This window comes from Aotus nancymaae, unplaced genomic scaffold (assembly GCF_030222135.1).
Source record: "Aotus nancymaae isolate 86718 unplaced genomic scaffold, 86718_ANA_hifiasm-v0.15.2.pri h1tg000007l, whole genome shotgun sequence".
Lineage (NCBI taxonomy): Eukaryota > Metazoa > Chordata > Mammalia > Primates > Aotidae > Aotus > Aotus nancymaae.
In genome coordinates this window covers 8,806,346-9,043,717 of record NW_026988418.1, presented here as the reverse complement: position 1 = coordinate 9,043,717, position 237,372 = coordinate 8,806,346, and the positions used below count along the sequence as shown (strand labels likewise).

Here is a 237,372-nt window from a genome sequence, read left to right as displayed (position 1 = left end):
CCACCGCACCCGCCTTAATTTTTTTTTTTTTTTTTTTGAGACTGGATTGGCCAGGCGTGGTGGCTCATGCCTGTAATCCTAGCACTTCAGGAGGCCGAGGTGGGTGGATCACCTGAGGTCGGGAGTTCAAGACCAGCCTGGCCATCAGGTGAAACCCCATCTTTAAAATAATAATAAATAAATAAATAAAAAGAGACTGGATTTTATTATGCTGTTTAGGCTGGCTGGAAATAGAGCAGACATTTCGTGACTATAGGATTATTGTAAGAATAAAAGTAGGCCAGGTACGGTGGTTCATGCCTATAATTCCAGCACTTTGGGAGGTTGAGGCTGGAGGATCATGAGGTCAGGAGATTGAGATCAACCTGGCCAACATGGTGAAACCCCGTCTCTACTAAATATACATAAATTAGATGGGCGTAGTGGCACATGCCTGTAATCCCAGCTACTCCGGAGGTTGAGGCAGGAGAATTGCTTGCATGAGGGGGTCAGAGGTTGCAGTGAGCTGAGATCATGCCACTGCACTCCAGCCTGGTGACAGAGTGAGACTCTGTCTCAAAATAAGGGGGGAAAAAAGAATAAAAGTTAAAGCTTCCTGCTAGGGATTTGGGAATAGAAAGTTAAAAAGAGCCCTGAGTTTCTGATAGCAGTGTGGAATGTCTACTTGTATTTTTTTTCTAATAAAAAAACTGTATAGTGCCAGCACTTTGGGAGGCCAAGGCAGGAGGATTGCTTGAGCCCAGGAATTGAAGACAAGTCTGGGCAACATAGTGAGGCCCTGTCTAAATAACAAATTTTTTTTTTAATTAGCCAGGCATGGTGGCACCCATCTGTAGTCCCAGCTACTCAGAAGGCTGAGGTAAGAGGACTGCTTGAGCCCAATAATTCCAGGCTGCAGTGAGCTATGATTGTGCCACTGCACTCCAGCCTGGGCAACAGAGCAAGACCCTGTCTCTAAAAAAATTAAAAGATAATACCACCAGGACAGGGCTATCTAGACACATTTAGTAGTGCATTAACTATACAAAAAAGACACTGTATAGTTTAAAAACAAATCCTACACAGCCTTACATTTCAATTGTTTTCTTTTTTTCTTTTTTTGAGACAGAGTCTCACTCTGTCCCCCAGGCCGGAGTGCAATGGCATGATCTCGGCTCATTTCAACCTTCAACTCCTGGCTTCAAGCAGTTCTCATGAGTCAGTCTCCCAAGTAGCTGGGATTACAGGCACATACCACCATGCCTGACTAATTTTTGTATTTTTGTAGAGATGGGTTTTCGCCATGTTGGCCAATCTGGTCTTGAACTATTGACCTCAGGTGATCCGCCTGCTGCGGCCTCCCAAAGTGCTGGGATTATAGGCGTGAGCCGCTGTGCCTGACCTCAGTGTTTTTCTTTAAAAGTAGCAATTTGTATATAGAAGTGTTAAATGCTTTTTAGACAAGAAAAATCTATGATAGAATCAATTAATTATCTTCATCTTCCTCCTCATCATCTTCCTCATCTCTCTCCCCTTCCTTCTTTCTCTTATTTTTCAGCCTTGACGACTCCCTCTTTTGCTTTATCAGGCTTTCCTTTAGCTCGATATGCAGCAATAGCCATTTCCTATTTTTCCTTCAGCTTCTCAGCCTTCTTTTCATATGGCTACTTGTCATCTGCAGCATGTTACTCCACATCTTTTCCAGTTTCTTTGCAACATCACCAGTGAATAGACCTGGGTGTTCTCCTTTGATTTTTGGGCAATACTCAGAACAGAATGACAAAAAGGCTGAAGGAGGCCTCTTGGATGCATTGGGATCCTTGAACTTCTTTTTGTCTCCCCTTTATGGGGGATTTAGGTTTTCCTGTTTTTTTTTTTTTTAATTTCATTTTTTAATTTTTATTTTTCAAGCTGTCCCTCTGAAGGGATTTAGGTTTTCATTTCTTTTTTTTTTTTTTTTTTTTTTTTTTTTTTTGAGACGGAGTTTCGCTCTTGATACCCAGGCTGGAGCGCAATGGCGCGATCTCGGCTCACCGCAATCTCCGCCTCCTGGGTTCAGGCAATTCTCCTGCCTCAGCCTCCTGAGTAGCTGGGATTACAGGCACGCGCCACTGTGCCCAGCTAATTTTTTGTATTAGTAGAGACGGGGTTTCACCATGTTGACCAGGATGGTCTCGATCTCTTGACCTCGTGATCCACCCGCCTCGGCCTCCCAAAGTGCTGGGATTACAGGCTTGAGCCACCGCGCCCGGCCTCTTTTTTTTTTTTTAAAGATGGGGTTTCATCATGTTGGTCAGGCTAGTCTTGAATTCCTGACCTCAGGTGATCCGCCCACCTTGGCCTCCAAAGTGCTTGGATTACAGGCATGAGCCACCACGCCCGGCCTTCATTTCTTTTTTATAATGGGCCTTGTCCGCCTTTTCCATGTCTTCAAATTTTCCTTTCTCTTTAGCAGACACAGTTTTCTACCTCTCTGAGTACTTCTTAGAAAACTCTGAGAAGCTGACTGAAGCTTCTGGGAACTTAATGTTCCTCCCAACAAGTTTGCACAAAGAATGCATATGATGACATTTTGGCTCCAGGTTTCTGAGGATCTCCTTTGTTCATGTTTAGTTATTTTTCCTCAGTGAAGCACAGAGTCACCCTGTGCCTGTCAGGCTCTCACTTGCCCTGGTGTAGTCTCTGTGGAGCTTAACATACTTGCAACAGCTGTCTACTTGCTTTTTTTTTTTGAGACAGAGCCTTGCTCTGTAGCCTAGGCTGGAGTGCAGGGGTGTGATCTTAGCTCACTGCAACCTCTGCTTCCCGGGTTCAAGCGATTCTCATGCCTCAGCCTCTCGAGTAGCTGGGATTACAGGTGCCCGCCACCACGCCAAGTTTTTTTTTTTTTTTGTATTTTTAATAGAGACGAGGTTTCACCCTGTTGGCCAGACTGGTTTTGAACTCCTGACCTCAAGTAATCCGCCTGCCTCAGTCTCCCAAAGTGCTGGGATTACAGGTGTGAACCACCATGCCTGGCCTTACTTGCTTTTTTTTTTTTTTTTTTTTTTTTTGAGACGGAGTTTCACTCTTGTTACCCAGGCTGGAGTGCAATGGCGCGATCTCGGCTCACCGCAACCTCCGCCTCCCGGGTTCAGGCAATTCTCCTGCCTCAGCCTCCTGAGTAGCTGGGATTACAGGCATGCGCCGCCATGCCCAGCTAATTTTTTGTATTTTTAGTAGAGATGGGGTTTCACCATGTTGACCAGGATGGTCTCGATCTCTTGACCTCGTGATCCACCCGCCTCAGCCTCCCAAAGTGCTGGGATTACAGGCTTGAGCCACCGCGCCCGGCTCTTACTTGCTTTTTATCACTTTGTTTTGCTTTTTTTTTTTTTTTTTGAGTTGGAGTTTTGCTCTTGTTGCCCAGGCTGGAGTGCAATGGTGAGATCTCAGCTCACTGCAACCTCTGTCTCCTTGGTTTAAGTGATTCTCCTGCCTCAGCTGGGATTACAGGCATGCGCCACCACCCCTGGCTAATTTTGTACTTTTAGTAGAGACAGGGTTTCACCATGTTGGTCAGGCTGGTCTTGAATTCCTGACCTCAGGTGATCCGCCTGCCTCAGCCTCCCAAAGTGCTAGGATTACAGACATGAGCCACCATGCCCAGACTGCTTTTCTTTTTTTTGAGACAGGGTCTTGCTGCATCACTCAGGCTGGAGTGCAGCGGTGCGTTCATGGCTCACTGTGGCCTAAACTGTGATAACCTGCTTTCTGCCAGCTAAAACTAACTCTCCCTTTCCCAGACTAAAAGCTGTTCAGGCTTTATGTTAGCTTCTTGAGCCAGACAGACTCCGTCTTGCTTTCTTCATTTTAGTTATTTTCTCCCCATTGAGTATGTAACTATAGTATAAAGCTGGGTCAGGCTGACACTGGGCACCCAGGAATGCGTTTGTTAATAAGAGGCCGAGTGAAGTGGTATCAGCAGAGCCTGGAAATGCAGGTGCAGGGAGTGCCCAGAGCCCCCATTATCTATAAGTTGTATGTCTTCCATGACAGCTTTACTCCTCACACCTGGCACTGTTTTATTTCTTATGTATCAGTTAATCTTTTAAGCTTTTGCTTTCTCTGCTTTTGTAAAAAGTTTGCTTCTCCCTCTCTGTTAAAACTAGTGTATAAAAGACCACCTAACATTTTCTTCGGGACAAGAGAATTTTGGGCGTTAGCCACACTCGGTTGCTGGCTTAATAAAGGACTCATAATTCAATCTCAGAATGTGGTGCATTCCTTGACTCACTCGGGTACAACAAAATCTCCTATATTCAAGCAGTCCTCTCACACCAGCCTCCTGAGTAGCTGAGACTACAGGCATGCATCATCATGTTTGGCTATTTTTTGTTTGTTTAATTTTTTGCAGAGATGGGTTCCCCTATGTTGCCCAGGCTGGTCTCAAACTCCTGGGCTCAAATGATCCTCCCATCTTGGCCTCCCAAAGGGCTGAGATTACAATTGTGAGCCACTGCACCTGGCCCTGTCAACTTGTTAACTGGGAAAAATTAATCCTGTATTTGGTTAAGCTTGTTATTTGCAGTTTATCTGTTACTTTCAGTTGTATTCAATTTTTTTTTTTTTTTAATAAGATGGGGTTTAACCAAGATGGCCAGGCTGGTCTTGAACTCCTGACCTCAGGTGATCCACCCACCTCGGCCTCCCAAAGTGCTAGGATTACAGGCGTGAGCCACCGCGCCTGGCCAGTTGTATTCAATTTTAACAAACAGATCATCCTTAATAAGAGTGTTTCTGAAATTGGTATTTGTAGGCCTCTGTACATTCAAATATAATATTGTAAATTGAATCTTTGTAAACTGGAGAATTCAAGTCTTCTCTGAGAACTGTTGAATGTAATGTTTTTCTTTTAGTGATAATCTAAAAAAATATTCTGAATCATCTGTATGAAAAATGAACCTGGTTGTGGTGGCTCAGCCTGTAATCCCAGCACTTTGGGAGGCTGAGGCAGGTGGATTGCCTGAGACCAGAAGTTCGAAAACAGCCTGGCCAACATGATGTAACCCTGTTTCTACCAAAAATACAAAAATCAGCGAGGCATGGTGGCACACACCTGTAATCCCAGCTACTCGGGAAGCTGAGGCATAAGAATCTCTTGAATTTAGGAGGCGGGGGTTGCAGCAAGCCAAGACTGAGCCACTGCACTCCAGCCTGGGCGACAGAGCAAGACTCTGTCTCAAAAAAAACAACAACAACAAAAAAGGAGGGGCACAGTGGCTCACGTTTGTAATTCCAGCACTTTGGGAGGCTGAGATGGGTGGATCATGAGGTCAGGAGTTCAAGACCAGCCTGGTCAAGATGGTGAAAGCCTGTGTCTGCTAAAAATACAAAAATTAGCCAGGCATGGTGGTGGGCACCTGTAATCCCAGCTACTCAGGAGGCTGAGGCAGGAGAATTGCTTGAACTCAGAAGGCGGAGGTTGCAGTGAGCTGAGATGATGCCACTGCACTCCAGCCTGGGCGACAGAGCAAGACTCCATCTCGGAAAAAAAGAAAAAAGTGCTTTCTTGAGGTTTTAGTTCCCATTATTTTATTTTATTATTATTTTTTGAGACAGGGTCTCACTCTGCTCACTCTGTCACTCAGGCTGGAGTGCAGTGGTACCATCTTGGCTCACTGTAGCCTTGAGCTCCAGGACTCAAGTGATTCTCCCACCTTAGCCTCCAGAGTAGTTTGGACCACAGGCACAGATGGCCACACTGGGCTAATATTTTATTTTTTATAGAGATGGGGTTTCATCATGTTGTCCAGGCTGATCTCAAACTCCTGGGCTCAAGTGATCTGCCTACCTCAGGCTCCCAAAGAGCTGGCTTTACAGGTATGCACCACAGTGCCTGGCATCCATTATTTTATTTTGCATTTGTTGTTACAATTTTCTGACAGCATTTGGTTTTCATGGTTTATAGGTTTAATTTTAATGGCTTATAAGTTTATTGCAGGCTGCTATTAGGTTAGCAAGTCCTACTGTTAAAATGATTGCTGTCCTCGGACATGGGCTTTACACTTACATAGAATTGCTTTACCTTTTACATTTAGTTGACTGTGAAGAAGAGATAATGGCTGTTGATGAGTCAGGTAACTGTCTCCTACAGCAAATTAGCGCAGTGATGTAATTACTGCTGCTTATTTATTTATTATTTTGAGATGTAGTCTCCCTCTTGTTGCCCAGGCTGCAGTGCAGTGGTGGGATCTCAGCTCGCTGCAACTGCTGCCTTCTGGGTTCAAGCACTTCTCCTGCCTCAGCCTCGAGTAGCTGAGAGTATAGGCGTGGGCCACTATGCCCAGCTAATTTTTGTATTTTTAGTGGAGGTGGGCTTTTACCATGTTGGCCAGGCTGGTCTTGAAGTCCTGACTTCAGGTAATTCTCCCACCTCAGCCTCCCAAAGTATTGGGATTACACTGCTCCTGGCTCGTTTGTCATTATTTTAAAACTCAAACCTGCTTCTCTTCCAGTGTTTCTTTTTCTTTTCTTTTTTTTTTTTTTTTTTTTTGAGGCGGAGTTTCGCTCGTTACCCAGGCTGGAGTGCAATGGCGCGATCTCGGCTCACCGCAACCTCCGCCTCCTGGGTTCAGGCAATTCTCCTGCCTCAGCCTCCTGTGTAGCTGGGATTACAGGCACGCGCCACCATGCCCAGCTAATTTTTTGTATTAGTAGAGACGGGGTTTCACCATGTTGACCAGGACGGTCTCGATCTCTTGACCTCGTGATCCACCCGTCTCGGCCTCCCAAAGTGCTGGGATTACAGGCTTGAGCCACCGCGCCCGGCTCTTACTTGCTTTTTATCACTTTGTTTTGCTTTTTTTTTTTTTTTTTGAGTTGGAGTTTTGCTCTTGTTGCCCAGGCTGGAGTGCAATGGTGAGATCTCAGCTCACTGCAACCTCTGTCTCCTTGGTTTAAGTGATTCTCCTGCCTCAGCTGGGATTACAGGCATGCGCCACCACCCCTGGCTAATTTTGTACTTTTAGTAGAGACAGGGTTTCACCATGTTGGTCAGGCTGGTCTTGAATTCCTGACCTCAGGTGATCCGCCTGCCTCAGCCTCCCAAAGTGCTAGGATTACAGACATGAGCCACCATGCCCAGACTGCTTTTCTTTTTTTTGAGACAGGGTCTTGCTGCATCACTCAGGCTGGAGTGCAGCGGTGCGTTCATGGCTCACTGTGGCCTAAACTGTGATAACCTGCTTTCTGCCAGCTAAAACTAACTCTCCCTTTCCCAGACTAAAAGCTGTTCAGGCTTTATGTTAGCTTCTTGAGCCAGACAGACTCCGTCTTGCTTTCTTCATTTTAGTTATTTTCTCCCCATTGAGTATGTAACTATAGTATAAAGCTGGGTCAGGCTGACACTGGGCACCCAGGAATGCGTTTGTTAATAAGAGGCCGAGTGAAGTGGTATCAGCAGAGCCTGGAAATGCAGGTGCAGGGAGTGCCCAGAGCCCCCATTATCTATAAGTTGTATGTCTTCCATGACAGCTTTACTCCTCACACCTGGCACTGTTTTATTTCTTATGTATCAGTTAATCTTTTAAGCTTTTGCTTTCTCTGCTTTTGTAAAAAGTTTGCTTCTCCCTCTCTGTTAAAACTAGTGTATAAAAGACCACCTAACATTTTCTTCGGGACAAGAGAATTTTGGGCGTTAGCCACACTCGGTTGCTGGCTTAATAAAGGACTCATAATTCAATCTCAGAATGTGGTGCATTCCTTGACTCACTCGGGTACAACAAAATCTCCTATATTCAAGCAGTCCTCTCACACCAGCCTCCTGAGTAGCTGAGACTACAGGCATGCATCATCATGTTTGGCTATTTTTTGTTTGTTTAATTTTTTGCAGAGATGGGTTCCCCTATGTTGCCCAGGCTGGTCTCAAACTCCTGGGCTCAAATGATCCTCCCATCTTGGCCTCCCAAAGGGCTGAGATTACAATTGTGAGCCACTGCACCTGGCCCTGTCAACTTGTTAACTGGGAAAAATTAATCCTGTATTTGGTTAAGCTTGTTATTTGCAGTTTATCTGTTACTTTCAGTTGTATTCAATTTTTTTTTTTTTTTAATAAGATGGGGTTTAACCAAGATGGCCAGGCTGGTCTTGAACTCCTGACCTCAGGTGATCCACCCACCTCGGCCTCCCAAAGTGCTAGGATTACAGGCGTGAGCCACCGCGCCTGGCCAGTTGTATTCAATTTTAACAAACAGATCATCCTTAATAAGAGTGTTTCTGAAATTGGTATTTGTAGGCCTCTGTACATTCAAATATAATATTGTAAATTGAATCTTTGTAAACTGGAGAATTCAAGTCTTCTCTGAGAACTGTTGAATGTAATGTTTTTCTTTTAGTGATAATCTAAAAAAATATTCTGAATCATCTGTATGAAAAATGAACCTGGTTGTGGTGGCTCAGCCTGTAATCCCAGCACTTTGGGAGGCTGAGGCAGGTGGATTGCCTGAGACCAGAAGTTCGAAAACAGCCTGGCCAACATGATGTAACCCTGTTTCTACCAAAAATACAAAAATCAGCGAGGCATGGTGGCACACACCTGTAATCCCAGCTACTCGGGAAGCTGAGGCATAAGAATCTCTTGAATTTAGGAGGCGGGGGTTGCAGCAAGCCAAGACTGAGCCACTGCACTCCAGCCTGGGCGACAGAGCAAGACTCTGTCTCAAAAAAAACAACAACAACAAAAAAGGAGGGGCACAGTGGCTCACGTTTGTAATTCCAGCACTTTGGGAGGCTGAGATGGGTGGATCATGAGGTCAGGAGTTCAAGACCAGCCTGGTCAAGATGGTGAAAGCCTGTGTCTGCTAAAAATACAAAAATTAGCCAGGCATGGTGGTGGGCACCTGTAATCCCAGCTACTCAGGAGGCTGAGGCAGGAGAATTGCTTGAACTCAGAAGGCGGAGGTTGCAGTGAGCTGAGATGATGCCACTGCACTCCAGCCTGGGCGACAGAGCAAGACTCCATCTCGGAAAAAAAGAAAAAAGTGCTTTCTTGAGGTTTTAGTTCCCATTATTTTATTTTATTATTATTTTTTGAGACAGGGTCTCACTCTGCTCACTCTGTCACTCAGGCTGGAGTGCAGTGGTACCATCTTGGCTCACTGTAGCCTTGAGCTCCAGGACTCAAGTGATTCTCCCACCTTAGCCTCCAGAGTAGTTTGGACCACAGGCACAGATGGCCACACTGGGCTAATATTTTATTTTTTATAGAGATGGGGTTTCATCATGTTGTCCAGGCTGATCTCAAACTCCTGGGCTCAAGTGATCTGCCTACCTCAGGCTCCCAAAGAGCTGGCTTTACAGGTATGCACCACAGTGCCTGGCATCCATTATTTTATTTTGCATTTGTTGTTACAATTTTCTGACAGCATTTGGTTTTCATGGTTTATAGGTTTAATTTTAATGGCTTATAAGTTTATTGCAGGCTGCTATTAGGTTAGCAAGTCCTACTGTTAAAATGATTGCTGTCCTCGGACATGGGCTTTACACTTACATAGAATTGCTTTACCTTTTACATTTAGTTGACTGTGAAGAAGAGATAATGGCTGTTGATGAGTCAGGTAACTGTCTCCTACAGCAAATTAGCGCAGTGATGTAATTACTGCTGCTTATTTATTTATTATTTTGAGATGTAGTCTCCCTCTTGTTGCCCAGGCTGCAGTGCAGTGGTGGGATCTCAGCTCGCTGCAACTGCTGCCTTCTGGGTTCAAGCACTTCTCCTGCCTCAGCCTCGAGTAGCTGAGAGTATAGGCGTGGGCCACTATGCCCAGCTAATTTTTGTATTTTTAGTGGAGGTGGGCTTTTACCATGTTGGCCAGGCTGGTCTTGAAGTCCTGACTTCAGGTAATTCTCCCACCTCAGCCTCCCAAAGTATTGGGATTACACTGCTCCTGGCTCGTTTGTCATTATTTTAAAACTCAAACCTGCTTCTCTTCCAGTGTTTCTTTTTCTTTTCTTTTCTTTTCTTTTTTTTTTTTGAGACAGAGTTTCACTCTTGTTGCACAGGCTGTAGTGCAATGGCGTGATCTTGGCTCACTGCAGCCTCCACCTCCCAGGTTCAAGCCATTCTTCTGCCTCAACCTCCCAAGTAGCTGGGATTACAGGCATGTGCCACCATGCCCAGCTAATTTTTTATATTTTTAGTTGAGACAGGGTTTCTCTATGTTGGTCAGGCTGGTCTCGAACTCCCGACCTCATGTGATCCCCTGACCTTGGCCTCCCAAAGTGCTGGGATTACTGGCGTGAGCCACTGCGCCCGGCCTCTTCCAGTGTTTCTTATGCTACAGGTTAATAACGTCACTCATGTCACCAAGAAACCAGATTTAATTTACTCTTTCTTTTCATCCTAAATCCAATTAATCAGAAAGCCTGAAGAAATATACCTTGTATTTCCTTCTTTCCATCCTGCTGCCAATGTCACTTTATAGTTCTGAGACTTTTCTTGTCTTAACCATTGCTGTGGCCTCCCAACTGGTCTCTTTGCCTAATCTCCTCGTCACTAAATTCATCCATCACAGCTTCCTAAAACCTAGTTCAAATAATTTAATTCTACATCTCAAAATTCTTCAATACATTGTAATATTTATCAAGTACTTCTATGCCAATTACTTTGCTAGACTTGTTACTACAAATATAAATAAAACAAGAGGAATCATTCCCATACTAATGGTGAGCAAATGAAGAGAGAACATAATGGAATATAGATCTATAAAAAAACTAGAGTTATGGCCAGGTGAGATGGCTCACGCCTGTAATCCTGGTACTTTGGGAGGCTGAGGAAGGTGGTTCACTTGAGGTCAGGAGTTCGAGACTAGCCTGGCCAACACAGTGAAACCCCATCTCTATTAAAAAACAAAACAAAACAAAACTAGAGTTATACACCAGACCCAGCAAAAAAGACTCCTCCCCATGGTTCTGAAATCTTTACTGTTCTCCAGAGAGCCTCTACAAATCACTTAGACTTCTTCAACAGATTTCTTCTCTTTTCAGTACTCTGTCCAGTTATTTCTTTTTCTTTCTTTCTTTTTTTTTTGAGACAAAGTCTTGCTCTGTTGCCAGGCTGGAGCACAGTGGTGCAGTCTCGGTTTCCTGCAACCTCCCCCTCCCGGGTTCAAGCGATTCTTCCACCTCAGCCTCCCGATTAGCTGGGACTACAGGCACGTGCCAAACACCCGGCTAATTTTTGTATTTTAAGTAGAGGCGGGGTTTCACCATGTTGGCCAGGATGGTCTTGATCTCTTGACCTCGTGATCCACCCGCCTCGGCCTTCCAAAGTGCGGGGATTAGAGGCGTGAGCCACCGCACCCGGCCAGTTACTTTATTTTTATGTTCTTAAGGGGATAGATTGTTAACATTTCTCTAGGCTAGGATAACTCCTTTTTTTTTTTTTTGAGATGGAGTCTCACTCTGTTGCCTGAACTGGAGTGCAATGGCACAATCTTGGCTCACTGCAACCTCAGCCTCCTGGGTTCAAGTGATTCTCCTGCCTTAGCCTCTCAAGTATATGGGATTACAGGCGCCCGCCACCATGCCTGGCTAATTTTTTGTATTTTTAGTAGAGATGGGCTTTCACTATGTTGGCCAGGCTGGTCTCTAACTCCTGACCTCTTGATCTGCCCGCCTTGGCCTTCCAAGTGCTGGGATTACAGGTTGAGCCACCTCGCATGGTCTTTTTTTTTCTGTTTGTTTGTTTAGAGACTGGGTCTTGCAGCATTACTTACCTAAACTGGGCTCAAACTCTAGCGCTCAAGTGATCCTCCCACCTCAGCCTACCAAGTAGCTGGAACTAAAGGCATGTGCCAATGTGCCCCACTCTCTTTTGTTTTTTTCTTTTTTTGTGGGGGATGGAGTCTTGCTCTGTCACCGAGGCTGGAGTGCAGTGGTGTGATCTTGGCTTAGTGCAACCTCCCCCTCCTAGGTTCAAGCAATTCTCCTGTCTCAGCCTCCTGAGTAGCTGGGATTACAGGCATTTGCCACCAAACCCAGACAATTTTTGTGTTTTTAGTAGAAACGAGGTTTCACCATGTTGGTCAGGCTGGTCTTGAACTCCTAACCTAGTGAACTGCCCACCTGAGCCTCCCAAAGTGCTAGGATTACACATGTGAGCCACTGTACCTGTCCTCTTTTGGTTCTTTATTTTTTTGAGACAAGATTTTGCTCTTGTTGCCCAGGCTGGAGTGCAATGACGTGATCTAGGCTCACTGCAACCTCCACCTCCCAGATTCAAGTGATTCCCCTGCCTCAGTCTCCCAGGTAGCTGGGATTACAGGCATGTGCCACCACGCCCAGCTAATTTTTGAATATATTTTAGTAGAGACGGGGTTTCTTCATGTTGGTCAGGCTGGTCTCGAACTCTCAACTTCAGGTGATCAGCCCACCTCAGCCTCCCAAAATGTTCAGATTACAGGTGTGAGCCACCATGCCTGGCCTCTTTTGGTTCTTAAATGAGATAAATAAACTCAAGTGCCCAGACCAATGCCTGGCACATGGTGGATACAGTAAGTGGCAATTTTCTTTGGGCTGAAGTATGACTGTGTGTACTATGTATTGGTTTAGTCTGCCCATAGCCTCCATTATTAAGCTCTGAACTTTAATGCTGCCTCTGCTCCCTCAAGAAAGAAAGGGGAGTCTCTCCAAGCCTAAACTGGCTTGGGTGGCTGCCTGATAAAAAATAATGAAAGTGATATAAAAGTTAAAAAAAAGCATAAGCAGTAAGGACAGAAATATAAAACAAAAACAAAAACAAAACAAAACAGAAAAAGTATTTTTAAAAAAAGGAATAATGCCAAATAACTATTCAGCCTCAAGCAAAGAAGGAAAAAGCAAATAAATCATTACTATGCAAGGTAGTATGATAAATAACAAAAATTGAGACTCTCAGTCATCATGACGTAGCACTTTCTCATTCATTATCCTACTATAAAAGCCAAGGGAGTTAGTGGGGGAGGTGGGGACAGAGAGAGGGACGGAATACTATTGATTGAATGCCCACTGACTGAGCTCCTATTTTACATCAGATGCTGTGTTGTGACTTGGGGGACACAGAGACAGATATGACCCACATCCTACTCTCCAGAAAGTCACTCTAGCAGGCAGAGGCAGAGATGTACAAATAAAATTGCTTAAAATTTATTTTTGGGCCAGGCATGGTGGCTCACGCCTGTAATCCCAGCACTTTGGGAGGCTGAGGCAGGCGGATCACGAGGTCAAGAGATTGAGATCATCTTGGCCAACGTGGTGAAACCCCGTCTCTACTAAGAATACAAAAATTAGTTGGGTGTGGTGGCACGCACCTGTAATCCCTGCTATTCAGAAGGCTGAGGCAGGAGAATCACTTGAACCGGGGAGGCAGAGGTTGCAGTGAGCTGAGATCATGCCACTGCACTCCAGCCTGGTGACAGAGTGAGACTAAGTCTCAAAAAAAAAAAAAAAAAAAAAAAATATATATATATATATATACACAGGCTATTGTTTGGACACAAAGAAGGGGAATTGTAAATCCTGGGAATGAGTGAAGGTAAGAAACAGTTTGAGAGGAAGTAATGCTTCAGCTGACTCTTGAAATATGTTTTCTCTAGGCCATTTAGGAGGGAAAGAGTTGTCCAGGTTCGAACAAAAGTCTGAAGGCGGCCGGGAACGGTGGTTTACTCCTGTAATCCCAGCATTTTGGGAGGCTGAGGTGGGCGGATCACCTGAGGTCAGGAGTTTGAGACCAGCCTGGCCAACATGGTGAAATCCTGTCTCTACTAAAAATACAAAAAATTAGCCGGGCGTGGTAACGCATACCTGTAGTCCTAGCTACTCAGGAGGCTGAGGCAGGAGAATCACTTGAACCTGGGAGGCAGAGGCTGCAATGAGCCGAAGTCTCACCATTGCACTCCAGCCTGGGCAGCATAAACAAAACTCCGTCTCAAAAAAAAAAAAAAAATGTCCGAAGGCTTGAAACAGCTACGCTGTGTTCTGGGTGTTATAAGTGAGAGGAATGGAAGAGTTATAGTAACTGCTAACATTTCTAATTTATAAGAACTAAGAACTGTACTGAACTACATAGATAATCACAATGAAGTATTAATATTATTCCCATTTTACAGGTGAGAAAAGTAAGTTTTGATGGGTTTAAGAATTGCCCAAGGTCATACCTAAAATGACAGCGAGGAGTTTTTTTTGAGACAGAGTCACTCTGTCGCCCAGGGTGGAATGCATTAGCGCAATCGCAGCTCACTGCAACCTCCGCCTCCTGGGTTCAAGTGATTCTCCTGCCTCAGCCTCCGGAGTAGCTGGGATTACAGGCGCCCACCACCATGCCCAGCTAATTTTTTTTTGTATTTTTAGTAGAGACGGGGTCTCACCATGTTGGCCAGGCTGGTCTCAAATTCCTCAGGTGATCCCCCCACCTCAGTCTCCCAAAGTGTTGGGATTATAGGTGTGAGCCACCGTGCCTGGCCAGTGAGGAGTTTTAACTCAGTAAATTGACTACAGAGACCCAGCTTTTATTTATTTATTTATTTGAGACAGAGTCTCACTCTGTTGCCCAGGCTGGAGTGCAGTGGTGTGATCTCGGTTCACTGCAACCTCTGCCTCCTTGGTTCAAGTGATTCTCCTGCTTCAGCCTCATGATTAGCTGTGATTACAGGTACCCGCCATCATGCCCAGCTAATTTTTGGTTTGTAGAGACAGGGTTTCACCATGTTGGCCAGGCTGGTCTCAAACTCCTGATCTCAGTAATCCGCTTGCCTTGGCCTCCCAAAGTGCTGGGATTAGAGAGATATGAGCCACCGTGCCTGGCCTTTCAATTTTTTTTTTTTTATTTTCCTTTAACATTTTACTTTATTATTTCTTAATTTAACCCCAGCTTTTTTTTTTTTTTTCTTGAGACAGAGTCTCCCTCTGTCGCCAGGCGCCAGGCTGGAGTGCAGTGGCTCGATCTCCGATCTCCGCTCACTGCAACCTCCGCCTCCTGGGTTCAAGCAATTCTCCTGCCTCAGCCTTCCCGTGGGACTACAGACGCGAGCCACCACGCCCAGCTAATTTTTTATATTTCAGTAGAGACGGGGTTTCACTATGTTGGCCAGGATGGTCTTGATCTCTTGACCTCGTGATCCGCCTGCCTTGGCCTCCCAAAGTGCTGGGATTACAGGCGTGAGCCACCGCGCCCGGCAGCCCCAGCTTTTAAACCACAAATAAGAGTGACATGATCAGATTTCAGAAGGATTTCCTTTAGCTGCAGTGGAAGGGATGGAGAAGAGAGAGCGTTAATTGAAATGAATGACTAAACTGACTAAACTACGTCAGAGACACTTCTGTGACTGTTTCTTCCCAAGTGGTTCTCAGGAGGCTTTTAGTATTTATACATTTTCCTTGAAAAGTGGGGGTTTCCAGGGTAGCAAACAATTATGAATGATTTTGTGTGTGTTTGTGGGGGGTAGTCATCAGGAAATGTCTGAGGCCTTTTGCCTAACCGTGTGTGATGGATGGCTAATGTGTGATGCTTTGACCCAAGATTGTAAAGTCGGTTATTCATCCGTGGAGAAAGGATGGTCGTGTACCTGAGTCAGCCTCCCAAGCTGAACTTTCTCTTTGGCACAAGTTTAGGCGTCCTCAGACTTTATTTTCCTTTACAACAGAAAGCAGCAACCCTGTAATCAAAGAGAACAATGAAGGAAACGATGTAAGCCATGAGGGTTACTCGGGATCTGAGGTGGGGTTAAGGTTGCGAACTTAAGAAATATTTGGATATACAGTTCTCAGGGCTTGGTGTGGTTCGACGTGGTCCTCCGTGGGCAGCAGCTAGAAGGCTTACTCCGGTTTGGGCATTGAGGGTACAGTGCGCAGTGGTCCTGGAAGTAAAGAGAATCCTGGTTTTCCGCAGAGACTTAGGATCGACCTAAACGTTTGGGTTTGGGAGCGGCCACAAGGGCGCCTCACTCCAACCTCTGCGGTCCGCAGCAGGGAGGGGGATTAGCATTTCCGCGCCCGCCCCCAAGAGGGAAAGTGCCGAGTCATTCTGGCGGGGCGCGCCAGGGTGGGGCGGGGCTCCTGCCACATCCCCCTCCTCTCTCTCCTCCTCCCGCACCCCTGGCCTGCTTCGACTCTCGCGAGAGCCGTACTAGATATAAACGCTGCGCCTCGGGCGAATTTTGCGGGTCCTCTTTTGTCCGGTGGTTTGTTCTCGGAGGCTTGTGTCAGGACTGGTGAGTGTGGGCAGCGCGGCCTCAGCGGAGCGAGGTGCGGCGCGTACTTGCCTGTTGCCTCTTCCAACTCCTGTCCGGGGCCCGCCCGCGCTCGGCTTGGGGTTCTGTGATGCTTGAGGCAGCGGGGGGAGGCCCGGCGCCCGAGACTGCCTGAGCGCTACGTGCACCCTTCACGTGCCCCCCCCCCCCCCCGCCTAGGGTGGGGGCCCCTGGTTGAATCCCAAGGCTAGCGTGGATCTTACCCCGGCAACCTGAGCACGTGACGCGGCATCGGGGCCGGCTGGTGGTGGGGTCTCCAAGACTATCTTCCTGCTGGGCTGGGTGGGTTCGGGAAGCTTCTGGAATGGACCCACATCCGGACTCGTGACTGTAGAAAACAGCCTATACTTGTCTGTCTTGTGATAGGGTAAAGACTGTTCCGGGTCCTGCGCCTTGACTAGATGCGGAGCTTCGGGTACTTTCCCATCTTTATTTTCATGTACGTGAAAATAAAAGCCCAAATGCCCCCGCTGAAGCACTCTTTCTGCTGGTGCTTTCCCTGTGCTGGGGTGTGATAGAGCCGGGTACCTGGAGTTGAGGGGTGTGGCCCTCGGCACTGGGCAGATGCCCGGAAGGGACCTGGCGCCGCCCTGAAACCCAGCAGCCTTTACCCAGAATTGGTTGGGTTTTGGACTTTCGGGCCAACTGGGAACGTAGGTTTGGACATTTATAGGGTCATCAAGTTGCAGTATGCCTTAGTTTTTTTTGTTTTTTGTCGTTAAAGGTTTTAAGGACTTTTTTTTTTTTAAGGACTTTTTGAAAAGCAGTAAAAAGTTGGCTAAGATCCTTGCTCACAGAGTTTCTTTTGGTTGTGGTATTATGAACCAAGAACTTTGAGACTTTGAAAAAACTTTCAGACCGAGGCTTAGTGGGTTAAATCTCTGGCTTGTTTTTTTTTTTGAGACGGAATTTCGCTCTGTCAGCTAGGCTGGAGTGCAGTGGTGCGATTTCAGCTCACTGCAACCTCCGCCTCCCGGGTTCAAGCGATTCTCCTGCCCCAGCCTCCTGATTACAGGCTAGGATTACAGGCTTGAGACGGGGCTCTTGGCCAAGATTTCTTTTCAGCAGTAAATTTGTTCTTGTTCTTATTTTCGTCCTGGGATATTAGCCCCGAAGTCAGGAACCCGTTTGTGAAGGGACTTCTCGGGTGTACACAATACCTAAAGATTTGAAATTGAGCAGATGCCAATATCTTGGTCTTGTCTCTTTTCTTTTTCTTTTTGTTTTTCTTTTTTTTTTTTTGAGACGGTGTGTTGCTCTGTCGCCCAGACTGGACTGTAGTGGCGCAATCTTGGCTTACCCTCGCGGTGGCTCGCTCCTGTAATCCCAGCACTTTCGGAGGCCGATGCGGGTGGATCAGTTGAGGTTGGGAGTTCGAGACCAGCCTGACCAACATGGAGAAACCCTGTCTCTACTAAAAATACAAAAAAATTATCCGGTTGTCGTGGCGCATGCCTGTAATCCCAGCCACTCAGGAGTCTGAGGCAGGAGAATGGCTTATACCCTGGAGGGCGGAGGTTGCGGTGAGCCGAGGTTGTGCCATTGCATTCCAGCCTGGGCAACAAGAGCGAAACTACGTCTCAAAAAAAAAAAAGTTGGATTGGCTGTAGGTGTGTGCTGTTTTGGACACAGCTACCTGGAGAAAAGTCAAATATGCTTCTGACGTTATGAAGGCTGGTGGAGGCCCAGTAATGGGAAAGGTCAACATGATTTTTTCCAGGCCAAACAAAAGTGTTTGTGGCATTGTGCATTTGGATTCTGGTTTGAGAGTCTTCACCTGCCTCCATCTCTGCTTCTGTATAATGAGTAAGATGCCTGCACAAATCATGATTCAGAAAGAGTGAGAGGTGACTTCAGTATATCAAGAAATTGCCTTGCTGTTTTTAAATGAAAACAAAGGCCGAGATTCAGTCTTGTTTTGTTCCAAAAGCTGGAAAGCTCAGATTGCTTGAGCTTCTTACTAATCATTTAATGTATTCAGGGACATACTGGACAATTCCTTGATTGTTGTACAGCGAAGTCTCTTAGTAGGTGAAGGTTGCTGGTTATCTAGAAAATTAAGGCTTGTTTCTAATTCATTTCTCTTTTCTAGCTGATAGGAAGATGTCTTCAGGAAATGCTAAAATTGGGCACCCTGCCCCCAACTTCAAAGCTACAGCTGTTATGCCAGATGGTCAATTTAAAGATATCAGCCTGTCTGACTACAAAGGTAAAAGTAATTACACTGGACTCATTGAGATGGAGTTATTTTATATTCTAGGAATGGCATGTTAGATTTGTGTCAATGTTGTGTTTGACTGTAAAATGTTTTGTCTCTTAGGAATAAGTATTTTGGTTGTTGCTTTCATGTTGAAGTGAAGTGGTGATTAATCAAGTAATTACAGCATATATATCCTAGGACCAGACCACTTCTGGAGAAACCACATGCCCATTATGTTTGGACATAGTAGTGCAATTTTCTCTTGAGTATTCCTTGTCTGTTTTATTTTATTTATTTTATTTTAATTTTTGAGACAGGGTTTCATTGCATCACCCAGGCTGGAGTGCAGTGTTGCAGTCATGGCTCACTGAGGCCTCTGCCTCTCTGGGCTCAGCTGATCCTCCCACCTTAGCCTCCTGAGTAGCTGGGACTGTAGGGGCATGCCACCATGCCCGGGTAGTTTTTGCATTTTTTGTAAAGATGGGCACCATGTTGCCCAGGCTGGTCTCCAGCTCCTGGGCTCAGGCCCTCTGCCTGCCCCAGCCTTTTAAAGTGCTGGCATTACAGGTGTGAGCCACTGCATTCGGCCCTCCTCTGTTTTATTATTGGAGAAATTCTCATTATCTCGTTATAAGAGACATTCTACATTTAAAGTCTCAGAGCTCACTCAAATCTTTGGAGCTGTGACACTGCTTGTAAAGCTTGTTTGGGTCACGTATATATCACAGCTGTTAATATTAGGCTGAGGGCTAGGCACTTTGCCTTGACTGTTTTGACCCCAGAGGAGAGTTGATGTTTTAGATGGAACAACTCTTCTTTCTGTTGTCATAGTTTCATGCAGACACTTGGCAAGTTCTGTTGAGGCTCTCCCTTTGTCTTGTAGTCCCAGAGCAGCTGGATCTCCTGGGACAGTTGAGGATATAGATTCCTTAGAATGCAAACCTGAAACTCAGGTGTAAAGTGTCCTTTTCTCAGTGGTGTACCATCACTTCCTGGAGTTAGCTTTTGGTAAGAGCATTTGACTATTTTTTCTGAACATAATCACACTTTGTTGTTGGGGCTTTTCCTGGCAAACAAGATTAAGTTGTACCGTAGAGAGGTGACCTTGGCCCAGGAGTATAGGCAGGAGGTCTAGGAGGAGCTGCTCTCTGCCCTCCAGGGCTTGACCTGCTGAGGCCCCATGGTGCTTGTTAGGCAAAGCCCTGAGGAGTTGTTTAGATGAGTTAGTTTCCAGTGATACTGCAAAGTGGTAAATGTCAAAAAGGGCTGTTTGACTTGATTTTGTTTTTTTGAGGTGGAGTTTTGCTCTTGTAGCACAAGCTATAGTGCAGTGGTGCTATCTCGGCTGGTCTTGAACTCCTAACCTCAAGCAATCCTCCCATCTTGGCCTCCAAAAGTGCTGGGATTACAGCACCTGAGCCACATTGCCCAGCCTCCTTAGTTCTTGGGTTTTTTTTTTTTTTTTTTTGAGAGATTGAGTCTTGCTGTGTCACCCAGGCTAGAGTGCAGTGGCGTGATCTTGGCTCATTGTAACCTGCGCTTCAAGTGATTCTTCTGCCTCAGTCTTCCCAGTAGCTGGGATTATGGGATTACAGGTGCCTGCCACCATGTCCAGCTAATTTTTGTATTTTTAGTAGAGACTAGTTTCACCATGTTGGTGAAGCTGGTCTTGAACTGACCTCAGGTAATCCACCTGACTTAGCCTCCCAAAGTGCTAGGATTACAGGCATGAGCCACCATGCCAAAGCCACCACACCCAGCCTGTCAGACTTTCACTGCTCCCTGGAAATGAGTGAATATTTGGAATTGTTTAAGTATTTAGGCCTGTTGGGTGTGGCTAGAAGGCTGCCTGGCCAGTTTGAAGAGCTATTTCAATGGTTAATCCAAGTGACTTCATTAAAATTGCAGCTAGAGGTTCTGTTACTCACTAATACTTTTGTCTTTTCTGTGTGTGTGTGTGTGTGTGTTTGTGTGTGTGTGTGTGTGTGTATGTATTTTTGTTGTTTTGAGACAGTTTTGCTGTGTTGCCCAGACTGGCCTCAAACTCCCACCTTAGCCTCCCAAGTAGCTGGGACTACAGGCACGCACCACTGGACCTAGCTTAAAATTTTTCCTGTCTTGTCAGGCAGAGTAGGAACACACATATGATTACTTAAACCATACTTGTTCCATTACTATAGTTCATCACGAGAGAAGTGCAAAGGCTCTGACTTATTGGTCTTTTATCTCTACAGGAGAGGAGCTCTGCAATTCAGCTTTTTCTGGGCACTGTTTGTTAAGCATTGGCATTAGGCCATGCAGTAGATAATTGTGTCCTTGTTTTTGCTGTCTTCTTTGGAGAACTTGGTGTTTATGCTTATTTTGACCACTCAGAAAAGATCAAAATTAGACTGAAGAGTGTTTATTTTGTAGTTGGCAGCTAAGAACATGGAGGCAGGCAAATAAATCATTGGATTGGAAGGAACTTTTTTTCATTCAGGTCTTCCTACTGCAGTAGATTCTTTTTTTTTTTTTGAGACGGAGTTTTGCTCTTGTTACCCAGGCTGGAGTGCAATGGCGCGATCTCGGCTCACCGCAACCTCCGCCTCCTGGGTTCAGGCAATTCTCCTGCCTCAGCCTCCTGAGTAGCTGGGATTACAGGCATGTGCCACCATGCCCAGCTAATTTTTTGTATTTTTAGTAGAGACGGGGTTTCACCATGTTGACCAGGATGGTCTCGATCTCTTGACCTCGTTATCCACCCGCCTCAGCCTCCCAAAGTGCTGGGATTACAGGCGTGAGCCACCGCACCCGGCCCAGTAGATTCTAAAAGTAGCTACTAGGAGGACATCCATATTGAACATCTTGGCATTTAGTGGTTATAGGGAAAAAATAAAAAGCACGTAAGTCTGTTTCAAATGCTAACCTATGACTCCTATTTTTCCCCCAGGAAAATATGTTGTGTTCTTCTTTTACCCTCTTGACTTCACCTTTGTGTGCCCCACGGAGATCATTGCTTTCAGTGATAGGGCAGAAGAATTTAAGAAACTCAACTGCCAAGTGATTGGCGCTTCTGTGGATTCTCACTTCTGTCACCTGGCATGGTAAATCTCTTGGTCCATTTGGCATATGAACTTTCTAAACAGCAACTGGGATTCTTTGGCAGTAGACTTAGAAGTATTGGCTTCTCATGGAAGGAGTGCAAAGTCTGACTTTCTCTTATTGCTCCAATGACCTGGCAGTAGAGGAGAAGCTGCTTTAGTTGCAGTTGAGTGTACCCTAGTGACCTACCTTAACTGTTCTCAGCATTCACTTTATTGCTAGAAAAGGAAAAAACAGAAAAGTTTTTTGGGAAAGTTAGATTAGGAATATGGGAAAGGGGAAAGAGGAATAGGTACAGTTAAGGCAAGAGTTTGAATGAATATAACTGTATGTTTGCCTTTTGCCATAGGATCAACACACCTAAGAAACAAGGAGGACTGGGACCCATGAACATTCCTTTGATATCAGACCCAAAGCGCACCATTGCTCAGGATTATGGGGTCTTAAAGGCTGATGAAGGCATCTCATTCAGGTATGTCATCAGGACAAGTATCCAGTTGGCTGAAAGCCTTTTATTTGGAGAAGTCTAGAGCCCTGATCTGTAGACTCCTTCATCATTTCATTCCTTTATGCAGGGGCCTCCTCACTAAGGGCCAGGCCAGTACAAGTGTGGAGACCAGTCAATTTTCTTAAGACTTAAAGCTTCTGTATTTTAACAGAAGCACATTGCTTTTCCTTTCATCTTTTTTTCCAGGGGCCTCTTTATCATTGATGATAAGGGTCTTCTTCGTCAGATCACTGTAAATGACCTCCCTGTTGGCCGCTCTGTGGATGAGACTTTGAGACTAGTTCAGGCCTTCCAGTTCACTGACAAACATGGGGAAGGTAAGCCATCTGTTTGATAACAGGACAACAGAGTGGTGGTAGAATGGGAAAGATGGTAGGACAGCTATCAAATAAGAAAAGGGGGTAAGTATTTCTCTTCAAGAAATACTTGAAGCGTGTTGTGAAGGTGAGGGTAATGGAAAAGCTTGGGAAGGAGAATATGAAGGCTTTTTATTCAAACTATACATACTCTTCTCTTCTGTCCTGCTCATTTAGAATCAGTCACTGCTAAAGATGTAATTTACTGAATGTAGGAGGATCTCACAGATGTATTAGGGCAAAACAAAATGGTTGGGAATCACATCTAGAGATAAAGCATGCCATTTAAAAAATAACTTTATTGAGAGAAGAGGTTAATCCATATAGTTTGTTTACATATTTGTTTGTATTTATTTATTTATTTTTTGTGAGATAGAGTCTTGCTCTGTTGCCCAGGCTGGAGTGCAGTGGCGCAGTCTTGGCTCACTGCAACCTCCGCCTCCTGAGTTGAAGCGATTCTGGTGCCTCAGCTTCCGGTGTAGCTGGGACTCCAGGTGTGAGCCACCACGCCTGGCTAATTTTTGTATTTTTAGTAGAGAAAGGATTTCATTCACTATGTTGACCAGGCTGGTCTCGAACTCCCTACTTCAGATGATCTGCCCACTTAGGCCTCCAGAAGTGTTGGGATTACAAGTGTGAGCTACTGCATTTGGCTGATAATTCTATTAATTTTTTTTGAGATGGAGTCTCACTCTGTTGCCCAGGCTGGAGTGCAGTGGTGCGATCTTGGCTCACTGCAACCTCTGCTGCCCAGGTTCAAGTGATTCTCCTGCCTCAGCCTCCCAAGTAGCTGGGATTATAGGCACCTGCTACCACACCTGGCTAATATTTGTAGTTTTCTTAGAGATGGTATTTCACCATCGTCTTGCCCAGCCTGGTCTTGAACTCCTGACCTTGTGATCCACCTGCCTTGGCCTCCCAAAGTGCTGGGATTACAGGTGTGAACCACTGCACCCGGCCTGTTACTATTTTTATTATTATTTTTTGAGACATAGTCTTACTCTGTTACCCATGATGGAGTGCAGTGGCATGTTCTTGGCTCACTGCAACCTCCACTTAATTGGTTCAAGTGATTCTTGTACCTCAGCCTCCTGAGTAGCTGGGATTATAGGCCTGCGCCACCATGCTTGGCTGATTTTTGTTTTGCGTGTGTGTTTTGTTTTTTCTCCTAGACAGAGTCTCGCTCTGTTGCCCAGGTTGGAGTGCAGTGGCCTGATCTCAGTTTACTGCAACCTCCGCCTCCCAGGTTCAAGCAATTATCTTAGCCTCTGAGTAGTGGGGATTACAGGTGCCTGCCACCACACACAGCTAATTTTTGTATTTTTAGTGGAGACAGCATTTTACCATATTGGTCAGGCTGGTCTTGAACTCCTGACATCAGGTGATCTGCCTGCCTTGGCCTCCCAAAATGCTGGAATTACAGGCATGAGTCGCCATGCTGGGCCTTCATCCAGACTCCAATAACTTCATTTTCTTTAAATTACAAGATCAGAGCTGAAATGGCCTTAGAAAGCTCAAAAAAAAAAACATGGATTAGTGGTATATGTTTGGGAAGTCCCAAAGGTAGCACCAAGTACTTAGGGTACTTAGAGTACTTGGTGCTACCTTTGGGACTTACCAAACATATAGGGATCAGTGAGCACTGATAACCAGGAAGTACCCATTACAGAAGGATGTCTGGGCAATTAGCCTGGCCAGATAACACGTTGCTCAGCTGACACCTGCTGAGACTGCCCCCTGGTGGGGGATGAGGTTCAGCATTAAGGAGCAGGGAATGGCAAAGGTAGGCCCTTTAACTGGACTTTCCTAGGTTAGTCTTCTGAATCTAAGCTTTCATGACTCTGAAGCTTGCTTCTTCACACTCTTGGTTTCTGCTGCTTCCCATCCCACTGGAACATGTACAGCCTTTTAAATAGGCACCATTTAAGAGCCTATGAATGCCAAACACTATTTCCTTTTTTTTTTTTTTTTTAAGACAGAATCTTGTTTTGTCGCTCAGACTGGAGTGCAGTGGTGTGATCTCGGCTCACTGCAACCTCCACCTCTTGGGTTCAAGCGATACTCTTCCCTCAGCCTCCTGAGTAGCTAGGACTACAGGGTTCCATCACCATGTTCTGGTAGTTTTTATATATTTTGTAGAGATGGGATTTTGCCTTGTTGGCCAGGCTGGTCTTAAACTCCTGAGCGCAAGCAATCCTCCTGCCTTGGCCTCCAAAGTGCTGGGATTATAGGTGTGAACCACTGTGCCCAGCTGTCAAACACTATTTTTTTTTTTTTTTTTGAGACGGAGTTTCGCTCTTGTTACCCAGGCTGGAGTGCAATGGCGCGATCTTGGCTCACCGCAACCTCCGCCTCCTGGGTTCAGGTAGTTCTCCTGCCTCAGCCTCCTGAGTAGCTGGGATTACAGGCACGTGCCACCATGCCCAGCTAATTTTTTGTATTTTTAGTAGAGACGGGGTTTCACCATGTTGACCAGGATGGTCTCGATCTCTTGACCTCGTGATCCACCCGCCTCGGCCTCCCAAAGTACTAGGATTACATCAAACACTATTTTTACGTATACTTAATATGTGTTATGTTTGACAAATCAGTCTATGTTAATTAGGACCAATAAACCAATATTTAAAACACATCATTTATTCATAGTAAATGGTGGAACTGGGATCCACATTCAAAGCCTGCCTCTTGTTGGTAATTAAAATGCTGAAAAAAGACATAGTTTAGGGTCTTCAGTACTGAGGTAAATGTGACTAATTTTCTCTTTGGAGAGTCATGGCACTTTAGATGAACTTGAAGTGGATCAGCTGCCATTATTTTAAAATAATCCACCACTGTTGGGTATGAGTGAAACATTTAACTGGGGATCTGTCACTAATACAAGTATGATTTTAAGACCCATGAGGCCTTAGTGTCAGGAAACTGAGTTGGCAAGGTCCTTTCTGGTTCATTATTCATCTTACTTATCTATAAAGCCCAGTTGTTTCATCCTGGACAGAGGAATTTTTTTTAGTCCCTTTGTAGCACCTATTGGCAAATCACTAGCTGGCTCTGGCCTGGCCTAGTCTTTGCTTTTATGCTGTTCTTTGTTCTCTGCAACTTGTTTATCTTTAGGACCTGTATTGATATCACTCTGCAACTTGTTTATCTTTAGGACCCTTTGATATTACTATAGCCAATAACTAACAATCAGATGGAGATTTTAGAAAAAATGGCAGCTGGTCCTTCTGTTTAGCTCTTGTTCCATCTATACTTTGTGCCTAGAGAGCTGTTTGTAGTCTTCTTTTTGTAGAGTCTTGACATCTGAGGTTATGATATCCTTGGACCAAAAAGGGCCATCCCCATCTCTCACTTGAGCAGTTGAGACACTTGCTGTTTCTACTGTACTTTGGTGACTGCATGTCTCCTAGAATATGACAGCACATGGCAGTGGAAAAATCGGGCCAGGTTTGATGGCTCACGCCATTAATCCCAGCACTTTGGGAGGCTGAGGTGGGTGGATCACCTGAGGTCAGGAGGCCAGCCTGGCCAACATGGCGAAACCTTGTCTTTACTAAAAATACAAAAATTAGCTGGGTATTGTGGTGGGGTGCCTGTAAACCCAGCTATTTGGGAGGCTAAGGCAGGAGAATCACTTGAACTTGGGAGAAGGAGGTTGCACTGAGCCGAGATTATGCCATTGCACTCCAGCCTGGGGGCAACAAGAGTAAAATTCTGCCTCAGGAAGAAAAAAGAATGCTGAGAAGGCAAACTGAGGTTGTTGCCTTCAGAGCTCTAAAGGGCTGTGAGAGGGAAACAGCAGTTTAGTGCTAAGGGTTTACATTGTTCTATGTGTGTCATTTATTTCGCTTTTTTTTCCCCTTAAGGATTGGGGAATGTTGGCAAATTATTTAAACTTTGCCTTTTTGGTGGAACATTTAAATTGCAAGTGCTGCATGAATAAATTAGGAATAATAGCATCTTAAGGCTGTGGTGATTAAATTACATAATGTTTGTAAAATGGTTAGCTTACACTAAAAGGCTGAATGATCTTAGACTGATTGCTGGGGTAGGTTTTCTGGTTTCTAAATGTTCAGGCCCTTTAGGGTGCAGAACTGGTTTTGTCCATAGGAGGATGGTGCACACCACTGAGGAGGTTATTAATTAGTGGTACCTTTCTCTTGCAGTGTGCCCAGCTGGCTGGAAACCTGGCAGTGATACCATCAAGCCTGATGTCCAAAAGAGCAAAGAATATTTCTCCAAACAGAAGTGAGCGGGCTGTTTATGCCAGGCTTGCAGTGGGCAGCCATGAGAACAAAACCTCTTTTGTACTTTTTTTTCCCCCCCATGAGTAAAACACAATACTTCAGATTCAGCTGAATTGTGGTATGTTACAAGGGAGGCCTTTCCAACAGCGAGTGGAGAGACCAGCCTTTCTTCCTACAATAAGAATGGCCGGAGTTGTGTTGTGGGCAGGCCATTGATTTGTATGATGTATGAGTAGAGGGCATCAACCCATTGATCTTTTGTAGTTTGTATTAAACTTCAACTGAGACCTTGATGAGTCTCTATTTTAGGAGACATATTATTAGCCTTTGATTTTAAGAGGAATTTGCTCTTTTCTTTTCCTCTTTAGGGGAAAATGAGGAGAGCTGCCTAAGAATCAGGGAATAACATTGACACAGGTAGACAAAGGGAATGGAACTGAGTGAACCCACGGTGTTACATTTAGTTTCACTACACGTGAGGGAGAAGAGTAAGCCCTGCTATAGTGTTGGCGGGACCACTGCAACTTAATGCCACAGGCTGGGTTGCCAGTTAAGTCTCAATGTGATTACTTGGACACCTGTTTTTACTTGAACACACTATTCAAAGGGCTGCATGGGAACCAGAAGCTTGGCCTCTTCTGATAAATGCCTGGTACCTGCTTTGTAAAAAACGGGCTGGGCACAGTGGTTCTTTCCTGTAATCCCAACACTTTGGGAGGTCGAAGCGGGCGGATCACGAGGTCAAGAGATTGAGATCATCCTGGCCAACATGGTGAAACACTGTCTCTACTAAAAATACAAAAGATGTGCTGGGCATTGTGGTGCGTGCCTATAGTCCCAACTACTCAGGAGGCTGAGGCAGGAGGATTGCTTGAACTTGGGAGGTGGAGGTTGCAGTGAGCTGAGATCGTGCCACTGTATTCCAGCCTGGTGACAGAGCCAGACTCCGTCTCAAAAAAGAATTGGAGGTTTCTGTTTCTGTTGAACTGATGGAGGAAAGAGGAAGACAGAAAGGGCTTTTGGTTGGGTAGGGCTTTTGGTAATAGTTGTATATAGTACTGGGCAATTCTTAGCCTTTCCTGGGTTCTAGCCTTCATTAGAGATAGTCTTTTTCAGTGTCACTGTTTCTCAGACTGGTTCTGAACTCCTGGCCTCAAACGATCTTCCACCTCAGCCTCCCAAAGTAGTGGGATTACAGGTGAAAGCCACAGCGCCTGGCCAAAGAAGGCCAGTTTTGATCCTCATTCATAATGTCATTTTCCTTAGAGGTTGTCAACTGGGAAAAGTTATTCTCCTGGCCCTTGAGGCCAGGGTAGATTCAGAACTGAGGAGACTTCTGTGTATCATATGGTGCTGTTCCAGCCACTTGACTTCATTAGCTACTCCAATCTATCCCCTCCTCTAGAACCCAGACTACACCCATGAGCAGCTGTACAGAATTCCCAGGACTTTGTTAACAGCCAACATACCAGATACTTTTTTTTTTTTAATTAAACTGGTAAGAACAGATACTACACTTGATCTTAGCCAAAAGGCCGAGAAGCGATCCCAGGTACTTTTCCAAAGTGCTTTACATGTGTTTATTTAGTCCCCATATGAAATAGACACTCTTTTTTTTCTTTTTGGAGAGAGTCTCACACTGTCACCCAGGCTCAAGTGCGGTGGTGCAATGTCGGCTCACTGCAACCTCTGCTTCCCAGGTGCAAGCGATTCTCCTGCCTCAGCTGACCGAGAAGCTGGGACTACAGGCTTGCACCACCATGCCTGGCTAACTTTTTATAGTTTTAGTAGAGGCAGGGTTTCATCATGTTGGCTAGGCTAGTCTCGAACTCCTGACCTTGTGATCCACCCGCCTCAGCCTCCCAAAGTGCTGGCATTATAGGCGTGAGCCAAAGGCAGATGGGAATTCTGGATCTTCCCTGGCCTTTATCTTGGCCAAACTTAATTTCCTTGAGCTTGTTATCTTCATGGAAGATATTGAAAGTAGTAATCTTATATTCAAAACCTTTGCTTTGCCAAAGCCAATTAAGTTCTAGCAGGTACCACCATAAATCAGAGTTGACATGGGAGAAAGCTATCAAGGGCCAGGGGATGCAGGTGGTGAGACCCTGGGGCTAAGCCAGCTCCTGGCTCTGCTGGGATTCCCAGGTGTCTTGGGAGTATGTATAGTAAAGGGAAAGTCCGGGGATGGAGAACTAGGCTCCTCTGAGGGCTGAGCCAAGCCCAGTAGGGCCAATCGTTGGGCAGGCGGAGTGGAGAAGTAAGCCTTCTGCTCTTCTGAGTAGCGCTCCTGGGGTTTCACAGCATCCCGGTAAGTCCAGTCACGCCAGTGGAAATTGAAGCCTTCGAGTAGGGCGATACGGTCAGCTCTTGTAGGTACACAGTCATGAGGTTTTCTGGGTGGCAGATCTGGCACCTCTATTCCTGGCAGCAGCACAACCCCTCGGATGGCAAACCAGCCCCCAAATCGGGGGTGTATGCACACACCTGATATGCGCTGGGGAGAGGGTGAAGAAAATCAAGGTCATGGAAGTCCTCAAGTCCAACTGCTATCACTGCAAGCTAGGCCTGTTTACTTATTTCCCCACTCAGTGTACGCTGACTCTATGTAAACCTCTATCTCTCTCTTGTCAAACCCTTTCATAAACTACCCTGGGCACAAGGAAGGGCTAGGCTTCCCAGTCTCACTAGTCTGAACACTGCTATTCTCCGTCTATCCTAAGACAGTTCTGCAGATCAGGTTTTCTCACCTCACAAGTCCCCAGTTAGACAACAGAAAGCATGTGACAGGACTGCCTCCTGGCCAGGACACAGCTTATTTGTTCTGAGTTGTGTCAAACAAATCCATCCAGGGAAGGCTGAGGAATGTGGGACCTGGTAGCGAGAGGCCTTTACCAGTCTCTCAGCCTCTATTAATTTACATTTTCCCTCACCTGGTTTCCCCACGGGTCAGCCTCCACATCTTTTCGTTGGTAGTAGTAAGCAGCCCCTGCTACATGGGCTGCTGTCTGGGCCAGGATCTTGGGGCGTCGGTTGGGGTGTACCTCATAGTCAGCAATGACTTCTATCTGTAGCTCTGGGAGGCTCTGGAATAGTGGATAAGTTAGAGGCTACTGTTAACATGAGAGAAGTTATGACCTTGTCCTAGGGAGCCTTAGTTTGGTGTGTGTGTGTGTCAACATGGTACTGTCTTCAAAAGGGAAAACATGACCTTAACCTGGGAGGCTCCAATGTGGACATAGTTATAGTTATTTCCAGAATGGCCTGTGTTTGAAGGGAAATAAGTCCTGGTGTGGCGGAAGACATGGCCCAGCTTTGGGGAGATCCAATATGTGTGTACATAGTTATGTGTATGTGAGTGTGTGTTGGGAGAATATTGTTCTGTTCTCAAAAGGACAGGATAAATTAAAGCTTGCAGGTCTAGCTTGCAGGAATGTTGGACTCACTCCTATTCCACTTGGAGGCCAAGGAAAGCCTGGTCTGAGGTTCATAATAGTTGCCCATCAGTGTAGGGTGAGTGAGACTGATTGCACACTGGGGGACTGCTGAAGGAGGGTGGTGGAACCTGGGTGTGTGAGAAAGCAGAATGGGGAAATGTCACAGAATGTCAAGCCTGGCTTTAGGGTATCATTTCACCTTTGATGTGGCTTCCAGCCCTAGGCTAGATCCTGCATTGAGCCTGGAGGAACTGGAGGCAGCTGTAGGTTTGGGAGCTGGGGGAAAACAGCCTTCCTCACCTCTCTAACACGGCTCAGATGGTAGGCCACACACTGGTCCACTGGGTCGGTCAGCATTTGGAGGTGGCAGCTCTGCAAGAAGGGCTTGAGGGCCCGGTCAAACATGGCAGGTGTGCTGAGTACCAAGAAGGCCAGGGTAGGTCCTGACAGGGGTAGGTGGAAGGCTGGAGGCAAGAGTTCATTGTACCATGCCACCTGAAACAGAAAATTCAGTCCAGGCTGGAGAGGGCCAGTCTAGGCCTTAGCCCAGCCCAAACCTTAACCTTCAGGCCTCATACTTGTGCCCCAGTGTCTGTCTTATTCATTCAATGAATTTTCACTGATGCTATGTGATATATTTTTATAAGCAACTCATCTGAATTTGACAGGGAATTGATTATTTTTTGAGATAGAGCCTTGCTCTGTTGCCCAGGCTGGAGTGCAATGGCATGATCTTGGCTCACTGCAACTTCTGCCTCTCAGGTTCCCAAGTAGCTGGGATTACAGATGTGTACCACCATGCCTGGCTAGTTTTTGTATTTTTAGTAGAGATGGGGTTTTGCCATGTTGGCCAGACTGGTCTCAAACTCCTGGCCTTAGCTAGGATCCACCAGTTTCAGCCTCCCAAAATGCTGAGATTATAGGCGTAAACCACCATGCCTGGCCCAGGGAATTATTTATTGATTGATGGACTGACTGACGACAAAGAATTCAGGCCTCATCCAACTACAAATGAACCAATGAAAATGAAAAACTCCGCCAGGCATGGTGGCTCACACCTGTAATCCCAGCACTTTGGGAGGCTGTGGTGGGCGGATCACCTGAGATCTGGAGTTTGAGACCAGCCTGGCCAACACGGTGAAACCCCGCCTCTACTAAAAGTACAAAAATTAGCCGGGCATAGTGGCATATGCCTGTAAACCCAGCTACTCAGGAGGCTGAGGCAGGAGAATTGCTTGAACCTGAGAGGCAGAGGTTCCAGTGAGACAAGATCATGCCACTGCACTGCAGCCTGAGTGACAGAGTGAGACCCTGCCTCAAAAAAATAATAAAATGAGGCTGGGTGTGGTGGCTCACGCCTGTAATCCCAGCACTTTGGGAGGCCGAGGTGGGCGGATCATGAGGTCAGGAGTTTGAGACCAGCCTGGCCAACACAGTGAAACCCTGTCCCTACTAAAAATACAAAAAAACTAGCCGGGTATGGTATAGTTCCAGCTATTCAGGGTGCTGAGGCAGGAGAATTGTTTCAACCCGTGGGGGTGGTGGAGGTTGTGGTGAGCCAAGATTGTGCCACTGCATTCCAGCTTGGGTAACAGAGCAAGACTCCATCTTAAAAAAAAAAAAAAAGGAAAATGAAAAACTCAGGAACGAGGTCCAACAGAGCAGAGTTCCTAAATCCACACTGACTGAGGTGCATGAAGGCATAGGAACAGTCAAAGTGGCTGTCAACGCACTCACCCTCCAAGTCCAACACCTTGAAGGCATTCTGAGACAAAAGCAAGATTGGAGATTTCTCAAAGCGGAATTAACATATGATGACTTAACAGTTGTTCAGAAGAATATTGTTAATCTGGAGAAGCATGTGCTGCAGCCAAGCCTGAGAGGGAGAAAGCCACCTGAACCCTCAATGCCGTTTGTGCCACAGCCCAACTCATCTTCAAATGACACAAAACAATGTGGTTTCACCAGACCCTTCCCAACCAGCACTTTACCCTTTTGATATGTTGCCAGGGGAAACTATCAGTGGCAGCAACCTATGTCTCCATCGAAGATCAAGGGGTTATAGCAGATTACGTTATGGGGGTTGGGTGCAGTGGCTCACACCTGTAATCCCAGCACTTTGGGAGGCCGAGGTGGGTGGATCATGAGGTCAGGATTTCCAGACCAGCCTGGTCAGCATGGTGAAACCCTGTCTCTACTAAAAAAAAAAAAAAAGCCGGGCATGGTGGTGTGCCCCTGTAATCCCAGCTACTGGGGAGGCTGAGGCAGGAGAATTGCTTGAATCTGGGAGGTGGAAGTTGCAGTGAGCTGAGATCTTGCCACTGCACTCCAGCCCCAGCCTGGCCGACAAGAGGGAGACTCTGTGTCAAAAAAACAAAACCCTGAACTATGTCCAAAGCATCTTCATAGACATATCAAAGACACGATCGTAGTTCCAGGCTAGATAACCCTAACTCTAGAGAGAATTTGGAGAGAACAGGCAATTTCTTAAAATACTGTTTTTGGGCTGGGCATGGTGGCTCATGCCTGCAATCCCAGCACTTCGGGAGGCTGAATAGAAGCAGGAGAATTGCTTGAGGTCAAGAGTTTGAGACCAGGCTGGGCAACGGAGCGAGACCCTGTCTTTAAAAACAAAACAAAACAAAACCTGGCTGGCTGTGGTGGCTCACGCCTGTAATCCCAACACTCTAGGAGGCTGAGGTGAGCGCATCACCTGAGGTCAGGAGTTTGAGACCAGCCATGATCAACATGGTGAAATCCTGTCTCTACTAAAAATACAAAAAATTATTCAGGCGTAGTGGTGGGTGCCTGTAATCCCAGCTACTCAGGAGGCTGAGGCAACAGAACTGCTTGAGCCTGAGAGGCGGAGGTTGCAGTGAGCTGAGATCACGCCATTGCCCTCCAGCCTGGGCAACAGTGAAGCTCTGTCTCAAAAAAAAACCAAAAAACCACGGGGCGCGGTGGCTCACGCCTATAATCCCAGCACTTTGGGAGGCCGAGGCAGGTGGATCACGAGGTCAAGAGATTGAGACCATCCTGGTCAACATGGTGAAACCCCGTCTCTACTAAAAATACAAAAAATTAGCTGGGCATGGTGGCATGTGCCTGTAATCCCAGCTACTCAGGAGGCTGAGGCAGGAGAATTGCCTGAACCCAGGAGGCGGAGGTTGCGGTGAGCCGAGATCGTGCCATTGCACTCCAGCCTGGGTAACGAGCGAAACTCCGTCTGCAAAAAACAAAACAAAACAAAACAAAAAACCAAAAACCCAAAACCTTTTTTTAAAAAATGTATATAGTCTCCCTGTTGCCCAGGGGCTAGAGTGCAGTGGCATGATCTTGGCTCACTGCAACCTCTGCCTCCTGGGTTCAAACAATTCTTGTGCCTCAGCCTCCCAAGTAGCTGGGATTGCGGGCATATGCTACCAGGCCTGGCTAATTTTTTGTATTTTTAGTAGAGATGAGGTTTCACCATGTTGGCTAGGGTGGTCTCAAACTGCTGGCCTCAAGTGATCTGCCCACCTTGGCCTCCCAAAGTGCTAAAATTACAGGCATGAGCTACTGTACCAGGCCAAAAAAAACATTTTTATCAGTTAATGATGAATTGATGCTACTAAAGAGGCTAGAAATGTACTTAACCTCTGACTTGAGCCCATCAGGGGTTTTCCTACTTTTTTTTTTTTTGAGACAGTCTTGTTCTGTTGCCTAGTCTAGAGTGCAGTGATGTGATCACAGCTCACTGCAGCCTCAACCTCCTGCACTCAAGCAATCATCCCACCTCAGCCTCCTGAGTGGCTGGGACCACAGGTATGAGCTACCACATCTGGGTAGCTGATTAAAACAAAAAAATAATTTTTTGTAGAGACAGGGTCTCCCTATGTTGCCCAGGATAGGGTTTTCCTACTTTTGACAGACTTTCTTGTTACCATGCTTAACACCATATTAGTCTACAAAATCCCTATTAGCATTTTTTTTTTTTTTTTTTTTTTTCTGAGATGGAATTTTGCTCTTGTTTCCCAGGCTGGAGTTCAGTGGTGCAATCTTGGCTCACTGCACCCTCCGCCTCCTGGGTTCAAGGGATTCTCCTGTCTCACCCTCCCAAGTAGCTGGGACGATAGGTGCCTGCCAGCATGCTTGGTGCATTTTTTGTATTTTTAGTAGAGATGGGGTTTCATCATGTTGGCTAGGGTGGTCTTGAACTCCTGACCTCAGGTTATCCGCCAGTATCCGCCTCCCAAAGTGCTGGGATTACAGGTGGGAGCCACTGTTCCCAGCCAGCAAGCTTATGTTTTCGAGGTTGACCAATCAGCAAAGCGAAGGTGTGATTAATGCAAACTTTGTTTTTAGTTTTAGGATACACAATATTTGCTTTGGTCTACTTGGCCTGTACATCCAAGAAATTGGATTCCACTGAAACACATTGTCTGTACCCACATTCACACACTGAACATGGAGAAGAGCTGTCACAAGAAGCCTGAACCAAAGACCTGTAACATAACCTGCAATGAACTTACTAAATCACGTAGTTGTGGAGGTTGCGGCTGTTCACACAAAGTGCTATGGATATACCTGCATCACTTACTGGGGATTTCTGATTTATAGTGCAGAACACTTGACACAGGTCTACACAGGATACCTGGGGGTTGTGCATTAATGGGACAGAGTGGGATAACCATTACTTACTTGATTGTAGCTGGTATTAACTGCTGTAACAGATAAGTGAAATCTGTGTCAGTGCTTCTGCTGTGGTTAGGTCTGTTCCCCTTCATGTCTACTATAGGTTCATGTATTAGATGACAGGGAACTTCTGCCTCAGCCTCCCAAGTAGCTCAGATTACAGGTGCACACCACCACACCCAGCTAATTTTGTATTTTTCGTAGAGATGGGGTTTCACCACGTTGGCCAGGCTGGTCTTGAACTCCTGACCTCCAGTAATCCCCCTGTCTCGGCCTCCTAAAATGCTGGTATTATAGGCATGAGCCACTGCACCTGGCTACAGAGAGTTCTAATAGATAGAGAGGCAGAACCACTAAGAACAATAGAAATGACTCTACTATGGCTAGTGCAATGACAGGGCCAGATGAGGGTCCTCTGAAATTAGAAAAGGCTTTCTTGGATGCTAAGTCTTAAAGGCTGGAAAGTCAACTGTCAGGTTGATGTGGGGAAGAGAATCTGGTGTGCATTTATTTATTATTTATATTTCTCCAAAAAAGACATAAACTTACTGGTGTGTATTTTAAAAAGAGGTCACAGACTGAGCATGGTGACTCGTGTGTAATCCCAGTGCTTTGGGTGGCCAAAACAGGAGGATTACTTGAGGCCAGGAGTTCAAGACCAGCCAGGGCAACAAAGTGAGACCCTGCGTGTTGGTGCATGCTTGGAATCAGCTACTTGGGAGACTGAAGTGGGAGGATCTCTTGAGTCCAGGAGTTTGAGGCGGCAGTGAGGTATGATTGCACCACTGCACTCCAGCCTGGGGAACAGAGTGAGACTTTGTCTCTAAATAAATAAAGAATAAAATAAACAGAGGTCACAGCATAAGCAAACACACTGGCAGAAAACTCCAGAGCATATTTGAAAATTGTCTAGTTTGGTGGAAGTGAAGGGTCTTTAGAGGGGATCAGAGGGAGAGAAGGCTGGAGAGATCAGTAGGAGTGAGATTGTGATTGGCTTTGAATACCAATGTAAAGAATATGGATTTAGGGCCGGGCGCGGTGGCTCACGCCTGTTATCCCAGCACTTTGGGAGGCCGAGGCGGGTGGATCATGAGGTCAAGAGATTGAGACCATCCTGGTCAACATGGTGAAACCCTGTCTCTACTAAAAATACAAAAAATTAGCTGGGCATGGTGGCGCGTGCCTGTAATCCCAGCTACTCAGGAGGCTGAGGCAAGAGAATTGCCTGAACCCAGGAGGCGGAGGTTGCGGTGAGCCGAGATCGTGCTATTGCACTCCAGCCTGGGTAACAAGAGTGAAACTCTGTCTTAAAAAAAAAAAAAAAAAGAATATGGGTTTAATTTGGTGACAATAAAGAGCCACTGAAGATTTAAGGAGTAAATTAGCATGATCAGTTTTAGATCAATCTGGCTGCAGTGTGGAGGATGGACTGGAGGTAAAATGACAGCAAGGAGGTTATTAGAGTAATCCAAGTGAGAAATGGTGTCCTGGACCACAGTATACATGGGTGGAATAGAAGGGAATGGATTTGGGAGATTCACTAGACAGTCTTTTTATTTTATTTTTGAGACAGAGTCTCGCTCTGTTGCTCAGGCTGGAGTGTAGTGGTGCAATCTCAGCTCACTGCATCCTCCACCTCCTGGGTTCAAGCAATTCTCCTGCCTCAACTTCCCCAGTAGCTGGGACTACAGGTGCATGCCACCACACCCAGCTAATTTTTATATTTTTAGTAGAGACAGGGTTTCACCATGTTGGCCAGGATGGTCTCAATCTCTTGACCTTGTGATCCACCAGCCTCAGCCACCCAAAGTGCTGGGATTACAGGCATGAGCCACTGTGCCTGGCTTCAGTAGACAGTCTTATAGGTAGGTCTTGGTGGCTGACTGGATGTGGGAGTAGGGAGGTGAGAGGTAGGAGCCTAGGATGACTGGCAGGGCTGCAGTTGGCTTTGTTCAATACAAAAGCTCCTAATACCCAGGTCTACTCAACTTGCCAGATAGATATTCTCACTCTCCCACACACCTGCCATCCACTGAAACAGTGTCTCAAAGAGTTAAAGGTTGATCTGCAACAAATAGCTTTCCTTTTCTCAAAAACCCAGTGTCATAATATTGGCTTTTAGCACATCAGGCATCAAGCCCTTTTACTTGGTAACACCACCCCTATCTCCACACCTTTAACTCAAGCTTTTTCTGGTATTTGGGATGTACCTAACCCTCCTTCCTTCCATTCTATCTTTTCATATATAGCTAAATTCCATTTTTTCTGGCAAGACCACTCTCAAACTAGACCCAGCCTTCTTCTCCCTCTATATCCTCCCCCAGCACTGCTGTGAGCCACTCAGTGGAAGGAATGGGAAGTGGGCTCTCTCTTAAGCATCAGGCAGAGGGCTCAAACTGAGTTGATTTAGCTTTGTAACTTAAGTAAACTGCTCAGGGCACAGGGCACTGATGTGGGGAAATGTACCTGTGTAAATGGGGGTGGGGGTGCAGTGCCGAGACTGCTGTGCCAGGCGAATGCACAAAGTTTCATTACTCAGCCCAGCACTGATGACTGGCAATGTCATGTATTACCCTTCTGTTGGTAGAGGGAACAAACCAGCCAATTGTTTGCTTGTTCATCACCAGGAATGCCCTTTCCTCCTCAGCTGACCTAAATCATAGCTATGCAAACCTTCTAGGCTTTGCCCTCTCCTAAATCCTTTAGGAAGTTCCAAGGTGACTCTGCCTGACAGGTCCCTTTCTTTTTGTAATTTATGTAGGTGACAGTCTGAGCCACACACATTACAGGTCACATGGTGTCTCCTGTTAACCAATCCAGCATTATATGGAGGTAAAAGGACAAACATGCACAACTACTTTTTTTTTTTTTGAGACAGAGTTTCACTCTTTTTGCCCAGGCTAGAGTGCCATGGCGAGATCTCGGCTCACTGCAACCTCCGCCTCCTGGGTTCAAGCGATCTCCTGTCTTAGCCTCCGGAGTAGCTGGGATTACAGGCATGCGTCACCACGGCCGGCTAATTTTGCATTTTTTAGTAGAGACAGGGTTTCACCATGGTGGCCAGGCTGGTCTCGAACTCCTGACCTCAGGTGATCCGCCCACCTCGGCCTTCCATAGTACTGGAATTACAGGCGTGAGCCACCATGCCCGGCCGCGACCATTATCTTTTTAACCCAAGCCCCCAGTGAAACCCTTTCTCTGTCGTCAAATGGACACCGGGCCACAGGAACCCAGGAGGATCAGAGGCTCCCGAGGCCTAATGTCAGTTGCAACGAAGCCAGTCATGTCGTCCTAGAACAGCAGGACCCTAGAACAGCAGGAGGGATAAACTAACCTGGAAGGGGTAAACCTCGAAGCCAAAAGGACACAGCGTGTCCTCGATCTTCTGCTTCAGCTCTGCTACTTTCGGCTCCATAGCGCACGTTACACGCTGATGTTGCTGGGGAATGAAGTCTCAAGGATTACTGAGCCGTTACGTTTTAAGGCAGCTTTGACTACGTTTCCCAGATAGCATTGGGTCCAGTAGCGGGACATTATTGGCTATGCGCGATGCATCTTGGGATGCGTAGTTTGTTTGATCCTTGGAAACAGCCACGCGGAATCAGGAGGACTCAGTTTCCCAGCAAGCTTCACGATGGGTGTGTGCATGTACGTGTCTCTTCCAGGGTAAGGTAGTTCCTCCGCCTCCATCACCGGTTGTGTTCGCGAGAGGCGAACTCAGTTTCCCAGGTGGCCCTGCGCCAGCCAGTCCAAAGTCGGACTTTCAAAACCAACACGAAGTTTTGAACCCGGCGGCATCAGTTGTCGCTTGCACGGCTTTGGCGTGATAGCGTCAGTGTACTTGTTCTGGGGAGGTCTCGATCAGGTTCTGGCACCTTCAACCCCCACCTGATATCTGCGTATCATCAGAATATCCCGCTTTTCCTCCAGTTCCCCAAGAGCTCTCCTCCTTTCCCTAGTCCCAGAATCGCAGTTTTGGTCTGATAGTGCATCCCCCTATCCCAAATGTTGCATCCTCAGTTCCCTCTTTCCATCTACCGTGGTGGCTTTTCCTGGGCTGTACATTGGATATTCCCAGCTGGGAGAGCAAGCACAAGACACCAGGGAGCCAGACCCTTGCCGCTCCCCGCCACAGGATAAGAGTAGGAGCCTCAGCTGGTTTGACCAGCTCAGTGTGCTTCTCAACGCTACTGATGGAAATGTGTCCCAAATTAAGGTGAGGGGTCGGTGGAGGCCCCCAGTTTGCGTGGGCAGGTTAAGGGACTTTCAGGGCTCATTGGCCCGTGCAACTGTTTCTTTTATAATGGCGGATCCCTCTGGGGGTCTCCACCGCAGGTAAGTAATGTCTCTTTCTACTTCCAACCCCTTTCTCTTTCTGTGCCTTCTTCCAGTGCCTGTATCATCCATTACTCCTTCCAAATTCCAACTCTGTCCTTTCTCCTAAACTCTGTTTCCCCACACAGACCCTGCACTTAACCCTTCCTTATTCCCTCAACAGGGGACCTGTCTGAAACCTGGATTTCCTCTCGTAACTTGCCTCTGCAGTTAGGAGTCCAAGCTCAACAGTTTTGGGCTTTAGACACTCCCACAGCCCCGCAAAGGCTGAGCTGGCCTGAGTCCTATAGCCCATTCTCCCTCTCTAAGATGAAGTTACTATTCTATGATCCCAGGTTCAATCTCAGGCTCAGGTGAGGCTTGGAGTCCTTGGTGTGTATATGTGATGTTTGTGTGAGATGAGGATACTAGGGGTTGGGAAAATCTGTTACACAGTAGCTCATGTGTTTTTTTCTGCCTGGGTAGGTGACTGAGGCACTAAGGCAGGCAGTGCAGGGCCTGCTAGAAGAGCGAGAGCAGCAGAAGTACCAGATCAGCGCCCTGGAAGGTATTTGGCCAGTTCTTTTCTTTGTACACACAACTTCATATGTATGCACACAATTTTGCCACACACGTTATATGTATACATATATCTTGATTTGGAAGTAGAGTATGCAGGCTCTTCTGAAACTCTTAGAGAGGGTGATCCCCAACTAGTCCCACTATAGTATCACATTAAGATTGCTGCAGGGGGGCCCAAAGGGGAGGGCTCTTCTCCTGGAGCAATGGCTGGAGGAGCTGAGATGGGCCTTCTGAGCCAGATGTGGAAGCAAGCCCAAGTTCAGTTGCAAACAGGACCAGGAAAGTGCAGTACTACCAATGGCCTTCCTCAGGAGCTGCAGACTGAGTAAGTGATAGGTAAGACCTTGCCTTCTTTTTTTTTTTTTTGAGACAGAGTTTCACTCTTGTTGCCCAAGTTGGAGTGCAATGGCGCGACCTTGGCTCACTGCAACCTCCACCTCCCAGGGTCAAGCAGTTCTCTTGCCTCAGCCTCCCTAGTAGCTGGGATTACAGGTGCCCGCCACCATGCCTGGCTAATTTTGTATTTTTAGTAGAGACAGGTTTCATCACCTTGGCCAGGCTGGTCTCGAACTCCTGACCTCAAATGATCTACCTGCCTCGGCCTTGCAAAGTGCTGGGATTATAGGTGTGAGCCACCACACCTGACCTGGAAAGTCTTCTTGCTCTCCCATTAAGTGACCATGGCTCCAACTGCCTGAGCTACTGAGAAGTCTGGCCAAGTATTTTGTTGCACTCTTTGCCTCTCATGATGTGAGTTTAGTCTCTTCAGTCACTTTGGAAGCTTCCCAACAGCTGAGCCAGAATGTTTCTGTCTCAGTTTTCAGCACCAGGCTGGTCACAGGCAGGGAGGGAGAAGGAAAGAAGTTGGGGAACAGCCCCCTAACATTCTTTCTCATCTGCAGGCCAGCACCAGGAGCTGTTGCTGAAACAGCTGGCTGAGGGATGACAGTCTCAGGCCAGCAGTTATAAGGTAGGACTAGGATCAGACTCGTCTCTGCATATTTCTCTATGGAGGACCCTTCCCTTCTCTCTTTATCTTGTTCTGCCCACAGGCCAGGATACTTTCTCTTGTCCTATCTCCATCCCTCTCTTCCCTGTGCTGACTCTCTCTCTTTCCAGAGCTCTTCTTCCTAACCCTTCTGCTCCCTGCCATGAGAAACTGTCCTCACCCACATGAGGGTTCCAAGTGTGCTGAAGAGGACAGTCATGGGGAGGGAGAGAGGGAGAGGTTTGGTTCCACCTGAGCCCATGATCTGACAGATGTTGGAGCAGTTGCAAAGTGGCCAGGAAGGCAAGGGTCATACCCTGGAGGCTGCCAGGACAGAGGACCAAGATGCCTGGAGGAAGCACAATCTCCTCAGGTCAGGGAGTGTGGGTGCTGTGCCAGTGGAGGGGATTTGTCTCAAAGGTCAGGCACTGGGGACCAAAGTTCAGATATCCTAGATTTGACTTGGGCTTATGGGGGCAGTATGAGTATCTGGATTGTAGCCCATAAGGGCATTCTTTACTTGATACGGAGTCATTGAGGTACCTTTATATGTTTGGATGTTAAAGAGGAAGGAGATTGGCTAGTCACGTAGCTCATGCCTATAATCACAGCACTTTGGGAGGCCGAGGCGTGCAGATTACCTGAGGTCAAAGTTCAAGACCGCCGGGCCGGGTGGCTCACACTTGTAATCCCAGCACTTTGGGAGGCTGAGGTGGGCGGATCACCTGAGGTCAGGAGTTCGAGATCAGCCTGACCAACTAGAGAAACCCCATCTCTACTAAAAATACAAAATTAGCGGGGCGTGGTGGCGCATGCCTGTAATTCCAGCTACTGGGGAGGCTGAGGCAGGAGAATTACTTAACCCCAGGAGACGGAGGTTGCAGTGAGCCGAGATTGCGCCATTGCACTCCAGCCTGGGCAACAAGAGCAAAACTCTGTCTCAAAAAAAAAAAAAAAAAGTTCAAGACCAGCTTGCCTAACATGGTGAAACTCCATCTCTACAAAAATTAGCTGGGCATGATGGCAGGTGTCTGTAATCCCGGCAACTCAGGAGGCTGAGGTGGGAGAATTACTTGAACCCAGGAGGTGGAGCAGAGATCACGCCATTACACTCCAGCCTGGGTGAAAGAGTGACACTCTGTCTCAAAAAAACAAAACAAAACAAAAAAGGGAGGAGACCAGAGTCCTAGTCTCAGGCAGGAGGACAGTTCTGTGCTGGAAGGGCCCCCTTGACACATCATCATCATCTCTGTTTCTGGTTCTGTTTCCCTTTCCAGGACCTCCATTCATGTTCTCCAATCTAAGCTGTTTCTGGGCTGCCCGCCCCTCCCCTCTTGATGTAGCTATTATCTGTCCTCTCTATGAGGCTTTTCACTGCCTGCCCACCCTTGCCCCCAAACCGCAATAAAATGATTTAACCCTCCCTGATGTGTGTGTGTGTGTGTGTGTGTGTGTGTGTGTGTGTGTGTGTGTGTGTGTTTTATAATGACGGGGTTTCACCATGTTGGTCAGGCTGGTTTTGAACTCCTGACCTCAGGTGATGCGCCCACCTTGGCCTCCAAAGTGCTTGGATTACAGGCATGAGCCACCACGCCCGGCCCCTGATGTGTTTTCTATGAGTCAGCTCCACATGGGACAGAATCAGCTATACCTGTTAATCTTCCTGTTACTTGAAGTGCTTTCTATGACCTCTACTCTTGAAATCCAAGTTCATAGACATTTATACCTGTACTGTTTTTTTTGTTCTTGTTGAGATGGAGTCTTGCTCTGTCACTCAGGCTGGAGTGCAGTGGTGCCATCTCAGCTCGCTGCAACCTCTGCCTCCCAGGTTCAAGTGATTTTCCTGCCTCAGCCTCCCGGTAGCTGGGATTATGGGCACGTGCCACCATGCCTGGCTAATTTTTATATTTTTAGTAGAGACGGGGTAGCTAGTCTTAAACTTGTGATCTCAAGTGATCCTCCTGCTTTGGCCTCCCAAAGTGCTGGGATTACAGGTGTGAGCCACTGTGCTTGGCCTACAGTAGTACCTTCTGAGTGCAAGCTCAGTTGAACTTGGAAAGAGATGGGAGCTTCCATTCTAGTGAGTAGAATGAGGTAGAACACTGCTCTGGGGCAGTAGTGCTGGGGGATGCAAAGGAGGATGACATATTCTGGTGGGACCTGGATCCGGACAGTAGAAGGCTACCTTTCTTCATCTCTAGCTTCTGCCTTTTTTTTTTTTTTTGAGACAAGATCTCACTCTGTTGCCCACGCTGGAGTGCAGTAACATGATCTTGGCTCACTGCAGGCTATCCCTCCTGGGCTAAAGCAATGCTCCTACCTTAGCCTCCCAAGTAATAATAAATGGGATTACAGGCACACGCCATCATGCCTGGCTACTTTTTTGTATTTTTTGTAGAGATGGGGTTTCACCATGTTGCCCAGGCTGGTCTCGAACTCCTGGGCTCAACTGATCCCCCTGCTTCAGCCTTCCAAAGTGTTGGGATTACAGGGGTAAGCTCCACGCCTGGCCCCAGCTTCTGCTGCTTGAGGGTCTTTCCAGCATCTCCACACATCATCCTTAGGAGCCCAGACTGCATTTCTGTAGCAGCCTCTTCCCTGGTCTCTTCTTTCAGTGTCTCTGCCTTTAATCCAGTGGTTTTAAGAATTTTTTGGGCCAGGCATGGTGGCTCATGCCTGTAATCCCAACACTTTGGGAGGCCAAGGTGGGCGGATCACCTGAGGTTAGGAGTTCAAGACCAGCCTGGTCAAGATGGCAAAATCCTGTCTCTACTGAAAATACAAAAATTAGCCGGGTGTGGTGGCGTGTGCTATTCCAGCAGCTGAGGCAGGAGAATCGCTTGAACCCAGGAGGCAGAGACTGCAGTGAGCTGAGATCGCACCACTGCACTCCAGCCTGGGTGACAGAGCAAGACTCCATCTCAAAAGAAAAAAAAATTGGCTGTGAAGTAAGAAATACAACAGTAAGAAATACAATTTACTGGCTGGGCATGGTGGCTCATGCCTGTAATCCCAGCACTTTGGGATGCCAAGGCAGGTGGATCACAAGGTCAAGAGTTCAAGACCAGCCTGGCCATCATGGCGAAACCCGGTCTCTACCAAAAATACAAAAATTAGCCAAGCATGGTGGCAGGTGCCTGTAATCCCAGCTACTTGGGAGGCTGAGGCAGAGAATTGCATAAACCCGGGAGGCGAAGGTTGAAGTGAGCTGTGATCACGCCACTGCGCTCCAGACTGGGTGACAGAGCGAGACTTGGTCTCAAGAAAAAAAAAAAAAAAGAAATACAATTTATATTGTGACACAGTAAATATGTGTTTAGATTTATTAAGTGAAACTAAAATTTTATGATTTAATTTTTTCCTTAGTAGGAGTGATATACTCTGATATTTTCTATTTATTATATTTCATTTAAAAATGCCTTGTGACTAATGATCCTGATCCTTTCACTACTTGAACAACATGGAACATGGACTGCGTGGGTCCACTTTTTTTTTTTTTTTTTGGAGATAGAGTTTCACTCTGTTACTCAGGCTGGAGTGCAGTGGTGAGATCACAGCTCACTGGAGCCTCAACTTCCTGGGATCAAGTGATCCTCCCACCTCAGCCTCCCAAGTAGCTAGGACCACAGGCATGCGCCACCATGCACGGCTAATTTTTTGTACTTTTTGTAAAGACAGGGTTTCACCATCTTGCCCAGGCTAGTCTTGAACTCCTGGGCTTAAGTGATCTTCCTGCCTCAGTCTCCCAAAGCCCAAAATTTGGGATTACAGCCTGAGCCAACATACCCAACCTCAACAGAAATATTAAATAGAAATGTGGACAATTGTTATTTGAGCTGTCACCAGGTGGCAGCACATGATTTGTTCCCATCTCTTTCCAAGTTCCACTGAGCTTGTACTCAGAAGGTACAGCTGTAGGCTGAGCGCAGTGGCTCACACCTTTAATCCCAGCACTTTGGGAGGCCAAGGCAGGGGGATCACTTGAGATCAGAAGCCTTTGGTCAGGGGGACTGGGTTGGGGTGATCTCTCTTCTCCCTTCAGGATTCTGTGAGCTACCTACCAATTAATCTTCCTAATACTGCCCTGTTTAGTTTATGGTCCTGCTCAAGAATAGCTCTCACAGCATAAAAAACAAAGGACAAATCTGAAAATTGGCATTTAAGCCCAACCCACATGCAGCCTCTTCTCTCTCCAATATCTCCTACCACACTTCTTTGTTTCTTTTTATTTTTTGAGACAGGGTCCTGCTCTGCTGTCCAGGCTGGAGTGCAGTGGCACCATCCACAGCTCACTGTAGCCCTGACCTCCTGGGCTCAGGTGATCTTCCAGTCTCAGCCTCCCAAGCAGCTAGGACCACAAATAAGTGCCACCATGCCAGGCTAACTTTTTTCCTGTACAGACAGGGTCTTGCTTTGTTGCCCAGGCTGGTCTCAATCTCCTGGCCTCAAGTGATCCACCTTGGCCTCCCAAAGTGCTGGGATTACAGAAATGAATTACCGTGCCTGGCTATATTTCTTAAACTTTATTGCCACCAGGAATGCATACCACCTATACTCTTCCAGGAGGATGGAAGTCTAAAGATGTCTGAAAAGGGGTCTCTAACTCCTGGGAGTGCTGATACAGTAAAGCCCATACTGCTTGCTCTTGCCCTCCTCCTGTTCCAGTTTCCTCAGGCATGAGTTTATGAACTCCTGAGGTCCAGGCACATGCAGAGTGAAGAAATATGTGCCTGTTGAACAGCTGGGCAGAATTCTTAGCTGAAATCAGTGGCTCACATCTGTAATCCCTGCACTCTGGGAGACCGAGGTGGGTGGATTTCTTGAGTCCGGGAGTTCCAGACCAGCCTGGGCAACATGGCAAACTCTGTCTCTACAAAAAATTGGGCTGGGTGCGGTGGCTCATGCCCGTAATCCCAGCACTTTTGGAGGCCGAGGTGGGTGATCACGAGGTCAAGAGATTGAGACCATCCTAGCCAATACAGTGAAACCCCGTCTCTGCTAAAAATAAAAAAAATAGGCCAGGCGTGGTGGCTCACAACTGTAATCCCAGCACTTTGGGAGGTCGAGGTGGGTGGATCACCTCAGGTCAGGAGTTTGAGACCAGCCTGGCCAACAAGGTGAAAGTCCGTCTCTTAAAAAAAAAAAAAAAAAATTAGCTGGGTGTGGTGGCACATACCTGTAGTCCCAGCTACTAGGGAGGCTGAGGCAGGAGAATTGCTTGAACCTGGGAGTCTGAGATTGCAGTAAGCCAGATGGCAGTACTGCAGTCCAGTCTGGCGACAGAGGAAGACTCAATCTAAAAAAAAAAAAAAAAAAAAAAAAAATTAGCTGGGCATGCTGATGTGCGCCTCTAGTCCCAGCTATACCCTGGAGGCTGAATTGGAAGGATCATCTTAGTCCAGGAGTTTGAGGCTGCAAGTGAACCGTGATCACCACTGCACTCCATCCTGGGCGACAGAGTGAGACCCTTCTAAAAAAAAAAAAACAAAAACAAACAAACAAACAAAAAAAAAAACAGAAAAACAAAACCTAACCAAAAAACCCAACTTACTCCCCACCAGCTTTCTTTCAAAATCTGTTTTCAAGCTAGCTGAAGTGTTATCTCCTCCAAGCCTTCACCGAATCGAATCTCTTAGTCCTGATTAATTGCTTCCCTAGCATTTTGTTTAGCTCTACTGATTGCTCTTACTATTTCGAGTCGCTATTATTTATATATTTTTTTCCTCCTCACTATACTGAGATCCTGCAGGACGCCGCATTCTTACCGCTTTTCCTTACTCAGCTATACCTTGACCAACCCGAAAGCCGCGCCAGTCTAGTCCATTTTCATTGGTTTTATAAGTTACCAATCGTTTCTGTGTTTAACATATTTATTGGTCCATCTTGTGTTTACTGCCCCGCCCTCTAAGAGGCTCCTGGACTTGGGTTTCCCCCAGGTGTATTCCCTCCTCCTCGGTTCCGCCTTTCCCACACACTGCTTCTTCTGTTTTTACCTCGCCTTCCTCCCTATTCGTTCCCTTCGTCCTCCGGAGTTGGCGCCTACGGTTGTTGATTGGCTTTTCTGGACGCCTATTGTGCCCACCCTCATACCACGTGGCATTCCTAGCGGTAATTGGGCAATTCCGCTAGCTCGTTTATCAGGAGTTGACGGTTGATTGGCTACTCTGAGGGAGGGCTTGAGGGGGCGTGGCCAGTCGAGACCCCGCCCCCATCCCTCCTGCTGGGCCGGGCAGGCGTTTCAGTCTCTCGCGGCCCGGGAGCTCAGCAGCGCTACCAGCTGCCCTCTTGGTTCCTCTGGTCGGATTGTCCTCCTGGCCCCGCCAAACAGGCGGGGGGAGCGGCCCCGACTGTGGGGCCATGGCTGTAGCCTCCTCGTTCTCCGCCGCCGCTAGCTCCGCTGAGTCGCCGGCTTCTGCGCGAGGGACTCCCACCGCCTCCGCAGGCTAAGGAGCCGCTGCCACCACCGAGCTGTGAGGGTTACTATGCTCCCTCTTTGCCGCCGCCTCCCTCTTCTGCCCGAGCAGGCACCCCTCTGGCTGCTCAGTCCTGCCTCAGGTAAAGTGAAGAGAGGACGGGGGACACAAACCCCGGCATCCCGCCCGGCCCGCGCGCGCTGTCGCTCCACCTCCTTGGACCCGGAGCAGGGGCGCTTGCGTCCCACCGCACCCGACGGCACCCCTCGGCTTCTCAGAGGTCCCCCTCTCAGCGGCGGCGGACGCTCCCTTCCCGGCCGCTTTCCCTTTTCCTTCTCACTTCCCTCAGGCTCCCTGCCACGTCTGTTCCCCCTTAGAACCTGGGAACCCATTAAAAGTTACTTCGCTCGCATTAGGGACCTTTCTCACTTCAGATATTCAGGGATCTTTCGTTTTCTCGGAAAACTCTTGTTTCAGAGACTTCCAGCTCTGCTCCCATACCCGCTCCTGCCTCTGGGCTTCTTCACTCGACTTCACTCAGACACGCTCTTCCCTCGAAAACGTTCACCTCTACCCGGGAAAACACTTCCCTCCCCTCAGACCCTACTGCCTTCCCCCCTTCTTTCCTTCCTTGTCATCATCTCCCCTCCTTTTCCCTCTCTGCTTTTTACGCTTCAGTTTGAAGACTGAACTAAGCCAGTGTTCAGATTTTGCTAGAAGTGGAACCCAGGTTTGTGTAATTTAAAAAGCTTTAAATTGTATACCGCTGAGAACTTGCTGAGGAATTTGGACTTTATGCTACGGGCATGGAGAGCCGTTGAAGGTTTTGTAAGCAGGAGTTTGGTATGATTGCATTATCTCTGGTGAAAATATAGAGGAAGGATTGAAGGAGAAGACCCTGTAGAGGCAGAAAGGCCAGGCAGGCAGAAAACGAGTGTGCTCATCCAGGCGGGAGAGAATGGCACGAAATTCCAAGAGGTTTCAAATAGAGTTGAGTGGAATAGTAGGAAGTTTCTGACTTGGGTGATGGTGTGAGTCGGTAATGTTAACTGAAATAGGGAACATAGTGTCTGGCCATACCACCCTGAACTCGCCCGATGTCGTCTGAAATAGGGAACATAAATAAGCAATTTTGAGGGAGGGTAATGAATTTTTTTTTTTTTTGAGATGAAGTCTCGCTCTTGTCCCTCAGGCTGGAGTGCAGTGGCCCGAACGGCTCACTGCAACCTCCATCTCCCAGGTTCAAGCCATTCTACTGCCTCAGCCTCCTGAGGAGCTGGGATTACAGGCATCTGCCACCATGCCCGGCTAATTTTTGCATTTTTAGTAGATACGGGATTTCACCATGTTGGCCAGGCTGGTCTTGAACTCCTGACATCAGGTGATCTGCCTGCCTTGGCCTCCCAAAGTGCTAGGATTATGTGCATAAGCCACGGCGCTCAGCCATGAATTTGGTTTTGAACAAGTTAAGTTTCAGGGTTGTTTGTTTGTTTTTGAGACAGAGTCTTATTCTGTCACCCAGGCTGGAGTGCAGTGGCATGATCTTGGCTCACTTCAACCTCTTCCTCCTGGGTTCAAGCAATTCTGCCTAAGCTTCCCAAGTAGCTGGGATTGCAGGCATGCGCCACCAGGCTCAGCTAATTTTTGTATTTTTAGTAGAGATGGGGTTTCCCCATGTTGGCCAGGCTGGTCTCGAACGTCTGACCTCAGGTGATCTGCCTGCCTCGGCCTCTCACAGTGCTGGGATTACAGGCATGAGCTGCTGCTCTTAGCCGAGTTTGAGGTGTTTTGATATCACTGTGGGTAGCTGGAAATTCGGGTCTGAAAATTGGAAGAAAGGTTGGACCCAGACACATAAATTTAGAGGATCAAGAGAATATATGGGGAATATTTGCATGCCTTAGTATGGAATGGTAATACTGAAAGAGGAGAAGCACTGTGGACCAGAAGGAGCATCATTGTTTGAAAGGTAATAGACACTGAAAAAGAGAAATTAAGGGAATGGGACAAGAACTAGAACGTAACAGTATTATCATAGAAGCCAAAGAAAGGATTTCAGGAAAGGAGGGAGTGACTATCAATGTCATGTGCTCCAGAGGTCCAGCTGAATACGAATTAAGAAGCCCTGAATTTTCTTTTGTTTTCTTTGGTGGCAGAGTCTCACTCTGTCGCCCAGGCTGGAGTGCAGTGGTGCAATCTCGGCTCACTGCAGCCTCCAGAACTCAGGCGATCCTTCCACCTCAGCCTTCTGAGTAGCTGGGAACACAGGCAGGAGCCACCACACCCAGATAGTTTTTTGTAAAGATGGGGTTTATCTGTGTTGCCTAGGCTGGTCTCGAACTCCTGAGCTTAAAGCTGTCGGCCTTCCTCGGCCTCCCAAATTGCTGGTGTTACAGGCATGAGCCACCATGCTCCACCTGCCCTGAATTTAGCAATTAGGAGGTCACTTGTTTCCTCTGAAAGGCAGTTTTGGTAGGGTGGCAGTGAAGGCAGTAGTGAGATCATGATGGATTGAATTATTAATGAGAGGAAGTGAGTAAAATTATTATCCAGAGTTTGGTTGTGAAGGAGAGCTAATACTAGTGAAACTTGTCTTTATTGAGAATATACTATATGCCAAGTACATAAAGACGCTTTATAGATCACAACAGGCTTGTCCTTTAGATGTCAGTATCCCTCTTTTACAGTTGACAATACTGAAGACAAGGATTTGAGCAGGTACGTCAAGTTCTGAAGCCTGTGTTCTTTCCATTATGGCCCATGTGTGTTTTACTTTTCAGTACAGATGAAACAATTCTGTAAGTTGAGGGGAAAGTTCATCTAGGAAATATATCAGGCATTTTGTCCTTTGACACCAAAAAGATAGAAGTGAAAATGGATAATGATGCAGTAGAAGGGAAGGAAGGTGAGGGAGTTTGACAAATGGCCTTATTGATGTGATCAGTTATCTGTGGAGAAGTCAGTTTGGAGACTGAAGGCACTGTGGCAAGTTTCTGACTTGAGTATTATGGCCATGGGAATCTTAAATGGAAAATGAAACAGAATAAAGATTTAACAAGAAAAGATTGTTGGCCAGGTGTGGTGGCACATTTTGGATTTTTTAATCCCAGCACTTTGAGAGGCTGAGGTGGGAGGATTACTTGACCCAGGAGTTTGAGACCAGCATGGGCAACATCATGAGACCTCGTCTCTACAGAAAATTAAAAAATTAGCTGGGTGTGGTGGTGTGTGGTTGTGGTCCCAGCTACTCGAGAGGCTGAGGTGGGAGGATTTGCTTGAGACTGGGAGACAGAGGTTGTAGTGAGTCTAGATTGTGCCACTGCACTTCAGCCTGGGCAAAAAAAAAAAAAAAAAAAAAAAAAAAAAAAAAGGAAGCAAAAGAAACTCAGGAGCTAAAAGATTGTTGACCACATTGAGGGTCCTACTAGTTAGAAATAATATATTTGTAATAGGGCCCAGTAGCATGGATTTTACACTTTCTTTGACAGCCTAAGAATAGTAGGACAAAAAAGATGGTTGGATTGATTCAAAATTGGAACTTGCAGGACAGAAAGATAAAATGGGAAGCAGCTTTACACTGCTATTGATAGTGTAGGAGATGTGTTTGAGTCCAAGGGACCAAGCTGGGAGTTATAAGAAGCAAAATCTACAGGGAGGCTGGTGTACTTGGAGAATAAAAAGACAATCAGAAATGTGGTTGAAGACCAGATTTTGTAAGAAATATGTAATTGGATAGCTTGGAGTTCATTATTTCAAGGTAGAGACAAAAACTGGCTTAACTGGCTGGGTGTGGTGGCTCATGCCTGTAATCCCAGCACTTTGGGAGGCTGAGGTGGGTGGATCATGAGGTCAGGAGTTTGAAACCAGCCTGGTTAACATGGTAAAACCCTGTGTCTACTAAAAATACAAAAATTAGCTGGGCCTGGTGGCGCACGCGCCTGTAATCCCAGCTACTCAGGAAGCTGAGGCAGGAGAATCGCTTGAACCCAGGAGGCGGAAGTTGCAGTGAGCCAAGATCGTGTCACTGTAACCCAGCCTAGGTGAGACATAGTCTCAAAAAACAAAACAAAACTGACTTAACTGTCTCAAAGCTGTTGAAGGGGAATGGAGGTGTAGGTTATTGAGGTAGTAGGAGATTAAGGGGATGTGTTAACTGTGTCATCAGTATGAATGTCATAGTTGTCCAGCGTGATAGAAGGATATTGAGCAGAGGAGATAGTAAGACCTACAGGTGGGCCTGCTCACAAACAAGAGACCCAGAATTGGATTGGTGGTTCCTTGGCACTCGTTAAAAAGTAGTACTGAATGGTACAGATGTTTGTGTGTGAATTAATGGTGATATCTTCAGATACTTGATGCCCTGGATATATGATGTGGTGTTCTCTCTTACAGATATATGTTTGGGATAGACCCTCAAACACAAAAATCCTTTGCAAACTTGACATATGATGGGCTTTGATTCTGTTTAAAAATATATGTGCTGGGAGGCTAGGGACTCTCCACCTTAGGATCCTCAATAATTTTTTTTATGGTTTTAGTTAATTGTTCTTTTTTTTTTTTTTTTTGAGATGGAGTCTTGCTCTGAGTCTTGCTCTGTCACCAAGGCTAGAGTACAGTGACGCGATCTTAGTTCACTGCAGCGTCTGCTTCCCAGGTTAATATGATTCTCCTGCTCCTCATCTCCCTGAGTAGCTGGGCTTACAGGTGAGGACCACGCATGTGGTGATAATTTTTGTATTTTAGTAGAGATGGGGTTTCACCATGTTGGCCAGGCTGGTCTTGAACAGTTTTAGTTAATTGTAAAAAGAAAATTACACATTTACATATGCTCATCCTGGGCTTATATAGAGTAGAAAACTGACTTGCTTTTATGCTTTCTTCCCTGTATGAAAGTATTTATAGATATATTCTTAGTGTCATACATTTCATTTTGTTTTGCAAAAAGAATGTAGTGTTGGAATTTGAAATCTATGATAAGGGCATTTATGGGTTTCATCTTCTTCTGGTAGATGAAGCCCAATTATTACATTGTATTGTGTGGGTGATGGTGAATGTTTTGACCCAACAATGGCCATTATACTATTTACCAAGTCATCATATGGAAATGACTTCAGTATAGTCTCACCAGTGTTATTTTTCCTGAACAATCAGAGACAGTGGCAGTTTCAGAGAAAAGCCTGCTTGTAAAAGTTTTATATCTTCCATTCCTGAAAATTTCAAAAAGGCAGTGTGATAAAAGGAAAAGAACATTAGGAAAATCTTAACTGTATTCAACTCTGTTGTTATTAACTATATGATAGTTAATACAAAGGCAAATTACTTATCCTTTGTGAACTTTAGTTGTTTTTTTTAAGAGAAGTTTAATCATGGCCAAGTGCAGTGGCTCACACCTGTAATCCCAGCACTTTGGGAGGCCAAGGCGGGCAGATCATGAGCTCAGGAGATCGACACCATCCTGGCCAACATAGTGAAACTCTATCTCTACTAAAAATACAAAAATTAGCTGGGTATGGTGGCGCATGCCTGTAGTCCCAGCTACTTGGGAGGCTGAAGCAGGAGAATCACTTGAACCTGGGAGGCGGAGGTTGCAGTGAGCTGAGATTGTGCCACTGCATTCCAGCTGGGCAACAAGAGTGAGACTTCATATCAAAAAAACAAAAACAAACAAAAAAGAATAGACAGTTGGCCCTTGGACAATATAGGGGTTGGATAGCCAACCTCTGTGCAGTAGAAAATCCAAGTATAATTTATTTTTTAAGACAGGAGCATGCTGTTGCTCAGGCTGGAGTGCAGTGGCAGCATCAAGGCTCACTGCAGACTCAACTTTGTGGACTCAAGTGATCCTCCCCTTTTAGCCTCCTGAATGAGTAGCTGGGACCATGCCACCATGCCCAGCTATTTTGTGTGTGTGTGTGTGTAGATGGCCTCCCTATGTTGCCTAGGTTGGTCTCAAACTCCTGGGCATCAACAATCCTCTCATTTCAGCCTCCCAAAGTGCTGGAATTACTGGCATGAGCCACAGTACCTTGGCCCAAGTATAATTTTTGACCCCACCCCCACCCCCTGCAAAACTTAACTACTGCTGTTGTTGTTGGTGATGCATAGCCTGGCTTCATGAATTTCCTTTTTTTTTTCTTTTTGAAATGGCTGACTACTGCTGCTGCAGATCTAAATCTGTGGTATATATCAAGCAATTCAAATTTGTCTTATATTTATTTATTTATTTATTTTGATATAAACAGCCTGGCTGTTACCCAGGCTGGAGCTGTTACCCTGGCTGTTACCCAGGCTGGAGTGCAGTGGTCTGATCATAGATCACTAGGTTCAAGCCATCCTCCCATCTCCGCCTCCTGAGTAGCTGGGACTACAGCTGTGTGCCACCACTGCAGGATACGTTTTTATTTTTTTGTAGCGGCACAGTCTCACTGTGTTACCATGGCTGGTCCCAAACTCCTGGGCTTAAGTGATCCTCCTGCCTCAGCCTTCCAAAGTGCTGAGATTACAAGCGTGAGCCACCACGCCTGGCCAACTTTTTCTTATAGTGTCATGACTTTTCTCTGTTTCTTGAGAGCACTTCCAGCATTAGTGGCACTTGGTATGGATCTCATGGTGTTATTCAGGGTTTACAGTATTGCACTAAGCACAATGAAAAATATGCAAGAACCTCAAGAGATCACTTTTTACTGTGACACTTTTGTTTTTTTGGGACGGAATTTCACTCCTATTACCCAGGCTGGAGTGCAATGGCGCGATCTTGGCTCACTGCAACCTCCGCCTCCTGGGGTCAGGCAATTCTCCTGCCTCAGCCTCCTGAGTAGCTGGGATTACAGGCATGCACCACCGTGCCCAGCTAATTTTTTTTGTATTTTTAGTAGAGACGGGGTTTCACCATGTTGACCAGGATGGTCTCGATCTCTTGACCTCATGATCCTCCCGCCTCGGCCTCCCAAAGTGCTGGGATTACAGGCGTGAGCCACCGCGCCCGACCTACTGTGACACTTTTTACTGGAGGAAGGAACTGTTCATAGAGAGATGATTAGCATCACATAGCATTTTAAGGGATACTCACAATGCTTGCTCACTGAAACAGCAACAGTAGGTGGCTCCAGAATTATTACAGAAGTACAGTATATACTACAGTTAATTTTATGCAGTTATTACTTAATACTACATCTTCGCATCTTCCCATTTACTGTTGACTGTGAATGGCACCATGTATGATCTGTGTTTGTGTGCATAATTTTTTTTTTTTGACCCGGAGTTTTGCTCTTGTTGCCCGGACTGGAGTGCAATGGCGCGATCTCGGCTTACCGCAACCTCCACCTCCTGGATTCAAGCGGGTCTCCTTCCTCAGCTTCCCAAGTAGCTGCGATTACAGGCACACACCACTATGCCCAGCTAATTTTGTATTTTTAGTAGAGATGGCATTTCCTCCATGTTGGTCAGGCTGGTCTCGAACTCCCGACCTTGGCCTCTCAAAGTGCTGGGATTACAGGTGTGAACCACTGTGCCCGGCCTGTGTGCATAAGTTTGTATAAATTTTAACTTTTTATAATAGATTTGTGTATATCTTATAGTAAATGATAAAATAGACTAGTATCTACATATATTTTCTGCATTCATGGTGTAAGTTAAGACTTTTTCTTAATATTTTTGGTATTTCTAGGTTAGGTGCTTTGCTGTGAGTTTTTTCAAAGTGTTACAAATATACAAAAATTTAAAAAATATATTTGTTGAAAAAAAATCTGTGTGTAATCCAGGTTTGCCTGTAGTTTTAGCTACTCCAAAGGCTGACTTGGGAAGATTGCCTCAGGCCAGGAGTTTGAGGCTGTAGCATGCTATGATCACACTTTGAATAGCTACTGCATATGAGTAGACCTGTATGGTTCAAACTTGTGTTGTTCAAGGGTCAATTGTATAATCTTGTTTTTCCCACTTTTCATCTAAAGTTGCCCATGGTTCCCCACTATTCTGTACTTCCTACCCCCAATCTTGCTTATTTACTTCATATATCTTGGAGACCTTTCCAGATCACTACATAGAGAGCTTCCTCATTCCTTTTTCTTGTTTTGGTTATATAAATATTATTATTGTTTTTTGAGACAGAGTCTCACTTTGTCGCCCAGGTTGGAGTGCAGTGGCATGATCTTGGCTTACTGCAACCTCTGCCTCTGGGGCTCAAGTGATTCTTGTGCCTTAGCCTCCCGAGTAGCTGGGACTACAGGTATTCGCCACCACACCCAGCTAATTTTTTGTATTTTAGTAGAGACAGGGTTTCACCATGTTGCCCAGAGTGGTCTCAAACTAATGAGCTCAGGTGATCCTCCTGCCTTGGCCTCCAAAAGTGCTGGGATTACAGGCGTGAGCCACTGTGCCCAGCCTTTTTTTTTTTTTTTTTTGAGATGGGGTTTTTCGCTCTTGTTGCCCAAGCTGGAGTGCAATGGCATGAGGTGCAACCTCCACCTCCCAGGTTCAAGTGATTCTCCTGCCTCAGCCTCCTTAGTAGCTGGGATTACAGGTCTGCGCCATCACGCCCAGCTAATTTTTTGTATTTTTAGTAGAAACAGGATTTCGCCATGTTAGCCAGGCTGGTCTCAAACTCCTCAGGTGATTCACTCATCTTGGCCTCCCAAAGTGCTAGGATTACAGTTGTGAACCACCATGCCTGGCATAAGTATTTTAATTTTTAAGAATATTATCTGAAGGTTAAGCTTCTACACACACACACACACACACACACACACACACACACACACACACATTTTTTTTTGAAGAAGGGCTCACTCTATTGGCCAGGCTGGAGTGCAGTGGCTTAATCACAGCTCATTGCAATCTTGACTTCCTGGGCTTAAGGGATCTCCTCACCTCAGCCTCCCAAGTAGCTGGGTCTACAAACATGCATCACCACACCTGTCTAATTTAAAAAAATTTTTTGTAGAGACAAGGTCTCACTATGTTGCCCAGGGTGGTCTCAAACTCCTGGGCTCAAGTGATCCTCCTGCCTCAGCCTCCGAAAGTGCTGGGATTACAGGCGTGAGCCACTGTGCCTGGCCAATCTTTTTATATTGGAGTCACTCATATTTCCTATTCTGTGAACTGCCTGTTTAAATCCTTTACCTGTTTTTTGTTGAGTCATAGGTCACTTTCCTACTGATTTCTAGGAATTTCTCTAAAACAATAAATGTTTTATTGGTGATATGTATTGGAGATATTTTCTTCATTTTTATATTTATCTTCTGACTTCTTTCATTCCCAAGCAGAAGTTTTAGATTTTTATATAGAGAGACTTCTCAGTCTTTTTTTTTTTTAGACCAAGTCTTGCTGTCACCCAGGCTGGAGTGCAGTGGTGCGATCTCGGCTTACTGCAACCTCTGCCTCCCGGGTTCAAGTGATTCTCCTGCCTCAGCCTCCTGAGTAGCTGGGACTACAGGCACTTGCCACCACGCCAAGCTAATTTTTTTTTGGTGTTTTTAGTAGAGACAGGGTTTACCACGTTGGCCAGGCTGGTGTCAAACTCCTGACCTTGTGATCTGCCCACCTTGGCCTCTCAAAGTGCTGGGATTACAGGCATAAGCCACCACACCTGGCCTTCAGTCTTTTCTTTTATGGCTTTTGGATTTTGAGTAAAAAAAATAGAAGGGCCTTATGCATTTCAGTCCGTAGTTTTTTAATCTATCCAATGGGAACAGGAAAACAATTATCGTGAAGGTCAAAGTGCTCTGTGAACTGTAAACTGTAAATCATTATACAGATTAAATTGTATTAATATACAATTAAATAATTATTTATTAAATTGTCTTTGGAACAAGTAAGGAGGCTTTTCTCTCTTCCTCTGCATTAAATAAAATAGAGTGATATAATTTTCTTTTTGGACCGGTCATGGTGGTGTACACCTGTAATCCCAGCTGCTTGGGAGGCTAAGGCAGGAGAATTGCTTGAACCCAGGAGGCAGAGGTTGCGGTGAGCCAAGATTGAGCCATTACACTCCAGCCTGGTCAACAAGAGGAAAACTCTGTCTCAAAAAAAAAAAAAAATTTTTTTTTGCAGTATGGAAAACTAGGGTGGTACTGATCTTGTAGTCAGTGTTTTCCTTGGGCAGAATATTCTTCACAGTGACTTTCACAATGATTTCACTGTAGAAATCATAAATTTTTTTTTATACTTTAGTCTCTTTATTCTTTGTATTAAGTATAATTAGAATCTGACTAAAAGTTGTCAACATTTGTTTCATTTTCACATTGCATAGTATTTACTTTGGTAGGAATTTGTAATTTGGGAGGACGCTAAAAATTTTTTGGCGATTATAAAAGTAATGCATATTCATTAAGGAAGAATTGGAAAATAGAGAAGATTTTAAAGGTGAAGATATACATTATTCATAATTTGCCCACAATTCAAAAAGTTAAAAACAGGCTGGGCACGATGGCTCATCCCTGTAATCCCAGCACTTTGGGAGGTTGAGGTAGGTGGATCACGTGAGCTCAGGAGTTTGAGACCAGCCTGGCTAACATGGTGAAACCCCATCTCTACTAAACATACAAAAATTAGCTGGGCATGTTGGTGCATACCTGTAATCCCAGCTACTCGGGAGGCTGAGGCAGGGGAATTGCTTGAACCCAGGAGGCAGAGGATATTTTGGTTGAGTGAATGAAAGAATGAGTATGTTTTTCACATTGAAAATGTAGAATCTCGATGTCCTATTTATTTTCTTTTTTCTCCACTGTACATTTTGATTCAATATTGTAGCATTATACTTTGTATTGCTATAGTGTGTTTGAAGGTAAGTTTGAGTCCAAGCCATTATGAAGCTCATAGTCCAGTAAAAGAGATGATAAGCAACAATTAAAATACTATATGATGACTGTAATAACCAAGACTTGTTCAGGGTGGTATCAAAGCACAGAAAACGAGATTGAGGGGTCAGAGAACACCTCCAATATGAGATGATTACTGAGAGAGTCAAGTGGAAGAGGATGGGAAGAACACACCAGGGAGAAAGAATATTACACGCATAGATATTGAAGTGTGAGCAGGGCTCTACAAATATAGCAGTTCTCTATGTTTGGAGTAGACTGACTGTGGATAGTGGAATGGAGATAGATGAGGCTGGAGATGTGGGTAGGAGTCAAATGAGGCAGAACTTTTGTATGACACATGAATGATTTTCCAATTTACTTAGCCTGGCAGACAGATTGAAAAAGGTGTAAGAGTGGAGCTAGGAAGACTAAAAAGACATTAATTGAGTTCCAAGAAAGTAGTATAGTCAGATTGCTGCAAGAGCTAGAATGACCTGAGGTAGGAAGTCAGCACTATATCAGAAAGGTATAAGCTGAGGTAGGAGGTCAACACTACATCAGAGGGGTGGGTTAAGTGTGGGGAATAATGATTAAGCTAATTATAGTGGAGCAGAGTCTTCGAATGCCAGGCTAAATAATTTTATAAGCAATAGATATCATTGAAGATTTTTAACTGTCACCCGTATTGTGTTAACTGTTACAAGTTGCGATTTGCTTCCTTCCAGCTAGTCTGAAATATTGTTGAAATCTTTCTTTCTTTCTTTTTTTTTTTTTTTGAGTAGGAGTCTCATTCAGCTGCCCAGGTTGGATTGCAGTGGTGCGATCTTGGCTCACTGCAACCACCGTTTCCTGGGTTCAAGCAATTCTCCCGTCTTAGCTTCCTGAGTAGCTGGGATTACAGGTACCCGACATCATGCCCGGCTAATTTTTGTGTTTTAGTAGAGACAGTTTCACCATGTTGGCCAGGCTGGTATTGAAATTCCTGGCCTCAGGTGATCTGCCCGCCTCAGCCTCCCAAAGTGCTATGATGACAAGTGTGAGCCACTGCACCCAACTGAAATCTTTCATACCTATGAAATAGTAGAAATATTATTATTATTATTATTATTTTTGAGATGGAGTTTTGCTCTTGTTGCCCAGGCTGGAGTGCAATGGCACAATCTCGGCTCACCGTAACCTCTGCCTCCCAGGTTCAAGCGATTCTCCTGCCTCAGCCTCCTGAGTAGCTGGGATTACAGGCATGCACCACCACGCCCAGCCAGTTATATATATATATATATATATATATATATATATATATATATATATATATTTTTTTTTTTGAGACGGAGTTTCACTCTTGTTACCCAGGCTGGAGTGCAATGGCGCAATGTCGGCTCACCGCAACCTCCGCCTCCTGGGTTCAGGCAATTCTCCTGCCTCAGCCTCCCAAGTAGCTGGGATTACAGGCACGCGCCACTATGCCCAGCTAATTTTTTGTATTTTTGGTAGAGATGGGGTTTCACCATGTTGACCAGGATGGTCTCGATTTCTTGACCTTGTGATCCACCCGCCTCGGCCTCCCAAAGTGCTGGGATTACGGGCTTGAGCCACCGCGCCCGGCCTCAGTTTTATATTTTTAATAGAGATAGGGTTTCTCCATGTTGGTCAGGCTGGTCTCGAACTCCCGACCTCAGATGATCTGCCCACCTTGGCCTCCCAAAGTGCTAGGATTACAGGCGTGAGCCACCGCACCTGGCCAACAGCAGAAATATTATTAAAGAAAATTTTTTTTTTTTTTTTTTTTTTTTGAGACGGAATTTCACTCTTGTTACCCAGGCTGGAGTGCAATGGTGCGATCTTGGCTCACTGCAACCTCCGCCTCCTGGGTTCAGGCAATTCTCCTGCCTCAGCCTCTTGAGTAGCTGGGATTGCAGCCACACGCCACCATGCCCAGCTAAATTTTTGTATTAGTAGAGACGGGGTTTCACCATGTTGACCAGGATGGTCTCGATCTCTTGACCTTGTGATCCACCCGCCTCGGCCTCCCAAAGTGCTGGGATTACAGGCTTGAGCCACCGCGCCCGGCCATTATTAAAGAAAATTATATCTTAAAAGGAGTAGAATTTTGGACTGAAAAATGACTGAAAAAGATATATATAGTGCAGGAAAAAGGTGTCAAGTTAAAAAATATATGTATATATATGAAAGACTTAAGAAAATAGGCATTACTAAGTATGCATGGGTTAAACATAAAGAAAAAGAAAAAAAGAAAAAAGTAAAGAGAAAATAGGCATTATGTGGAAATACTTTTTATAAAAAAAATTATGCTTGTCTCCTTTGGATTTTTTTTTTTTTTTTTTTTTTTTTTTTGCGACAGGCTTTTGCTCTGTGGCCCAGGCTGGAGTACAATGGCATGATCACAGCTCACTGCAGCCTTGACCTCCCATGCTCAAGCAATCCTCCCATCTCAGCCTCTTGCATAGCTGGGACTACAGGTGCACGCCACCACACCTGGCTAATTTTATTTTTTGTAAAGATGAGGTCTCACTATGTTGCCCTTACTGCTTTGGATCTTTTTCTTTCGAGATGGAGTCTCACTCTGTGGCCCAGGCTGGAGTGCAGTGGTTCGATCTTGGCTCACTGCAACCCCTGCCTCCTGGGTTCAAGTGATTCTCCAGCCTCAGCCTCCCGAGTAGCTGGGATTATAGGCATCTGCCACCATGTGTGACTAATTTTTGTATTTTTAGTAGAGGCAGGGTTTCACCATATTGGCTAGGCTGGTCTCAAACTCCTGATTTCAAGTGATCCACCTACCTTTGCCTCCCAAAGTACTGGGATTACAGGTGTGAGCCACCACGCCCAGCCTTTCTTTCTTTCTTTTTTTTTTGAGACAGAGTCTTGCTCTGTTGCACAGGCTGGAGTGCGGGCTCTTGGCTCAATGCAACCTCTGCCTCCTGGGTTCAAGCTATTCTCTTGCCTCAGCCTCCCCAGCAGCTGGGATTACAGGCATGTGCCACCACACTCAGCTAATTTTTGTATTTTTAGTAGAGACAGGGTTTCACCATGTTGGCCAGGCTGGTCTTGAACTCCTGACCTCTTGATCCACCCACTTCAGCCTTCCAGAATGCTGGGATTACAGGCATGAGCCACTGCACCCGGCCTTGCTTTGGTTTCTTAAGACTGGATAACTCTCTTAGCATGCTAAAGCTCTGGTCCTATTGAGACTTCACAACTAGTTTAGGAAAATCATATTGAAAACCCTTTTAAAGCTCCATAATTACATTATAATGTACATCCTTAACTGAAACTGAAATGTACTTTCCTGAACTTTTATTAGGAAGAAAATATTAAAGGAAGCAAACCTCTATCAGAAAGTTAAAGAAATTCTAGCTATTATACATCAGTTAGTATAAATTTCATGAATGACTGTATCTTTTGTATTTGTTTTCTTTTTTTTTTTTTTTTTTTTTTTTTTTTGAGACGGAGTTTCGCTGTTGTTACCCAGGCTGGAGTGCAATGGCGCATTCTCAACTTACCACAACCTCCGCCTCCTGGGTTCAGGCAGTTCTCCTGCCTCAGCCTCCCGAGTAGCTGGGATTACAGGCACACGCCACCATGCCCAGCTAATTTTTTGTATTTTTAGTAGAGACGGGGTTTCACCATGTTGACCAGGATGGTCTCGATCTCTTGACCTCGTGATCCACCCGCCTTGGCCTCCCAAAGTGCTGGGATTACAGGCGTGAGCCACTGCGCCCGGCCTGGTATAATTTTTTTATTTTACCAACTATTTGGTAAAAATTTTTTCAGTATATAGGTTTCCACACTCATGATCTTTGATTTTCTTCAGTGTATAAGTTTATACATTCATAGTCATTGATTATTCAATTTTTACATTCTCTGTCCATCTATCCTCTTATTTAACATTATATCATACATTTGTGTAGCTGATAGTCTAAGCTACTATGACAGGAAGGAGAAAGAATGATTTTTAGTTATTCTAACCTTTTAATCTTTTGTTATTTTTTAAAGTAATGCATAACTTTTATTTTCTTTTTGAGACAGGGTCTTGCTTTGTTGTCTAGGCTGGAGTGTGGTAGCATGATCAGGCCTCACTAAAGTCCCAACCTTTTGGGCTCAAGTGGTCCCCATTGCCTCAGCTCCCTGAGTAGCTAGGACTAAAGGTGCATGCCATTATGCCCAGCTAATTTTTTGATTTTTTGAAGAGACGGGGTCTTACTATGTTGAATAGGTTGGTCTTGAACTCCTGGGCTCAAGCTGTCCTCCTGCTTCAGCCTTCAAAGGAGGCAGCTGGGCACAGTGGCTCATGCTTGTAATCCCAGCACTTTGGGAGGCCGAGGTGGGTGGATCACTTGAGGTCAGGAGTTTGTGACCAGCCTGGCCAACACGATGAAACCCTGTCTTTAATAAAAATACAAAAATTAGCTAGGCGTGGTGGTGCGCGCTTGTAATCCCAGCTACTTGGGAGGCTGAGGCAGGAGAATTTCTTGAACTGGGGAGGTGGAGGTTGCAGTGAGCTGAGATTGTACCACTGCACTCTAGCCTGGGTGACAAAGCAAGACTCTGTCTCAGAAAATAAAAGTCTCATATAAAGCATCTCCTTTACCAAGATGACAATTTAGTATATGTAGTCCTCTAAATTGTTTTCCAGGCTTTTAGCAATGTTTACTAATATGTTAAAATATAAAAAAATTACTGTACATTCTATTCTGCATCTTGCTATTATCACTTAGCAGTGAAACTTGAATATATAATTAGTATGCATAGAATTTACCTGATTCTTTTTTAAAACAGTTTTTTTAGAGATGGGGGTCTCGCTATTTTGCCTAGGCTGGTCTAGAACTCTTGGGCTCAAGGGATTATCCCCCTCGGCCTCCCAAAATGGTAGGATTACAGGTGTGAGCGACTGTGCCTAGCCACCTTATTTTATTTTATTTTTTTAGAGACGGGGTCTCGCTATGTTGCCCAGGCTGGAATGCAGTGGCTGTTCACAGGTGCGATCCCACTACTGATAAGCACGGGAGTTTTGATCTGCTCTGTTTCCGATCTAGGCCAGTTCACCCCTCCTTAGGCAACCTGGTGGTCCCCCGCTCCCGGGAGGTCACCATACTGATGCCGAACTTAGTGCAGACACCCGAATGGCTTAGCGCACTACAGCCCAGAAGCTTGAGCTCCTGGGCTCAAGTGATCCTCCCACCTCAGCCTCCTGAGTAACTGGGACAACAGGCACGCACAGTGCCTGGCACTTCATTCTTTTAATTACTACATAATATTAAGTTGTATAGATGCACATTGATTGATTGATTGGTTTTGCTCTAGTGCCCAGGGTGGAGTGTAGTGGTGTTATCTTGGCTCACTGCAACCTCTGCCTCCTGGGCTCAAGAGATCCTCCTGCCTCAGCCTCCCAAGTAGCTGGGACTACAGGGATTACAGGCACCGGCCACCACGCTTGGCTAATTTTTGTGTTTTTTGTAGATATAAGGCCTCCTCATGTTGCCCAGACTGGTCTTAAACTCCTGAGCTCAAATGATCCATCTGCTTCAGGTCTCCCAAAGTGCTGAGATTACAGGTGTGAGCCATTGTGCCTGGCCCGAACTGTAATTTATTTAATCTATCTCTATTTTTTGATATTTGGATGGTCTCAATTTATCTTTCTTACTGTATTAGTCAGGGTTCTCTAGACGGACAGAACTAATAGGATATATGTATATATGTAAGGGAGTTTATTAAGGAGAATTGGCTCAGATGATCACAAGGTAAAGTCCCACAATAGGCCATCTGCAAGTTGAGGAGCAAGGAAGCCAGTGGCGAATTGGTCTAAGTTCCAAAACCTGAAAAGTAGGGAAGCCAACAGTGCAGCCTTCAGTCTGTGGCCAAAGGCCTGAGAGTCCCTGACAAATCACTGGTGTAAGTCCAAGGGTCTAAAAGCTGAAGAACTTGGAGTCTGATATTCAAGGGCAGGAAGCATCCAGCATGGGAGAAAGATGAAGGCCAGAAGACTCAGAAAGTCTGCTCTTCCATCTTCTGCCTGCTTTATTCTAGCCACACTGGCAGCTGATTAGATGATGCCCACCCTGACTGAGGGTGGGTCTTCTCCCAGTCCACTGACTCAAATGTTAATCTTCTTTGGCAGCACCCTCACAGACACACCAGGAACGGTACTTTGCATCCTTCAATCCAATCAGGTTGACACTCAATATTAACCATCACAGTTGCTAATGATGTATACTTTAATATTCTTGTACATATATCTTTGTGTTCTGATAGCAACTGTCATTTTTCATGGCCATAAAAATATTCTCTTGGCCGGGTGCGGTGGCTCACATCTATAATCCCAGCACTTTGGGAGGCCAAGGCGAGTGGAACACCTGAGGTCAGGAGTTCAAGACCAGCCTGGCTAACATGGTGAAGCCCTGTCTCTACTAAAAATACAAAACTTAGCCGGGGGTCTTGGCAGATGCCTGTAGTCCCAGCTGCTCAAGAGGCTGAGGCAGTAGAATTGCTTGAACCCAGGAGGCAGAGGTTGCAGTGAGCCAAGATCACATCACTACACTCTAGCCTGGGCAACAGAGTGAGACTCCATCTCAAAAAAAAAAAAAAAAAAAAAAAAAAAAAAAGGCCAGGCGTGGTGGCTCATGCCTGTAATACCAGCACTTTAGGAGGCTGAGGTGGGCGGATCACCTGAGGTGAGGAGTTTGAGACCAGCCTGATCAACATGGAGAAGCCCCATCTCTACTAAAATTACAAAATTAGTCGGGCATGGTGGCGCATGCCTGCAATCCCAGCTACTTGGGGGGCAAAGGCAGGAGAATCGCTTGAACCCAGGAGGCTGAGGTTGTGGTGAGCTGAGATCAGGTTCAAGTGATTCTTCTGCCTCAGCCTCCTGAGTAGCTGGGACTATAGGCATGCACCACCACACCCCGCTAATTTTTTGTGTATTTTTGGTAGAGTTGGGGTTTCATCATGTTGGCCAGGCTGGTCTTGAACTCCTGACCTTAGGTGATCTGCCCGCCTTGGTCTCCCAAAGTGTTGAGATTACAGGCGTGAGCCCCATGCCTGGCAGAAAAATGTTATATATAATCTTAATATCATTATTATACTTAAAATTAACAGTAATTTTCTACTATTATCTAGTAGTAGTGCTTAGTAAAATTTCCCCAGTTGGCTAGGCATGGTGGCTTATACCTATAATCCCAGGACTTTGGGAGGTGAGGCAGGAGGATTGTTTGAGCCTAGGAGTATAAGGCTGCAAGTAAGCTATGATTGAGCCACTGTACTCCAGCCTGGGTGATAGAGCAAGACCTTATCTCAAAAAAAAAAAAAAAAAAAATCCCCAATTACCTTTTATAGCTGATTTGTTCAAATCAGGACCTAGCCAAGTATCGTCATTGCATTTGGTTGTTTTAACTGTTAATTCTTCAGAGGCAGAATTTGAACACAGTACTGTGTACTCCAATGCCTTTGCTTTTTGTTGTTGTTGTTGGAAAGAAGAAAAGCTTTTTAACAACCAGAACTTTGCAATAATAAAACAGATTGCTGGTGTGAGCTCTTTGTTACTGGTGTTGTTTTAGTAGGCCAGGCTGACTCTGCCTTCTTTAGTGTCCAATCCAGCGGACACTTTTCTTTATACCATATACTACTTTGTGGCATTTGATGTCTTTGCTCTTTCCACTTTTGGTTTCTGTGACATATTAGCTTGGGCAAAAGTAATTGTGACTTTTGTCATTACTATCAATGGCAAAAATACTTTCTTTTTATTTGAGATGGAGTTTTGCTCTTGTTGCCCAGGCTGGAGTGCAATGGCATGATCTCGGCTCACCACAATCTCTGCCTCCTGGGTTCAAGCAATTCTCCTGCCTCAGCCTCCCGAATAGCTGGAATTACAGGCATGTGCCACCATGCCTGGCTAATTTTGTATTTTTAGTAGAGACGGAATTTCCTGTGTTGGTCAGGCTGGTCTGGAACTCCCGACCTCAGGTGATCCACCTGCCTCGGCCTCCCAAAGTGCTGGGATTACAGGCATTAGCCACCATGCCTGGCCTGGCAAAAATACTTTCTTCTGGTTTTATTCTTGCTTTTTTCTTTTTTTTTTAGTCTCATTGGTATACTCTTCCTTTTTTCATCCTATGTATATTGATGTTCCCTTGGCCTCTTATCTGCTTTCACCTAAGCACAAAAAGCAGGGGCCTGGGCTTTGGTACATAGTAGGAACTCAGTATTATCTATAATCATATTCTCTACTTTGGGAAATTCTTTAGTAAGTGCTAGTGACTTTTAAGTGTACATCTCCATTCTGGTCCTCTCTCCTAAGCTCCAGTGTGGTGTCTCCAACAGCCTTTATAACTTTCACCGTAAGTTTCTGTTTTATGTCACGGCTTAGGGCCTGGTGGATTGAAGTTACACAGCAAATATGATGCTTATTTAGAAGAGCTAATATATGCTCCTAAGCTCCAGTGTGGTGCCTCCAGCAGCCTCCTGGACATTGTTAACTGGTGTTCCTAAAGGCAACTTAAACTCAGCAAGATCTGAGAAGAATTCGCATCTCCTTACAAATCATTTCCTTTAGATGAATGGCTAGCCATTCTCCCAGTTACCTAAACCAGAAACATGGGAGGGATTCTAGTTAAACTTGGAGTCATCCTGGGTACCTCTTGTACCTCCTATATCCATTTGATCACCTTTTTTTTTTTTTTTTTTTTGAGATGGAGTTTTGCTTTTGTCGCCCAGGCTGGAGTGCAATGGCGCGATTTTGGCTCACTGCAATTTCTGCCTCCTGGGTTCAAGCAATTCTCCTGCCTCAGCCTCCCAAGTAGTTGGGATCACAAGTGCCTGCCACCATGCCTGGCTAATTTTTGTATTTTTAGTAGAGATAAGGTTTCACCATGTTGGACAGGGTGGTCTTGAACTCCTGACCTTAGGTGATCCACCCTCTTCTACTTCCCAAAGTGCTGGGATTACAGGTGTGAGCCACTGTGCCCGGCCTTGATCACCTTTTTAAAAATGTCACTTATCTCTACCTAGCATGGTAGTGCTGGGTTGTAGTCCCAGCTATTAAGGAGGCTGAGGCAAAGGGGATCCCTTGAGTTTATGAGTTTGAGGCTATAGTGTGCAATAATCATGCCTGAGAAGTCCAGCCTGGGCAACATAGTGAGACCCCTATCTCTCTCTCTTTCTCTCTCTCTCTCTCTCTCTCTCTCTCAGAGACAGAGTCTCATTCTGTCACCCAGGCTGAAGTGCAGTGGGGCGATCTCAGCTCACTGCAACCTACACCTCCCAGGTTCAAGCGATTCTCCTACCTCAGCCTCCGGAGTAGCTGGGATTACAGGCACTCGCCACCACGCCCAGCTAATTTTTTTGTGTTTTTAGTAGAGACAGGGTTTTGCCATGTCAGCTAGGCTGGTCTTGAACCCCTGATCTCAGGTGATCCACCCGTGTTGGCCTCCCAAAGTGCTGGGATTATAGGCATGAGCCACCGTGTCTGGTCTCAGACCCCCCATCTCTAAAAAAATAGGTCACTTATCTTCTCTTACTTCTCTGTCCTCACTGCCAGTACCTTAAATAAGCCTTCCCTCTTATTTGTCATTAATAATTATCTTATTGCATTGTATTATATTCATTGATTTACATATGTCTTTCTGGGAGACTGAGCTCCTGGAAAGATGGAGTCATGTTTTATTCCATTTTGTACATCCTCCTACCAGAGAGGCAATATTAATATAGTGATTAAGAGTACAGGCTCTGTGTTTGAAATTCTAGCTCTACCACTTCTTTAATTTTTTTTTTTTAAGACAGGGTTTCACCATGTTAGCCAGGGTGGTCTTGAACTCCTGACCTCAGGTGATCCACCCGCCTTGGCCTCCCAAAGTGCTGAGATTACAGGTGTGAGCCACTACGCCCAGCTGGCTCTACCACTTCTTGGTTATGAGATTGAGCAAGTTAAGTAATTCCTTAATGCCTTCGTTTACACAGTTATAAATTGGGGGTAATAATAGTATCTATTTTGTAGGATTGTTATGGATATAACAGTAAATGCTCTGTAAATACTATGGCACCTGTCATAATGCCTTGCACTAAATACTCAATTTAGCTTCCCTAATCCCTTCTCACTAAAATACCAGTAGTGCTCATTCTACACCCCACCATTGTGACAATAATGCCTTATATTTTTCTGGTAATGTGATGGTAACTGTAGTTATCTCTGCTCCAAAAAAAATTTGAATCAATAGAGGGGATTCCTGAATTGGTCAAAAGATTAAACTAGTTCACCTCTGACTGCCTTTATAACTTTTCCCCTAAGTTTCTGTTTTATGTCATGGCTTAGAGCCTGGTGGATTGAAGTTACACAGCAAATATGATGCTTATTTAGAAGAGCTAATATGCTTTTAAGAACTGGCTTTTGATCTGTCTAGTACTAATATATGCCATTGTGTATATTCGTGGTTAATTAGATAGGGATGCCAGTTTTTATGCTAGATTGCCCTTGGTTTGAATGGAAACTGCAACTCATTATTTCACAGCAGGATGGCAAGCTCAGCAGTATTGCTTTTATTTTTAATTAGACAGTCATCCTGAAATGTGTCTGTATTTGCTGTGTTGGTCCATAGAAAGGAAAACAGCTGAGCAGACCTGTCATGTAGATTTGCCATGTATTTGGCATTGACACCTAGCTAATGTACTCTTCAGTATTCTCATTCTAGAAAATAAATGGCCAGTTTTCTGGGCTACATATTGCTCATAATGAATCCTCCATTTATTTTGAATTAGGTAGGGACTTTTTATGATCATAGAAAGAAAACAATGTGATGAGGATATTGATGTATTATGTTTGCATTCTTTTTCTTTTTTTTTTTTTCCTTTTTTTTTTGAGATGAAGTCTTGCTCTTGCTCTGTCACCCAGGCTAGAGTGCAATGGCGTGATCTCAGCTCACTGCAACCTCTACCTCCTGGGTTCAAGAGATTATCCTGCTTCAGCCTCCCAAGTAGCTGGGACTACAGGCACGCACCACTACTTGGCTAATTTTTTGTATTTTTAGTAGAGATGGGGTTTCACCGTGTTCGCCAGGACGGCCTTGATCTCCTGAACTCGTGATCCGCCTGTCTTGGCCTCCCAAAGTGCTGGGATTACAGGCACAAGCCACCCCGTGCCTCGCCTCTTTTTCTACTCTTTCTATCTAGGGTATAAAAGTTCACTGAATTCTCAGAAATCCTTTTTACTTATTTTGTGGGATAATATTACCAACTTTGTGTACATATGATTCCCTATTTGGATGGACATTGACAATTTTTGATTGCTGGCTGACACTTTGCCTAATCCAGCTACCTGTTGGTAGATAGCTTTTTAGTGCATTCCAGGATTATGTTTGTGTCTTCCCTGTTGTTTTATCTACTTTGTTTTGGTGAAATGCAGGGGTAAGAAATAACAGATAATGTGCATTAGAATGGAAAATAGAGAATGATTGGGATTTGTTATATTTTCCTTGTCAGCATGGCATCCATTCTTTAGAAAGTCTGTTTAAATCAGTGCTAATTATGTCTGTAGAATATGATTGAATGAAGAAAGTCTTTTGCCTCAGACACTGGGAGAACTATCATTTGTACACTTTTTAGTCTCCCTATTGAGAGAAATTGGGGAATAGTAGTAGCTTTCTTTCTTTCTTTTTTTTGATTACTGTAGCCTTGTAGTATAGTTTGAAGTCAGGTGCTTTCTACATAGCTAACTCACAAATCATTTTTCATAGAAATTTGACTGTATTTTTGAAGGAGACACGTTAAATGGGAAGTGCTTAGGTTTGAAACTACTAGATTTGAATCCTGAGTGTCACTAGTTGTTTGTTTGGAGAAGTCATAATCTCTCAGGATTTTGATTTCTTTCTCTTTATTTAGAGATGGTAATACATCCTTTGCAGAATTGTCACAAAGATTAGAGATAATATACAAAACCCTTGGTAGAATGCATGATCTATAGTAAATAGTGGCTGCAGTAATTATTTCCAGAAGCATTTCAGACAGGAATGTGGTCTGAGAGTCCTAAAAATTTTCTTGATATTTCTGGAAAATAATTTGCAGAATTCTTACTTTGGAAAGATTAAAAAAATATATAATATTGAAGATAGGCTATTTAGTTCACCAACTTTTTTTATTGGTAGCTTTTCAAATTATTTTCCCCAATCAAAGCTTTTAATTATATTTTCTTTGTGAAAAACAAATCAACCTCTATATAAATGAAATTAATATTTGAAAAAACAAACCTACCTATGTAGAAAAGAAAAAGTTTTGAATTTGCAAGTGTATAATATTTAAGTAGAGAACATGGTTAGTAAAAAATTACTTGTGTCCTCATAAGCCACATAATTTGGGCATTTTTGAAAGACTGCTAAATGCTATTTTCTAGTTAAAGAACAAAAATGATTAAGCTTTTCTAACACAGTTTTTCTTAACCAGGGCACTATTGGCATTTAGGGAAGAACAGTTCTTTGTTTTGTGCATTGTAAGATATTTAGCTTTCCTAGTCGCTGCCCACTAAAATACCAGTAGTGCTCATCCCACACCTCCACCATTGTGACAATAACGCCTTATATTTTTCTGGTAATGTGATGGTAACTGTAGTTATCTCTGTTCCAAAAGAGATATATTGTGTGGAGATATATATATACACACACATTAACATACAAAAAATGTATATTCTTTGAGGGACACTATTAGTATCAATAGATAATACTCCATAAATAAGACCAAGAGAGGTAATCTAGAGGCAGAAACCATCATAAAATGTTGTGTATTTCAAGTAATGTATTTTCTTATTTTAAAATTAATCATTTCCAGATTTCATAAAATTGGGCTTGGTTTTAGAGTTTGTACGTGTGCACCTTTGCTGCCTTTTATTAGTTATTAAAATCTGTCAGACTAAATTGACAGCCATTTATAGCTTAGTTGATTTCATTTAAAATGTAGTCCTTTAGTATGCCGGCCAAGGGAGCAGAAGGCATGGTTTGGAAGTTTTCTCTTGCTCAGGACTTGTCCAAAATGGATTAATACAGTTCTTACTCTCATGGAGAGGACTCTACTTCTTACCACTCATCTCAACTATCTAATCATTAATATTACTTTAGCATGTGATAGGGGCTTTACACTAAATATCAGTGTTTGTTATGAGCTCTCTGATTTTTTTTTTTTTTTTTTTTTCTGAGACAGGCTCTTGTTCTGTTGCCCAGGCTGGAATGCAGTGGCACAAACACAGCTCACCACAGGTGTGCACCACCATGCCAGCCTGGTTTTTGTATTTTTTTAGAGACAGGGGTTTCACTATGTTGTCCAGGCTGATCTTGAACTCCTGGGCTCAAGCCCTCATCCTGCCTGAGCCTCTAAAACTGCTGGGATTACAAACATGAGCCACTGCTCCCACCCATTTATTTATTTTTTTTGGAGGCAGAGTTTCCCTCTTGTTGTCGAAGCTGGAGTGCAAGGGTGGGATCTCAGCTCACTGCAACCTCCGCCTCCCGGGTTCAAGTGATTCTCCTGCCTCAGCCTCCTGAGTGGCTGGGATACAGGTGCGTACCACCATGCCTGGCTGATTTTTTGTATTTTTAGTAGAGACAAACTTTTACCATGTTGGCCAGGCTGGCCTTGAACTTGTGACCTCAGGTGATCTGCTCACCTTGGCCCCTCCCAAAGTGCTGGGATTACAGGCGTGAGCCACCGCGCCTAGCCTCCTACCCAATATTTTAAGTTTGTGGACTTAAATAAGTTAGGCCATCCAAAAATTCACCCAATTATTTTGAAGTTATAGCCTAAGATATAAATACTCCTAGGACCAAAAGCTACAGTGGAAATTTAGCAGATAAAAGTTTGAGAGTCTAGAGGCTTGGCTTGCACACTGGGATGATGTTTATTTGCCAAATTGTTCTCAATTTTTTGGCCTAAGCATGCTACATAGCTGTTGCATGAGCAATAGACTTTAAAAAAAGAGAAAGAACTGTTAAACTTTTTTCAAATTAAAAAAATATAAATGCAGAAAAGAGTATAGTATAATAAATATCACCCAGAATTAACAAATATTAGTTAATGAAAAATGATAAAATTAACAGATAGATCATTTTGTGTGTTGTTTGTCATAGGTTTCTTTTTCTTTCTTTTCTTTTTTTTGAGATAGAGTCTCACTCTGTCACCCAGGTTGGAGTGTAATGGCGAGATCTTGGCTCACCGCAACCTCTGCTTCCCGGTTTCAAATGATTCTCTTGTCTCAGCCTCCCGAGTAGCTGGGATTACAGGCGTCTGCCACCACACCTGGCTAATTTTTGTATTTTTAGTAGAGATGGGGTTTCACTATGTTGGCCAAGCTGGTCTTGATCTCCTGACCTTGTGATCTGCCCATGTTGGCCTCCCAAAGTCCTGGGATTACAGGTGTGACCCACCACACCTGCCTTATTTTTCAATAAAAGGAAACAAAAATATTATTGGCAGTTCATCACCTTAATTACTTGGCCACTTCGTCACGTTAAGGAAACAAAATCTTAGTCTCTTGTTTCCCTTCCTTGTCATTTCTCTTCTTTCCCCCTGAGGCAAATACTATTTTGAATTTAGTGTCTGCATTTTTCGTTCATGCTTTTAGATGTTTACTATAAATATGTAGTATCTTTAATAATTATTATAACAGGAGTTGAATGCTTATTGTTGATCAGGTACTATTCACTTAATAACCTTGTGGTTATTGTAAGGATTAAATGAGTTAATAGATATAAAATATAACATATGCACTGTTTTTATTTTCATTTTACAAATAGGGAACTAGACATTTAGAGAGATTAAATAACATATCCCAAGTTCATGTAACTACAAGTTATGGAGCAAGGATTTGAACCTAGATTGTTTGGCTGTGGGTATCATACTATTCATCACTATGATATTCTGCTTTTCTATAATATGTAATATATATTATCATTATTATTATTTGAGACAGGGTCTTGCTTTGTTGCCCAGACTGGAGTGCAGTGATGTGATCATGGCTCACTGTAGGCCTTGACCTCCTGGGCCTAACTGATCCTCCTGCCTCAGCCTCCTGAGTAGCTGGGACTACAGGTACATGCCACCATGCCTGGCTAATTTTTGTATTTTTTGTAGAGATGAGGTTTCACCATGTTGCTCAGGCTGGTCTCCAACTCCTGGGCTCAAGCAATACACCACCTTGGCCTCACAAAGTGTTGGGATTATAGACGTGAGCCATCGCGCCTGACTAGTATATATTATTTTGTGTATTTTTCTTTTTCTTTTTTCTTTTTTTTTTTGTTTTTTCGCTACAAAGATGTATCCAATGTTTTGCGTACTTTTAAAAATACATTTTTATAAAAATGGTATACTATAGGGGTGGTTGTGCAATTTTTCTCAATAACTTCTTTAAAAACCTTTTTCTGAATGAAATTCAACTTGCTTTTTCCCTCAACTCAACATTACTTTTTAAATACATCCACATTGCTACATATGATTTATTTATCTAAGTACTGTATGTTTTATTGATAAATATGCTACAGTTTATAATCTATTGCTCCTACAGATGAACTTGAGGTGGTTTCCTTCCTTTCCTCTTATTACACACAGTGGTAAAATGAAATGAATATCTTATTCAGGTCTCTTGTGTTTATGTGCAAGAGTTTCTCTAAGGATATAATATTTGGGAAATACATTTACCCCTCTTGAAAAGTGCTGTGAGTCAAGATATGAATACCAAAATTCAGTCTATTGTACTATTGGAAAATTTCTAACAGGACTCCTACCAAAGCAGTTCAGTTGCAATTAGCAGTTTCTTTCTTTCTTTCTTTTTTGAGATGGAGTCTCACTCTGTCACCCAGGCTGGAGTGCGGTGGCCAATTTCGGCTCACTGCAGTCTCTGCCTCATGGTTTCAAGCGATTCTCCTGCTTCAGCCTCCTGAGTAGCTGGGATTACCAGCACATGCCACTACTCCCGGCTACTTTTTGTATTTTTTTTTATACAGAGTCTTGCTCTGTTACCCAGGCTGGAGCGCAATGGTGAAATCTTGGCTCACTGCAGCCTCTGCGTCCTGGGTTCAAGTGATTTTCCTGCCTCAGCCTCCCAAGTAGCTGGTATTACAAGCATGCACCACAGCACCCAGCTGATTTTGTATTTTTAGTAGAGATGGTGTTTCACCATGTTGGTCAGGCTGGTCTCGAACTCCTGACGTCAGGTGATCTGCCTGCCTTGGCCTCCCAATGCTGGGATTACAGGAGTGAGCCACCACGCCCGGCCTAATTTTTGTATTTTTAGTAGAGACAGGGTTTCACCATGTTGACCAGGCTGGTCTTGAACTCCTAACCTCCTGATCTGCCTGCCTCGGCCTCCTAAAGTGCTGAGATTACAGGCATGAGCCACTAGGCTCAGCCGGGCCAAGATTTCTTGAGTGATATCCCCAAAGTACAGGTAACCAAAGCAAAAATGGACACGTGATCACATGAAGTTAAAAAGCTTCACTTTGCACACAAAGTGAAGAGACAACCCATAGAATGGGAGAAAATATTTCAAACTACCCATTTGACAAAGGATTAATAACCAGAATACATAAGGAGTTCAGACAACTCTATAGGAAAAAATCTAATAATCTGATTAAAAAAATGGATGAAAGATCTGAACAGACATTTCCCAAAAGGAGACATACAAATGACAAACAGATCTATGTAAAGTTGCTCAACATATTGATGATCAGAGAGATGCAAATCAAAACTACAATGAGATATCATCTCACCCTTAAAATGGCTTTTATTCAAAAGATGGGCAAATAATGCTGGTCAAGATGTGAAGACCGAACCCTTGTTTGTACACTATTGGTGGAAATGTAAATTACTTCAGCCACTATGCGGAACACTATGAAGGTCCCTCAAAATACTAAAAATAGAGCTACCATATGATATAGCAATCCCACTGCTGAATATATACCCAAAAGAAAGGATATCAGTATTTCAAAGAGATGTTTGCACTCCCATGTTTATTACAGCACTGTTTACAATAGCCAAGATTGGGAAGCAACCTAAATGTTTATCAGCAGATGAATGGATAAAGAAAATGTGGTAACTATACAAAGGGATTATTATTCAGCCATAAAAAAGAATGAGATCCTCTTTTTTGCAGCAACGTGGGTGGAACTTGAGGACATCATGTTAAGTGAAATAAGTCAGGCACAGAAAGACAAACTTTGATTCATTTGTAGGAGCTAAAAATTAAGACAATTGAACTCATGGAGATAGAGAATAAAATGATGGTTACCAGAGGGTGGAAGGGTAATGTATGGGGGGTGTTGAGTGGCAAATAGGGATGGTTAATAGGTACAATAATATAGATTGATAGAATAAATAAGATTTAGTATTTGATAGCACAACAGATTAACTACAGTCAGCAATAATTCATTGTATATTTTAAAATAACTTGGAGAGTACAATTGGAATGTTTGTAACACAAAAAAATGATGAATGCTTGAGGTGATGGATACCTCATTTACCCTGATGTGATTATTACACATTGTATGCCTATATCAAAATAACTCATGTACTCTATAAATATGTATACCTACTATGTACCCATAAAAATTAAAGAGTGTATATCTCAAAAATGAAAAAGTCACTTAGATGGCAAACTTACCGAATTGTTCAGTTTAGCAGACAACTATGTTTTTTGTTGTTGTTTTTTGAGACAGAGTCTTGCTCTGTCACTCAAGCTGGAGTGCAGTGGCACAATCTCGACTCACTGCAGCCTCCACCTTCCAGGTTCAAGTGATTCTTCTCCCTCAGCCTCCTGAGTAGCTGGGACTACAGGCACATGCCACCATGCCCAGCTAATGTTTGTATTTTCAGTAGAGGCAGGGTTTCACCACGTTGGCCAGGCTGGTCTTGAACTCCTGACCTCAGGCAATCCACCCTGCTTGACCTCCCAAAGTGCTGGGATTATAGACGTGAACCACCGTGCCCAACTGACAACTGTGTTTTATATAGTCAATGATGTTTTATGTACTTTACATATGTTTTATATATTACTTTAATATCTTGTTATTTTTCTAAAGTTTCTTTTCTGTCTCTGTTCAAATTATAATCAGCCTAGCCTTGCTCTGCACTTAAGTCTCTGTTCTTTTTTTCTACCCAGATGATTAACTTAATTCCTACAACTCTCATAGTGGAAAAATACTGAGCTAAGTAATAATAAAATGGAAGAAGTGAGGTTTGGTGCTAAATAGAACTTGGTTCCAGTTCTGGTTCTACTAGCTCTGTATCCTTAGACAAGTTATTTCACTTCCTGAGCCTATATTTCTTTTTCTGTAAAATGGAGATGAGACCTATCTTGCTATTTTTTTTTTTTTTTTGAGATGGAGTCTCGCACTTTCACCCAGGCTGGAGTGCAGTGGTGCTGTCTCAGCTCACTGCAATCTCTGCCTCTTGGGTTTAAGCAATTCTCAAAGTGCTGGGATTACAGGCGTGAGCCACTGTACCTGGCCATGTTTTGAGGATTAAATGAGGAAATGCTTGTAAAATTCCTGATTTTTTTTTTTAAGTGGTCAAGTGCAGTTCACCCCTGTAATCTTAGCACTTTGGGCGGCTGAGGTGGGTGGATCACTTGAGGCCAGGAGTTCAAGACCAGCCTGGGCAACATAGGTCTTTTTGAAACTTTGTATTTAAAAAAAAAAGCTGTCAAGGGTGAGACCCATGACTCTGTGTTTTAAACAAGCTTCTCAGGTAGTCTGAAGCACATTATCAACAGACACACTTTGAGAAATGCACTACCCTTAGGTCCTTAGTTCCAGGTCTAGGTTTGCTAGTAAATAGGTTATAGCATTAATTTTTAGCATTTCCACTTTCTGGGCCTTATGTTTCTTCAAATATAAAATGAATGACTGAACTCGATGTTTTTTACTAGCTGTAAAATTAGAAAACTTTGGTTTTAAAAATTATTTTTTTTTTTAGTGATGGAGGTCTTGCTCTGTTGCTAAGTCTAGTCTTGAACTCCTGGGCTTAAGAGATCCTCCTGGCTTGGATTACAGGAATGAGCCCCTGCACCTGACCCTATTTTATTTTATTTTTATTATTATTCCTTTGTTTATTTTGAGACGGAATTTCGCTCTTCTTGCCCAGGCTGGAGTGCAATGGCATGATCCTGTCTTACTGCAACCTCTGCCTCCTGGGTTCAAGCGATTCTCCTGCTTCACCCTCCTGAGTAGCTGAGATGACAAGTGTCCGCCACCATGCCTGGCTAATTTTTTTGTATTTTTAGTAGAATCAGTGTTTTGCCATGTTGGCCAGGCTGGTCTTGAATTCCTGACCTCAGGTGATCCACCTGGCTTGGCCTCTCAAAGTGCTGGAATTACAGGCGTGGGCCACCGTGCTCAGCCTGTGTTTTATTTTTAAATTTCTATTTCTATTTTAGATTCAGGAGGTATGGCAGATTTGTTACAAGGGTATTGTGTGGTGCTGAGGTTTGGGCCTCTACTGATTCCATCACCCAGATAGGAATAGGAATAGGATAGATACACAATAGGAAGTTTTTTTAGCCCTTGCCTGCCTCCTTCCTTTTGGAGCTTCCAGTGTCTGTTGTTCCCATCTTTATGTTCGTGTGAACCCAAGATTTAGCTCCTAGTTATAATTGAGAACATGCAATATTTGGTTTTTTGTTTCTGCAGTAGTTCACTTAGAATAATGGCTTTTAGCTGCATCTGTGTTGCTGCAAAGGACGTGATTTCATTCTTTTTTATGACTACAAAGTTTTTGTCTTATAACCCTAAATTTTTTTTGAGACAGGGTCTCGCTCTGTTGCCCAGGCTGGAGTGCAGTGGCGCTGTCACAGCTCACTGCAGCCTCAAACTCCTGGGGTCAGGCAATCTTCCTGCCTCAGCCACCTGTGTAGCTGGGACTACAGGCATATGCCATCATGCCTAGCTAATTTTTACATTTTTTCATAGAGACAAGGTCTCACTATGTTGCTCTGGCTGATCTCAAACTCCTGAGCTCAAGTGATCCTCTTGCCTTGGCCTCCCAAAGTGCTAGGATTACTGGTATGAGCTACTGCAGCCAGCCAACCCTAAATTTTTGTTCTTGTGGATGTAAATATTTGGTCTGGTGGTGTTGATGCCACTTTTTGGCACGATTTAATGGAAGTACTTAAATGTTTTGTTCTTTGGGAACTCAGAGTATTCTTCCTTCTTTGAAGACTGTGGTAGAACTAGATTAAGCAAAAATATTCAGGGAGATCTCTTGGAACTTCAGGATGCAGTTAGGCCTTAAGAATTGGAGATTAGAGCAGAATAGGGAAATGTTTTCCCCTGCAAATTGGCCTCAATCTCTTGACTTCTTCTGCCTTCCAGGTGGTATTATAGAAAATGGCCTTGGCCAGCAGCTCCTGAGTTTACATGGCTTCCATTTTAGAAAGCTGCCATTGAGACTGGAATATCTTAATTCCAATTGCAAATAGCCAGGAAGGTAACTGTGATTGTACACACTGGGTACAGTGCTGACTTCTGGCAATGTCTAAGAAGGCAGACTCATGTTGTTAAGATGGCCCTGGGATTCTTGCCACTTTTCTTTGAGTTGCAGGGCTTGGTTGGAAGTGGTAGTGGTAAACTGGGTAGGTAGCCACCTCCTTTATGATAATATTTCACTAATTGAGGAATCACAATGTTGTATTTTGCATAGAACCATTACAATTGAGTCTCATGGGAAAAAGTAGAAATAAGGAGAGACAGGCTAAAAGAAAAAGTAGGCTTATGCTTTTATTCTTAGTTATGTACCAGATGGGATGGAGCCTTCTATAGTTACTTCTACTGGACTGTGCTGTTTCATCAACAGTGAATTTTTAGATTGCTTTTAGATATAGTTTTCCTTTTTAAAAATTATATAATATATAATTTTGAAGTCTTCTTGTAATCTTTGTTTTATATATTTGGAATTAATTTTTCAAATAAAGAGAAAATTATATGAGGCTATAAAGGGCATTGGTAAAAAGAAGCAGACAAGCTTTGCATTTTTATATATATATATTTTTGAGACAGTGTCTCACTCTGCTGCCCAGGCTGGAGTGCAGTGACACAATCTTGGCTCACTGCAACGTCTGCCTCCCAGGTTCAAGTGATTCTCCTACTTCAGCCTCCTGTTATAGGTGCTTGCTACCATGCCTGGCTAATTTTTATGTTTTCAGTAGAGATGGGGTTTCACCATGTTGGCTAGGCTGGTCTCAAACTCCTGACCTCAAGTAATCCACCCGCCTCGGCCTCCCAAAGTGATGGGATTACAGATGTGAGCCACTGTGCCCAGCCTCCCTTTTAATTTTATCTCTGCCTTTTAGTGACTGATTTTTTGATCTCTCTATGAAATGAACATAATAATCCTTATATCATGGATTATCTGAGAATCAAATGTCATGATGTGTGTCAAGCTCTTATACTATGTTTCCTAGAAAGTAGGTGCTCAATGAATGATAGATATTATCAGTTACTTTGTTACTTAGAATGTAATTGGTGATCTTTATGATATTCTACTCATGGCAAAGACTGACTGTATCTTGGGCTTTAAATATATCAGTGTTATTTGAGGGTAAAGGCATAAAGCATTTTTTAGTTCTGAAAACCAAGAACTAGAATGTGAAAGGAAATATTTTTGCATTGAGCATTTAATGCTATGTATTTATTCATTAAAGAATTGAAGTGGAAATTTTTTTGATCTCTTGTTTAGTGTCAAACCAGAAGAGAAGTAAAATTCAACAAAAATTTATGTGTGGAGTTCCTTCTTAAAAGAAGAAAAAGGTGATTATTGAGACTATGGATCGGAGCAAACGGAATTCAATTGCAGGATTTCCTCCACGTGTAGAGCGTCTTGAAGAGTTTGAAGGAGGTGGTGGAGGAGATGGAAATGTGAGCCAGGTCGGAAGAGTTTGGCCATCTTCATATAGAGCTCTTATAAGTGCCTTTTCCAGACTGACACGTTTGGATGATTTCACCTGTGAAAAAATAGGGTCTGGCTTCTTTTCTGAAGTGTTCAAGGTGAGTGATACTTCAGCTTTTCTCATATTGTCTTGCTATGGTCACATTCACTGCAGGTTGATAGTTGTGTTTAATTAGGATGTAGGATTTGCCTAATCAAGGTGCTGTAGATCTTGAACACTGTTCTAAATTCTCCTTTCAAGCTATTTATTAACTTACATTAAGATATTTTGTTTGAATCTCAAAAATAATATGTGCTGGTTAAAAATTCAAATTGTATTGGAGTCTCTTCCACCTCATCTTTACCCCTACCCACACATGTGTATATGTATCCACACATACATTCTCCAGTAATAACCACTATTAACAGTTTGGTGTATATACTTCTGAACTCTGTGTTTATACATACATCATGCACACACCTTATATACATATATTAAAATTATATATATATACACCCACATATATTGTTTTTGTTTGCTTATCTTCAGTAAAATTGATAGCTGGATATAGTGGCATGCATCTATAGTCTGAGCTACTCAGGAGGCTCGCTTGAGGCTATGAGTTTAAGAGCAACCTGGGCAACATAGCAAGGCTCTGTCTCAAAAAAATATAAGCCCTTAATGCTCCTAAGCATTCGTATTTCCCTAGTTCACACCCTCCCTCAGGAGGGTCTTTTGTACCTTTTCTTCTCTCATCAAATTCCAGTATTTCCTCTCTCATCCTTATTGTCAGTAATAATGAATTGCTTCCTAATTCACTGAGAAAATTGAAGCAAGTAGAAGAGAACTTCCATAGACTCCCATTACTACAAATAGCTATCTACACACATCTTTACACAGTTATTTGGCCTTTATACCTTGTGCTATGGATCAACTACCCATGCTCCTAAGTTCATTATGTCTGTTTATATTGTACATCCCATTTCTACTTGCCTACTGATAGGCATTGCCTAAGAAATTCTCCCCTCTCTTTTCTACATTGTATATTCACTACTAAGTATTCCCATTAGCATGTTAAAAAAAATTCTTTTAAGGAAAAAAAACCATTTTGGCTCTATTATTTATTTTATTTTATTTTATTTTTTGAGATGGAGTCTCACTTTGTCACTCAGGCTGGAATGCAGTGGTGCAATCTTGGCTCACTGCAACCTCTGCTTTCCAGGTTTAAGCAATTCTCCTGCCTCAGCCTCCCTAGTAGCTGGGATTACAGGCCCCACAACCACACGTAGCTAATTTTTATATTTTTAGTAGAGACAGGGTTTCACCATTTTGGCCAGGCTGGTCTTGAACTACTGACCTCAAGTGATCCGCCCGCCTCAGCCTCCCAAAGTGCTGGGATTGCAGGCATGAGCCACTGTGCCCAACCTATTTTATTATTTTATTTTATTTTTTGAGACAGGGTCTTGCTCTGTCACCCAGGCTAGAGTGCAGTGTGGTGTGATCATGGCTTACTGCAGTCTTGACCTCCTTGGGCTCAGATGATCCTCCCACCATAGCCTCCAGAGTAACTGGGACTAAAGGCGCATGACACTATGCCCGGCTAATTTTTGTATTTTTTGGAGAGATGGGGTTTCACCTTGTTGCCCAGGCTATTCTCAAACTCCTGGGCTCAAGTGATCCACCTGCCTTGGCCTCCCAAAGTGTTGGGATTACAGGCAAGAGCCACCACACCTAGTCCCTATTGTTTTTTTTATTAATAGCTGTACTTTCCCATGTCTTTTATTTTTGGACCAAAACAGCTCCAGAATTGTCTCTACATACCTTCTCTAAAATACTTTTTACTGCAGTAAAATGTATATAACAAATTTATCATCTTAGTCATTTTTTTTTTTTTTTTTTTTTGAGACGGAGTCTCACTCTTGTTACCCAGGCTGGAGTGCAATGGCGCGATCTCGGCTCACCGCAACCTCCGCCTCCTGGGTTCAGGCAATTCTCCTGCCTCAGCCTCCTGAGTAGCTGGGATTACAGGCACGCGCCACCGTGCCCAGCTAATTTTTTTTGTATTAATAGAGACGGGGTTTCACATTGTTGACCAGGATGGTCTCGATCTCTCGACCTCGTGATCCACCTGCCTCGGCCTCCCAAAGTGCTGGGATTACAGGCTTGAGCCACCGCGCCCGGCCTTAGTCATTTTTTAAGTGTACAGTTCAGTGTCATTAATTAATTACGTTTATAATGTTGTACAACCATCCCCATTATCCTTTTCCAGAACTTTTTCATCATTCTAAGCAGAATCTCTGTATCCATGAAACATTAACTCACTAATTCTCCCTTCTGTAACTGTAAATAGGTTCATTACCCAATGCACACAGCAAGTCAATAAGCTGAAACACCAGGTTGCAGCAGAGAAAGGTTTAATCATAGGGCCACCAAATGAGGAGATGGAGGGAAACCTCAAATCCATCTCCCTAGAAGTTTGGGGCTAAGGTTTTTAAGTGTTTTGGAGTGGGCCAAACTGTGGCAATTGTTTACTGGTTAAAGAGTACAGGGAGAAGTCATAATATCTTCTATTCTACTTTCTGTTTTTATGAATTTGCTTATTCTAGGTACCTTATGTAAGTAGATTATATAATATTTATCCATTTGTGTCAGAGTTAATTCACTTAGCATAATGTTTTCAGGGTTATCCATGTTGTAACATATATCAGAATTTCATTCTGGCTAATATTTTATTATATGTATATGTCATATTTTATCTGTTTGTTGATGGTGGAGTTGTTTCCACCATTTGGCTCTTGTGAATGATGCTGCTATGAATATGGATATACAAGTATCTGTTTGGTTCTCTGCTTGGAATATTTTTGGGTATTTAGCTGTAAATGAAATTGCTAAGTCGTATGAATACTTCTATGTTTAACTTTAAGAAAAGACTATGGTAAAATACATATAAAATTTACTATCTTGGCTGGGCATGGTGACTCACACGTGTAATCCCAGCAGTTTGAAAGGCCAAGGCGGGAGGATTGACTGAGCCCAGGAGTTTGAGACCAGCCTGGGCAACATGATGAAACCCTATCTCTGGGGAAAGAAAAACAAACAAACAAACAAACAAAACACATTTTTTTTCTTACCATCTTAATAGTATTTAAGTATGTTAAGTACATACGTAACAGTTGTGTTACGTATGTACACATGGTTATGCATCCAAACTCCAGAACTTTTTCATTTTGCAAAACTGAAACTCTGTACTCATTAAACAACTCCCCATTTCTCCATTCCCCCCAACCCCTGGCAACAACTATCCTACTTTATTTCTAAGCGTTTGACTACCCTAGATATCTTATGTAAGTGAAAACATAGAATATTTGTCTTTTTTTTTTTTGACTGCCTTATTTCACTTAGTCAATCTATGTTTAACTTTTTGAAGACCCACCAAACTGTTTTCCATGGTGGTTGTGCCATGTTACAGTTCTATCAGCAATACATAAGGGTTCTAATTTCTCCACATGCTCACTGACACTCATTTTTCTCTTTTTCTTTTTCATGATAGTCATCCTAATTGGTGTGAAAAGTGGTGTCTTGTGGCTTTGATTCGCATTTTTCTAAATTACTGGTCGTATTGAGCATCGTTTCATGTGTTTATTATCTTTTTTGTATATCTTCTTGGAGAAATGTGTATTTGAATCCTTTGCTCATTTTTGAATTGTGTTGTATTTATTTATTTTCTATATAGGGAATATTTATCCCTTCCTAGATATATGATTTGCAAATATTTTCTCACAAGTTGTAGTTTGTCTTTTTACTCCCTTGATGGTGTCATTTTTTGCACAGATGTAAAATTTGATTAAGTCCAATTAATTTTTTCTTTTGTTACCTTTGCTTTGTGTCAATCCAAGAAATCATCACCAAATCCAGTATAATGAAGATTTTCCACAATGTTTTCTTCTAAGAGTTTTATAGTTTTAACTCTTACATTTAGGTTATTGATCATTTTAAGTTAATTTTTCAATATGGTGTAAATAAGGATCCAATTTCATTCTTTTGCCCTGGATACCAAGTTTTACAAGCACTATTTGTTGAAAAGACTGTTCTTTTCCCATTGAGTGGTTTTGGCACCCTTCATGACACAGTCAACCATCTTAGCAAGGGTTGATCTTTCTCTCTCTCTTTTTTTTTTGCGACAGAGTCTCATTCTGTCACCTAGGCTGGAGTGCAGTGGTGCTATCACACTGCACCCTTGACCTCCCAGGCTCAAATGATCCTCCCACCTCAGCCTCCCAAGTAGCTGGGACTACAGGCACACACCACCATGCCTGGCTAATTTTTATATTTTTTTGTAGAGTTGTGGTTTCATGATGTTGCCTAGGCTGGTCTTGAACTCTTGGGTTCAAGTGATCAGCCTGCCTCTGCATCCCAAAGTGCTGAGATTACAGGTATGCACTGCTGTGCCCAGCCTCTTTCTTTTTCTTTTTCTTAGAGACAGGGTCTCACTTTGCCACCCAGGCTGGAGTGTAATAGTGTGATCATAGCTCACTGCATTCTCAAACTCCTGGACTCAAGTGACTCTCCCATCCCAGCCTCCCAAGTAGCTGGGATTACAGGCATGTTACTGCCACGCTGGCCAATTTTAAAGTGTTTTGTACAGATGGAATCTTGCTGTATTGCCCAGGCCGATCTTGAATTCCTGGGCTCAAATGATCCTCCTGCTTCAGTCTCCCAAAGTGCTGGCATGATAGGAATGAGCCACTGCATGCCTCCATGCCCGGCTAATTTTTGTGTTTTGAGTAGAGACAGGGTTTCACCATGTTGGCCAGGATGATCTTCATCTCTTGACCTCATGATCTGCCCGCCTCAGCCTCCCAAAGTGCTGGAATTACAGGCATGAGCCACTGTGTCCGGCCAAATATTTTTTCATATACTTACTTGCCATCTGTATATCTTATTTGGAGATATGTCTGTTCAATGTTTTAATCAGGTTGGTTTCTTTTTTTTTTTGAGACAGAGTCTCACTGTCTTGCCCAGGCTGGAGTGCAGTTGTGTGGTCATGGCTCACTGAAACCTTGTACTACCAGGCTCAAGTGATTCTTCCACCTTAGCCTCCTGAGTAGCTGAGAGTACAAGCATGCATTAGCATGCTTGACTAATTTTTGTATTTTTTGTAGATACGAGATCTCTACAAAAAAAAAAATTGAGTCTTCCTATCCATGAACATGAACTATCTCTCCATTTTATTTAGTTCTTCTTTGATGTCTTTCATCATCAGAGTTTTGTGGTTTTTCTCATATAGATCCTGTATATGCAGTCATAATGATATTTCAGACAATGATGGACTGCATATAAAATGGTGGTCCTATAAGGTTATTATAGAGATAGGAAATTCCTGTGGCCTAGTGACATTGTGTACCTGTTGTAACATCATAGTGCAATATGTTACTCATGATAGTGGTATTGAGGGTGCTACTAAACCTACTACAGTGCCAGTTGTATAAAGTATAGCACATACAATTATGTACAGAACATAATACTTGCTTATGGTAATAATTGACTATGTTAATGGTTTATATATACTATATTATACTTTTAATTGTTATTTTAGAGTGTTCTCCTTCTACTTATTTAAAAAAAAAGTTAACTGCAAAACGGCCTTAGGCAGGTCCTCTAGGAGATATTCCAGAAGAAGGCATTTTTATCATAGGATATGATAGCTCCATGTGTGTTATTGTCCCTAAGACCTTCTGGTGAGACAAGATGTGGAGATGGGTGACAGTGATATTGATGATCCTGACCCTCTGTAGGCCTGGGCTAATGTGTGTGTTTGTGTCTTAATTTTTAACATAAATGTTTAAAGAGTAAAAAATATTTTTTTCAATAGAAAAAAAGTACAGAATAAAGAAAGAAAATATTTTTGTACAGCTTGGTACAATGTGTTTTTGTTTTAAGCTGAGTGTTACTGTGAAAGAATCAAGCAATTATGTTTTTTAAATTTCATTCTGTTTTGTTTTTGAGGTAGATCTCACTTTGTCACCTAGGCCGGAGTGCAGTGGTGCAATCTTGGCTCACTGCAACCTTGAACTCTTGGGCTCAGGAGATCCTTCTGCTTCAGTCTCTTGAGTATCTGGAACTATGGGGATACTACTGTGCCCGGCTAATGTTTAAAATTATTTGTAGAGTTGAGGTCTCACTATGTTTCTCAGGCTGGTCTCTAACTCCTGGGCTTATGTGATCCTCCTACCTTGGCCTTCCAAAGTGCTGGGATTATAGGTGTGAACCACTGTACCTTACTGAGGCCCCATTAAAAAAAAAATCACACTTAACACAAATTTATCTTTTCTTTCAAAGGCTATCCTTTTTTCTTTTTCTTTTTCTTTTTTTTTTTTTTTTGAGACGGAGTCTTGCTCTGTCACCAGGCTGGAGTGCAGTGGCATGATATCAACTTACTGCAACCTCTGCCTCCTGGGTTCAAGCGATGCTTCTGTCTCAACGTCCTGAGTAGCTGGGACTACAGGCATGCACCAGCACACCCAGCTAATTTTTATATTTTTAGTAGAGATGGGTTTTACCATATTGGTCAGGATGGTCTTGATCTCTCTTTTTTTTTTTTTAAAGACAGGGTTTCACCATGTTGGTCAGGCTGGTCTCAAACTCCTGGCGTCAGGTGATCCACCTGCCCTGGCCTCACAAAGTGCTGGAATTACAGGTGTGAGCCACTACACCCAGCGTTCTTGATCTCTTGACCTCGTGAGCTGCCCACCTAGGCCTCCCAAAGTGGTGGGATTACAGGTTTGTGCCACCGTGCCTGTCCTCCTTTTTCCTTTTTTAAACTAGCTGTTGTTTATTGGTAAATGGAAAGCTTAAAAAATGGATTCTGGAGACAGGGGTATAGCTGTGAAATCCCTTTGGTTTTGCCCCTGTACCTGCCTTAGGTAAGTTTGAGTTTTTTTTTTTTTTTGAGACGGAGTTTCGCTCTTGTTACCCAGGCTGGAGTGCAATGGCGTGATCTCGGCTCACCGCAACCTCCGCCTCCTGGGTTCAAGCAGTTCTCCTGCCTCAGCCTCCCGAGTAGCTGGGATTACAGGCACGCGCCACCATGCCCAGCTAATTTTTGTATTTTTAGTAGAGACGGGGTTTCACCATGTTGACCAGGATGGTCTCGATCTCTTGACCTTGTGATCCACCCGCCTCAGCCTCCCAAAGTGCTGGGATTATAGGCGTGAGCCACTGCGCCCGGCCCAAGGGAAGTTTGACTTTGTATATTTGCCAGACCTGCTGATAGCTTCACCCTGGGCAGAACCTGACAGCCAAATAATTACTCTTTGATTGTACTGATTATCTACTATTTATATGCATTTTATAGTTCATTGTTTTCTATCATTGTTACTTTATTTTGCTTACTTTCTTGGGCCTATATTTTTGTTTTTCTAGGATCTGGAATTTTATTCTTATCTTTTTTTTCCTAATATTTCATATTTCCTAATATATGCATTTAAGCTTTAATATTTCCTCTGTTTTATTTTTATTTGAAAAGTTTTTAGAGACAGGGTCTCGCTCTATTTCCCAAGCTGAAGTGCAGTGGTACAATCATAGCTCCCTGCAGCTTCCCGCTCCTTGGCTCAAGGGATCCTCCTTCCTCAGCCTCCTGAGTAGCTAGGCCTACAGGTGTGCGACGATATACCCAGCTAATTTTTAAATTTTTTTGTAGAGATGGACTCTCACTACATTGCCCATGCCGGTGAGGAGCACCTGGCTTCAAGTGATCCACCCACCTTGGATAGCTTGAGGTATCCTGGGCAAAATAGTGAGAGATCCTAGCTCAAGAAAAAAAAAAGAAGTTTTTTTCTTCTATAGCTTGAAACAGTTTAAATGGTATTAAAATTATTTATTTATTAAATATTTGGTAGAATTCCACTGTGAAATTCTGTGCCAAGTACTTGGAAAACTTTTCCTATTCTTCTAGGATAATTGGTCTATTTAAATTTTTGTTTCTTCTGAGATCAATTTTTATAAATTATATTTTACTAGAAAATTATAATTTCTTATAACTTTTCTGATATACTTGCAAAGAGCTGAGTAAAATTTGACCTTTAAAATTTTTTTCATTAAATCCTTTTCAGATTAGTTGCAACTTTTAGAGTGTAGATCGTAAGTCCTGCTGTTAGTTCTGTTTACTGGTACTTTTTCATGGTTTGTTTATTTATTTCTTGGAGACAGGCTCTTGCTCTGTCACCCAGATTGGAGTTGGGTGATGCAGTCATGGCTCACTGCAGCCTTGACCTCCTGGGCTTAGGTGACTCTTCTGCCTCAGCCTCCCACGTATCTGGGGACCACAGGTGTGTGCTGCCATACCTACTTTTTTTTTTTTGAGATGGAGTTTCGCTCTTGTTACCCAGGCTGGAGTGCAATGGCGCGATCTCGGCTCACCGCAACCTCCGCCTCCTGGGTTCAAGCAATTCTCCTGCCTCAGCCTCCTGAGTAGCTGGGATTACAGGCACGCACCACCATGCCCAGCTAATTTTTTGTATTTTTTAGTAGAGACGGGGTTTCACTATGTTACCCTGGCTGGTCTTGAATTCCTGGCCTCAAGCAATCCTCCCACCTCAGCCTCCCAAAGTGTTGGGATTATAAGTGTGATCCACTGCACCTGGCCTTGGCTTTTTGTTTCTCCTTTGATTTTTAATTTTTTATTGAAAGTCCATCTTCAAGGGTAGATGTTTTTGTAATTATCCAACTGGTTCTTCTTAGCCATTCCCCAGAAAAGCCAATAAACAGAACAGCAAGAGTTGCAGCAGAAAAAGAATTTAATAATCACAGGGCAAGCTAAGCAATGAGAATGAGAGCCATTTCCGAAGTCTATCTTCCCAATAATTTAGAAGCTAGGGTTTTTCTTTTCTTTTTTTTTTTTAAAGACGGGATTTCACCATGTTGGTCAGGCTGGTCTTGAACTCCTGACCTCAGGTGATCCGACCACCTTGGCCTCCAAAGTGCTTGGATTACAGGTGTGAGCCACCACACCCGGCCCCGAGGCTAGTGTTTTTCAAGGATAGTTTGGCAGGCAGGGGGCTAGGGATTGGGGAATGCTGATTGTTTGGGTCAAGGATGAAATCATAGGGGATTGAAACTGCCTTCTTGCACTGAGTCAGCTACTAGGTGGTGGTGGTAGGGGTGTCACAAGACCAGTCAAACTGGTTTTTTGTTATAGGTTGCCAATTCAGGTGGTGCCATTTGGTCCATCAGAATGCAAGGTCTGAAAAATATCTCAAACACTGGTCTTAGGTTTTACAGTAGTGATTTTTTTTTTTTTTTTTGAGACAGTTTCACTTTTGTTGCCCAGGCTGGAGTGCAGTGGTGTGATCGTGGCTCACTGCAGCCTCTGCCTCCCAGGTTCAATCGATTCTCCTGCCTCAGCCTCCCGAGTAGCTGGGATTACAGGCATGCACCATCATGCCTGGCTAATATTGTATTTTTAGTAGAGATGGGGTTTTGTCATGTTGGCCAGGCTGGTCTCGAACTCCTGAACTCAGGTGATCCACCCACCTTGACCTCCCAAAGTGCTAGGATACAGACGTGAGCCACTGCGCCTGGCCTACAGTAGTGATGTTATCTTAGGAGCAGTTGGGGGAAGTTACAAATCTTGTAACCTCTGGCTACATGACTCTTGAACCATAATTCTAACTGTGTGGCCAGTCTTACTTTTATAAAGGCAGTTTCATCCCAAGCAAGGAGGGGATTAGTTTCCTGAAGGGACTATTACCATCTTTTTTTTCAAGTTAAACCATGAACTAAAGTCTTCCCATAGTTAGCTTGGCTTATGCCCAGATATGGGCAGGGACAGTTAGCTTGTGTGATTAGAAGCAAGATGGAATCAGTGATGTTAGATTTTTTTAACTGTTACTATTTTGCAAATGCCGTTTCATTTTCTCTAGGAGTTATTTTATTCAAGGTTGTGGTTATTGGCCGGGTGTAGTGGCTCACGCCTGTAATCCAAGCTCTTTGGAGGCCAAGGCGGGCGGATCACCTGAGGTCGGGAGTTCAAGACCAGCCTGACCAACATGGTGAAACCTTGTCTTAAAATAAATAAATAAATAAAAAATAAAAAGGTTGTGGTTATGTTCTAATACGTTGAGCTCAGTTTTGTCTCTGCTGGGGTCAAATAGATTTTGGATCTGAACCTAAATGCTTTATTTTTATTTTTTGGCTCAGTCTTTCTGTGTAATGTGTATGGTTCAAATTTGAATCCTAAACCTGAATCTTATGGTTAGTTGGCTGTTATTCCTCATTTGAGGCAATAGGGATAGCATTATCCCACCACGAATGCCTATTACAAAATAGGAGAAAGCTAGTTAAATGTATTTTGTGGTATTTTAGAAAGTAATTATTTAATTTTCTTTCTTTTTTTTTTTTTTTGAGACGGAGTTTTGCTCTTGTTACCCAGGCTGGAGTGCAATGGCGCGATCTCGGCTCACCACAACCTCCGCCTCCTGGGTTCAAGCAATTCTCCTGCCTCAGCCTCCCGAGTAGCTGGGACTACAGGCATGCGCCACCATGCCCAGCTAATTTTTGTATTTTTTAGTAGAGATGGAGTTTCACCTTGCTGACCAGGATGGTCTTGATCTCTTGACCTCGTGATCCACCCGCCTCGGCCTCCCAAAATGTTGGGATTATAGGCATGAGCCACCATGCCCGGCCTTAATTTTCTTTTTTCGAAATGGAGTCTCACTTTGTCAACCTGGCTGGAGTGTAGTGGCACAATCTTGGCTCACTGCAACCTCTGCCTCCCAGGTTCAAGCGATTTTCCTGCCTCAGCCTCCCGAGTAGCTGGGATTACAGGTGCCTGCCACTACGTCTAGCCAATTTTTTTGTGTTTTTAGTAGAGATGGGGTTTCACCATGTTGGCCAGGCTGGTCTTGAACTCCTGACCTCGTGATTTGCCTGCCTCAGTCTCCCAAAGTGCTGGGATTACAGGCGTGAGCCACCGGGCCCAGCTATAATTATTTAATTTTATGGTGAAAACATTATCATTGGGAAAGGGAGGAATAGGTCTGTTTATTTTTGTTTACGTGCACAAAATTAGCCGTGCATGTAATATAGTCTGATACAGTATTTGGTAAACTAGAGCCCTTGGACCAATGTTTTGGAAATAAAGTTTTATTGGAACACATCTCCACTCATTGAGTACTTATAAGAGATCATATGGCCCTCAAAGCCTTTTTTTTTTTTTAATAGAGTCTCAGTTTGTCACACAGGCTGGAGTGCGTGGCATGATCATAGCTCACTGTAACTTTGAACTCCTGAGCTCAAGGGATCCTCCCATCTTAGCTTCCCAAGTAGATAGGAATACAGGCATGTGCCAGCACACCCAGCTAATTTTTAAATTTTTTTGTAGAGACAGGGTATCGCTATGTTGCCTAGGCTGGTATCAAACTGCTGCCTCAAGCAATCCTCTCACCTTGGCTTCTCAAAGCATTGAGATTATAGGCAGAAGCCACTATACCTGACCTTCAAAATGTAAGATATTTACCGTTTTACCCTTTACAGAAAAAGTTGCCAACTCCTGATCTAATAGCTATAGTACACAGGTAGGTGATGTTTAGTTTTTATCTTTGATTACAAAGTACAGATGATTATTGAGCTTTAAAGGTCAGGTTAAATAAAAAGTATAGTGGTAATAAAAGGAAATATTTGACTTCTGGTATAGGAGATACAAATTGTGCAGGTAACTTAAGGACTTTTAGTTGTCCTAAATAGCAAAATAAAGATTGGCTGATGGATTACTTTACATTTAGAGTGTGGATTTACGTAGTTTATTTGTATTCCTCTTTTTTTTTTTTTTTAATTTGAGATGGAGCTTGCTCTGTCACCCAGGCTGGAGTGCAGTGGTGTGATCTTAACTCACTGCAAACTCCACCTCCTGGGTTCAAGCGATTATCCTGCCTCAGCCTCCCAAGTAGCTGGGACCACAGGCTTGTGCCACCATGTTCAGCTAATTTTTTTTTTTAACAGAGTCTCACTCTGTCACCAGGCGCCAGGCTGGAGTGCAGTGGCGCGATCTCAGTTCACTGCAACCTCTGACTCCCAGGTTCAAGCAATTCTCCTGCCTCAGCCTCCCGAGTAGCTGCAACTACAGGCGTGCCACCACACCCAGCTAATTTTTTGTATTTTAGTAGAGACGGGGTTTCACCATGTTGGCATGGATGGTCTGGATCTCTTGACCTCATGATCTGCCCGCCTTGGCTTCCCAAAGTGCTGGGATTACAGGCGTGAGCCACTGCGCCCGGCCTCAGCTAATTTTTTTTTTTTTTTAATTTTTTAGTAGAGATGGGTGCCATGTTGGCCAGGCTGGTCTTGAGCTCCTGACCTTAAGCGATCCTCCTGCCTCAACCTCCCAAAGTGCTGAGATTACAGGCGTGAGCCACTGCCCCCAGCCAGTTTATTTGTCTTCTTTTAAAATAATTTAGTTTTGGAATTTAGGATCATCTAGTCATCTTTAAAAAATAGACCTTAGTTGACTGGGCACAGTGGCTCACACCTGGAATCCCAGCACTTTGGGAGGCTGAGGCAGGTGGATCACGAGGTCAGGAGTTCAAGACCAGCCTGTCCAATATGTTGAAACCCCATCTCTACTAAAGATACAAAAAAATTAGCCAGGTATGGTGGCACACACCTGTAATCCCAGCTACTCAGGGAGGCTGAGGCAGGGGAATCGCTTCAACCCAGAAAGCAGAGGTTGCAGTGGGCCGAGATGATGCTGTTGTACTCCAGCCTGGGTGACGAGGTGAGACTCCATCTCAAAAAAAGAAAATGAGAACGGTTTGGATGTTAGGGAAATCTGTTTAGGGAAGAGCTGAAGTATGTTTAAGTGTGAGTGGCACATGTGTGTGCATTTGTGAAAGAAGATAAAAGCAAATGGCATAATTATGTCAGCCTCTACCCTCTAGGAAGTAGAAAAGCTTTTCAGCTGCAGTGTAGCAGTGGCTGACAACCTGTTTAATGTTTCAGATTAGGAGTGCTGTTGTTAAAGGATGTCAGAAAGAAAAAAGGCTGGTTCTGTTGGAATACAGTAAAAGGCTCTTGCTTTCTTTTTATAATAGTCCTAGTTTTGTTTGGGAGTATAATTGGAAACTTCCTAGAAAGTCTCCTACCTTGAAATCTTGTAAGAAAATGATTGTTCTAGTCTCATGAGATAACTCAAGTACACTTCATTACCCATGAGATAAGTCTGTTGGTATGTATCGTGAAAAGTGTAAAACCTGGAATCCCATCCCAGAACAAAGTATCAATATAAATTAAAAAAAAAAAACAGCTTTAGTGAGAAATAATTCACATACTATAAAAGTCTCTCTTTAAAAATGAACAATTTTGCCAGGAGCGGTGGCTCACGCCTGTAATCCCAGCTACTCAGGAGACTGAGGCAGGAGAATTACTTGAACCCAGGAGGTGGAGGCTGCAGTGAGCTGAGATTGCACCACTGCATTCCAGCCTGGTCAATAGAGTGAGACTCTGTCTCAAGAAAAAAAAACAAAAAAACAAAAAAACAATTTTGGCTGGGTGCAGTGGTTCACGCTTGTAATCCCAGCACTTTGGGAGGCTGAGGCAGAAGGATTGCTTGAGGCCAGCAGTTCAAGACCAGCCTAGGCAACATAGCAAGACTGTCTCTATTAAAAAACAACAGGCTAGGCTTGGTGGCTCACCCCTGTAATCCCAGCACTTTGGGAGGCTGAGGTGGGTGGATCACCTGAGGTTAGGAGTTCGAGAGCAGCCTGACCAACATGGCGAAACCCCATTTCTACTAAAAATACAAAATTAACCGGGCGTGGTGGTGGGCACCTGTAGTCCCAGCTACTCAGGAGGTTGAGGCAGGAGAATTGCTTGAATCTGGGAGGCGGAGTTTGCAGTGAGCCAAGATTGCACCACTGCACTCCAGCCTGGGCAATGGAGGGAGACCCTGTCTCAAAAAACAAACAGAAAAACACAACAACAAAGCAATATTACCACAAATGTAGTGGTTTAAAAGAGCATATTTTTTTTAATGTCTGTTTCTCTAGTTTAAGAGTCCCAGTCTGACTTAACTGGATTGCCTTCTTCAAGGTCTCTCAAAGCTTTAGTCAAGGTGTCAGCCAGAGCTGCTCTCTTATGTGAAGTTCAGCTGGGGAAGGATCTGCTACTAACTTCATATGGTCATTGGAAGCATTCAATTCCTTGCAGGCCCCTGAACCGAGGGCCTCAAGTTCTTGCTGAAGGCTGCCTTCAGTTCCTTGCCATTATGGCCTTTTGACTTTGACAGCACATAATGTGGCTGCCTGATTCATTAAAGTCAGCAAATGAGAGTGTCAGGAATCTCACTCTGTCACCTGCAGTGGTGTGATCTCCACTCACTGCAGCCTCAACCACCTGGGCTCAAGTGATCCTCCTACCTCAGCCTCCCGAGTAGCTGGGACCACAGGCACATGCCACCACACCCAGCTAATTTTTGTATTTTTTTGTAGAGATAGGGTTTCCCCATGTTGTGCAGGTTGGTCTCAGACTCCAGAACTCAAGTGATTTGCCCACCTCAGTCTCCTAAAGTACTGGGATTATAGGCATGAGCCACCACACTGAGCCCTACAGTTAATTTTTAAACAAATGTTTTTGATTTAGCCATTTTTCTTTTTTTTTTCTTTGAGACAGGATCTTGCTCTGTCACCCAGGCCGGAGTGCAGTGGCATGATCACAGCTCACTGCAGACTTGATCTCTGGGGCTTAAGCAATCCTCCCACTTCAGCCTCCCAGGTGGCTGGGACTACAGGCACGTGCCATCACACTTGGCTAATTAAAAAATTTTTTTGGTAGAGACGGTCTCGCTATGTTGCTCAGGCTACCATATTTTGCTGGTTAGAAGGAAGTCACAGATTCTGCTTATCTTCAAGGGGAGGAGGGCTATACAACAGCATGAACACTAGGAAGTAGGGACCATGGGAGCAACCTAGAGTCTGTCACCACACACAGATTACAGTGAGAGTACAAAAAGAACATAATCTAATTTGAGGAGGGAGATGATCTTCCTGAGAAAGTAAAGTTTAAACTGAGACCTGCAGAGTACTTAGGAATTAGCCAGGTGACATCTCATTACAAAAGGAGTAGGTTGGAGATAAGCATTCTAGGCAGAAGGAACAGTCTATTCATAGGCTTAGATGAGTGAAGTCGGAGGTGCAACTGAGGATCTGAAAGAAGTCCAGGATGGCCAGAGCAGATGGTGAAGAAGAGACTGGTGATTGATGAAATGATGTTGCAGAGGTAAGCAGAGGTTTGTTGTTGAGGATCTCATTTATAGAAGTCCTCAGGGAGAAGGATTTGGGACTTTATCTTACAGGACTTGCTTTTAAGCTGGGCATAATGTGTTCTGATATGCTTTCTAAAAAGATTGCTCTGATTGCAAGACATCAAATGAATTAGAGAGGGTAAGAATAGATTCATCTTGTTAGTGGTCCAGTTGAAAGATGTGATGTGATTTGTATATCACAGGTAGGGTGGGGGGCTTGGCAATGAGGATGGAAAAACGTGAAATTATTTGAAATATTAAACATATTTTAAAATTTACTAATTTTTTTTTCTTCAGATGGAGTCTTGCTCTGTCACCCAGGCTGGAGTGTAGTGGTATGATCTCGGCTCACTACAACCTCTGCCACCTGGGTTCAAGCAATTCTCCTGCCTCAGCCTCCCTAGTAGCTGGGGTTACAGGTGTGTGCCACCATGTCTGGCTAATTTTTGTATTTTAGTAGAGACAGGGTTTTACCATGTTGGCCAGGCTAGTCTTGAACTCTTGACCTCAAGTGATCCACCTGCCTCGGCCTCCCAAAGTTCTGGGATTACAGGCGTGCATTACCCCACCTAGATAAAATTTACCTATTTAAATATGCTTGTAAAAATTGAGAGATATTTAGAGCATGGTATCTGTAGCATTTGGTGAATGGTTGATGTGATGTTGAAGTGAAAGAAGATTCAAAGATGATTTTAAGTTTGAGCAACGATGTTTAAATCCTGAAGGAAGAGCGCATCTGATGATTTCAGATTTGTACTAGAGTGTGAGGTACTTATGGGACCTCCACATGAAAATGATCAACAAATAATTGCTTATACAAATCTGGAGCTCAGAAGACAGATCTGGCTTGGAAATGTAGATTTTTTTTTTTTTTTTTGAGATGAGGTCTTACTCTGTCACCCAGGCTGGATTGCAGTGGCGGGATCATGACTCACTGCAACCTGGAAATGTAGTTTTAAGAGTCATTAACATGGAGTAATTGAGCCATGCTCTGTGGCTTGCATCTGTAATCCTGGCAGTTTGGGAGGCTGATGTGGCAGGATTGCTTGAGGACAGAAGTTTAAGAGTAGCCTGGACAACGTGATGAGACACGCCATTTCTTAAAAACATACACACACGGACAGCTGTGGTGGCTCATGCCTGGAATCCCAGCATTTTGGGAGGTTGAGGCAGGTAAAACACCTAAGGTCAGGAGTTCAAGACCAGCCTGACCAAGATGGCGAAACCCCATCTCTACTAAAAATACAAAAATTAGCTGGGCATGGTGGCAGATGCCTATAATCCCAGCTACTCAGGAGGCTGAGGCAGGAGAATCACTTAAACCTGGGAGGTGGAGGGTGCAGTGAGCTGAGATTGCACCATTGCACTCCAGCCTGGGCACAGAGTGAGTCTCTGTCTCAAAAAAAATCTCAAAAAACAAAAAATAAAACATATACACACACACACTAGGCCAGGCACGGTGGCTTACACCTGTAATTCCAGCACTTTAGGAGGCTGAGGTGGGTGGATCACCTGAGGTCAAGAATTTGAGACCAGCCTGGCCAACGTGGTAAAACTCCCATTTCTACTAAAAATTCAAAATAATTAGCTGGATGTGGTGGCAGGTACCTGTAATCCCAGCTACGTGGAAGGCTGAGGCAGGAGAATTGCTTGAACCTAGGAGGCAGAGGTTGCAGTGAGCTGAGATTGTGCTATTGCATTCCAGCCTGGGTGACGAGCAAAACTCCATCTCAAAAACAAAAAACAGAACACACACACACCCACACCCACACACACACACCCCACAAAAAAACAACAACAGTAGAGTAACTGAAGCCATGGATGTAAATGAGATTATACAAGGTCTGGAAATAGACCAAAAATAGAAGAGGGCCTGCCAAGCATTGAGAAACTCCAACATTTAAGAGTGAATAAAGGGGCCGGGCGCGGTGGCTCAAGCCTGTAATCTCAGCACTTTGGGAGGCCGAGGCGGGTGGATCACAAGGTCGAGAGATTGAGACCATCCTGGTCAACATGGTGAAACCCCGTCTCTACTAATACAAAAAATTAGCTGGGCATGGTGGCGCGTGCCTGTAATCGCAGCTACTCAGGAGGCTGAGGCAGGAGAATTGCCTGAACCCAGGAGGTGGAGGTTGCGGTGAGCCGAGATCGCGCCATTGCACTCCAGCCTGGGTAACAAGAGCGAAACTCCGTCTCAAAAAAAAAAAAAAAAAAAAAAGAGTGAATAAAGGAAGGAAAAACTGGCAAAGGAGCCTGAATAGGAGTAGCAAGAGAGATGAGGGAACCAGTGTGTGTATATGTGTATCTGTGTTAGTGAATGAGTGAAAAAGAGAGACTTGATGAAGAAATATGAACCTAAGATAAGCACAAAATTTGTGTTCTTTTAGCTGTACTCTATAACAATATCCACCTTGTAGTGTTACAGAGATCAAATGAAATACATACAGCACTTTGTGCAATGCTTAGTACACCAAGGAAATAGCAACTTCTATTTTTGACGTTGTATTGTCTCTCAGTTTTACATGGCAGTTCAAATTTGATCTTAGGTCAGCCCGGTATTTTTTTTTTTTTTTTTTTTTTTGAGACATAATCTTGCTCTGTCACCTCGGCTGGAGTGCACTGGTGCGATTGTGGCTCACTACAGTCTCTGCCTCCTGGGTTCAAGTGATTCTCATGCCTCAGCCTCCTGGGTAGCTGGGAATACAGGCATGCACCACCACGCCCAGCTAATTTTTTTTTTTTTTTTTTGAGATGGAGTTTTGTTCTTGTTGCCCAGGCTGGAGTGCAGTGTCTTGCAACCTCTGCCTCCTGGGTTAAAGCAATTCTCCTGCCTCAGCCTCCTGAGTAGCTGGGATTATAGCCTCCTGAGTAGCTGGGATTATAGGCATGCGCTACCACGCCCAGATAATTTTGTATTTCTAGTAGAGATGGGGTTTCTCCATGTTGGTCAGGCTGGTCTCAAACTCCCAACCTCAGGTGATCCATCCACCTCATCCTCCCAAAGTGCTGGGATTATAGGCATGAGCCACAGCTCCCAGCTTTATTTATTTATTTATTTAATTTATTTATTTTTAGTAGAGATGGGTTTTCACCATGTTGGCCAGGCTGGTCTTGAACTCCTAGCCTCAAGTGATCCACCCACCTTGACTTCCCAAAGTGTTGGGATTACAGGCATGAACCACTGCATCCAGCCCCCAACCCCACTATTTTTTAGATGTGATTTTATTTTTGATGATTATATGAAATGAGATGCCTTGTTTTCTTACCATTATCATATTTTTCCTAGCATGATTGATCATTCCTTCCTTTGTGCCTTCTGTCTGTTTTACACAGACTTTTATTGGAGCAATGATGCCTTTTTTGGGGGGGGGCCTTGGCCAGGTGCAGTGGTTCATGCCTGTAATCCCAGCACTTTAGGAGGCAGAGGTGGGGGGATCACATGAAGCCAGAGTTTGAGACCAGCCTGGCCAACATGGTGAATCCCTATCTCTACAAAAAGTATGAAAATTAGCCAGGTGTATTGGTGCATGTCTGTAATCGCAGCTACTCCAGAGGTGAGGAATGAGAATCATTTGAGGCGGAGGTTGCTGTGAGCCAGGATCATGCCACTGCACTCCAGCCCAGGTGACCTAGCATAATAATCTGTCTCAAAAAAAAAAAGGAAGAAAGGAGTCCTTTCTTTGTTACCCAGGCTGGAGTGCAGTGACACAATTTTAGCTTACTGTAACCTGGAACTCCTAGGCTCAAGTGATCCTCCTGCCTCAGCCTCTTGAATGGCTAGGACTGCAGGCATGTGCCACCAGCATTCCTGGCTAATTTTTAAATTTTTTTGAGAGATAGCATCTTGCTGCGTTGCCCAGGCTTGTCTTGAACTCCTGGGCTCAAGCATTTCTCCCATCTCAGATTCCTGAGTAGCTGAGACTACAGGTGTATGCTACCATGTCTGGCTGGTTTTGTCTTGGCTCTACCACTTACAAACTTTCTTACCTTGACTTCTGTGACTCCATTTCCTCATCTGCAAAATGAGAATTGTAATGATACCCACCTTATAGAGTTGTTGAGAAAATATAATGAACTAGTATATGTAAAACACTTAGAATAATGTTATAAATAATTCACTCTATTTAAGGGCTAGTTATTTCTGTTATATAGGCAGCTAATATCTATGGAGCTCTTTCTTTGAGCTAGGTACTGTATTAAGAACCTATATACATTTTCTTCCTTGCATAGTATTTATAACAATCTTATAAGTAGTTACACTTTCATTTTATAAATGAGAAAATTGAGGTTCAAAGATGTATAAACTAAAAGAGCTAGTATCTGCCCTCCAGCCTAGGTGATGGAATGAGACTCTGTCTCATAAAAAAAGGAGATACCAATGTCATTTTTTGCAGAAATAGAAAAAGCAATCCTAAAATTGGTATGGAACCAAAAAAGAGCCCAAATAGCCAAAGCAGTCCTGAGCAAAAAGAACAAAGCTGGAGGCATCATACTACCTGACTTCAAAATATATTACAAGGCTATAGTAACCACAACAGCATGGTATTGGTATAAGTCAGACACATAGACCAATGGAACAGAATAAATCCACATTTTTATAGCCCACTAATTTTCAACAAAGGCATCAAGAAAATACACCGGGGCCAGGATACTTTCTTCAATAAATGGTGCTGAGAACATGGTATATCTATTTGCAGAAGAATGAAACTGGATCTCCATCTCTTACCATATACAAAAATCAAATCCAGTCATGCCACTGCACTCCAGTCTGGGCAACAGAGTGAGACTCTGTCTCAAAAAAAAAAAAAAAAAATCAAATCAAATCAAGATAGTTTAAAGATTTAAATGTAAAAACCCGAACTACAAAACTACTAGAAGAAAACATAGGGGTTTCAGCATGTTATTCTGAGTCTTAAAAATAAAATAAAATTTAAAAAAAGGTCGAGCATGGTGTCTCACGCCTGTAATCACAGCACTTTGGGAGGCTGAGGTGGGTGGATCACAAGGTCAGGAGTTCTAAACCAGTCTGGCCAATATGGTGAAACCTCGTCTCTACTAAAAATACAAAAATTAGCTGGTTGTGGTGGTGCACACCTGTAGTCCCAGCTACTCAGGATGCTGAGGCAGAAGAATCACTTGAACCCAGGAAGTGGAGGTTGTAGTGAGCCAAGATTGCACTCTGCACTCCAGCCTGGGCGACAGAGCAAGATTCTTCATCTCAAAAAATAATAATAAAAAAAAATAATAAAAAATAATGGGGCAACATAGACCTTGTCTCCACCAAAAAAAAAAAAAAAAAAAAAAAAAAATTAGGGCACAGTGGCTTATGCCTATAATCCTAGTGCTTTGGGAGGCTAAGGCAGGAGGCTCGCTTGAGCCCAGGAGTTCGAGATGAGTTTGGGTACCATAGTGAGGCCCTGTCCTTAGAAAAAAAAATTTTGGCTGGGTGCAGTAGCCCATGCCTGTAATTCTAGCACTTTGGGAAACCAAGGCAGACAGATTGCTTGAGCTCACAAGTTTGAGACTAGCCTGGGCAACCTGGTGAAGCCCTGTCTCTACAAACAATACAAAAAAATTAGCTGGGTATGGTAGCGTGCACCTGTAGTAGAGGTGGGAGGATTGCTTGAGCCCAGGAGGTTGAGGCTGCAGTGAGCTGTGATCACACCACTGCATTCCAGCCTGGATAACAGAGTGAGACTCTGACTCAGATAAATAAAAAATTAGCCAGCCATGGTGGTGCACAACTGTAGTTCCAGCTACTTGGGAGGCTGAAGTGGGAGGATTGCTTGAAGCTACAAGTTCAAGATTGCAGTGAATTGTGATTGAGCCATTGCACTCTGGCCTGGGTAAGAGAGAGAGAGAGACCTTGTTTCAAAAAAAGGAAAAAAAAAGAAGGAAAAGAAAACAGAGGAAACACTTCAAGACATTGGTCTAGGCAAAGACCTCAAAAGCATAGGTAGCAAAACCAAAAATAGACAAATGGGACTATATTAAACTAAAATACTTCTGCACAGCAAAGGAAACAATAGAGTGAAGAGACAACCTTTTGAATGGGAGTAAATACTTGTAAACTATTTATCCAAAAAGGGGATAATATTTAGAATATACAAGGAACTCGAACTACTCAACAGTAAAAAATCAAAAACAATCTCCCCCGACCCTGATAATCCCATTTAAAAGTGCGCAAAGGAAATGAACAGAAATTTCTTGAAAGAAAATATATGAATGGTCAATAGGTGTATGAAAAATGCTCAACATCATAAAAATGCTAATCAGGGAAATGCAAATCAATATCACAATGATATATTGTCTTACCTCAGTTAGAATGGCTACCATCAAAAAGACAAAGGCCAAAGAGGGCGGATCTCTTGAGTCCAGGAGTTTGAGATCAGCCTAGCCAACATTACAAAACCCTATCTCTACTGAAAATACAAAAAAAATTAGCCGGGCGTGGTGGGCAAGTACCTATAGTCCCAGCTACTTTGGAGGCTGAGGTACAAGAATCACTTGAACCCAGGAGGTGGAGGTTGCAGTGAGCCGAGATTGCACCACTGCACTCCAGCCTGGGTGACAGAGTAAGACTTGGTCTCAAAAAAAAAAAAAAAAAAAAAAAAAAAATTGGCTGGGTGTGGTGGCTCATGCTTGTAATCCTAGCACTTTAGAAGGCTGAAGCAAGCAGATTGCCTGAGCTCTGGAGTTCAAGACCAGCCTGGGCAACATGGTGAAACTCTGTCTCTGCTAAAATACAAAAAATGAGCTGGGTGTGGCAGCATGCCCCTGTTGTTCCAGCTACTCAGGATGCTGAGGCAGAAGAATTGCTTGTATCCAGGAGGCGGAGGTTGCAGTGAGCGGAGATCATACCACTGCACTCCAGACTGCATGACAGAGCAAGACTCCATCTCCAAAAAAAAAAAAAATTAAAAAAAAGTTTTAATATTCAATAGTAGAGTAGAGTGACTATCGTTAATAATGTATTGTATATAAAGAGCTAAAACAGATTTACAAGAAAAAAACAAGCCGATTCAAAAGTGGGCAAAGGACATGAACAGACACCTTACAAAAGAAGACATACATGAGGCCAACAAACATATGAAAAAATGCTCATCATCACTGGTCATTAGAGAAATGCAAATCAAAACTACATTGAGATACCACCTCACGCCAGTTAGAATGACGATCATTAAAAAATCTGAAGACAACAGATGCTGGAGAGGATGTGGAGAAATAGGAACACTTTTACACTGTTGGTGGGAGTGTAAATTAGTCCAACCATTGTGGAAGACAGTGTAGCGATTCCTCAAGGACCTAGACATAGAAATTCCATTTGACCCAGCAATCCCATTACTATGTATATATCTAAAGGATTATAAATCGTTCTACTATAAGGACACATGCACACGAATGTTCATTGCAGCACTGTTTACAATAGCAAAGATCTGGAACCAATCCAAACGCCCATCGATGATAGAATGGACAGGGAAAATGTGGCACATATACACCATGGAATACTATGCAGCCGTCAAAAACAAGTTCGTGTCCTTTATAGGGACATGGATGAACCTGGAAACCATCATCCTCAGTAAACTGACACAAGAACAGAATCAATCACCGCATGTTCTCACTCATAGGCGGGTGTTGAACAATGAGAACACATAGACACAGGGAGGGGAGCATCACACACTGGGGTCTGTTGGGGGGAATTAGGGGAGGGACAGCAGTGGGTGGGGAGTTGGGGAGAGATAGCATGGGGAGAAATGCCAGATATAGGTGATGGGGAGGAAGGCAGCACATCACACTGCCATGTGTGTACCTATGCAACAATCTTGCATGTTCTTCACATGTACCCCAAAACCTAAAATGCAATTAAAAATAATAATAGGGCCGGGCATGGTGGCTCACGCCTGTAATCCCAGCACTTTGGGAGGCCGAGGCGAGTGGATCACAAGGTCAAGAGATTGAGACCATCATGGTCAACATGGTGAAACCCCGTCTCTACTAAAAATACAAAAAATTAGCTGGGCATGGTGGCGCGTGCCTGTAATCCCAGTTACTCGGGAGGCTGAGGCAGGAGAATTACCTGAACCCAGGAGGCGGAGGTTGCGGTGAGCCGAGATCGCGCCATTGCACTCCAGCCTGGGTAATAAGAGCAAAACTCTGTCTCAAAAAAAAAAAATAATAATAATAATGTATTGTATATTTCTAAGAAGTCAGAAGAAAGGACTTGAAATGTTCCCAACACATGTAAATGATAAATACTCAGCCTAGTGTGGTGGCTCACACCTGTAATTCTAGCACTTTGGAAGGCCAAGGCAGGAGGATCACTTAAGTCCAGGAATTCAAGACCAGCCTGGTCAACAAAGCAAGACCCTATCTCTACAGAAATAAAAATAGTCAGGCGTAGTGGTGCATGCCTGTAGTCCCAGCTACTTAGGAAGCTGAGGTGGGAGGATTGCTTGAGCCTGCAAGGTCAAGGCTGCAGTGAACCATGATTGCGCCACTGCACTCCAGCCTGGGCAAGTGAAATCCTGTCTCACAAAAAGAATAAATAATCAAATAAATAAATGGTAAATACTCAAGGTGACGGAAACCTGAAATACCCTGACTTGAACACTGCACAATCTATTCATGTAACAAAATGTCATATGTACTCCATAATGTGCAAATACACATCAGTTAAAAAAGAATAAGGTTAAGAAAGAACAAATGTAGAGAAAATGCTTAATTGTGCAATACTACTCTGACATAAAGTCATTGTTATTGAGACATTTTTACCATCAGAAAATGTTTTGAATGTCAGAAACAGTCAAGGAAAAGACTGTGAATAGAGAAGACTAGAACAACAAGAACTGAACCTTGAGTCTCTTTGTTTGGGGAAGGTGTAGAGAAGAAGGAAAAGAAATGTAATACAAGACTTGTCCAGTTCAAACTTAAATGAACAACAACAACAAAATAGCAAGAGAGAGGAGCTGCAGTCAGAGATAGGTTCCTAAAGATCAGGAAAGTTGCCAAATCTCCCAAACATATATTCCAAGGGGCTGAAACCATAGTGCAGGAATTTACAAAAGAGTGAATAAAGAGGGAAAAGAATTCACCTCCCCACCTCTTACCACCTTTTTTTTTTTCATTTTTTTCTTTATTTTACCATTATCTTGAATCTTGAATTACCACCCTTTTAAAAAGATTTTGGCATTGAAAAGCCTGGGACAAAAAGGGTGATAACAGTTCAATGCTTCTTGGGACTGTGCACTTTGGAAATGATCTTCATTGCATATCCTTATTGCTTCTCAAACTACTTGCTAAATTTCCTATTATTTTTCCTGTTGCATTTATCTGGTTTTGTAATATCTTTGAGGTACAGAGGTTTCAGAGACAAAGCTTTCCTGGGAAGATTCAGTGTTTTGGGGTGTGTGAATTGATATGTTTGGAATTAGACCTTTCTCATTTGTATCACATGTGTACTTAAGGTTCACACACAACAGTGTGTTTTTGGTCATTTTCAGTACATTTTGCATTTGCTCCAGAGCTGATGTAGGAAGTATTTCTTCTTCTTTGTGCCTCCTAGGTTCAAGCAATTCTCCTGCCTCAGCCTCCTGAGTAGCTGGGATTACAGGCATGCACCACCATGCCTGGCTAATTTTTTGTATTTTTAGTAGAGACAGGGTTTTAGTGTGTTGGTCAGGCTGGTCTCAAACTCCTGACCTCAGATGATCCGCCCACCTCGGCCTCCCAAAGTGCTGGGATTACAGGCGTGAACCACTGCGCCTGGCCTTCTTTTTTTTGGTTTAGTTTTTGTGGGTACAATATTAGGTTTATATATTTATGGGGGGGTACATGAGTTATTTTGATATAGGCATGCAATGCATAATAATCACATCATAGAAAATGGGGGACCCATCTCCTGAATTGGATTGTTTATAACCCTTTTGTGATGTAAACAATCCAATTCATACTTTCTATTTTTTTTTGTACCCAGGCTAGAGTGCAGTGGCGTGATCTCTGCTCACTGCAGCTTCAACCTCCCCACTGCAGCTTCAACCTCTTGGTCTCAAGTGATCCTCCCATCTCAGCCTCCCAAGTAGCTGGGACCACAGGCATGTGCCACCATGCCTGGATCATGTTTTTTTTTTTGTAGAGATGGGGTTTTGCCATGTTTCCCAGGCTGGTCTTGAACTTTTGAGCTTAAGTGATCCTCCTGTCTCAGCCTCCCAGAGTGCCAGGATTACAGGCATGAGCCACTGTGCCTTGTCCTAAAAATCTTTTATATTTTCTGTTTCTTGCTTTCCATGCTAGTCATCACAGGCTTGCAATTCCTTTGTATGTACCCACCAGGCCTTGAGCCAAACCCAGATTCTCACCATTCCTTAGAATATCCCATGCTCTTATTCCTCTGAGCCTCTGCACATGCTTTTACACTTGCTCAGTATGTTCTTTCTGGGCTTGTTCCATTTGACAAGCTCTTTCTTATTTTTTTTTTTTAATTGTACTTTAAGTTCTGGGGTACATGTGCAGATCTTGCAGGATTGTTGCATAGGTACACACATGCCATGGTGATTTGCTCTCTCCAGGCATTTCTCCCAATGTTATCCCTCCCCAACCTCCCCATCACCTGCTGTCCCTCCCCATCCCTCCATTCCCCAGCAGGCCCCAGTGTGTGACGTTCCCCTCCCTGTGCCCATGTGTTCTCATTGTTCAATACCTGCCTGTGAGTAAGACCATGCAGTGTTTGATTTTCTGTTCTTGTGTCAGTTTGCTAAGAATGATGGTTTCCAAATTCATCCATGTCCCTACAAAGGACATGAACTCATCATTTTTATGGCTGCATAGTATTCTGTGGTGTATATGTGCCACATTTTGTTTGACCAGTCTATCACTGATGGGCATTTGGGTTGGTTCCAGGTCTTTGCTGTTGTAAACAGTGCCGCAGTGAACATACATGTGCATGTGTCTTTATAATAGAATGATTTATAATCCTTTGGGTATATACCCAGTAATGGGATTGCTGGGTCAAATGGAATTTCTATTTCTAGATCCTTATTCTTTAAGAAAACTGAAGGATGACTTTCTCTGGGAAGCCTTCTCTGACTCCTTCAAACAAGGTTTTTACTGGTGGCTAGTAAAAGGTTGAGTATCCCTTATCCAAAATGCTGGGAATCAGAAGGGTTTAGGATTTTGGAAAATTTTTTTGAATATTTGCCTTATACTTACTGGTTGAGCATCCCTAATAACTACTCTTGATATAAGCATCATGTCTTTGCTCCAGGCTATAATAAGGGGGAAGGAAAAAGTACAATTTCATCAAGAAAGCAATAGTATTCCCAGAAATTACATGTAGCAATTCCCACTTGCATCTTTTTACTAGCACTATGGTACATGGATTCTCCCAGTTGCAAGGAATATTGCCAGATTGGGATTCTTTCAGTCATGAACAAGGGAAAAATTGGTATTGGGTATTGTCTAGGGCCAGGCCTGGTAGCTCACGCCTGTAATCCCAGCACTTTGGGAGGCTGAGGCGGGCGGACCACCCGAGGTCGGGAGTTTGAGACCAGCCTGACCAACATGGTGAAACCCTGTCTCTACTAAAAATACATAATTAGCTGGGCGTGGTGGCGCATGCTGTAATCCCAGCTACTCAGGAGGCTGAGGCAGAGAATCGCTTGAACCCGGGAAGCAGAGGTTTCGGAGAGCCAAAATCGTGCCATTGCACTTCAGCCTGGGCAACAAGAACGAAACTCCGTTTCAAAAAAAAAAAAAAGTATTGTCTGATTTGCTTATTTTAGATAGGTTCCAGGCCATAAGCTCAGTTTTTGTCCAAGAAGTATAAGTCACTGGATGATTATCTTCAGAATTTTTTGGTTGATTCTGTCTTATAAAACTGTAGCTCTTTAACCACAAATATAATACAACCTATATTTCTGTCCATCCATATATTAGTAGCAAGTGAGGTGTAACCCACATTTCTGTCCAGCCATATTCTTGGGGACTTGGCTCAAGCCTTTTTTAGAACTACACATGAAATGTCTCTAAAGAGGAAGCAAAAAGATGCAACCCTTGCTAGTGAGTTTTCAGTCACCACAAACCCAAAAGTCATGTGCCATGCTACAGCAAACTAACCCTAGCTACCTCACGGTCAAGTGCTCTCTCATGGCACAAACTAACCCTTGGTACTCCAAAAGGCAAAGAGATCAGAGAGATCAAAGGCAAAAGAGAGCAGAGCACAAACCTGAAAGAGATTTATTCAAAACTCTTATTTTTTCTGTTTGTCTGTTTTAGATAGGGTCTCACTGTGTTGCCAAGGTTGGATTGCAGTGTTGGAATCATGGCTTACTGTAGCCTTGATCTCCTGGGCTCAAGTGATCTTCCCACCTCAGCCTCTTAAGTAACTGGGACCACAAGTGCACACCACCACACCCAGCTAATTTTTGTATTTTTTTGTAGAGATGGGTTCCACTGTGTGGCCCAGGCTATTGCAAACTCCTGAGCTCAAGCAGTCTACCTGCCTCGGCCTTCCAAAGTGTTGATATTACAGCCGTGAGCCAACATACGCATCTTCACAACTCTTTAGGCTCCATGAGAAGACAGATTCTCCTCCAGAAAGGGATTAGCAGAGCCTTTCTCTGTTCTTCCAAGGGTCTCAGGGTCTTCAGCAGTCTCCTTCAGGTCGCTTTGTGGCTGCCCGGATCTGTTAAAGGACAAAATAACAATAAATTTAAAGATTTAAATTGTCTTTATTGTTATTCTAGAGTCCAGCAACACTTCATTTCCTAAAATAGCATAAGTGTACCAATGAGCTGAGCAGAAGAATTTTGCTTTATAGACAGAGAAGGGCTTAAGAAAGTAGAAGCAAAGACCTGAGAGTGTATTGTTAGCCCTTTCAAAGTTCTTATAATGCAAAGGCAGGGTATAAAACCACAGAAAAGTAACTGATTTGTTAACATCAGCTTACTTCAGGCTACTTCTTTTGTGTAAGAGTTAAAGAGAAGGGACTTTAATTATCATACCAATTGAAGATTGAAGATGACCAGTTTGGGTGATTGGGTGTTATCTCTCTTTCCTGATTTCTTGGAAGGTCAGATAACAACTTAATGGAACAACTACTTAGTAGAACTTTAGCACAGGTAACTCTATTTTCTTTTTTTTGGCTCTTGTTGCCCAGGCTGAAGTGCAATGGCGCAGTCTTAGCTCACTGCAATCTCTGCCTCCTGGGTTCAAGCGATTCTCCTGTGTCAGCCTCCCAAGTAACTGGGATTACAGGTGTATGCCACCATGCCTGGCTAATTTTTTGTATTTTTAGTGGAGTTGGGGTTTCTCCATTCTGGTCAGGCTGGTCTGGAACTCCTGACCTCAGGTGATCTGCCCGCCTCTGCCTCCCAAAGTGCTGGGATTGCAGGCATGAGCCACTATGCCTGGCAACTCCGTTTTCATTTTTAGTCTTGTTCATTGAAGCCCACTGCAGGAACTCAATCCAAAACTATGACCTCCTATAATTTTTGTTTAGAAGCATTTTGGTAAATTTTGTCATATATACTTGAAAAAAATAAATGCCTGCCTTTGATGAAGAAGGATTGTATAAAGCATGCCAGTTTTGTTACTGAAATGTCCTATATCCTCACTAATTTCTTATCTTCTTGAGCGTTCATTTTTTTGTTTTTTGATTTTTTTTTTTACTGGAGTGCAGTGGCATGATCTTGACTCACTGCAACCTCCACCTCCCGGGTTCAAGCGATTTTTCTGCCTCAGCCTCTTGAGTAGCTGGGACTACAGGTACATACCACCACGCCAGGCTAATTTTTGTATTCATAGTAGAGAGGGGGTTTCACCATATTGGTCAGGCCGGTCTCAAACTCCTGACCTTGTGATCTGCTCACCTTGGCCTCCCAAAGGTCTGGGATTACAGGGGTGAGCCACCGCGCCCAGCAAGCTTTCAGTTTTTAAGAGATACGTTAAAATGTCTCATAAAGATAATGGATTTAGGACTGGACGCAGTGGCTCATGTCTGTCATCTTAGCACTTTGGGAGGCCAAGGCAGGCAGACTGCTTGAGCCTAGGAGTTTGAGATCAGCCTGGGCAACATTGTGAAACCCCGTCTCTACAAAAAATACAAAAATTAGCTGGGCATGGTGGTGCACACCTGTGGTCCCAGCTACTTAAGTGGTTGAGGTAGGAGGATTGCTTGATCCCAGGAGTGGGAGGCTGCAGTGAGCTGAGGTCACACCACTGCACTCAAGCATAGGTGATAGAGCGAGATTCTGCTTTAAAAAAATAAAAATAAAGAGCATAGATTTGTCACATTTGCCTTACATTGTCAGTTTTTGTTTTCTATATTACAAGACCATGTTGTTAGATACATGCAAGATCATGATTACTATTCCTTGATAGAATAATTTTTTTTCACCCAAATCTCATCTTGAATGATAGAATAATTTTTATGCAGTGTTCATACAGTGTTTTTTTTTCTTAAATCAGTTGGTCTCACTGTATGAGGCTCAATATTCTTTGCATAGTTTGTATTCAAATTGTGTCTTTGCCATTTACTACATGAATGATCTTGAGAAATATTTAATCTCTCTGTGTCTCAGTTTCCATGGCTGCAAAGTGAAGTTATTGGTAATATTTGCCTCACAGGATTATTTTGAAGATTAAATAAGTGAATATGTATAAAGCAGTTATACAGCAGTATGTAGCAAGTGCTCTAAGTGTTAGCTATGTCATTGCTATTTTATAACTGTATGTGATGGTTGGGGCATCTTTTTAAAACATTTATTTATTTATTTTTATTTTTTGAGATGGAGTCTCGCTCTGTAGCCCAGGCTGGAGTGCAGTGGCACGATCTTGGCTCACTGCAGCCTCTGCCTCCCAGGTTCCGGTTCAAGCAATTCTCCTACCACAGCCTCCCAAGTAGCTGGGATTACAGGCATGAGCCACCATGCCCAGCTAATTTTTGTATTTTTTAGTAGAGATGGGGTTTCACCATGTTGGCCAGTCTGGTCTTGAACTCCTGATCTCGTGATCCACCCACCTCGGCCTCCCGAAGTGCTGAGATTACAGGCATAAGCCACCTCGCCCGGCCTAAACTTTTATTTTTATAGGTACATAGTAGGTGTATATATTTATGAGGTACATGAGATATTCTGATATAGTCATACAATTTGTAATAATCACATCAAGGTAAATGGGATATCCATCACCTCAAGCATTTATCATTTCTTTGTATTACAAACATTCCAGTTATACTCTTAGTTATTTTAAAATGTACAATTAAATTATTGTTGAGTGTAATCACCCTGTTGTACTAGATCTTCTTCATTCTAACTATATTTTTGTACCCATTAACTGTCCCCAATCCTCCACGCCCTGCACTACCCTTCCCAGCCTCTGTTAACCATCATTCTACTCTATCTCCATGAGTTCAATTGTTTTAATTTTTAGCTCCCACAAATAAATGAGAACATGTGAAGTTTGTCTTTCTATGTCTGGCTTATTTCACTGAACATAGTGTCCTCAAGTTCCATCCATGTTGTTGCAAATGACAGGTTCTCATCCTTTCTTATGGCTGAATAATACTCCATTGTGTGTATATACCACGTTTTCTTTGTCCATTTGTTTGTTGATGGATGCAACTTAGGTTGCATCCAAATCTTAGCTACTGTGAATAGTGCTGCAATAAACATGAGAGTGCAGCTATCTATTTGACATACTGATTTCCCTTCTTTTGTTATATACCCAGCAGTGGGATTGTTGGATCATAGGGTAGCTCTATTCCTAGTTTTTTGAGGAACCTCCAAACTAGTCTCCATAGTGGCTACACTAATTTACATTCCTACCAACAGTGCACAAGTCTTCCCCTTTCTCCATATCTTTGCAATAATTATTATTTTTTTGAGATGGGGTCTTGCTCTGTTGCTCGTCTCACTCTGTTGCTCAGGCTGGAGATGTAGTCTCAGCTCACTGCAACTTCTGCCTCCCAGGTTCAAGCAATTCTTGTGCTTCAGCCTCCCAAGTAGCTGGAATTACAGACATGCGTCACCAAGCCCAGCTAATTTTTGTATTTTTTGTAGAGATGGGGTTTCACCATGTTGGCCAGACTGGTCTTGAACTCCTGACCTCAGGTGATTCACCTACCTTGGCTTCCCAAAGTGCTGGAATTACAGGCTTGGGCCACCGTGACTGGCCTGCAAGAATTCAAGCCCTTCTTTTGGATAAAAGCCATTTTAACTAGGTGAGATGATATCTCATTGTAGTTTTGATTTGCATTTCTATAATGATCAGTGATGTTGAACACCTTTACATGTACCTGTTTGCCATTTGTCTTCTTTTGAGAAATGTCTATTGAGATCTTTTGCCTATTTTTTTTTTTTACTGAAAACTAGTTTTATTTTAAAATTAAGTGCATAGCACTCATCTAATTCCACTGGCATAGACTTTAGCACCATACTTGCTATTTGCAGTTAATGTCATAACACAGATACATTTTGGTTTGCAGTCTATACTTGAGTAGTGTTTATTTAGTGGACTTTGGTAAAGCCCTTCATACATTTTAATCTCTTCACAGTACACATTTAATGATGGTCCAGTAATCTCAAAAAAAAAAAAAAGCCTGCTTAAAGACTAATCAATAAATTAAACAAAACAAAACCCACACGATGCTCCCCCACCCCCCCCAAATCTAGCAGCTATGAGTTGTATTTATATTGAAACCTAATGTTTTAAAAATAGTTCTGGTTTTCCAACCACCCCATCCCACCCCGGGTATGCAGAAGTAGTAATCAATTATTTTATTCTACCCCCCAAATAGATTATTGATCCAGGTTCTTTAGCTTTTTAAAATATAAATTGGGAAAGTGTTATGAATAAACTTTTTTTTTTTTTTTTTTTTTTTTTGAGACAGAGTTTCGCTCTTGATACCCAGGCTGGAGCGCAATGGCGCGATCTCGGCTCACCGCAATCTCCGCCTCCTGGGTTCAGGCAATTCTCCTGCCTCAGCCTCCTGAGTAGCTGGGATTACAGGCACGCGCCACCGTGCCCAGCTAATTTTTTGTATTAGTAGAGACGGGGTTTCACCATGTTGACCAGGATGGTCTCGATCTCTTGACCTCGTGATCCACCCGCCTCGGCCTCCCAAAGTGCTGGGATTACAGGCTTGAGCCACCGCGCCCGGCCAACTTTTTTTTTTTTTTTGAAATGGAGTTTTGCTCTTGCTACCCAGGCTGGAGTACAATGGCGCAATCTCGGCTCACCGCAACCTCCACCTCTGGGTTCAAGCAATTCTCCTGCCTCAGCCTCCCGAGTAGCTGGGACTACAGGCACGCGCCACCATGCCCAGCTAATTTTTGTATTTTTAGTAGAGACGGGGTTTCACCTTGTTGACCAGGATGGTCTCGATCACTTGACCTCGTGATCCACCCGCCTCGGCCTCCCAAAATGCTGGGATTATAGGCGATGAATAAACTTTTTTAAAAGACATATTTTTCTATAACAATAATGGCATATAAACCAATCAATAAAAGTATTTGACAGGCATTAAGTTACCACAGGCACTGGTTGTTGTTTCAAGTTGGGATCTCTATCCCAGTATCTTACATTCATAGCATTATTGAGGTAGTTAAAATACTGAAAATTAGGGCCGGGCGCGGTGGCTCACGCCTATAATCCCAGCACTTTGGGAGGCCGAGGCGGGTGGATCACGAGGTCAAGAGATCGAGACCATCCTGGTCAACAGGGTGAAACCCCGTCTCTACTAAAAATACAAAAATTAGCTGGGCATGGTGGCGCGCGCCTGTAGTCCCAGCTACACGGGAGGCTGAGGCAGGAGAATTGCTTGAACCTGGGAGGCGGAGGTTGCGGTGAGCCAAGATCGCGCCATTGCACTCTAGCCTGGGTAACAAGAGCAAAACCCCGTCTCAAAAAAAAAAAAAAAAATACTGACAATTGGACTCTAGGTTGCTGGGTTCTGAATGCGAATGTGAAAGATATATGCTCTTTTGAGCCCACTTTCCACCAAACAATTCAAGTTTTCTTGACGTAAGAACTACCAAAATCCAATTAGCAGCCTTCTTTAAAAAGTGATGATACTTTCAGAAAACGATTTTCATGCTTAAAAACTGCCATGAGTGTGTTCTTACCTGAGTGACTTTTCATTTTATCTACCAGACTAATAAATCCACGTCATGCCCTATGTACTCTAAATAGATATTTTCTTTTTAAGCAAAGGATATATCTCCAAGCATTCATGCTGGCAGAAGCCACCCACCCACATTCATCCCCAGGAGCCATCTGGATCAGTCCATCACTGTGTTGAGCCCCTTCCCTTCCTAACAGAGGCCATTGGCTTTTGCTTATTTTTAAAATCTGATTGTTAGATTTTTTTTTTTCCTGTAGAGTTGTTTGAGCTCTTTTTATATTCTGGTTATTAATCCTTTGTCAGACGGATAGTTTGCAAATATTTTCTCCCATTCTGTGGGTTGACTCTGTTGATTGTTTCATTTGCTGTGCAGGAGCTTTTTAACTGAATGTGATCCCGTATGTCCATTTTTGCTTTGGTTGCCTGTGCTTTTGGAGTATTACTCGAGAAATCTTTGCCCAGACCAATCCGAGAGTTTTCCCAATGTTTTCCTGTAGTAGTTTCGTAGTTGGAGGTCTTAGATTGAAGTCTTTAATCCATTTTGATTAGATTTTTGTATATGACTAGAGATAGGAGTCTAGTTTCATTCTTCTGCATATAGCTATACAGTTTTCCCAGCACTATTTATTGAAGAGACTGTCTTTTCCCCAGTGTATGTTCATGGCACTTTTGTTGAAAATGAGTTTACTGTAGATTTATTTAGTTGTTTCTGGGTTCTCTATGCTGTTCCGTTGGTCTGTTTCTGTTTTTATGCCAATACCATGTTGTTTTGGTTACAATAGCTCTGTGGTATAATTTGAAGTTGAGTAATGTGATTCCTCCAGTTTTTTTCTTTTGCTCAGTATGTCTTTGGTGATTCTGGCTCTTTGAGATTCCATATAAAGTTTAGTATTATTTGATTATTATGGAAATTTTTAAAATATTGATTCTTCCAATTCTAATTCATGAACATGGAATGTCTTTCCATTTTTTTTGTATCTTCTCTAATTTCTTATATCAATGTTTTATAATTTTCATTGTAGAGATCTTTTTTGAGACAGTCTTTTTTTTTTTTTTTTTTTTTTTTTTGAGATGGAGTTTTGCTCTTGTTACCCAGGCTGGAGTGCAATGGCATGATATCGGCTCACTGCAACCTCCGTCTCCTGGGTTCAAGCAATTCTCCTGCCTCAGCCTCCCGAGTAGGGACTACAGGCGTGCGCCACCATGCCCAGCTAATTTTTGTATTTTTAATAGAGACAGGGTTTCACCCTGTTGACCAGGATGGTCTCGATCTCTTGACCTCGTGATCCACCTGTCTTGGCCTCCCAAAGTGCTGGGATTATAGGTGTGAGCCACCGCGCCCGGCCTTTTTTTTTTTTTTTTTTTTAAGATGGGATTTCACCATGTTGGTCAGGCTGGTCTTGAACTCCTGACCTCAGGTGATCCACCCACCTTGGCCTCCAAAGTGCTTGGATTACAGGCGTGAGCCACCATGCCCGGCCTGAGACAGAGTCTTGCTCTGTTGCCTAGGCTGGAGTATATAGTGCCATGACCACAGCTCACTGCAGCCTCGACTTCCTGGGCTCAAGCAATCCTCCCACCTCAGCTTCCCAACTAGCTGGGACCACAGGCTTAAGCCACCAAGCCCAGTTAATTTTTTTTTTTTTTTGTATTTTTAGTAGAGATGGTGTCTCACTATGTGGCTCAGGCTGGTCTTGAACTCCTGGACTCAAGCAATCCTCCTGCCTCGGGGTCCCAAAGTATTGGGATTATAGGCATGAACCACTGTGCCTGGCCTTTTAGAGATCTTTTACTTCATTGGTTACCTTAATTTCTAGGTATTTAATTTTATTTGAAGCTATTAAAAATTGGATTACTTTTTTGATTTCTTTTCAAATTGTTCACTGTTGGCATATCAACATACAAAAATCAGTAGCCTGATTTGTATGCTGCAATTTTTCTGAATTTATCAGTTCTAATAGTTTTTTTAGAGTCTTTAGGTTTTTTCCTAATATAAGGTCATATCATCTACAAACAAGGATAATTTGGCTTTTTCCTTTCTGATTTGGATGCCCTTTATTTCTTTCTCTTGTCTGATTGCTCTAGCTAGGATGTCCAGTACTATGTTGAATAACAGTGGTGAAAATGGGCATCCTTTTTGTGTTCCATATCTCAGAGGAAGGGCTTTCAGTTTTTCTCCATTCAGTATGATACTAGCTTTGGGTCTGTCATATATGGCTTTTTGAGCTATGTTCCTTCTATACCTAGTTTTTTCAGGGTTTTTATCATGAAGAGATGTTGAATTTTATCAAATGCTTTTTCAGCACCTATTGAAATGATCATATGGTTTTTGACCCTCATTCTGTTGATATGATGTATCACATTGATTGATTTATATATGTTCAACTATCCATGCATCCCAGGGATAAATCCTACTTGGTTATGATGGACGATCTTTTTATGAGTTTCACCATTTTGTTAAAATCTCAGTGTGAGTTTTCAGATGATGGAAAAATAAAAGGAGTGACTTTCAGATGGAGAGCCCTTATTAAAACACAGATGTCTTCTATAAATAGAGTTAGAAAAATACTGTCAGTGAGCTCCTTGTATATAAATGTTTCTTTTAACTTACCCATGCAGGATCTGAAATGGAAAGCTACGTCTCTTTCATCAGTCAGGAGGTTCATTACAACAGAATCATTGATGCACTGAGAAGAGAGCTGGGTTCCAAATCTCACTCAGTGATCTACAAGAGGAGAGGCAGCCAGTGTTCTGCCTCCCTCAATTTTTCCGATCAGGGTTCCTGTGGCTCTGCGTGTTTTGACCCGGCCTCTCCGTCAAAAACCTTCTGTCTTCTCTCTGGCCACTCTGAAACATTGTTTCTTTGAATTCTAAGATAAGCTGAGATGTCTAACCTGTATTAATAGCTATGATAAACTTCTGGAGCTATTGTCATCTCAAGGAGTTTTTGGTTATTAAAAAGTTTAAGTAAGCTGTCATGTTTTCTTTTGGAATTTCCGTTTGGTCAAGTATAGCATACTGAAATAATACTCCTGAAGTCCATAGGATAATGACATTTTTGCATAGTAAGTCCATGTTGTGCAAGATACAAAATGAATTTTTTTAACCCGGAAAGATCTTTGTGACTTCATGATTTTTCTACTGCCTCATTCGTAATTCCTAAGCAGGAAACACACGTATCTCAGTTTAGCTTCTTTGAATCAAACCAAGTCTGATGGTCTTATTTTGCGGCCAGTGAGACCACATTTACAGGGTGAAAACAATCTTTTTGCAAGTAAAGCATTATGGTTTATGAAACCTGTGGGGTGTGCATTGAAATGATAAATAATATTTACACATGCACAATAGATTGAGTTCTATAGAGGGTGAATGCTTTTAGAAGTAGACTTTCCGGCTGGGCATGGTGGCTCGCGCCTGTAATCCCAGCACTTTGGGAGGCTGAGGTGGGTGGATCACAAGGTCAGGAGTTCAAGACCAGCCTGAGCAACATGGTGAAACCCCCTTCTCTACTAAAAATACAAAAATTAGCCGGGCATGGTTGTGCGTGCCTGTAATCTCAGCTACTCAGGAGGCTGAGGCAGGAGAATCACTTGACCTGGGAGGCGGAGGTTGCAGTGAGTTGAGATTGCACCACTGCTCTCCAGCCTGGGTGACAGAGTAAGACTCTGTCTCAAAAAAAAAAAAAAAAAAAAAAGGAGACTTTCCTCTGTGCATATGGGTAAGTGGTGTGCCCCGTCTTTGTTGTATTTAACTTCACTGTGTTTAAATGATTATGAGGGGCTTTGGGTAGAGTTACTACAATATTAGTTCTAAAAGGTTCACGGACTTCTTTCTATATTTAACATGAAATGCATTTTTCTTATAGATATATTTTTATGGTACTTGGGGGAGACTTTGAGTATGTGGGTTTAGTATCTTATAAAGACAGTTTCATTAAGTATTATATAAGGCTCATGTATATATCTTCTTTTTGCACACTTAGAATGCCACAGAAGGGACTTTTTTCTGTTGGTGTCTTAAGACTCACCAAGGTCAGCCATGACCAACCAGCCTAAAAATTTTCCCTCTTTTTTTTTTTTAAGGTATCAAAAACAGACATAATTGGCTGGGCATGGTGACTCACACCTGTAATCCCAGCACTTTGGGAGGCTGAGGCAGGAGGATCACCTGAGGTCAAGAGTTCAAGACCAGCCTGGCCAACATGGTGAAACCCTGTCTCTACTAAAAATACAAAAATCAGCCGGTTGTGTTGGCACATGCCTGTAATCCCAGCTACTCAGGAGGTTGAGGCAGGAAAATCACTTGAACCTGGAGGCAGAGGGTGCTGCACTCCAGTCTGGGCAACACAGTGAGACCCTATCTCAAACAACAACAAACCAGACACGATTTATTTGTTTATTTTTTCTTTATTTCTTCTAAAAACAAACAAACAAAAATGGGATACATGTGCAGAACATGCAGTTTTGTGCCATGGTGGTTTACTGCGCCTATTGACTCATCCTCTAAGTTCCCTCCCTTCACCGTCCAACAGGCTCTGGCGCATGTTGTTCCCCTCTCTGTGTCCATGTGTTCTCAATGTTCAACTCCCGTTTATGAGTGAAAACGTGGTGATTTCTTTTCTGTTCCTGTGTTAGTTTGCTGAGGATGATGGCTTCCAGCTTCATTCACGTCCCTGCAAAGGATATGATCTCATTCCTTTTTATGGCTGCATAGTATTTCATAGTGTATATCAGACATGATTTCATGAGATGTTATTAACAATGTTTTTCTGACCAACTCAATGTGAAATAATATTGGTCTTGAGTAGAATAATTCATCTTAATGGAAGTGATACTTTAATGTAATTAGATGTATTTTTCATCTAAAGTGGCATGAAAATATCTTGGCATATTATACATTTGGAGATATTGACCTCATATATAGCTATTGCCTTTGACTCTCTTTTCATGTTCTATTTAATATTCTAGGTACGACACCGAGCTTCTGGTCAGGTGATGGCTCTTAAGATGAACACGTTGAGTAGTAACCGGGCAAACATGCTTAAAGAAGTACAGCTCATGAATAGACTCTCCCATCCCAACATCCTTAGGTAATGGCTTTTCCTTCCTTCTGATAAGTTAGAAAATTGAAACTTTGGAGGCTCGCTACACTAGCACTAATAGCAAAAAAAAGAGGGATTCAGGATTTATCATGCTGAATCTATCTCGTTGGGGTTTAGCGGTACTCTAGTTTGTTTTCTACTCATCGAGACTTAATTTATTGGTAATTAACTGCATTTAATAAAGAAACTTTCTCTGTCTCTTAAGTTGCTTTACTCTCATTTGAACATTAGTAGTGCTCATTAGAACAGTTGTTTTCTTTTCTTTTTTTTTTTTCTTTCTTTCTTTCTTTCTTTTTTGAGACGGAGTTTCGCTCTTGTTACCCAGGCTGGAGTCCAATGGCGTGATCTCGGCTCACCGCAATCTCCGCCTCCTGGGTTCAGGCAATTCTCCTGCCTCAGTCTCCTGAGTAGCTGGGACTATAGGCATGCGCCACCATGCCCAGCTAATTTTTTTGTATTTTTAGTAGAGATGGGGTTTCACTGTATTGGCCAGGATGATCTCGATCTCCTGACCTTGTGATCCGCCCGCCTCAGCCTCCCAAAGTGTTGGGATTACAGGCGTGAGCCACCATGCCCAGCTGAGAACAGTTGTTTTATATTGCTGATTGGTAATTTATCAAAGAGGAAAGATTGGTCTTTATGTGGTTATTTAATTTTCCTGATTACTTTATGGGAAATTGTAATTAAATCAATAAGTGACAATAAAAGTAAAATTATGCCCTCAAGTTATCTATCCTTAACTTTTAGCACTCACTTGAGGAGACACATTTTGCCTTTGAGAATTATTATTATTTTTTGAGATAGGGTCTCACTCTGTTACCCAGGCTGGAGTACAGTGGCATGATCATGGTTCACTGCAGCCTCAACCTCCTGGGCTCAATTGATCTTCCCCCACTCAGACTCCGGTGCAGCTGGAACTACACGTGTGCCCCTACATCCAGCTAACTTTTGCATGTTTTGTAGAGTCAAAGTTCCACCATGTTGCCCAGGCTGGTCTCAAATTCCTGGGCTCAAGCAATTTGCCCTCCTCGGCCTCCCAAAGTGGAGAATTATTTTTGTAAGTTTGTATAATTCGCTTTTTAATAATCTGTATCTGAATCTTTCTCGCTTTAATTATTTTGATATTTTAGTCAGGCAAATATATTTTCTTTTTAAAAAAATTTTTATTTGGTTGGGCATGGTGGCTCATGCCTATAATATCAGCACTTTGGGGAGGGCACGGTGGGTGGATCTCTTGAGCCCAGGAGTTCAAGTCCAGCTTGGGCAACATGATGAAACCCCATCTCTACAAAACAACAACGACAACAAAAACAACCAAAAAAATTAGCTAGGTGTGGTGGCATGCGCCTGTAGTTTCAGCTACTCTGGAGGCTGAGGTGGGAGGATCTCTTGAGCCCATGAGTTTGCAGCTGCATTGAGCCATGGTTGCAGCACTGCACTCCAGTCTGAATGACAGAATGAGACTCTGTCTTCAAAAATATATGTATTTTATTAAAAAAATATATTTTTATGCCATCTTGACTAGAGCCCATATATATATATATATATATACAATTTTTATTTATTTATTTATTTAATTTTTTTTTTAAAGACAGGGTTTCACCATGTTAGTCAGGCTGGTCTTGAACTCCTGACCTCAGGTGATCCACCCGCCTTGGCCTCCAAAGTGCTTGGATTACAGGCGTGAGCCACCGTGCCCAGCCATATATAAATATTTTTAAATAAGACAAGATCTCACTATGTCGCTCAGGCTGGGATTATAGGTGTAATCCACCACACCTGGCCAAGTATATTTTCAAATGAGACCAAAGAAGACAATTTAATTAATTCAATGTATATTTAGTTAAGGTTTATGTGCAGGACGCTTTGGAAAGTTTAAAGTGCTATTTACTTAGGGTTATTTATTGCTAATTTGTATATGTTCTCTAGAGATAACTCATATGGCTTAAGTATGACTTACATGTTTGGTCAATGGTATTTAATTATGGAATTAAATTACACTGTTTACTTGAAACTTTCAATGTTTATATAGAATTATTGGCTTCCTAGTCTACTACAAAAATATTCAGCTTGTATTTTTATTGTGATGACTTTCTTTCAAATGTGTAAGTCAGATTAACCCTTTTTTTTTGAGATGGAGTTTTGCTCTTGTCACCCAGCATGGAGTGTAATGGTGCGATCTCGGCTCGCTGCAATCTCCACCTCCCGGATTCAAGCCTCCGAAGTAGCTGGGATTACAGGTGCCTGCCACCACACCTGGCTAATGTTTGTATTTTTTTAAAGACAGGGCTTCACCATGTTGGCCAGGCTGGTCTCAAACTCCTGACCTCAGATGATCCACCCACCTCAGCCTCTCAAAGTGCTGGGATTACAGGGGTGAGCCACCGTGCCTGACCAGATTAACACATTTTTTGAGCATCTACTATATGCCTGGTCATATATTCAGACATCAGAAAGGTATCAAGGTATATATAAAATGGAGTATCTGCTAGCAAGGAATTTATACTTTACTTGCTCTACTTGGGGACTTACATTGATGGAAAGAGAAGTAATAAATTAACTAAGACATCACCATTTGAGTAGAATAAACTCTTAAGTGCTATAGGAGTTCAAATGAGTGAGGGATCATATTAATTTTGAAGAGTCAGGGAAGCCTTCTGAGAGGAGGGGACTTGAACTGGACTTTGAATTTTTTAAAAAATTACTTTTAATTTTTGTGGTTATATAGTAGGTATACATACTTATGATTACATAAGGTATTTTGATGTAGGCATGTAGTACGTAATAATGAACCTTGAATTTTAATAGGATTTTAGAAGATAGGGGAGGAACTCAGAAAGAGCAACTAGTGATATAGAAAGCACAGATATAAAAATGCAAAGCTTTTTGAGGAGTCAGTGAATAAAAACTCATTTGGCTAATAATAATAATAATAACGACCTTTTATTGAAGGCTTGTTGTATATTGTGTATGTTACTTATTTAAATATTTAATCTTCACACTCACTCTCCATTGAGGCCAAGAGATTATATATGGGCCAAAGTCTCCTCTAAGGCCTGGGTTCTTTCCACCAGGATTCTCTTAGAACTGAGGATTTGATAGGATAGTATTGGTAGATAAAGGTGGAAAAGTAGAATTGGGTCAAATTACCCAGAAATGCTTTGCATAAATCCAAAGTTGTAGTTTATGATCTGTGATTGGATTCTGAGCAGGAACTAGAATGATAAGGTAATTGATAACAAGATGTAGAATGGTTTAGTGTTAGGGAGACTGGTAGCAAAGAGATCAGTTAGGGGGCCTCTACTATGTTTGAGAGTGAGGTAGATGAGGCTTGATTTGATATTCTGCTTAGGAATTTTTAAGATGATCATATTTTAAGTAATATAATCATCTAGCTTAAAAAGGCATATTTTAATTTTTTTATTGTTACAGAAGTGATACATGATTGCAATGGAAGCATTTAGAAAATAGAATTAGTGGCCGGGCGCAGTGGCTCACACCTGTAATCCCAGCACTTTGGGAGGCCAAAGCGGGTGGATCACGAGGTCAAGAGATCGAGACCATCCTGGTCAACATGGTGAAACCCTGTCTCTACTAAAAATACGAAAAATTAGCTGGGCATGGTGGCGCGTGCCCGTAATCCCAGCTACTTAGGAGGCTGAGGCAGGAGAATTGCCTGAACCCAGGAGGCAGAGGTTGCGGTGAGATCGTGCCATTGCATTCCGGCCTGGGTAACGAGAGCAAAACTATGTCTCAAAAAAAAAAAAAAATTAAAAAAAAGAAAATAGAATTAGTAAGAACAACAAAACAAAACTAGCTCTCAATCTCAGCATGTAGGGCTAAAACTAGTATTAACATTTTGGCATCTTTCCTGCTTATTTTACCATTCCTTTTTTCATTCTCTTCACTGTCAACTGAGCTAGGAAATGCATGGCAGGTTGACTTTAAATTCATTTTATTCCATTACAGCAAAATTTTTAGATATAGTTGTAATATAATAAAAGTGGTCTAGTATAACCTGAAACCGTAAAACTACTAAAAGAAAACATAATGGAAAAATTTCCATGAGATTGGTCTAGACAATAATTTTTTAGATATGCACAAGCAACAAAAACAAAAATAGACAAATGGGATTGCATCAAACTAAAAGCTTCTGCGCAGCAAAGGAAACAATAAAGAGGCAATGCTTAGAGTGGAAGAAAATATTTGCAAATCATACATCTAATAAGGGGCTAATATCCAAAATGTATAAGGAACTCAAACACCTCCATAACAAGAAAACCCAATTTTTAAAATAAGCAAAAGACCTGAATAGATATTTCTCAGTAGAAGACATAAAGATGACCAACAGGTTCATGAAAAAATACTCAACATCCTTAATAATTAGGGAAATGAAAATTATAACCACGATGAGATATCACCTCTGACCAGATGCAGTGGCTCATCCCTAGGTGGGAGGATTGTTTGAGCCTAAGACCAGCCTGGGCACCATAGTGAGACCCTGTCTCTATAGAAAAATTTTTAAAAAATACCACCACTTCACACCTGTTTGGATGGCTGTTATCAAAATGATGAAAGATAAGTGTTTGCAAGGGAACCCTTGTAGACTGTTGGCTGGAGTGTAAATTAGTACAGCCATTATAGAAAACAGTATGAAGTTTCTCAAAAATCTAAGAATAGAACACTTTATGATCTAGCAATCCCACTTCTGGGGATATATCAGAAGGAATGGAAACCAGTATGTCAAAGAGTTATCTGCACTCCCATGTTCATTGCAGCATTATTCACAATAGCCAAGATACGGAATCAACCCAAGTGTCCATCAACCAATGAACTGATAAGATGTGGTATATATACACAATAGAGTACTATATGGCCTTTAAAAAGAATGCAGTACTTGGCTGGGCATGGTGGCTCATGCATGTAATCCTAGCACTTTGGGATGCCGGGGTGGGGGCATCACTTGAGCCCAGGAGTTTGAGACCAGCCTGGGCAACAAAATGAGGCCCTGTCTCTACAAAAAATTTAATTAAGAAAAAGCAAGAGGCCAGGCAAGGTGGCTCATGCCTGTAATCTCAGCACTTTGGGAGGCCAAGAAGGGCAAATCACCCGAGGTCAGGAGTTCAAGACCAGCCTGGTCAACATTGTAAAACCTCGTCTCTAATAAAAATACAAAGATTAGCCAGACATATTGGCAGGCACCTATAATCCCAGCTACTAGGGAGGCTGAGGCAGGAGAATCGCTTGAACCGGGGAGGCGGAGGTTGTAGTGAGCTGAGCTGAGATTGCACCATTGCACTCCAGCCTGGGCAACAAGAGCGAAACTCTGTCTCAAAAAAAAAAAAAAAAAAAAAAGGAAATACTGTCATTTGGGACAACTTGATTGAAATGAACCTGCAGGATGTTACACTAAATGAAATAAGCCAGACACAGAAAGACAAATAACCCATGAGCTAATTTTATGTGTGAAATCTAAAAAAGTCAATCTCATAAAAATAGAGAGTAGAATGGTGGTTACCAGAGGATAGGGGTAAGTGGAGTGGGATGGAGGAGGAAATGGGGAGATGTTGGTCAGAGACACAAAGTTTCAGTTACATAGGAGGAATAAATTTCTGAAATCTGTTGCACAGCATAGTGACAATAGTTAATAATAATGTATATATTTTTTTAAAAATCCAGAAAAAATAGAACTGCTATATGATCCAGCAATGAGAATAAATTTCAAATATCTTACCACAAAAAATGATGTGAGGTAATAGATATGTTGATTAGCTTGATTTAATCATTCTACACTGTATACATTTATGTTTAATCTATTTTTAAAAGTAGTAGTACAGTATGATTAAAAATGAAGGCTTTAGGCTGGGTGCAGTAGCTCACACCTATAATCCTAGCACTATGGAAGGCGAAGATGGACAGATCCCTTGAGCTCACAAGTTTGAGACCAGCCTGGCAACATGGTGAAACCATGTTTTCTTTTGTATTTTTTGTAGAAAAAATGTTTTCTCTACAAAAAAATACAAAAATTAGCTGGGCATCGTGGTGTGCGCCTATAGCCGCAGCTACTTTAGAGGCTGAGTTGGGAGGATGGCTTGAGCCTAGGAGGCAGAACTTGCAGTGAGCCAAGATCACACCACTGCACTCCAGCCTGGGTGACAGAACCAGAGCTTGTCTCAAAAAAGGGAGGGGAGGGGCTCTAGATTAGGGGTATCTAATCTTTTGGCTTCCCTGGGTCATATTGGAAGAAGAATTGTCTTGGGTCACATATAAAATGCTCTAACACTAACAATAGCTGATGAGCCAAACAAACAAACTATTGGGAAAAAAATCTCATAATGTTTTAAGGAAGTTTATGAATTTGTGTCGTGCAACATTCAAAGCCATTCTGGGCTGTATGTGGCCCATGGGCCGAGGGTTGGACGAGCTTGCTCTAGATTCTAGATCAAACTGTCTGGATTCAAATCCTGGATCTTAGGAAAGTTTAATTAACCTCTTTGAACCTTAGTTTCCCATCTATAAAATGAGGGTAATGACAATAAATATTTTATGGAGTTGTTACTGAAGATTGATTAAATTGGTACATGTAAATCACTTAGAATAGTATCTGGTGTGTGGTAAGTGCTCAGTAAATGCTAGCTATTATTATTAGTTTCTTTTCCTCTTTTTGCTTATTTCAGTAGCCTATTATAGCCTCTTTTTTTGTTGTTGCTATTTAGTTTTTATTTCGTAATCATAAACTTAACTTTGCAATCCAGTTAGGCATGGAAGGGAACAAGGAAAACATGGAACCCAAAGGAAACTGCAACAAGAGCACAAAGATTCTAGGATACTGTGAGCAAATGAGGTGGAAGGGTGCTCTCCTGAACTACAAAAGGAATGGTCTGGTGGTTAAGATAAAACACCAGTCAAACTTACTAGAGTTGTCCAGTCGGCAATGGTGATCGTCTTGCTGGTCTTGCCATTCCTGGACCCAAAGAGCTCCATGGCCTCTATAATATTCATGCCTTCTTTCACTTTGCCAAAGACCACATGCTTGCCATCCAACCTGACACATAAACTCTGGAATAATTCTGTGAAAGCAGGAACTCTTATAACCAAATCCTTTCTCTCCAGTGCTCAGAGCACAAAAGTTTTCTGGTGTCTTTGGAAACTTGTCTGCAAACAGCTTAAAGGAGACACAGTCCAAGGACTTGGCATCGACTGCAATGTTGAAGAACATGGTGGGGTTGACCATGGCTGATAGTACAGGGCTCCCTGCAGCGGCAGCAGTGTCTAAAAAGCACCTATCTTTTTAAAATTCAGTTACTCACCAAACACTTGTTTAGTGCCTACCGCTGCTTTTAATACATTCAACAGTTTTCTACTAAAACAGTGCTGTCCGATAGAACTTTCTGCAGTGATGGAAATGTTTTGTATTTCTGCTGAGGCTAGTGCCTACTGTATTCAATAATGCTGGGCTACCTACATCTTTGCCTTTGTTTCGCTACAGGTACATGTGTTCCAGCCTAGAAACGTAGTGTTGGGATGAGACCAACATTACCATTCCTATTCCATATCTCCTTGATGTTCTTTCTTAGCTTATCTCCCTTTGGTCCTATCGCTTAGGAATGATCTTCACCTCCACTTTCATCCCCATTAACTTAAAAGTAATATTCTTTGCCGTCAGCTAAGTTTTCTGGTATATTAAAGGTAGCATTCAGTCTATCTTGATCTTCCCAGTAAGCCCACAAATGAGATGATATATATAAAGCCTCTGGCACAGGAACTGTCACACTGCAAGTATAATACATGAGAATGATAATTGTTGTTAACCACATGGGTTTGTACTCTGATGGTGACCATTTTTATTCTGCATAAGCCATCTGTCTCAAATATACTGTGGTTTAAAAGCCTGAAAGTGGATTACTTTTTAAAAGATGCTTCTAATTATTTATATCTTTTATGTTTTTATGTCTTCACTTTCACTATATATTTTGAATACAACAAAGGGAAATTATTCTAATCAGTGGCCTAGAGCAAAGTTCTCTTGGCTTTTGTTACCCAGAGGAGTATTAATATAGTAAAAACCTTTATTATACTTCCCTGGGACTCCTTAAATGTTAAACTAGCATGACTATGTTTCATTCTCCAAGTTCTTAGAATTTGTATTTTCTAAATGCTTTTTATTGTCTTAGAAATTTGCTGTTAACACTTACGACTTTAATTTTTTGGTTACTATTTGTTAGTATGGTTCTTATTTTATTTTCAAGCTGTAAACATTATAAGCTCTCTTTTATAGGTGCAGAAATATGAACCAGAGTTTTCCTCCAAATTGAGATTAGATGTAAATTGGGAAGAATCTATCTCTTGGAATCCTAGGATTACACAGATGTGCCTTCTCAGGTGCTGGCCCCGGGTGGGAGGTTGCTGAGTAGATGAGACTTCTGTTCTCCTCTCGGCTTCATCTAGTCAAAACAGTTCCACTTTTTATCTTTTTTATATTGAATTTCTGTATAAGAGTTTTGAAGAAAATGTCTCCTGCTTAAAAGAGAGAGAGAGAGAAATGAAGGAAAGAAAGGAAGAAAGAAGAAAAAGAGTGAATTGAAAATTCTCTGTTAGTGCTTTGGAAAGTCTACTTGGGAAAGAAGACTGTCCGCATGATCTGCCAGATGGTAGTCATTTAATCCTCTGGTCATGCCTTAGTTCTCTTCTGCCAGAACTATTGTGTGCCCAGCAGGAATGAGCGAGCAGAACCTTTATAGTTCTCCCAGTTTCCCTTTTTCCTTTTATTACCCTTCCTCCTAAGATTTCTATTTGGAAGGAAAATTGTGGGCCTGGTAAGTCATAGAGGTAGTACTTGTGTAAATTTTGTTCATGTGTATGTATTCTGTTTATATATGGGCCCAGTTAAGATTGGTTGTTTTATCATCAGTTGCTCAAAGTTATCAGTTAAAAAAAAGAACAATAAAGTACTTTGTTGAGTGCAGGGACTGATTGTTTAGGTCTCTTGTGAATAAAGTTGTTTACGCCAGGAAGTCTTATGCTCAAGATCTGTAACCCAATTCCATGCCCTGCTCACTTCCACTCCCCAATGGCCTTTCTGAGGAATTATACACCAGGATTTGTTCTCATACCTCCCCCCGACCCTGAGACAGGGTCTCACTCTGTCGCCCAGGCCGGAGTACAGTGTCGTGATCTCGGCTCACTGCAACCTCTGCCTCCTGGGCTCAAGTAATCCTCTCACCTCAGCTTCCTGAGTAGCTGGGACTACAGGTGTATGCCACCACACTTGGCTAATTTTCAAATTTGTTTTTTGTAAAGAGAGGTCTCACTATATTGGCCAGGCTGGTCTCGAACTCCTGAGCTCAAACAGTCCTCCCACCTTGGCCTCCCAAAGTGCTGGAATTACATGCTTGAGCCACTACACTGGGCCCCTTTTTTTGTTCTTTATGCCATGAGAAATTTAATATTTCTTTTAGACTCCTCCTTCAATTCACCAGCTGTGCCTTCAATTTTCCAAATATTTACTTGGAACTACTGAGTCCCTCCCTGTGCTAGGTAATATGATTAATGCAAGAGAAATAGAGGCTTCTTGTCTCCCAGAGAGTGTCCTTAAGAAGTAAACTAGGGCCGGGCGCAGTGGCTGACGCCTGTAATCCCAGCACTCTGGGAGGCCGAGGCGGGCGGATCACCTGAGATCAGGAGTTCAAGACCAGCCTGACCAACGTGGTGAAACCCCGTCTTTAAAAATAAAAAATAAAAAAAGTAAACTAGGCCAGGTGCGGTGGCTCATACCTGTAATTCTAGCACTTTGGGAGGCCAAAGTGGGCTGATCATGAGGTCAGGAGTTCAAGACCAGCCTGGCCAATATGGTGAAACTCCATCTCCACTAAAAATACAAAATTTAGCTGGGCGTGGTGGCACATGCCTGTAGTCCCAGCTACTCAGGAGGCTGAGGCAGAAGAATCGCTTGAATCCAGGAGGTGGAGGTTGCAGTGAGCTGAGATCGCACCACTGTAGAGAGTGAGATTCCATCTCAACAACAACAACAACAACAACAACAACAAAATCAAAAGAAGTAGACTATACTATGTAGGAAATAGACTAGCATTAGCTAATGCCATGAGAATATGGCAGGATATTTTCCCTGTCTCAGTTATTAAGATAGGTATCTTTCCTGTTATCTATCCTGAAAAATTCCAGCCATCTTTAGTTATTCTGTGTGTTCCTTGCTTCTAATCAGAAGCTGAGCTGTGATTCTAAGTATTCAAAGGCTTTTGCATCAATTTCTTCCCTTATATGTATGCTGTAATTCAGCCTTCTTCACTTTCACCTGGAGTGAATTATTTTCCCTGTCTCTTTGCCCTCTTTTTCACTATTCCTGATACAGCTCTAGTTGTATAGTTTATTTCTTAAAACTTTTTGTGGCTCACATTGGTTTCAGAATTGAGTCAAAAATCTTTTAGACTGACAGTTAAGGTTCAATCTGTTTTCCAGCCTTTTCTTCCACTCTTTCTCTTGTACAATTCAGATGGCTCCACTATTTCCTAATTATATTCTCTAGGACAAGTTATTTAACCTCTGTGCTTTGATTTCCCCTGTTAAATGTGAATGGACCAGATCAGTGGTTAGAAATCACATTTAGGCAGGGCATGGTGGCTCACACCTATAATCCCAGCACTTGGGAGGCTGAGGCAGGAGGATCATTTGAGCCTAGGAGTTCAAGGTTATAGCTGGCTTCTTCCTGCCAGCTGTACAGACAAAAGCAATTCCCTGAGATCATGGCATTGCAGTAGAGAAAGAGTTTAATTGACTCAAGGCCAACCATGCTGAAGAGGCGGTTATCACTCAAATCAGTCTTCCTGAAGCCCCTCTAGATGTTAGAGTTTTTATGGACAATGGGCAAGGCTGAGGGAATGGGTGCTGCTGTTTGATTAGGGATGAAATTATGGGGGTGTGGAAAAAGTCCTTGTGCACTGAGTAAACCTCTGTGTAGGTCTATATCAGGAGTCCTCACCCCCCAGGTTATGGACAGGTATCAGTCTGTGGCCTGTTAGGAACTGGGCTGCACAGCAGGAGATGAGCAGGCAAGTGAGCATTACTGCCTGAGCTCTGCTTCCTGTCGGATCAATGGTAGCATTAGATTTTCATAGAAGCATGAACCCTGTTGTGAACTGTGCATGCGAGGGATCTTGGTTGTGTACCCCTTATGAGAATCAAATGCCTTGATGATCTAAGGTGGAACAGTTTCACCCCAAAACCATCCCTCCACCCACCCCTTCCTCAAGTCTGTGGAAAAATTGTCTTCCACAAGACCAGTCCCTGGTGCCAAAAAGATTGGGGAATTCTGGGCTACAGGACCAGTTGAGTGATGAGTCACCAGTCTGGGTGGGGTCAGTCCAAAAAAAACCTCTCAGAAAACAAGTGTTAGGTTCTATAATAGTGATATTATCTATAGGAGCAATTGGTGAAGTCACAAATCTTTTGATCTCTAGCCACATGACTCCTGAACAGTAAGAGATTGTAGAACTATACCTACATTTTAGCAGAATTCTGGCCCCTCTCATAATCCTAACCTTGTAGCCTTTAATTAGTTTTGCAAAGGTGGCTTAGTTTTGAGAAGGGCTATTATCATTCTTGCTTTAAGTTTAAACTGTAAACTAAATTCCTCCCAAAGTTAGCTTGGCCTATCCCCAGGAATGACCAAAGGCAAACAGCTTGGAGGTCGGAGGCAAGATAGAGTTAACTATGTCAAATTTATCTTTTGCAAAAGTGGTTTCAGTTGTGCCACTGCACCCCAGACTGGGTGATATAGTGAGACCCTGTATGTAATAAATAAATAAATAAATAAGAAATCGGGGCCAGGTGCAGTGGCTCACGCCTGTAATCCTAGCACTTTGGGAGGCCAAGGTGGGTGGATCACGAGGTCAAGAGATCGAGACCATCCTGGTCAACATGGTGAAACCCCGTCTCTACTAAAAATACAAAAAATTAGCTGGGCATGGTGGCGCGTGCCTGTAATCCCAGCTACTCAGGAGGCTGAGGCAGGAGAATTGCCTGAACCCAGGAGACGGAGGTTGCGGTGAGCCGAGATCACGCCATTGCACTCCAGCCTGGGTAACAAGAGCGAAACTCCTTCTCAAAAAAAAATAAATAAATAAGAAATCACATTGAATTTAATGTTGAATAATTTTTAAATGATCATGTTTTTAAAATATCTTAAGGGTAAGTGAATGTGAATGGGGTGGGTGTGTTCCAGAATAAATGGGAAATGTTTAAAAAAAACTTTTTTTTTTTGAGACAGAGTTTCGGTCTTATTGCTCAAGCTGGAGTGCAATGGTGTAACCTTGGCTCACTGCAACATCTACCTCCCAGGTTCAAACGATTCTTCTGCCTCAGCCTCCCGAGTAGCTGGGATTACAGGTGCATGCCTAGTTTTTTTGTATTTTGAGTAGAAATGCCTTTCACCATGTTAGCCAGGCTGTTCTTGAACTCACAACCTCAGGTGATCTGCCTGCCTAGGCCTCCCAAAGTACTGGGATTACAGGTGTGAGCCACTGTACCCGGCCTAAAATTTTTTTTTGTATCTGTTGATGATTAAATAAATAAATAATTAAATAATTAAATAATTAAATAAATAAGGCTGGGTGTAGTGGCTCACGCCTGTAATCCCAGAACTTTGGGAGGCTTAGGTGGGCAGATCACTTGAGGTTGAGAGTTCGAGACCAACATGGAGAAACCCCATCTCTACTTAAAATACAAAATTAGCTGGCTGTGGTGGCAGGAGCCTGTAATCCCAGCTACTCCAGAGGCTGAGGCAGAATTGCTTGAACACCAGAGGCAGAGTTTGTGGTGAGCCGAGATTGTGCCATTGCACTCCAGCCTGAGCAACAACAGTGAAACTCCATCTCAAATGAATAAATAAATAAATAAATAAAAATAAAGTGGATCTCTCTGATTTTATCATTGTAATCCTGGTGGGTAACTAGGTGAAAGAATCTTAAGAGAGTTCACAAAGCATCTTTTGTAACACTAGCATATTGGTGAGGTGATTTTTTTTTTTGAGATGGAGTCTCACTCTGTCACCCAGGCTGGAATACAGTGGTACAATCTCTCTGCTCACTGCAACATCCGCCTCCCAGGTTCTCGTGCTTCAGCCTCCCAAGTAGCTAGGATTACAGGAATGTGCCACCACACCCAGCTAATTTTTGTGTTTTTAGTAGAGATAGGGTCTTCACCATGTTGTCCAGGCTGGTCTCAAACTCCTGGCCTCAAGTGATCTGCCCACCTTGGCCTCCCAAAGTGCTGGGATTACAGGTGTGAGCCACTGCACTTGGCTGAAGATTTTTTTTTGAGACGGAGTTTCGCTCTTGTTACCCAGGCTGGAGTGCAATGGTGCGATCTCGGCTCACCGCAACCTCCGCCTCCTGGGTTCAGGCAATTCTCCTGCCTCAGCCTCCTGAGTAGCTGGGATTACAGGCATGCGCCACCATGCCCAGCTAATTTTAGTAGAGACAGGGTTTCACCATGTTAACTAGGATGGTCTCGATCTCTTGACCTCATGATCCACCCACCTTGGCCTCCCAAAGTGCTGGGATTACAGGCGTGAGCCACCGCGCCTGGCCCTGAAGATTTTTAATATAAACAATGATTACTACTTGTTGAGTACCCATTATGGAGCACTATTAATTAATTTTTTCTGCTTCATTCCATTTCTTCCTTTCCAGACCTCTCCCACCATTCATCTATCACTTGAGCCAAAAACTTACCGGGCATCCTTATTATTTTTCTCTTACACTCTATTTCAAACCATCAAGTAGTTCAGCATTATCTTGAAAATATGTCCTGAGTCTATGTGCCACCTCTACATCTACTGTTCTAACCCAACCATCCTAATTGACCTCTTGTCTTCCCCCTTTGCCCCACAATAACCAGATTGAGTTTTAAGAAGGTAAATCAGATTATGTCATTTCTCTGCTGAATTTCCTAATACAGCTTTTTGTCATTTTTCAAATAAAGTTCGTACTCTGGGCTTTAACCTACCAAACCCTAAATGATTTAGCCTACCTGACTCTGACCATATTTCCAATCATTCTTTCTTTTTTGTTACATCATTCTAACCACACTCACTAACCTTCTTGTTTCTCAGACACATTAGGCTTTTTCCCCAACTTCAGGGCCTTTGTACTTACTTTATTCCAGAATCATATGACATACTTCTTCTGGGATAGCTCCTCCTCAAAGAAATCTTTTTGACTAGTCTAAAATAGACATCGATATCACTATATATATCCTTTTACCATGCTTTGTTACAAATTCTCATTACTTCTGAAAATACTATATTCATTTGTTTGTTTACTTATTGCTTAAAGCCTCCAGTGTTGAGTGAGCTCTCTGAGGGTAGAAGTTTATCTTTTTCACTGTTGTATTTGTAGTGCTTATAGTGTAGTATCTCCAGAAGCTGATGCCAATTAGAACCAAACCAGTTTGCATCACAGAAACTTACAAAAGCTCAGGAGCTTAAGGTGGGTGTTAGGCTTGGGCTAAAAATAAGAGGGCTATTGAGTCTTTTAAGGGGTACCTGGGCCTAGAAGTCACCATCCCTATTTCTTGCAACTAATCAATTAAATATCACCCACCCCCATAAGATATGGTTTATTTTTGGAGAAAATTGAACCAAATGTTCATACTAGTGAATATCTGATAGAACATGAGGAAAAATGTAATACTTAAAAGAGGAGATGAGGGGATAGTCTGTGTACTTGAATGGTGAGGCTCATAAGACTTCTAGTCACCTTTCATCATCTGACTCTCAGGCATGCAACAATCATTCCTATTCTATCCTCAACCCTGCCACTTGCCAGGAAATTGTTGGATTTTTTTTCCCCCCGGAGAAAATGAATATCCCCAAATAAAAGAAGACAGATTTTTTAAAAAGTGACAACCTTTCTCAGACGTATTTGGCTTTGGCACTATAATAAAAAATGAAAAAATTTGAAAAGTAATAACCAAAATGTCTTATAATTATCATCCTTTTAGGAGGTTAGAGAAGATACTGCATCCATGAAACAAGAATAGAATACTATAAAATGTGAATAGAAAACTACAAACATTATTGTTTTTAGAAATTTTAAAATATGATTTAAAAATTCAATAGATGGGCTGGGCGCAGTGGCCCACGCCTGTAATCCCAGCACTTTGGGAAGCCGAAGCAGGTGAATCATGAGGTCAAGAGATGGAGACCATCCTGGTCAACATGGTGAAACCCCATCTCTACTAAAAATACAAAAAATTAGCTGGGCATGGTGGCGCGTGCCTGTAATCCCAGCTACTCAGGAGGCTGAGGCAGGAGAATTGCCTGAACCCAGGAGGCAGAGGTTGTGGTGAGCCAAGATCGCACCATTGCACTCCAGCCTGGGTAACAAGAGTGAAACTCCGTCTCAAAAAAAAAAAAAAAAATTCAATAGATAGTTAAGGAGATAAAGTTGAGGAAATCTTGCATTAGTAGGAAAAAATAAAAGAAGATAAGAGAGGAAAGATATGAAAATTAAAAGATTAACATGGGAAGTTTAATTTTGACTGATAAGAAAACATTTTCAAGAACCCAGAGAGCGTGAGTCAGTGGCCATACCACCTAAGATGTTAGCTAAGATTAAATGAGATGAGGCACATTCAGGGTGGAGCTAAGTGGTATGGCCATAGATTCATGCTCTTTGAGTTCTTACCATTTACTATGCAGACTAACCCATTGTGCTGGGCCTGGCTAATACCTAGAGCGGGGAACCAAAGGACATGAGCTTCCAGATTGAAAGGGCCTAGCATAATGAATGAAAAAACAGACACCCAGAGCATATCATTAGGAAATTTTAGAATATGGGTAATGAAAAGATTCTAAACATTTTCATGGAGGAAAAAAGAAAAAAAAAACATGCCATACAAAAAAGCTAGAGCAATGAAATGATGGTTTCTGAGAGAAAATGATTTCCTACTTAGAATCCTATGTCCAGCTCTACTACCAATCAAGCATGAGAGTAGAATGAAGACATTTTTAGATCAGCAAATTGTCAAAAAAAATTGCCTCTCATGAGCCCTTTCTCATGATGCTATTGGAGGATGTGTCCCTTCAAAACAGGGGAGTAAACAAAGCTCCCTAATAAAAATAAAATGGAAGGCTTGAGACCTAAAGAGAAGGGTAACGTAAAGGTAATGGGAAGTCCTAGGATGACTGCTGTGCAACAGACTAGAGAATAAGCAGTTCTGATTGGATTGAAAGGATTACAAGATTCAGGAGAGATGTTGGGAAGTTGGGGAGTGAGGAAAGAAATTATAGATTTCCTGATGTTTGGCAGGGTGGAAATCCATGTTCCGAAGAATTTTACAATTTTGTTGGAGGCTTTGGAAAGAAGTAGCAGTAGGCATGTGTATTACTCCTTTCTCATGTTGCTAATAAAGACATACCTGAGACTAATTTATAAAGGAAAGAAATTTAATGGACTCACAGTTCCACATGGCTGGGGAGGCCTCATAATCATGGCGGAAGATGAAGGAAGAGCAAAGGGATGTCTTACATGGAGGCAGGGCAAGAGAAAATGTGCAGAGGAACTCCCCTTTATAAAACCATCGGATCTCGTGAGACTTACTATCACGAGAACAGCACTGGAGAGACCTGTCCCCATGATTCAATTACCTCCCACCAGGTCCCTCCAAAAAAATTCAAGATGAGATTTGGCGGGGGACACAGCCAAACCAATGTTTTTATTTTAAAAAATAAAACATTTTATTTAATAGCATGTAATAACTAAGCAAATGAAAAAAAGAGTAAAACACAAAAAATTATAGAAGAAATAAAGTGGAATCATAATATAGTACTTGGCCTAGTAGTGATTATAATCAATCATAATAATGTAAATGCTGGCCAGGTACAGTGGCTCACATCTATAATCCTAGCCCTTTGGGAGGCTGAGCCCAGGTGTTTGAGACCAGCCTGGACAGCGTAGTGGGACCCTGTCTCAACGAAAGATAAAAAAGAAAAACAAAAGCCCATTGTGGTGGCATGCACCTGTAGTCCTACTTACCCAGGAGGCTGAGGTGTAAGGATCTCTTGAGCCTAAGAGTTCAAGGTTACAGTAAGCTGTAATCGTACTGTTGCACTCCAGCCTGAGTGACAGAGCAAGACCCTGTCTCTAAAAAATAACAATTTTAACAATGTAAATGCTGAGTCTTGATTTTTTCCCCCTGAATGTTGATTTTACCCCAAATTGTCTTAAACAATATTGGAAGGGAAGTATTTAAGAGTGCTAAATCCTCAGCTGCTATGCTGTAAAATCAGTAGATAAGGTCAGAAATGGCAGTGTATGTTAGCTAGATGTATGAAGGTAAATAGAATAAATAGCTAAAAAGAGTTGAAAGTGGTTCCCTCTGAGGAGGAGATTCAATGTGGTGTTGGCAGGGTAGGGGACTGTTATTTTTTATTATATGCCTATTTGAAGCTGTATTAAGTGTGTAACTTAAGTTACTTAGGGAGGCTATTGCAATCATCTAGATAGAGCTGATGGTGACTGGGGCCATGTGGTGGTAGTAGAGGTGAAGAGGAGTTGAGTTTTGAATTTTTTTATTTTTATTTTTATTTTTATTTTTAGACAGAGCCTCGCTCTGTCACCCAGGCTGGAGTGCAGTGGTGCGATCATGGGTCAATGCAGCCTCGACTTCCTGCGCTCAAGTGATCCTCCTACCTCAGCCTTCACAACAGCTGAGACTACAGGCATGTCTATATATCTATATTACATGTATGTCTACATATACACACACACAAATATATATATTTATATATGTATTTTTTAGAGATGGGGTTTTACCATGTTGTGCAGATTGGTCTTGAATTCCTGAGCTCAAGTGATCTGCCCACCTCAGCCTCTCAAAGCGTTGGGATTACAGGCATGAGTCATTGCACGTGGCCCTGAATATTTTTTAAAGAGGGAATAGGTGTGGGATATTAGCACAAGGGAAGGAGGCACAAAGGATGACTCTTAATTAGGTTTTTTGTTTGTTAATTTTTAAACTTTATTTATTTTGTATTTCAAACCCCCATACACATGTGCAGATTACTTAGGTTTTGACTTGAACAACTGGAAGAATTGAATTGCCAGTACTGTACTGTGGAGACTCTGGGGGAACAGTTCTGGAAGTGGGAGATCAGGAGATATTAACTTGGCAGTTGGATAAACAAGTTTGGAATTCAAAAGAGAGATTCAGGAGGGTTGTGCCTCATAGTAATTTAGGGGATCTTGAGCAAATTGTATAATACCTGTAACCTAAGTTTTCTCATCTGTGAAGTAGGGCATAATAATAGTGCTGCTATATCAGCTTGATGAGGAGATTAAATGAGATAGTATATATAAAGAATTGATCACAGTACAAAGGCACTAACTCTTACCAGTCATTTTTTTAATTGTTATTACTACTGTCATCATAATCTGAAGTATCATATAGAAGTTGCATAGCTTAAAGTTTAAAAGTTAAAAATCCACTCCCTGACTCTGCCATTTGCTCATTATGTGCCCTTGTGTGAGCCACTTAATCTTTGTTTTTCTTATCTCTAAAATAGAAATAGGCCTGGTGTGGTAGCTCATGCCTGTAATCCTAGTGCTTTGGGAGGCCAAGGTGGGCAGATCACCTGACGTCAGGAGTTCGAGACCAACCTGACCAACATAATGAAACCCATCTCCAATAAAAATACAAATATTAGCCAAGCATGGTGGCACATGTCTATAATCCTGGCTACTTGGGAGGCTCAGGCAGGAGAATCGCTTGAACCCAGGAGGTGGAGGTTACAGTAAGCCGAGATCGTGCCACCGCACTCCAGCCTGGGTGACAGAGTGAGATTTCGTCTCATGAATAAATAAATAAATAAATAAAAATAAAATAGAAATATACTTATCACATATTTTCATAAGGATTAAGTGAGATAAACTCTAAAAGTATTTAGAACAGTGTCTGACATATCCTTAAGATGCTCAGTAAGTGTTATACATCACCGTCGTTATTCTTCTGTTCCCTTGAAGAAGGGAACATCATATTTATTTCTCTAGCCCCCACTTCATCCCCTTTGCATGGCACTGTGCTTAATATATATGTGACAGGCAGTAAAAAAATTTCAAGTATTCTAATACTTATCTGTGGAGAGCACAAATCTTGTACATATTAATTGCTTGATATATGCTTATTAGATTGATGTTTTCTTTCCTCTACACATTTCATTCACTTTAGGAAAGAGAAGAGATAAATCATTGTGAGAGTATTGTTTCAGAAGTATGCTCACATAAATTGATGCCTATATTTGTATTTTGTTATTTTGGTGTACATTTATAAGTAATTTTAGAATAAAGGAGAAATTTGGGAAAGAAAAAGAAACTTTCAGGGCTTGGGGAGACAACTTAGATACTTGCATTCATGGATATTAGTTCTGTTTTGAACTTCCTGTATTAAAAAAAAAACTTTTTGGCAATATTTAAAGTCATTGTATGTACATGTATTAATAGTTCTGCCTTTGTCAGGAGACTTGGTATTTTTTTTGCTTGCATGGCAGTTTTGAGCAATGCTATTTAAAATTTTTGTTAAACTACTTATAAAGTCATTCTTAGTTTGATTTCAGTTTGCTATTCAAGATAGAGGGTATCTGTTTTCCTCCCAGAAATCTTGGGTGTTTTTTATTTGTTAAACTACTTTAATATTTGTAAGCAAGCAGATCTGACTTTAACTTTTTAGATCTTTGTATTGCTTCTTCCCAAAAAAGTAAAATTAGACCATGAACTTGATTGGTCCTCTTGTTATCATGTGTAGTGATATCGACATGATCTGATTGCTGAGCAATATTTGTTCTGCCGTTGGCTGTCTTAAAATTGGACTGTTAAAAACCATAGACAAAAAGGAGAAAGCCAGACTGAACCAGCTCTGCTTAGTGTCACCTGATGTGAGACTCTGGTGGTTAATGTCTGTTCAGCTGAGTTTTCTTTATGAGTTATCGTATCTAGGACCTAGCACAACCAGTTTTCCATGATGTAATACCTCTAAAACATGTTTGAACTGCAGTGAGCCTTACCTGAGTATATTACTGCCTTTTTATGGGTTTAGATTCATAGTTCTTTTGGGACTTGAGATCTGAGCCATTGCCCTCTCTTCTTATTGTTCTTTTTTCTTTTTCTTTTTTTTTTTTTTCCTTCAGCACGGCTTACTGTAGCCTTCACCTCTCAGGCTCAAGCCTTCCACTTCAGCCTCCTGAGTAGCTATGACCACAGGCGTGCCCCACACCCAGCTAATTTTTTTGATTTTTAGTAGAGATGAGGTCTCCCTATGTTGCCCAGGCTGATCTTGAGCTCTTGGGCTCAAGCAATCCTCCTACCTCAGCCTCCCAAAGTACTATGAGCTGCTATGCCTGGCCTTTTTGTTGTTGTTATTGGTGATTTTTTTTTCTAGTCTAAGTCCAAGAAATGATAGTATCTTTGCATTATTTGGACGTAAAATGCAAAGCAGTTTATTCTGTGCTACATGATAAAGATTAGTGGAGTCTGGTAGAGTGTGTTACAGGTCCCTTTCTTCCAAAATTATGGGAGGAAATTAGATAAAAATTCTGGAAAAACATACTTTTTAAAAAATAATAGGCTGGGCTTGGTGGCTCATGCCTGTAATCCCAGCACTTTGGGAGGCCGAGGTGGTGGATCACTTGAGATCGGGAGTTTGAGACCAGCCTGACCAACATGGAGAAACTCTGCCTCTACTAAAAATGCAAAATTAGCTGGATGTGGTGATGCATGCCTGTAATCCCAGGTACTCAGGAGGCTGAGGCAGGAGAATCACTTGAACCTGGGAAGCGGAGGTTGTGGTGAGCCGAGATTGAGCCATTACACTCCAGCCTGGGCAACAAGAGGGAATCCAATTTAAGTAGGTTTCATCAATCTTTATATGCATCTCTGTTTCTTTTTCTTCTTTCCTTTTTTTTTAGACAAGGTCTTACTGTTTTGCCCAGGCAGAGAAGTGCAGTGGTATGATCACAGCTCACTATAACCTTGACCTTCTGACTTCAAGTGATCCTCCTGCCTGTCTTCTGAGTAGCTGAGACTACAAGCATACACCACCATGCTTGGCTAATTTAATTTTTTAATTTTTTTAGAGACAGGGTCTTACTGTGTTTCCCAGGCTGGTTCTGAACTCCCGGCTTCAAGTGTTCCTCCACCTTAATCTCCCAAAGTGCTGGGATTACCTGTGTGAGTCACTGTACCCGGCCTCTTTTCTTTCTTTTTTTTTTCAAGTGGTTATTTTCTTAGCAGGGTTTCAGTGTTTTAGATGTAGGTCTTTTAAAAAATGTAAGTATCAAAATTATGTCCACATTTTAATATTGTATTATCGATTTATTTAGGCCTCTTAATGTTACCATAACCTTTAGAATCAGACATTTTTCTGGAAAGACCAGTGTGGATCAGAAGAACCCCTTTGATATGGATGCTGCTTACTGCTCAACATTGGCAGCAGAAAAGCTCATAAAGCAAACCAGCTAGATTTTCATTGGTCATAGATAGGCAGTTCTTTTTTATGAATCAAAAATCAAAGTGGTTTTATTGAACCACTAACCTTTTTTTCTTACTCATTATCACAGGGCAAAGCATAGACTTTGGAGCCAAACATCCAGATTCCAGTACCCTCTTTAACCTTTGTGAAGTCATTTAAATACTCTGAACCTCATTTTCCTAGATGATAAAGTGAGGATAATTTCTTTTGTGTGTGTGTGTGTGTGTGTGTGTGTGTGTGTGTGTGTAACTTCCCAGCAACTTTGTTTACAAGTGGGGGTAATTTCATCTCAGGTAATACATTTATAAAGCACCTAGCTCAGTTTCCAGGTATATTGTAGGTAAGCAGTAAGTAATTTCCTTTTCCTTTTCCTTTTTCTTTTCTTTTCTTTTTTTTTTTTTTTTTTTTGAGACAAAGTGTAGCTCTGTCACCCAGGCTGGAGTGCAGTGGCACAATCTCTGCATATTGCAACCTCCACCTCCCAGGTTCAAGCGATTCTCCTGCCTTAGCCTCCCAAGTAGCTGGGATTATAGGCACCCGCCACCATACCCTGCTAATTTTTGTATTTTTAGTAGAGATGGGGTTTCACTGTGTTGGCCAGGCTGGTCTCGAACTCCTGACCTAGTGATCCATCACGTTGGCCTCCCAAAGTGCTGGGATTACAAGTGTGAGCCACAACACCCAACCAGCAGTAAGTAATTTTCTTGACAGCTTTGATACAGTGGCAACAGAACTGTTCCTACCAGGTGCTGTTATTCAGCTTTGAGGAGGTCCATGAACAGTAGTAATAGTAGTGTCAGGTTTTTTTTTTTAATTTTAATTTTTATTTTTTGAGACTGAGTTTTGCTCTTGTTGCCCAGGCTGGAATGCAATGGTGTGATCTCAGCTCACTGCAACCTCTGCCTCCCAGGTTCAAGTGATTTTCCTGCCTCAGCCTCCTGAGTAGCTAGGATTACAGGTGGCTACCACCATGCCCAGCTAATTTTTTTATTTTTAGTGGAGATGACGTTTCACCACATTGGCCAGGCTGGTCTCAAACTCCTGACCTCAGGTGATCTACCTGCCGTGGCATCCCAAAGTGCTGGGATTATAGACATGAGCCACCATGCCTGGCCAGTAGTGTCAGTGTTTTTTAAATAAGAGTAAGGACAGCTAGATGTGTTTTAAACTATGTCATACTTCTTCACTTCTTTTTTCACTTATTTTTTGGACAGAGTCTTGCTCTGTTGGCCAGGCTGGATGGAGTGCAGTGGCATGATCTCAGCTCACTGCAACCTCCGTCTCCTGGTTTCAAGCAACAATTATGCCTCAGCCTCCTAAGTAGCTGGGATTATAGGTGTGTGCCACCACACACGCCTAACTTTTGTATTTTTAGTAGAGATGGGGTTTCACCATGTTGGCCAGGCTGGTCTGGAACTCCTAGCCTCAGGTGATCCGTCTGCATTGGTCTCCCAAAGTGCTGGGATTATAGGCATGAGTCACTATGCCTGGCTCTTCCTTCATTTCTTTGTTTAGGGAATAAAGTTTTGAGGGGGGACATTTATGGTTTAATGTTTAGCTCTGAGCTTTATGCAGAACTGTGAGTTCAATAAATATTTGACTGAATGTGAATGCCACCAAGGAACATGTTAATGTTATTTTCCTTATGCTAGTTTACAAAGAGTCAAAGCCTAAAGCTTGTTTTAGATCTGCGAACATTGTATCACAGGAGAGTGACCCCTACAATTTTATTATGTATCTATTTGTTTTCTGTGGCTGTTATAACAAATTACCACAAACCTAGTAACTTAAACAACACACATTTATTTTATCTTACTGTTCTATAAGTCAGAGGTCTGACAAGGGTCTCACTGGTTTAAAATCAAGGTATCAGCAGGGCTGCATTCTTTTTTCAACTGAAAGTGGCTGTTCGAATTCCTCAGTTCATAGATCCCTTCCATCGTCAAACCCAGCAGTGAGTTTTTCTCCATTGGATCACTCTGATATTGACTCTTCTGCCTCCTTCCACCTATGAGGATCTTGTGATTACTTTGGAACCACCTTGATAGTCCGGGATAATCTCTCTTTAAATTCTTTGACCAGCAGCTTTAATTGCATCTGCAATTTTGATTTATTTCCCTTGCCATATAATGTGATATAGTCACAGGTTCTGGGGATTAGGACATAGACATCTCTGGGGGGCCATTAGTCTGCCTACTTTAGTATCCCATTAGGAAGGCATTTTTGAGCACATCTCCATGTGCTACTATTAATCCATAATTAAATATCAGTAAAATGAAATTTCTCTTTTATAAAAAATAAGTAAAAGTTTTAATTTTCTTCCCATAGTCCAATGGATAACCTTGCTCGTTACCCATTTTGGAGATTGCTGGCTAATAGTAGGTCCTAGGAAAAGTCCTGACTTGGAATAAGAATTTCAACTTTTGGCAGGGCGCAGTGTTTTTGTGTCTGTGAAATCCCAGCAATTTGGGAGGTTGAGGTTGGCAGATTGCTTGAGCACAGGAGTTCAAGACCAGCCTGGGAAACATAACAAAACCCCATCTCTACAAAAATACAAAAATTAGCTAGGTGTGGTGGTGCGCGCCTGTAGTCCCAGCTACTTGGGAGGCTGAGGTGGGAGGATTGCTTAAGCCCAGGAGGTGGAGACTGCAGTGAGCCAAGATTGTGCCACTGTACTCCAGCCTGGGCAAAAGATGGAGACCTTGTCTCAAAAAAAAAAAAAAAGAATTTCAACTTTTATTTAAATTCAGTAAATATTGAGCACTAACTATGAATAAGGCAATGTTTTAAGTATATGGAGAGACACAAAACTGCATGGTATATGTTATCCAGGTGGACTAACTACTGCAGTAAACAACTTAAAATCTCCTTGGTTTAAAGGCTTAAAGTCTTATTTTTTAGTCATGTCCCAGTCCAATGCAGGTTGGGTGGAGGTGGAAGGGGAGCTCATTTTCACCTAGAACAGGGCCTCAGATTCCTCCACTGGATCTTCTGTATCTGCTGGCAGATGAAGGAAGAAGGTGTGGAAGATAGTGTTGAGGTTTTATGGAACAGGCCTAGAAATGACATAATGACTTTTGCCCATATACCACTGGCCAGATCTTAGTGTTACAATCTTAATCAACTTTAATGAACACTGAGAAATGTAATATACTTCAGGAGGAAAGGGGAAGCAATTTGTTGAACAAGTAGCTATTCTCTTCCACACACAGGATCCCTGCCCTCAAAAACGTTTTAATTTAGTGGAAGAGGTAGACATTAGGTAAAATTTGATGTAGAAGGCAGGGTCTAATAAGTGCTCCAGTAGAGGTTTATTTTTATGTTTATTATTATTATTTTTTGACATGGATTCTTGCTCTGTCGCTCAGGCTAGAGTGCAGTGGTGCAATCTCGACTCACTGCAGCCTCTGCCTCCTGGGTTCAAGTGATTTTCTCCTGCCTCAGCCTCCTGAGTAACTGGGACTACAGGCACACTCCACCACACCGGCTAATTTTTTTGTATTTTTGGTGGAGACAGGGTATCACCATTTTTGCCAGGCTGATCTCATACTCTTGAACTCAAGTGTTTCGCCCACCTTGAGAAAGATTAATTTGATTAGAAATATTTGAAATTACATCTCTGAATTAGACATTCTTGTAACCAACTTCAAAGAGCTATTTTAAGAATTAAGTGACAGGCCAGGCATAGTGGCTCTCACCTGTAATCCCAGCACTTTGGGAGGCTGAAACAAAAGAATTGCTTGAGGCCAGGAGTTCGAGATAGTCTGGGCAACAGAGGGAAACCTCATCTCTACAAAAAATTTAAAAATTAGCCAAGTATGATGGGCTACAAGCATGCCTGTAGTCCCAGCTACTTTGGACGCCGAGGTGGGAGGATCATGTGAGCCCATGAGTTCAAGCCTGCAGTAAGCTATGATCATGCCACTGCACTGCAGCCTGACAGAGCAAGACCCTGTCTCTTAAAAAACAAAAAGAGTTAGGTGATTTAATATGTGGACATGCCTGGCACACTAAATGCTATCTAAATGCTTGGTGCTATTATTGTTGTTATTTAGAGATGTTCTTGAGCCAAGCTTTTAAGGATTTATAGAGCTTTGAAAAATGGATTCCAGGCAGAGACTCATTCTCGCAACAATGTGGAAGTGGGAGGATTCAGAACATATTTAGAAATGGCAAGTTATATATCTGAAACATAGAGAATGCAGGTGGGGCCTGTGGCTTCAGAGCCTGTGGGTGGTGCTGGTTCCAGGTCCAGGTTGGAAAAATAAAAATTTTATAAAATGTAAAATAAAAAGAAAAGAGAGATAATGCAGGTGAACGTAATAGGAGATAAAGCAGGAGAGTTTGGATCAGATCACTGAGACCTTTGAATAACATGGTAAGGAATTTGGACTTTAATCGGGAGCTGTAAGAGGCCACAAAAGCTTTTTGAGTAGCGAACAGTTTCTCAAGGGAAGAGATTGTGTCTTGCTCATCTTTATATACTTTTAATAACTATATGGAGAGGTAATATAACATTGTAATTAAGAACACAGACTCTGTAACCAACTGTTTAGGTTTGACTTCTAGCTCTGCCATTTATTAGCTGTATAACTTGGGGCAAGTTACTTAATCTCTGTGCCTCAGTTTCTTTATTGATATGATTGGGATAATAAAAGTACTACTTCATTGGGTTATTGTGAGGATTAAATGATTTAATATAAGGTAAACTGCTCAGAACAATGCCTGTATAGTCAGTGTTCATTAAGAGTTAGCTGATACCAGGCCGGGTGTGGTGGCTCACACCTGTAATCCCAGCTTTTTGGGAGGCCAAGACGGGGGTGGATCACCTGAGGTCAGGAGTTTGAGACCAGCCTGGCCAACAAGGCAAAACCCTATCTCTACTAAAAATACAAAAATTAGCTGGGTGTGGTGGCAGGTGCCTGTAATCCCAGCTACTCAGGAGGCTGAGGCAAGATAATCGCTCGAACCTGGGAAGCGAAGGTTGTAGAGAGCCGAGATGGGACCATTGCACTCCAGCCTGGCGGCAGAGTGAGACTCTGTCTCAAAAAAAAAAAAAAAAGTTATCTGATACCATCATCATTATTATCGTTACTAATGCCTGGCACATATTAGGCACACAAAAAATTTTGAGTTGTGTTTTAAATTTACCCAGTGAGGGCTGGGCGCGTGGCCCACACCTGTAACCCCAGCACTTTGGGAGGCCAAGGTGGGCGGATCACCTGAGATCAGGAGTTCAAGACCAGCCTGGCCAACGTGGTTAAACTCTGTCTCTACTAAAAGTACAAAAAAAATTAGCTGGGTGTGGGGCACACGCCTGTAATCCTAGCTACTTGGGAGGGTGATGCAGGAGAATCACTTGAACCTGGGAGGTGAGATAGCGCCACTGTACTGTAGCCTGGGTGAGAGAGCGAGACTCCATCTCAAAAAATAAAAATAAAAATAATTTTACCCAGTGAGAATCATTGGAGCCCAGGAGTTTGAGGCTGCAGTGAGCTATGATGGTGCCACTGCTCTTCAGCCTAGTTGACAGAGCTAGATCTTGCCTCAAAAACAAAAATAAAAACACAACAACACAATTTACCTGGCAAGTGTTTTTTATTTATTTTTAACCTCCTTCAGAGAAAGACTAACAGGTGTTTATATATTGCCATGTGCCAGGCAACAGAATGAGATCTTGCTGTTAAGAAACTTGTGGTCTAGTAAAAAAGATATAAGGCATGTGATCAAACATTGTTAAAGGTTGGAAATGACGATGCTATAGGAAAGTGGTATAGGCTGGGCATGGTGGCTCACAGCTACAATCCTAGCATGTTTGGGAGTGTGAGGCAGAAGGATTGTTTGAGCCTAGGAGTTCAAGATTACAGTGAACTGTGATTGCACCACTGCACTTCTTGAGATAAGGTTTTACTCCTGGGTGACAGAGTGAGATCTTGTCTCAAAAAAAAAAAAAAGAGTGTAAATGGGTGCCTTGGTAGTTCAAGAACATGGGAAGGAAGTATTTGAACTGGTTTTTGAGGATAAGTAGAATCTAACTACAGTCATGCACTGCATAAGATGTTTTGGTCAACAACAAACCACATACATGATGGTAGTTCCATGAGATTATACCATATTTTTACTGTACCTTTTCTATGTTTAGATATGTTAAGATACACAAATACCATTGTGTTGCAGTTGCCTACAGTATTCAGTACAGTAATATGCTGTATAGGCTTGTAGCCTAGGATTAATAGACTATACCATATAGCAGAGTATTGTAGGCTATATTATCCAGGTTTGTGTAAGTACACTCTATGGTTACACAACCACAAAATCACCTAAGAATGCATTTCTCAGAATGTATCCCCATCATTAAGTGAGGTATGTGGAAATGAAGAGATGGACATTTTAGATAGTGGGAACAGCCTGAGAAAAGGCAAAGGTGTGGAAAAGCTTAATAATGACACTTTTGGGGGAATGGAAAATCATGCTACAGAAAAGACTCTAGTCTCTAGACAAAGTCTAGTTTACCAATAGTATCAGGAGTTAAGAATTAGTTTCCTGTTGGAGCTGGGTGCGGTGGCTCATGCCTGTAATCCCAGCACTTTGGGAGGCCGAAATGGGCGGATCACTTAAGGGCAGGAGTTCAAGACCAGCCTGGCCAACATGGCGAAACCCTGTCTCTACTAAAAATACAAAAATTAGCCAGCTATGGTGACAGGTGCCTGTAATCCCAGCTACTCGGGAGGCCGAGGCAGGAGAATCGCTTGAACCCAGGAGGCAGAGGATGCAGTGAGCCGAGATCATGCCATTGCACTATAGCCTGGGCAACAGAGCAAGGCTCCGTCTGAAAAAAAAAAAAAAAAAAAGAGTTTCCTGTTGGTCTTACTATCTTTAGGACAGTGATAAACTGTCCTTTGTTTAGACAAGGCCTTGCTACTCAGTACATGTAGTCAGTCCATAGACCAAGTGACATCAGTATCACCTGGGAGTTTAGAAATTCAGATTCTTAGGCCCCACCCCTGACCTACAGAATGTGAGTCTGCATTTTGACAAGATTTCTCATGGATTTGTTTTCACAGTGGTCTAAAGTACAAAAGCAATCCTCAGCCTAGCATGTTGGCTCACTTTGGGAGGCCAAGGCAGGAGGATCACTTGAGGCCAGGAGTTTGAGACCAGCCTAGGCAACAAAGTGAGACCCTGTCTCCACCAAAAAAAAAAAAAAGCCAGCTGTGGTGGTGTGTGCCTGTAGTCCCAGTTACTCCCGAGACTGAGACAGGAGACTCAATTGTGCCCAGGAGGTTGAGGCTGCAGTGAGCTTATGATCACACTATTGCACTGCACCACTGCACTCCAGCCTGGGTGACAGAGCAAGACCTTGTCTCAAAAAAAAAAATGGCTGGGCGCGGTGGCTCACATCTGTAATCCCAGCACTTTGGGAGGCCAAGACAGGTGGATCATGAGGTCAGGAGTTTGAGACCAGCCTGACCAACATGGCGAAACCCCCGTCTCTTCTAAAAATACAAAAATTAGCTGAGCGTGGTTGCTGTGCGCCTGTAATCCCAGCTACTCAGGAGGCTGAGGCAGGAGAATCGCTTGAACCTGGTAGGCGGAGGTTGTGGTGAGCCAAGATTTCGCCTTTGCACTCCAGCCTGGGTGACAGAGCGAGACTCCATCTCAAAAAAAAAAAAAAAAAAAAGCAACCCTCTTTCTCAACATGAATCTGTTATGTCATATGAAACTAAAAATAAAAGTTGAGTAATCACTTACTCTCAAAGCACGTGCATTAAGAAAGCACCCCCTTCCTGAGTTAAATAATTTTAGCTGGTATAATTTGGGGTGGGGTGTGGGGATAGGGGAATAAAAATCATTCAGAATATAATTGTTAAGGTCTTGTCTTATACCAAAAATGATTTGAGGCTTTATTTAGATTTTGATATAATTAGCAATAAAAACCAGTGAAAACTTACTGTTGATGTTACATGCTTTTTTAGGCACATGTCACTTCCCTGTCAAAGATGAGTAATATTTCCCCTTTATAGTATATTCTGTTTATAACATTTAGAGTGATTAACGCTGTTCAAGCTCTTTTTTTGTTTTGAGACGGAGTCTTGCTCTGTCGCTCAGTCTGGAGTGCAGTGGTGCGATATCGGCTCACTGTAACCTTAGTGAGACAGAGTTTTGTGCCTGCCACCACACCTGGCTAATTTTTGAATTTTTAGTAGAGATGGGATTTCACCATATTGGCCAGGCTGGTCTTGAACTACTGACCTTGTGATCCACCCGCCTCAGCCTCCCAAAGGCTGAGGGATTACAGGTGTGAACCACCACACCGGGCCACTCTTTTTCCAATATAAAGCTAATGCATGTCTCAGCTTGCCAGCTCCGTGACACCATTTTGGATGTGGTAGTGGTGGTGGATTTCTATGTTAGGAATAAGGTGGGTGGGAGAGGTCAAGCAGTAAAGTTGCACATACAAGTAGAGTTGTGTGATACAACTGTGATATGGTTATGTAAGTAGAGGGTGGGAAGAAAGCAGACAGAAAACTGTTATATGAAGCCAGTGCCTGCCTGGATGTCCTGTCTGTGGTATCTCTGTAGATGGCGTGGTCAAAATGTTGGTGGGCCTGGGAGGAAGCAAAGCAAGGGTGTGTCACATCCAAACCAGGTCTTTACAGCTTTTAGAAAACCCATGATTTTAGAATGTAGCCATTGTTTTTCTAGTAGAACCCTATTGCCTGACTTCTTTATAAATATTTGATTAAAGAAAATCAAATACCTCTTGGCTTTGCTGCCTTGTACCTGCTTCTAATGTTCTTTCTTGTAAAATGAGTTTACATTGTGAAGTTAATTTGGTGGTTATTGTTTCTTCATTCAATAAATGTGTTTTGCAACTGTGTACAAAACATTTTGTGTCAGACATTGTATATAGAAACAAATGAGACAAGATCTATACTCTTAAAAGCCTTGGCTCAGCATGGTGGCTAACACCTGTAATCCTAGCACTTTGAGAGGCTGAGGTGGGAGGATCACTTAAGCCCAGGAGTTTGAGGTAAGCCTGGGCAACATAGCAAGACCCCATCTCTAAAAAAGTTTCTTTTAAAAAATATTTAAATAGACTAGGTGCAGTGGCTCGTGCCTGTATTCCCAGCACTTTGGGAGGCCGAGGCGGGCAGATCACCTGAGGTCAGGAGTTCAAGACCAGCCTGGCCAACATGGTGAAATCCTGTCTCTACTAAAAACACAAAAATGAGCTGGGTGTGGTGGTGGGCGCCTGTAATCCCAGCTACTTGGGAGGCTGAGGCAGGAGAATAGCTTGAACCTGGGTTACAGTGAGGCGAGATTGCACCACTGCACTCCAGCCTGGGTGACAGAGCAAGACTCTGTCTCAAAAAAAAAAAAATTTTTTTTTAAATAAATAAAAACCTTATATTCCAGTATGGGAAAGGAATCAGACATGTTAAAAGAAGAATTGCAAGAATAGTTAATATTTTTTAGTGCTTATTATGTTCCAGGAGCCCAAGTTATCTCATTTCATCTTCAAAATAACCATATGGGTTAGGTAATATTAATATTTCCATTTTGCATGTGAAGAAACTGAAATGCAGAGAGGTCATCAGTAAGTGATAGAGCCAGGATTCAAATCAAAGCAGTCTAGCTCTACATCTAGACCACTTCACTTAATACTAATTAGCAGTCATTCAAAGTAGGGTGAAAAGTGCTAGTTATACTGTGGGAGGTAAGGAGAGACAAAAGGAAGAAGAGAAGGGATTAATGCTAAGAGCATCTGGGAGATCCTTTATAGAGAAGATGAAATTTTAACTGATCTTGGAAGGATGATTTTCAGTAAATATAGTATTTCCATTCAAGGAAGGAACTTCAACCAAGTTTCCAAGTCATAAAAATCATTCATGCCATTCAATAAATCTTTACTGAGAACTAGCTTACTGTGTGCCAGACACTATACTAGGTAGTAGAAATGCAGAGATAAATAAAGCTCTGAATCTTCCATAGTGAGAAAAGTTACAAGAGTGATGTGGGACCAGTGCAGAAGGTTTGCTTGACCCAGGGAGTTCAAGACCAGCCTGGACAACAGCAAGACTCTATCTCTATTTAAAAAATTAGCTAGATATGGCAATGCGTGCCTATAGTCCCAGCTACTCAGGAGGCTGAGGTGGGAGGATCATGTGAGCCAGTGAGGTTGAGGTTGCATGAGCTACGATCACACTGTTGTACTCCAACCTGGACAATAAAGCAAGACCCTGTCTAAAAAAAAAAAAAATAGGAATGAGTGGAAGTTAAAGAAATGTAGATAGAGGCTGGGTGCAATGGCTCATGCCTGTAAGCTCAGCACTTTAGGAGGCTAAGGTGAGAGGATTGCTTGAGGCCAGGAGTTCCAGACCAGCCTAGGTGACATAATGAGACCCTATTACTACACAAATAATAGTAAGGGCTGGGCGTGGTGGCTCCTGCCTGTAATCCCAGCACTTTGGGAGGCTTAGCTGGGTGGATCACGAGGTCAAGAGTTCAAGACCAGCCTGACCAACATGGTGAAACCCTGTCTGTACTAAAACTACAAAAAAATTAGCCGAGCATGGTGGCACGAGCCTGTAATCCCAGCTACTCATGAGGCTGAGGCAGGAGAATCACTTGAACCCGGGAGGCGGAGGTTGCAGTGAGCCGAGATCACACCACTGCACTCCAGCCTGGGTGACAGAGTGAGACTCTGTCTCAAAAAATAATAATAAAAAAAAATTATCTGGGTGTAGTGGTGCACATCTATAGTCCTAGCTGCCCAGGAGGCTAAGGTGGGAGGATTGCTTGAGCCCAGGAGTTCAAGGTTGCAATGAGCAGTGATCACATCACTGCACTCCAGTCTGGGCAACAAAGTAAGAAATATAGAAACATAGAAAATGTAACCTATTCTCAAAGTTTGGTAACAAATAAAAAGAGTGAATTAGATTTATATTTTAGGGAGGGGGCAAGGGAAGATTTTTATTTTTATTTTTTAAACAGAGTCTTGCTCTGTTACCCAGGCTGGAGTGCAATGGCACGATCTTGCCTTGCTGCAACTTCTGCCTCCTGGGCTCAAATGATCCTCCTGCCTCAGCCTACTGAGTAGCTGGGACCACAGGCATGCTACCATGCCGGGCTAATTTTTGTATTTTTTGTATAAAAATACAATTATTGGCCCGGCATGGTGGCTCACGCCTGTAATCCCAGCACTTTGGGAGGCCGAGGTGGGTGGATCACCTGAGGTCAGGAGTTCAAGACCAGCCTGGCCATCATGGTGAAACCCCATCTTTAAAAAAAAGAAAAAAAAAAATACAATTATTATTTTGTATTTTTTGTAAAGATCATATTTCACTATATTTCCCAGGCTGGTCTCCATCTCCTGGGCTCAAGAGGTCTGCCCACCTTGGCAGGTTTCAGGTCTCCCTATATTGCCCAGGCTAGTCTTGAACTCTCAGATTCAAGCAATCCTCCTGCCTTGGCCACTCAGAGTATTGGGATTATATGCATGAGCCACTGTGCCCAGTCTCTTCCTCCTCTTATAAATCTACTAGACTCATTCCTGCAACAATCCATTAATCCATGAATGGATTAGGCAGAGCCTTCATGACTCAATCATCTCTTAAAAGTTGTACCTCTCAATACTGCCACTTTGAGAATTAAGTTTCACTATGACTTTTGGAGGGAGCAAACATTCAAACCATAGTAATCAGCAGACTTTTTCTATAAAGTGCTAGATAGTAAATATTTTAGTAATTTACAAGTCATACAGTCTCTGTCACAACTATTCAACTCTACCATTGTAACATCAAAGACAATACTATAGCTATGTTCTAGTAAAATTCGATTTCTAACAACAGGTGGTTAGCCATAGTTAGCCAACTCCTGCTAGTATCCATCATAATTTGGAAAGCCTTAATCAAGGAGGAAATGTAGCTTATCATATTTTACTTTAACTCTTTTTGTTATAGTGGGATAATGGGAATAGAATTATTCCTAGGCAGGGATATCATTTAATCTCAGAGAAGCAATCTTTCTAAAAGAGGCTGACTAGAAATAGCAGTTCATGTATCCAATTTAACCACATTCTGCATAATTTGTCTTTTTATTATAATTTTCCTCCAACATAATGATCCTAGAATGAAAGTTTTTATTCACTTTCTGTCCTTAGTACTTTCAAAATAGCAGCCATTTAATAAGTAATTGTTTAATAAATTAATGGCACACTCTCATAATTCCAGTGATTGGGGAGTTGTATGAACATTTAGAGAAAAACGACCTATCTTATTTTATTTTTATTTTTTATTTATTTTTAATTTTTTGAGACAGAGTTTTGCTTCTGTTGCCCAGGCTAGAGTGCAGTGCCATGATCTTGGCTCACTGCAACCTCCACCTCCTCCGTCAAGTGATTTTCCTGCCTCAGCCTCTCAAGTAGCTGGGACCATAGGTGCCCGCCACCACACCTGGCTAACGTTTGTATTTTTACTAGAGACAGGGTTTCACCATATTGGCCAGGCTGGTCTGGAACTCTTGACCTCAGATGGTCCATCCACCTCATCCTCCCAAAGTGTTAGGATTATAGGCATGAGCCACTGCGCCTGGCCAAAGTGACCTATTGTAGAGACACCTATACAAATGCAGCTCTCCTAGATCTATTGTCTTGTCATTCATCTAGCCCAGATTTTTTCTACTTCAGGGCAACTTGTTCACTTCTACTCATCTACTCAACTAAAGTTTCTGATGTTGACTAAAACTCTCAGATGTTCTATCTGTACACCTTATAGATACTGTGCCCTGTTGGCCAGAAATAGTTTCAGCATTGGAGATTCAGTCCTTCGTACTCTATGTTGCTTATGTCCATTGTTTGTTAGACCTACCCCACTTCCTCCCAACTTCTCCTTTCCATATTAGGTGGTGAGTTTCATAGTGAAGAAACTAACAGATGAATGAAGTCAAATGCCCCACTTTTACAAAGCAGGAGTGGAGTAGGAAAAAGGGTTGGGGAATGGAGAGAAAAGTGGATATATGTGTAAACCAACTTTTATCCAGGTATCTGTGACCAAGTTTGATTCTTACCTGGTCCACTTCTAAGTTATAATAGCAATAATTGCTTACCATTTTTTGAACTCTTATTACATACTAGTCACCATGCTATGCACTTTACATTTATTATTCATTCAATCTTTCCAAAAACCTTATGTTGTGGACACTATTATCCCCATTTTACAAAGAGGGTGGCCAGGTGTGATGGCTCACACCTGTAATCCCAGCACTTTGGGAGGCTGAGGCGGGCAGATCACGAGGTCAGGAGTTTGAGACCAGCCTGGCCAACATGGTGAAACCCAGTCTCTACTAAAAATACAAAAAATTAGCCAGGCGTGGTGGCGTGCACCTATAGTCCCAGCTACTCAGGAGGCTGAGGCAGGAGAATTGCTTAAACCTGGGAGGCGGAGGTTGCAGTGAGCTAAGATCCCACTATTGCACTCCAGCCTGGCAACAAAGCAAGACTCCGTCTTGAGAGAAAAAGCAAAAGGCTAAAAACAAACAACAACAACAAAAAAAAACAAAGAGAGCAACTATTCCTTGCTAATAAAAAAGTGGAGGTGGGACTTGAACCCAACTCTCTAATTTGAGTCCTTTTAACTACTCTACTATTTCACTTCCCACCTCTTTCCAAGCCAGGGGTAAGTTTCAACTAGTCTTTGGAGTCTGTGCCCAGCTTTTAGTACTACCTGGATCTTTTCTTAGAGTCTTTCCATTCTTAATTTCTGTCAAGTCTCTGGATGAATTTACAGAAAACTAGCAGTCCAGAAACCAACCCTTGGAGAAACTCTCATATTTCCACATTAGTTGAAATATGGAAGCAGCATGTCTTACAAACTCTGCTGTGATATTACAGCCAACCAGGCATTCTTCCTACTTTGTTTCTTCTCACTCAGCAATCATTTACTGAATTTGCTTACTCTCTGTTTACTAGGTACTGTTAGGTTCTGTGAACACAGGGAAGAAGAGGACATAGACTCTGTATTCATGGAAATTTTAGGATCTATTCTAACACAGTCACTGCTGTGCCTTGCACTCTGTAGTCAGTCTCTTCCCATTCCTTTGCTCTTCCGAACTAGAACTTACTTGGGACTTGTGTATTGTTAATGTCTTTAAGGCATTTATCTTCTCCTACTTTATGATCATCATCAGTCATAATCATTCATTTATGGTTTTTATTTAAAAATCATTTATGTATATAAATATAACCTGTTGGTTGAGAAAAACTTCAAGTATCACAGAACTATGTAAACTAAAAAGAAGTTGGTGACTTTTGTGTGTGTGTGTGTGTGTGTGTGTGTGTGTGTGTGTGTGAGCATGTAGTCAGGTAATGGCAGAGGTGAAACCAGCACCAAGTTTACTTAATCCCAAGTGGGGCTTTTTCCATTATACTATGCTATTTTCAAGACCTCCTAGTGTCCCTCTTCCACCATTGCTTTTTACCACTAAGTCTTGCTACAACCAGATATTTCATGGTAAATTTAGAAATTTATCAACCTGACATCTTAATCAAGATTAAGAGTCTAATGCCAAATCTTATGCAAAGAAATGAGAATGATATAATGGACCCCGGGGACCTAGGGGCAAAGGTTGGGAGGGGGATGAGGGATAAAAAAACTACATATGGAGTACAGTGTAGAGTGCTCAGGTGACAGGTGTACCAAAATCCCAGAAATCACCACTAAACTTATCCACATGACAAAACACTACCTATACCCCCAAAACTATTGAGATAAATTTTTTTTAAAAAAAAGATTAAGTGTCTACAGGGTTGTACAAGATCCCAGGGGACTTCACAGGTTGTTTCTTTTTTTCTTTTTGAGATGCAGTCTCCCTCTGTCGCCCAGGCTGGAGTGGTATGATCTTGGCTGACTGCAACCTCTGCCTCCCAGGTTCAAGAGGTTCTCCTGCCTCAGCTTCCTGAGTAGCTGGGACCACAGGCATGTGCCACCACACCTGGCTAATTTTGTATTTTTAGTAGAGAACGGGATTTGCCGTGTTAACCAGGATGGTCTTGAACTCCTGACCTCAGGTGATCTGCACACCTCTGCCTCTCAAAGTGCTGGGATTACAGATGTAAGCCGCCATGCCCCACCCCACAGCTTGTTTCTAATGCATGGATAACTTAACCTAATTTCTCTATATGACATTTATTTTTGTGTCCTTTTCACTTATAAAATAATTCTGTTTTGTTCTTTAGGTTCATGGGTGTGTGTGTTCATCAAGGACAATTGCATGCACTTACAGAGGTAAGATGTCAGTAAGTGTTGAAGTAACTTATTTGCCTTAGTTTCAGCATTTATAATTTCATAGTAAGTGTTGCTTGCATATGTAAACAAAATGCACGTGCATTTATGTTTATGCAAAAATGGCAATGTTAATAATGCTTTCTTCTGTTGCTTTGGAACAATGGCAGGATTTCTTAATATTCTTGTATTGCCTCATAATACTTGGTGAATACTCTGAGCATATATATTATTAAAGTATTAAATTGGCTCTTACTGCCTAGATATGGTTCCCTCCGAAACCAAGGGATGGCAACACTTGACTACAAACTTTCTATGGCAACAAATTACCAGACCACCTGGTAATATTTAGTGTCCTGATCCAGATTCCACAGTCCTTGCTGTGGTTTTCCTCATTGGTCTTATTATTTGTTGGAATCAGTTTACATCTTCATTCTCATTTCATTTCTAGCCTCTGCTAGGCAGATAAATATGTGATAATCATTATTCATCCTTTGAGGATCAGAGAAACTCTCTTGAGAGCAAATTCAGGTGCCAAGTTGTCAGCTTCAGACCTTGCTTGGGTGCTCCTTGGAAACACAGATTACTGGAATCTTCTAAGTTTAATAGGTTCATATAGGGCCTATTATATCTATATTTTTAAAAGCTCCCTAGATTATTTCATGAGCATCTAAGATTGGAGACTGTATGTTCTAGTTTCTTTTCACATTCATCCTTGAGAAGCAGTTACCAAAGTACAAAGTGAAGAAACTTAGGAAGGAAGATTGTTTAACAGAATTTGCAAGAATGTTGGTCTTCTACTGGCTTGGTGTCTACTATTAGTCCTTTATATCTTATGGAAGAGGGTCCCATGTGCCTCACTCTGTCTCTTTTCTCAGTTACTGAAGGCACTAGAATGTGGAATGTGTGCAGCTATGCCCTGCCTCTTAAATGGAAAGCCAAAGAAGGCAGAATGGTGAAGAGGTTAAGAGTATGGCCTCTGAAGTCTTGATTGCATAGTCAAGACTTCTGCATCTCTCTGCATCTCAAAGTTTCCATCTGTATATGGGAATAATAATAATAATTAATAATAACCTGTCTCTACTAAAAATTAAAAAATTAGCCGGGCATGATGGTGCGCGCCTGTAATCCCAGCTACTCAGGAGGCTGAGGCAGGAGAATTGCTTGAACTTTGGAGGTGGAGATCGTTGCAGTGAGCCGAGATTGTGCCACTGCACTCCAGCCTGGGTGACAGAGCAAGACTCCATCTCAAAATAATAATAATAATAATAATACCTGTCCTAGGGAGTATAGATAGAGAAGATGACCAAGAGCTGAGCCCTAGAGTATTTAAATTTTAAATGTCTAGGGAAGGCAGGGTGCTATAGCTCACACCTGTAATTCCAGCGCTTTGGGAGGCTGAGGTAAGAGGGTTGCCTGAGACCAGGATTTTGAGACCAGCCTGGGCAACAGTGAGACTGTCTCTACAAAAAATAAAAATAAAAATAATCTGAGTGTGATGGCATGCACCTATAGTCCTAGTTACTGAGGAGGCTAAGGCAAGAGGATCACTCAAGCCCAGGAGTTTGAGGCTACAGAGAGCCGTGATTATGTCACTGCACTCTAGCCTCGGCAACAGAGTGAGACCCTGTCTCCAAATAGGTAGGTAGGTAGGTAGGTAGGTAGGTAGATAGATAGATAGATAGATAGATGAAAGAAAGTCTGGGGAGAAGGGCAGACTGAGAAGGAGCAGTTAGTGAGGTAGGAAGAAAATCAGGAGAGCACGTTGGCCTGGAATGGAAAGGAAGGAGTTCAAGGAGGGAGTATTAATTGTGGCAAATGCTGTTGATATCATGTTGACCTCACAAGGATGTTGTGAAGATGAAATATAAAATATGGCCTGGCGTGGTGGCTATAATCCTAGCACTCTAGGGGCTGCGGTGAGTGGATCACCTGAGGTCAGGAGTTCAAGACCAGCCTGGCCATCATGGTGAAACCCCATCTTTAAAAAAAAAAAAAAGAAAAAGAAATATAAAATATTTAGTATAATGCCTGGCATATAGAAATTATTTAATACATGTTAACTCTTTGAACTTGTATTAACAAGGACTAGTCCCTCTTCTGAACTCTGAGTTGTTAATATTTTTCATTTTGTACTTAGTCCTATACTGCTCTTAGTGTCATTAAATTAGACTTTTTCCTGGTAAAGCAGTGGTAAAAATAATTTTTTAAAAAAAATTAAACCTTTTACTGAAGTATAACATGAGAAAAAATATACATATGAAAAGTACAGCTCACTAAATTTTTACAAATGAACGCACCTATAACCAGCACCCCAGATCAAGAAACATTTCCCATGTATTTCTGTTCTTGGAATTGAGTCTATAAATTCTTCAAAGATAAAGCTCTTCCCTTCCTTCTACCCACCAGAGTTCTGATGCTAATAAGCATAGAAATATTTGTTGCATTCCCTGCGTATGTGATTGTTCTCTGAAATGTAAATTCATTGAAGGGGCTGGTGTGTTAGTTTTGCTGATAAAGAAGAACATCCTTTAAAATCTGTGTTAAGTTGCATATTTTAAAGCAGGATATGGTGGCAATGACAGTAATAAGTGATCATAATGGAATATTCTCTTGGCCATGTTGTACTTAATCTGCTGCTTGTTAGCTTGTTTTTAGCCATTTACAACATACAGTGTGTGCTTTATGAAAGAGTATTTATTGCCAGTCTTTCCAGTAGCATTAATGAGATTTTGACATAGCTTATGATATTAGTAATTTTTAATGTGATATTAATAGACTGATAGTGATAAAGCCCAAATAGCCAAATGCTTTAGGTTCAGTTACTTTATAATTTGCCTTGGAAGCACAACTATTGGTTTCACTAAGGATGATAAAAATAAATTATTAATAATATCTAGCACAGCCCTTGAAACTTAGATGACATTCGGTAAATACTTTTCAGATGGTGGAATTTTTGTCTTCCAAAGTGATATGAGTACCATTCGTCATTTCTGTTCATATTTATTTGTCAGTCATTACAGTAGGCAAGCATAGCACTCATTATTAGGAAGAATATTTCTCATGTAGATTAGTGATCTGCACTTTTCTGGACTTGAACCATTTCCATGAGTCTTCTTTGTAATTATAGATGTTAATTGAACTTGGAACAGTCAGACACTTAGGTTTTTATTTTGTTTTTGTTTTTAAACTACCCATAGTTAGGATGGAGTCAAGTTTTTTTTTGTTTTGTTTTTTTCTTTTTTTCTTTTTGAGACAGAGTTTTGCTCTTATTGCCCAGGCTGGAGTGCAGTGCCCCTATCTTGGCTCACTACAACCTTCGCCTCCGGGGTTCAAGCGATTCTCCTGTCTCAGCCTCTTGAGTAGCTGGGATTATAGGCATGCATCACCATGCCTGGCTAATTTTGTATTTTTAGTAGAGATAGGGTTTCTCCATGTTAGTCAGGCTGATTTCCAACTCCTGAGTTCAAGTGATCCACCTGCCTCAGCCTCCCAAAGTGCTGGGATTACAGGTATAAGCCACCTTGCCCAGCCAGCTGACTCACGTTTTTAAGCAAACTAGTATTTGTTAGAGTGAAAGCATAGGCCAGGCATGGTGGTTCACTACTGTAATCCCAACACTTCGAGAGGCCAAGGTGGGCGGATTGCTAGAGCTCAGGAATTTGAGACCAGCTTGGGCAACATGGCAAAAGACTGTCTCTACAAAAAATACAAAAATTAGTCAGGTGTAGTGGCATGCACCTGTAGTCCCAGCTACTGGAGGGGCTGAGGTAGGAGGGTCACCTGAGCCCAGGAGGTTGAGGCTGCAGTAAGCCATAATTGCATCACTGTATTCTAGCCTTAGTGGCAGAACAAGACCCTATCTCAAAAAATATATAATGAAAACAGTTTGGTGAAAGGTCACATGAAACCTTTTAATTTTTTTTTTTTTTTTTTTTGGAAACGGAGTTTCACTCTTGTTACCCAGGCTGGAGTGCAATGGCGCGATCTCGGCTCACCGCAACCTCCGCCTCCTGGGTTCAGGAAATTCTCCTGCCTCAGCCTCTCGAGTAGCTGGGATTACAGGCATGCGCCACCATGCCCAGCTAATTTTTTGTATTTTTAGTAGAGGCGGGGTTTCACCATGTTGACCAGGATGGTCTCGATCTCTTGACCTCCTGATCCACCCGCCTCGGCCTCCCAAAGTGCTGGGATTACAGGCGTGAGCCACCGTGCCCGGTGAAACCTTTTAAATTTAATTAGTTGAAATAAGAATCTGTATTGAGGCTGAATGCAGTGGCTCATACCTATAATACCAACACTTTTGGGAGGTCAAGGCAGAAGGATTGCTTGAGGTCATGATTTTGAAACCAGCCTTGGCAATATAGTAAGACCCTGACTCTACAAAAAATTTTAAAAATCAGCCAGATGTGGTGACACACACCTATAGTCTCAGCTACTTGGGAGGCTAAGACAGGATGATTGCTTGAGCCCAGGAGGTTGAAGGTTGAGGCTGCAATTAGGCATGATTGTACCCCTGCACTCCAGCCTGGGCAACAGAGAGAGACCTCTTAAAAAAAAAAAAAAAGAATAGGAATATAACATAAGTATGTCTGACTCACAAGAGCTAACCTTGTCTTTCGCTTAGTCACAAGTATCAGGGAAGTGCAAATCTTTGTTTTTTTTTAACAGAAAATATAACTCAGGCTGGGCGCGGTGGCTTATGCCTAATCCCAGCACTTTGGGAGGCCGAGGCGGGTGGATCACGAGGTCAAGAGATCGAGACCATCCTGGTCAACATGGTGAAACCCCGTCTCTACTAAAAATACAAAATTAGCTGGGCATGGTGGCACGCGCCTGTAGTCCCAGCTACTTGGGAGGCTGAGGCAGGAGAATTGCTTGAACCCAAGAGGCGGAGGTTGCGTTGAGCCAAGATCGCACCATTGCACTCCAGTCTGGGTAACAACAGCAAAACTCCATCTCAAAAAAAAAAAAAAGAAAGAAAAAGAAAAAGAAACTATAACTCTATGAATTATATTTGGTTAGTTATTGCCATCCAGCCACAAAAGCATACGATAAACATTTATTTCTCCTACATTTCCAGGGTTAACTGAACTGAGCAGGGCTAGATTGAGCAGTTGTGCTGATCTAACTTAGGCTCACTCATGCAGCTGCAGGTCAGCTGGTGGTCTGCTGTAGTCTGGGACTTGCTGGGGCAGCTTTGCTCTAGCTCATCCCCTTTCTGGGGCCAGTGGGCTAGACTGGATTTGTCCTTTTTAAAATGATACCAGAATTGCAAGAATATGCCAATCCATTTGCACAACTACTTTTCATGACTCTCCTTATGTTCAAGTTTGCTTGGCCAACATCCCATTGGACAAAGCAAGTCACATGCTTGAGTCCAGGGGTCGGAAATATGCTCTGCCCTTATCAGGAGTGTCCTGCAAATTCAGTAGGAGGTGAAGAATTGGAACCCCTGACAATCATCCATGCCCTATAAATATCCCACTCAGCAGATCATAAGTATTTGTGTTTTCTGCCCCATTTGAGGGTAAAGAATTTCTCCCATTTCTTAAACCATAACAACTATTAATTATTAAACTCTTACTATGGGCAGAATGCTATGGTTGGTACTTTATATTAACTATAATTCTCACAATGCTGTAATCCTGTTTCTTCCATTTTGTAGAGGAGAAAACTAAAGCTTAGAGAAATTAAGTTACTTCCCCAAAGTAGGATTGGATCCAGGTTCATCTGACTTCAAATTTCTATTACAACATGCTATGCTTAATTGATTTTTATATTTCCCATAGTGCTAAGCACAGGATCTTATATGTGTAGCATGCATAGTATTTGTAGAATTCAATTCTGACTCACTTTTTATGTATTCTGGGTTATTTGGAAAAGATACTGGTCATTGGGTATATTAGGATGTGTTTGGGAGCAAGTAATAGAAAATAGTTAAATGGGCCTTAAACAACAAAAGGACTTATATAACTGGAATTTTAGCAGTTTATTAGATTAAGTATTAATATAATTCAGTGGTTAAAGTGATGCTGTCCAGAGCCTTATTCTTTCTCTTTGCTCTGTCTTCATGTTGTCAACTTCATCCTAAAATAAAGATGTCTGTCATTCATAATCAAAAAGTAGCTGCCAAAAACTTACATGGTCTACGTTTTTTCTTGCATATGCAAGATTCATTGGAGATTGGGATAGAGAGGAAAGAGAGAGAAACAATGAGAGAAGAGAAAAGAGATGCCTCTGGATAGTTTGTGTGTCATCTCAAAGTACTTTTTCCTCTTAATATTGTTAAGAAAGGCACAGGGAAGGAAATATCCTCACAGTCAAGCAGTTTGGGAACCTGTTAGTGAAGAGCCTCTCAGTAACTAGAAGATTGGGGAACTGGGTAAGTTATATGGTTGTGGAGAGGGATCTCAAATGACAGTTCTCTCTGATCAGGGGAGACAGCAAATGAATTGCTTGGTGAGAAGGATGTTTTGGGGGGTCTCTCTTGCCTTTTCTGCCATGAAGAAAACTATCCAGCCAGGTGTGGTGACTCACACCTGTAATCCCAGCACTTTGGGAGGAAGAGGTGGGTAAATCATTTGAGGCCAGGAGTTTGAAACCAGCCTGGCAAGCATGGCAAAACTCCCTCTCCACAAAAAAATGCAAAAATTAGCCAGGCGTGGGTGGGGTATGCCTTTGGTCCCAGCTACTCAGGAGGCTGTGGCAGGAGAATTGCTTGAACCCAGGAGGTGGAGGTTGCAGTGAGCCGAGATCATGCCACTATGCTCTAGCCTGGGCAACAAAGCGAGACTCTGTCTTAAAAGAAAAGAAAAGAAAAGAAACTTCTTTTTTTTCTTCTGTGGCAATGAGAACCACTCAGCTAGTTCTTCAGTTGCAGAATATTCCTTGGCCTAGTTAAGGTGATTCAGTCTTTTTACAACAGAACCACCTCAATCGAGCAGATGTTTAGTACTGAAAGAAATGCTTTTAGCTAAAGGCTGTTGGAGAGAGTTTTTTATTCACGTAGCCCTGATCCTCATGTCACTCCCTATTCTCACCCAACCATACACCTTCTTTCTTTATTAAAGAGTAGTAGTTATTTTGGAAATTTCTTGTTTATGTGGGTTGATATATATTGCTTCTGAGTTGGTTTTGTCAGACTTATAAGAAGGCATATATAATTAGACAGCTTATAATGAAAGGAAACTCCATGGGTTCAGTGACCAAACTCATGCATTATTTATAAAAATGGGCAAACTAGGGCATGTGCAGTGGCTCACACCTGTGATCTCAGCACTTTGGGAGGCTGAAATGGGAGGATTATATGAGGCCAGGAGTACAAGACCAGCCTGGGCAACATAGTAAGACCTTATCTCTAGAAAAAATTTAAAAATAAGCCAGGCATTACAGTTTGTGCCTGTGGTCCCAGCTATTCAGGAGGCTGAGGCAGGAGGATTGCTTGAGCCCAGGAGGGCGAGGCTTCAATGAGCTAGGATTCTGCCACTGCACCCTAGCCTGGGCAACAGAGTGAGACCACGTCTCAAAAAAAAAAAAAAAAAAAAAAGAAAGAAAGGAAAAATGAGCGAGGCAGACCCTGATTCCAGTTTTTTTTGGTGTACTGTGATATGTGATATTGTTATTAATTGTGCCTGCTTCTTATTTTTTTGTGTGTTCCAGTACAGAATATTTTCCTAGCCTTATTTACCTTGAGCCAGAAGTGAAGTTGCCTGGTGTCCTGCCTTGGGTTAACTTTGGCAGCAAAGACATACCTGTCTTTAAAGTTTGGGGCTGGCAGCTGTTACCACCACATGGTAGTTAAGAGGACATACCAGAGGTACTAACAGTGATTGTGTCTGTGATTCAGGTTTTCCTAAAGGACAGTGAGGGAAAATGACAAAGAGGTAAATTAGAAAATATAAGGGAAGAGAGAGAGTCACTTGATACACACCACTTTGAATGAATCTACTATGGGCTAGGTACTTTGCTAGGCTCTGGGTTTAGGATAAAAAGACACCTGTTTCCATGATCTATTGTTACACAAAAAACTACCCCAAAATTTAGTGGCTGTTAAATTTTATTTTGCTTGTGATTTTGTAGGTCAGGTATGCAGAAGGGCGTTGCTGGATTTTTGATCCATATGTGTCAGCTGCAGTGACTGAGCTGGCAAATCCATTTCCAAGATGGCTTCTTCATTTACATGTCTGGTGCCATGGTACTCCTTGGCTCTTCCTTTTTTCCACATGGTGTCTCATTTTCTAGATCATCTCCATATGGTTTAGGCTGCCCACAGCATGGTGATCTCAGGATAGTTAGACTTTTCGTGCAGTGACTGGTGAGTGGTACAAACCACCCAAGTGGAAGCTGCAAGACTTCTATGACCTAGCCTTGCAAGTTCCAGAATGTCCCTTAAGCTGCATTCTGTTGGTCAAGCAAGTCACTAAGGCCAGCTTTGATTAAAGGGAAGGGGAATTAGACTCCATCTCTCAATGACCATCTTTATTCCACTGCAGTGTCTTTCATGAACTCAATGGTTAATGGCTGGGATAGTGAGAAAATTCTTACTGTGCCCTTCCTTAGAAACTATTTAAAAAAATTTGTTATCCCATGCTGTTAACTCTCAGATCTCTCTGTATATTAATAGTTGTTATTCATTATAGTTCATATTCTTTTTTTCTAGTCAGTTATTCTGCTAGTGTTTGCAGTACAGCTTAGCTTGGTTACCCTCCCCAAAGCGGCCATCCATTCCAACCTTCATTTCTTTTCATTTCATTTCTGGTTTTTTTTTTTTTTTGAGACGGAGTTTTGCTCTGTCACCCAGGCTGGAGTGCAGTGGCACCATCTCGGCTCACTGCAACCTCCACCTCCCAGGTTCAAGCGATTCTCCTGCCTCAGCCTCCAAGTGGCTGAGACTACAGGTGGGCACCACCACACCCTGCTAATATTTATATTTTTAGTAGAGATGAGGTTTCACCATACTGGCCAGGCTGGTCTCGAACTTCTGACCTCATGATCCACCTGCCTCAGCCTCCCAAAGTGTTGGGATTATAGGCGTGAGCCACTACACCCAACTTTTATCATTTCTCTTATTAGAATCCTTGTTCTCTTATTAGAATCCTTTGTTTTTTGGGGTTAGTTTTGACTTTTTCTCATCACTTGAATATAATCAGTCCCCAGTCTTATCCTATTTTTGTCTTTGTCATATCTTTTTGATTATTCTTCTTTCTCTTCATTCCAAAACCATAATATTATTCCATGCCTCCATTCCTACAAATATTTTTTTTTCTTAAGAGACAAGGTCTTAAAAAAAAGAAAAGAAATTAAAAAAAAAAAAAAAGACAAGGTCTTGCTTCTCTGTCACCCAAAATGGAATACAGTGGCACCATCATAGCTCACTGCAGCCTCAAACCCTTGGGCTCAAGTGATCCTCCTGTGTCAGCTTCCCCATTAGCTGGAACTACAGATGCATGCCACCACACCCAGCTAATTTTTAAGTTTTTTGTTTGTTTGTTTGTTTGTAGAGATTGAGCCTCACTATATTGCCCAGGCTGGTCTCGAACTCCTGACCTTAAGGGATCCTACCACCTGGACCTGCCAAAGTGCTGGGATTACAGGTGTGAACTACCACACCTGACCTCTTTTCTTCATTTCAACATACTACTATCTGAATAATCTTCATCAAGCACAATTGATAATGTGTTGCTTCTGTCTAAAAAATTCTGTTTCTTCAATATTGAATTTAAAAAATTCTGTTTTATATTCTAACCTCTCTCTAATCTGGTTTCATAATATGAATCCCTCCTTTAGTTACATGGGTCTTTTTGCTCTCTTCTATACATTCTGGCTTTAGGTATCCCTTCTAGGACTAGGAATGTCCTTATCTCTCTTCTCTCTCCCACTCTTCATGCTGTGTGAAATCCCAGATTCTCTAATGGAACTCAGTCTCCTAGATAGAGCCTATAATAATACTCTGTGTGTCTGGGCCCATAGTATATGCTTAGTGTGTGTTTGTAGTTGATGGTCTGGTGTAAACCCAGCTCTGAGAAAGCTGAATTAGCCCTAGTAAAAAGAGCCAGAAATCAAAAATAGTGTGAAGGCCAGGCACAGTGGCACAGTGGCTATAATCCTAGCACTTTGGGAGGCCAAGGTGAGTGGATCACTTGAGGTCAGGAGTTCAAGACCAGCCTAGCTAACATGGTGAAACCCTGTCTCTACTAAAAATACAAAAAAGAAAAGAAAAGATTAAAAAATAGCCATGGTGGCAGGCGCCTCTAATCCTAGCTACTCAAGAGGCTGAGGCAGGAGAATCACTTCAACCCCAGAGATGGAGGCTGCAGAGCCAAGATTGGGCCACTACACTCTAGCTTGAGTGACAGAGTGAGACTATGTCTCAAAAAAAAAAAAAAAGTATGAAATGTCACATCTCAAATTCTTTCATAATTAGAAGTTTATTTCACTTAAACTTCTACCTGCAAAAAGTATTTCTACAAATATAATTTGAAATATACTTTACTTTTGGAAAAAGTAACTTTTATTTTTTTGCTTTGCTGATTTAGTAATAAAAAACTCAAACTGTGGTACATGTTTTCTGTTCTTATTTTTAGTAACTCCCTGTGACATTTGAGAAACAAGAATTTGAGGTTGGCAAGCTAGCCCACAAATAATGGAAGAGTTTATTTAGTTTACTTTATCCTTAAAACAGTTTTTCTCTGACTTGCTTGCTTGCTTTTGGCTCATTTATTCATCCAAAAGATATTTATTTGGCTCCTACCATGTCTGGCACTATTCCAGGTACAAGGAATACGATAATGAACAAATAAAAATCCCTGTCCTCATGGCATTTACATTTTAATTTTTTTTTAAGTTTAACTTTATTTTTTTTTAATTTTTGGTAGTGACAAGGGTCTTGCTATGTTGCCCAGGCTGATCTTGAACTCCTGGGCTCAAGTGATCTTCCCACCTTGGCCTCCCAAAGCACTGGGACTGCAGGCATGAGCCACTGTATCCAGCTAGAATTTATATTTTAATCAGCAGGGGGTGGGCAGAGGAATTAAACTAAACAAGAAAACAAATTGTAATATATATGATATTAAGTGCTAAGTGGTTTATAATTTTCAACAAGTAGACAGGGAAGGCCTCACAAAAGAGGCTAAAATTTAAGGTGAAGGAACTAGCTGTGTGGATATGAAAGTGTTCTAGGTAGTTGGAATAGCATGTGCAAAGGCGTGAAGGCAGAAGTGTGCCTTGTCGGCCGGGCACAGTGGCTCACGCCTGTAATCCCAGCACTTTGGGAGGCCGAGGCAGGTGGATCACGAGGTCAAGAGATCAAGACCATCCTGGTCAACATGGTGAAACCCCGTCTCTACTAAAAATACAAAAAATTAGCTGGGCATGGTGGCGCGTGCCTGTAATCCCAGCTACTCAGGAGGCTGAGGCAGGAGAATTTCCTGAACCCAGGAGGCGGAGGTTGCGGTGAGCCGAGATCGCGCCATTGCACTCCAGCCTGGGTAACAAGAGCGAAACTCCGTCTCAAAAAAAAAAAAAGAAGTGTGCCTTGTCTGGTTGAATAACTCCAAGGAGGGTAATGTGACTGCAGTGGAGAGCATGAAGAGAACAGTAATAGATGGGGTCAGGGAGAGGAAGCACCAGCTAGATCAGAGAGTCTCATATATACCATTGTAAGAACTTTAGATTTTACTCAGGATGAATTGTGAAGTCTTTGGAGGTTTTTGTGACTTAAATTTTAGTGGGATCATCCTGGCTTCTGTTTGGTGAATGACTGAAAAAAGAGAAAGGGTGAAAGAAAGCAGGAAAGCCAGTTAAAGAGACTGTTACAATAAAGTCTGTGCAATAAATAAAGACTGCAAAAAAGGTGAGAGTTCATGGTAATGGACCAGAATGATAGCAGTGAAGCTGAGAATTCTGGATCCATTTTGAAAGTAGAAGAAAAACAAACAAATAGGCTTTCCTGATGCATTCGCTGTGGGGTATGAGAGGATGAAAGAAGTCCAGGATAACTCTTGAGGTTTTTAGCTTGAACACCTAAAGAATAGCATTGCCTTTAATGCAGATGGGGAAGACTATAGGAGGTACACAGTGGGAGATGATCAAGAGGTCATTTTTGAGCAGGTTAAGTTTGAGATGTTTATTGGACATTTGAGTTGAGATATCTTCATTGAGTATTGATGTCTAAAGGAGTACTCTGAGTGCTACCTTCCTTGTTCATATCCTGTTTATCGAAATACTTTTCATTAGAGAATATTTCATTGATTTGGAAGGAGGCATTTTCAACTGCTCTATTATCTCCTGAGTAAAAAAAAAAAAAAAAAATCATTAAGTGATTTTTCATATTAAATGTTTTCTATGTGCCAGGGTCTGCTAAGCTTTTTGTCCTGCCTCTCAATATTTAATTAGCTCACAATCATATGAAATAGATGATATTTTTCCCATTTTACAGATGAGAAATCTGAGGCTCAGAAAGAGATTAATTTAGCTAAGGTCTCTTAGCTGAGCTAGGATTTAAATCAAGTTTTGGCTGACTGTAATCCTGTGCTTACTAGACTTTGAGCTCCTTGGGCTTGGCTGTTGTTCGCTGCTGAATTGTCAGTAACCGGAGCATAAAGGCATGCAATAAATATTTGTTGGGTAAATGGAAAATGGATAAATGAATACTGCTTCCTAACACTTGAGCTTTTAACAGTTAAACTGTTAGCTGCAAAGATATCTGCCTCTTTCAAGGTTATTTTGGCCATCCATTTGATGAATCTTTTTACAGCTTTGGTAGTATGAGGACAGCAGAAGGATTTGGAAAGTTCTTCAGAGGATTTCTAGCTAATCTTTCTCCTAATCCCCTCATGATTGTTAAAGTAGTGTGACAGTTGAATTCACAGAGTTCTTTTTGAGTTTAGGCTAGATGTGCTTCTAATAGATTTGCCAAGTGTAATTTTCCTAACTTGATAAGTGGTATCATTTTCCAGGAGTTGGTTCTATATTGGCTCCGGGGAGCTGTTCCAACTTTGGAATCAGTAGCAAGTAGGACCATGGAAGGAGGGTCTCCCAATATACCTCTTTCACATTGCTACTACTCAGGTGCATTTCTGCATTCCTGCACCTGATACATAATCACTGTCTGCACTTTCTATGTTTACTTTCTCTTTCTCTTTATGTGGTCTTTTCTTGTTATCCTGGTCACCATTATTTGCTTAGATAATAAATTCTTAGATCAGTGGTTTCCAGAGTCAATTATAGGCATTTATTTCCTTACTTGCTCATTTTAGCTCATTTCAATCCAATTGCTTATGCCTATTTCTCACTTAATAATTATTAAGCAGGTACAGTGTCCAAGGCCAGTTTAGTGAACTTCAAAAAACAAGAAACTATTCTATGATAGTGGCAGAATGATTGTCTAAAATCTTCTGTAATACTAGGCACAAGTACCTGCTCAATAAAGGTTTGTTAAATGAATTAATAACTTGCAAAAATATTAATATAGTACTTAGCTCTTCTACAAATGATAGTTTCCTTTTAATTTATCCCTAATCTGTCTCTTTTCCAAATCTTATCCATGTCCTTTCATCTTACCTTTTTACTGTCTTGAATCAGTTATCCTACACCATTTCTTCCACCTTCACATCTCTCGTCATAACCTTCTAACTAGTCTCTCTGTCAGCCTTGTTTCACACTTTAAATCTATAGTCTATATTGCCAACACAGTGGTCCTAAAATACATATCTTTTTTTTTTGTTTGTCTGTTTTGAAGCATGTTAGCCATTTTTAAGAATATAGTTCAGTAGTTAGTATTAAGTATTTTCACATTGTTGTGCAACAGATCTCCAGACCTTCTTCTTTTCTTTTTTTTTTTAAGAAAGAAGCGGAGTCTTGTTCTGTTGCCCAGGCTGGAGTTCACAGTGCATTACAGCCTCAAATTCTTGGGCTCAAGCAGTCCTCCTGCCTTATCCTCCCACATAACAGGGACAGTAGCTACTGTACCAGGCCAGATATTTTTTTTTTGAGACAGAGTCTCGCTCTGTCGCCCAGGCTGGAGTGCAGCGGCGCAATCTTGGCCCACTGCAACCTCCACTTCCCGGATTCAAGCGATTCTCCTGCCTCAGCCTCCTGAGTAGCTGGGATTACAAGCATGCACCACCATACCTGGCTAATTTTTTGTGTTTTTAGTGGAGATGGGGTTTCACCATGTTACCAAGGCTGGTCTTGAACTCCTGAGCTCAGGTGATCTGCCTGCCTTGGCCCCCCAAAGTGTTGGGATTACAGGCGTGAGCCACTGTGCCTTGCTGCTAGGTCTTTTTCATCTTTTTTTAATTGTTATTTTTTCAAAAATAAGATGGGGTCTCACTCCATCATCCAGGCTGGAATGCAATGGGGTGATCATGGCTTACTGCAGCCTTGATATCCCAAGTTCAAGTGATCTTCCTGTCTCAGCCTTCCGAGTAGCTGGTAATACAGGCATGTGCCACTAGATCTGGCTAATTTTTTATTTTTTGTAGCTATGACGTCTCACTATGTTGCCCAGGCTGGTCTCGAACTCCTGGGCTCAAGCAGTCCTCCCATCTTGTTCTCCTAAAGTGCTGGGATTATAGAAGTGAGCCACTATGATAGCTGGCCTTTTTCATCTTGTAAAACAAACTCTATACCCATTAAATAACAATTCCTCATTTCTCCATCTTCCCAGCTCCTGGTAACAACCATTCTATTTTCTTTTTACTTTTGAGACAGAGTCTCACTGTCACCCATGCTGGAGTGCAGTGGTGTGATCTCGGCTCCCTGCAACCTCCGCCTCCCAGGCTCAAGATATTCTCCCACCTTAGCCTCCCAAGTAGCTGGGACTACAGGTGTACATCACCATGCCCAGCTAATTTTTTTTTTTTTTTTTTTGAGACAGAGTCTTGCTCTGTCACCAGGTGCCAGGCTGGAGTGCAATCTCGGCTCACTGCAATCTCCACCTCCCGGGTTCAAGCAATTCTCCTGCCTCAGCCTCCCTAGTAGCTGGGGCTACAGGTGCACGCCACCACGCCCAGCTAATTTTTGTATTTTTTAGTAGAGATGGGGTTTCACCATGTTGGCCAGGATGGTCTCGAACTCCTGAGCTCAGGCAATCCATCCACCTTGGCCTCCTAAAGTGCTGGATTACAGGCATGAGCCATCACACCCAGCCTCTACTTTCAGTTTCTATGAATTCGACTACTTTTGATACCTCATATAAGTGGAATCATATGGTATTTGTCTTTTGGGATCGCATTATTTCACTTAGCATAATGTCCACAAGGTTCATCCATGTTGTATGTGACAGTATTTCCTTCCTTTTTATGGCTGCATAAATATTGTATGTATATGCCATACTTTGTTTATCCATTCATGGGTTGATGAACATTTGGGTTGCTTTCACCTCTTGGCTATTGTAAATTATGCTGCTATGAACATGGGTATACAAATATCTCTCTTTTTTTTTTTTTTTTTTGTGACGGAGTTTCGCTCTTGTTATTCAGGCTGGAGTGCAATGGCGCGATCTCAGCTCACCGCAACCTCCACCTGCAAATGTCTCTTTAAGACCCTATTTTCCAGACTTTTGGGTACATACCCAGAAATAGGATTGCTGGACTATATAGTAATTCTATTTTTAATTTTTTGAGGAACTGCCATATTTTTTTTCTGTAGCAGTTGTACCATTTTACAGTCCCACTGACAGTGGGTTTTTAAGGGTTCCAATTTATCCACATTCTCACCAACACTTGTTATTTTCTGTGGATTTTTTTTTTCTTGATAGTAGCTATTTTAATGGGTGTGAGATGATTTCTCATTGTGGTTTTGATTTGCATTTCTCATTTGTTGCAAAGACTGTCTTTTCCCAATTGATAGGTGAGTGTTTATTTCTGGGGTCTCTATTCCATTACATTGGCCTATATGTCTATTTTTATGCCAGTACCGCTGTTGAGTACATGTCTATTTTGTTTCTCCCTGCAAAAACCCTTCTATGGCTCCTCATTGTCCTCGGGGTAAAGTCAAAACCAATCTTGCTACTGCTTATCTCTGTGGCCTCTCTACTCCTGTCTCAACTGTGCACTACAGCTGTACTGAACTTCTTTCAGTTCCACAAATGGAACATGACCACTTCTATCTTTGGAGCTCTGTACTAGATTTTTATTTGCCCAGAACATGCCTCTTCATCCCCTCTGACCTAACCAACTCTACAGGCCCTAGTTTAGAATTCATTTTCTCTGGGAATCCTTTTCTGATCTTCCAAGATTAGTTTGGTACCCCTCCTATGTGCTCTCATAATACAATAGAATTTATCATTGATTTCAACTGACTATTCGATAGATAAGTAGATTATAAATTTCTTGAAGGCAAGCATTGTTTTATTTACATTGACATCCATTGGTTCCTAGCACAGTGCCTGAAAAATGGTAGCTACTTATCATATTGTTTGATTGAATAAATAAATTAACAATGGCATTTCCTGGATCAAAAACCTTCAGTGATTTCCTCACTGATTAAAGTCTTGGGTGAGGTGCAAGTATCTGTATTTAAAAATAAATAAATAGGCCAAGCACGGTGGCTCATGCCCGTAATCCCAGCACTTTGGGAGGCCGAGGCGGACAGATCACAAGGTCAAGAGATCGAGACCATCCTGGACAACATAGTGAAACCCCGTATCTACTAAAAAATACAAAAATTAGCTGGGTGTGGTGGTGTGCGCCTGTAGTCCCAGCTGCTCGGGAGGCTGAGGCAGGAGAATTGCTTGAACCTGGAAGGTGGAGGTTGCAGTGAGCCAAGATCATGCCACTGTACTCCAGCCTGGCACCTGGTGACAGAGTGAGACTCTGTTTCAAAAAAAAAAAAAAAAATTAAAATAAATAAATAAATAAAACTCTACAGATTATTTTCATTCACAGCTACAGTTTAAAAATGGAATTCAGGATAAACTCAGCCTAATATTCTAGTCTTTTATACCCTACCATAATACTACTTTTCTCCTAGTTCTCCTCTTCTTTAACAAGTACTTTGTAGTTCAGGCAAACTGAATTTCTTATTGTTGACTGAACATGGTCTGTGTTTTCCCGCCTCTTTATCCATATTGTTTCTTCAACCTAGAATATACTCTTTCCAGCTGGCTGCAGTGGCTCACGTCTGTAATCCCAGCACTTTGGGAGGCTGAGGCAGGTGGATCACGAGGTCAAGAGATCGAGACCATCCTGGCCAACATGGTGAAACCCCATCTCTACTAAAAATATAAAAATTAACTGGTCGTGGTGAGGCACGCTTGTAGTCCCAGCTACTCAGGAGGCTGAGAAAGGAGAATCGCTTGAACTCGGGAGGTGTAGATTGCAATGAGCCGAGATCACACCACTGCACTCCAGCACTCCAGCCTGGCGATAGAGCGAGACTCTATCTCAATAACAAAAAAAAACAAAAACAAAAACAATTTACTTTTGCACTGACCTAGAAGATACATAAAATTTAAAAAATGAAGAAATGAATATATTCTTTTCCTCTGTCCCACAGAAACCATCTTCCCTGACTGGGCACAGTGGCTCACATCAGTAATCGCAGCACTTTGGGCGGCCAAGGCAGGCAGATTACAAGGTCAGGAGTTTGAGACCAGCCTGGCCAACATGGTGCGACCCCATCTCTACTAAAAATATAAAAATTAGCTGGGCATGGTGGTGCACACCTGTAATCCCAGCTACTGGGGAGGCTGAGGCAGAAGAATGGCTTGAACCCAGGAGGTGGAGGTTGCAGTGAGCTGAGATTGTGCCACTGCACTTCAGCCTGGATGATAGAGCAAGACTCCATCTCAAAAAAGAAAAAAATAAGGAATCTTCCCTTCAAGACCTGGCTCAAAGTACACTTATTTCCCCATAAAACCTTTCCTGATTCTTTATCTTGGGTGGATCCTCTCCTCTCTACCCACCTCCACTGTCACCACTCATTTGGTCATGTTTCCCTCCATTCATCTTCTATATAGAATTTTTGTTCCTTTGTTACTACACATTCTTTCATTTTTTAAAGTTGTTTTTGCTTTAGCTTCCCTACATAAGTGTATGCTCCTATAGTAGAAGTAACTCAGGCTTTCAGGACACAAGGCTTGGATGCAAATCCAGGCTATACTATTTACTAGTTGAATAATCATAGGCAAGTTACTTAAATTCTCTGGGCCAGGCCTGGTGGCTCACACAAGTAATTCCAGCACTTTGGGAGGCCAAGGCAGAAGGATCACTTGAGACCAGGAGTTTGAGACCAGCCTGGGCAACATAGCGAGATGCCCCTCATCCCACACCTTCAAGTCTCTACCAAAAAACCAAACACACAAACAGGCCAGGTGCAGTGGCTCACGCCTGTAATGCCAGCACTTTGGGAGGCTGAGGCTGGTGGATCACTTGAGGTCAGGAGTTCAAGACCAGCCTGACCAACATGGTGAGACCCCATCTCTTCTAAAAATACAAAAAAAAAAAAAAAATTAACCGGGCATGGTGGTGCACACTTATAACCCCAGCTACTTGGGAAGCTGAGGCAGGAGAATTGCTTGAACCCAGGAGGCGGAGGTTGCAGTGAGCCAAGATGGTACCATTGCACTCCAGCCTGGGCAACAAGAGCAAAACTCTGTCTCAAAAAACAACAAACAAAAACAAAAACCAGAAAGATAAAAGAAAAAAAACAAAGGAAAAAAAACACAAAAAGATTTTAAGAATGTTTCAAGATACTCCAATGGTCAGGCTGGGTGTGGTAGCTCATGCCTGTAATCCCAGCACTTTGGGAGGCTGAGGTGGGTAGATCACCTGAGGTCAGGAGTTCGGGACCAGCCTGGCTGACATGGTGAAACTACTCTACTAAAAATACAAAAAATTAAACAAACGAAAAAAAGTACAAAAAATTAGCTGGGTATGGTGGTGGGGCCTGTAATCCTAGTTACTTGGGAGGGTGAGGCAGGAGAATCACTTGAACCTGGGAGGTGGGGTTGCAGTGAGCTGAGATCATGGCATTGCACTCCAGCCTGGACAACAAGAGCGAAACTCCATTAAAAAAAAAGGTGCTTTATGGCCAGAAATGGTGGCTCATGCCTGTAATCTCAGCATTTTGGGAGGCTGAGGCAGGTGGATCACCTGAGGTCAGGAGTTCAAGACCAGGTGAAACCCTATCTCTACTAAAAATACAAAAATTTGCTGGGTGTGTTGGCAGGTGCCTGTAATCCTAGTTACTTAGGAGGCTGAAGCAGGAGAATTGCTTGAACCCAGGGGCAATAGAGATTCCATCTCAAAAAAAAAAAAGGAAGAGAATGAGGAACCAAATGATGCCCAGTTTCTAGGTGGGTGGTGATGCCATTTACTGAGATGTAGAATACTTGGAGGGTGCAGCTGGAATACTTCCTTCTTTCGGTTGTGTATGTATTACTTGGGAATTGTTTTTTTTTTTAAATATAACACTAATCAACATGGTCTTCTCAATGTAGAAAATCAGACTCAGTCTTTTCTCTGAGTTTTCTTTGTCTGAGTAGGCATTATTAAATATTTTATTTTTTTAATTAAATTAAGTTTTTTGAGACAAGGTCTGGCTCTAATGCTCAGACTGAGGTACAGTGGTACAATGTTGGCTCATTGCAACCTCTGCCTCCCCAGCTCAAGCCATCCTTCCACCTCATCCTGCTGAGTAGCTGAGACTACAGACATGCACCACTATGCCCAGCTAAGTTTTGTATTTTTTGTAAAGACAAGGTTTTGCCGTGTTACCCAGGCTGGTCTCAAACTGGTAAGCTCAAGCAATCTGCCCACCTCTGCCTCCAAAAGTGCTAGAATTACAGGTGTGAGCCACTGCACACAGCAGCGTTATTAAAATATTTGTTTTGGCGTGCTATTTATTGGAAAATTCCTCTAAAAGCACATTTCTCTTTTATATCTTAAATTACATTTTAATGACTAAATTAGGGGCTTTTATATTTCTCTTTTATATCTTAAATTACATTTTAATGACAAAATGACTAAATTGGGGCTTCCAATAAAAGAGGAAACTTAAATGCCACCTCTATTTATTTAACACTTAATTATGCATTTGTTTGTTCAACAATTTCACTGAGTTTTACAAAGGGGCTTACAAAGTTGAAGGACCTCCTTCCTGCCATAAATATTATAGTACAGTGTGATGTGTGATGAACAATAGTAGAAATATGTGCAGGCTGCTAAAGTGGCACAAAGAATGGGCTTGAATTCCTGTGCTCAAGTGATCCTCCCGTCTCAGCCTCCCAAAATACTGGGGTTACAGGCATGAACCATTGTGCCCAGCCTAGCACAAAGAATGGGATGGAGTATCAAGGAATGCTTTCCAAAATAAAGGGCTCAAGTTGAGTTTAGAAGGATGAATAAATGGCTGGGCATGGTGGCTCATGACTGTAATCCCAACACTTTGGGAGGCTAAGGCAGACAGATCACTTGAGGTCAGGCATTTAAGACTAGCTGGCCAATATGGTGAAATTCCATCTCTACTAAAAATACAAAACATTAGCCTGATGTGGTGGTTCATGCCTGTAAGCCCAGTTACTCAGGAAGCTGAGGCAGGAGAATTGCTTAAACCCTGGAGGTGGAGGTTGCAGTGAGCTGACATCACGCCACTGCACTCCAGCCTGGACAACAGTGATACTCCATCTGTCGTGCCTGTCATTCCAGCACTTTGGGAGGCTGAAGTGGGCAGATCACCTGAGGTCAGGAGTTCGAGAGCAGCCTGGCTAACTTGGTGATACCCCGTCTCTACTAAAAATACAAAATTAGTTGGATGTGGTGGTATGCACCTGTAATCTCAGCTACTCGGGAGGCTGAGGCAGGAGAATCGCTCAAACCCAAGTGGTGGAGGTTGCAGTGAGCCGAGATGGTGCCATTGCACTCCAGCCTGGGTGACAAGAATGAAACTCCATCTCAAAAAAATAAAATATAATATAAAAATATAAATAAATAAGTATAAGAATTAGCAAAGCTATGAATAAGGGTATTCAGGGCATTAAGAAGGGTATCAAGCATACATGAAGGCAAAGAGTTAAACACTTAAATATTCTGAAATATATTTTGAGTTATTAAGAATGTTTTACACTGTGGCTGGAACTAGTGTTCCCTTTCTCTTTTTGAGTCAGCTCATTACTACTGACTGTTTAGTCAGGCAGGCCCTGGAGAACCTCCTGGAGTGGGAGGCAAATTCAGTCCTTGGCAGATGTATGGATGTACGCTTGTAGTGGCTGTGGATTCTCGAGCTGAGAACAGGAGGCTTCTTTGGAGCACAAGCCTCCCACAGGGCACTCTTGGGATGTCTGTCCTGGAATTACCCATAGCAGTAACAAAGCTTTCTTTTCTTCTTTAACCCAAGCCAGCAGGATGGGATGTCGGCTAGCCTTTGTGTTTAGAGCCGACCAACAAACATACAGTGGCCAGCACAAAAGCATTGTTGGGCTACAGTGAAAATAGGTCGGGGCCCAGGTCCTTTTCTGCAAAGAGCCCCTCCAAAAAGTGGAGTGCCGACAAGCCACTGATTTGGCTATTTGATATTGATACTGGTTTCTGACTTACTGATGGCAAATTGAGTCATTTAAGATTCTGAAATCCTCTAAAAAAAAAAAGAAAAGAAAGAAGATTCTGAAATCTTTTTCCATTGCTGTCTGAACATTTCAATTTGGAATCTCTGAGTTGTCTTTGACTCTTTTTTCCTTATTTCTCATATCTACCACTTGATTGCTAAAAGTCTTTATATTCTGACTATAGCCAACGTTTTCTTGCCCATAAATAGCACTGTAAGTTAGATGTTTGGTCACCTCTCATCTGGCTGTTGCAGTATCCTCCAAACTTGCCTCTAGTTCATTCTACCATTTTAGAAAGATCATTCTCTATCCTGCTACCAGAATGATCTTTCTAAAATGGAGTTTGGGTCATGTATTAGTTTCTTAGAGCTGCCATAGCAAAGCACTACAATGTGGCTGACATAGCAGAACTTTATTATCTCACAGTTCTGAAGGCTGGAAGTCCAAAATCAAAGTGTTGGTAGGGACCTATTCTCTTTGAAGGCTCTAGGGGAAGATCCTTCCTTGCCTTTTCCTAGTTTTTGGTAGGTTTTTGGTGTTCTTTGGCTTATAGATGTCTCACTCCAATTTCTGCCTCTATCTTAACATGACATTTTCCCTGTGCGCCTGTATCTCTTGCCCTTCTTTTTATAAGAATTCCAGTCATATTGGATTAAGGGCCTGCCCTACTCCAATATGACCTCATCTTAATTTGATTACATTGGCAAAGACCCTATTTCCAAATAAGGTCACATTTATAGTTACCAGGGCTTAGGACTTGTATGCATCTTTTGGGGGGATATAATTCAACTTGCATCTTTTGGGGGGATATAATTCAACCACCATTAGGTCATATTACACCTTTACCTATAAACCTTCCATGGCCCCTATGGTCTGCTGAATTAACTGTAGGCCTTCATCTTGATATTCCAGAACTGCTACACTAATAATAAATATAATAATAATAGAAATAGTCGTTACTGACATATTGAGCACTTTCCTTGACATTATTCTTAGCATTTTACATGTATCAACTTACTGAATCTTCACAACAACTCTGTGGGTTAGGTACTATTATTATCCCCATTTTAAAGATGTGTGTTAAACAAACTGAGTAACCAACTCAGGGCTCTACAGCTATTATAGTCTGAGATGATATTCAATCCTAGCCAGTCTAACTGCAGTCTCCACTATATTATACTGCCCATCTTAACTTTTTAGCTTCATCCTTTCTCCCCTACTTACACAGGAAAAAAAAAAAAGAATACTTACTAATCTCCATGCTTTGTTATCTTTGTGTTCCTTTTGCATAGACTGTCTTTCTTATTCCTAACCCTGCCTATGGGTTACCATGAAATGGAACTGAATCCTCAACAATGAGTGAATATTAGCCAGGCCTAGTTGGGAGAAGGGGAAGGATATTCCAGGTAAAGTGACCAGCAATGTGTACAAATGTGCAGGTAAGCAGGAGTCAGACTTTTATAAGCAGGAGTGAAAAGCTTTGTGTGCCTTTAAGGATTGTGGGTTTTATCCTACAAGTAATAGAGTGTTACTGAATAATTTTAACAGGAGAGTGGCTTCAGGTTGGCATTTCAGAAAGATTATCTTGACTATATTGTGGAAAATGGACCGGAATGAGGGCTAAATCTTTTCAAGATTTGAAAGGGCCCAAGAAAACAGGTTATAAAGCTAATGGAATAACCTAGGGGAAGGATGAGAATGATAAAATATTGATAGTGGGTTCTTCCTGTTCTAAAAACTGAAAATGCAATTTTAAAAATGATATTGTTAATTGGGAGAATGAGTTGTGTACTATGAGCTAAGCACCGTGCTGGACTGACTTTGTATTTACACCTTATCTCTTTAATTACTCCTTGCCTTTGAACAAACACCAAATCTTGTTGATTCTACCTCTGATGTCTCTCAGACATTGACCTCCTTTCCATTCTTGCTGCCATTGTCTTATTCCAGACTTGGTTATCCTAACTCTTCTCCCAGCCTCAGTTCCTGACCCTTCTATACAATTTTTATACTACTGTTAGAATGATATTTCTATGTAGCATATCTGATCATGTTATTCTCCTGTGTGAATAAAAATGTTAGTTGATGGTATGGCATCTCTACTAGACCATCTAGGCTAGACTAGTCTCTGTGGGCAGAGACTGGCCCCTCTTATCTTTGTATATCACATTGTAGGTTTTCAGTGTTGGGGTAGGTGAGTAGAAGGGTGAATTAATCTTCCTTAGTACAGTGTTGCTAATTAGATGGTAGCAAATGATCTCTGCTAGTTGGATGGTGGCACAGTTATCTTCCTTGAGTAAGTGCCCTAAATCCTGGCCAGTTGGGCAGGTTTTTCAAAAAGGAATAATACATCTTACAGTTGATATTTTCTCTAGACCTTCTCTGAATGCCTTTGAGCCACTTTTCTGAGATAAACTTATTTGGTTGCTGGTATCAGTACATTGATAATTCAACATTTTTTTAAAGCTACCATTTTGTCTTATTGTTCTGACTAGTTATGATCGGTTGAGACTACTGTAGCTGACAAGGATCAGCAAGAATTGGGAACTGGAGTCCCAGGTGCATTTACCTCAGAGAGAGGTACATATTCCCTAGAGCCACTCTAGAATATTCTCTGTATGGACATGTTTATGTGCTTGTCTGTGCCTAAATTGGTACCTACCAGACCCTATAGGGGATATGTGGGAAGAACCTATACTCTTCAGCCTGGGCAATTGTCTTAGTACATTTGTGCTGCTATAAAAAAATATATACTGGGTAGCTTATAAACAACAGAAATTTATTTCTCACACTTCTGGAGGCTGGGCAATCTAAGATCTAGGCACAGGCAGATTCAAACACTGGTGAGGGACTACTTCATGGTTTATAGATACCTGTCTTTTTGCTGTGTCACTACATAGTGGAAGGGACTAAAGAACTATGGGGACGCTTGTACACATACTCTGTTGTGGTAAAACACATATAACACATAATTTACCATCTTTTTTTTTGAGATGGGGTCTTGCTATGTTGCCTAGGCTGGTCTTGAGCTCCTGGCCTCAAGTGATCCTCCCACATCAGCTTCCCAAAGTGCTAGGATTACAGGCGAGAGCCACCATGCCTGGCCAAGAGAAAAGTTCTTACTCTCATATGGCAGTGGCAGTAGGGGAAGGAGTGTTCCATAAATGTTTGTAGAAATAACCTGAATTGGTATTCCTGAGTAGAGAATTCAGTGTCCACTTCCTGTCCATTTGGTGACTTTAAAAAAGAAGCTGGGTGTAGTGGCTCACGCCTGTAATCCCAGTGCTTTGGGAGACTGAGGCTTGTGGATCACAAGGTCAGGGGTTCGAGACCAGCCTGGCCAACACGGTGAAACCCCGCTCTACTAATAATACAAAAAATTAGCCGGGCATGGTGGCAGGTACCTGTAATCCCAGCTATTCAGGAGGCTGAGGCAGGAGAATTGCTTGAACCTCGGAGGCAGAGCTTGCAGTGAGCTGAGACGGCGCCACAGCACTCTAGCCTGGCCAACAGAGAGATTCCATCTCAAACAAAAAACAAACAAAAAAAGATATTGGCATATAATTTCTTTTTTTTTTTTTTTAAAGATGGGGTTTACCATGATGGCCAGGCTACTCTTGATCTCCTGATCTCAGGTGATCCACCCACCTCGGCCTCCCAAAGTGCTAGGATTACAGGTGTGAGCCACAGCGCCTGGCCTATTTCTTACATTTTAATAACAAATGTTTATTTATATAATATAGTTGAATTACCAATATACTTTTAGTTATTGAGTGCCTTCTAGGAAAAGTCTGTGTATATTTAATGAAACCAAGTATCAATCACAAATGAAATGGAAGAAACTGTTATAATATTTTATTAGACCTTGAGGAAGAGAGGCAGGTTTTGCTATAGGTAAAGTTGGTGTGGAAAAAGGTAACAGGCTGGGCGCAGTGGCTCACGCCTGTAATCCCAGCACTTTGGGAGGCCAAGGTGGGTGGATCACTTGAGGTCAGGAGTTCAAGACCAGTCTGGCCAACATGGTGAAACCCCATCTCTTAAAAAAAAAAAAAAAAGAAAGAAAGAAAAAGGTAACAACACCCACTGAGAGGTATTGAAGTACCTCTAACACATTTTATTGGCTGTATTATAGTTTTCTAACTTGAAATTTTAAAATAACAAAAATGTTAAAACTTCCGTATTACTTAAATGTATTACTAATGCCTTAGGTTGTTTTATAAAGCTGACCGAGGGAGTGATCTAGCTGAAAATGAAAGCAAAGCAGCTGTTATCCCCATCCAGGAAAGCTGAACATGCTACTGCAGTTGCTCTTGTCTCTGCTTCCTGCAGGGGGATTTGTTCAGAGCCCATACCAGCTGAGTCTGCACTGGCAGTTGCTTATGAAGAAGTGAACGTTCCAGCTAATGGGCACAGAGACTGTGTAGCAACCTAGAAATCTTCCAGCCGGGTGGGGTGGCTCATGCCTGTAATCCCAGCACTTTGGGAGGCCGAGGCAGGTGGATCACCGGAGGTCAGGAGTTCCAGACCATCCTGGCCAACATGGCGAAACCCTGTCTCTACTAAAAAATACAAAAATTAGCTGGCCGTGGTGACACATGGCTGTAATCCCAGCTACTCCAGAAGCTGAGGCTGGAGAATCACTTGAACCCGGGAGGTGGAGGTTGCAGTGAACCGAGATCGCACCAGCTGCACTCCAGCCTGGGCGACAGAGCAAGACTCCGTCTCATTAAAAAAAAAAAAAAAAAAAAAAAAGGCCAGGTGCAGTGGCTCATGCCTATAATCCCAACAATTTGGGAGGCCAAGGCGGGCAGATCATGAGGTCAAGAGATTGAGACCATCCTGGCCAACATGGTGAAACCCCATCTCTACTCAAAATACAAAAATTAGCTGGGAGTGGTGGCAAGCACCTGTAGTCCCAGCTACTCAGGAGGCTGAGGCAGGGGAATTACTTAAACCTGGGAAGCCGAGGTTGCAGTGAGCCGAGATTGCACCACTGCACTCCAGCCTGGCAACAGAGTGAGACTCCATCTAAAAAAAAAAAAAAAAAAAAAACTCTTCCTTGTTGACAGATCTCAAATTTCGTTTTCTCATACATGCAGAGGTCTTGAAACATTGAGAAGTGGTTTCTGAGGGCCTAGAAGCTTATCAGCCCAATTAATGTATTCACCAAAGGCAGGCAAGAGAAATGGGTTGTAAAAAACAAATTCCATTTGTTTTCCCTCTCTGGTCCTTGGTTTGTGCTCTTTCCGTTTTGCCTGGAAAAGCCAGAATCTATTAGCCAAGTGTGATTCTTCATCTTTTGTCACCTTTTCCTGTGCTCTGTACCCTCTGGCTTTGCATATGGATTTCTCTGGCCTTCAGAGACATTGCTGAACAGAGTAAACAAGTGTTTCCCAGAGCCAAGAGTCCTGGCCTCACCTGGCCTTTAGAGAGTGCACATATAGTCTTTTCATTATAGTATCTTCTGCCTGGCACTCAGTTGGGAAACCTGAGTGGCTCCTGAAGACAGGCCCTTTATATCACACTGTCATCATGCTAAAGAAGTGAACCACTGCCTACCTTTTGACTTTCAGAGCAAAAGCAATCTGCCTGCCTGATTAGATGTCAGCTTCATTGCCCACTTGTAACTTGAAGTTCACAAGCTCAGTTTCTTTTCAGCAAATGGGCACCTCAAATGTGAACCTTGGGCAGATTCGACTAGAATGAAGAGAGCAAGACACTGTGCTTATGTAGTCATTATGCCTTATTTTAAGATTTTTCGAAGATGGATTATCAAGCAGGATGAAGCAGATCAACAGGTTTCCCTTTTGAGAAGTTAGAAGATTTATTTTTAGTCATTCTTTCTGCCTTGCCAAAACTGATTCGAGGCTTCCAAGGATCTGAAGTACTGCATGGTGCTGCCCCCAACTGGTTCTTTTTGGTGCTTATATTATTACTACATCAGAAAATACATCACATTTAAATTTTTTCTGAAGCACTTCCACATATTTTATTTTATTATTTTTTTGAGACAGAGTCTCACTCTGTTGCCCAGGCTGGAGTGCACTGATGTGATCTCTGCTCACTGCAACCTCTGCCTCCCAGGTTCAAGAGATTCTCCTACCTCATCCTCCCGAGTAGCTGGGATTATACGCATGTGCCACCAAGCCCAGCTAATTTTGTATTTTTAGTAGAGATGGGCTTTCTCCATGTTGGTCAGGCTGGTCTCGAACTCCTGACCTCAGGCGATCTGCCCACCTCAGCCTCCCAAAGTGCTAGGATTACAGGCGTGAGCCACTGCACCTGGCCAATTTTTGTATTTTTTGTAGGAATAGGATTTTGCCGCATAGCCCAGGCTGGTCTCCAGCTCCTGGGCTCAAGTGGTCCTCCTACCTTGGCCTCCCAAACCCAAACAGGGATGAGCCACTGTGCCCACCCATAGTTCACTCTTTTATTTTTGTTTTTAATAATAAAGCAAAGCTGCCCTTCATGGGTATATAGGAATGATGAAGAACAGCCAGACTATCTTCACAAAGTTTCCCCGTAGCCTTATCTGCTACTCCCTCCTCCGTTCACTTTAGTCTTACTCTTGTCTTAACCACTTTACTGAAACCGCTGTGTACAAGGTTGCCAATTATTTCCTGGTTGCAAATTCATTGGACACCTTTCAAGCTCATCTTCCTCATTCATAGCTTTTGATACAGTTGGTCATTTCCTTTGTAGAATGTTTTCCTTCTGACATTTAGAATGTCATTGTACTTCTGAACACTTATTTATTTATTTATTTTTGAGACAGAGTTTCACTCTTGTTGCCCAGGCTGGAGTACAATGGCACGATCTCTGCTCACTGCAACCTCTGCCTCCCAGGTTCAAGTGATTCTCCTGTCTCAGCCTCCCAAGTAGTAGCTGGGATTACAGATGCCTGCCACCATGCCTGACTAATTTTTTGTATTTTTAGTAGAGTCGAGGTTTCACCATGTTGGCCAGGGTGGTCTCGAACTCCTGACATCAAGTGATCTACCCACCTTGGCCTCCCAAAGTGCTAGGATTACAGGCACCACTGAGAGTGAGCCACCACTCTCAGTTGGCCTTCTGAACATTTAGAATGTTCTCCTATTGACATTCTTGCCTGTTCCTTGGGATTCTGTTAATTTCCCATCTTACATGTTAAACCCTGGGCATGCATGACTTTGGAATGCATGACTGCTTCAGCTCAATGTTTTTGCCTCCTAAATATTAGTCTCTCACTTAGACTTTGTGTGTGTGTGTGTGTGTGTGTGTGTGTGTGTGTGTGTGTGTGATGGAGTTTCTTATTGCTGAAGCTGGAGTGCAATGGTATGAATCTCGGCTCAGTGCAACCTCCACCTCCTGAGTTCAAGCGATTCTCCTGCCGCAGTCTTCTGAGTAGCTGGGATTATAGGCACCCACCACCATGCCCAGCTAATTTTGTATTTTTAGTAGAGACAGGGTTTTGCCATGTTGGTCAGTTTGGTCTTGAACCCCCAACCTTAGGTGATCCTCCCACCTCAGCCTCCTAAAGTGCTGGGATTTCAGATGTGAGCCACCATGTCCAGCCAGACTTTGTTCTTAAACTTCAAACTGACTCTATTTAGAACATTGCCACCTTGGTTGTCCAATAAGCACCTGCATCTTTAATAATTTAACTTCTCCCGGCTGAACTTTTTTTTTTTTAATTTATTTAAAGACAGGGTCTCACTCTATCTGTCACCCAGGCTGGAGTGCATTGGCATGATCTTAGCTCACTGCAGCCTCAACCTCCCAGACTCAAGCGATCTTCCCATGTAGCTAGGACTACAGGTGTGTACCATCACACATTTAGCTAATTCTGTTTATTTTTTGTAGACACTAAGTCTCTCACTATGCTGTTCAAGCTGGTCTGAACTCCTGAGCTGAAGCGATCCTCCTACCTCTCAAAGTTCTAGGATTACAGGCATGAGTCACCACACCTGGCCTGAACTCACTATCTTTTAACATTGCCTCTTCTTCTAAAAACCTGCTCCTCTCCTTTCTCTCTGAATATTTAATAATAATATCCAGGGACCAATAGCCTATTGCCCTCATTCTTTAATCCAGGCAACTATCAAGTTTTTTTTTAAACTCTGCCATCTAAATACATTTTAAATCTTGACTTGTTCCAATGCCTCCACTATTGCCATGATTCAGATACCCTTCTCTCACCAAGATTATTGTAGTAATCTCCTATTTCCCTTTCTCTGTATTTTTCACTCTAATCCATCTATCATACCATTGCTAAAATAATATTTTCTTTAAAAAGCAAATGTAGCCATGTGGGTCTCCTGCTTTAAAATGCTTCTTTTGTTTCCTATAGACAGGATAAAGTTCACATATCTTAGCAAAACATATCAGCCTTACATCCTGACTTGCTGTAAATGCACTCTGGCCATATTGAAGTAAGTTCCTGAATGCATCATGCACTTAACCTGTAACTTTGCATATACTGCTCCCTCTATGTCCCTCTTTCCTGCTACTCCAGGTCATCCTATCCGATTCATTTCCTCTCTGCATCTTCCTCTGACATGCCTTGACAGTTAGTAGCTTTATCCTTGGCGCTGCATGGTGTTGTTCTACCTGCACATAACTATATTTTAACATTTATTATATGATATTGTTTGTCTGTATCCCTTAATAGTTGTGACCTCCTTAAAGGAAAGTGTCATTGTGTGTAGCACCTACCATAGTGCTTGGAGGCAGAATAAGCCCTCAGTAATTTAAATATATATATATAATTTCTCTCTTCTAGGTGTTTAATCCCTAATGGTTTCACCACTAGACTAAACATTTCTGATAAATGGTAGCTGGGTTTTCCTTCTGTTTTGCAGTATATCAACTCCGGGAACCTGGAACAGTTGCTAGACAGTAACCTGCATTTGCCTTGGACTGTGAGGGTAAAACTGGCCTATGACATAGCAGTGGGCCTCAGCTACCTTCACTTCAAAGGCATTTTTCATCGGGACCTCACATCTAAGGTATGAAGGCTTTACTTTCACAATTCGTTGAGAGATGCCATCCTTCTCTTTTGCCAAGAAAGCAGTGTTAGATTTAACATTTAATCACAGAGGACATAACTCATTACACTTTATAATTAGTTCTTGGAAAGCCTACATCTTTTCTTTCTTTTTTTGAGACAGAGTCTCACTCTGTTGCCCAGGCTGGAGTGTTTCTGCCTCCTGGGTTCAAGGATTCTCATGCCTCAGCCTCCTGAGTAGCTGGGAATACAAGTGTGCATTACCACACTTGGCTAATTTTTAGTAGAGGCAGAATTTTGCCATGTTGGCCAGGCTGGTCTTGAATTTCCGACTGCAAATAAACCACCTGCCTCCACCTCCCAAAGTGCTAGGATTACAGGCATGAGTCACTGTGCCCCACCATAAGCTCAGATTTTCTTACAGCAGGTTCCTTTCAGTGCTGAGTGAGCCAACATATACATTTTTTTTTTTTTTTGAGACAGGGTCTTGCTCTGTCACTCAGGCTGGAGTGCAGTGGCATAATCTCGGCTCACTACAACCTCCACTCCGTGGGCTCAAGCAGTTATCCTACCTCAACCTCCTGAATAGCTGGGACAACAGGGGCGCACCACCACACCTGGCTGTATTTTTGTTTTGTTTTATTTTTTGAGATGGAGTTTCGCTCTTGTTGCCCAGGCTGGAGTGCAATGAGTGATCTTGGCTCACCTCAACCTCCGCCTCCCAGGTTCAAGTGATTCTCTTGCCTCAGCCTCCTGAGTAGCTGGGATTATAGGCACCCACCTCCACCTCCAGCTAATTTTTTGTATTTTTAGTAGAGATGGGGTTTCACCATGTTGGCCAGGGTGGTCTTAAACTCCTGACCTCAGGTGATCCACCCGCCTCAGCCTCCCAAAGTGCTGGCTCACAGGTGTGAGCCACAGTACCCAGCTTTTTAAAAAAATATTTTTAATGGGGTCTTGCCATGTTGCCCAGACTGGTCTCAAACTCCTGAGCTCAAGCAGTCCACCCACCTCAGCCTCCCAAGGTGCTGAGATTACAGGCATGAGCCACTGTGCCCAGCCAACACATACATCCTGAGAGCCTTCATGTTTAAATTCAGTCTCCTGAATATATGTTACAGGAGCAAATGACATGAGAAGGGTTAAGAAATTCTTGCCCTATAGGAGTGACAGCAGTCAAGGCAGTATAGGGACCTATTAATTTTCTTTCCCGTGGCCTCCAGGATGTAGTTCTTAGCTAAGAGCAGGAGTTCAGTGATTTTTAGTCACTTGAGTGCAGGTTTTTAGGGCCATAATGTACTGACCCATTTTCTGCCTGTGTGATTGAGTTTCTGCTGCCCTGCCAGTTCCTCTTTGGCATCAGCTGATCTCTGTGGCACTCTCTTGCTGTCCAAATTGCTGTGTGACCAGGTTAGAAAAGAGTTTCTTTCAGAGGAAGTTGGCCACCTCACAAAACAGGTACCTCATGGCCAAATGGCCTAAGACACCATCATGACAAGGCTTATATAAATAGTATTGTTTGATTATTGATGGGGGAACTATAAGGCGATCTAACATATCTAATATGACTTCTAACATGTCTAATATTTAGCTCAAGAACTGAATTAAAGTCTGCTAGGGGGGTATATAAGAGTTTTGTACCTGCCTAAGAGTAGCTGTCACTTCATTCCCCCCCTCAATACATACATGTACACATATCCACACATGCATGCACATACTCCTACTCCTTCTGCCCTAGATGAAGGGGAAGGGAGCCTGTCTTAAGAAAAAGCTTGCAAAGGAAACAAATGTAGCTTTACTCTGAGTCAGTAAAGCCTAAAGCAGTAAGTACCTGGATGCCTCACATGGAGTGGTTCTGGTGTTCCAAACACCAGTACTGTCCCTGAGGGACCCTTGCCCTTGGTTTATAAACTACTGTACAGAAAATAGCTTTGTGACTGTAGGGCCACTGGGTGTGGCAGAACCATTTGTAGTCAGCTGTACTATTCCTGAAGGAGCACAAGACTGGCAAGTAGAAACTGGGAACCAGCTGAGGCCTAATTGTAAGAAGCCCTTTATCTACATTACTGTCTGTAAGAACTGCACAGTTAGGCAGTTGGGACCTGGAAGGTGATATCTTATCTCTTCATTAGCCATTTATTCTCCCCCAGAATGTTTTGGAAAATCAAGACTAAGAAAAATGCATTTGTTCCAGGCAAATGGATTGGATTGAATCAACTTAGATACTTCCTTAAGTTGCTACTCTCACCTCAGGCATCCAGCCAAAGTCAATCTTTGTTTCCTACTCAGAAAGCACAATTTTTTTCTAAGATAGAGGGAGTTTGTGACAAAATATGTATTAGTTACACAGATATCCCCCTCACACACACACGAGTGTCTCTTGTACCTGTCTCCAAGGATGAAGGAACATTAGAAAGGAGGAATTTCTGACCTAGAAGGTACGTACAGTCTTGTTGGCAAATAACTAAAAAGTAGTACACAGCATTTTACAATTGTTTAGCTACATAGACTACAAGTTTTCAGAGCAGGAAAGATCACTCTAGGCCAGGGTAGATAGGCTTCCTGGAGGAAAGCCCCCATTCCCTAAGAGTTCATCATATTCCCTCTGTTCCCCCAAAACACTTTGTTCCATTGTGCTGGTGTCCAAGTGTGGTTCTGTCTGGACTTGTGCTGTATTGTAAAAATAACTAACTTTTTGGACTATAGGATAAGACCACTATCCTTTGGTTTTCCTTATGGGGAATGGGTATTCCCAGTGTCAATTGGCTTGAGACAAGAAACTAGGAACACAGGGGAAATAACTCCCTATATTTCTGGGCTGTGCTTTCTTGGGTCTGCACTTTAAGGAGGTTTTGAGGATATTTCCAGGTGATGAGAACAAAGGACTTTTGTAAACTCTAGAGGAAGGCTGGGAAGTACACTATAGGGAATCTCGAGTTGAAGACAAGTGAGTCTTATGAACCAGACTATCCAATTTGAGATACTGTTTGTGTTCATTGCCCTTTTATCATCTCTGAGATTTTTTTGGTCAAGTTTTGTCTCATTGTAACTGTATTGTAGGAATGAGGGAGAGGAGTGTATGTCTACACCTAGGCCAGAGAAGCCCCACCCAGGATACCTGTGTGGTGGTGGCAGTGGCCTTAAGAATGAAAAGTCCCAAGGGAGAAACAAGGCTAAAAGGGACAGTAGAGGGCTCTGAGGTTTCCAAATTATCTCTTCATAGTCTGCCTTGAGTCTGTGTTTGATTTCTTTAAGGACTGTATCAGGTTTACTTATATTTTAGTATTGTACACTTCGTATTACTTGATTGTTCTGTCTGTATCTCCCACCAGGATAGAGTTTCTCAAGTGCTCCTCTTATTTACATTTGTTTGCTTAGCACCTAGCACAGAGCCTATGAGAGTAGGGGCTTCCTGGGCCTATTTCAGAGAAGGGCTTGATAGCAAAGAGGCCAAAATGCCTGCTCCAGAGCTGAGATTCTGGGTCCCAGGCTCAGTTTTGTCCCCCTCTCTGAATGACTTCAGTGCCCTTGGGACCTCCGTGCTCCCAGTTTGTAAAATAGATGCTGTCCTTGACTTTGCAGGAGTGATCGGTCCACGCTCAGACCAGAGCTGACAGGAGGGATTTAAAGTAGAGGTAACATGTTCCATGTGGGTAAACCAGGACAGAGAGAAGTAGATGCCTTTTTCCAAATGATCCTGAGCCTGTGGTAGAAGCAAAAAGATCCCTAGTTTCCTATCAACTTGCCTCCTGCAAATTGCCTTTATAGGATTCATGTCAGCAGCTACTGCAATAATGCTCTAAGAGTAAAATGTCTGTCAGATATAGCTGTTCAGTCTAATTTTGTAACTACTTCTAAGAAACAGCCTGAAACAGACTTTTGCAGTGGCAAGGCTAAGAACTTATTTGGAAGTGGGAGGCAGTGTGGCTTTAAAAATATTCAGCTCATGAGCACTATGAAGCAGTACCAATAACCACACATAGGCTTTATCAGTAGCTCTAGGAGTAACCAGTACGCATATACCCAAGCCTTGACTCTTGGGGGCAGCTGAGAAAGTAATTTGCTTCTGCTTAATACCATTACTGCCGAGCATCAGGAAAGTACTACTGATCTTCTGTGGTTACTACTGGGAATGAGTATGAATTATGAATTGCACCTTTAGTTCTCAGTTGTTTTCTGTTGTTATTGTTGACTGCATAGAAGCCACTTAGGTGATTTCATTAGAATGAAAAGCCTATTCAGCTATGGTCTTGGGCTATGCCACACAACTAGGAATAGAAAATGCCAATTTTCAGAGTGAGGACAGCATAAATTAGGAAAGTTAAATGCTGGAGGGATGTAGAGAATGACTGTTAGTGTTTCCTGCAGTTAATTTTTATAATGAAAACCATCAGCAGCTTCTGGGAATTATTTATGCCAAGCTATTAGAGGGCACAATATTGGGGAATCCAATCTTTACCTTCCATGGGCTCTACTCTAGTTGTAGAGACATTTAAATCAGCAGGTCATTACATAAGAGCTATGGTAAAGGTATGGGATCACATGGTGAGATTGAGGGCAAGGGATGGGAAACATCACACCAAAATAGATAATCTTCTAAGAGACTTGAAATATAGCAGTCCCTGAGGCATTTAGGAGTCCGGCAGTTCGGTCACTGATCTCCCTGTGCTATGAAAAGAACCTCTTAACTGTTCAGTCTTTCAGTAGAATCAGTCTTTTCCTGCCTGATCCTAACTGGGTTTATGGAGTGAGTTTGTTGGGGGTGAGGAGAAAGAGGTGATGCCACACTGAAAGTATTTTTGTTGCAGAAACAGCTTTAGAGTGAACATGAATTAATAGACTTGGCATTTCTCTACTTAGGTGGTTTTATTCAGTGTTACTACTGACTGTGCAGCTGTTCCGGGACACCTCAGGAACTTCTCTCAGGTGTCTGATCTGGCCCAGTTCTGAAGAATTTGTGTTGGTTTCCAGGAAATGCATCCATGGCCACCCTTTTGAGTCTCTTGTCAGCTCAGTCCTCACTATGGAGAATGGAATGTATTATTATTGTATATGTTTGACACATGCTTTTTTTAATTTTAATTTTTATTTTTGAGACAGAGTCCCTCTATCACCCAGGCTGGAGTGCAGTGGTGCAATCTTGGCTCACTGCAACCTCCACTTCCTGGGTTCAAGTGATTCTCCTGCCTCAGCCTCCCCAGTAGCTGGGATTACAGGCGCCTGCCACCATGCCTGGCTAATTTTTGTATTTTTAGTAGAGACGAGGTTTCACCATGTTGACCAGGCTGGTCTCGAACTCCTGACCTCAGGTAATCCGCCCACTTCGGCCTCCCAAAGTGCTGGAATTACAGGCATGAGCCACCACACCCAGCCTGACACATGTTTTTAAAAGAAGCCTAGTTGCTTTAGTCATCAGACCAAACTTTCATTTAACACACTTTTGCTAAGCTCCTTCTGGCTACCTGTGCTAGGTTACAGATACAGAGACAAATGGAATCATTCCTTGCCCTTAAAGAGGCAAACATATAAGTCACTGCTGCAGTGTGATATAATAGGGATGAGGACAATGAGGAATGGGAACCAGGCAGCAGCAGTGCCTGGGCTGCTTTTTTTTTTTTTTTTTAAGATGGGGTTTCACCATATTGGCCAGGCTGGTCTTGAACTCCTGACCTCTAGGGATCCGCCCACCTCGGCCTCCCAAAGTGCTGGGATTACAAGCGTGAGCCACCATGCCCGGCCTGTGGGCTGCTTTTTGAAACTGAAAAGGTCACCACTTGCCTCAGGGAAATCTGACTGGGCCTCTCTTACTGCTTACTGTAGGCAGGGGTACCTCACTCAAAATTCTTCTTCTAGGAGGGAAGAGACATAGGTGACATATCTGAGCTGCCACTGCCTCACAGGCTGGTGCCCTATAGTTGGGGCATTGGCTAATAGGCTGGCCTAGGGCCCATCTTCTTACAGACAATCAAAGTCAGGGAGCCGGGGATGCTGAGCCAGCAGGACTGATGAGAGAGCCAAAGCCAGGACAAGCATAAGGACTGTCCTGCTTGGAAGCCAGAGATGATGCATGTCTACCTGTGATCCAGGGTAGAAGTAATGAAATCACAGGCTTCTTCCAGCTTGGGGAAGGGGAATAGTGTAATCATGTCAAGGCCAGAGTAAGGGATTGATTTGTACCTGATGGGAGTAAGCAGGAGGTGACTTGGCCATGTCTTAGCAACTAGATGCCAAAGCTGGCAAGGAAGAGGGAGGGCTGGTTTGGGTCAGATGGGGCCTTGCTGGCTCCAGAAGTGTTGCTGTAAGCCAAGGATCCCTGCTTTTATGCTATTCTGAAGGAAGGGGGTGGGATGAGGTGCCTCTTGAGCCAGAGTGGTGTAGGGCTATTTTGAAAGCAGCTATTTGGGGAGAGCTGGTTGCTGCTTTTTGTGTATTTGCAGGTCATTTGGGTTGACCTGAAGACAGCATTTGTTGAGTGAGCATGCTCTCAGCCTATTAATTGAAAGCTGTGAGGAAGCAAGGCCCAAACCAGAACTTGCTCCTGAGGGCTTCATAGCTTTTCTGCTAGACTGTAAGAGGAAGTGGCATAGAGGAGGAGCTAAAGGAGTTGAGAGGGAGAGAGAAAGATGAGGTCATGGCTAAAAAGATAGCTTGCCTTAAAAGACAAAATTTTCTTAGGTAAAAATGATAATTGGGAGAATATTTCAAATGGAAGGGAACAATTTAAGCAAAGGCAAAGGTTCAGGTTTGGTTAAGTCAAGCTTGTCTGTAACAAGTTTGGATGAGGTTATGTGCATAGGGGCACCAGGAGCAGGGGGACAGTGGCTAGGCTAGTTGGATAAAGCCAGATCATAGACTTTTAATGCCAGAGAGGAGGTTGGTTGTGATCCTGTCAACAGTGAAAGTTAGTGTAGGCTTAGACACTTGTCTTGTGCTTATATCAACTTGGCAAGGGTTGCACTTTGGGTCTTTGTATTCTGAGGAAGGACGAAGGGAGGTCACAGGCCTGATAGTCCATTGTCCTCACCTATATTGCAAGCTCCAAGAGGGCAAGGGTATTGGTTTTGCCCATCGAGCTATTTCTAGCACTTGAAACTATGTCTAGCACTTAGAAAGCAAAGACGAGTAATTGTGTTTGGAATATGAAGTAAATACTAGGGCAGCCACCCAAGACCCAGGACTAACTCATCTCACTTGGCTGTCTTAGAGCTCCTGATCTGACCAGTGGGGTCAGCTTAAGAGTGTGGTTCACCAAGGAGCAGAGGAAAAGGTGCCCCATAATAGGAAGGGAGGAATGGGTGGTAACTCTATGGCTGGCTGATCCCCACTTCTGAGCCACATTATTTTCTCTTCTTTCCTGGGAACCCTAGAACTGCCTGATAAAGAGGGATGAGAATGGTTACTCTGCAGTGGTAGCTGACTTTGGCCTGGCTGAGAAGATCCCCGATGTCAGGTGTGTAGCCCTAATGGATGCTGGGGTCCAAGGACAGGGGGCTGAAGCGAAGGGAAAATTCTAGCCTCCTCCCCAGAGCTGTGACTTGGCCACAGCTCAACCTCAGCTCCCTAAATTTGGTCAGTCCTAGTCTGTACCCATCCTTGGGGCAGAGGAATTCCCAATGGTCAAAAGATTCCATTGCATCAGACAGTGGTAAGCTGATTTTCTGTATAATCCCCTCCCACAGCATGGGGAGTGAGAAGCTGGCCGTGGTGGGTTCCCCGTTTTGGATGGCACCTGAGGTTCTCCGAGGTGAGCCCTATAATGAGAAGGTAAGTTTGGAGGATCTCAAGGTCTGATTCTCCTTTTTTTTTTTTTTTTGAGATGGAGTCTCCCTGTCGCCCAGGCTGGAGTGCAGTGGCACAATCTCAGCTCACTGCAACCTCCGCCTCCCAGGTTCAAGCAATTCTCCCACCTCAGGTTCCCAAGTAACTGGAATTACAAGCATGCGCCACCATGCCCAGCTCATTTTTGTATTTTTAGTAAAGAAGGGTTTTCACCATGTTGGCCAGGCTGGTCTCAAACTTCTGACCTCAAGTGATCTGTCCTCCTTGGCCTCCCAAAGTGCTGTGATTACAGGCGTGAGCCACCGCGCTCAGCCCTGATTCTCCTTAGAATCTACTCTTAGCAGAGTGTCCAAGATGCTCCTACCAAGAGCAGGGCTGGTACCTGGCAGCTGCCCAGTGACTGACTTGGATGAAATATGGGCAATATGACTCAGGCCTGGGCTGTTAGATGTGGGCGAGGGGCGGCGGGGGAGCCCAGATACTCTACCCCTCAGCCCATTGAGAGGGAAACCAAAGTCTGACTACCCACTAGGCGGATGTGTTCTCTTATGGTATCATCCTCTGCGAGATCATTGCCCGCATCCAGGCCGATCCGGACTACCTTCCCCGCACAGAGGTGAGCTGCAAGCATGGGGATCGTTGCCACTGGGATGGGGCTAGTTTGAAGCAATGGAACTGTTCTGTCCCTGGGGTGGACTTGCTGGAACTGTCAGTTGCTGGTTGCCAGGGGCAGCTCCCAGGCTCTTCTGAGGAGGCTAGGATGGGTGGGGGGATTAATGACCTGTCTACCTGTGCTTTCCATCCCATCCTTAGAATTTTGGGCTGGACTATGATGCTTTCCAGCACATGGTGGGAGACTGTCCCCCAGACTTTCTGCAGCTCACCTTCAACTGCTGTAATGTGAGTATTTTTTTCCCTCTGCTTTTCATCAGGGGCTGGCTGAACCCTTTTCACCAGGTTAGGACTGAACAGAGAGGCTGCTAATTAGCTTCATGAGGGACTTCATTTTCACTGTAGTAACAGCAACCACACCTCCTCCTCCTCCCTCTGGCTCTTAGCTAAGCTATTCAGAGCCCTGGACCAAGCAAAGAAAAAAATTGCTTTGTATTATCTTGTCCTCAGTCAGTAGGTTAGACCCATCACTCCTTGCCTTGGGTGTTGATGGAACTCTGGACAGGTTTTATTGTTGGATGGACTGTGGATCCAACTGGTCCTGAGGCACATGAGAAAGGCTTTTTTTTTTTTTTTTTTTAAAAAAAAGACAGTCTTGCACTGTTGTCCAGGCTGGAGTGTAGTGGCGTGATCTCTGCTCACTGCAACCTCTGCCTCCCAGGTTCAAGCTATTCTCCTGCCTCAGCCTCCCAAGTAACGGGGATTACAGGTGCGCACACCATGCCCAGCTAATTTTTTGTATCTTTAGTAGAGACAGGGTTTCACTATGTTGGCCAGGCTAGTCTTAAATTCCTGACTTTGTGATCTGCCCGCCTTGGCTTCCCAAAGTGCTGGGATTACAGGTGTGAGCCACTGCGCCCGGCCGAGAAAGGCTCTTCTTGGCCTTCATGTATATAGCTCTGGGGCTGGATCTTACCTGTTAAGATCAAGGGGTAGGTGGCCTTTGTTCAGATACCTCCCAGAAACACATTAGGAGCAGAACTCAAGAACAGAATCAACTAATAGGAGCATACTTTTGGAAGGTTCTGTGACAAGGTGATAAGACAAACACTAGGCCAGGCGTGGTGGCTCACGCCTGTAATCCCAGCACTTTGGGAGGCTGAGGTGGGCGGATCACCTGAGGTCAGGAGTTTGAGACCAGCCTAACATGGTGAGACTCCGTTTCAAAAAAAAAAGACACTAAGACAGGGAGGGTAGTAGACAAGTGTTTTCCCTGACCAGAGCTATAGGGATCACCTCCATTGTCTGGGGCCTTAAAAAGGTCTCTTAGCTGCACATCTGAATCTTAAAAGATGCCAGAAACAGACTTTCATCTTTGGGGTGGGAGATGGAGGGCAGGGCTAATGGTTGTGGATGCCTACAGATGGACCCCAAACTGCGCCCATCCTTTGTGGAGATTGGGAAGACCCTGGAGGAAATTCTAAGCCACCTACAGGAAGATCAGGAGAGGGATAGGAAGCTGCAGCCCACAGCCAAGGGTAAGAGATTAGACCCGGGAGCCCAACCTAACCCTAAGGGAATGAGGATGTGGAGCCTTCCCCTCTTAGGGGATCCCACGTCCAGAAACAAAAGGTATTGCCAAGATCCCAGGTCCAGAAACAAAGGGGAGGGGAAGGAGATGACACAGAAAGTACTGGCCTCTTTAAGAGCTGTGGCTTGGCATACCGCTTCCCATCTTTGAGTCTGTTTCTTCATTGGTGAAACGAGACAGTGGTACCTACACTTTGCTTTCATGAGTGAAAACATTTTGTGGTAAAATGCTTTTATTTGTTATGACTAGTAAGAGTTACCCAGACTCGACTATTCTTTAGGACTCTTGGAGAAAACACCTGGGGTGAAGCGACTAAGCTCACTGGATGACAAGATCCCCCACAAGTCACCATGCCCGAGACGTACTATCTGGCTGTCTCGAAGCCAGTCAGACATCTTTTCCCGAAAGCCCCCACGTACAGTGAGCGTCTTGGACCCATACTACCGTCCACGAGATGGTGCTGCCCGCACCCCCAAAGTCAACCCTTTTAGTGCTCGCCAAGACCTCAAGGGGGGCAAGATCAAGTTTTTTGACCTACCCAGCAAGTCTGTCATCTCTCTGGTATTTGACTTGGATGCACCAGGGCCCGGAACTATGCCCCTGGCTGACTGGCAGGAGCCCCTGGCCCCACCTATTCGCCGGTGGCGTTCCTTGCCTGATTCACCTGAGTTCTTGCATCAAGAGGCTTGTCCATTTGTGGGCCGGGAAGAATCACTATCTGATGGGCCCCCACCACGCCTAAGTAGTCTCAAGTACAGAGTAAAAGAGATCCCACCATTCCGGGCGTCTACCCTACCAGCTGCTCAAGCGCATGAGGCTATGGACTGCTCCAGTCTCCAGGAAGAAAACGGTTTTGGGTCCAGGCCCCAGGGAACCAGTCCATGCCCTGCAGGTGCTTCTGAGGAGATGGAGGTAGAAGAAGAAAGGCCAGCAGGCCCAACTCCAGCTACCTTCTCCACCTCAGGCACAGGCCTGCAGACCCAGGGAAAGCAGGATGGGTGAGGGGAGTTTAGTCCCTGTCTCACCTTGGGGATGGACCTTCAGCTGAAACCATATGGCCCCGTAGGTGCACAGCCTTGACTCTTCCCTGGAGCCCACAGAGCAGGCAGGCTAAGCCAAGCCAGCCTCAACTTCTGGGCTCCCAGTGCCCATTGGCTGTGTATGATGGGGAGGCAGCAGTGAGAGGCCTTCCTAGTTAGGGCCAACAGCTGATACCAAGCCTCTGAAATCCAGCAAGGAGGTCTGCCTCCCACCGGACCTCCCAGAGCACTTCCCTAGACAGGACCAGAGGATGTCTAGTTCTAGGCTGGGCTGGCAGGCAGCTATTACCCTGGTTCTTTCCCCACCCCAGGTCTGTCTCTTGCCCTTTCTTGGGGCATATAAGCTACTGAGTGGAATATGGAGCTGACCAGGAGGCCATAATGGGTATGGCTACTTCCTAAACCTGAAGATTGGGGTGCTTCTTGCCAGTATGTCTAAAACACTTGAGTAATTGCTGTTTGCACTGCCTGCATGGTCAGAAACTACATTTCTATGTAAGGGGAGGGCAAGGCAGCGTGGTGGTCATGGCTCTTAGCTAACCTATTCAAAGACCTTTTCCAGTTGATTAATCTATTTTCATATTTATAAAGAAGTCTTAATGTTCTGCCCCGTAAGACTTTCAACCTTGTGGTTGGGAGTGGGGCTGGTTTTGTAGGCCCTAGGGCCTGCTTCTATGTATTTGTCAACATGTGATACATTCAATTGGTTAAATGGTTTATACATGGACTGATTTTCTTCCCTTCCTGCTATGGCTGGAGCTTTGGGAACAGTCTTTCCTTACAGAGCTGCAATAAGAAATAACCAAAGATGAAGCTGGTCAAATATTTTCATAACTTGCTTCCGTTGATTTTTTTTTTTTTTTGCAAAACTTTCCCAAGACATTTTCAGACTTAAAAATAAAGTCGGTGTTACAGGTGCTGGTCAGCCTTCTTACTTGTACCTCAGACACTGAGATAAAGGAGGAGGTCCAGGGCAATGCACTGATATCTTCCAGGACACTCCCCGTCCCCTAAACTCAGTAGTAGTTGAGTATAACATTTACAGGCTAGAGAGACCCAAAATATGTTACACCTGAGTGCTAGGTGGAAGTTGCATCAGCTGCTGCCCCAAGCAAGCTTCATCTTCTGATTGTGGGCTTTGGAGGAACGAGAGAACTGGCTTTTGGCCACCGTGAGGGGTACAGCTTTGCCACTCAAATATATCTTATTGTGGCATTCAGGGAGCCAGGGTCCAGAGCTACTGGGCTGGGGTCCCTGGCTCACTTCCACATAGGCCATCACATAACCTGTCATAAAGGCATCAAAACCAGCTCGGTGCAATCCATCCCCAGGCACTGGGTTAGGACTAGCTTGGCTCCCTGGCACTTCTGAGGTAGCTGTATCAGCTATTTCAGGCCTTGCTGCCTTAATTCCTATCTCTAAGTCATTTTTGTTGCCTTGCTTGGAGTGAGACAAGTTCCTAGTTTCATCCTCAGCCGCTTCCTGCTCAGTTTCTTCAGCCTTGAGGCTATCCCCACGGACCTGCTTCTTGGGAGGACCATCCTTAGCTTCTTCCCCAGAGGTCTGTGTCCCCCTTAGGTTCAACAAAGCCCTCTTCCGTTTTTCCCGCCGTCGCCGTCGTCGCCGCTTGTCCTCTGCTGCAGCCTCATCAGTGTCAATGATAAGGTCAATGTCGTGGGACTGAGGACACTGTGGTCCCAGGGAGCACCAGCCATAAGCCTAGGGGTGGGAAAGAGTAAGCTTAGAAAGGGGCTCCAGGCATCAGAACCTCCCCTCCCAAGAAATAGGTGGATGCTCTCACCGAGAAGTTGTCACAGATGCTGGTGGGATGAGGACGGTGGGTTGCTGGGGGCAGGCAGCAGCGGTAATCAATATGGGCCCTCATGCTGGAAGGATAGTTGCAGAACTCCAGGGTAAGGTGTGGGCTGCCAGCTGCCCGCTGCTTCCCATTTTCCCGTTCACTGCAACAGCGCAAGAGGGTAATGGTCCACTAGCATATAAGCTCCATAAGAGCAGGTTTTTTGGGTCTGTTTTGTTCACTGCTGAATCCTCAGCACCTAAAACACTGCCTGGGCACATGGTAGGAGCTCAATAAATATCTTAAGTGAATGAAATAAACTCGTATCAGGTCCCGCCCCTTTCCCTCAACCATTTCCTCACCATTTCCGGAAGGCATATTCTAAGTAGGAGGCTACGAAGCGTGCATGAAACTCAGCAGCATATTTGGTGTCATAAATGCCTGCCGGGAACATCTCACACAGGTCAGCAGTGAAGGTTCCCAGACTCTCAGGGAGGTGTGCATAGAAGTTCTGGTACAGGAACACCAAGTCTATAAGGCCATTGTGTAGCACCAGGGGCCGGCGGGCTCGGATTAACTCCAGGAATAGGGTCCGTACTGACTGGCTCTGGCTCTCATCACCCTAGGTGAAAATAAAGTGGTCAATGAGAAGGACAGAGTCCCCCAGGGAGCCTCTTCTGCTGGACACTTACCAGGCTCCCCCACCTGGAATGCTGTCTTTCTCTCTACCTAACCCAACTCTACTGACCTTCCTCATACCAGTCTTGTTTCCCAAGCCCTGCCATTAGTGATTCCCCATACTCCCTAAGAAGCAGATTCTCCCCAGGCATCCAGCCTACGGTAGGAAGAAATAAACTCACGAAGGGGCAGGCCTCGAGGCTAGGGAGGCTGGAGGCTTACCTTGTCATTGCCCTTATGGTAGGGGATGCCCTGGGCATACTGCTGGTTGAAGTTGAAGCCATGCTGTATCAGGAACTGCACAGACTTTGGTTCTATGACATACTCCTCCATGCACAGCAGAGTGAGATTGAACACTTGAGCCATATAGGAATGTTCACCCTGGGAGAAAAAGGAAGTCTGCTATATCAAGATTTTAGGGAGCTAAGCTACAAGGACGCAAAGGCTTAAGAATGATACAATGGACTCTGGGGACTCGGGGGGGAAGGGGTGGGAGGTGGGTGAGGGATAAAAGACTACATATTGGGTACAGTGTACACTGTTAAGTTGATGGGTGCACCAAAAGCTTAGAAATCACCACTAAAGAACTTATTCATGTAATCAAACACCACCTGTTCCACATAAATCTATTGAAATTTAAAACAAACAAAAAAACCTATCAAGTTAAAAGAGATTTGGGACAAAAAAACTTCATATCTGATGTTCTCCAGAATCTCTCTACCCTCCTCCCCACAGCCAGACCTAGGACAGGGGTGAGATCAGCCCATACCTTGTCTGGCTGCCGCTTGAAGCAGGCAAGGCCCAGGGAGAGGACAGAACGGGTCCTGGCAGCATGACACACGGCCTTGTAACGTTCCTCGATGCACCTTGGGGTTCGGTTTGGGGGTTACTGTGGCTGGGAGTTAGCCCCATGAAGGACCCAAACCACCCAGGTCTGTGACCCCCCTCCCACCACCACTCCACAGTTGAGGGTGGGCACTAAAGAGAACAGGGCTTATACTTACTGGTTCAACAAACTCTTCCTGTCCCCAAGCCCACTCAGCTCCTGTAGGTAGGTAAAGGGAGGGCTGTGACAGGCCCCCAGCACCAGCCCCTTCACAACCACCTGCCCTCCTTGTTTCCCAGTTCTCACCGTGTCCACAGCCACGAAATTGGCTGTCTTTATGGCTAGCAGGAGGGATGGCCACATCTCCTTAAAGTTGTTGCTTTGAACATCTACTACAGGAACCCGGACTAATAACTCCTCCACAGATGTTGTGCTCTTGCGGACACCACCTAGGGTAAGGAGGGTGATGGATGTTCATGCTTAAGGAAAGAGCCTAGGGGAACAAGCTAGGCCACGGTGATGGTGGTAGTTTCCATTGGTAGCTTTTCCCACAAGCCTTTGTATCCCACGCGTTCTACACACAGGACTCGGAGAGTGCCCTGAATTTGGGGAGAGGAAGCCTGGGTCTTCCAATGGCTTATACGAGCCTGGGAAAATTACTTCCCACCTCGCTGTCACAATCCGTAGAGGAGAAAGTTGGACTAGATGACCTTTGAGATTCTTTTTTTAACCACGTCCTGCAGGAAACATTTAGCAGGGCTTGAGGATCTCAGCTTCCTTAATATCCCACAGGGATCCATACTACTGTTCTCATGGTGCCCCAGCGCCACAAACAACAGTTCTCAGAGCCTCATAGCGCCCAACTCCAGAGCTCCCAATACGTCCTACCTTCCTTTGCACCACAACGCCCAATCCACTTCACTGAACTGAATCACAACTATTATTACTAACCGTTATGAGCTCCAGACTACATCTCCCGCCATGCCTCCATCAGCCCCATACTCCCAATGCTCTAGGCTTTTGCAGCCCGAGCCGCGGTGCACATCGGGACTTGTAGTCTCCTCGTGGCTAGTTCAGGCGGAAAGTGTAATCCTCTGAAACCTGAGGAGTCTCTAGAACTATGAACCCGAGGCCTTCCCCTCTCCCGAGAGCAGAGGCTTTGAAGGCTACCCCTGGGAAGCCGCTCACCGTCGGAGGCTGCAGGAGCTGAAGCTGCGCCATCGTCACTGTCGGCGGCCATGACACCGCTCGTCTCCCGCCTGAGTCGTCTGTGGGTACGCAGGCCTTCCGCTCCGTCTCCCTGCGCGGCTCAGACAGTCGGGGATGGGGCGGGGTCTCGCCGTCAGGTCGCCGAGGGGTCGGACTTCCGTTCAGACCTCCTGGGTCTGGCACGGGGAAGGCAGCTAGGCGCTCGCTAGTTGCCTATTGGCCGGTGCAGCCGCCTCGCCGCCGGGGTGGACTCGAACCACGCCTCCTGGAGTGCGCCGGAAAGCCAGGCGCGCTAGAGCGCGCGGGAGGTAATCTTTCCCGCACTCGTGGCGGAAACGCGGGCCCCCGGTGTCCTGCTGTCTTCATCAGCGTGGGCCGGGGGTGGGGTGTGTTGGGGTGGCTGAGTTTGGACTATCCAGAAAAGGTGACGCTGCCTGAGCTGAGCTTAAAACACGCGCAGGAGTTAGGCTAGGAGAGGGTCGTGTGGGGGAAAGAGGGTGTTCTGGGCATCGGTAAATTACCAGAGGGGGTGGAGAGCTCAGTGCTCGCCAGAAAGTGAAAGAGGGGAAGAGTATGCCATCAGAGGAGTCTGAGGAGCGGGTAGGGCAACGGACTAGTAGGGAAGCTTTTGAAATAATCCAGTCGACCGGGCGCGGTGGTTCATGCCTGTTATCCCAGCACTTTGGGAGGCCGAGCTAGGCCGAGGTCAGGAGTTTGAGACCAGCCTAACCAACATGGAGACACCCCGCCTCTACTAAAGATACAAAATTAGCTGGGCATAGTGACGCATACCTATAATCCCAGCTACTTGGGAGGCTGAGGCAAGAGAATCGCTCCACCCGGGAGGTGGAGGTTGCGGTGAGCTGAGATCGCGCCGTTGCACTCCAGCCTGGGCAGCAAGAGCGAAACTCTGTCTTAAAAAAAAAAAAAGGAAAGAAGTAATGTAAGTGATAATGTGAATTGAATTAAGACTGACAGTATGGATGGCGAGGAAGGGACAAATTGTGAAGCAGCTAGGTGGTATACTCGACCTAGAGGGTGACTGAACTTGAAAGAGGTTCCTATTGGAGATTATTCCTTCCCCAAACACTCCGATTCCCATCCACCTCTGCGTACCAACTCTCCTTGGTTACTCATTGTTTATAGTTCATCTTCAGCTTCTCTCAACTGAGTCCATTTCATCATTATTCAGAACTGCTTGGGCCAGGCACAGTGGCTCACGCCTGTAATCACTTTAGGAGGCTGAGCTGGGAGGATCGCTTGAGCCCAGGAGCTCAAGACTAGCCTCAGAGAATAAATGCGTGAGATAAAAAAAAAAAAAAAAAAAGACTAGCCTGGGCAACATAGTGAAACCTTGTCTCTACAAATAAATATTTAGGCCGGGCGCGGTGGCTCACGCCTGTAATCCCAGCACTTTGGGAGGCCGAGACGGGCGGATCATGAGGTCAAGAGATCGAGACCATCCTGGCCAACATGGTGAAACCCCGTCTTTACTAAAAAATACAAAAATTAGCTGGGCATGGTGGCACATGCCTGTAGTCCCAGCTACCCGGGAGGCTGAGGCAGGAGAATTGCTTGAACCCAGGAGGCGGAGATTGCAGTGAGCCGAGATTGCGCCACTGCACTCCAGCCTGGTGCCTGGCGACAGAGCAAGACTCTGACTAAAAAAAAAAAAAAAAAAAAAAATTTCAAAATTAGTTAGTCATGATGGTGCCTGTAGTCCCTGTAGTCCCAGCTACCTGGGAGGCTGAGGCGAGAGGATGGCTTGAGCCCAGAAGGTCGAGGCTGCAGTGAACCATGATCTTGCCATTGCACTCCAGCCTGGGCAGCAGAGCGGCAAAGTGAGGGACACGCTGTCTCTTAAAAAAAAAAAAACTGTTCGGATTTCTCCCATCCTAAAAAGGTAAACTCTCTTTTGACTCTCCCCCATCCCATTAATTCGTTTAACAAGTATTAATTCGTTTAATAAGTATTTATTGTGTATAGTTTACCTGGCACTGACTGGACACACACCAGTCAACAGAAGAGAATCAGTCCTTGCACTCATGTAGTTTTTTTACAGTCAAGTTCAGGAAGCACACAATGATGGAAAGAATCAAAGTAATGTGAAATTACATGGATGTAAGAGCTACAAGGCAGAAGTACATGATAGGATGAGACGGCAGTGGAACCTGATTTGGACTCGAGAATTTAATTTCAGTCAAGACCTGAAAAATGATTAGATGTTAGGTAAAGCGTAAGAGTCCAAACAGGAAATGGGTTGTGTGAGCCCCAAGGTGGACAGACACACTTGAAGTGTTTAAGCAACTAAATTCAGTCAAAGTTGGCTAGAACACAGTGAGAGGGGATGAGGTGAATGGTGCCCGGATCATACAGCCCCCAAGGCTGTCATAAGAGTACTGCCTTCTTTTTTTATTTTATTTATTTATTTTTTGAAACACATTCCAAATGCTAGCTGAGGACAAGAGTACTGCCTTCTAAGAGAAGGGTGTGGCAGCCAAATACCTCCAATGACCTATAAAGATAATTTGTGACCCTCCCCTCCCTACCCCATCTGCTGTACTTCTCTGACCTCTTCTACCACTCAGCCCCATCTCATTCCATTCTTTTTTTTCCCTTTTATTTTATTATTTATTTTTATTTTTTTATTTTTTAAGGCTAGTCAAGTGAAGCAGTGGGAGTGGAGAAGGAACAAAGAAATCTGTAACTGGTCAAGAGTTTTTTTTTTTAATTTTTTTTTTTTTAATATGATGGGGTTTCACCATGATGGCCAGGCTGGTCTTGAACTCCTGACCTCAGATGATCCACCCACATCGGCCTCCCAAAGTGCTGGGATTACAGGCGTGAGCCACCGCGCCCGGCCATCTCATTCCATTCTAACCACATTGACCTACTTATTGTACCACAGACATACCAGGCACCCTCCTTGGGGCCTTTACAATCACTTAGAATGCTTTGGGTCTACCTTGACCACGGTCTTTAAAATTGCAACATTATACTCCACCTTGGCACTCTTTTTCCCCACTTGCTCTAATTTTTGCTTTTTATGCTAATATTTATCACCTAACATCCTATGAAATTTACTTATGTTCATTATTCCTTTTCTGTCCCCATTAGAATATAAGCTCCCTGAGGGCAGCAACTTTTGGTGTTTTATTTACTGAAGTATGCCAAGTGCCTAAAACTGCTTGGGACATATTAGGGACTCCATAAATTTTTGCTCAATCTTTTTTTGTGTTTGAGACAGGGTGTTGTTGAGCCCAGGGTGGAGTGCAGTGGCATAATCATAGCTCACTGCAGCCTTGACCTTCTGGGCTCAAGCTGTTCATCACTTCAGCCTCCAGAGTAGTGGGATTATGGTGTTGAGCCACCATAACCAGCTTGCTCGAGAATTTAATGTCCTATAGTAAAGGCCTAGAGTATTTAAAAAAGAAAGAAAAAGGAAAAAAGAAAGGAAGAAAAGAGGGAGGGAGAAAAGAAAGAAAATAAAAGAATATAATGGGGTACCACCAGGCGCCGTGGCTCATGCCTGTAATCCCAGCACTTTGGGAGGCCGAGGTGGGCTGACTGCTTGAGTTCTGGAGGTCGAGACTAGCCTGGGCAACATGGTGAAACGCTGTCTCTAACAAAAATACAAAAATTAGCTGGGCCTGGTGGTGGTGTGCACCTGTGGTCCCAGCTGCTTGGAGTCAGGGTAGGGTATTGGGGTGGGAGGATTGCTTGAGCCAGGGAAGCAGAGGTTGCAGTGAGCCAAGATTTCACCACTGCGCTCCAACCTGTGTGACAGAGTGAGACCCCATCTCAAAAAAAAGAATGGGAAGCCATCGAAGGTTATAAGGAAGGAAGTGACATGATCCAGAAAAGGTTGCTTTGCTCTTTGGAGAATGGATTGTAGAATAAATATGGAAGTAAGCAAGTTTGGTGAAGGATGTTTGGCTATGAAGGGAAGGAGGGTGGGACTTGATTGTATATGAGCCAAGGGAAGAACTTCCCCTTTACTCTCTGAAGATCTCCTGAAAAATAAACTCAAAAGGCAGATTAACTAGAGAAAAGGCATACAAATGTATTAACATGCACACTGAAGAACCACAAAGTGATTACCCATCCCCCTACAGAGTTCAGAAGTTTATATACTGTCTGGCAAAACATTATGGGAGGGGTAGAAGAGAAATTCTGTTTTTTGTTTTGTAGAGATGGGGGTCTTGCTATGTTGCAGGCCTAGTCTCGAACTCCTGGGCTCAAGCAGTCTTCCTGCCTGACCTCCCAAAGTACTAGGATTGCAGGCCTGAGCCAGCATGTCCAGCCCTATTTGTTTAAGGAGATTCTGTTGAAGGGCAATAAAGGATTACTAGGGAGAATGGAATGGGGACAGAGATTAATTTGAAAATAGTTCTCTTTGGAATTTGAATGATTATGAGAGGTAGACAATACCTCATAAAAGGGTTTGTTCAGGTATGGTTTCGTGTTAGTCTTAGCAGGAAGGGAAGACAAAACAAGTATTCTTTTCAGTGGGTTTGGACTTTAGGCAGATAAAGAATTCCAGACAACTTCATCCTGGCTTTGGGAGAGTCTGTGTGGGGTGGAAGGATCAGAAGGACCTTCAGGCTTCTTGAGTTCAGCATGTCAAAGTGCCATATTTTTGGGTATTGGTTTCTTTTTTTTGAGACAGAGTCTTGCTCTGTCTCTGTTGCCCAGACTGTGCAGTGGCATGATCTCAGCTCACTGCAAGCTCTGCCTCCTGGGTTCAAGCGAGCACATCCGGCTAATTTTTTTGTATTTTTAGTAGAGATGAGGTTTCTCCATGTTGGCCAGACTGCTCTCAAATTCCTGACCTCAAGTGATCCACCTGCCTTGGCCTTCTGCAGTGTTGGGATTACAGGCGTGAGCCACCGCACCCAGCCTGGGGTATTGGTTTCTGAGCTCCAGCAGTTAGAAGGGATTAGAGGAGCAGGACCCTGAAGAGGTGGAAGTTGAGACAGGGCAAATGGAGGTAGATTTGAAGGGTTTTTTTTCTCTGAAGGAGGAGGCAAGCTCTTACGATGCAAATGAGGTGATAAATCAAAGGTTTGGCGGGGGTCGGGGGGTTAATACAGAGGCTTAGCAGGGACTACATTTTATCACGTGTAAGAGTGCACATTGTGGATTTGAAAGAACAAGTTGCCTAATCTCCATAAACCTCAATTTCCTTATAACTAAGATGGAGGTGATACTGGTAAATACTTCATGGAGTCACCAGGAGATTGAGATATCTGGTAAACCTCTTCATGGGGTCTGACAGAGTGAGCACTCACAAAGTATTAGCTCCTTTTAGCTGTTAGAGAAAAGGTAGCCTTAAGAACAGTCAGGGAGCAGTGAAAATCAACCAGGCACACTTTCTCATTGCTAATGGTCAGCCACCTATGGTTTACTAGATCAGGAAAAGATTAGGAATAAAAATAGCTCATCTCTATTCTCCCACTGATTTGCCATCTGTTCTTAGGCAGATCTTTTGTCCCTCTGATCCTTGGTTTCTTCTAGGATAGAATGCAGATTTTGGGGTCAGGCGTGGTGGCTCATGCCTGTAATCCCAGCACTTTGGGAGGTAGAAGTGAGCAGATCACCTGAGGTCAGGAGTTTGAGACCAGCCTGACCAACATGGAGAAACCCTTACTCTGCTAAAAATACAGAATTAGCTGGGCATGGTGGCACATGCCTGTAATCCTAGTTACTTGGGAGGCTGAAGTAGGAGAATCGCTTGAACCCAGGAAGCAGAGGTTGTGGTGAGCCAAGATTGCGCCATTGCACTCCAGCCTGGGCAACAAGAGTGAAATTCCATCTCAGAAAAAAAAAAGAATGCAGGTTTTGGACTAGATGACTACTAAAGGCTGTTTCAGTGTAACCATGCTACATCTCTAAGAGGCAGAGAAACCATCTACCCCAGTTCTCCCAGGCACACCTAAACAACCCCTATCCATACACAGTTACAATAAGCATCAGAGATACACAAATGCTCCCAAACAGGAGGCTTTGGTCCTGGACCCATCCCAGCCCTGGCCTCTCAATCTTTGCATGTCTCCAGGGCTATAACACTAACCCCCTTGAGGCCACTTGCTCAGCTCTACCAGTTGTGTCTCAGTACTGCAGCCAGCCGAGGGTAAACCCATGAGCATCTTGAGAGTGCTTGAGAAAAGCTGGACCCTATGTGAATGGTGTAGGGAGGGAAGTGGCTTTCACCCCTGGAAGGCCTCAAGTTTCGGCCTCATTGTGACTGACTGCTTTGGCTGGGTCTTTTTGTTTCAGGTCATCATGAGGAAACCACGAGCAGCCGCGGGAAGTGGTCACAGGAAGCAGGCAGCCAGCCAGGAAGGGAGGCAGAAACATGCTAAGAGCAGCAGTCAGGCCAAGCCTTCTGCCCCTAATGGTAAGGAACTCAGTTGTGGTCCAAGGCTCATCGGCCATGAAAGGGGGCAGATTCAGGCTGGGAAGGGATTGTGATAAGTATCATTAAGAGACTTACAAAGGGCCAGATGTGATAGCTCACACCTGTAATCCCAGCACTTTGGGAGGCCAAGGCAGGTGGATCCCTTGAGCCCAGGAGTTTGAGACCAGCCTCGGTAACATGGCGAAACCCCATCTCTATGCTCATGTGGTGGTGAGCGTCATGTAGTCGCAGCTACTCGAGAGGCTGAGGTGGGATGATTGCTTGACCCTGGAAGGCAGAGGTTGCACTGAATGGAGATAATGCCACTGCACTCCAGCCTGGGCAACAGAGCCAGACTCTGTCTCAAAAAAAAAAAAAGAAAAAGACTCACCAAGGGTGTAATTCTGACTATATTGCTATGTGACATTAGGATAATTGCTCTGGGCCGGGTGTGGTGGCTCACGCCTGTAATCCCAGCACTTTGGGAGGCCAAGGCGGGCAAATCACAAGGTCAAGAGATCGAGACCATCCTGGCCAACATGGTGAAACCCCGTCTCTACTAAAAATACAAAAAAATTAGCTGGGCGTGGTGGCGCGCGCCCGTAGCCCCAGCTACTCAGGAGGCTGAGGCAGGAGAATTGCTTGAACCCGGGAGGCGGAGGTTGCAGTGAGCCAAGGTCGTGCCACTGCACTCCAGCCTGATGCCTGGTGACAGAGTGAGACTCTGTCAAAAAAAAAAAAAAAAGGATAATTGCTCTGAATGGCCGCTTTCTTACCAGTCAAATGGAACAGTAGTTCAGCATTTCCTCCCTCATGTGGCTTTCATGGGACCAAATGAGTTTATGAGCCTGAAAGTGTTTTGTAAATAAGAAAGCCCTGCACAGGTATAAGTTATGGCTGGCTAAAACTCTTAGGTTTTCATTACGGCTCAGAAACAAAGAAGCCAACAGTACCACCCTGAGAAAATTAAGGCCAGAAACTTAGCCACGGTTACATGCAATTATAGAACTCTGGTCTGACTCCGGCTCCAAAGCTTAAGTAAGGGGGTTGGTTGGAGGAAGCCCTAAGTGGGAGCGTACTGCCACAGGCTGCTGTGTCCTGAGACCCTGGTGCACAGCTTGTGCAGGGATGATTTCTGAGTGTCCTGGGGCTCCAGCAGGCCTGGCCAGACAGCTAGAAGAGGTGGTATTGCAGGCCTCTGTCTCCCCATACCATCTATTCAGAGACATAGCCGAAGTCACAGCCTTCCAAGGAAGTCTGCTAAGCTGGTATGACCAAGAGAAGCGGGACCTACCCTGGAGGAGACAGGTAGGCAGGCGAGGAACAGGGACAGTGGGTGGGAGGCAGGCACCATCCCCCTCCACCCTAACTCCTCATCTGGGGTTACATTGACAGGCAGAAGATGAGGTGGACCCGGACAGGCGGGCATATGCTGGTCAGTACATCTCCTGAGAGCAGGGCACTTTGCGTTGAGGACCTTGGGTCTGGGGGCTGTGGGCCAGGATAGTGCAGGTCAGCAGTGTCCTCATGCCAACTCCTTTCCCCCAGTGTGGGTCTCAGAGGTCATGCTGCAGCAGACCCAGGTTGCCACGGTGATCAACTACTATACCAGATGGATGCAGGTGACTCCAGGGGAGGAAGGGGAGGGTCATGGGTCAGACCCCAGATGAGAGCCTCTACTTTGGGGTGGGTGTAGAGAAGGCTTCCTCTACCACCCTCACCCTTGACCTTGTCTCTTTCTGCCTGCCTGTGGCTGTAGAAGTGGCCTACACTACAGGATCTGGCCAGTGCTTCCCTGGAGGTGAGAGCTACCCAAGGGTAGGGGGAATAGGACTAATGGAGGGACTGATGAGTGATCTCTTTGACCTCTGATCCCACCCACAGGAGGTGAATCAGCTCTGGGCCGGCCTGGGCTACTATTCTCGTGGCCGGCGGCTGCAGGAGGGAGCTCGGAAGGTAAGGGGATGGCAGGAGGGTGGGAACCTAGGAGTCTTGGTGTCTCATAAGCTTGAGTCTTGCACTCCAATCAGGTAGTAGAGGAGCTAGGGGGCCACATGCCACGTACAGCAGAGACCCTGCAGCAGCTCCTGCCCGGTGTGGGGCGCTACACAGCTGGGGCCATTGCCTCTATTGCCTTTGGCCAGGTAAGCCCACAGCCCACCCCCATTTTGTGTATGCTCAGCCTCCTTCCTCCCAGCCCAGGCTGACTCTTTGGCTCCTCTGTGCCAGGCAACCGGTGTGGTAGATGGCAATGTAGCACGGGTGCTGTGCCGTGTCCGGGCCATTGGTGCTGATCCTAGCAGCAACCTTGTCTCCCAGCAGCTCTGGTAGGATGTCGGGGTGACAAGGGTGCTTCAGGGGTGTCTGCAAAGGAGCTTTGGCTCATAGCAGTGTTCCCTTCTTTTAGGAGTCTAGCCCAGCAGCTAGTGGACCCAGCCCGGCCAGGAGATTTCAACCAAGCAGCCATGGAGCTAGGGGCCACAGTGTGTACCCCACAGCGCCCACTGTGCAGCCAGTGCCCTGTGCAGAGCCTGTGCCGGGCACGCCAGAGAGTAAGCCTAATTGGGAAGGGGCAGTGAGGAGTCCTAAGGAGTGACTCTGCCCCATGACACCCAACCCTGTGCCTCTCAGGTGGAGCGGGAACGGCCCTTAGCCTCACAGAGCCTGTTAGGCAGTCCTGACGTGGAGGAGTGTGGTGAGCACCAAACCTAGCCCTCTCCCCAGCCCTTCCTGGCCCTGTCAGAAGCCTCATTCCAGTTCCTCCTCTAACCTGAGTAAGAGTCTGCATAACCCGGCCAAAGCCTGCTCTCTAGGCTTGGCACCTAAGCACTCTTGGCCTGAGTAGGGCTCGGGGATCTCCGTTCCCAGCTCCCAGCACTGGACAGTGCCAGCTGTGCCTGCCTCCCTTGGAGCCCTGGGACCAGACCCTGGGAGTGGTCAACTTCCCCAGAAAGGCCAGCCGTAAGCCCCCCAGGGAGGAGAGCTCTGCCACCTGTGTTCTGGAACAGCTCAGGGCCCGTGGGGGTGCCCGAATTCTGCTGGTGCAAAGGCCCAACTCAGGTACCTGGATACTGTGCATGGAGGGCAGTGGTGTGAGTAACAAGGGAGAATGGAGGGAATTGGCAGCTGACGCCCGACCCCTGCCTGCCTGCCCTCCCTCTCAGGTCTGCTGGCAGGACTGTGGGAGTTCCCGTCTGTGACCTGGGAGCCCTCAGAGCAGCTTCAGCGCAAGGCCCTGCTGCAGGAACTCCAGCGTTGGGCTGGGCCCCTCCCAGCCACGCACCTCCGGCACCTCGGGGAGGTAAGTGAGCAGCGGGAGGGCCAGCGATGTTGGCTTTTGAGGCTATATCCACAGGCCTATTTGAACCCCTTGGCCCTTCCTCCAGGTTGTCCATGTCTTCTCTCACATCAAGCTGACATATCAAGTATATGGTCTTGCCCTGGAAGGGCAGACCCCAGTGACCACTGTACCACCAGGCGCTCGCTGGCTGACCCGGGAGGAATTTCACACCGCAGCTGTCTCTACCGCCATGAAAAAGGCACGACCTTTGTTGTCTTTGTTGTACTTCTTTGTGTTTCCTACGTGTTCTACATGAACATATTACTGTGTAAACAGAAAAAAAAAAGCATGATTTTATTGATTGAGACGGAGACTCACTCTGTTACCCAGGCTGGAGTATAGTGGTGCGATCTTGGCTTACTGCAACCTTTGCCTCCCAGGTTCAAGCAATTTTTGTGCTTCAACCTCCTGAGTAGCTGGGATTACAGGTGTGCACCACCATATCCAGCTGTTTTGTACTTTTTGTAGAGATGGGAGTTTTACCATGTTGGCCAGGCTGGTCTCAAACTCCTGGCCTAAAGTGATCCACCCGCCTCAGCCTCCCAAAGTGCTGGGATTACAGGCGTGAGCCACCGCGCCCGGCTTGTTTTTTATTTTTTATTTTTATTCTTTGTGGGGGAGACGGAGTCTCTCTCTGTCACCAAGGCTGGAGTACAGTGGTGTGATCTCAGGTCACTACAAACCCGGATTCCCAAGTTCAAGTGATTCTCCTGCCTCAAAGCGTGCACTACTCTAGGGTCCACTGCCATGTTGGGTGCCAGATGTAGGGTCCAGCCCTACAGGGTTCTGTGAGCCTCTCCTGGCTGGTGCAGAGATGAGAAATTGTAGAAATAAAAGACACAGACACAGAGATAGAGAAAAGAGAGTTTGGGCCCAGGGGTCCACTGCTACACAAATCGTGAAGATCAGCAGTGGCCCCGAATGCTGGGACACTCTCACTTTTATTGAGTTGCAAATCTGGGGGCCAGGTAGGTAGGGCACGGTCTTGGTGGTCGGAGACTGGGGGGCAGGGTAGATAGGATGTGGCAGTGATAGGGTCAAGTACATCACATGTCATTCAGGTAGGGGGTCAGGAATTTCTGGCACCTGAAGTGAGGTAAGGATCATAATGCATGAGCACCTTTTCCATACTTATCAAGAAATAACTAAAACATTAAGATTTATATTACTATTACTATTACTGATTATCTTTTCTAAGAAAAAAGGAACCACGTGCAGAAGTGGAACATGCGAGTAGACATGGAATGCAACCGCTGGAGCACAGCGTCACATAGAGACAGTTAAGCCCCTGGATGTCTGCAGGCCCACCTGACAGCCATCAGGCCTCGCCACAAGAGCTTGGAGAAGCGGAGTTTTCTCCTAACTTCCCCAGGAAGGAGATGTCTCGGCCATTTTGGACGTCTCCTTACTTAGCTGGCTAAACAGCGAGCACTTTCCCAACGCTGGCCCTGCTGCACAGCTGAGGCACCCTCCAGCAGCCCTTATGCGGGTGTGACAGAGGGCTTAAAGCATCTTGCCTTAGTGTCATTCATTTCACAATGTCACCCCAGGTTCACACTTCCGACCTGAGACGCATTAGTAAAAGAATTAAGATCACCTATGAATAACTAAGATCACATATGAATAACTAGTAACTACTACAGTTATATTTCTAGTTACTTTCTTCTTCGTTATTTATATGGAAATAGGCTGAGGCTTTTTGCTCCTGCCTTGGCGCTTATGGGATCTCCCTACTACACACCGCCACACCTGGCTTTTTTTTTAATTTTTGGTAGAGATGAGGTTTCACCATGTTGGCCAGGCTGGTCTTGAACTCTTGACCTCAAGTAATCCACCTGCATCAGCCTCCCAAAGTGCTGGGATTACAGACGTGAGCCACCAAGCCCAGCCCTGATTTTTTTGTATTTTTAGAGATGGGGTTTTACCACGTTTGCCAGGCTGGTCTTGAACTCCTGGCCTCAAGTGATCTGCCCACCTTGGCCTCCCAAAATGCTGCGATTACAGGCATGAACCACCATGCCTGGCCAAAAAATAAGTACTGGGACATGAAGTAAGGGCAGAACACCAGTTTGGCACTTTTGGAAAAAGTGCCAGCCCTGTCTTCCCCGTCTTCTTGACTAGGTTTTCCGTGTGTATGAGGGCCAACAGCCAGGGACCTGCAAGGTAAGTCTCTTAGCCCCCTCCCAGCCGTGTTTCCCCAGGCCTGAGTCCATGGGTTTTTAGTCAGTTAATTGATGTATGTTTGGGTGAACATTCTCCACTCCAGGCTTCACTAGAGAGAGGACTAGGTCTTGACCTGGAGACCTTGCAGTAGGGGGTGCAGGGTAGACGGAAAGGAACAAATTGATGAGGACAATCCAGTGTCACAGGTGTGTCATGTGCTGGGTTTTGTGGGATATGAACTGGGGAGCCATCAGTCCTTTTTTTTGAGATGGAGTCTCACTCTGTCGCCCAGGCTGGATTACAGTGGCCTGATCTTGGCTCACTGCAACCTCTGCCTCCTGGATTCAAGTGATTCTCCTAATTCAGTCTCCTGAGTAGCTGGGATTATGGGCGCTTGCCACCACGCCTGGCTAATTTTTGAATTTTTAGTAGAGACAGGGTTTCACCATGTTAGCTAGACTGGTCTCGAACTCCTGACCTCAAGTGATCTGCCCACCTCTGCCTCCCAAAGTGCTGGGATTACAGGCGTGAGCCACCACACCCATCCATGGGAGCCATCAGTTCTATCTGGGAGGCAAGGATCAGCAAAGGCTGTTTGGAGGAAGCAGCTGGTAATCTGGGTCCTAGAAATCAATCATTTCTTCAGGTTTGGGAGGGGAATCAGCCGTAGCAATGTTCTTTCAGGTCCCAAGAGTAGTGTGTGAGCAAAGGTGGGGCTCAGTGCAGTCTGCAGTAGTGCTTAAGGAGCTGTGAGCAGTTGCTTTAGCTGGAAAGGTCAGCAGGGCCTGCTGGGTCAGTCAGGGTGTGAGCCCCAGGCCGCTGACCCATTTTAGATGGAGGAAAGAGGACTCAGATTTGCATTTTTAGGACAATTCGATTCCCTCAGGCAACCTTTTGGAGAGTTGATTGGTGGGGCAGATAATTGAGGCAGGATGAAAGCTCTACAGCATTCCAGGCTAAGCCTGAGCTATCTGTAGAGTCGGGGAAAGGGAAAGAGGGCAAGGAGAGGATTGTCTGCTCCCCCACTACTACAAGGCCTCCCTCCTTTCATTTTTTTCACAGGGTTCCAAAAGGCCCCAGGTGTCCTCTCCATCCAGTCGGAAAAAGCCCAGCATGGGCCAGCAAGTCCTGGATGATTTCTTTCGGCCTCACATCTCCGCGGATGCACCCAGCCTCAACAATGCAGCCCAGTGACACCTCTGAAAGCCCCCATTCCCTGAGAATGCTGTTGTTAATAAAGTGCTTATTTTTGTAGTTATTTTGTGTTTTATTTTTGAGATGTGGGTCTTGCTATGTTTCCCAGGCCAGTTTTGAACTCAAGTGATTCTCCCACTTCAGCCTCCTAAAGTGTTTGTATTACAGGCATGAGCCACCATGCCTGCCCTTTTGTAGCTATTTCGGAGACTTCCACCCTCTCCCTAGTCCCCTCACTCCTCACATCTGAGGGAGGGACCCAGAAAGTGGTGACATTGTGCTTGGTCCTGACTTCCTCTGGCTGAACTCCCAGCCAGCCCTGGGTAGATGAGATGGGTCCGTGTTCTGTCCAGACTGATCTGTCCTCCATCCCCCAGGAGAAAGGCAAGGCAGCTGCAGGGAGCACCTGCCACTAGCTGACACCCAACACCCTCTGTCTAGGTCTCAGGTCAGCTCTGATTAGAGCAGTGGCATCACTCTGGAGCAGGTAGCTGGGCTCAACTCTCACCCAGACCTTCCCCACCTGCAGTGGTTGCTCCCTCGGGGGAGAGGAAGCACAGAAGATTTGTTCTGTTTTAAATTCCTACCTCAAGTATGAAATCATTTATTTTGGGCTATGTTATATACAGAGTGAAACAATACAGAAAAGCAAATGGCTAATAATGACAGGATTTGAGGATTGGGTGGGAAGAAATAGAATCAGTGGGACACAAGGAGGATTCCAAAGTATTAACCAATACTTTGTTCTGTTTTCTAGTTGTGTAATTATTTTATTGTTCTTTGTATCTTGCATATTTATTATAGACTGTATATAAGAAATGTTTTAGTTTTTAAAAGTCCCACCTCCTTGGAGCCCAGTGAAAAACACAGCTTCTGGCAGGTACTGATGAGATGGAAGTCATACGTGCCCTCGGAAGGCAAAGCTTCTCACTAGTTGGGCCTCCTGTGGATGTTAAGTTCTGTGCTGACCTCCCCAGAGTGCAGGACAGCTGGCTGCAGCCAGCTTTGAGCCTCCTTAGGCTTCCTGGCTCCGGGCAGCTTGCTCCTGTACAGACTGCCACAGGGCTCTGATGTTGCCCTGACCAAAGCCAGTGGCTCCCTGCCTCTGAATCAGCTCCAGGAAGAAAGTGTCCTCAGTAAAAAGGGACTTGGTGAAGACCTGAAGCAGAAACTTGCCTTTATCACCATCTAGCAGGATCCCGTGCCGGGCAAGCAGATGAGGCTGGTGCCCTGCAGCTCGGATCTGCCTCTCCTTTCCTGGCTGCTGGTAGTATGCGCCAGGGGGAGTCAGGAACTGGCCCCCAGCAGTTGCCACCCCTTCAGTGGCCTCCATGATGTTAGGCGTATACAGCCCCACGTGCTGCAGCCCTGGCCCCTTGTGCCGGGCCAGGAACTGCTCCACCTGGTCCTGTCCTGCCGTGGCCCTTGGCAGGGGCTCAGCCAGCACGAGAGTAGGGACAACGCTGCCCGCCTGGGCCTGCAGGGCTGTGAGCCTTAGTCCTCCGAGCCCAAACCCTGCTGCTATTTCGAGGCCCAACTCGGGATCCTCCCCTGGGCTCAGCGGCAAGTGGCAAAAGCCCAGGCAGTCGTGGAACCAGCGCAGAAGTGTGGGAGAGCTGCCAAGGGTGCAGGCCAAGGTCAGGTGGTCCACGTGGCTGACCCATCCGGGGCCAGACGCAGAGAGCACGGGCCTGAAGCCGGGCAGGAAAGGTCCGCGGTAGCCGGCGCGCTCCAACAAGGTCAGGCTGAGGTTGCCAGCGGGTGAGTTGACCACGGCGTAGGTGGCGGCACCCTGCGCGTCCCGCACGCGAACCGGAGGGACGGGCACGCTGCAGCCCAGCGCTGCCAGCTCCCGGGCTGCGGCGCCGGCGTCCGCCACGTCGAAGCACAGGTTCGTGGCGCTGGGCACGGCGTGACGCGGGTCCAGGCCGTACAGTGGCTCTCCTGGCCCCGCGCCCTCGTTTACCAAAAAGACCGCGTCGCCGCTGCGCAGGGCCAGCTGACGCCAGCCGTCCGCCTCCCGCGAAGCCAGGGGCTGGAAGCTGAAGAGGCGCTGCAGGTCCCGGGCGAGGGGCTGCCCCGCGGGCACGTGGAAGGTGATATGGCACAAACGAAGGGCGGGCGCGGCCATGGCGCTCCGGCTGGCGACCTGGATTTGTCCTTTTGGGACCGCTCACTTGTGGTTGGGGACTTCGGGACTCTCAGTCCTGGGCTGATCCTTGGAATTTTGCGGAGTCCAGTTTTTCCCGCAGAGCACGTTCCTCGCTTTCTTCCGGAAAGAAGTCACCGGCCGACCCCCGAGAGCTCGCGGTTCTCCCTGCAGCGCCACCCCAGCCAGGAGCAGCCTCGGGACCACCGGGTCTCACTGAGCTGAGCTGCGGGTTGTGAGAACCACGCGGAGCCGGTGCACCAGCCGAGCCGGAGAAAGAGGGCGGAGCCTGTGACTCCGCCTTTGACTCCCCACCCTCTCGCCCACACCCTGTCGCCTAGGATACTGCGGGGTCGCCGCGCTGCTCCTTCCCAGGGCCTCAGGTCCGGTCATGTCCTTGGGCACTGAGCCTCCTTTCCCCAGCCCAGGAACTCACAATGATGGCTGCCTTCACTCGGCGCCAGACGCTGGGCTCCCACTCATCTCCCCAACCTCACAGCGAAGAGACTCAACCCCGGTTCAGAGAGGAGTTGGAATTCGCTCTCCACATGTTTTGAGACAGGGTCTCACTCTGTCACCCAGTGGCACAATCACAGCTCACGGCAGCCTCGGTCTCCTGGGTTCAGGCGATTTTCCTGCCTCAGCACACACATAGCAGGGACCACATGCCTACGCCACCACACCCCAGCTAATTAAAAATGATTTTTTGGCTGTTCGCGGTGGCTGACACCTGTAATCCTAGGGAGGTGTAAACTTTAGGAGGCCGAAGTGGGCAGATCACAGGGTCAGAAGTTTGAGACCAGCCAGGCCAGCATGGTGAAACCCTGTCTCTGCTAAAAATACAAAAATTAGCCGGGCGTGGTGACAGGCACCTGTAATTCCAGCTACTAGGGAGGCTGAGGCAGAAGAATCACTTGAACCCAGTGTAAGGTCTGACCACACCGTGGACAGCATGGCGACCCCCATGAACCACATGTACACCTCTGGAGGACTTTCCGGAATTAGAAAACCTGAAGTAGCTGGAAGGAAGAACGATTAACCCCTGCGGAGCCTACTTAACTTTAAGATATTCTCTGTTGTTCCTTATTCCTGCCCCAATTGATAAGGCCATTGGACTTTGTAACCTCATGACTCCACACCCGAGGACCCCCTCCTAGCTTGCAAACCTACTACTCCCTCCCAGTTTGCAAAGAACCACCCTAGGCCGGGTACGGTGGCTCACGCCTATAATCCCAGCACTTTGGGAGGCTGAGGCGGGTGGATCACGAGGTCAAGAGATCGAGACCATCCTGGTCAACAAGGTGAAACCGCGTCTCTACTAAAAATACAAAAAAATTAGCTGGGCATGGTGGTGCGCGCCTATAGTCCCAGCTACTCGGGCGGCTGAGGCAGGAGAATTGCTTGAACCCAGGAGGCGGAGGTTGCGGTGAGCCAAGATCGCACCATTGCACTCCAGTCTGGGTAACAACAGCGAAACTCCGCCTCAAAAAAAAAAAAAAAAAAAAAAGACCACCCCCTAAACTTAACTTTTGTAACTTTCCACTAACATCCCACAACCTATAAAACCAACTACTGGCCGGGCGCCGTGGCTCACGCCTGTAATCTCAGCACTTTGGGAGGCTGAGGCGGGTGGATCACAAGGTCAGGAGTTCAAGACCAGCCTGGCCAAGATGTTGAAACCCCGTCTCTACTAAAAATACAAAATTAGCTGGGCGCAGTGGTACGTGCCTATAATCCCAGCTACTAAGGAGGCTGAGGCAAGAGAATTGCTTGAACCTAGGAGGTGGAGGTTGCAGTGAGCCGAGATCGTGCCATTGCATTCCAGCCTGGGTGAAGAGTGAAACTCCGTCTCAAAAAAAAAAAAAAAAAAAAAACAAAAAACCCAACTCCTGGCTGGGCGTTGGTGGCCCACGCCTGTAATCCCAGCACTTTGGGAGGCTGAGGCAGGAGGATCGCCTGAGGTCAGGAGTTCGGGACCAGCCTGACCAACATAGTGAAAACCCGTCTCTACTAAAAATACTAAAAATTAGCTGGGCATGGTGGCAGGCGCCTATAATCCCAGCTACTCGGGAGGCTAAGGCAGGAGAATCACTTGAACCTGGGAGGTGGAGGTTGCAGTGAGCCGAAATCGTGCCATTGCACTCCAACCTGGGCGAGACTCCATCTCAAAAATAATAATAATAATAAAACCAGCTCCTATCCCACCACTCTTCGCTGATGCCCTTTTTGGCCTCAACCCACCTGCACCCAGGTGAATAAACAGCCTTCTTGCCCACACAAAGCCTGTTTGAGGGGTCTCTTCATTTAGCCCGCACATTTTAACACCTGGGATGTGGAGGTTGCAGTAGCTGAGACCATGCCTTTGCACTCCTGCCTGGGCGACAGAGCGAGACTCAGTCTCAAAAAATAAAATAATATGAAATAATAATTATTGTTTTGTAGAGATGGGACCTCGCTATATTGCCCCAAGCTGGTCTCAAACTCCTGGGCTCAAGCAATCCTCTCACCTCAGCCTCCCAAAGTGATGGGCAGTCTCTCAGCCACTCCTGTCTCTCTCTTCAATCCCACTTCTGTCAACATCATTTAACCCCTTGTCCCAAGCAAGATTTGGAGGAATAAAACCTGATGGTTCAGGATCTGAAAGGAACAGCTGCCCGGCTGTCCTTCTCCCCCTTCCCCATCCTCTAAGGACTGGAACTCAGGTTCTCCTTGCTCTCTGCAGCTTCCTGACTTGGCATTGAGTCAGAGGAGATTTTGGCAGGGGGTATTTCTGGCTCTGGAACCCAAAATTGTGTGAGATGAATGGATTGAGGAAATTCGGAGTCTTCTGGAACTTCAACTGAGTGGCCCTTGAAGGGTTAGGGAAGGGCATCCAGGAAGGGCCAAAGGCATAAGCAAAACTCAGTAAGAATGTGAGCCAAACTCTTAGAGGAGCAAGGGGTATGCTGTCAGGGAGGCATTTAGGATGAATGCCACAGCCCAAGGCATCACAAGAGATTCCTTTGTCAGGCAGCATGATCTGTTGGGTTTCACTGGCAAGAAGGAGAAGGATGTTATGGGGGACAAGGGCCTGGCTGGGTGTTCAGGCCTGCAGGCAGGAGGGCAGTACCCAGGAGCTGGTCAGGGTGGTAAAAGGTACTTGGTGCTACTCTGCAGACCAGTGAATGGGAGGCCATGGGTTCCAAAAGCCAAATGGACCTGGGTTTGAATGTCACCTGCAACACTTACTGTCTGTGTGGGCAAGCTGCTTAACTTCTCTGAGTTTAGTTTGCTCAGTAAAAATGGGAATAATAGTGCCTACTTCATAGAGTTGTGATTAAATGAGGTGGAGTAAGTGCTCAGTTAATAGTAGCTGTTGCTATTGTAGTTATTGTTTTAAATTTTTTAAAATTTTATTTTGCCACATGTTCTAATATTTATTTATTTTAAAAAGTTTTTTAGAGATGGGGTCTCACTCTGTCACCTAGGCTGGAGTGCTGTGGCACGATCAGTTTGTCACCCAGGCTGGAATCTCACTGCAGGCTCCAACTCCTGGGCTTAAGCAATCCTTCCGCTTCAGTCTCCCAAGTAACTTGGGACTACAGGTGCACAATGCCTGGCTATTGTAGTTATTGTTTTATTCTATCTCATGATACAATGCCAGTGGCACCTCCCAGGAGGTGTTGTGTGGCCTGCTAGAGAGATGGGAGCAGGGGCTCACTGGCATGGGCCAAAGGCTAGGCAGCCTAGTCAATGAGCAGCTCTCCCCAAGGAATCCTGGGTAGTGAGAAAGGAAAATAAATCTTGGGGGCCCCAAGTCACTAAGCTAAAAGGAAAAGTCAAGTTGGGAACTTCTTAGGGCCAATCTGCCTCCCATTCCATTCAAAGTCACTGTAAAAGTTAAAGAAAGACGAAAGAAACATGAAAAGTGACTCAATAGTCAAAGACAGGTTTATTTTGGAGAATAAACCTGTGAGGGGCTTCTGGCTGATTTCCGTCAGGAGTGCTCTCTGTTACAAACTAAAAGAATTTATTGGTGAGAGAGCTTAGAATGTCTCTGTGTTGGGGAGAAGTTTATGGCAGGGTTGGAATGTCTCTGGTCAGATGGGAAGTCATCTTGGGGCTGGCATCTCTCCAGTCAGAGTGGAGGTTATCTTGGGGCTGGCACATCTCTGGTCGGGAAGGGGTTTGGTATGTTTCTGGTCAGAGACGTTATTTCTGGTTTATGGTCATGCTGACCTTAGCCATTAGGCTAATGCCCTTTGGATTTAGGCAGTTTTCGATCAAGGCGAAACTTAAAATGGCAGTGCTTATCCAAGATGGCAATGCTCCTGCTCTGTCAGTCCAGACCCTGTAGTGATAAAAAGGAGGAGGGGTGGCCAGGTGCAGTGGCTCATGCCTATAATCCCAGCACTTTGGGAGGCCAAGGCATGTAGATCACTTGAGGTCAGGTGTTCAAGACCAGCCTGACCAACACAGTGAAACCCGATCTCTACTAAAAAAAATTACAAAATTAGCCAGGCATGGTGGCTCACGCCTATAATCCCAGCACTTTGGGAGGCCAAGGGGGGTGGCTCTTCTGAGGTCAGGAGTTCAAGACCAACCTGGCCAATACAGCAAAACCCCATTATCTACCAAAAATTAGCTGGGTGTGGTGGCATGCACCTGTAGTCCCAGCTATTTGGGAAGCTGAGGCAGGAGAATTGCTGGAACCTGGGAGGCACAGGTTGCAGTGAGCCAAGACCATGCCATTGGTAGAATGAGATTCTATCTCAAAAAAAAAAAAAAACAACAAAACACCGCCCCTCGTCCTTTTTTTTTTTTGAGACAGAGTCTTACTCTGTCACCCATAGTCTTACTCTGTAGCATGATCTTGGTTCACTGCAACCTGCGACTACTGTGTTGAAGCGATTCTCTTGTCTCAGCCTCCCAAGTAGCTGGGATTACAGGCATGCACTACCACACCTAGCTAATTTCTGTATTTTAGTAGAGACGGGGTTTCACCATGTTGGCCAGGATGGTCTCAATCTCCTGACCTTGTGATCCACCCACCTTGGCCTCCCAAAATGCTGGGATTACAGGCTGAGCCACCGTGCCCAGCCCACATAGGCCTTTTAAATTGACTTTGATGGAACTTTGTTCCATAGATGGAATCTGAGATAAAATCTTTTTAAAGCCAAGCCCAGCAATGGATTTGTACCATTAAATACCTATGAGTTGGTGAGAGGAGAAAAATTCACCAACTCATAGGTGTTTAATGGTACAAACCCATCAAAACTCCTCTTGAGTCTCCTAAATAACCTGGGGCTCCCGGCCTGCTAGAAAGTGACAGTCTTTACTTACCACAGATCAGAAGCCCTGTATAGGGACTGTGCACACAAAATATGAGGCCAGTTTTCCAAGGGCTTTATTGGCTTCATGAGTCAAGATCGATTCCTTAAAGGAAAGCACACCATTCCAGTCAAAGCCTTGGTAAAATAACCAGTTTCTCCAATTGTGTCCTGTTACAAAAGAAAATAGATGCTTATTGCACTTATGCAAATAACTACAATGCCATAACTTAAGAATACTCACAGGTAGTTTCCAAATTCTGGAGAAAATCAGGTAGAGAGAAACAAGTATGCTCCAAATTTTGTTCATGGAAGTATACTAAATTGTTAAAAGTCATCAATAGCTCAAAAGAAAAGTTTCTTAGACTTTGAAAATTAAAACAAAGTATTAGCAATATTTTAAGCAAAACGTTAAAAAGATCACTCCAGTCACCTATTAGTTTAGTTCATGCAATTAATTTCTGACCTGCTTGATATTAATAAACATTTTATTTTATTTTGAAACAGAGTCTCGGTCTGTTGCCCAGGCTGGGGTGCCATGGCACGATCTCGGCTCACTCCAACCTCCACTTCCCGGGTTCTAGTGAGTCTCGTGCCTCAGCCTCCCAAGTACCTGGGACCAAAGGCTCACACCACCATGCCCAGCTAATTTTTTGTATTTTTAGTACAGACAGGATTTCACCATGTTGGCCAGGCTGGTCTCGAACTCCTGACATCAGGTGATCCACCCACCTCAGCCTCTCAAAATGCTGGGATTACAAGTGTGAGCCACCGTGCCCGGCCTTAATGAACATTTTAATTCTTCAAGAGTCCTGGCTGGGCGCGGTGGCTCACGCCTATAATCCCAGCACTTTAGGAGGCCGAGGTGGGTGGATCACGAGGTCAAGAGATCGAGACCATCCTGGTCAACAAGGTGAAACCCTGTCTCTACTAAAAAATACAAAAATTAACTGGGCATGGTGGCACACACCTGTAGTCCCAGCTACTCGGGAGGCTGAGGCAGGAGAATTGCTTGAACCCAGGAGGCAGAGGTTGTGGTGAGCCGAGATCGCGCCACTGCACTCCAGCCTGGGTAACAAGAGCAAAACTCCGTCTCAAAAAAAATAAAATAAAATAAAAAGAGTCCTGAACATTTTCCTCTACTCTGATGCCACAATCTCCAAAGTTATCAGAAACCTGCATTCAAGAGCACCTGTTAGAGCTTTATAGCTGACTATAAAATCACCTTCTTTTTTTTTTGAGGCAGAGTTTCGCTGTTGTTACCCAGACTGGAGTGCAATGGCGCGATCTCTGCTCACCGCAACCTCTGCCTCCTGGGTTCAAGCAATTCTCCTGCCTCAGCCTCCCACCATGCCCAGCTAATTTTTATATTTTTAGTAGAGACGAGGTTTCACCTTGTTGACCAGGATGGTCTCGATCTCTTGACCTCGTGATCCACCTGCCTCGGCCTCCCAAAGTGCTGGGATTATAGGTGTGAGCCACTGCGCCCAGCCCTAAAATCACCTTCTAAAGAGGACCAAAACAACAATTATTTATGAACAACAAAACTTTTTTTTTTTTTTTTTTGAGATGGAGGTTCCCTCTTGTACCATTAAATACCTATGAGTTGGTGAGAGGAGAAAAATTTGCCAGGCTGGAGTGCAATGGCTTGATCTCTGCTCACCCCACAATCTCCTCCTCCTGGGTTCAGGCAATTCTCCTGCCTCAGCCTCCTGAGTAGCTGGGATTACAGGCATGTGTCACCACACCCAGCTAATTTTGTATTTTTAGTAGTGATGGGTTTTCACCATGTTGGTCAGGCTGGTCTTGAACTCCTGACCTCAGTTCATCCACCCACCTCGGCCTCCCAAAGTGCTGGGATTACAGGCGTGAGCCATCACATCCAGCCTGACAAAAAGTTTTAAGGTAGCCATAGTTAAAGTCACAATTGATAAGAATATCTGTTATTACTTCAGTCTCTAGAGGACCAAAAATAAAATATTTGGTTATGGATGACAAAAAGTTTTAGGGTAGACATAAAGTTACAATTGACAAGGATACCTGTTACCTTTGTGGCACACAATAATTTTAACTATAATTATTACTGATGCACACTAAGATGTATCAGAATTATAGGAGTCTCCTGTAACTTTGGAACACATACCAATAATATATTTATACAAATATAGCCCTAAAAACACTATTTTATATTTGACAATGTTTTCTGTATGATTTTACACCAAATAAGCCAAATTTTTTGTCTTTATATTAGTGTGCTATTGATGTTAAACTCAATTTTAGTAACACTTTGTAGACACATTTACCCAATTTAAATGACCAAAGGTAAGATTTTTTTTTTTTTTGAGTCGGAGTTTCGCTCTTGTTACCCAGGCTAGAGTGCAATGGCGTGATCTCAGCTCACCGCAACCTCCGCCTCCCAGGTTTAAGCAATTCTCCTGCCTCAGCCTCCCAAGTAGCTGGGACTACAGGCGCGTGCCACCATGCCCAACTAATTTTTGTATTTTTAGTAGAGACGGGGTTTTACCATGTTGACCGGGATGGTCTCAATCTCTTGACCTCGTGATCCACCCACCTCGGCCTCCTAAAGTGCTGGGATTATAGGCGTGAGTCACCGCGCCCGTCCTGTCCCACAACTTCTACTTTTCCCTTAAAAGTATTTGATTTAAGCGCTTATTTTTCTTAGGCCAATTAATCAGAGCTTTTTTTTTTTTTGAGACAGAGTCTTGCCCCAGGCTGGAGTGCAGTGGCCAGATCTTGGCTCACTGCAACCTCCGCCTCCCAGGTTCAAGCAATTCTCCTGCCTCAGCCTCCCAAGTAGCTAGGATTACAGGCACCTGCCACCACGCCTGGCTAATTTTTGTATTTTTAGTAGAGATGGAGTTTCACTATGTTGGTCGGGCTGGTCTTAAACTCCTGATCTCAGGTGATCTACCTGCCTCGGCTTCCCAAAGTGCTGGGACTACAGTTGTTAGCCACCAGGCCCAGAAGTTTATTTTGCTATACAACTCCCTTTTTTTGAATTTTACTTGCTTCCAAAATAAGAAAGGCAAGTTTTCTTGTTTCTGTGATGATGGAATGCAGGTAACTCCTTTATGGCGTTTGAGCTCACCTCCAACAGTGAAGATGAGGTTTTTTTTTTCCTGCTTCCAGGATGGTAGAGAGCAGTCTTCAGCCTGAGACCCATCCCTAGGTAAGTAGCTGAACTGAGATTTTGTTTTGGCTAAAGTTAACAACCAGCTGCTCTTAATTTCTCCTTAGCATTACAGCACTCAGTAGTAATTTAAGTTGTGTGATTGTTGGTTTTGCTTAACTGTGTTTTTTGTTGTTGTTGTTTATGTTTTTGTTGTTTCAGTCTTTTTCCCATTGGTTTTGATCAACTTGATCTGACTTGATCAAATCAGAAGGAAAGTTCCAATTATGGGGAATGAGGCCTTTCAAACAGTTAAATTCCCTCCAAAAAAGGAGGGGTCATGTGGTGAGGGAGATAAAAGAGCAGCAAAAAGAAAAAAAAGAGGACAGATTTTTGATTTTGACTACTAAAGGGGCTTTATTTGTATAACAAGGCCACCTTTCTGCTAGCCGGCCCACACTGAAAGAGCAATGGCTGTACTTCTGAAATAGCAGCAATCTGTCCCAGCTGAAATATAGTAATGAGATTTAAAAACATTTTTTTAAAGGAGCTCAATGGTTAAAGTCAGCTTAATTAAAAGCTAACATCCAAGATGTATGTGTGTATGTATGCATATGTGTGTGTTTGTATTTAAAAGGTCTTCTTGTTTTTGTTTTTCTCTCTCCTAGGACCCTATCCTTTTTGTTTTTTGAGCAAAAGCTTTTTCTTCTAAGTTGACTGAATTCTGTTTTCTTCATTTACTTCTCCTCTCTCTCCTTTCTCTTGTACCCTCTGCTGCATGAGGGACCTAAAATAATTTATAATAGCCTGGGATTCCTTTAAAAATCAGAGAAGGTGCTAGACTCCCTTTGGGGGAAGAAACTTGTTTTTCTTTATGGAACCTCAAACATGAGAATAGACAAGTTCATCTCGGCTTTTAAACTGCTTGTTTTTGTATTGTGTTACCTGATTTATTTACTATAATCATTATTGAAACAGAGGGTATTTTGGGTTTTTTAAAGAGAGTGTAGTTTAGACATTAAGAAATGTAAAAAAAAAAAATTTAAGTACACTGTAAAAACATCAGATAGTCTAGCCTCAGAATAATTCTCCATTTTTGGAAACCCAGGATTCAGTGTGGGCTCTGCCCAGAGCTCAGAGATCCAGTTAGAAGGTAGGTAGTCCAGGTGGGCGCAGTGGGTCTGTAATCCCAGGACTTTGGGAGGCCAAGGAGGGTGGATCACCTGAGGTCAGGAGTTCACGACCAGCCTGACTAACAGGGTGAAACCCCATCTCTACTAAATACAAAAAAAATTAGCTGAGTATGGTGGTGCATGCCTGTAATCCGAGCTATTTAGGGAAGCTGAAACAGGAGAATTGCTTGTACCTGGGAGGCGGAGGTTGCAGTGAGCCAAGAGCCCGCCATCGCACTCCAGCCTGGACAACAAGAGTGAAACTCCGTCTCAGAAAAAAAATAGTCCCTATCTAAATAAGATTAGTCTTCTTTTACAATCCTATGATAGACTTTTATATTTTTTTTTTTTTTTTTTCTGAGATGGAGTCTCACTCTGTTGTCCAGGCTGGAGTGCAGTGGCACGATCTTGGCTCACTGCAACCTCCGCCTCCCGGGTTCAAGTGATTCTCCTCCCTCAGCCTCTCAAGTAGCTGGGATTACAGGCGTGGGCCACCATGCCTGGCTAATTTTTGTATTTTTGGTAGAGATAGGGTTTCACTATGTTGGCCAAGCTGGTCTCAAACTCCTGACCTCAAGTGATCCACCGCCTCAGCCTCCCTATGTACAGGAATTATAGGCGCGAGCCACCACGCGGAGTGATTTTTATAACTTTATGCTTGATTTGGCATCCATCTTTAATCTCCCCTAGCATACCAGGCTTTTTATCTCTGTACCTTACGATGTAAATTTTATTTAATTGTCACCCAAGTTGTTTCCTTTAATCTGTAAATTTAAGGCTATTTAGCTGACAACTGTCTAGGGTTATGAAACAGCTTATCAAGAATCTGAAAGTCTAAGATAAAGAAAAAAATGGTATTTATGAATCTGTAAGATGTACATCTGTCGGGATGCCTTATATGTATATGTATTTATGTGTTGTGTATACAATGGTTTACTACTAAAAATATACTTAAAAACTCAATTGGCTAAAAAAACTAAAAGCACTTTTTTTTTTTTTTTTTTTTTGAGACGGAGTTTCGCTCTTGTTACCCAGGCTGGAGTGCAATGGCGCGATCTCGGCTCACCGCAACCTCCGCCTCCTGGGTTCAGGCAATTCTCCTGCCTCAGCCTCCTGAGTAGCTGGGATTACAGGCGCGCACCACCATGCCCAGCTAATTTTTGTATTTTTTAGTAGAGACGGGGTTTCACCTTGTTGACCAGGATGGTCTCGATCTCTTGACCTCGTGATCCACCCGCCTCGGCCTCCCAAAGTGCTGGGATTACAGGCGTGAGCCACCGCACCTGGCAACTAAAAGCACTTAAATCACTTAAATCTTATTTCTTTAGATACTAAAGCACTTGAATCTTATTTCTTTAGATACTTAAGTAAATATGCATCTTACGGAAAATACGTATTTACTTTAGATACTTTTTGTTTTGTTTTTTTGTTTTTTTTTTTATTTGCCAACTCACTGAGCATACTTTAGATACTTAAGTAAATATGACTTAAGTAAAATATTTAATATATAAGCTGGAGTTAAGGGTTGCAGATAAATAAATAAATAAATAAATAAAAATAAAAAAAATAAAAAGGTTGCAGATAGCAGTAGTGATGGGTGCTCTGGATTGAGTTGTAAAGCCCAAAACGAAAAGAGCCAAGAGATTCCTTGAGAAGAGAGAAACGAAACTCAATGAAAATATTTTAAAAGCCACACTGATTAAAGGGAAAAATGCAAATGCAACAGTGACACAAGTACTTAAAGACGTGTATGCACTGAAAAACCATATGGTGTACTTCATAATAAAAAAAAATATTAAAAGACGTTTTGAGGATCAGACATCACTGGAATTCTTTTCAAAGAAGTCAGATTGTTCCTTATTCATGTTTGGCTTCCATAATAAGAAGCAGCCACTTAATCTAGTAATAGGTCATATGTATGACTACCATTGCTAGATTATGGTTGAATTAGGTATTGGGAATTTTTTTTTTTTTGAGGTGGAGTTTCACTCTCGTTGCCCAGGCTGGAGTGCAATGGCATGGTCTCGGCTCACTGCATTCCCTGCCTCCCAGGTTCAAGCAATTCTCCTGCCTCAGCCTCCCAAGTAGCTGAGTTGACAGGCATGCACCACCACACACAGCTAATTTTATATTTTCAGTAGTGATAGGGTTTCTCCACGTTGGTCAGGCTGGTCTTTAACTCCTGACCTCAGGTGATCCATTCTCCTTGGCCTCCCAAAGTACTGGGATTACAGGCAGGAGTCACCACGCCTGGCTCGGTATTGAGAATTTTGTCTCTCTAAAAGACATTAAGAACAGTAAATGTCCTGAGGGAACAAAACCCATGCTAACATTTGCTAGTGATGATTTTGATGTAACAGAAGATTATAGAAGACTGAAAAATCTTATTGATTTATTCAGGGGCACCACAGTATCAAATATCTGCCTGGCTGGATTAGAGTATGTTCTGCACTTCACTGCACTGAATGGAAAGATTTACTTGCAAAGCTTTCAGTGGCTGTCGAAGAAATCTGTTTGCAGAACATCACGGATTGAATTGGAAGAGATAGGACTCTTATTGGATCTGGTTCTGAGGAGGACACACCTTGTATCAGATGACCTTTATAAATTATCTATGAAAATGCCAAAAGCTCTCAAGCCAAAGAAGAAAAATATCTCCCATGATACTTTTGGTACAACTTATGGAAGGATTCATACGCAGAAGCAAGACCTAAGCAAACTACAAACCAGGAAAATGAAGGGGTTGAAGAAGCAAACTGCAGAAAGGATAACAGAAGACCAGGAGAAAAAGTCAAAATGAATTTAAAAAATTGATGGAACATAAATAAATAAATAAATAAGCAGGATTTTCCATTATTTATAAAATAATATTAGAAATGTCTTCAGAATTTGCAAGCATACAATTTTGTTTGCATTTACTAATCAAACTATTTCATACTTGTTCCTGCCAAATGCTATAAGGCATCAATATTTGGCATAGGGGTTACAAAACTATAAACCCAGCCCAAGACAGAATAATCTTTGCTTGTATAATCTTTAATAAATAAACCATTGATATTTGTTTAATGAAAACAGCTAAATCTTGAAGTTAGCAAGATTACTGTACTTCTAATCCTGTGGCTTTAGGCAGTCTAGTGCACAGGTAGTAAGGAAGTTTGCTTTGGGAAAAGACTTTTACCATTTTTGTTTCAAAGCTAACCTGTAAACTATGTTCCTCCTAAACAGTGAAGAAGATATGACCTAACTGACTCCATCTTGCTTCTAAACTCCAAGGTGTCCTTGTTCATTCCTGGACTTTGGGAGAAACTTAGTTTATAGTTTAGCTTTGAAACAAAGATGATAACGTTCCTTTCCCAAAACAAACCTATGCTGGGTCTGTCCTGCAGACCCTGGCCAACTGACAGATGAAAGGAGTACTCAGACACAGGTATGCAGTGTAAGAGCAGCTAGGGGGCTGCCCAACTCTAGTTGCCAATGAGGCAGCCTTGAGAAGCTGGAGCTGCTTACTTTTATTCAGTGGAGACATAATGCTGAAAGCCTGGAGCAAACACAATCTGCATGTAACTAACATTTATTGTTCCCCTTTTAGGGAACCTCACCTGTGCAGATGATCAAAGGTCAGTTCCTGGTCAACATAAATAAGCCATCCTGTTTAAGGTAAATTCCCCTACATTCCCTTGTACCTACTCCTTTTGCCCTCTGCCTCAGGGTTATAGAACATCTGCCTTCAGCTATTCTCCGCAGAAGCTATGCAGAGCCTTCTGACCTTTCAGAAGGGCTGCTCCTTTCCCTATAGTTTCTCCCACCACTCTGACAAATCTCTTACATCTCCTCCTTTTCTGTTTTTTCCATTAAGTTCTGTCGATTGAAGAGTACAGATGTGTGCAGTGACAGGCTGACAGGCGCAGTGGTTACAGCTCATGTTCCAGCTTTGCCTCCTAGAATTAGCAAGTAACATAAACATGAGTATAATCAGTAATATTCTTTTCCAATCAAGGAGTGATAGTGTTACTTGGCACCTCAGTCTAATATGTGCCATTACTGAGGAATCCCACCTAGGGTATATCAATCCCCCCTAGCCAATGAGTCATGAGAGTCTGGGAAAAGGGTGTCTGCCCAAGTTACAGGGTGGAAAAAAGGCGATCTAGAAGATGCACCCAATAGAGTATAGCAGGTACAGATAGCAGACAAAGTGAGAGAATAAAATAGTTAATACTCTGCTAGAGTTGCAATGTACAACAGAAAGCATAGCAAAGGAACAAATTATCTGGAGTAAATGGTGTCTGTATCTGGAGCAGGATTCACTCAGCCTTCTGAGTTGTCTTCTTCAGCATTCCCCATGTAATGTCCAGGGCCTGTGTCATCCGAGGAATTTGCATTGTCTGGGGCTGTGGATCCTGCAGGTCATTTCTTTCATTTCTGGTTCCAGGTTGGGTCCTTGCCATGCCATGGTAAGTTTTGATGCATCACACTGAAATCTAATGAGGACCTGAGGGGGTGTGAACACAAGCATATCCTCTTCCACATGTCAGCAAATCATTTGGACCACACCATACATTACAGTTTACATCTTTCCATAAAACTGCAGGTTTTATGTCTTTTGCAAAATGCTTTTCTATGGCTGATTTGAAATTTATCACATAAATTTTAAAAATTAAGGATAAATAAGGCTTGTTCCAGTTTTCCCAATTTTGGTGGAAAAATGGATGTGATTGGGTGGCTTGGTCAAGCAGTGATGTCATAACCTGTAGGTATGCTTGATCATTGCCATGAACTAGTAGGCTGGGCAGCAAGCTGTTGGCCCTAATGTGTGTAACAAAAATAGGATGTGTTTGCTGATCCAGCAATCGCTGAAATTGAAGAAAAAGAGCACATGGGGTGTGCTCAAAAGTAGACTTAATGAGGGCTGTTTCAAGGTTTTGCAATGACTAAACAGAGTAAGCAGAGTCACTAATAACATTGATAGGCTGAGCGGAAAAGGTTTCCAGGGCCAACATTAGGGCTCCAACCTCAGCTTTCTGAGTACTAGTAAATCCAGATCGAGTGAGGGAGTAATGTGCTTCCCACCAGATAGCTGCTTTTCCATTTTTACCAGAGCCATCAGCAAAAAGTGTTAAAGCCTTAGGTATGGGGGAGGAGACTACCTTAGTAGGTATAACTACAGGAGTATGAGATAAGAACTGGAGTAGTTTGTCAGTGGGAAGGGCATGTTCATCAGAGTGCTATCTCAAGGTCTAGAGATATGGGCAGGACTGCTTTGAATTGTTTTTTACTTAAGGGTATTCTTTTTTTTTTTAATTATACTTTAAGTTTTGTGGTATATGTGCAGAATGTGCATGTCTGTTACATGGGTATACATGTACCTTGGTGGTTTTCTGCATCCATCCCCCCATTATCTACATTAGGTATTTCTCCTAATGTTATCCCTCCCCAATCCCCCCACCTCTTGCTATCCCTCCACTAGCCCTCTCCACTCCCTGACAGGCCCCAATGTGTGATGTTCCCCTCCCTGTGTCCATGTGTTCTTATTGTTCAACACCCACTTATAAGTGAAAACATGTGGTGTTTGGTTTTCTGTTCTTATGTCAGTTTGCTGAGAATGATGGTTTCCAGTTTCATCCATGTCCCTGCAAAGGACACGAACTCATCTTCATCCTTTTTTATGGATGCATAGTATTCCATGGTATATATGTGCCACATTTTACTTATTCAGTTTATCTTTAATAGGCATTTGGGTTGGTTCCAAGTCTTTGCTATTGTAAATGGTGCCGAAATAAACATACCTGTGCATGTGTCTTTATAACAGAATGTTTTATAATCCTTTGCTTATACACCCAATAATGGGATTGCTGGGTCGGTATTTCTATTTCTAGATCCTTGAGGAATCGCCACACTGTCTTCCACAATGGTTGAACTAATTTACACTCCCACCAACAGTGTAAAATTGTTCCTATTTCTCCACATCCTCTCCAGCATCTGTTGTCTCCTGATTTTTAATTATCGCCATTCTAACTGACGTGAGATGGTATCTCAATGTGGTTTTGATTTGGATTTCTCTAATGACCAGTGATAATGAGCTTTTTTTCATGTTTGTTGGCTGCATAAATGTCTTCATTTGCAAAGTGTCTGTTCATATCCTTTGCCCACTTTTTGATTTTTTTTTTTTTCTTGTAAATTTAAGTTCTTCATAGATTCTGGTTATTAGCCCTTTGTCAGATGGGTAGATTGCAAAAATTTTTTCCCATTCTGTTGGTTGCTGCTTCACTCTAATGATGGTTTCTTTTGCTGTGCAGAAGCTCTGAAGTTTAATTACATCCCATTTGTCCATTTTGGCTTTTGTTGCCATTGCTTTTGATGTTTTAGTCATGAAGTCCTTGCCTATGCCTATGTCCTGAATGGCATTGCCTAGGTTTTCTTCTAGGATTTTTATGATGTTATGTCTTATGTTTAAATCTTTAATCCATCTAGAGTTAATTTTTATATAAGGTATAAGGAAGAGATCCAGTTTCAGCTTTCTACATATGGCTAGCCAGTTTTCCCAACACCATTTATTAAATAGGGAATCCTTTCCCCATTGCTTGTTTTTGTCAGGTTTGTCAAAGATCAGATGGTTGTTGATATGTAGCATTACTTCTGAGGCCTCTATTCTGTTCCATTGGTCTATATCTCTGATTTGGTACCAGTACCATGCTGTTTTGATTACTGTAGTCTTGTAGTATAGTTTGAAGTCAGGTAGTGTGATGCCTCCAGCTTTTTTTTTTCTTTTTCTTGCTTAGGATTTTCTTGGCTATGCAGGCTCTCTTTTGGTTCCATATGAAGTTTGAGGTGGTTTTCTTCCAATTCTGTGAAGAAAGTCAATGGCAGCTTGATGGGGATAGCATTGAATCTATAAATTACTTTCAGCATTATGGCCATTTTCACGATATTGATTCTTCCTAACCATGAGCATGGAATGTTTTTCCATCTGTTTGTGTCCTCTGTTATTTCCTTGAGCAGTAGTTTGTAGTTCTCCATGAAGAGGTCCTTCACATCCCTTTTTAGTTGTATTCCTAGGTATTTTATTCTCTTTGTAGCAATTGTGAACAGGAGTTCACTCATGATTTGGCTCTCTGTTATTGGTATATAAGAATTCTTGTGATTTTTGCACATTGATTTTGTACCCTGAGACTGCTGAAGTTGCTTATCAGCTTAAGGAGATTTTGGGCTGAGACAATGGGGTCTTCTAAATATACAATCATGTCATTTGCAAATAGAGACAATTTGACTTCCTCTTTTCCTAACTGAATACCCTTTATTTCTTTTTCTTGCCTGTTGCCTGCAGAATTTCCAATACTATGTTGAATAGGAGTGGTGAGAGAGGGCATCTTGTGCCAGTTTTCAAAGGGAATGCTTCCAGTTTTTGCCCATTCAGTATGGTATTGGCTGTGAGTTTGTCATAAATAGCTTTTATTATTTTGAGATATGGTCCATTGATTCCTGGTTTATTGACAGTTTTTAGCATAAAGGGCTGTTGAATTTTGTCAAAGGCCTTCTTTGCATTTACTGAGATAATCATGTGATTTTTGTCTCTGGTACTGTTTATGTGATGGATTGCGTTTACAGATTTGAGTATGTTGAACCAGCCTTGCATCCCAGGGATGAAGCTGACTTGATCGAAGGGTATTCTTATGACATCAGGGTCATAACCTTGCAATTGATTGCACCATTTGCAGCCTGTATAGATGACTTTATTAACTAGCTGGACATAGGGAGATAGTGTTTTAGTCCTTGTATGTGAGCAAAAACCCATTCTAGGAAATGTAGCCCTAAGGCCATCTGTCCTATTAATCCTGCTGGGGAATGTTTACTAGGAAATATAAATAAGTGGACTGAATATTGTGGGTCTATGCAATCTAGTTGCCTTTGAGAAATAGCTTGCTCTATATCCTCAATTTACCTCTTTGATGTGGGGGTCAAATACCTGGGGGAGTCCAGGGCTGCATTGCCCTTTAGGATAGAAAACAGGTTTTGTAATTTATCAGTAGTTATGCCCAAGGTGGGGTGAAACCAGTTAATATTGCCCAGTAATTTTTAATAATCATTTAAGGTGTGTAAGTTGTTAAGTATTCAATTTAACCTTCTGAGGTCTTATTGACCAGGAAGTTAGTATATATCCAGGATATTTCCAAGGGGAGGACATCTGTACCTTTTCAGGTGCTATGATTGAATCTCTTAACTGTCTATTCCTTTTGACAGAAGCATATAAACTCAAAAGTATTGGCTCCGTTGGGGCTGCCAGTAAGACATCATCCATATAATGGATGATCTTGCAATTAGGAAATTCTTTCCTACTGTGGAGCAAAGCCTGATTTACATGATACTAACACATGGTAGGAGTGTTCAGCATTCCTTGAGGAAGTACTTTCCTATGAAATTGGTGAGCTGGTCTTGATATTATATTATTGATAGCTGGTATTATAAATGCAAATTTTTCTCTGTCCTGTTCTGCAAGGGGAATAGTATAAAAGCAATCTTTTAAGTCAATAATGACTATAGGCCAATATTGAGGAATCATCATGAGGGAAGGGAGCCCCTGTTGAAGGGGCCCTATAGGTTGCAAAGTAGCATTGATAGCATGTAAGTCATGCAAAAATCTCCACTTAGCAGACTTTTTGGGAATGATGAAAATGGGCGAATTCCAAGGGCTGTTTGATGGTTCTATATGGCAAGCTTTTAATTGTTCCTCAACTAATTCATGAGCTTTTTGTAATTTCTCTCCCTTTAAAAGCCACTGTTCTACCCAAATTGGATCTTGAGAAAGCCATGTCAGGGGTAGGGGAGAAATTACAACAGTGTCCATTATTAGAAAGGGATCATATGGTAGTTCTCCACTGTGGCCCCAATTAATCCTCTTGTAAATGGGCTAGCAACTCCATTTTCTCTACTCTCTTTCTTATTTCTTTAAAAGTGTTGAAAGTAATGGGTTCATGTACCCAATTGCCTTGCTGATCTTGCATCACCCTGGTCAGGCCAAGTGGTCCCCTTCTAATGCTGCTTGCCTAAGACAGGGTTCTATAACTGTAGTATGCCCCTTGTTTTCTTCCCAATTTATCTGGGGAGGGGACTCAGGGAAAATCTCTGTCTCCTCTGTGGCACCTTTACCTGGTAACAGTGGGGCTGAGGGAGGAGAAGGAGGGTAAAGTAGATGATGGTTCTTCCTCCTTTCCCTTTTTAGGCTCTTCTGTGTAGAGCAGGGCCAAAGCAGCCCTAACTAAGGCCTATAATGTTAAAGATGTTACTGGGACCTGTTGCCCTTGTGCATGATATCGTTTAAGATTTCTCCCCTGGAAAAACCCTGTCTCTACTAAAAATAGAAAATTACCTGTGCATGGTGGGGCATGCCTATAATCCCAGCTACTTGGGAGGCTGAGGCAGGAGAACTGCTTGAACCCGAGAGGCAGAGGTTGCAGTGAGCTGAGATCCCACCATTGCACTCCAGCCCAGGCAACAAGAGTGAAACTCTGTCTCAAAAAATAAGAATAATTTCTCCCCACTTACTCCCAGAGTTCTATGTCTAGTATGCCTTCTTCCAGGAACCATGGGTTATGGAAAATTTTAGGTCCCTTAATTGAGCCTCCGAAACCGAGGCTCCACTAGCTTTAAGCAGTTATTTCAATACTTTTATATACTGTTGCCGTTGAGCAGATAACTGTTGTCTCATGATGAAACCTTAGCTTGAAAATCCCCTCAAACTTGGAAATCCCCAGTGGGCACCAATTACTTACTACACAGTCACTTCACCTTCATTTTCGAGGGTTCCATTGCGATGCATTGCAGCATTCTTCATATGCGGTACCACCTGCTGGGTCTGTCCTGCAGACCCTGGCCGACTGATGGATGAAAGGAGTACTCAGACACAAGTATGCAGTGTAAGAGCAGCTAGGGGGCTGCCCAGCTCTAGTAGCCAGAGAGGCAGCCTCGAGAAGCTGGAGCTGCTTGCTTTTATTCAGTGCAGGCATAACGCCAAAAGCCTGGAACACAATCTATGGGTAATTAACATTTATTGTTCCCCTTTCAGGGAACCTCACAGGAGCGGGTGATCAAAGTTCAGTTCCTGGTCAACATTAAGTAAGCCATCCTGTTTAAGATAGATTCCCCTATACTACCTAGCACTAGTCCTTGCCCTCTGCCTCAGGGTTATAGAACAGCTGCCTTCAGCTATTCTCCCCTGAAGCTATGCAGAGCCTTCTGACATTTCAGAAGGCCAGCTCCTTTCCCTATAGTTTCTCCCACCACTCTGACAGATCTCCTACAAACCTATTTAGCACCTGTGGATTAGACTCCCTAAAGCCACAAGATTACAAGTTATGGTGATTTTACTAGATAATTCAAGATGTAGCTATTTTCATTAAACCAATATCAATATCTTATTTGTTAAAGATTACACAAGCAAAGATCATCCTGTCTTGGGCTATGTTTATAGTTTTGTAACCCCATGCCAAATTTTGACACCTTATAGTATTTGGCAAGGATGAATATGAAATTGGTTTATTAATACATGCAAAGAAAAACGTATGCTGGCAATTCTTAAGACATCTCTAACATTTACCATTAATTTTAAAGCTAGGTTATTTATTAAACATTTTACTTAAGTTATATAAACTTGAAAGAGCATTTGACTAGTCTTTTATTTTGTAGTATATAATTTAAGTGCTTTTATCTCATTTTTAAGACAATTAGTGCTCTTTTATATATTTTTAGTAGTGAAACACTGTGTACATAATACATAAATAGGTAGACATATTAGGCATGTCGATAGAAGTACATTTTACAGATTTATGAAAACGTTTTATTTTTCCTATCTTAGACTTTCAGATTCTTGATAACCTGTTTCATAATCCTGGGCAGTTGTCAGCTAAATAGCCTTAAATTTGCATATTAAAGGAAACAACTCAGGTGAAAGTCAAGTAGCAAAATTTACATTATAAGGTAGGAGAGAAAACATTTGGTGTGCTAGAGGGAAATTAAAATGGATTTAATTGCCGATTAAGTATAAAATTGTAGAAATTATAAAGACCTTTTTTTTTTTTTGAGATGGAGTTTCGCTCTTGTTACCCAGGCTGGAGTGCAATGGCGCGATCTCGGCTCACCGCAACCTCCGCCTCCTGGGTTCAGGCAATTCTCCCGCCTCAGCCTCCTGAGTAGCTGGGATTACAGGCACGCGCCACCATGCCCAGCTAATTTTTTGTATTTTGAGTAGAGACGGGGTTTCACCATGTTGACCAGGATGGTCTCGATCTCTTGACTTCGTGATCCACCCGCCTCGGCCTCCCAAAGTGCTGGGATTACAGACTTGAGCCACCGCGCCCGGCCTATAAATAAAGACCTTTTAAA

At 43.6% G+C, this 237,372-nt stretch overlaps 6 protein-coding genes and 3 pseudogenes across 30 annotated transcripts; 4 read left to right on the top strand and 5 right to left on the bottom strand.

Moving 5' to 3' along the window:
* Positions 1–1,369: 1,369 nt before the first annotated feature.
* LOC135272505 (high mobility group protein B1-like) lies at positions 1,370–2,586 on the bottom strand (annotated as a pseudogene).
* Positions 2,587–16,097: 13,511 nt separating this feature from the next.
* On the top strand, positions 16,098–26,740 carry PRDX1 (peroxiredoxin 1). Of its 3 annotated transcripts, none has more exons than XM_021673315.2 (6): positions 16,098–16,205; positions 18,337–18,453; positions 21,374–21,527; positions 21,875–21,997; positions 22,220–22,350; positions 26,553–26,740. In XM_021673315.2, exons 2-6 carry the CDS (start codon positions 18,348–18,350, stop codon positions 26,636–26,638), a joined length of 600 nt encoding a protein of 199 aa, XP_021528990.1. In that variant the 5' UTR covers positions 16,098–16,205; positions 18,337–18,347; the 3' UTR covers positions 26,639–26,740. The 3 variants fall into 3 exon arrangements, with proteins under 3 accessions (XP_021528990.1, XP_021528991.1, XP_021528992.1); XM_021673316.2 differs by having other exon boundaries at positions 16,168–16,239; XM_021673317.2 differs by lacking the exon at positions 16,098–16,205 and adding an exon at positions 16,628–16,683.
* Positions 26,741–28,066: 1,326 nt separating this feature from the next.
* LOC135273542 (U2 spliceosomal RNA) lies at positions 28,067–28,180 on the bottom strand (annotated as a pseudogene).
* On the bottom strand, positions 28,102–38,219 carry MMACHC (metabolism of cobalamin associated C). 2 transcript variants are annotated; one of them, XM_064372296.1, is made up of 5 exons: positions 38,079–38,158; positions 31,808–31,946; positions 30,371–30,565; positions 29,567–29,719; positions 28,102–29,130 (listed from the first exon to the last, which is right to left on the bottom strand). In XM_064372296.1, the coding sequence occupies exons 2-5, from the start codon at positions 31,832–31,834 to the stop codon at positions 28,711–28,713; spliced, it is 795 nt and encodes a 264-aa protein (XP_064228366.1). In that variant the 5' UTR covers positions 31,835–31,946; positions 38,079–38,158; the 3' UTR covers positions 28,102–28,710. The 2 variants fall into 2 exon arrangements, with proteins under 2 accessions (XP_064228366.1, XP_012290318.2); XM_012434895.3 differs by lacking the exon at positions 31,808–31,946 and having other exon boundaries at positions 38,079–38,219.
* Positions 38,220–46,871: 8,652 nt separating this feature from the next.
* TESK2 (testis associated actin remodelling kinase 2) lies at positions 46,872–197,548 on the top strand. Of its 4 annotated transcripts, none has more exons than XM_064372287.1 (11): positions 46,872–47,183; positions 79,549–79,856; positions 118,116–118,237; positions 155,028–155,076; positions 185,464–185,610; positions 192,977–193,059; positions 193,289–193,373; positions 193,921–194,004; positions 194,202–194,288; positions 195,424–195,538; positions 195,872–197,548. In XM_064372287.1, exons 2-11 carry the CDS (start codon positions 79,635–79,637, stop codon positions 196,591–196,593), a joined length of 1,716 nt encoding a protein of 571 aa, XP_064228357.1. In that variant the 5' UTR covers positions 46,872–47,183; positions 79,549–79,634; the 3' UTR covers positions 196,594–197,548. The 4 variants fall into 4 exon arrangements, with proteins under 4 accessions (XP_064228357.1, XP_064228360.1, XP_064228359.1 ...); XM_064372289.1 differs by lacking the exon at positions 46,872–47,183 and adding an exon at positions 47,670–47,771; XM_064372288.1 differs by lacking the exon at positions 46,872–47,183 and adding an exon at positions 51,617–51,745.
* TOE1 (target of EGR1, exonuclease) lies at positions 197,330–201,257 on the bottom strand. 2 transcript variants are annotated; one of them, XM_012434744.3, is made up of 8 exons: positions 201,122–201,257; positions 200,240–200,382; positions 200,112–200,152; positions 199,877–199,973; positions 199,330–199,488; positions 198,792–199,051; positions 198,433–198,592; positions 197,330–198,350 (listed from the first exon to the last, which is right to left on the bottom strand). In XM_012434744.3, exons 1-8 carry the CDS (start codon positions 201,171–201,173, stop codon positions 197,727–197,729), a joined length of 1,536 nt encoding a protein of 511 aa, XP_012290167.2. In that variant the 5' UTR covers positions 201,174–201,257; the 3' UTR covers positions 197,330–197,726. The 2 variants fall into 2 exon arrangements, with proteins under 2 accessions (XP_012290167.2, XP_012290169.2); XM_012434746.3 differs by lacking the exon at positions 201,122–201,257 and adding an exon at positions 200,885–200,946.
* MUTYH (mutY DNA glycosylase) lies at positions 200,987–214,299 on the top strand. Of its 18 annotated transcripts, none has more exons than XM_012434743.2 (16): positions 200,987–201,203; positions 207,422–207,542; positions 208,702–208,850; positions 208,938–208,977; positions 209,091–209,164; positions 209,302–209,343; positions 209,427–209,498; positions 209,573–209,686; positions 209,772–209,869; positions 209,950–210,094; positions 210,174–210,237; positions 210,411–210,602; positions 210,707–210,843; positions 210,929–211,081; positions 213,004–213,045; positions 214,108–214,299. In XM_012434743.2, exons 2-16 carry the CDS (start codon positions 207,428–207,430, stop codon positions 214,237–214,239), a joined length of 1,569 nt encoding a protein of 522 aa, XP_012290166.1. In that variant the 5' UTR covers positions 200,987–201,203; positions 207,422–207,427; the 3' UTR covers positions 214,240–214,299. The 18 variants fall into 18 exon arrangements, with proteins under 18 accessions (XP_012290166.1, XP_012290159.1, XP_012290158.1 ...); XM_012434736.2 differs by having other exon boundaries at positions 200,987–201,207; XM_012434735.2 differs by having other exon boundaries at positions 200,987–201,207; positions 208,699–208,850.
* Positions 214,300–214,807: 508 nt separating this feature from the next.
* HPDL (4-hydroxyphenylpyruvate dioxygenase like) lies at positions 214,808–216,625 on the bottom strand. Its single transcript, XM_012434462.2, has one exon. It carries the CDS (start codon positions 216,368–216,370, stop codon positions 215,255–215,257), a length of 1,116 nt encoding a protein of 371 aa, XP_012289885.1. The 5' UTR covers positions 216,371–216,625; the 3' UTR covers positions 214,808–215,254.
* A 10,967-nt stretch (positions 216,626–227,592) lies between these two features.
* Positions 227,593–228,799, top strand: LOC105705006 (ribosome production factor 2 homolog; annotated as a pseudogene).
* The last annotated feature ends 8,573 nt before the right edge of the window (positions 228,800–237,372 follow it).

What these genes read in the sequence shown, in the direction of transcription:
- MMACHC (XM_012434895.3), bottom strand. Translation starts at nt 38,159, where the DNA reads ATGGAGCCGAAAGTAGCAGAGCTGAAGCAGAAGATCGAGGACACGCTG. An exon ending in TCGAGGTTTACCCCTTCCAG is followed by an intron (nt 30,566 to 38,078) that starts GTTAGTTTATCC and finishes TTTCTGTTTCAG; the next exon opens with GTGGCATGGTACAATGAACT. An exon ending in CTGACCCGTGGGGAAACCAG is followed by an intron (nt 29,131 to 29,566) that starts GTGAGGGAAAAT and finishes CCCTCTCCCCAG; the next exon opens with CGCATATCAGGTGTGTGCAT.
- TOE1 (XM_012434744.3), bottom strand. Translation starts at nt 201,173, where the DNA reads ATGGCCGCCGACAGTGACGATGGCGCAGCTTCAGCTCCTGCAGCCTCC. An exon ending in AGGAAGAGTTTGTTGAACCA is followed by an intron (nt 199,974 to 200,111) that starts GTAAGTATAAGC and finishes CCGAACCCCAAG; the next exon opens with GTGCATCGAGGAACGTTACA. An exon ending in GCATCTGTGACAACTTCTCG is followed by an intron (nt 198,351 to 198,432) that starts GTGAGAGCATCC and finishes TCCCACCCCTAG; the next exon opens with GCTTATGGCTGGTGCTCCCT.
- HPDL (XM_012434462.2), bottom strand. Translation starts at nt 216,370, where the DNA reads ATGGCCGCGCCCGCCCTTCGTTTGTGCCATATCACCTTCCACGTGCCC.
- TESK2 (XM_064372287.1), top strand. Translation starts at nt 79,635, where the DNA reads ATGGATCGGAGCAAACGGAATTCAATTGCAGGATTTCCTCCACGTGTA. An exon ending in GTGAGCCCTATAATGAGAAG is followed by an intron (nt 193,374 to 193,920) that starts GTAAGTTTGGAG and finishes ACTACCCACTAG; the next exon opens with GCGGATGTGTTCTCTTATGG. An exon ending in GCTGCAGCCCACAGCCAAGG is followed by an intron (nt 195,539 to 195,871) that starts GTAAGAGATTAG and finishes ACTATTCTTTAG; the next exon opens with GACTCTTGGAGAAAACACCT.
- MUTYH (XM_012434734.2), top strand. Translation starts at nt 201,172, where the DNA reads ATGACACCGCTCGTCTCCCGCCTGAGTCGTCTGTGG. An exon ending in TCTCTACCGCCATGAAAAAG is followed by an intron (nt 211,082 to 213,003) that starts GCACGACCTTTG and finishes CTTCTTGACTAG; the next exon opens with GTTTTCCGTGTGTATGAGGG. An exon ending in AACAGCCAGGGACCTGCAAG is followed by an intron (nt 213,046 to 214,107) that starts GTAAGTCTCTTA and finishes TTTTTTTCACAG; the next exon opens with GGTTCCAAAAGGCCCCAGGT.
- PRDX1 (XM_021673315.2), top strand. Translation starts at nt 18,348, where the DNA reads ATGTCTTCAGGAAATGCTAAAATTGGGCACCCTGCCCCCAACTTCAAA. An exon ending in CACTTCTGTCACCTGGCATG is followed by an intron (nt 21,528 to 21,874) that starts GTAAATCTCTTG and finishes CTTTTGCCATAG; the next exon opens with GATCAACACACCTAAGAAAC. An exon ending in GATGAAGGCATCTCATTCAG is followed by an intron (nt 21,998 to 22,219) that starts GTATGTCATCAG and finishes CTTTTTTTCCAG; the next exon opens with GGGCCTCTTTATCATTGATG.